Raw genomic sequence first — 275,539 nt, forward strand, 5'->3', positions numbered from 1 at the left:
AACGAAAAGTACCAGCAGTTGGACTTCGATACAAGCGTGGGTGTGAAGTTCAAAGAGAAAAAGATGGCTTTCTGGAGAAGGCTGCACCAGCCTCGGAAAACTTAGAAGCAGCAGCAGCCCTGAGAGTAACCAAGCAAGAAAGAACTATCCTACCATCCTGCCTCGAGGAGATTGGCCCTGGATATGTCTGAGGACAGCAGTCCTGTCTACTGAATGTGGGACCTGGAGAAGCTCTTGGCTGCCTTCAGGCTGTAGCTGGAGCCCTAGTCTGTCATTTGGGGCTCAACATCACCTGTCCAGCCTGACACCCCATACATCACTGTCTACACCAGGCCAGGGCCCTTTCATCACACTGTGTTCTGCTCCCTGCCCCCTCAGCCTCAGGATAATCTCTTCTCTCTCTTTTCCAGGTCTTCTTACCCCTCATGATGTGTTTTCAGTCCCCTCTTATGCAGAGTTTACACAGGCTGTCACTTTTTGTCATTGCACCCTGCCATCATTGATCACCTACCCTGTCCAACCTGCCTGCTCATGCATGCCTCAAGGACCCAGACAGTCTATTCATGGCATGGGGCAAAGCTTTGATGGCTTGGGATCTGTTCCCCTACCCACACTCATCTCCCCCGGGGCCCTTCAAAAGCCTGTACCTAGGGATGATGTTCAATAAAAATGGGTTCTTTTCATCCTCAATTTCTCTCTCTGTGTAAAATAATTGGGTGAAATGGATGTTATCTCAGTTTCCCTTAGAGTAATAAAATGTTGCTGCTTGCTGCTTCTTGGACTGTACTTGCTAGAAGGGCTAAAGCAAAGTCACTTAGGGTGCAAAAATTCAGTTAGTGCCAGATGTGGTGGTTTCTAAAGGAGGTAGCCCCCTCAGAGTCAGCACAGGACACACCCAGACACCAAATTCTCAGCACGAAGGAGATCTATTACCCTAGAGGGAAAGGGGGAGATGGGCTGCAAAGATAGCAGCAGCAGCAAGGAGGAGGTTTTCTCAGGAGTGAGTGTTTGTTTGCTTGTTTGGGGATTGTTTCTTGTTTTTGTTTTTGATTGTTTATTGATTTGGTGGTTGGTTGGTTGATTGACTGGTTTTTCAAGACAGGATTTCTCTGTATAGCCCTGGCTATCCTAGAACTTGCTCTGTAGACCAGGCTGGCCTCAAATTCAGAGATCCACCTGCTTCTGCCTCCCAAGGACTGGGATTAAAGGCATGGGACACTACCACCCAGCAGGAGCAAGCTTTTTTTTTTTTTTTTTTTTCGAGACAGGGTTTCTCCGTAGCTTTTGGTTCCTGTCCTGGAACTAGCTCTTGTAGACTAGGCTGGCCTCGAACTCACAGAGATCCGCCTGCCTCTGCCTCCTGAGTGCTGGGATTAAAGGCGTGCGCCACCACCGCCCGGCCTGCACTACCACCACCCAGCCGGAGCAGGCTTTTAAGGGGAAAAAGCGGGGGGGGGGGTCTGTCTAGGGTGAGTTGGTAAGTCCTGATTGGACATGTTAGCCAAATAATTAATTTTGATTGTTGGGTCTTAGTATTTTGTCTGAGGAATGAGTCAGTGGCTAAATAAGAGAATGGCCCTTGGGGACTAGCTTTAGAAATTGAATCTAATGGTTTTTCACCAAGGGGGAGAATAGGAACTTGTCAGCACCATGTTTACTGTGCATGGGCCTGCTAGAGCCCTTCAGTAGTGAACACCTGTAATCTCAGCATTTGAAAAGTGAGAAAGGGGAATCCAGGTGTTCAAGATCAACTTCAGCTACACATAGTTTGAGTCCAGCCTAGACAACATAAGGCTACATTTCAACAACAGCAAAACAGAAAGAAAAGTTTGGTTTGCTCCTTCTCTATCTCAAGTGCATCATGCCTCTCCCCCAAGGGTGTTGTCAGAACACACCTCGTGCTCACATCCATTTAGGCCCAACCCTTCCATCCTCCTCACTCTGCTGAACACATGCCAATTTTTTTGTTTGTTTGTTTTTGAGACTGTCTCACTAGGTATCTCTGGCTAACCTAGGACTTGTTGTGTAGACAGGGCTGGCCTTGAACTGCCTCTGCCTCCAGAGTGTTGGGATTAAAGGCTTGAACCGTCAGTTTTCGTCAGCTTTCTTCCATTTTGGGGGACCAGGTCCCACACTGTCCTGTAACATAGGTTAGCAATTCCTCTGCCTCAGCTTCCTGAATACTAAGATTACAAGAGTGGGCCACCAAATCCAGACCTATTTTCTTTTTTAATATGCTTATTCAAACCAGGCATGGTGGCACACACCACAGAGATAGACAGACCTCTGTAAGTTCCAGGCCAACCGGGTCTACAAAGAGAGTTCCAAGACAGCCAGAGCTGTTACACAGAGAAACAAAGAAACACACACACACACACTTATTCATTTATTATTTGTTTATGTTTTAGTGTGGGGGTTGTGTGTGTGTATTACTGTGCCCATGTGAAGGTCAGAATACAGTTTTCGAGAGTTGGTTCTCTCCTTCAGGATTGTGGGCTCGCACCTTTATCCACTGAGATACCTCTGCAGTCTCTTTCTTTCTTTTTTAAAGATTTGCTTTGGCTTTGTAGTTATGTGTATGTGCACATGTGTGGGCACCCGTGGAAGCCAGAGGATGATGCCGGATCTCCAGGAGCTGGACTTTCATAGACGTGGTGTGAGCCACCTGACTGGGGTGCTGGAAAGTGGAGTACTCTAGAAGGGCAGCAAGTGACCAAGTGCTCTGCTGAGCCCTCTCTCGAGGTCCTGGACCCACTCTCTGTCTTCAGGAATTTGACTCTTCCAGATTCCTTATAGAGGAAGCTCATACTTTCGTCCTGTCATGCCTAGCATGATATTGTAATGTCTATGAAGTTCATCCATGTTGTTGAATGTAACAATTTTGTTTTATTTTATGGATTTTTCTATCCATTAGATATTTCAATTGTTTAAAAGAGGAAGAAAAAAAAGATTTATGTTGGGGACTGGAGAGATGACTCAGAAGTTAAGAGCACTGACTGCTCTTCCAGGCACCCTGAGTTCAATTCCCAGCAACCACATGGTGGCTCACAACCACTTGAATGAGAGCTGGTAGCCTCTTTTGGAGTGCATGCATACATGCAAGGAGATCACTGTATACATAATAAATAAATAAATATTATTTTTTTTTTTTTTAGTTTTTCAAGACAGGGTTTCTCTGTAGCTTTGAAGCCTCGCCTGGAACTAGCTCTTGTAGTTGGCTGGCCTCCAACTCACAGAGATCTGCCTGCCTCTGCCTCCTGACTGCTGGGATTAAAGGTGTGCACCACCCAGCTAAATAAATAAGACTTTAAGAAAAAAAGAAGATTTAAGTTGTTTCCACCTCTTGATTATTGATATGTAATGTTTACACACACGCGCACACACACATACACACACACACACAAAAAAAAAAAACCAACAGTATTTTCATTGATTTGATTCAGGTCAGGCTCCTCCTAATTTTTTTCAAGGAGGGCAGACTTTTTAAGGTTCTGTGTATGTTTCAACCATGTCTAACTTTAGCAAGAGCCCTGCCAACAGTTTAACCGGATATCCAGCTCCCACTCAGTATCTGATCTCCCTCTGTAACTAATGGAGTCTCTCATCCCACACATCCTCCACCTGGGCCTGTCTTCAGCCAAACCCGTTAGATAAGTGGACTGCGGAGTTGGCTCTGCACTTGGCACTGGCTGCTCTGCCGTAGGACCCAGGTTCGGTTCCCAGCACACCCATCCCTGCCTCCAGTTCCAGGGGACCTGATGCTCTCTTCTGGCCTCTGCAAGAACCAAGTGCTGCACAGGCACATGCAATCCAGACACCCATACCCATAAAATAAATGTTTTTAAATTTTTCTGAAAAATTGCTACTTGCCTTTAACCATAACTGCTCATGCTTCTTGTTAGTAGTTTTTTCACCCATTGACCACACTGTTCTTGATTATAGATTCCCACTCAGCTATGCTATATTGAGATTTGAGCCAAATTTTTCTCTTCCCCACTGTGAAATTCCATTGCAAAGGTCCTATGCTTATTTCAATGACCTGGAATGAAGCCTACCTGCCTTCTCTGAGCTTTAATTTTTTTATTCTATCTTTTAAAGATTTATTTTTTATGTAAGTGAATGTTTTGCCTGCAAGTATGTATGTATGCCGTGTGACTCTGTGTGTGTGTGTGTGTGTGTGTAGGGGTGAGAGTCTAGTCTAGTCTAGCCTGGTGACTTCAGAGGTCATCAGAGGGCATCGGATCCCTGAAACTGGAAACACAGATTGTTGGAGCCACATGCTGGGAGTTGAACCTGAATTTTCTGCAAGAGCAAAATGTGCTCTTAACCTTTGAGCCATTTCTCCAGCTCCTATTTATTCTGGTTTTCAGATAGGATTTCATATTGCAGTCCAAGCTGACCTAGAACTCATTAGGCAGTTGGGTCTGATCTTGACCCCTTAGCAATCCCCTTGCCTCCAGGGTTCTGGGATTGCTCACATGATTCACCGCACTCAATCTGATTTTCCTTCAAAATCCCTTTTTAGGCATTTTTACCCAGAAAGGGTGTTTATCCTCCAAATTAGAGGAAGTGCAGCTGAACAGAAACAAGAGTCCAGACTTCAGCATGGCCGTATCCGACAGAATAATAAAGGACTACGGGAAACCCTAGGACCTTCGACCTCCCCTGGGGTTCCAGCATAGAATTCCAGTGGGCAACCTGGAAGAGAGCCAGGTAGAATGCTGGCTCCACATCCTTCCCATCCATCCAAGAAAATGTTGTCTTTTACCAGCTCCTTCCCAGCGCGCACAGCTGGATAGCTACCACCCTGCCTACAACCTCTTCCCGTCTCCTTCCCTTTGCCGGCCAACCCCGCAGGGATGATGAACACTGAGAGGTACCAAGCCAGCGCCTGCCTAGCGCGCAGGCGTTCAGAAAAGTCCACCTTGGAGCTGGAGCCTGACTTCGGGCTTCCGCCTCGGGAAGCAGCGCCCCCTTCTTCTCCGACACCTCTATACCCGAAGCAGCAATTACCAGTCAAGGAGGCTGGGAAGAGCCAATTAGTTCGGAGGACGCGGCTCTTCCACCGTTCCCGCTGACCACGGGCCCCTCAGCGCTGTGGCTAACTCCTCCTCACGCCCCAGGCTCCCGCTCCCCGGAGCGGGTCTCAGCCCTTCCTGCACACCGACTGCGCCAGCTGCCTGGGAGCCCCCAGGAGACGCGCCGTCGGGCCTCCTGCCAACTGCAGTGATGGATCTCGTCGCTGGCTCTTATCCAGAGCCCAGGCGGACTCAAGGGCGCCTAGGCCTGGAACTCACAGCGGCTGGTGGCGAGGCAAGAGGGTTGGCCCGCTGCGAGGACTCCTGGGCCTCCCACCGAGTGTGCCTCAGAGCCGGTCATCAATTCGCCCTGAAGCAGCTTGAAAATTGGAACAGTACAACTCAAATCTTAGACTGTCAGTGAGGTGTTTGGTGTCTGGCTGAATTCTAGCTTTCTCGGGACCTTCGTCCTTTCTCAGAGTCTGAGTTAAAAGTGTCCAGACCAATTCCAGACTCTGGAAACCCACCTTGGGTTCGTGCTCCTCCTGTAGTGAGGTGAGCAGGTCCTCAGCACTGCTAAGCGAATGTATGAACTTGCTTCCTCCTTTTGGTCCCTGCCCTGAACAACACAAATCATTCATCTAAGTATAGGCTCTGGGCGACCCCCAAAGGGATTAGAGCTTACCTTCAGGCGTCTGCAGGGTGCCTGGGCAGAGGCTCCAGGGCTTTTAACTTAGACCCCTAGCTGGTAAAAAGCCCTTGAGATCCAGGCAAGCATCGGGTAAAGAGGAGTTGGAAGAAGGAACAGTGGGGGCCGGTGTGGAGCATCAAATGCTTCAGAGTTCTAACACACATTTGCTCATGGACACAGTGAGGCCCTAGAGCAATGGACCCAATGCCTAAGACATACAATGGTAGGAGCTGTGGAGAGGATTTAGGAGGAAGGGCCACAGCTGGGCTGGCTAGGGAGCCTCTGCAGTGCAATGCTCCCCTTCCCTTATCGGTGCTGCAAGGGCCTGGGCTAGAGGAGCTGAGGCCTTGACCAGTCCTGGATGCGGTGGTCTTTTCTGTGTCCACACTCCCCCTCAGATTGGCCTCAGTGGGGAAAGGACTGAGTGTTGCCCTTTTTCAGAGATCTCCCTTGGGCCTAGTGGGTCCAGACTCTTTGGGGAAGAGAGGATTGTTTATATTGAAGAGTCTGAGACACCTTTCCACGTGCAAGTGCCGTTAGCTATACAGAGAGGAATCAATGCCTGTGAGAAACGGGCATGGAGACTGATCACACACGGTAACAAGGAGATCACCCGGAGCACTTACTAGAGCAAGATTAAATTAATGGGTTGGAAATGAGGAAAGAAACAGAAGCAGATGAAGATACAACAAAACGACCGGCCAAGAACATCAGCGGGCGAAGGAAAGAAACTGAAGTTGTTAAATGCAGAGACACACAGTCAGAATGACAGAGAATGAGGACAAAGTGAGGACAACCCAAGCTGGCAGAGAATAGTGCCTAGGCACTTGGAAGGTAGCAGCTGCAGACCAGATTCTTGTCCTGGATGGCCGCTGACAGCGTCTGGGCATGGAGGATGGTAGGATGGGTCAGCCGGAAGGCTATGGGACCAGAGGAAACCACCTAATTTGGGTGGGGTTAGGGAGTCAGAAGGAGCATTTAGAAGAACTAGTAAAGACAAGAAAGTGGAGGGCTGGGCCTGAGGAAGGAGGGAAGCTGGGCCAATTGGGGGGAGCGCAGGAGCAGATGTCTTGAGGCAGGACTGCTGGTTTTCAGCGGTGTGGCTCAGTCGGTGTGCCAGGTCCGTAAATCTGAAGGAAGCATAGACCCTACTCTGAAGCACTGTGGACCACAACAGGAAGATGCCCTAGGCACAATTACTTTCCAGAAAGATCTTAGAGGTTACATAGTACATAGAAGAACTGGAATAGGAGAGAGTTGACCATGGACAGTGTATTAATTCTTCAGAGGATGAAGCTAGCATCCCACAAAGCACAGGGCTAGAACTTGGGAGCATTTGAGGGCAAACAGGAGTTGAAGAAGGCTCTTAGATATACTATTTTCCTAAGCAGTCATGGGTAAAGGCAGGAGATCAGCTCCGACCAACCCCAGCTTTCCATACACAATGGCCTCTGAGGCACTCTGTGCTGAGGTCTCTGAGTCACTCTAACCTAGAGGCTCTTCTGATCCTCCCCTGGAGGTTTCAACTGCTACCCTGTAGGCCTAGGAAAAGCCCCAAGAGGGAGTTCAGCCAGGTGCTGCCTCCCCTACCCCAAGGGAAGCTAACCAAGGCTGGACTCTAATTTCCTGCCACCAGCTTTGTGGTCAAAGGGGCTTGAACTTGGGATTTGTTTGGGGAGCCATTAGGCAGGGGGTGTGGGTCTATCTGAGCCCTGAAAGACCTCTAAAGCCAAGGCTAAATTACTCCATAGAGCAGGATTCCCCCATGACTCCTAGGCAGAATCTGGGAGCATTGTGTTCTTATCTGGGCCTGACCTTGGTCCATCCTCAGGAAGGCCTCTTGCCTTCCATGTCCTGCTTCTCCTCATCTGTACACTGGAGATGGTTCCTGTGGGAACAAGACTCTGGCCTCAGCTCCCTCCAGCTACTATTCCAGAGCTGTTTCCACTTCCAGCCCTTCTAGTCATAAGAATTGGTAGACAAACATGGTGGTGACCTCACCAAGTAGCTGCTGAGTAAGTATTAGAGATCTTGCTCCTTTTGACGGGGAGGTTGAAGGTGGGAGAGAAGGGCTTTCAGGAAATTAGCAGCAGTGGCAGGAACATCCATCAACACGGCAGAGGTGCCTGTGGTTGATACATGGCTTCTGCCTGGGGAGCAGCTCTGCTGGCCCCAGGGAACGGCTAGTGCAACCTCCAGAACCTCCCAAGGACCCCAAAACTCTGTCTTTTGTTGCATCTTTCAAAGCCTCCTGGGGTCACCACCATGGATGTGCCCCTCCCAAGTCATAGCACGCCACAATGCTCAGAATGCAGGGATCCTGGATTTTAACAAAACTGTAACCTCTACTCTATGATTTTTTAAGATTTATTTTTTTTTCTGTGTGTGTGTATGTGTGTGTGTGTGTGTGTGTGCATGTGTTCACACACTCACATAGGAACCTGAGTAGGACAGGAGAGGGCATTGCAATCCCCTGGAGCTGGAGTTATAGGCAATCGTGAGCTACCTGACGTAGGTACTGGGAGCCAAACTTGGGTCATCAGCTAGAGCAGTATTCACTCTTAACTGATAAGCCCTCTCTCCAGCCCCACTCTGTAATCTTGAACATTCGGCTGGCTTCTCCAATTCTCTCCGTCAGGAAAACTCCTGAGCCACTTGGATTCTTTACGAACAATCCATCCCCAGCACATCTGGGAAGAGCGAAGGTGTAGCTATACCAAAGCCAGCATTTGCAGTGAGGGGGTCTGCTGTGAGCAGTCAGGAGGCGATCTCCACGGAGAGCTGGTGGTTCCGAGTTCCAGTCTTCCCACCAGCCTCAGGTATGGGTGACAGAAGAGCTATTCCAGTGTGCACCCCCAGGAGGCACTGTTTGCATGTTTGCCTTCTGGAGGCCTTGAATGTGTGCTGAGCCGTGCCCTGGTTTTAACACTTGCTGTTCCTAGCTTACCTACAAAAGGAGGGAGGCCACTGGCAGGAAAACCTTCTGACCTTATTTTATAAAGATTTTGATTAGATCTCCTGTTATTTTCAGAGTTAGAAGGAATATTTGAAAGTGTCATAATCTGGAGCTGCAGAGATGGCTCAGCAAGGAGCATTTGTTGCTCTTGCAGAGGACCAGGTTCACATCTTAGCCCTCCAGGTCCTGAGGATTTGATACCCTCTTCTGGCCTCCACATACACTGCACACATGAGGCACACAGACATTCATGCAGGCAAAACACCCAGGCACATACATATAACACACACTCACACACACATATGTATATATATACATACATACATATAGAGAGAGAGAAAGAGAGAGAGAGAGAGAGAGAGAGAGAGAGAGAGTCATAGCCATGCCATCATCATTCCATCATTCCTGGAGAACTTTATGGCTATGGTAAACAGCATCCAAGGTGCTTTCTGGTGTAGTGTCTTCCCAGTACAGCCATTCCTTTTCCTGTGACATCATCCTATCAACAGCAATTCATTGAATCCAATTTTGAGACAAACAAATAACCCAAATTTGGCCTATTGAGATCAATCCCGAGATTTCCGTGGGAATATCTGGAAAGGGCAGCCCTCAAGTCACAAACAGAATGGCTATCATGTGAGAAAAAAACTAGAACACAACCAAGAAACTGGGGGAAGGAGGCAAATTTTTGGTAATGGTGTTTGAACACCTGGATCCAGCCAAGCCTAACGTCAGTGACGCAACCAGAATTTCCAGTTAAGCAAGCTAATACATTATATAAAGTACTGCTGTTTGGTTCCGTTTGATTTCTTGAAGCAGCCATGTAGCCCTGGCTGACCTGGATGGAGCTCACTGTGAAAGCCATGTTGTACTCAGACTCACAGAGATCAGCCTCTCTCCATCTCCCAAACGCTGAGATTAAGGGCGTGCACTACCATGCCTGCTAGCACTTCTTTTTGTATAAACCAGCTTTGTGATTTCTCCTTCCATTTCTGGGCATTGAACCTATCACCTCATGCATATTAGGAAAATACTCTGCCACTGAGCTGGATCAGCCCCACTTTGAGTCGGTTTTGGTTGGCTTTCTATCACTTGCAACCAAAATAGACCTGGTAGATGGAAAAAGATGCCTTTGGGGAGACTAAAGAGATGGCTCAGCGGTTAAGAGCACTGACTGCTCTTCCAGAAGACCTGGATTCAATTCCCAGCACTCACATGGCAGCTCACAGCTGTCTGTAACTCCTGTTCCAGAGGACCTGACACCTATGACAAAACACTAATGCACATAAAATAAAAATAAAAAGATAATAGTTGCCTTGTCCTCGATTTAAAAGAAACTGACTAGCAAGTTCTGGGATCTTAAGCAACTCACTAAAACTCTCTGACATCAGGCTGCTCTGTAACAGATTAAAAGACTGGGCTGGGGATGTAGTTTAGTCGGTAGAGTGCTTGCCTAGCACTACAGAAAGCCTTGATTCAATCCCCAGCCCTGATTAAACTAGACAGGGTGGCACACACCTCTAATCCCAGCTCTTGGGAGGTGGAGACAGAAGGATCAAGATTTCAAGATCATCTTCGGCTACCTTGATTTAACAGTCAGCCTGGGATCCCTGCATATGTAAGACTCCCCCCCCCAGACACGGAACTGAATTTCTTCAATTCCTATATTCTTCCATCCTCTTGATCTCTCTGGGATCTTCTACCTGGTGATGGCACCTTTTGAATGGCTCAGTTATCCCTTCTAAGTCTTTATCTCGAGAAGTGCAAAGATAGGAAGTAATCCTGTCCGTCTTTACCGAAGGCATTTAGGAGTCCCTTAAAAAGAGTGTTTGGAAGTTGTTTTGTCAAATATTGAGTGTTTATATCTCACTATGTGGAATCTCAACCCATACCAGACAACCATTACTATTCCCAAATGGCTATCTCTTCTAAAACATTTCTAATTTAACCTTTATTTTATTTTATTTTATTTATTTATTTATTTATTTATTTTGAGACAGGGTCTCGTGGCTCTCAGTCTGGATTCAAACTCATTATACATGCTACACCTTCTAAGTGCTGGGAATACAAAAATCTCTCACCATGCCCAGCCTCCAAGACAATCTTTAATTTAAAAAGACAGATAAATAAATAAATAAATAAAACAAGAGTTAAGTGTATTGGTGCATGTCTTTAATCCCAGCACTTGGGAAGTACAGGCAGGAGGATCTCAAATTTCAAAGTCAGCCTGGTCTGTAGAGTGAGTTCCAGGACAGCCAGGGCTACACAGAGAAACCCGGTCTCGAAAAAAATAAATAAATAATTAAAAATAAAAATAAAACAAGAACTTTTCCAGTACCAGGAATCAAACCCAGGGCCTTCACGGAAAATATTCTACTACTGACTACATCCTCAACCCCATAATAAGATCTCGCGGTATATTTGTGAGGTGGTATCTTCTTAGAAAGAGTCTAATGTAGACCATACTTCGGTGAAGGATGAGAGATGGCACTAGTTGAAGCTTTCTTGAGAATGGGTCCTTGTCACTGTCATGGTGTGAGCTGTCTAGGAAGTGGCTTGCAGGATAGAATCAACACTTGCAGATGCTACAAGGCATGCTAGGAGCTCCCCTGGGACAGAATGGTACAGAGAAGAAACTAGCATAAGATAGGACTAGAGAAGCTGCCGAGAAAAAGATGAATGTGTCTGGCTGATAAAGGGAAGAGAGGCCAACTAGACAAGACATGAACCAGAAGAGAACAGACCAGAGCTGAACTCCTTGGCTATTCACTCACAAGTGTCCTCCTGAGGAAGACAACTTTGTGTTTCTTCTTTGTGTTCCTAGGAGGGTGGCAGGCTGCTGAGGGGGCTATGGCTTGGTACGTCTTCCTAGTTATAAGGCAGTATCACCGTACGATGGGAACTGTGCCTGCCTGCATGGTGTGGTTGGGAAACTTGGGAAAGAATCCGAGAATAGGAGAAAATGTCAAGGTGTCGTCGTCAGACGTATAAAAGGAGAGGAGGTAGAAAAGGATGCATTTGGATTTCAGAGTCAATAATGAGCCAGAAGAGAGTGTTAAATTATTCAACCTCCTTTATTGATCTATTGATCTCTATTTGCAGGTCTTGTTTTATTCTTGGTTGGCATTTCCTGTGTCTGAGGATGCTGAAAACAGAGGAGAGGATAGATTTTGAGGCTCAGAAAGAAACAGGAGATCAAGGGCATGGTCTCGCACACCTACCACCCAGTACTTGAGATGATGAAGCATGAAGACCCTGAGTTTCAGGATAGCTTGAACTACTTTTGTTGTTTACTTGTTTGCTTGCTTGTGAAATCATTTGTTTGTTATTGAGACAGGATCTAACTATTTAGAACTGGCTGTCCTGGAACTCATGATGTAGAACAGGCTGGCCTCCAACTCACAGAGATCCTCTTGCCTCTGCCTCCTGCCTTTCTTTCTCTCTCTGCCTTGCAAGTGTTGGGATTAAAGGTTTGGGCCACCAGCCTGCCCAGTCATAGTGAGATCTTATCTGAAGAAGAGAAGGAGGAGAGGAAGAAGAACAAGAAGAGGAAGAGGCAGTGCCACAGAAAAATGGAGAAATGTAATATGTATCAGGAAATTCTACAATGCCTGTATCTTTGGAATTAGTAGTTCTACTTCTAAAAACTGGTACTAAAAACACTATCCAGAACTTTCCAGAGAAAGTCACTGCACCACAAGCTTCATAGCAGCCTTAACTGTTAACAATGAATAACAGGAAACGATCTAAATGTCCAACAATAGGGAATTGGAACTGTGAATCAAGAAAATGCTATCAAGAATATCAAGTAATATCATGGAAAAATACTTGGACCATAAGTTTAGAGCGATACCCCTAAGAGAGGACTCAAAACTGCACATATAGAATGTCAGAGCTGTGTAGGAAAGTGTGTGGGTGGAACAAGGCCAAGGGAAATACACTAAAATGTTAGCAATTGCTGGTTGCAGAGGTAGTAGTTTCTTGGGCTATTATCGTTGGTGGTAGTTTTTGAGATGAAGGTCTCACAGAGTTACCCAGCCTGGCCTTGAACTTCTGAAATTAAGGTCAAGCAATCTCTCAACTTTAGTTTTGGGGTCTGTAGCAATGATTGCTTTAAGGTGACAGGACTCTTATTTTCCCATAAGTCCTAATTTTTTTTTTTTACAAAAAAAGTTTTTAAATAATTTCTTTAAAGTCTTAGTGCTGTAAGATAGTATAATAAACACAAATTAACAGGGAGCCAAATTCTTCCAGGGCCAGGCAGGCATGCTGCTGTGGCTAGGTGGTAGGGCTGGGGATGTAGTTTAGTAGACAGCTTGCCTAGCATATGCAAGGCCCTGGGTTCCGTCCCCAGCACTTCAAAAACTGAAAGCAATAAGTATGAGGCCAGCAAAATGGCTCTCTGGGTAAAAGCACTTGCCTCCATGTCTAGCAACCTGAGTTTGACCCCTGAGAGCCACATGGGAGGAGAAACCAATTCCCACAAGTTGTCATCTGACCTCCACACACCTTCATATCTTAACACGCATGCTCCCCACTCACAGAAAATAAGCAAACAGAACAAAAGGGCTGGGAGGGATGTCAGTTACTCTGTGGGATGCAGAGGCCCCTAAACTCATATTTAAAGAAGGATGGGCTTTCCCTGCAGAGAAGGGGGAGAAAGTCTTGCCAGAGGCATGTGGGAAACATGAGCAGGCCAGTATGGATTGCAGAGCGCCATGGGGAGAAACAGGAGATGGAGCTGGAAAGGAAAGGAAAGATTGTCTGGGGTCTGGAATGCTAGGCTGAAGGCCTTTGTCTTTCTGCCAGGAAAAAAAAAAAAAAAAAAAAAAAAAAAGGAGACATGGGGGAGGGGTCTTAAGCAGGAGCATAGTGTGGTTCAAGTTCATGACTGATATTCCCTAGCCTCCTGTCTAGTCTGTTTCCCATCACTTGCCAGAAGATGGTGGGGGAGGGGGACAAAGCATCAGTGCAACCCCAAAAGATTAGCCAGGTCTCTTGACCTGAGCCAGGACCTCTTCCTACCACACCAGGCTCCCTCTCCATCCTCCGGCACCCAGACAAACTCCTCCACCGCCCATGACAAAGAGGCTCATTTGGAGCCTGGGCAAGATTTGCAAACGTCAACCTTGTAATTACAAGGATGAAATCATCTGGTTCCTTTTAAGCAAAAGGGTTTATTGATCCCAACACTGAAGAAATGCTATTCTGGGTAAATCTGCTCCTCTTTCCTTTCCCTATGGCTGAGCAGAGCTGGTGGGGGAGGGTGGCAAGGGAGCTAAAAGGGGAGAACACATTTGGAACAAAAGAGAGATTCTGTAGGGCCCAGGGGTAAATTTTATGGAATGTGAATTCTACATTAAAAAAAAAAAAAAAAAAAAAAAAAAGATGTTAAGGACCCAGGCAGATGACACATTTGTCCTGGATATTGGCCCATTTCCTTCCAAAACCTAGAAGCTGAGTGGAGCCAGGACTTTAGGCATAATTCCAGCTACCAATTTCTCTTCCTTCTCCTTAAGTCTCATTTGTGACTCAGATCCCACTTCAGTTTCAAGATGGTACAATATTTCCTCAGTAACTGAAGGGAAACTGTTTCCTTTTTGTTTTTGTTTGCTCGTTTTTGTTTCTCGAGACAGGGCTTTTCTATGTAACAGCCCTAGCTATTCTGGAACTAGTTCTAGTAGACCAGGCTGGCCTCAGACTCACGGAGATCTGCCTGCCTCTGCCTCCCGAGTGCTGGGATTAAAGGCGTGCGCCACCACTTCCTGGCGGGAAACTGTTTCCTTAGAAAGGCACCGGAGACCTGGAAAGTCAGATACCAGATCCAGATAAAACCATCCTTCCACTGGACTTTGGGAGGCAAAACCACTAGGCCTTGACTTCCCACGACAAAGAAGGACAAACAGTTGGGTTCTGGGGCAGGAATGAATAACCCTAGAACACCAGAGATGTAACCTCCTACAAGGGCCTACAATAGGACCCTATTATTCAACCAGTAAGGAGCCTCTGGGACATGGCAGGTACCCCAGTAGGAGAAGCTCTCCAGCTACAGCTCCCATGAGTTTGCAGCTCAGCAAGAGGTATAGGCAGAAAGTTCACCATCGGAGAAGGAGATTCTACCAGCAGAGAAGGATGGTTAAGATCATTTTGAAATTGGAGATTTAGCTTAGTGGTAGAGTGCTTGCCTAGCAAGTGCAAGAGTCTATGTGTGGACCCCAGCACCAGTGTGTGTGCGGGGGGAGTACACACAATAATCCTGTTGGGTGTAGTGGTACATATCTGCAATCCTAGCATTTGGGAGGCTGAGGCAGGAGGATTGAGAATTTAGGGACAGTCTGGATAATATAGAGAAACTGTCTCAAAATAGACTCATACAATCCTGGGATCATTCAGCCCCTCTGAGGTCAATTTCCTCATCTGTAGAATAGGCTCGAGAATGTCAAACTCGCAGGACTGTGTGAGGAGTAAATGAAAATGATGTACTCCATGCTTATAATCCAATAGGTCAGAGTCTTGTAATTTACCGTAATGCTTTTCCACTCTCTAATTTCTTCCTCTACCTGACGAGCACATGAGACCTCATTTAGAAAGTGGTTGTGGGAATGAACTGAGACAGAGACATTAAAACACTCAGGCCAGAGTTTCATAGTTGGGCTAGACAATTAAGTTTCTCCGTCCCTGCCCAGCAGTGTATCATTTTCTTTGCACGTACATCGTGTGGACCAGAAGTTGACATCAGGATCTTTTTTAGTTGCTCTCTGCCTTACTTTTTGCATCTTTCATTGAACCTAGAACTTACCAATTCGACTATTCTCGTGAGCCAGCAGTCCCAGGGATTCCCCTACCTCCGCAGCACGGAGATTACAAGCATGAGCCCCCGTAGGCCCCACTTTTTAAAAATCTGGCTTCTGGTGATCCGAGTTTAGGTTTTCACACTTACATGGCAAGCACTCTACTAATGGAGCCAGTATCCCTGGTGTATATTTTCTATTCACCTACCGGAGATCAGACTGGGGTCCCAGGAAGTGACTACCCAGGCAGGAATGTAGGAAAATGCACAGAGGAACCCCTGAGCTAGTTGGATGCATAGGAAGGTTTCAGGTAGCAAAGCTTCAGAGGAATTACCTGTGATGGGGAAGTGATAGGAGGACATTTCTAAACAGCACAAAGACACTCCCAGGTTGGCATCATGGACCTCTTAGAACTGGATCTGAGCAAACTTCACAGGGGAGAGTCTGAATCAATCTCTACTCAACCAGATAGCTGTTAGGAGTACAGACCTATATGTATCTCATTTGGATGAAATTTTCCCATATAAATTTCTTTTAATTCCATTTTTAAAACAAACAAACAAACAAAAAACAAAAATAAAAAACAGCCAGTCATGGTGGTGTACACCTTTAATCCTTTAATTCCAGCACTCAGGAGGCAGAGTCAGGAGGATCTCTGTGAGTCAGCCTGGTCTACAGAGGGAGTTCCAGGACAACCAAAGATACACAGAGAAACCCTGTGTCAAAATAGCAAAAATAAATTAAAAAAAAAAAAAGCATACAGAGGTCAGCTGAGGATAGTTCCTACAGCCAACAGCTTGTTTCCCGTAGTGTTTTCCCCAACTAGGCCACTCAGATGCCAGACCATTCTGAGTGTGGGTTACCCTGAAGCCTGGAGTCGCCAATTCTGGGTTTGCTGGGCAGATTTTGCCATCTATTTCCCAAAGAACGTCATTCTCCATCCCCATCCAGGTTAAAGTGCTTTGGCTTGCTCTGCATTCCTCTGCACCCACACCTATCTAGGTCCAGATCCTTTGTCCTTGCTGCTATTTTTCCTTTCAGGGCACTATAGACATTGATTTTTCTTTTTTTATTTCTTTCTTCTTTTCCTTTTCTTGTTTTTTGTTTTTCGAGACATGGTTTCTCTGCAGCTCTGGCTACTACCCTGGAATTTGCTCTGTAAATCAGACTGGCCTTGAACTCACAGAGCTCTAGAATTAAAGGTGTATGCCACCACTTCCCCAGCTTCTTTCTTTTTTTCCTTTCTTGTTCTTTCTTTCTTTTCTTTTCTTTTTTGTTTGTTTGTTTGGCTGGTAGGTTGATTTTTGTTTTGAGGGATTTTTATTCGTTTTATTTTGTTTTGTTTTTGACAGTTTCCCTGTGTAGCAGCCCAAGATGGCCTGGGACTTGATATCCTCTTGCCCCAGTCTTCTGAGTACTAGTCTAGGGTTACTACTGGGTCATCCTTCCCAGCTTCTACTTTTATTTCCCATGTTAGAGACAAAAGGCCAAGATGAGATGCAAATGAGAGGGCCCACGGGAACCCATTGCAGACCACTGGCGCTTTCTTAAGGTCGCTTTTCAGAGCCTGAAATTGAAAGCAATACAAGTGTCTACCTAAACAGAAGGTGGTGGTGCTGACTGATACCGTATGGCATGCACGGTCCACCATGAGGGCCAGTGCAAAAACGTCAGCAATAAGCCCCTACACTAGCAGATACTTCTTGTTGACTGGGAACTGTGCCCTCTCTTCTTTCTTAACAACTGTGACACCCTATGCACAAGATTGTCTTAGTTGGGCTGGAAGACTCGAGGGTGATGCAGTAGATGCAGAAAAGATCCTGCGAGTGATTTAGGTCTGCCTCTGGCGAAGGCTGCCTCACTCACCTCCTAACCTATGAGTCAGATATTTAACGTGAGTTTTGTCGATTATTTTGCCTGTGGAAATTTTTCTATCAGTTTGACCAAAATACTTATGCACTAATAAAAGTGGGGTGTTTGTGGGCTAGAGATGTGTCACTCACATGATAAAGTGATTGCCTAGCATGTGCAAAGCCCTGGATCCTATCCATAGCACCACAAAAACCATGTGTGATGGCTCATGCCTGCAATCCCAGCACTGGGGAGAGAGAAGCAGAATTGGAGAGTCAAGGTCATTTTTTACTACAAAATGAGTCATGAGAATGAGAGAGCTCATCTTCAAAATAAATCAATGGAGCCAAGTGATGGTGGTGCATGCCTTTAATCCCAGCACTCAGGAGGCAGAGGCAGGCAGAATTCTGTGAGTTCTAGGCCAGCCTGGTCTACAAACTGAGTTCTAGAATAGTTCGAGACAGAGAAGCCCTTTAAAAATTTAAATTAAAAAAAATAATAATTGCATCCTTTGCCAGATATAGCTGATACCAACTATTCAGTGGGCCCATAACATTTCCATCTACTCCCTTAGATATGCTAGGACAAAAGGGTAGGTTACTGAGTCTACTCTGAGAAGAAAAAGGAAATATATATATATATATATATATATATATATGATAAAATAAAAAGTAGATTAATGAGTCTATTTTTAAAAAGCAACTACTAGTTTTAAATGTTTTACAATGGATTGGATTTCTGTATATTGTATACAAATTTTGGGTATTGATACAAATTTAAGATAAATTTTGTTAGAACATACTGTACATACATTTCTACTCTTTTTCAATGTATTGAACCTATACATCTCATTTAACAAGGCAATACAAATTTCTAGTCCTTGAATATTATTGTTACCAAGTATTTAGGATAATAAAGAAATGCAGGTTAGTAGTTAATCACCTATTGTAATTGAACTTGTAGTCATATTTGGTATATTTTCAAAATCAAAAAAAAAGATATATTTAAGTTAGGTCATCTTCAAACACTTCAGAGATCTACAGAATATGGCATTTAAAATGTTTTAATAACATAGGTATTTTTTTAAATGACAATGAGACATGTCTGCTCCTGGCAGCACCAATCTACTTCAGAGAAGATAATGGGCATTGAAGAAATTCCACATGGAGTTTACTTTCTTTGTGGCAAAAGTAAGCCACTGGGCAAGAAAATGCCCTTGCCTCGACTGCTGACAGTATGCTGTCCTAATTGAACAGGAAGGACACAAAAGAAAGTGACTGCTGTACATTGTCAAGACAAGGAGGGACAGCCTTTCAGAATATTCTGATTTATAGGAAAGTCTGTCCAATATGCTAAGGCCAAAGACAGATGCCCCAATGCTGCATTAGAACTTTGGGTGACTGTCCAAGTAGCCAGTTGTTTCTGTCATGTCTCACATTTTTTGGAAGTTGTTTGCTCACACTTCCTGCTTACTCAGTTAATATTATCTCCTTCGTGGGTCTCTGAGGGAGTTGAAGATTAGATAGTTATAGTTTCCTTGTTTACCAGATGCAGAAAACAAGTTATGATAGAAAGTTAATTAGGTACAAGACTTTGGACTCACTAATGTAGAATAGAGAATGGAGTATTTTCTCTCAATTTATCAAATGCAAACAGACTAGACATTGTTGATGCATTTATTGCCTGTATATATTAATATGTAGTTATTGCACTTATTGTACATAGTTTTTCTTATATAAGTTATAGCCTTCTTTTTTTTTTAGACAAAAAAGGGGAAATATGGTAGTATATTATTTGTGTTTCATTAAATAAAACTCGCCTTAAGATCAGAGGTCAAAGCAGCCACACTAGTCAGCCATACAGGCCAGGGAGTGATGGCACATACCTCTAATCCCAAGACTCAAGAGGCAGAGGCAGGCAGATCTCTGTGAGTTTGACGGCAGCCTGATCTACAGAGTGACTTTTAGGACAGCCAGGACTACACAGAGAAAAAACATGTTCCAAAAACCAAAAACAAACAAAAAAGAAAGGAAGGAAGAGAGGAAGGAAAGAAAAAAGAAAGGAAGCAAGCAAGCAAGAAAGAATGAAAGAAAGGAAAGGAGAGAAGGAGGAAAAAAAGGAAGGAAGGAAGGAAGGAAGGAGCTGATTCCAAATCTGCTAATGGAAAGAGTATGTCTTTCAAAACAATCAACTTACAGGACCTCCTTGCCCCCCCCCCCCGCCCCCTTGTTTCTCTTCTTTTCTTGGTGTAGCTCCTAGGCTCAAAAATCTTCCTGCCACAGCCCTGGGGCTATAAAGAAGTACATATTACCAATAATATTTTTGTTTTTTCAAGATAGGGTTTCTCTGTGTATCTCTAGCTGACCTGGAACTCACTCCGTAGACCAGGCTGGCCTCAAACTCACAGAGATCCACCTGCCTCTGCATCCCCGAGTGCTGGGACTAAAGGTGTGTGCCACCACTGCCCGGCGTTGCCTACAAATCTGACTGCTAGAACAACCTAACCATGAAGGCTGGGGGATATATCTCAGTGGTCTAGCACTTGCTGAGGTTAATCCCTGGGTTTGATCTATATCACCTGGACTATGGTGGTGTGAATGAGAAACGTCCCCCATAGGCTCAGATGTTTGAAGACTTAATCCCCAGTGACAACTCTGTTTGGGTAGGTTTAGGAGATGTGGTCTTTTTGGAGGAAGTATGTCCCTAGGGGCCACCTTTGAGGTTTCAAAGTCACCGGCATTCCTAGATCTTACTCCGCTTCATGTTTTTAAGATGTGAGCCTTCAGCCAGGGTTGGTGGTGCACACCTTCGGTGCCAGCACTCGGAGACAGAGGCAGGCAGAACTCTATGAGGACAGCCTGGTCTACAGAGTGAGTTCCAGGACAGCCAGAGCTAGGGCTACACACAGAAACCCTGACTCGAAAAACAAAAACAAACAAACAAACAAAAAAAGATGTGAGCCCTCAGCTCCCTGTTCCTGCCACCATGCCCCATCATAGACTCGAACCTGCTGCAGTGGTAAGTCCAATAAACTCCTCCTTGGACATAGTGTTCTATCGCAGAACTGGAAAAGTAACACACACACACAACCACAACAAACCATTGACTTTGGGCAATCAACTGCCTAGACTTCAGTTAAGATGATCAACATCCCAGTTAGGGACTGAGCAGCTCCTGTGGGGTTGATGTGCGTGTGTGTGTGTGTGTGTGTGTGTGTGTGTGTAGGGGGGGGACAGTCTCTGGCAAACTAAGACAGTTGTTTGCCCAAGTTTAGGTCTCTATCTATAAAATAAGATTGGACGGGATTGGTTGTAAAAGTCTGCCAAAGTCTGTATTCAGAACTGATTCTAGAGGCGTTGGGTGCATCCTCACAATGCTCAGCATCTGGCCAGATGCTGACAGATTGGCACCTATTTGCCATCCTTGAACTGATCTTTTAACAAACTGGAATTTTAAGGATCGGGATTCACCGAGGATCAGCTTTAGACCAAGCTCTGCTGCACATGCAGACTTTCTTCTGCTCTGGCTGAATGACTTCACTAGAACTTACCGATGTATGTCTTGTTTTGTACTTGACTGCACATTTGGATAAAAATATAGCCTGGCAACGGGTTACATATAATTTAGGGTTTTTTTTTTCTTTAAATGATGTGCTAGATCTACATAAACACTCTCATACTAACACTATGGACTTATGAGCTTGTATTTTGAGAATTACCAATCTGAGACTTACTTACAAGCACTGGTCTGGTGGTGCTTGTCTAAAACCTTCGTCTGTAGACAGATTCTTTAATGCCCACCTGGCTCCAACAGCCACCACCTTCCCACCATGATTCGGCCAGACGTCTACTTCCACCTTTGGGTGCCCAGTACACATCCCTCCCTGACTGTGTGAAGTATGCAAAGTCCTCAAGGACTTAGGTTTCCTCGAATTCAAGTGGCTATCTGGGGTTACTCTGGGGGCCTGGCTGGGGAGCCAAGAAGTTCCAAATAGCCCAGAAAGGGCAGAAGAAAGGTCTGCGGGGCCGCTCCTAGTTGCTAAGGGAGGGGCGAATCCCTTCTGGGTGGTTCTTCTCGGAGAAGCCCGCGGACAGGCTAGGGGAAGGAGATTGTGCTGCGGAAGGAGCCGTGTTTCACTGCAACCCAGCGGCCCCGCAAGCGGGTGGGTGGCGCATGCGCGGCGCGGGTCGTGGAGTTGTGAATGGTGCGTCTTGTTTGCTAGAGTTTGAGGCGGGCGGGCGCGCGAGGAGGGGTGGGGCCGGCGGGGAGGGGGGGCAGGGAGAGAAAAGGGGGGGCCGGCGAGAGGAAGTGGCGGCAGCGGCCGGGGGAGGCTAGAGCTGTGTCTGCGCGGGCGGCAAGCAACGGCTGAAGCGGCGGCGGCGGTAGCGTGGGTTGGGCTCAAGCAGACGGCCGCACCTCAGACTCCCTGGAGCGGGAGCCCACGCGGGCGGGCTCCTGAAACAAAGAGCAGCGGGAGTCCAGACGCCGCGGGTGGGCGGTCAGCCGGTCAACACCGAGCCCGCCAGCGGCTGCCCGCGCTAGCCCGGAGCGCGGCCGCTCGGCGCGGCCTGAGGGCGGGAAGATGCCGCGCGTCGTCCCCGACCAGAGAAGCAAGTTCGAGAACGAGGAGTTCTTCAGGAAGCTGAGCCGCGAGTGTGAGGTGAGGCGGGCGGGAGGCGCGGAGGCCTTGGCGCGCCCCGAGTGGGCCCGGGCGGAGAAAAGTTTAGTTTGAGCGGCTTGGTTCCCGGGGAGCCCGAGGCGGCGAGCCGGCCGAGGGGTAATCTCACCCCGGCAGCAGTCCGCCCACAGACTCTGCTTGCCCTTATCGGAGCCGCGGGGAGCGGGCGGGCGCCGCCGCGGATTTGCCTCCTGATTTCGGGCCATCTCTGCCCTGCAGATTAAGTACACGGGCTTCAGGGACCGGCCTCACGAGGAGCGCCAGACACGCTTCCAGAACGCCTGCCGCGACGGCCGCTCGGAGATCGTAAGTCTGCGGGCCCGGGGACGCGGGGAGGCCGCGGGGGGACCCAGGCGCGCGCCACTCACTTGTTGCGCGCGGCCCGGGCGGGTTCCGGACGGCGCCGCGGACGCTGCGGCTCCCGGAACTGAGCGGGCGCAGGCTCACTTCCTAGTCCGGATTCGAATGGCAAAAAAAAAAAAAAAAAAAAAAAAAAAAAAAAAAGCCGACGCCGGCGGCTCGGGCGGCCCTCGGGCGGGCACGCGTTCCTTCGCCTTGACGGGCTGCGATGGTCCGTGGTTCCCAGAGCAGGCTCGGCTCTCCGAGGGGAGCTCAAACCCGAGCCTGGCAAGCGTCATCGCCCAGTCTGTGACCTCGATCGGGGATCGGAGTGTTTGTCGGAAGAATACACCCGTTCGTGAAAAGAATCACTTGGGGTCAGCGATAGTTTGTTTCTGAGAAGCGAGATTGGCAAATCTATATGTGAAGATATCTCCCCATACAGCCGAGAGTAAATCTACTCCACTTATCTGTTGCCCTAATAGCAGAGGGGGGTAAAAAGGGCCCCGGAGGATGGACCATTTTCTTTTCTTAGAATGTTAAGAGTCTGAAAGAAACGTCTGTTTTCCTCTTTCTAACCTAAACATGTCCCTCTTAGTATTGGAGTCCCTAAAGAATTGCCTTGTTCTACGAAACCAAACCCATGTTGATTTAGAGCCGCCTGCTTTATGTTTGAAAACTACTACTCATACAGCCCTGGGTCGAAAAATATTAGTGACCTAGTTCCTCTCCTGGCTGTTAGTTGTCCGCTTCAGATGTTTTGGTTAGGAAGCAACAAAGGGAAGAAACTGGAGGAAAGAGAATTTTAGGTTTTTAGTTTTCGGTTTTTTGGTTTTGTTTTAGTGGAAACAATGTAATGGAATCTTGGTATTTGCTCAGTGACAGGCTCATTGCCTTATCCCAAACTTGAAGCAAAGGTACAATTTGAATGAATACAGGTTAACAGTACAAGACTATTGGCGAGTGTATTCTCTTCCCCACACAAGTTTTTTTCATTGAAATATAATTCACATATCATGAACTCAACTTTGGATCACTGAAGCCAGATTAATTTTTTTTAATTTTTTTTTATTTTCGAGACAGGGTTTCTCCGTAGCTTTTGGTTCCTGTCCTGGAACTAGCTCTTCTAGACCAGGCTGGCCTCGAACTCACAGAGATCCGCCTGCCTCTGCCTCTGCCTCCCAAGTGCTGGGATTAAAGGCGTGCGCCACCACTGCCCGACTAGATTTATTTTTTAAAGTTTTTTTTTAGTATTTAAAATGAAGGCTCTTGGAATTGAATTGATACTGAGATGGCACTAGATGCATCAAGAACTATAGAATAATTTGATCAGTAAAGTGTTTGATGAAAGAAAGCCTACCGCTTCCAATCCATATCTGGCTTCTTGAGTAGTTGTGATAGTTACATGCTTGCAAAAGCATTAGAAATGCTTTTCAGCGTGATTCCTGGGTGGTAGAAGAAAATCCTCAGTTGGTCCAGTGATGATGGCATCCTTTGCCTGCATTTCGGAAGCAAGAGGTGGGGATTTCTTGGATGTTTTCCAATGATAAATGTAAAAAATAAGATACAAATAAAATAAACTATTGTTTAAAGCTAAGTTGTTTTTTAATGTAGTGATGCTTAGTCAGGATTTATTTATTTATTTGTCCTATCAGAGTTTGGTGCATGTAATTATAAATTGGGCATATGATTCTAGACACAGTATATCTAAACAGCTGTATTTTAATGTTGTGAAATAGCAGTGTTACGGCTTGCAGTATTTGTCATAAGTTTCTTCTAGAATGAATTACACATTCTAGGCTCTTAAGTATTTGGCCCTACAAGTTTTATTTTTCTGTTTTTCTTTGAGAAAGGTCATATGTAACCTAGGCTGGCAATATATAGCCTTGGATGAATTTATTCTCCAGCTTGGATCTCCCAAGTCCTAGATTACAGTTGTTTGCCATGCATGGTACAACTGAGAAGCACCCTAGTTCCTTAAAGATTTAATAAGCTTTGTTTTTCTCTGAAAATTTTTCAAGAAAGATAGATTGAGCCAGATGGTGGTGGTGCATGCTTCTTTAATCCCAGCAAGGCCTGGTCTACAGATCAAGTTCCAGGACAGCAAGGGATATACAGAGAAACCCTGTCTCGAAACAAAAAGAGAAGGGGAGAGAGAGAGAGAAAAAATGTTTTTATTCCATACTCTCAGTCTTTTTTTGAGGTTATAATTCATTTTTCCCTTCCCTTTTTTTTTCCTGCTCTCATGCTTTCCCATATATACCCCTCCCCACTTTCCTTTAAATTCGTAGCCTTTTTTCATTTCATTCATATATATATATATATATTTCAATATAAATATATATTTCTAAATATAACCTTTTCAGCCCATACAATATTATTTATGTATGTTTTCAGGGCTGACCATTTGGCACTGGACAGCCAATTTGGTGTGCTCTTCCCAAGGGAAGACCACTTCTCCGGATCCCAGCTTCCCCCATTTGTCTCACTTCTTTGTGTAGGGTTGCGGCCCAGTGGGCTTTTCCCAGTCCAGTTTGGCATGTCCAGTGTCATCCTTGTTCGGTTAGTCATGTTGGTGAGACTTCATGAGTATAGCTTCTGACATTACCGGAGACAGTCTCAGCAAATTCCCTGCTCTCTGGCTCTTAAACAATCTTTCTACCCCTTCAGTGTTCCCTGAGGCTTAGGTGCAGGAATGTTTTATAAATGTATCCATTGGTACTAGGCTCCACGACAAGTAATTAATTTTTATTTTTTTTTAATATTTATTAATTCAGTGGAGGAGGCAGTATGTGTGCCATGGTGAGTGAAGGTCAAAGGGTAACCTAGAGAAATTGGCTCTTTCCTTCACCATGTGGGTCCCAGGGTTTGGATTTATGTTGTCAGGGTTGGGTATGTAAATAATTTTACCTTCTCATTGGTCCTTTGTTAACTAATTTAATTATTTTTATTTGGGAAGGAATTTCACATTTCCTTCTCTTTCTGGTTTTTACCTTTTAATTAATTGTTTCCTATTCTCCCCACCTAGTACTAAGAATTGTCCTAAGGTCTTGAGCATGCTATGCAAGTTGTATATATAACTGAACTGTATGTAGCCTTTTGAAAAAGTTTTATTTTAGGCTTTGAAAGAGGTTCTTACTAAGTTGCTTTGAACTTGTGATCTTTGTGCTTTCTGACACAGGATTATGTTTCTTTCATTTATTTTTGACGGATCAGGAGCAGCAGGCAGACTATCAAGTAGCCCAGGCTAGCCTCATATTCAGTATGTTGCTGAGGATGACCTTAAATTGATTCTTTTGCCTCCTGTATAAGTACAGGACTCTATGGGCTAGGGCTGTTCTAGCCTGTGGTTGAGGTCAAGCCTACCCTCCAAAGAAAACTTGCAGGACCTGTAGCTCACAGAAATAGAGGTCATACTCTTGAGTATCTTCTAAGTAAATTTTTTTTTGTTTTGTATCAAAAATATTTGATTATCTGAATTTTGAATTTAGAGGTTATATAATTTAATGCCTGAAATTTATATCTTCTGAACTGATTGTGGTGGAACTTGCTTTGTTGACCAAGTTGACTTTGAATGCAGAGATCCACCTGCCTCTGCATCTTGAGTGCTAGGACTAAAGGTGTGCGTCACCATGCCTGGTTATTAATTCTTAGAGTAAGCTTTTTGGAAATGTCTTTAATACTAACAGTACAGGGAATAATTATGAGAGAAAATGAGAGTTATGATTCTACTATGAGAAGTTAGAGAAGCAGAAACTTTTCTTTTTTTGAATATCCCATTTTTTGTGTGTACACACATTCATGCAGGCGCTCACTCTTGCATGAGTGGTGTGCTTGTGGAAGTCAGGACAGTTGAACTGAAATCAGCGCTCTTTCCACCGTCTGGACAATGGCAGTGAATCAGGTCGGCAGGCTTGTGCTGCAGCACCTTTATCCACTGAGCCGCCTCCCAGGTCCCATTTTGTTTTTTGTTTTTTGGGGGTTTTTGTTTTGTTTTGTTTTTTTAATTTATTTATTTTTATTCTTTTTTAATTAAAATTTCAACCTGCTCCTCGTTTCCCATTTCCCTCCCCCCTCCCACATATTGCCCCCTCCCCCCACTCCACTCCCCTATCCCCACTCCTCTTTTCCTCCCCCCACTCCATTCCCCCTCCCTCTCGATACTGAAGTGTTTTGAGGCAAAAACTCACTTAATACGGGCTAGCCTTGGAACTTCTGATCCTCCTGCCTCTGCTGCTTGACTGCTGTAATTACCGGTGTGAGCAACACCCACCTTAGGAAGTCTGAGGTTGCCATTCAAACAGGATGTGAGGTAATAGGATCTGCAGTGTCTTAGCACAGAGCTGATTTAGGGCACTAGTGGTTGAAGGATTTGCCTCTTAGTAAACACAGCTGTCAACAAACATGCCTCCTGGGCTGGATTTAACCTGCCAATTCTCGGTTCTGAAAATGTTCTCTAAGGCCAAGAAAGTTAGCCCTCAGTAATTTCTCTTTGGCTGTGTCTAAGCTTTGTGCCTGCAGTCTCAGTGCTGGCGAAACTAAGTGAACAAGATGACCTAGACCCTCAAGTGTGAAGACAACCTGGGCAGTCTCCAAAGACAAAAGCTCCTGTCACAAAAGCTCGTGACCACTCCTGCATGTAATCCCAGCACATGGGTACTTGATTGAGACAGGAGGACTGCCTGGAATTTGAACAGCCTGGCCTCTGTGCTGAGTTTTAGGGCATCTTGTGGAGAGAGATTATTTCTCTTATATTATTCAGCACACATTTATATAATGCTTACTGGTACTTTTTGAACCAACTTAATAAGGAAACTGAAGTATGCCTTCAGTCATACAGCCTAGGCAGATTTCCTTCTAGAATTCTGGTTTTCGTTTTGGGAGGGGATGGGGTTGGGCAGGGTCTCATGGAGCCCTGGTTGGTTTTAAACTTAATATGCAACCAAAGATGAACTTGAATTCATGAATCTGCTTTTCATTTGAACTTGTGCTGGTAGAGCTTTTATGGGTAAAACTTACCCGACCCGGTTGAGAGATTGAGCAGTTAGGCTGATGAAATGTACCTATAGTGCCAGTAATAGAAATAAATAGGAGGTGAGAGAGCAAAAGGGTTGGTTAAGGCCATCTTGGGCCATATAATGGGACCCCTTTCTTCTCTTTCCCCTCCTCCTCCTCCTCTTCTCCTGCTGCTGCTGCTGCCTGCATGTATTCCTGCAGAGAGGTCACCAGATCTCATTATAGATGGTTGTGAGCCACTATGTGGGTGCTGGGAATGAACTCAGGACCTCTGAAAGAGCAGCCAGTGCTCTTAACTTCTGAGCCATCTCTCCAGCCCCCGGGACCCTTTCTAAAGTTGTTATTCCTCAGGGGAACTGATGAATTTATCATCTAGTAGCTTTGAGCATGTCCCCCGAATGTGAGCCCTTGCTTTCAAATGAAGGTTATGTTTTAGAAATAATTGATGCTTCAGAATTTAATTAGCAAAATAAAACTATGCTTCTAGCAAAGAGGAGTTCATACACAGATGACTTTAAAACTTTAATTTATGTATATGGGTGTTTTACCTTCATGTATGTCTATGCCCTATGTGATGTGCCTGGTGCCCACAGAGGTCAGGAGGGCATTGGATCCCTGGGAAGTTGAGGTGCAGATGATTGTGGGCCTCCATAAGGATGCTGAGAATTGAACTCCAGCCCTTTGAAAGAATAGCCATTGTTCTTAAGACTGAACTGTCTCTCCAGTCCCTAAAATGATTTTCCCCCAAGTCAGGGTCTCACTATATAGCTCTGGCTATCCTGGAACACAAATCTGCCTGTTCTGTCTCCCAAGTGCTGGGATTAAGGGCATGTGCCATTATGCTTAGCTTAAAATGTCGGGTTGGTGTTTTTAGTTTTTGTTTTTGATTTTGATTTTTTGCTTTGTTTTGGTTTTATTTTTCTAGACAGGGTTGGGTTTCAAAGCTGGGCGTCAGGTCTGTGCCATGCTGCCTGACATGTGTCAGGACACTCCTGTTTTTGTTCTTGTTTTTATTTCAAGGATCCCTGTATGCAAGTCTGTGCACCATGTGTGTGCAGTTCCCACAGAGGCTTGAGAGGGCATAGGATCCCCTGGAACTAGAGTTACAGATGTTGGGAGCTGCAAGGTGGGTGCTGGGAATCAAACCTGGGTCCTCTGCAAGAGCAGCCAGTGCTCTAATGTTGGACCATTGATCCAGATCAAAATGTGGTTTTTTTAAGAAAAATACTATTTTTACTTATTTCTTTCTAAATCTCTTGGAAAGGGGAATGATGGTATTTTTGGATTTTGTTTTATGTGGGGAAGGAAATAAGAGTTAAATTGCTCAGAGGCTACATAAAATATTTTTTGATGATGGTTTTAGATTGTTCTACATATTGAGCTGTACTATCTAACGTTTCTTCCTCCCTCCCTCCCTCCCTCCCTCCCTCCCTCCCTCCCTCCCTCCCTCCCTCTTTCTTTCTTTCTTTTTTGAGCCAGGGTCTCTTGTGTAGCCCTGGATGTCCTGGAACTCACTATATAGACCAGGCTGATCTCGAACTCAGCTCACAAAGCTCCACCTGCTCCACCTGCCTCTGCCCCTGAGTGCTGCTAGAATCAGAGGGTGTGCCTCCTAGTACTTTGTTTTTTCATTGGCTTTGGAACTCATGCTTTAAAATGTACTTAAATACTGCAGGTTTTTAAAATGACCCACACATGGTTGCATGAGCCAAAGAAGCAAGAAAAAATAAAATCTCATTTGTACAACTTTAAATTATGTTATTCTTAAAAATTCAAAATCATGGGTGATTTGAAAATAAAATTTTATATCCAGGGATAGAGGTTTTGGTTAGACACGAGCAATGTGAGTTCCTAACGTCAGCAAAAAAATGACCTGAAAGAACGTATTGATTCCATGTCTGATTTTATATTTAAGCAGCCAATGGCAAATGCCCTTAAAATGGAATCAGATGTTTGTAACTTAATACTTAAGAAAAATGATGAGTGCATGTTTTTTACTTTTAAGTATTCTCAGTGCTGCCTGGCTTAAGACATAAACTGATGTAAAAATAAATGACTGCCTGCATAATTTATGTGATGTCCTGCTCCTGATCCTGTTTGTATTGATTTTTCTAAAAGGCTTTTGTGGCCACAGGAACCAATCTGTCTCTCCAGTTTTTTCCGGCCAGCTGGCAGGGAGAACAGCGACAAACACCTAGCCGGGAATATGTCGACCTAGAAAGAGAAGCAGGCAAGGTAGGAGATATCTTTGCTATTTAAAGTATTGTGAATTGTTTTATTATTGTCTCATTACTTGCATTTTAATAAGGAGATTATTAGTCTGACTACCCAGATGTATGGTCAGATTTGTTAAAAGAATGTAAAATGATTTTAATGACTTTTATAAAATTTAATTCCTAATTATATATATAATAATTATCAAGAGAAATTCTAACTTACAGGAAAATATTCTACATTTAATAGTCAAATTTTGATTTCTTTAAATGTTAGTACAAAATTTTTTGTCTGTACTAAAATATATTATGATAGTCTGAAGTGAAGGAGAAAAAATGGAGGAAAAGTGTATGTTTAAAATTCGTTTTAAAAAATTAAATGCTTATTTATAAACAAGTTATAGGTATTTTATTAATATAACAGTTGATTTTAAGAACATCATAAGCATCATAAGAAAACATCTACTTGAAAATATTTTCTATTTAATTAAAGGAAAACTTTCTGGGAATTCAAATAAATGCTTTACAATTTTTATATTAGAAGTGAGGTTAAAGTTATAAAAATAGGTAGAAATGTTTACACTGATACACTGATAACTTAAAAATCTATGATATGTTACTTGATAAAAATTTAATAAATAATATTTTAGATTGATCTTTGATCAAAGAATCACCTTCAAAGAATTAAAAAAAATTTTTAAATCAACTTATCTTATAAACTTTTGTATCCAGTTGTATACTTGTTTTTTTTTTCCTGCTATCTCTTTAGAATGGTTTTGTTGGTGTTTGGGGGTTTTGCTTGTTTGATTTCTAGGACTTTTTTGGTTTTGTTTTGACACGGAGGAATGGTCTCTTGTAGCAATGGCTGACCTAGAATTCTTTGATCCTTCTGACTCTACCTTGGACTGCCAGGGTTACAGGTGTGTGCCACCACACCCAGCTTGTAGTATGTTACCATACCTGTTTCTAGCAACTTGCTAAATTTTGCTGAATTATTTTCCTAAGTGTCATCACCATCACCGTTGTGTGGCTTGGCAGATTTGGCCTCTTTAGTTTGGGGGCAGTTCTTGGACTTCTTAATGGATTCTGGGTCAGCCTAGCTACAATGAGACCCTGTCTCAAAACAAAACAATGCTGGTCCAATGGCTCTGCAGGTAAAAATGTGTGCCTGGCAACCTTGATGACCTGATTTGGATCCTCAGAATCTATTGTGGCTGTTATCAAAGGTTCAGCAGTCCTACCACAAGGTGGGAGATAGAGTCCAGAGGAACTACCAGAAGCTAGTGGATATCACAGTCACAGACACAACAGGAAAGACCCTGACTAAAAACAAAAATAGAAGGAAAGAGCTGGTCCTGAAGAACTGTCCTCTGGTGTTCAGACACATCTGCACCCCCATCACACACAAATAATAAAATAACTCTTTAAAAAAATGAAAAACAACAACTGAAAAGAATTAGCAGCATATAAACACTAATTAAAAGATTTATCTTTTCAAAGATCTATTATGTTTAGTGTTCTGCCTACATGTATACTTGCAGACCAGAAGAGGGCACCAGATCTCACTGTAGACGGTTGTGAGCACCATGTGCTTGCTGGGAATTGAACTCAGGACCTCTGGAAGAGCAGCTCTTAACCCCTGCTCCATCTCTCCAGCCCCAGATTTACCTGTTTTATGTACAGTGAAAGATTTTGTTTAGATTTGTTCTTTTTGTTTTGTTTTGTTTTTAGAGACAGGGTTTCTCTGTGTGTAGCTCTGACTGTCCTGGTCCTGTGTAGACCAGTCTAACCTCGAACTCACAGAGATTTACCTGCCTCTGCCACCTGAGTGCTGAGATTAAAAGTGTGTGCCTTCACCACCCGACTGGATTTGATTTTATTCAGTCATTTATTTGTTTGTTTATTTATTTATTGGCTTGTCGAGACATGGTTTCTTTGTAGCTTTGGAGCCTGTCCTGGAACTAGCTCTTGTAGACCAGGCTGGCCTTGAACTCACAGAGATCTGCCTGCCTCTGCCTCCCAAGTGCTGGGATTAAAGGTGTATGCCACCACTGCCTGGCTACTCATTGTTTTTTAAATCCTGCAGTCTTTCCCTTTTCAATCTAAAGATTAACTAGTTGCCCATAAAAGATCAAATCTAGGCCAGGCGATGGTGGTGCATACCTTTAATCCCAGCACTCAGAAGGCAGAGGCAGGTGGATCTTGTGATTTGGAGGCCAGCCTGGTCTACAAGATCTAGTTCCGGGATAGGCTCCGAAGCTACAGAGAAACCCTATCTCCAAAAAACAAAACAAACAAACAAACAAAAAAAAAAAAGGAGTAGTTGTTACATAATATTCTTTCTTGTGTACTAACTTTAATTGGAAAATTAAACTTACTACTTAAAATCTTTCAATTTCAGTAGCAAATGATAAAACTAGTACAAGGTATCAAAAAATTTACATATTACTAATTCTGGTTTTAGAAGTTTGATTTTCTAAAAGAAGGATAGATGGTAAATATTTTCAGTTTTGCAGGCTTGTGCTCTCTATTGCAGCTTTTTACCCTAGTTGTAGTGTCAAAAGAGCTGAACAGGTGAGTAGGGATATATTCCAAGAATGTGGTAATGCTAGCCAAAAATCAGTATTTTTTTATATATATAAATTGTGTTTACGTATAGATGACAGACCTTTCATCTATAGTTTTACCAACACCTATACTCACCAAAAAAAAAAGAAAGAAAGAAAGAAAAAGGCAGAAAACAAACAAAACCCTTTTGACCTATTGCTGCACACTGCTAAGGTAAAGTACTCCAGTTGATTTAAGAAAGGAATACTAGCCGGGCGGTGGTGGCGCACGCCTTTAATCCCAGCACTCGGGAGGCAGAGGCAGGCGGATCTCTGTGAGTTCGAGACCAGCCTGGTCTACAAGAGCTAGTTCCAGGACAGGCTCCAAAACCACAGAGAAACCCTGTCTCGAAAAACCAAAAAAAAAAAAAAGAAAGGAATACTAACTTAGGTGCTCTCATCCATTGCATTCAGACTGTGGGATCTTATATTTTCTTTCTTCCTTTTTATGCTTTGTTGTTATCTGTAGACTTTCTGTCTCCACAGGCCTAAGGCTGACTACCAAACAATTTGAAGAATTTTCCCAAATGTTAATTATTTGCCAATGTTAATTCTTATTTTTATCAGATACCAAATGAGTATCATCTCATGTTTTTTCCACCTAGTTTGAACTCCTGATCCTCCTGCCTGTACTTGATTGCAGGTGTGTAAATTCCTTTGCTTTAACCTAGTTACCTCCCAATCCTCTTGTTTCTCTTAACTGGTAAGTGACCAGGAACATTTGCAGTTTTAAATAGGTGGTGTTGGTAGAGAAGCAACCTAAAGAAGGTTAGGAGACGATGTGCCGTGGAGGCGTCTAGGGGAACATTGTAAAGGACCATGTGCTGCATACTATATAGTTGGCAAGCAGGCCGGTGTAGCTAGAGGACACAGTAAAAGATGAGACAAGGGAAATAAAGCAAGGAGCTGATTAGTTTGACCATGGTAGACAATTATAATGACTTGATTTTTTTCAAGACAGTTTCTCTGAAGCCCTGGCTATCCTGAAGCTCACTCTGTAGAGCAGGCTGACGTAGAACTCAGAGATCTGCCTGCCTCTGCCTTCTGAGTGCTGGCTTTAAAGGTGTGCAGCATCACCTCCTGAATTGACAGACTTTTTTAAAAAAGGACTATGCTTTTATTATATTTCTATTTGTGTATATACATGTGTAAGGTTGTGGAAATTTGTTCTTTATGTTGAATGTAGGGATTAAACTATATTTAATAGGCTTCACAGCAAGTATTTTTAACCATTGAACTGTCTCACTTGCCCAAAGATGTTGTTCTTTTTTAGTTTTTAAATTTCCCCTGGTTTATTTGTTTTAGTTTTTAAAGTCAGGGTCTCACATAGCTCAGACTGATTATAACTTTTCTATATAGCTGAGATTAGCCTTGAACTTCTACTCTTCCCTCAGCCTCCAATATTCTGGGTGTGTGAACCAGTACACCTGGCTTGACACCGCCTTTTATTCTGAGTGCAACTGAGAGTGATGTCAGGGTTCCAAGCAGATGAATGATATGGTTTGTGTTAGGTTCTGACAGATTCACTCTGTATTCTAGGTTGATAATAGATTATAAAGGCCACAGTGAAGTAGGGAAACCAGTTTGGCTATTGAAGTAATCTTGGCAAGGTGATGGTGGTGCAATGAGAGGTGAAAGTATTCTGAAATAAAACCATCTGAGTTTGTTTGTAAATTGGATGTAGTGGGTGGGAAAGAGTGCTAAGAACAGCTCCACCTCTTTGGCGAGAACAACTGGAAATGTGGGGCTGCCACCATCTGAGATGGGAAGGGCTGCAGATAAAGGAAAAAGCAGGTTTGCTCAGTTTAAGACATGTGATGATAGCTTTTTTTAGCTTCTGTTTCCTTACTGCCTACTCTGAACTCCCAAAGCTAACAAATTGATCCTTCATCTGTTTATCTCAAGAGTTCAGTTGAAAAGAATCAACTTTATTGAAATATAGCTTAAATATAATAAAATGCACTACTTTAATAGCATAATTTTTACTTTAACAAATGTATGCATATACATAAATGTACTATGATTAAGGTAATGTTTAGCCACTCCAAAGGTTTTCTCAGGCTTCTTTACACAAATCTGGGATCGTTGTACCTTTATGGCTCTGGGTCAGGTTCTCTTTTGAGATCACATTCACACTGTTAGATAGGACTGGACAGTCTCTGAAGACTTGTCTAGAGCCAAAGGATGTACTTCTAAGCTCATACGACTTCTGTTCGAAGATGTGTGCTTTTCTGTGCTGAAAAAAATGAATGAAGTCACCATGCTTTTTATGACTACTTCTCCGAGTCATTTGTGTCTCATTTGGTTTATTAGCAGCTAGTCACTAAGTCTAGGCCACATTCAACAGAGAAGGGGATTATTACACTTGGGTATGAATACCAGGATGATGGGATCATTGACCATGTTGGAGCCCAGCCACAATAATAATTGTTAAATTTACTGAATTCAAAACAGCTTACAATGTTAGTAAAAAAGAAACTATTTTTTATTCAAAACAGTAGTTTTGTGATTTAAGAAAATGGCTTCAGAAAGTAGCCCCTTTTATTCATTCTTTTGCTTATGTGATAGCAAGAGTATTTTTACCTAGGCCTGTTAGTGAAGGTCAATAATCACAGCTTCTCAGGAGGTCTAAGTAGGAGTATCAAAAATTCAAGGCCTTCTTCACCTACCAAGTGAGTTCAAGGCCAGCCTGGGCAACTTAGGGAAACCTTGTCTCAAAATATAAGGCAAAAAAAGGCTGGGAATGGAGATCAGTGTTAGAGCTTTTGCCTAGCACTTGTGAAGCCCTAGGTTCAAACCCCCCCACACACTCAATTTCCCCCCCCCCAAACTAAGGATTTTGATTTTTTGTTTTGTTTTATTTTTTCCAAGCCAAAGGTCTTTAATAAGGAAGGTCTCTTAGCAGGCTATTACCTAAACATAGGTGCTTTATGTAAGATCAAGATAGAGCATAATATTGTTAAAGAATTTGAAAATTTTAAGAAAGGATAGGCTGCCCTGTAACTCATCATATGAATCAGTTTGGCCTTGAAACAAACAAACAAAAAGATGTATATGGGTGTTTTACCTGCTTGTAAGTTTTTTTCACCCTGTATGTGACTGGGGCCCATGGAAGAGGCCAAAAGAGGGCATTGGATTCCCAGGAACTGGAGTCATAGAAGATTATGAGCTGCTACATGGGTACAAGGAATTGAACCTGGGTCCTCTGGAAGAATAGTCAGCCCCATTTGAAACAGTTGTCTACTTGAACTGTTTGTATTTGGCATGTCATTGGTTTTGTGTTTTGTTTGTTTTGGATGGTGCCCATGGAACCCAGAGCCTTGCATGGGTTACTCAAGTACTCTACTACTGAGATGTGTTCCTAGCCCTTATCTTGGTTCTTAGAGTCTTTCAGGGAAGATTTAAAATACTACAGCCTAGTAGAAAGGTAGAGTCAATGCATTTGTATAATTTATAAGTGGTAAGCAGAATATTCCTCATGTGAGGATTAAATGAAGTACCAGAAAATAATTTGAAATTTGAATTGTTTCGAGACTAGTCTCCTATAGCACAAGTTGGTCTTGAACTCGTGTTTATTCTGCTTCTACCTCCCATTGTTGCACAGATTACAGGTTTATGCCAGTATGCCCAGCAATGAAAATGCGTCTTAAATTGGAACCCCCTATCCAAAGTTAGGCTATTAGATTGTTTTATAGGTAAGATTGTAACTGAATAATAGTGTTAATGCTGTAGTATGGCTTGGTAAGTTATTTCAGGTAGGCCCACAATGCTGCTGGAATACTTCATCTTTCCCTAGTAGTCCATCTTGCTATATTATACACCTTGGCAACCAAGATGTTTTTAATTCTTCTTTAAACTGCTTCCTTGTAATTTAGCCGTCAAAAGACAGCTAATGAAAAGCAACTTATCAGAACTTAAATCATTCTTAAATTGAAATTATATAGACTCATCTTAATTCCTTTGCTCCTTCCTCTTAGGACTTTCCAATTACATTTTATTTCAAATGAATGTGAATGGTTTTGGTTGACCATAATTAATAGTCTTGAATGATCACATTAATGGTTTTTTTTTTCATGTATTCTGTTTGACTCTATATGGTAATTGTATGGTCTAAGTTAGTCTAAATAGTATGAAAGCTGATTTCAAAAATTAAAAAATGAACTTTTGTTTACTGTTGGTTGACCCTGTACTGATCCTATGAAAAATGAGTATTCTATTTTTGTCTGGGCTCAGGAAGAGAAAGGTTTAACTCTTTTCTAAAAAGTAATTTTCAGGGCTGCGCATGGTCCTACCTTTTTTCTTTTCTTTTTCTTTTTCTATCTTGAGACAGGGTCTCATTATGTAGCTCTAGCTGTCCCCAAACTCAGAGATCTGCCTGACTCTGCCGCCCAACTGCCAGGATTAAAGGTGTGCACCGTCACACCCGTCATAAGATACTTTGATCCTCTTTCCTTAGCCTTTCAAGTGTTGGGATTATAGGCTTGCCAATTCTTATAAAGGTAGAATAGCAAAGTGGTTTTTAACTGAATTTTATTTAGTGGATGAAGAAATTTTTGAGCAGGCTCCTCTGTTTAAGATATATTACCTCTTATTTTCCCTCTTTTCCTCCCAATTTTTAATGTGTCTGTCTGTCTGTGCCGGGCAACTTGTGGGCGTAGGTTTTCTTTCTTCCACCATGTGGGTTCTAGGGATTGTACTCAGATTGCCAGGCTTGGCAGCAGTTGTTCTTACAAGTGAGCCATCTTGCCAGCCCCGATTAAACAATTTCTACTTAGACTAATACAGACTAATATTTTAACTTAAAAATCATGTATATTTCATAATATGGGTATGGCTAGTCCATAAATATGTACTAGGGACTCACAGGAGGAAAAGACTGTGGTGTTTATATATGGACATGGAAAGGGACTCTCATTTTCAGACGAAGTTCTTGGAAGAGGATGAGCTGGAGGAATCTCAGAATGCAACTGCATTCATTTGGCTCTGTCCAGATGCTTAAGCGCTCTCGGGCAACAGCTGATGACGCTTCCACGTTACAGCACTACTGCTACTGCCACTCTTCTAACTCAAAAGCCTAATAAGCTTTGCACTTAGAAAGAAAATGCATTGAAATCAAGTAAAAATAATTGTTTAGAAAGGATATTAGTGATGTGTTTGTACAGTTTTTGATTTTGAAAAGTATACAGATCTTATATTATTAATGGTGGTGGTGGGCTTTGGTTTTTGTGACGTGGTCTCATATATCTCAGGCTGGCATTGAACTAGCTAAGTATAGAAGGGTGTGATCCACTGTGCCCAGCTCTTATGTGGTCTTAACATAATCTTTTTGTTGTTGTTGTTATTTGTTTTTGTTTTTGAGATAGATTTTTTTTTTCAAGACAGGGTTTCTCTGTAGCTTTGGAGCCTGTCCTGGAACTAGGTTTTGTAGACCAGGCTGGCCTCAAACTCACAGAGATCTGTCTGCCTCACAAGTGCTGGCATTAAAGGGATGTGTCACCACCACGCAGCCTTGAGATAGATTCTTACAAAGTGGTTTAGGCTGATCTCAAACTCAGTCCTACCAATATCTTCCGAGGACCAGGATTACAGTTTTTTGCCACTGTGCCCAACAATTTACTAATTTATCAAATATGTGGTTAAGTGTGTGTACATGTACACAAGTTTCAAAAATGTTTTCGAGTTTTGCATTTTACAATTTGTCGTTTGAACTATATGAAGTAGGTTTGTAGATTGCATTAGATCACTGTAAGAAGCTATGTTTTCTCCTACACGCAACCCTGTTGTTATTTAGAGTCCAATGGGAATAAATGACTGTAGTGACTGTCTGCAGTGGCTGGCTGTGCACTTAGGAACAGAGGGACCATGTGGCTACCAGAGGGTGAGTCAGAACCAAGTCTTTGAAAGGAATCTGTTAAGTCGTCTGCAGAAATGATTACAGCTGGGCAGCAAGGTACATATTTCATCAGTGGAATCTTGTTTTCCTGGGTGCTTCTGGGCAGTCTAGCATTATAGCTAGCTTGTCTGATGATTCATTAGTTTGTGGGTAGAACAACTGTTCATTGTCTGGGGGTGGGGTAGGGGATAGCTCTTTCCCTAAAAAAAAAAAAAAAATGCCATGTAGAGCTTTGGTGGAAATGTATGTGTAAGCAGTGTTTCTGTGGTGGTGTGGATTTTTACTTAATCGTTGTCTTAATTTTTACTAAAGGAGATATATCTCCAGCAATGGTTGTAAAATGTGAGGAATGTTGTGTTGGTAAGTGAAAATAAGTTGTTTGAAGGCCAGGCATGGTGGTACATACCTATAATCCCAGCATTTAGGAGATAAAGACAGGAAGGCTTGGGAGTTCAAAGCCATACTGTGCTACAACAGTGAGAACCTGTCTCAAAAACAAAAACCTTGCCGGGCAGTGGTGGCACACGCCTTTAATTCCAGCACCCGGGAGGCAGAGGCAGGCGGATCTCTGTGAGTTCGAGACCAGCCTGGTCTACAAGAGCTAGTTCCAGGACAGGCTCCAAAACCACAGAGAAACCCTGTCTCAAAAAACCAACCAACCAAACAAACAAAAAAACCCAAAAAACCTCAAATAAACAATAACAAAAAGTAAGTAGTTTGGAAATGATTAGTGTAGAGAACCTAAGAACTTTTCTATTTTCTTGCTCTTTTATTAATAAATATTTAGCTATTTATGGGGGCCGTGAAGAGATGACTCAGTGATTAAGAGCTACTCTTTCAAAAGACACTGGTTTAATTCCCAGTACCCACAGGGCAGCTTAAAACAATCCATAACTCTAGTTCCAGAAGAGCTAATGGATGCATTCTTCTGACCTTTAGGGCACCAGGCAACACAAATACAACACAGACAAACATGTTAGCAAAACTGAATATTACCAGTTTATTTATGTATTTACTATTTTTGTTTTTGTTTGTTTTTGTTTTTTTTGAGGCAGGGTTTCACTGAAACAGTCCTGCCTGGTCTGGAACTCACTCTGTAGACCAGGCTGACCACAAACTTACAGAGATCCAGCTGCCTCTGCCTCTTAAATTCTGGATTAAAGGCGTGTATCGCCACTGCCCAGCCTTATTTTCTTATTTTGTTTTTTGTTTGTTTTTGTTGTTGTCTTTTAATTTTATGAGGCAGGGTTTCTCTGTGTAACAGCCCTGGCTGTCCTGGAACTAACTAACTATCTCTCTCTCTCTCTCTCTCTCTCTCTCTCTCTCTCTCTCTCTTTCTCTTGGTGTTTCAAGACAGGATTTCTCTGTAGCTTTGGAGCTCTTGTAGACCAGAGCTAGCCTCCCGAGTGCTGGGATTAAAGGCATGTACCACCCCTGCCCCCTGCCCCAGCCCTGTTTTTTTTTTTTTTTTTTTTTTTGATTTTCGAGACAGGGTTTCTCTGTAGCTTTTTGGTTCCTGTCCTGGAACTAGCTCTTGTAGACCAGGCTGGCCTCAAACTCACAGAGATCCGCCTGCCTCTGCCTACCGAGTGCTGGGATTAAAGGCGTGCACCACCTGTTTTTTGGTTTTTTTTTTTGTTTTTGTTTTTGTTTTTGTTTTTGTTTTAAAGACAGGGTTGATCTGTGTAGTCCTGGCTATCCTGGAACTCTCCTGTAGGCCACGCTGGCCTCAAACTCAAGATCTACCTCCTTGTGCTTCCTACGTGCACAAGTTGTGTGCCACCATACCCAGTTTATCAGTTTGTATTACAGAGAAGAAAAATACTCTTTCCAATTGAAAAAAAAATTTTTTTTGAAGAATGACATCTTTGCTTCTTCCTTTTATCAATAGATTTGAGGTTGGTTTCTGTGCATATTGATTTATGATTGAATATTGATGTGCATTGGTTATGTTTATAAATTTACAATCATTGTGCTTTGCTTATCTCAAAATTTTCTTCTTCAGAACTCAAAGTAGTTCTTTGAAGCATAGCTTTTCTACTTTGAGTTTGCCTCACCTCAGCTACCTAGAATCTTTCCTAAATGGGATTGGCATGGCAGGGGGAAAAACAGCTTAGCTGTAGATGCCACTGCTACTTCCAGATTGCTTATTCTTAGAACAGCAGCCTCTAGACCTTCAGAGAACGAAATATTGTACAAGTTAATAAATGAGAAATTGATCAGACTTTTTCACACCCTTCTTCTGACACTTAAATTTCAGGACCCAAGTTACCAATTTATTTTTATTTATTATAGCTGTCTAAGGGGGAGTAGAGTTAAAAGGAGTGAGGTTAGGTGTCTTGCTCAGTGTCATATTTACTTAGTACATGGAAATGTTTAATCTCCATTAACAGCTAACACAACCCCCCCCCCCCCCCGTGTCTCTCCCCTCATTTACTGGAAGGAGGAGCACTTACCATCTCATGGTGGTCTATTATTCTACAGAGTACTTGGAGTCCGTCTATGAAGGAGGATTAGCAAAGTTTTTACTGTCATACTGAATTCTTTTTTGCTTTGCATGGCTCTTTGAAAAGCTAATGAAAGTAATATTCTTTAGAAAAATACACCTGGATTCAAAAGTAAACTATTTGGAAATTTGCAGTTTCTGGTTTTACTGAAATATACATTTTAATTCAAACCTCCTTATGGGTTTTCTGAACATGGGCATGCAGAAGTGGGTGAGTCTCTGATATAGGGTAGTCAACAAAGGAGAATTTCGCCCCATGGTTATAATACATGTTCTCGTTTAGTAATGGCTGTTCATCGTCTGCTCTGCATTATTTACTTCTGCCCAAATTGAAAAGTTGGACTTTCTCCAAGTTCTTCATCAGTCCTCATTTTCTGTTTATTCCTCAAGGAATCTCTCTTCCCTTCCTCTAGATTTAAAAGCATAGTATTGTTAGTGGCCACCATATTTATAATATCAACCTGGATCTCTAAGAAAACCGGAATCTCATATTTTCCTTTCTAACTCCTCTAAATTTGTCTCTTGTGGTTGATTTTAAATTTTGACTTTTTCCTGACTTACTTCACTTAGTATAGTAGCTTTAGGGTTCATCTGTGTTATAGAGGCAATTCTTTGATTTTTATTTTTGTTGTTTGTCTTTTTGTTTTGTTGTTGGGGTTGTTTTGAGATGGTCATCCTGTGTAGTGCAGGCTTACCTTGAGTTTGCAGTGGTCCTTCCACTTTAACCTCTAAGTGCTGGAATTAGAGACATGTGCCATCATGTCCAGCATTCATTCCTTTTTATGTCCGAATAATATACCCTTGTATTAATAATATAGTTGGATGATACAAACATGTTTTTGTTGAACTTCTTTGTGGCTTGAATGATGGGGAATTTGAAGCCATAAGTTAAAAATAAAGTGATTTATATAACTTGGATTCAATATGGTATCAACAAAAATATTGCTGTTTAGATCTTGAGTTAAATTCTAATAAACCAACTTTTACCTTTTTTTTTAAAAAAAAAAATGAAGCTATAGTCATTTTAAATCCATGAAGTCTTGTTCTGTAGTATTTAGCTTTTGGAAAGATAATCTGCTTTGTTTCTTCTGTGATTGGCTGTATCTATTTACTAGTTTTTAAGGCTTTGTAGAATCCATTTCTATAACATATTTTTTTCCAGGACAATTGAGCTTCATTTGGGGGCATATAAAACCTTTCTTTTCAAAGTTTGAAATAAGGCATCATTTTCAATAAAATGTCTTTGTGTTTAAATGACATTATTGAATTAACATTACAAAATACCAGCTGTTAAGAGACAGCAGTATATTTTCTTCAGACTTTGAGGCCTGGTTTTCATAAATATATAAAAGCACCAAACATTTACTTTGAAGATTATGCATAAAACTGTTTATTTCAGTGTGATCATTAAATAAATCACCAGGATCATCTAGATGTTATTTTAAATTAGGAGTCCAGACATTATTCTTCATAATGAATGTATCCATTTTTCTAAAGCCATTTAGGAATTTCCCAAAACAGATCCGTGGTGGTCTCCTTTTCATGAAAGATTTATAAAGAAGTAAAAGATGGTCTTTAAAAAACGAATTTCATAAGAGAAATATTTTTGACTGTGGATGTTAGTTAATATGAGTAAGCTAAGAAATGGTAGAATCTGCAGTTCTAAAAGATATAAACCATTTATGAAGAGCACAAATATGGTTCAAAAGTAACATGAAGTTGACCTTTTTAGCCATGATTGGTATCAGAATTTAGCATAGTGAGCCGGGCAGTGGTGGCGCACGCCTTTAATCCCAGCACTTGGGAGGCAGAGGCAGGCGGATCTCTGTGAGTTCGAGGCCAGCCTGGTCTACAAGAGCTAGTTCCAGGACAGGAACCAAAAAGCTATGGAGAAACCCTGTCTCGAAAATCCAAGGCCGGGCGGTGGTGGCGCACGCCTTTAATCCCAGCACTCGGGAGGCAGAGGCAGGCGGATCTTTGTGAGTTCGAGACCAGCATGGTCTACAAGAGCTAGTTCCAGACTCCAAAAACCACAGAGAAACCCTGTCTCGAAAAACCAAAAAAAAAAAAAAAAAAAAAATCCAAAAAAAAAAAAAGAAAGAAAAAAAATGGTAATGAAATGTCACGCTCTCTGTCATGTGCTGTAAGGAGCGAAATCTTCTTTGGAGGTGTGGTAAGTCAAGTGTTGTTAGGTTTCTCTGGGGTACTGAGTGGGAGGTTAGCATAGTCACTGCACACTGATGAGTTAATGTGGCTGGACTTGGGGGTGAGTAGGTGTGCTCACCAGCATGAGGGAGAAGCAGCAGGATCTGGAGTTCAAGGTCACTCTCAGCCTCAGATCAAGTTAGAGGCCAGGCTGGGTTTCATGAGACTCCCTCAAAAAAAGGATAACTAAATAAATATATTTATAATGTAGAAAGGAATGAGCACTTATCAGAACAAAAGGAAATATGTGGTTAAACGGTTTTAACTACAACTGCAGACTGTTTCCCTTGCTCAAATAGGAGGAAAACTAGAACCTTATGCTTTTGGAGAGCCTTTTTTTTTTTTTCTTTTTGTAAGTAGAAATTGGTTCTTTGGGTTTATTGAAACATTTATTTTTAAAAAGGTCATTCTTAGCATAAGGAGAAAAAGAGAAGACTGCTGAATTGAATGAAGAAGAAAGGATGATTTCAGCTTTTCTCTCTTTGTTTTGGTCTGGGTGGTGTTTTGTTTTGTTTTGACAGAGTTTCTCTATGTAGCACTGACTGTCCTGGAACTCACTCTGTAGACCAGGCTAGCCCTAGAACTCACAGCTATCTGCCTGCCTCTGCCTACTAAGTGCTGGGATTAAAGGTGTGCCAGCTTTTCTCTTAAATGAGAAACTTTCCTACCACTTTAATGTTGTGTAAGTAATAAAAATGCCAGTTTTGTTCATAAAACACTAGACTGATCCAGTGATGACTTGTTTTGTATATGTAGGTGAAAAACTCACTTTTGAAGATGTGTTTGGTTGTTTGGAGTTTTGAAAATTCACTGAAGTTCCACTTCCTCTGAATTTTAAATATCTTATTCAAGGCAGTGAATGATTTAAATTTATGCTTATTTTCATTAAGAAGCCTGTGTTAAGTGAGGTAGAGAAGATATAGAAAAGCAATTTTTTAAAATAGCCAGGATCAGTTCAAGGCCAGCCTGGGCTACATGAAGTTCTGTTTTCTAGACGGGTTTCTGTGTAGCCCTGACTGTCCTAGAATGCACATTCTAGACCATGCTGGCCTTGAACTCGCAAAGATTTACTTGTGTTTGCTTCTAGAGTGCTGGGAAGCATAGCCATGCTTGGCGTGCGTGGTGACTGACTGTAGTCTCAGCATTTAAAGTGGAAGTAGAATGATTCTGAGATCCATGTCAGTTTGACAGTAGGGCGGTGAAGACTGTAGGAACTATGATAATTTCTCTTGGTTCATATCTGTGTCATAATACAATGTTTATCTTGAGTAATATTAGTAACCATTCTTTCTATGTGCATCCTTATTCTTGAGAAAAGTCAGCCAATGTGAGAATTAATATGACTGAAATCTCAGTTTGAAAATTCTGCTTAAAGTGACTTTTGCTCTAGTGTTACTTATTTACTTGAAAACTTTGGGTGACTGTTATTTTTAGAGAAGAAAATAAAAAACGTAAAAGTTCAAGTCACCTCAGTGTGTAGGGATATTGGGATTTTCTGATAGTATTAAAGGTTTATAAGATGTATAGTTTTGCATCTAGAAAATCTGAGTAGCATTTGTTGATACCTTTTTAAACTTCATGCATAGAGTATATTACATATTTTAAATTTTTCAGTGACTTAAGGTGTTACATAAACCCAAAGTATTGTTTGATTTGGTTTGGTATTTTGAGACAGGGTTTCTCTGTGTAACAGCCCTAGTTGTTCTGGAACTCACCTTGAACTCATTGAGATTCACCTGCCTCTGCCTCCAGAGTGCTGGGATTAAATGCGAGCACCACCACCAAACTCAGAGTATTCCTTCTGGATATTTTCCTAATATACAAGCCGATACGGGTATTAGTGTGTTAAAAGAGCTCTCTATTTTACCAAAAATAATTTTGTGGGAGTTCACATTCTCGCTAATAAAGAATGAATGCTGACACTTGAGAGGCAGAGGCTGAAGGGTCTCTGTATGAGTTCAAGTTCAGCCTAATCTACAGAGAAGTTCCAGGACTACACAGAGAAACCCTGTCTCAAACAAACAAACAAACAAACAAACTAGCCAAGCAGTAGTGGCGCCTACCTTTAATTCCAGCACACAGGAGACAAAGGCAGACATCTCTCTGTGAATTCTAGTCCAGCCTGGTCTACAGAGCAAGTGTAGCCAGAGCTACACAGAGAAACCCTGTCTCTGAGTAAAAAATAATTTCCTTACAGGTTTTCACATCTCCACCCTCTCCCCTCTCTAAGGATATACAAGGGCTAAAACTCGGGGCCATGCACATGCTGGAGAAACCTGAGCTGTCTTCCCAGTCCTTTCACAAATCCTATGAAATTTTCTTTTCAAAGCAGTCTAGAAGAGTTGTAACTGGAACAAAAAATTGTAAGGACTCTATGACACAGTGCTTGCCTCATGTGCAGGACCCTGGCTTTAATCTCTGCCATCACAGATGAATGAAATAAGATTTAGATTTGTACTTTCCATGCCAGGTGTGGTAATGCACACCTTTAATTCCAGCACTCAGGAGGCGGAGGCAGGAGAATCTCTGAATTCAAGGCCAGCCTGATTTACAAGTAGTTCCAGGATAGCCAGGGCCACATAGTGAGACCCTTTCTCAAAAAAAATTTTTTAAATTTAATATATGTACTTTTCCTGTAATTCTTAATTCTTATCGTCATATATTCTCAAAAAGAAAGCTGTAAAATTGACAAGTAGGCTTAATCCTTTTCATATCTGGGGGCTGCAAAGATAGCTCAGTAGTTAAGAAGACTGGCTATTCTTTCAGGGAACCCAGGCTTGATTTTCATCACCAACATGGGAGGCTCACAACCATCTGTAACTCCAGTTCTAGGAATCCTGCACCTTTTTCTGGCCTCTATAGATACTGTATACACGATGTGCACAGACATACATGCAGGTAAAACACTCATATATACACACACACACACAAAATGCATGTCTGGGACTAGAACTTAGCTGTTAAGAGCACTGTGGCTGCTCTCCCAGAGGGCTTGAGCTCAATTTCCAGCATCCATGTAGCAGCTCACAACCATCTGAAACTGTAGTCCTGTGGGATCTAATGCCCTCTTCTGGTGTGTAGATGTACGTGTAGACAAAACATCCATATACATTAGGTCTCATGGCTTTTTGTTGGTTTTCAACTGTCTTTTTTTATTTTTTTTTTTAGGTGTACTTGAAGGCTCCCATGATTCTGAATGGTGTATGTGTTATCTGGAAGGGCTGGATTGATCTCCACAGATTGGATGGTATGGGTTGCCTGGAGTTTGATGAGGAGCGAGCCCAGGTAGGGTGATTTCAGGCTTTGTTGGAGATAGTCCTTTTATTTAGCTCCTAATGTGTCTTTGGGGAACTATTTTACCTTATCTTTAGAGTAGTGTGTTTGGACTTTGGAGGTGATTTAGCAGACAACGGGCACTTGCTGCCTTGCCTGAGGACCTGAGTTTGGTCTCTAGGACCCACGTGGTGGAGAGAACCAACTCCTATAAGCTGTCCCCTGACCTCCGTACACATGCTATAACAGGTGTGTGCCCATATACACAAACACACCCACAAAACAAATAAAATATAATAAAAAACATTTTTAAAAATTAAAGAGTAGTAGTGTCTTAGTTAGGGTTATCATTGCTGTGAATGACGTGCCACTACCCAAAGTTGGGGGGAAAGGGTTTGTTTGGTACCACCCACAATGAGCTGGGTACCACCCATCATCATCAATTAAGAAAATGCCCTGAATGCTCATCTACAACCTGATTCCAAGGAGAGATTTCCTCCTCTCTGATGAGTAGCTTGTGTCAAGTTGACACAAAACTCGTCAGATAGAAGTATGGTTTTGCTTTTGTTTATTTTGAGATAGTGTAGTGTCTGTATAGCCCTGCCTGGTCTGTAAATCAGTGTATAGATCAGGCTGACTTGACACACATTCTCCTACTTTTACCTACCTCTGTCTCTTGACTACTAGAATTACAGGTGTGCATCACTGTGCCTTCGTTTTCAAATTTTTCTTTTCCTTTTTTGTTTTTTGAAAAGGGTCTCAGGGTCATTCATGTTTATGTCAAATTCAGTATGCTGTAGAGGCTGGTTTTAAACTCCTGGTCCACCTACCTCTCCTTCACACTTGCTGGAATTATAGCTGTGAATCTCCTCAACTGGCTTCTTATGTCTTATATACTTCCTGCTACTGGGGAGACACATGAATACCTGTTTGTGTTCCAGCAACCAAATAAAAAGCCAAGCATGACCCATGTAGTCCTGTAACCCCAGCACTGGGAGAAAGGAATGTTAGAGGCAGGAGGATTGCAGGGGTTTGTGGCTGCTATCCTAGTATATAGGCTGGTGACAGATCCTGGTGGAGCAAGATGAAGAGTGGTTGAATCCGCTACCCAACATTCTGTTCTTTTCTGGCCTTCATGAATGTACATACATACACCATAGTCAGACACATATACATATATACATTCCCTGTCTCTGTCTCATTTCCTCTTGAGAAAGAGTCTCTCTGTAGTCCTTGCTAGAGCTCCCTATGTTGACCAGTCTGGCCTCAAACTCAGAGACCCACCTCAGTAATTTTAAATTCCAGAAATTCTATTTGACTTTTCTTTTTTAAAATTTAGCCTTCTTTAAATTTAGCCTGAAGAATCACTCTCATTCTCTCTCTCTTTTGGTTTTTTGAGACAATTTCTCTGTACAGCCCTGACTATCCTGGAATTCACACTGTACGCCATACTGGCCTTCAATTCAGGTCTGCTTGCTTCTGGCTCCTGAGTGTTGGAATTAAAGGCATGTGCCGCCACCATCTGGTTGGCATGACTTCTTTTAATCTTTTTTTTTCCATGTGCATAAATATATGCGTGTTTATGTTACATTGGTGTGGCTGCATATTATGTGTCTGAATGTGGAGGCTAGAGGTCGGTAATAGAGGCTTTCCTCCATTGTTCTCTACCTTATTTTTTGGGATGTTGTCTCATAAAACCTGAAATCCACCAATTTGGATAGATTTGCTAGCCAATGAACTTAAGACATCAACCTGTCTCCACCTCCCTGAAGCTAAAATTACAGATGTGCTATGGAATGCCCAACTTCCTACATATGGCTCAAGGTCCTCATGCTTACACAGCAAGTACTTTACCTGCTGAGCCCTTTCTCTAGCCTATTTTTTGTGCGTATGTGTATGTGTGGGGGTTGTTTTGTTGTTTTATGTGTAGGGATATTTTGCCTGTGTGTATATCTGTGCACTATATGTCGTGTGCTCACAGAGACCAGAAGAGGGCATCACATTCCTGGGACTGGAGTTACAGATGTTTGTGAGCGGCTGTAACTGGAAATCAAACCTGGGTCTTTTGGAAGAGCAGCCGGTGCTCTCTGTCATCTCTCTATTTTTTTCTGAAGACTGTCATATCTCTATTTGTTTTTTTCTGAAGACTCCTGATATTGTTCAGGCTGGTATCTTAACTCCAAAACTCAGCTGTACTGCTGCCTCAGCTTCCCACATGGTGGGTTACAGGTACAGGCCATGATGGCCCACTCCAACTTTGTTATGTTGGCCCCATCTGGCTGCTTTATACATGTTTTCACATAGTCCGTGGATTATTAAGTTAGTATGGCACACGGCCCAGGAGACTTGATAAAGTTACCAGTCCCTAACCATTACTCTCTTTTCATGGGTGAGCAGGTAATTTTATTAGTAGGTAGTATCCTTAAAAGGGAAATGCTAAAGGACCAGAATGACACTGGTAATACCTATCAGCTTTCCCATTTTACCATTTAAGAATTCTGTTCACTGCATACGCATCTCACTTTTCACCAGAAAAGACCATGACAGAAGTTGGAGCTAGGAAATAGAGGACTCTCAAGTTTTTCCTAGGTCAGTGTTCTGCGGCAATTAGTAATACTTCTCAGTCATTTCATGGGGAAAGTTTATACCCATTTCTAGAGTACCCAGTATCTCAATAAGCAACTTTCTTAGGGAATTAGCTCACAGCTCATACCCTCTCCTTTTATCCTCCCAGTTCCCTCTGTTGTACATAATCACAGTCAATAACTATGTTGATTTGTTGATTAGGTTGTTTGTTTGTTTGCTACCAACCCCAGCAGCTATATGGGGAAAAACAATATTGCCTCATTTTATGTTCATGGTACTAAGCACAATGGCCTGCCTATAATAAAAGCTAAGTAAATGTGAAATAAATGAAAAAGTGAATGAGGGATAGTGAGATGGCAGAGGGTAAAAGCACTTGTCACCAGGCCTGATGATCTGATGGTGGGAGGAGAGAACCAACCCCTTCAGGTTGTTCTCTAAGCTCTACATCTAAGCTGCAGTGTGTGCACATGCACTAAGTATAATAAAAAATGAGCAGAACAGAAGGAATACCTTGTCATTAGTGGGTATGTTCCCGTTGATACCTCACTGGTAATAGAATGACCTTGGGAATTGACAGCATTCTTTTCTAGGTACCTCAGGCTTTATAGAATATTCTGAAAGTATAGTAGATATGCAGTGTACAACAATACACAGCAGGCTCAGGGGCCTCACTCTTCAGAGAGATATGGGAACACGAAGTGATTCTCACAGAATGGAAGCACTCAATTCCCATACGCGATAAGGACAAGCTGGACTGCTCAAATTACAGGAGCATTAATTTGTTGTGTCATAGCAGCAAGATCTGTCCATTATCCTGCAAAGGACCAAGGGCAGAGCAGAGGAAATCCTAGCAGAGACCCAGTGCAGATTCAGAGCTAACTGGAACACAGTTGATCAGGTCTTCACTTTGAGGCAGCTGGCACAAAAATATAAAGAATTTGGAAAAGACTTATATGTCTGTTACATCAACTTCAGGAAGGCATTCGATAGCATTTGGAGGAAAGAACTTTGGGAAACAATGAGGTTCTACAGGTCCCCAGAGAAAATCATAAGAATACTAGAAAATACCTATAAAGATACTTTTGCATCAGTCAAAATTTGTGGAGAACTAAGTGATGAGTTTTAGACAGTGGTGGGAGTATTGCAGGGATGCGTCCTCTCCTTACTACTCTTTAATATATCCCTGGAATTAATAATAGCAACAGCCATGGAAGATCAGGAGATAGGCGTGCAGATGGGTGGTGTGCGAATCAATAACGAGTTTTGCCAATGATGCAGCACTACTTGCTGAAAGTTCAAATGAGCTGCAGACCATGGAAAATAGAGTGGTGAAAGTCAGTGAAAGCCTTGGTGTGAAAATAAGCCAGGCAGTGGTGGTGCATGCCTTTAATCCCAGCAGTAAGGAGGCAGAGGCAGGTGGATTTCTGTGAGTTCAAGGCCAGCCTGGTCTACAAGAGCTAGTTCCAGGACAGGGTACAAAGCTACAAAGAAACCCTGTCTTGAGAAAAAAGAAAGAAAAGAGGGAGGGAGGGAGGGAGGGAGGGAGGGAGGGAGGGAGGGAGGGAGGGAGGGAGGGAGGGAGGAAAACATGAGAAGACTGAGATACAACACTTGGGAAGGGAAAACAAGGATTTTAATATTGTAATAAAGAAACAGAACCTCAAGCAAACAGTCAGCTTTGTCTATCTGGGAGGAAACCTCAGTTCAAAGGAGGGAACTATTTCAGATGTCAAGAGGTGGATAGGGATAGGGAGGGCTGCATTCCAGACACTAGAAGAGGTTTGGTCAGCAAGAGACACAATAACAACAACAAAATTACAAGTGTATGAGACACTTGTCTTGAGCTGACTTTACAACTCTGAAACCTGGATGATGAAGCGTTTCTCAGAACAGCAGCTGAATGTGTTTGAGATGGCATGTCTCAGGAGGATTCTAGGCGTCGATAAGCTGCACAATGACGACATTAAGAAGCAGCTCCATCTAAAGAAGGAAGTAAACTAAAGGATATTGCAATGGTGCTTGATTGAGATGCTTCGGCCACGTTTGAGAATGACAGCAGATACCCAAAGATAGCACTTGCTTAGAGGAGTGCACGGGATAAGGTGAAGAGGAAGGCCCCAAAGACATTGGACAGACAGCATAAAAGAAGACTGGAACCTCGGGTATGACAATAACAGAAGCATCCAGGACTGCCCAGGATAGGAACAACTGGAGAACCGCCATAAATGGGCTGCCCATGCATGCTTAAGCATTGACGGGGCAAAAATGATGATGATAACAGTAGATATGAGTAATTATGTTAAGTGTGTGGCTTTTGTATGTCCATAAGTGCTTGTAAATTAATGACATTTATTGAATACTGTCTTAAGTATTTTTACTGTGTTGTGGTAGTTTGAATAGCCCCATAGACTGATGTGTTTGAATAGTTGGCCTATAGAGTGTGGCACTATTAGGAGATTTAGCCTCATTGAGGAGGTGTGTCTCTGGGGGCCTCATATGCTCAAGCTATGCATGTGGGACACGTACTCCTGCTTCCTGTGGATCAAGATGAAGAACTCTCGGCTCCTTGTTCAGCACCATGTCTGCCTGCATGCCACCTGCCATGATGATAATGGACTAATCCTATGAATTGTAAGCTAGCCCCTTTTAACTGTTTCCCTTTATAACAGAACCCTTCACAGCAATAAAAACCCTAAGTAAGACAGTGTTGGCTTGTTTATTGTAACAAAGATGTGAAATACTACTATGCCAATATTTTATATGAATTTACTGAGGCTTAGAGAAATTAAGTATCTTGCCTTGGGTCCTAACACTAGTAGGTATATCATAAGGATGTGTTCTGGGGGCTGAAGAGATGGGCTCAGCAGTTAGAACTGGCTACTTTTCTAGAGAACCTGTTTTCAATTCTAAGCACCCATATAGCAGCTCACAACTAAGTACTTAGACACACAAGTAATATATGGACATACATGCAGCTAAAGCACCCATATACATAAGACTTTAGGAAAGAGAAAATTCACTTTCCCGCTCCTGAGTGCTGGATATTGGACCTGGAGCCTTATGTGTGCTTGGCAAATGCTCTACCACTAAGCTCCATCTCCATCCCCAAGTATGGGAATTTGATCATACCTTTATAGACACTGCAAATAAAATTTTTTTTTTTTGTTGTTGTTGTTGTTTGGTTGGTTGGTTGATTGATTGATTGGTTTTTGATACGGAATTTCTCACTGTAACAGTTCTGGCTATCTGGAACTCATCATGTAGTCCAGTGTGGTCTCGAACTCACAGATCCACCTGCCTCTGCCTCCCGTGTGCTGGGATTAAAGTTGTGTGCCACCGTGGCCTGACTGAAAATTATAAATAGTAATCTTGTTAATCACAAACCACTTATTGCACACAGAAAGCTCTTTAGCATACTCGGGCCTGGAATAGCATTTACTATATTTTAGAGGCCCAGATCCTTTCGTTCCTGTCGCTGCAGACCTGCTCCTCTAGCCTCACGTTTGCCAGATAGCGAGGTCTCTGATGTTGTATCCGTTCTCAGGAAGGAAGAATGGTGAAATTTCTTTTACATAGAATTCTTGGAAACTTCATTAGGTGACTTGTGCTGTTATCTCATTGGCAGAAGTCACATGACCAGCCTTTGTACTGATTCTAAGAAAATGAATATTGATGGCTTTTTTGGTATTGTTCTGGATCTTTTAGGTTCTGCCAATATACCATCAGAAATATAATATACTAAGTGGTATGTGACTGGCAAAGGTTGAAGGTTTTTTGCCGAAGAGTGTAGGCAGTGAGGGAGCTTTTAAGGTTAGGAATCGTGATGACATTGTGCTTTAGATACACTTGGCGGCTGGCAGAGAGGAGTGGAGTGCAGTACAGAATAGAACAGGATTAGTCTTTGGGAGACTTACCTAGCCAAAACTCTTTGAGTTCTAAATTAGGAAAACGTTTATAGAAATGAAGGGAAGACTAAAGGTTCCACTAAGAAGCAAATGCTAATTCCGTCTGTGGAGGTAAGAAAAAGGGTTACAGATCAAAGATGGTTCAGATTCCTTGAATGTGGTGTTAAATGTCCATAATTTCAGCACTGTGGAGAGGTTAAAGCAGAAAGATAATGTTTCAGAACAGCCAAGGGTATGATGAGATCTTGACTCCAAAATAAAGTAAAAGTACCTCTGAAATTAGGATGGGGGTTAGTATTAGTATTTTGAAAATTACTCTTCAGTTGGTTTCCTTTAAAAAAAATCCATAAATTTTAATTTTTTTTACATAAATAGAAATTAAAATAATTATTTCATGTACCCTGACAGCAGGAAGATGCATTAGCACAACAGGCCTTCGAAGAGGCTCGAAGAAGAACTCGTGAATTTGAGGATAGAGACAGGTCTCACCGGGAGGAAATGGAGGTGAGAGTTTCACAGCTGCTGGCAGTAACTGGTTAGTACTTTCCCCAAACTCTCAGGCTATATATTTGTGATATTTATGCATAATGTTTTTTAATGGTTTATTTTGTCTTGTATTTTTAAAAATTATATATTCTTGCTTGAATTTATTATATGCAATTGCTGTAAAAAGTAATTATTCTAATCTTAAGGTTGTGTATTGATTTCTCCTTGATCTTCACAAAAATAATAACAAGGTGTATTTTCTTTTCAGTTATTGATGTAAGTACCTTTGTTCAGTCTGTTGCTGCCTGCAGTTCCTAAGCACTGCGATCACAGTTGTGTGCGTCACACACTTCTTTGTAAAGGTGCCTCTTGTTGATAGTTCGTTATCAACACGTAATTTAAAACATTACTAAAAACCCTTGGAGCTTAATACTAGTTTCTGCTTTTCTATGCTATTTTTCTTTGTTTTGAAAATTACCAAGATAGGTTTTTTTGTCTATTTTCTCATGGTACTGGACGTTTCACCCTGGACCTGAGGAAAGCTAGGCAAGATACTTTATCATGTGATCCACATTCCCAGTCCATCATTTGGAAATAGAATAGACTTTGTCGTTTGTGTGACCCTCTAGAGGACAGCTTAATATTTTCAAAATACTTTAAGAATGGAGTTAACAGAATACACACACACACACACACACACACACTTAGGGACTGGAGAAGTAGCTCGGAAGTTAAGAGCACTTGCTGCTCTTGAAGAGTATCCAGGTTTGGTTCCCAGTACCCATATGGCAGCTCATGACTGTCTGTAACTCCAGTTCCAGAGGACCCAGTGCCCTTTTCTAATCTCGGGCACACACCTAGTGTATATACATATATACATACATACATACATGTAGGCAGAGCACTAATCAGAAGCTTTTGGAGCCTGTCCTAGAACTAGCTCTTGTAGACCAGGTTGGCCTCGAACTCATAGAGATCCACCTGTTTCTGCCTCCCGAGTGCTGGGATCAAAGGCGTGCGCCACTACCTCCCAGCTCTAACTATTTTAAAAGTAAAACTTGTATGTCACAACAATCCCTTCTGTATGCATGTCTGGTTATAACCTCACTGTCCTCAAAAGTAACCATTACCTCAATTTTTATAGTAACTCCTTCTGTTTTGGAATAGTGTTAGTATCTATGAGTTTAATCTACCTATATAAAATTCTTTCCTGATTTAACTAGTCTTCAGTTAGAAATGTTAATGTTTAGCAGATACATTCTTAGGAAATACAAAATCTTTGTCTCCTTCTGCCTCCCTCCCCATCCCCCACTCTTCCCTGTGCTAGAGGTCAAGCTCCCCCGCCCAAGAAATGAAAACTTTTAAAAAGCAAGTAAAGCTGACCCAATGGTATTGGGTCACATCACTAAAGTTGTACTGAACCTGCACTATAGAATTAGACTGCCTTTAAGGGGTTAGAGGGTGAGAGAGGTGGCTCTGCCTTTAAGAACACTGGCTGTTCTTGCATAGGACCTGAGTTCAATTCTCAGAACCCACATGGCAGTTCACAACTGCCTATAACTCCAGTTCTAGGAGATCCAAAACTCTTTCTTACCTCTGTGGATTTCTGTACACGTGTGGTGCACAGGCATACAATCAGGCACACACACATAAATTTAAAAATATAAAAATAGCTGGATGAGTGGCACACACCTTTAATCTCAACACTTGGGAAGCAGAGGCATGGGAATCTCTGAGATCAAGACTAGCCTGGTGTACAAAGCAAATTCCAAGACAGCCAAAGCTGTTACACAGAAAAACCCTGTTTTGGATATATTAAACAAATAGTTTTAAAGCGAGAGAGACTAAAGCAAATTTGGGTTACCAGGAGCCAACCATCTAGAAGTCTAAGGGGACTTGATGGCCTTTCTGTAACCCTAGCAACTGAGAGACAGATGGAATTTGGGGCAAGCTGGCTATTTAGAATAGCCAAATTAGCCGGGCGGTGGTGGCGCACGCCTTTAATCCCAGCACTTGGGAGGCAGAGGCAGGCGGATCTCTGTGAGTTCGAGACCAGCCTGGTCTACAAGAGCTAGTTCCAGGACAGGCTCCAAAACCACAGAGAAACCCTGTCTCGAAAAACCAAAAAAAAAAAAAAAAAAAAAAAAAAAAAGAATAGCCAAATTAGTGAACTACAGGTTAGTAGTAGACCCAGCTTCAGCAATAAGATGAAAAGTGATCATTAAAGATAACTGATATCACAGATGTGCACAGTATTGAGAGCATGCACACGCATACACAAAGTATTAAAAATATAATTACGTCTATTGGAGTAATTTGAGGGCATTGAAAATCCATATTATGAAGCTGAGATTATGATGCTGAGCATGGTATAGCTCAACTATAGTTCCAGAGCTCAAGACGCTGAAACAGGAGAATGGCCACAGTTCCAGGCCAGCTAGGGCTGTATAGCAGTCTCAAACGAGAAAGGGAAGGAGGAGGGCCAGAGCACTGTTTACTCTTCCAGAAGACCTCGGTTCAATCCAGGACTCCTGTGACACGACAGCTCACAACCATCTGTAACCGAGAGCATCAGACACCAAAGTGGTACACATAGAGTGTGCAAAACACCCATGTGCATAAAATAATGCATTTTTAAAAGTCATTTTTATTACTTAAGGTAGTCAGATTTGTAGGCACAGAGTAAAATGGTAGTGACGCTTTTAATGGGTATAGAGTTTAAGTTTTGCAAGATAAAAAGTTCTAGACATTTGTTGCATATCAATATAGATGTTCATGAAAATGGTCAAGATGCTATATGTATTTTAACACAATTTAATTTTGTTTCTGCTTTTTTGAGATGAAGGTCTCACTGTATATCCCTGGCTGTCTTAGAACTCACTCTGTAGACTAGATGTTCCTGCCTCTGTCTGCGGAGTGCTGGGATTAAATGCATGCACCACCACTACCTGACTGCAATTTAATTTTTTAAATGTTTTTGTTTTTTTCAGTTTTTCAAGGCAGGGTTTCTCTGTAGCTTTGGAGTCTGTCCTGGAACTAGCTCTTGTAGACTAGCTGGCCTCGAACTCACAGAGATATGCCTGCCTCTGCCCCACCTGTCTCTGTCTCCCAAGTGCTGGGATTAAAGACGTGAGCCACCACCACCCGGCTGAATTTTTTGTTTTGTTTTGTTTTTAACTCAATGTTGAATAATATAGAAAAAATTTCAAGCACAAAAACTACTTTATATACTGTTATATACTGTGATTTAGAGTATGACACAGGGAGGGAGTAGTGTGTGTGTGTCCACAAAAAAACAGTAGTTACAAACACAGGCTCTGGAGCAAAAAGGAGAGTTCTGACTCTGTCTGTCACTTACTTTGCTACCTGCTATAGTGTACTTCACCTTTCTAGGATGAGTTTCTTCATGTATAAAAGGTGTTTAATAATACAGTATCTCAGATATTTGAGAGTCGTGGTGATGGTTAAGTGGACTAATAACATGTGAAAGCACCGTTAGAGTATATGTCACTAAATTAATATCAACTGCTGTCATTCCTTTTCTGTGTTACCATGTTGTATCTGTTTTAGAATAATTCTAAAATTAATATCAAGCCTATTCAGTGGTTATTTTGTGGAGTTAAGTAAGATTCAATGTCTTTTAATGATTGATAATTCCTTTGTTGAGTTAGTTTACCTAGAGGACTGAGTCTATGAGTCTATCCCTTGAAATTTAGCCAGGAAAGTATAGAGGGATAGAGACAGACAGACAAACACAAATACCTGGGGATATTTTGTGTGTGCGCGTGTGTTTGAAGCTTTTACAATTCCTTTGTTGTTGTTTTGATTTTGGGTTTTGTTTGTTTGTTTTTAGTTTTTTCAAGATGTGGTTGTTTTGTGTAGCCCTGATAGTTCTGGAACTCACTCTGTAAACCAGACTGTCCTGGAACTGAGGTATCTGCCTGCCTCTGCCTCCTGAGTGCTGGGATTAAAGGTGTACAGCACCACCACCACCCAGCATACAATTCCTGATATTTTACATTTCTTACCATTTTGCTTGTCGTACTCTGTGAAATGTGCTTTTTACCCCTTCATCAAGGGACAGCTTGTTGTGTTAGACCCTTGTCAAGCCTACCTAATCAGCTTCTGCTTTGTAGTTTCTACAACACATAATTTCTTTCCCCCTTATCTTCCCTTTCTGCCTCCCTCCTGACTGGCACCACTTGTCATCCTCCTTCCTCTTGCCCCTGTTACCTTATTTTCCCTTTCTGTGGTATGTGTGCTTTGGGTTTTAGTTTGTTTTTACACAGGGTCATATCTAGCACAAGCCAGCTAAGTAGATGAACTCACTGTATAAACAGAATCAAAGTCGAATTATTGATCCTTCTGATTCCAGCTCCTAAGTGCTAGGAGTAAAAGCATGTGTTGCCCCTCCCAACCACCTCTTCTTCTTTCTGTTAAAGTATTTATTGAACCATATGTTGAAGCAACTATAAATCTATATCTGTCCTTCCCTTTGGTGAGGTTTTATAAAAATGAAGCCCTTTGTGTCCCCTGAGTTGTCTACCACATGTTTATGTATTATATTAACTTGTATTATATTACATCTTTTCCTAACAGTTCTGTCCTACCTGCTTGAGAGCTAGGGTATTTTGTTTTTGTTTTGTTTTGTTTTCAGCAAAGACTCTTTTTGTAGTTCTGGCTGTCTTGGAACTCATTGTGTAAACCAGACTGACTTCAAACTCACAGAGATCTTTCTGCCTCTGTCTCTAGGCCACTAGGATTAAAAGCATGTGTCACCACTCCTGGCTTCTGCAAAGATTTTAATAAAGATACTTAAATATGTTGATTTATGTTAATTGGTTAAATAGTAGCCTACGTTGTGCTGGACTTTTCAGTAGACACATACCTTTGCACATCTTTAAGTCGTAGAAAATGAATATAAAAACCAGTAATTGCAGTGTCTTACTTTACATAAAAGCATTTCAAAGGAAAGCAGTGGCAGCATAGGAGAGAGAGTAGTAAGTCAGTCTCTGCTTGGGAACTTCACAGAATACGCTTGGAGAGATTCAAAAGAATGTGTTTGCCAGGTGGTCAGACTGGGGAAGGCTTTCCTGACAGGAAGACTTTACAAAGGAATGAATTTGCCAGGACAGAGAGTGGTCAGTCTTTCTGCAGTAAATGAATATGGTTGAAGAAATGACTGAGAATTAATGGGACAGTTACTTAGGAAGCTTTCATATACTTCTTGGGTTCAATTATTGTATAAAGTGTTTATTTATGGCATGTCTCACTGTGTAGCCCTGGCTGACTTAGACCCCCTTGCCAGAATAGAATCTCTTAGTGTTGGGACTAAATATATGCCACTGTGCCCAACACAAATTATCTTTTAAATATTTTGATGTTTTTGTTAATTTACAGGTTTGTCACTTGAAAATATTTTGGTGTTTTTATGTTTGACAGTGCACAAAAGTAAAACCTGTTGGCAGAGGTACCGAGTAATTTGTCATTCAGATAGAATATCCCATTATTGAGTCAGCAGTTGAAAGCCTGAGCTTTGTAGTGAGGCCCAGTTCACATTCCTGCTCAGTCACTTGCCGGTCTCTCTTAAGCTCCAGTTTTATCACAGAAATTGTCACAATTCAATGAGAAACGTTTAGAAAACACTAATGTGGTGCTCAGCCCGTGCGTTTTGAAAGAAAAATAGGGCTAAAGTGCTTCCTTATGCTGAAAGCTCTGCCGGCGCTGGCTCCAGTTAATTGAATTCTCTGGCTGATGGAACATCCTTTTAGTTCTCTAAAGTGTATTAGACACTAAAGCATTACGACCTAGAAGACAGGGAAAACGGCTGAATTGTCATCAATGATTTAAGATCCACTAGTCCAGTGGTTTCCAACCTGTGGGCCTCGACCCCTTGAGGGTTGAATGACCTTTCATAGGGGCAGCACACCATCGCCTGCATATCAGGTATTTTCATCTTGACTCATAACAATAGCAAAATTACAGTTATGAAATAGCAGTGAAAAGAATTTTATGAGGAACTGTATTAAAGGGTCATTGCATTACGAAGGTTGAGAACCACTGCTCTAGTCCTTTATAGCAATAATTTGAAATATTAGTTCTTTTAGAAAGCGGTCATCTAAAAGCAGTAGGCTGGAATCTGTCTCCAGAGTATGCACTGGCATCTGAGGGGGTTATGGTCTGTGTGTCTTATGGTGCTTTGTGTGTGTGTTGCCATTCCTGTTTTACTAGTGAGTACTTCCTAATAACTTGCTTTCTTGACTGTTTACCTCTTTTAAAACAACAACAGTGACTGAGCAGTGGTGGCGTTCACCTTAAATCCCGGCACTTGGGAGATAGAGGCAAGCAGATTTCTGTGAGTTCGAGGATAGCCTGGTCTACAAATTGAGTTCCAGGATACCTAGGACTGTTAAACAAAGAAACCCTGTCTTGAAAAATCAAAAAAAAAAAAAAAAAAAAAAAAAAAAACAAAAAACCCCAACAACAGCAGTGAAGCCAGGCTATGGTGGCGCACGCCTTTGATCCCAGCACTTGGATGCAAAGACTAGCAGATCTCCATGAGTTCAAGGCCAGCCTGGTCTATAAAAGTGAATTCCAGGACAGCCAGGACTATTACACAGAGAAACCTTGTCTCGAGAGGGGAAGAAACTGAAAGAAAACATTTCCTCCCTATAATTTAAGCATCTTTGGGGGTGGGGGTGGTTGCCTACTCTGGAGGTAGAGAGGCAGATAGATGGATATCTGCAGTTTGAGGCCAACTTACTCCATATAGCAAGTTCCGGGTCATCCAGGACTACCTAGTGAGATCCTTCTCAAAACACACACAGGGACAGACACACACAATCACATATCTTTGGGATTTAAATATCATCTAATTCATTCTTATAACAGTTTGTAAAAATAAACCTCCCAGAAAAATGGCATACTGTCTTTCAAATAGTTTAGTTCTAGAAGAAAAAGCAAGGAATTAAGACATAGTCTTCTAACCAGGGCATCTGTGCAATATAGCAATAGGAAATAAAGATGATGAAGCTGAAAAATAAAATCTGCCAGGGGACATTAGAAATCATTTTCCCTGGAATAGAAAAGGCTGAGGCAGAGAAGAATAATATTGGTTCTAGTGGGTGGTCCTGCTGCCGACTGGAAATGGGGGCCAGGGAGCCGTGGTAACTCGTGGGTGGCACTGAGTAATGATCCTGGGAAAGCCTGAGGTATTTGGCAGCACTGAGGCTTAGGGGTGTCCACCACTGTTTGAATAACCTGAAATCTCTAGCCTTGCCATACTAAAGTTGTGCTGACACTGCTCATGAACATTAATAAGTAGGTAAAGTTAGCATTTTGTTGGTGGAAAATGGGACTTCAAGTGTTTGGCTTAAGGCTTTTCAGTTTTCACTGATGTCTTTATCTGAAATCCTCGTACATGCATTTAGTTTGACACCTGTAAACTGTTGTTTTCTGTACATCATTCAGAGTAGGATTTAATATTTCTTTGTGTTGTTGTTTTGTGTTTTTTGGGGGGGGGATTTTTTTCCACCTTTAATCTTTGTTTTTTTGTTTTTGATTTGTTTTCTTTTTTGTTTCTCCCCACCCCCCACCCCAAGGCAGGGTTTCTCTGTGTTGCTTTGGAGCCTGTCCTGGAACTAGCTCTTGTAGACCAGGCTGGCCTCGAACTCAGAAGAGATCCGCCTGCCTCTGCCTCCCAAGTGCTGGAATTAAAGTCATGTGCCATAACTACCTGGCTTGTTTCGTTTTTTGAGACAGGATTTCTCTATGTAGACCAGACTGGCCTCAAATTCACAGATATCTACCTCTGCCTCCCGAGTGCTGGGATCAAAGGCGTGCGCCACCACTGCCTGACTTTTTTATGTCTTTTTAGGACAAAGCTTCCACTAGTACAGTATTTTGTCTTCCTTTTAATTGACTTGGCAAATGATAAATGAACTGGCAAAAATATTTTAGAAGCCTTAACCATATATTATTAAATAATCTTAAAATGAGATACTAATAGTATAGAATATTATGTATAATACCCTATACATATTTTTATTTTTAAGATGAATATGTTTGAACATGCAGAGTAGGTGACATAAGAAACTGAAACTGGAAACTAGTGGAAACCAAATACAGGGGATAGGTGGCAAAATGGATGGCTATTGGGACTGGAGAGATGGTTTGGGATTTAAAGCACAGATTGCTCTTCCAGAGGACTCAAATTCAGTTCCCAACAACTTCCAGCTCCCGGGTATCTGACATGTTCTACTGGCTTCCATGGATACCTGCACATACATGCACATACCTATAAATAAGTCATAGGGAGCTGGAAAGAGATGGCTCAGCAGTTAAGAATGCTAACTATTCTTAGAGTTTGATTCTCAGCACCCATGTTAGCTGCTCATATCAACTGCCTCTTAACTCCAGAGCCATTGGTCTCTGATGCATCTGACCTTCCTGGGAACCTGCACTAATGTCCACAAACTCACTCAAAGACACACACAGATACACACACACACACACATATATAATGTATACAAGATTCTGTTTGTGTGTATGCCTGTAGGCCAGAAGAGGGCACCAGACCTCATTATAGATGGTTGTGAGCCACCATGTGGTTGCTGGGAATTGAACTCAGGACCTCTAGAAGAACAGCCAGTGCTGAGCCATCTCTCCAGTCTGATATACATAAATTAAAATAAAATTTTTTTCTAAATGGAGGGCTTAACTTTGACTATATATCCTTAGTACTTTATGAGTCCAGTATCCCATGTGTCTGTTCCTTATTTAGGAAAGAAAGAAAATTTGATTTTAGGAGCCTGGGGAGATGCAGCAGTTAACAAAGTTTACTGCTCTTCCAGAGGACTGGAGTTTCATTGTGGGGGTCAGAGGGCTCACGGCCATCTGTAACTTCAGCTGCAGGGTATTTGACACTACCTTCTGGCCTCCAGAGAAACCAATATGCATGTGTGTGTGCAGACACACAGACAAAACATAAAATATATCTCTTTTTTAAAAAATAAAAAAGTTGCTCTTTTAAAACAGAATAATAAAAACTGAAGATTCTTTAACTTGTTGTCTGTATTACTGGCATATAGATTTTCTTTGTTTTGTTTTGGTTTTTTTTTTTTTTTTTTTTTTTTTTTTTGGTTTTTCGAGACAGGGTTTCCCTGTGGCTTTGGAGCCTATCCTGGAACTAGCTCTGTAGACCAGGCTGGTCTCGAACTCACAGAGATCCGCCTGCCTCTGCCTCCCGAGTGCTGGGATTAAAGGCGTGCGCCACCATCGCCCGGCTCTTTGTTTTGTTTTACTGAGTTGGGAGTAACACTATGTTGTCCAAGTTGGTCCTCCTGCCTTAGCCTCCCAAATGCCAACTGGCATTATAGACATATGCCACCACACCTTGTGGTAAACAGGCTACTTTTAAAACAGTAAAAATGTTTTTCATTTGAAATTTTGGATTATGTTCCAATATCTAAAATAGAGAAAAGGTTGCTCCAGTCAAAGCAAGAGTCGGGATTATTGGTCGTCTTCTGGGGCTCCTAGAGTGTTTTCAGGGAGCTCGGAAGATGTGGATTACTTGAGGACCTTTGGAGTGTAGAATAAGCATACTTTTCTATAGTTGTGACACGCATGCTCAAGCAGTTTACAAAAGAAGGAACTTAGTTGGCCTTATGGTTTCAAAGGGTTAGAGCCCATGGTAGAACAAAGGCATAGCTGTAGGAACAGCTGAGAGCTCACATCTTGGTCAGAAAGTAGGAAGCAGAGAGGCTACTCAAAATGTCAGGAATCTTTGGAAACCTTAAAGCCTATATCCCCTGTGACAAACTTCCTCCAGCAAGGACACACCTCCTATCATCCCATTTATCAACTGGAGACCAAGAATTCAGACAATACCCTGTGGGACCCATTCTCATTCAAACCAACTACAGTTTAAAAACTACTACTTGGCTTAAATGCTAGTTCTGTCTCTAGTTGCTGTTTCACTGACAGTTTAAGTCGCTTGTTCTGCTTGATCCTTGATATCTGGTACTTTGAATGGAGGCTAATGGAATCTAGTATTTGGCTCACAATGTGTCTGGAATGCCAGTTAAATGGGCTCACTCTAATTTTAAACTGAAACACCAAAGATATGTTGCCAAAGTGTTTCAGATTTTGGCTTTTCAGTGTGGTGGTGATAGTCGGTTCCCAAACAGCCAAAAAAGAACTTTGCCTGGTTCTGCTGACTACAGAGGTAGCAGTTTCCCAGGCTTGTACAGTGCCTGGGAAGTGTTTTTGGTCATTGATGAATTAGAAAAATGCCTCCTTTGTCTAGTAGCAGTTGATATATTGTCTTTTACTAGAGACTACCTTTAGTTCGATTGTCCTCTTGACCTAAGCTAATAGAACACTGTTAGCACATAATTTGGCTACAAGGAACTACAACAGATTTTTCTCCAGCATTGACTAGAAAATGCTTTCATCTGGTTAGATTATAAATTATTAACAAAAGTTATTTTAATGTCATGGAATGAATTAATAATTATTGGATATTCTAACTTTTAAAGTTTAATTCTTAGCAAACCAGGAAAATTTTGATTGAAAACCATTTGGAGGGCTGGAGAGATGGCTCAGTGGTTAAGAGCATTGCCTGCTCTTCCAAAGGTCCTGAGTTCAATTCCCAGCAACCACATGGTGGCTCACAACCATCTGTAATGAGGTCTGGTGCCCTCTTCTGGCCTGCAGGCATACAGACAGACAGAATATTGTATACATAATAAGTAAATAAATAAATATATATATAAAAAAGAAAACCATTTGGAAATAAAACAAGCAAAAGCTTTATGTGGGTTCTTTTTTTTTTTTTTTTTTTTTTTTTTGAGACAGGGTTTCTCTGTGTAATGGCCCTAGCTGTCCTGGAACTAGCTGTTGTAGACCAGGCTGGCCTTGAACTCCCAGAGATCCACCCACCTCTGCCTCCTGAGTGCAGGGATGCTTACACCACCACTGCCAGGCTAGTTTTTGCATTTTTAATGAGTTAGGGGAAAATGTATCAAGTTGGGACTTAAAATTTCTGCTTTGTAGCTGTGAACGTTAGCAACAGGAAGAACTAGCCGTGGCTGGAGATACTATAATTTAATTTTTTCTAGACTTACTTGCCCTGTGAGTGTCTAGCCATCACTAATCCTTGGTTTCAGGTTTATCATCAGTATAATAAAAATTAAGCCAAATCTCTTATATAGTTTTAGCCAAGTATCAAATATAAAGTGAGTATGAGACAGATATTATTTATATAGAGAACATACTCAGTCAATTGCAGCTGAATTTTCAATGTTTAAAACATCTTTCTATGAAGAGTTTTCTACCTTTGTTTACTGGTTAATGAAAAAATAGTAGTCAAGCCTGCTCTTGGCTATTTCCCCACGTCCTAAGTAGTGACTACTTCGTTGCTCTTTTGCTTTCATCTTGCAGTGACCTCCTAGAAACTAGATTTGCTCTATTTCTGAGTGATGTTGTACTAAAAAAGTCTAGGAGGAATGGGAGTAAGAAGGCTATAACAAAATGTCTAGATTAATTTAAAAACAAACTGTGGACTTGATGCTTAGGGTGAGTTCAGCGAGGATTTCTTTGCTATTGTCTAGTATAGTTTACTACCCATAGAAGAGTTTCCTCTAAAACAGCCAACCTACATTAGAAACGGCCAAGATTCACTTGAGAGGCAGGTGAGTTCTCTATGAGTTTGGGGCCAGCCAAGTCTACATAGTGAGACCCTGTTAGAGAGGAGGGTGGGACGACGGAGGGACGGAGAGACAGACTTCTCAAAGAAAGTCCTATGTGTAGAAGCTAGTCACAGAAGCTAAGTCTGTTTCTGTGTGTCTCCGCCAGACAGCCTGTCCATCTTCCTTCCATCTCCCAGAGCTCTCACTGTTCTCTGTTTCACCCTTCCCTCCTGTACAGGGCTTTATCACATCTTCCTTAGTCCCTTTCTCACAGGTAAATAGAAACTCACAGCACAAGCAAAACAAGTTACTTTTCTTTACTCTTGTTCTCCATGCTTTCTATCAAAACACGATGCTTTAGACAGGTGTCTTTCAGCTATTCCAACAGAGCCTGGATCAGTACATTAAATCCAGTTGCTGGTGACTGTCATCCATTGAAATAATTGTCGTTAATAAAATTTGAAAATACACCAAATGGTAGTGCTGCACTCATTTAATCCCAGCACTTGGGAGGCAGAGGCAGGCGGATCCCTGAGTTCCGGGACGGCCAGGGCTATATAGAGAAACCCTGTCTCCAAAGAAAAAGAAAAAAGCTTATCAAATCGAAAGACTAGACTGTTCACAAAAGTACTGTATTGGTAGGTTAGTGATTTATAAATATATAATTCGATTGATTTTTCCTTAGGATTTCTTCATTGCTCAGCCCCTTTCTGACCTTCATTGACTGAAACTAGATTCCTATATCAGTCTCTGCTACTGCAGAATTGACTTGTCTTTACAGCACACTTAGCATTGATTGTGGAACATAAATTGCATTTCTGGTGCATGGGCATCCATAGCTTTTTAATCTCAGCAGCTTGTACAGCGTAACATTACCTTGAATATTCTAACGGAAAAGGGTATGCAACCTGAGTTGTGAGAAGTCTGCTGCAAAATGGCTTACATCCACCTACTGGAGAAGGGTTGCTGCTGAGTTTTATTTTGTTTAGAGATGAATAAGGCAAACTGTCTTTTTTGTTGTGATTATTTGACTTTTGGGTTGATTTTCTTTTTTGATTTTGTTTTTTTGGGCACTGTTGTCTCCTGGCTGGCCTGGAACTTGCTGAGTAGCCCAGACTCATAAGATCTTCCTGCCTGGCTTCTCAGGTGCCCTTACACCAGCCGTTGTACAGATAACAGAATGTTCTCCATTGATAACACAGCGCTGGACCTTTGGGCTAGTTATAAACCTACCTCAGGGCTGATTGTGGCTCATTTGTAGACTGTATTCTTAGTATGTGCAGGGCCTTGACTTTGATGCCTTGCACTGAAAAGAATAAAATTTGGCCTTACAATATAAATGAGACTTGAGACATGATTTGGGAGATCTGGAATGTTCTTTCTCTAATAACTGAAATAAGATCGCTTTTGCTCAGGTGATTGACCTCACACTTGTTCTTCCTGCTTCAGCCTTCCAGGTGCCAGAATCTAGTTCTGTGTGTCATTATGCTCAGCCTAAGTGTGATATCCAGTTAAATGTGTTTTTTTTGTTAAATTTGTTATTTAAAAAATGACATAGATGGTAGAAAATTGATGCTTTAGTACACAATTCCAGAAAATTAGGCTAAATAAATCACAGAGGTGTCTACAGTTGGTCTCAGCTGCTGGCATATGATAGAATTGGCTAAGAAGAACGTGAAAGTGAAACACAATGGCTTTGTCTAAATAGAAGGCAATAGAGGTGTAGTAGAAATGGTCTAGTTAAGGACACCTTTTAAGATAACCCATCAGAATTTGTTCTGCCTATGGGGAAAAGATGTTAAGGGTAACCCAAGGCTTTCTTCCTAAACCACTAGCAAAATGGAGTTGCCATTATCTAACACTGGAAAACTTAGATTGGAGGAACCAGGTTCTGGTTACAAATACATGTTAGTACTTAGCCAACATTTGGAAGGACTGAAAACATTTTAAAAATATATTAAAGCCGGGCAGTGGTGGCGCACGCCTTTAATCCCAGCACTTGGGAGGCAGAGGCAGGCAGATCTCTGTGAGTTCAAGACCAGCCTGGTCTACAAGAGCTAGTTCCAGGACAGGCTCCAAAACCACAGAGAAACCCTGTCTCGAAAAACCAAAAAAAAAAAAAAAAAAAAAATTTAAATTTGTGCAAGATGCTAAAAGAAAATGTTGAATGGGGAGGGGTATTAGTGAGATGTCTCTGATTAAAGGTATTTTCTGCCAAGCCTGACTACCTGAGTGTAGTTAGTACTCAGTGCTTACTACTCCTCCAGATAATTGTGTTCAGGTCGTAATACCCATGTCAGACAGCTCACACCATCTATAACTATCTGAGTTACAGATCTGAGGGATCTGAGTCCCTCTTCTGTCTTCCATAAGCACCACACATATACAATATTAAATATAATGAAAACTAAATATTTACTTTTAAAGTTGTACATGGACAAAAGGGCCACTATATTATATATATTTTATATTGCCAGAGAGTATCATACATGATATTTTATTTGATACATGTTTTCTATTAAGTAATTTGTCATAGGTAATTTAAATAGGGTGTTTATTATTCAATGAACCTTGAAATGCTCAGTGTTTATAATTATTGTTTCTTAATTGTTAAGTACTGTTATAAAGATAATTAAATGTGGAATATGTGCAGTTTTTCATTTCTTTTTTGGTGATAGGGTTTCTCTGTGTAGCCCTAGTGTCCTAACTTTCTCTGTAGACCGTGCTAACCTCAAACTCACAGAGATCTGCCTGCCGCTGCCTCTGCCTCCTGAGTGCTTAGATTAAAGGTGTGTGCCAGCACTGCCTAACTAAGTGCATTGTTTTTAATTTTATTCATAGAACTTAATATTATAAATTTCATTTCTTGAGATTTGTAGTTAAAATTCATTTAGCAGAGATTAAAATCATTGTTTTATTTTTCAGTTAGTAGATGATACTATTATATTAATTATATTATTATTAATTATTATATTAATATTTCTGTTACTCAGTTTCTTTCCTTTTGGTTTTTTGAGACAGGGTTTCTCTGTATAACAGCCCTGACTGTCCAGGAGCACTCTAGACCAGGCTGGACCTGAACTCACAGAGATGCCTCTGCCTCTTTGGAGTACTGGGATTAAAGGCGTGCGCCACACGCCTGGCAAACCGATTTCTTTATAGAATGGGGAAAATAATGAAATCTATGTAGGTTGTTGGAAATAATTTAGTTCCTTCATTAAGAGTACTTCAAATAGTCCCTAGCGTGCTCGCTTCAGAAGCACGTCTACTAAAACTGGAACAATATGGAGAAGATCAGCATGGCCCCTGCACAAAGAAGACACGCAAATTGTGAAGCGTCCGTATCATATAAAAAGATAGTACCTGGCGTATAATTGTGAAGCGTCCGTATCATATAAAAAGATAGTACCTAGCGTATAATTGTTGTTTATTAAATGTCAGCTATATGATCGGCTTCTTAGTGTAGTAAAGCCTCTGGTTCTAAAAATAAACCATAGGGTTTTTTCTTTTATATGTAGTATATACTTATAATATCCTTTTGAATATAAAATGATTTATTATTATGAAATATCATATATAGTTTTAATTGGATGATCATTTCTTATATAACACTGTGTCTTAATATCTTACATAGGCATCATTTGAGTTTTCAAACCACATTCTTAACTTCATATTACAATTTTGTCATTGCAGGCAAGAAGACAACAAGACCCTAGTCCTGGTTCCAACTTAGGTGGTGGTGACGATCTCAAGCTTCGTTAAGACTAGCACAGCACCCGTGCCGCCCATCCCTACATACACACTGCTTCTACTTGGTATCAGTAACACATTGTGCGACCAGAAACTGTGATAACTGGAGGTACTGCAGTCAATTTCGTGACCTGAGGCAGTAAAAGACATCGTCAGCTGCCATGGTTTTGCACTATAATATCTGTATTTCTGGTTTTTAAAACATGTAGCCAGTAATAATTTGAAATTTTTTTCTATGCAAGCTTATCTTGTTGGCATTATTTTGGTTGGGTTGAAAGTATCTTCTTTCTCCATTTTAATTTAAAAGTTCATGTCATTTAAGAACAAGATAAGAAATTGAAATTTGTATCAGGGTTTTCTTCAGCAGTTGCTTAAAATTATTTTATACTTTCAGATGAGTTGGTTATACAGCCTTCCTTCTAGATAAGCATTCTTTGTGTTTGTTTTCTCCATATTACTTTGTTTTTTTATATTCTACACCATTTTACAAATAAGATGTGTTTGCATTTTCTTACAAGCTAAACACCTAGCAGCATAGAGCTGTCTGCCACCGCCTCCTAAAACAAACGTTTACAGTTGTGAAAGTCACAGTATCCTTTTAAATACTAGTACTCATCTTTTTTTTTTGCCCTTTTAAACATAAAAATTTTAAATTAGTGTTCATTTTTATTTGTCTCAGATCTGTTTCAAGTTCTCTTCTATAATCATGAGTTTGGGTAGAGGTGTTCTCCATAGGTGATAATGTTCTACAGAAATGCCCAAAGAAGTCACAGGCTGGCTTCTGTTTTATTCAGGGATTTTATTTTTAAGTCAATCAGAAAAGGGATACTGGAACTTATTCTATGTAACAGCATATTAAACTGGAGGCAGTGATGAATCAGTACAAAGGTAAATTGTATTAACATCATGTTTAAGATAGCTGCTTTCATGTGTATTTTGTATTGCATGCTTTTGTAGAAACAATATTGGGTGATGAAGATTAGTCTTAGAAAATGTTCATCTGTGCAGGAGATACATTTTCTTCCATTAATTCTGGGTGAAACATTCACAGTTATATATGATGGTATTTTGCAAAAGGACTATTAATAGTGCATCGAGATGAATCAGTGTGACAATATTTTTAAAATAGGCTTAGTGTCAAATTGCAATTTTTTAAATATAAAACTGGAAAAAAGTGCTAAGTCATTTGGCACATGCTTACAGATACTTTTCTTGGTCATATTCATTAAATGTTACTACATTTCTGAATTTTTGCAAAAATGTATTTTATCATAAAATGGCATTATTTTAGAGAATTTTAAAAACTGACATGGTCAATTCAGAAAAGTCTGAATAAGGTCATTGCATTTAAAAAGCATATAAAGATACTTGATTGTGAAGGTGTGTCTTTCATTGTATATATATAATTCATCAACAAATACCTGTATCTCAAAATAAAAATATTTGTTATATATTTGAAGTCGTGCATGGTAAGGATTGTGTTTGAATCACTATAAACAATAATGTGTTACAAAAGATCATGCTGGCTTTGTATAACTAAGTACTATGAATGAATTTGGTTGGTATTTGGTGTTGTACAGCTCACATGTTTACACTCTCAGTGCCCTAATTCCTCTGGGGAATTACCTTTTTAAAGTGATCCTTACAGGGGTGTTTTAAGGTTACTTTAATCACAGAGCTCCTTCGTTTTGACCTCTGCAGTTAATTTTATTTTTTAAAACAACATGTTGGTGGTACATTTTCTCTGCTTTTAGCCAAGAGCTTTCAGTCCACCAGTAAATCAGATCACATGGTATTAAATTTTGTTGTTGCCATCTCTCTGTAAATAGTGAATGTTTTTTTATTAGCTCTGCACTGCTTCTGTCTTAATGCTGGCATTAAGATCATAAACCCCTTTTTTCCATAGTGCAGACTTTTAAAACTACTTTAAGTTATTGATGCAATTTCATATTTTTTCATAATCTATATTTAAAATTACATCATTGCATCATCCTTTCTAAATTCATCTCCATTAAAACTTGCCTTAAACTACCAGGTTGCTTTTGCCATTAGCTTTACTGTATATTTGTATGTTTAATTTAGTTTCACATTAAAATTCTGTGTAGTGAAAATGAAAACAAAGTCTTGGCTCTTTATTGATAAAATGTGATCTTTTCTGTCCTACTACTTTGACCCTTTTTACTTTTTTTTTTTTTTTAAGGAAAGCAGCAACAGTGCCATCTAGTGGTCACATCTTCTAGTTCCAAAGAGACCAGCCTTTATTTAGATCACAATGCACAGTAATTTCCCAGTGTATAATGTGGTTAGTGGGAGCAGGAGGGTCAGAAGTTTAATGTCATTCTTGGCTACCACAGAGTTCAAGACCTGGGCTGGAGAGATGAATTAGAGGTTAAGAGCCATTGCTGCTTTGTAGGGACCAAGAGTTTGATGAGTCCTAGCACCCAGAGTAGTCAGCTCACAATTGTCTCAGTACCAGGGGTCCAGTGCCCTTTTCTGGCATCTGTGAACATAGTATACATGTACATGAGGAAGTACATGCACAAACTATTATTTAAGATAAAAAACAATTTATTTCTTTTTTTTAAATTGGGGGGCTAGAAAATTGGTTCCATGGTTAAGGGTACTGGCTACTCTTCCAGGGGATTAGGTTCAATTCCCAGCAACTACATGACAGCTCTCTGTAACTCCAGTTCCAGGTATCTAATACCCTCATGTGGCATCCTTAGACAGTAGGCACCAATGTGCCACATAGACATACATGTAGAAAAAACACCAGTACACAGCTGAGCGGTGGTGGCGCACACCTTTAATCCCAGCATTTGGGAGGCCGAGGCAGGCGGATCTCTGTGAGTTCGAGGCCAACCTGGTCTACAAGAACTAGTTCCAGGACAGGCTCCAAAGCATGAGGTATATAAAACAGTGACCTCTGGACAAAATAAACATATACCAAATTTTAGTACCATCTTTCAGGATAGTTTAGAAATAATCATAGTAGGTGTGTATTAAATCTAACATTCCTAGAACAGGTCCTGGCATTTATCTAAACCTGAAAATTAAGCTTTTTACTTGAAGCATTTCATAAGTTTGATCTGTAATGAACAGATTTATGAATTTGCTTACTCACTACCAGATTTCCTACAAATGACAAAAACACCATAAACACTGGGTTGGCACTATTAAGGAAGACTGAAGCAAGAGGATTATGAATTCAAGGCCAGCCTGGGATTCATAATGAGGCCCTATTGAGGAGGAGGCGTATAAAACAATTTTAAATGCTGACCGTGAGCAAGGGCACAGTGGACTGAGCCAGACTATTCCCCATGGTAGAAAGGAAGGTTTATTGGCGATCAAACTGCCAAGCTATCTCTCGGGGATGGAGGAACCGAAAAGCAAAATGGGGGAAAGCAAGCAGGTTGTATTATGTCAACGGGGGATGGGGGGGGTGGGGGGGGTGTCTTTGAGCTGTTGAGAATCGACTTCCGGACAGGATCAAGAGAGGTTTCTGATAAGCAAACCCAGAGTTCAGACCTTTGTTTACCCAGAAGCAGAGTGTAGGGCAAGCCACTGCCTTGTGTGTTTGGGGGGGTGGGGGGTGGACCTAACATAGCTACTGGGAAATTGTATATTTTGGTTTTGAGCCTAGGCTTTAACGGCTGCGACATCTCTTCAGCCCACTATTAGGAAATTTTTAAATTGCCTATATTGCTGTCATCAATATCAAGATTATAAATGGGTAATGAATTATAAAATGGAAATTTTAATGAAAATTATTGAAGCTATAGTATTGCGTTTTAAAAATAAAACAAAGTATATCAGCTGGGAAGATAGCTCAACGGTTAAAAGTCCTGTTGTCCTTGCAGGAGGCCATGGTTTGGTTCCCAGGATCTACATGATGTCTCAACAACCATCCCTAGGTCCAGTTGCAGGATACAGCATCCTTTTCTGAACTCCATGGACAGCAGGCATGCACATATATATATGCAAGCAAAATAGTTTATACACATAAAATAAACTTTTTTTTTTTTTATTTTTGAGACAGGGTTTCTCCGTAGCTTTTTGGTTCCTGTCCTGGAACTAGCTCTTGTAGACCAGGCTGGCCTCGAACTCACAGAGATCCGCCTGCCTCTGCCTCCCTAGTGCTGGGATTAAAGGCGTGCGCCACCACCGCCCGGCAACTTTTTATTTTTATATTTCTTTCAAGACAATGTTTCTCTGTTTAGCTTTGGGGCCTGTCCTGGCACTAGCTCTGGAGGCCAGTAGACCAGGCTGGCCTGAAATCACCGATCTGCCTGCCTCTGCCTCTTGAGTGCTAGGATTAAAGGCGTGTGTCCAGCAAAGAAAACTTAAAAAAAAAACAAAACTATTAGTCATTTAGTATAACTTAGAGAAAATAATATAAATTGAGTGCCCTAAATAGGCATCATCTCTGCTCTCGAGGAACTTAGTCTATCCTTAAAGCTGTAGCAGCTTCTAAATTATATAGGAAGTGTTGGCAGTTGAGTACATCTGTACTGGATAGTCAAAATAGCCTACCCCAGGGAGACATCTGAACTGGAAGCTGGCAGTCGGCTAGAGAAGACTGAGAGGATAGGTCGCCAGCTAGTTAGTAGCTTAGCAAGTTTGAAAGAACATCAGGTAACGCCTACAGTATGGATTTTAAAGGGGCTGCAGAGGTCAGGGTGAGAGATACAAGCTTGTCTGTTTGTGTCAACTACATGGAAGACATTTGGACTCCTGCTAGGAGAAGACAGAAGTCACCAAGCAATTGGGAGATTTGTAGGATGAGTGCTTGAGAAATTTGCTTGGTTGACTGAAAAGGTCAAGGCCAGAAACAGAAATGTGTGCTCCTTAGTCATAGGGTAGCCTGGTGGGTATGAAGACCACTCGGAGCTAAGGGGGAAAGTGCCGGAACTGAAATTAAAATTCGTGCCCATTTTTTGTTAAAAATGGTCCATTGTGTTAATCTTAAAACATACCAAAAATGGGGCTGGGGAAATGGCTCAGTGCTTAAGATCTAGTTTTTAAAAAGGTAACAGCTTGAAATTTTTGAGCTAAATATCAGTGGTATGCCTGGCCTTATATAGCAGAATTGAACACTGTCAGCCATTAATACTGAACAAGAAAGAGGTGGTATTTTTTTTTAAAAAAAAATATTTATTTATTTATTATGTATACAATGTTCTGTCTGTGTGTACGTCTGAAGGCCAGAAGAGAGCGCCAGATCTCATTATAGATGGTTATGAGCCACCATGTGGTTGCCAGGAATCAAACTCAGGACCTTTGGAAGAGCAGGCAGTGCTCTTAACCACTGAGCCATCTCTCCAGCCCCTAGGAGGTGGTATTCTAAAAAGGGATTTGGAAATGCCTGCAGCGAACATGTGTCTTCTGTTCTTATGGACCAAGCTAATCTGGGCTCCTACCAGAGAAGACCACTCAGCACACTTATTGGGTTCCTCCGCTGATGCAATAAATCAAATCAAGCCGAATTAATAAATCCAGATTTAATAAACAGCAAAGCAGACTGACTCTCAGGAAGGCAGGAGAGAGAGAGAGAGCACGTGGGCAGTCCAATGATCAGGTCTTAAATACCCTCTAGTCGTCAGCTCTGGGGGAGGAGCTGACCCTTGGTGGGCTTTCTGAGGGGCGGGGTCTGGAATGGGAAGAGTGAAACCAGAGTGGAGATTTAGTCCGGCCTACTGGTGACTACACCTGGGTATTCAGAACTCAAGTGCAGCCATGAACCATTCCTGGAGTCCATATTTAAGCAAGAAAACCACATCCTGGCTGGAAAGTCCCCAAGATTCCTTTCCCACAACTGCAAGCAGATAGTCGCAAAAGACAAAATAATTGAATTGGCAAAAATAGGGAGGTCAGGCAACCTTTCCAAGAGCCCCTCATCCTTGAGTTGTTTTCTTCCAGGGATTGTTTTTCTTAAATTCCCCCTTACAGTTACTGTGGTACCAAAATGGAGTTCTGTGACCTTCTAGCCCTTGCCATAACAGCGCCTCTCACCTTCCTAAGTGAGGGGATCGCAGTCCTAACTTCCCTAGAAGAATCAGGATGTTCGTGGCTAGCTCTGAGAACTACCACATGCCGCTCTCAATTATGAAATGTTTTGAACTGGGAGTGTAACTGTATTATAACACTTGTCTAGCACACACAAGGCTCTGGATTGGATCACGAACACTACAAGATAAAAAAAGGGCCAGACCTCGGTGGTGCACGTCTTTAATCCCTGCTCTTTGGAGGTAGAGTCAGGCAGATGTCTGAATTCAAGGCCAGCCTGGTCTACAGTTTGAGTTCTAGGACAGCCAAAGTGACACAGAGAAACCCTATCTCGAAAAAAAACAGGGAAAAAAGAAGTAATTGTGTCAGTATCCAGATGCCCCTTGGGAACTGGCATAGTCATCCCTCTGCGCATGGCAAGCAGGTCCATGACTTTACGCAGGTGCAAAGGTCCCTTTAAGAGACAAGCTTTGCCCACTTCCCATCTATCTTCCTGCCTCTTCCTCTCCATCCTCTCCATCTGTCCTCCCTCCTTTTTTTTTTTTTTTTTTTTTTTTTTTTTTTTTGATTTTTGAGACAGGGTTTCTCTGTAGCTTTTGGTTCCTGTTCTGGAACTAGCTCTTGTAGACCAGGCTGGCCTCGAACTCACAGATCCGCCTGCCTCTGCCTCCCGAGTGCTGGGATTAAAGGCGTGCGCCACCACCGCCCGGCTAAAAAGCCCTTTTGAGGCCTGGAGGGATAATGATAGGAGTTTGATTCCTAAACTGGGCGATGGTGGCGCACGCCTTTAATCTTAGCACTCCGGAGGCAGAAGCAGGCAGATCTCTGTGAGTTCGAGTCCAGCATGGTCTACAAGACCTAGTTCCAGGACAGGCTCCAAAGCCACAAAGGTAACCTTAGATTTCCTGAAACTCACTGTGTAGACCAGGCTGGCCTGGAATTCACTGCTTCTCCTTCTGCCAAGAGCTTTTCTCCTATTCAAAGTTTCTTTTATTTACGACCGAACTTGAGTGGGTCACATTTAAATAAGCAAAGATAACATCCTTTGTTCACAAAAATCACCACACACTATCCCAACTGAGATTTCCTGGAAGTTGCTTCAGTAGTCTTCCTGGTTTTGTGGTTTATTCGAACTTTAAAAATCATTTTCACTAAAAATCATTTTTGCTTTGTATTTAGAGGCATGGGACTTTGTATCTTTGTCTTGGGACTTTGTATCTTTGTCATGGGACTTTGTATCTTTGTCATGGGACTTTGTATCTTTGTCTTGGGACTTTGTATCTGTCTTGCCTCTCCCAAGACCATCTCAGTTCAAGTCGTTCATACCCTTCCCCCCTCACAATAAATAAAACAAGCTGTTTTTTGTTTGTTGTTAGTTGAACCATTCCCAGTCTGGTTTGGATTAGAGTTCAGTTTAGGTGGGGGTGGAAAAGACTTTTTGCTGCCTTTTTTTCCCCCTCTAGCTGGCCTTGAACTCTTTTGTTGCGCAGCACAACCTTGAACTTCCCCACCGCCCAACTGCTGGGATTTCTGGCAGGCACAAACCTCCACATCCAGCCTCCAAACACAACTAAGCATCAGCGGTTACTCAGTCACTTACCCCCCTGGACACCCCAGTGACCCAGTTGTTGTTTTGGCATGTGACATGCTACTCAAAGACATCCTACTATTTTTGTTTTGTCTGAGGCCCATAGCAATGACTTCAAATTTTGATGAAACACCCCCTATATGCCGTGTAACCAGTTTGAGTGTTTAGTCTGTCCTTGGGGCACAATAATGAAAATTGAGCTCAGCTGCCTAGGATCAAGGAACCTTGGATAACTCTTTATCCTCCCTGAGTCCCATTTATTCCTCTATAAAGGCTGAGGGTGTGAAGCCTTGTCATCAAAAGAGGCTTCAGCTGCCTTTTAATTTTAGAGTGTCCTGTGGGGCCCAGAAAGGCTTGGCCACACTGCTCCCATGACACTTAATAAAAACCAGCTACAAAGTAGGTCTGAATTTGAGTTTACTGGCAGGCAACACCGGATTCCAAGGAAAGCCATAAACTGACACCACTCAGGGAGGGCCAGCATCTAAAGGGAAGTAAGTACCTGACATTCCAAGCATTAGATGATAAGACCACCAGATGCCCCTAAGCCCAGGACTCGCCTATTCCCCTGTTGCCAAGATATCCCTAGACAAATGTCAATCAGGGCCCCGAACCCTGAAAGTCTCACCCCCAACTTCTACTATGACAGCTCTCTCCTCTACCGCTGTGTCGGTCAGACAGAGTCCAAGCTCCAGTCTGAATAAAGGTTCTTTGCTTTTTTCATATGGGATTCAGTTTCCTAGGTGGTCTTTTGGGGGTCCTCGCAATCTGGGCTCTGGAGCAGGCAGGCCGAAAGTTAAAGCTAAACGCGATTGGAGGAGCTCCTCTTTCACTCACGGGAAACACGCACAGAAGGCTTAAGGGTCTGGGCAAGACGTGAAGCAGCAAAGCTGACCCCAGGCGGAGCTGCGCGCGCGAGGCAGCCTTAGAATGCACGCCCCAGGCTGACCTAGCTTGGAACCCTTCACCCTTCTCAATCTTCTCGCCCTAGCCCTAACCCACACACCCGCACATTCTCAACTGTGAAACTGCTCAGAGACAACTAGGTCCTAGAGAGAGTCCATTTCTGCATAGCTAAAAGTTAGTTGCAGTCAGCGTCGGTACTGTGACAAGCGAGTTGATTGTGGAGGCGCACGCAGGGTGTGAGCCTCTGGGACTGGGTCCTTCCCGTGCCTTTTGGTCCTAATGCACATTAATGGGACAGGAGTGTAGACGGCAGACGGCTTTATTCTTGTGTGATGTGTCGTAGGCGTTGTCCCTCTGCTTCTGTAGGCACGTATGGGCTACTGTGCAACTCGTAGGACCTCGAGAGTGTGACCCTTAGCTTCGAAAGCAGTCACTATTGCTGCTTGGCCGCCACCTAGCCGATCAGGCGCCCCCCATACAGAGTCCGCGCGTGCGCAATTCCGCCTCAGCTCCGCCCCCTAGGCTTGAGCCCCGCCTTTGCCACGCTTTACGGCCCGGCACGGCGCTTTTGCTGCAGTTGCTCCGGACGCCGCTGCTGCTGTTATTGCCGCTCCTGCCGCGGCTGCTGCCCTGGAGGTGAAGGGAGGTGAAGTGTGTTGTTGTGTCGGTGCTGCCGCCACCGCCCGGAACGGAGTGGCGAGCCGGACGTCCGCGGACTGGCGAGAGCGGCGAGTCAGCAGCTGCGTGGTCTCCTCAGGCCGGGTCCTGTCTGCGCTGCCGCAGAGAGGCCGCCCGGCCCTGCGAACCGAACCAATGCTGGACCTGGAGGTGGTGCCTGAACGCTCTCTGGGGAACGAGCAATGGGAATTCACACTGGGTGAGTGTGGGGTCCTTTCAAGACCCAATCCGCTGGCCCCTGCTTCACTCTGGCCCCCTTCGCTGCTAGTCTCTGCCCCAGATGCCGCTGCGTCCGCGGCTCTCTGCCTTTTCGTACCCTCTGGTCTTTCGGTTCCAGGCTTTAGAACCCGTTTATTCCATCAGTCATGGGATAAGCGATGCCCTTGCCTAGGGCTTCAACAGGGTCCTTCTTAGGAGCTGTAGTACTAAGAATTATAATAATAGCCGGTACACTCCAAATACTTAGTGAAAAGACCCTGCTCTTTTGAATTTATCTCTAGTAACCGTCCCTGAGGTCTGAGGATCAATACTGTTGTGCCCATTTTGCAGACTATGTTAAGAAATGAGTAGCACCCCGCGATCAACCTTCTGGTCTCTGATCTGTCTTCCTTTGGTTTTAGAAAGAGGCAGAGGGGTCGGGGGACACGGGTTACCTTTTTCAGGAGGAAAACCTAAGCTCCTATCTCATAATCAGATGGTGCGGGAAATTGAGCTTGTTTTGTTCAAGGAACTTCTGACTTGTTTTCTTCTCTTCTGAAATGCAGCCTTAACGTGTGATGTCGTAATACTAGATGCCCGAGTTAAAAGTTGAACGAAGTGGAAATTGCACATAGCTTTGTTTGGTCACTTTTGGGTTAGTTGGCCTTTTATGCGAACAAGAATGTTTGCATTTTTAGTAACTCCTTTATGGCAGCGCTGAGAAAAGAGGGTGGAAAACAGGTGTTACCGTTGCTTGTTTGTGTGGGCCTGAACCTCTGTCACTCTGGTGTGGGCTCCTAGACTGAGTCAACGGCTCCATTTGATTATGGTTCGTCCTTGAGTGTAGAAGATCCAGGTCTGTAGAGGCAGCGTTTTGGAGTAAGCAAACTGGGTAGAGTGCTGGAAAGAGCCTGCTGGGACTCGGTGGCTGCCTGCCTCCTGCCTGTTGTGGAAGCCAGCTTCAAGGAATCTTGGCTCTCTTCTCTCAGAATTTAGACTGCCTATTTCTATAGAGTTACCAAAATTTAATCTGCTATGAAAATGTTCCATTCAGCCTCTTGTGAGGCACCAGGAGCTTGACTGAGAAGCTAATGATGTTTGGCTTCTAATTAATATCCTTTTCTCCCCTGACCTTCCTGGATTGGCTTAGAACCACAGCAGCTTCAGGCTTAAGATGGTATAATTAGAGTGTGGTTCTCTTGTTTGATTTAGTGAATATAGGAGATTGGTTGGGGTAAGGAAATTTCCAGAACACTGAGCTATATACCTCACTACCAAGGGCTTCCTCTGGTAAATGTTTGACAATCCACCCCCAAGCTGCTAGTTTTCCAGAACCAAGAATTAGAGTAGTTCTTTCAAACTGTCTTTGCAGTAGCCAAAAATATCGGCAGAGTTGAGCTTTGGGGGAAAGCTCAGGGAAAAACTCAGGCTTTCTGATTACTTGTAAACATTTTCATTATTACTTCTGTTTTTAAGTTGGGTTTCATTTGCTTCTTTGTTTTTTAGACAGTTACTAGCCCAGACTGGCTTCAAACCCCCTATGTAGCTGAAGTTGATTTTAACTTAAAATATAGTACTGGAGATGAACCCTGGTGGCAAGCACAAGAGTGCCACCACCATGTCCATTTAGAGTCTATGGGGGGGGGCTTTTTGTTTTTGTTTCATGCTCATTGGTGTCTTGCTTGCATGTATGTCTGATGATATCGGATCCTCTGGAACTGGAGTTACAGACAGTTGTAGCTGCCATGTGGGTGCTGGGGATTGAACCAGGGTCCCCTAGAAGAGCAGCCAATGCTCTTAACCTCTGAGCCATCTCTCCAGCCCCCAAGTCTGTGTTTTTAAATTTATTTAGGAGGGAAGTTCAATGGTTGAGAGCACTGGCTGCTCTTCCAGAAAGAAGACCAGGATTTGATTCCTAACACCCCCGCCTCTGCCTCCACAGGCACTACATGCATGTCCTACATTACATATATTGCAGGCAAATACCTATACACAGTTTAAAAAAAATGTATGGGGAGGAGCGTGTGTGTGTGTCAGTGTGTAAGTCAGAGGACAACTGGCAGGAGGAGTTGGTTCTCTCCACCATGTGAGCAGTAGTGAGCAAACTCGGGTCACCACTTTTGCCTTGCTCACTGTGCCATCTTAGTAGCTCTAGAATCTGCAGGTTTAGATTGTGTAAATCCAGGACTGGGTATAGTGGCACAGGGCTTTAATTCTAGGATTTCAAGTTTTGTTTGTTTGGTTTTGGTTTTTTGTTTTTGTTTTGTTTGTTTGGTTTTGTGACAGCGGTTCTCTCTGACCCTGGCTGTCCTGGAACTCAGCTTCATAGACCAGGCTGGTCACAGAAATCCACCTGCCTCTGACATTCACCGCCACACCCAGCAAAAGACTATAGTTCTTTATAACTACATTATTAAAGAAAATAGGCTCTTTTTAGATATTACCTAATGAGATACCGAACCATAAATTTTTAAAAGGAGGATTTTTTGGTGTTTTGGTTTATTTTGGGTTTTTGTTGTTGTTTGGTTGGTTTGGTTTTTGGTTTGTTTTGGGTTTTTGAGGCATGGTTTCTCTGTAGTCTTGACTTCCTAGAACACACTCTGTAGACAGGTTGGCCTCAAACTCATAAAGATCTGCCTGCCTCTGCCTCCTAAGTGCTGGAACAAAACGCATACGCCCTCACCACCTGGCTCACTGTGACATTTTCATATGTCTGTCACTATACTTTGTTCTCATTTGATCCCCTGCCCTACCCTTCCCTATTTCCCCTCTGCTTGGTTTTCCTTTTTCCACTGAGAGGTGAAAGGTAGGATCCCTGGAGCTGTGTGTGTGCGCACGTGCGTGTGTGTGTGCACCATGAGAGGTGAAAGGTAGGATACCTGGAGCTGGAGTTACAGGCAGTGTGAGCAGCCCAATATGAGTGCTGAGAAAAAAACTCAGGTCCTGTGGAAGAGTAGCAAGTGTTCTTAGTCATAGAACCGTCTCTCCAGCTTCTGGATTTAAATGTGGGTTTCTCTGCTAGCTAGTCTGTCTTGAATCATCCTGGACCAGCAACCTCAGGCCTGTCACTAATACTATTCCTTTTCATCTTGAGTAATGAAAGGGCTGCATTCTGCTGGGAATGGTCACATGGCCTCTGTGCCCGGGGAAGCTCTGTGGACTCCTAGATCAGTGATAGTCTATCGTCACCCAGTCTACACGTTACTTCAAGTGTGTTTTGCAGTAAATTGCTTAATTATCACAGTGTATGTGGCCTAGCATTTTGCCTATGGCAAAGGGGCAGAGAGACATACTTAAGAGAGTCTTCCTCTTTCTCAGGGCTCCAACCTTCAAGGAGTAGCTTCCTAACAGGCTTTTATAATCATCTAGATACCAGTCACCCATGAATTTAGCTAAGCTTTTGTTTTATTTTATCTTTTGAGATAGGGACTCCCCGTGTAATCCTGGCTGGCCTGGAACTCACAGAGATCTGCCTGGGATTAAAGGGTGTGCTTCACCATGGCTGGTTTTCTGGACTCCGTCTTTAATCCCAGCACTCTTCACAGTGAGTTCCAAGCTCTGTGTGTGATGGGGGTGGGAGTGTAAATCAGTTTTCCACTCTCAATCTCCCCTAATCCCAAAACTACATTTGGGGCTGTTAGGTGGGAATAAGCATGGAACATGAATCTGCTTTAAAAGTTCATAGGTTAGAGAGCCTGGCAACGTCTCCCTTGTCGCCACAGTGCTGCAAGGTCCTCCTCATTGCCAGCCATGAATCTGCTTTAAAAGTATGTTCATAGGTTAGAGAGCCTGGCAACGTCTTCCTTGTCGCCACAGTGCTGCTAGGTCCTCCTCATTGCCAGCTAACCTTTCTTTATCGAGTAGGTGAAGCTGATAAACACATAGCTAGCCAGTGAGAGATTTCCTAGTTCTTACTGTAACCTGTGCAAATGCAGATGCATCTGGGCCTGGTAATCATTGCTTAGCATTATGATGGAGAGCTGCATCCAGCCTCGTGACTGCCTTCCTGGCCTTGGTATAATGCTGGGAGTTTAGGGAAATGCCAGCAACATAGGGACAGGAAAACCTCAGCAGATGGTTTGACCACTGTGGATAAAGACACTGCACATTGAAATAATGGTTTCAATAGGACTTGAAGAATATATTGATGTGGCAGCATGTGTCTGGATTTGTTTTTAGTTTTCTGAGGCAGAATCTTGCCCATACTAGTCTTGGAACTCTGAGCAGTCAATCCTCCTGCCTTAGTGTCCTGTGTGCTGGGATCACAGGCCTGAGTCACTGTGCTTGACTTGGATTTGGTTTTGAATCTCATCTTTAGAATACCTAAAGGCAGATTTAAAGGGTCATTGGAGAAAATGTTCTCCAGCATTGCCCTGTTGTACGGAGACAAATGGCTTGCTGTATCCAAGATAGCATGTCAGTCTGTGGAATATGCTCACAAACATTGGGAACTAAGTAGGAAATTATCCTACTCAAATAGTTCATTATTGTAATGCATTTTATTATAACAGTTCATTTTATTATAATAAAGGATATGTAAGATACTGTGGAGAGAGAGGGACTTGACCTAACCTCAGGGCTCAGAGAAGGGTTGGTATTAACCCACAGGAGAAAAATAAGTGATGTATACAGGAAAACATAATTTTGATTTATAATTAAATTTTGATTTATAATTAGAGTGTGGTGTACTGGCAAAAGAATAATAGCCAGGCATGGTGCATCCTCCCACTCCCCATTCCCAAGACTCAGGTGGTTGAGACAGGTGAATCTCTGAGTTTGAGGCCACTCTGGGCTGTGTAGTGATCTCCAGACCAGCCAGGAGTACACAGTGAGAACCTGTCTCAAAAATAATTCTTTTCCTGGAATGCTAATTTTGTTTGGTGTTGGCTCTCTGGGACACTGTAAAGGCCCTGGGCTCATGAGAAAGAAGGTAGTCTGTTGCAGGCTTCCACTAGGAAGTGCAGTTTACAGACTAGATCCAGAGGCAGGGAAAGGAATGTAAGAGGTTTTAACTTAAGATACACACACTGAATATTGGAAGTAGTGAGAGACCCAGAATACAGAGAAGATTAAAAAAAAATTAATCTGTTTAAATCTTATTTACCTTTAGTTGTACACAGAAAACAGATTGACTTTCTAGTTAGGATCTGGAAAGAATGAGATATAAGCAGAAGAAATTATGCTGTGTCATTGTGTGAAATATACCCTGATAAAGCCGGGCGGAAGTGATACAAGCCTTTAATGCCAGCACTTGGGAGACCGAGGCCGCTGATCTGAGTTCAAGGCCAGCCTGGTCTAAGGACAGCCAGGACTGCTTCACAGAGGAACTCTGTTTTGAAAAACAAAACAAACAAATACCCTATCACATACCTTTGAAGACTGAGAAAGATGGAGGAACAGCAGGAAAGAATGGTATCTGTGGAGAAATGGGAAGACCGTGGTATGAGACCTGTGTGTTCTGTCTCGGATATCTATAGCACAGATGCTCTTCCATTGCAGGAATGGCAAGCTGAGTAATATATCCAAATTGTTCGTATTCTCAGGAGCTTTGTCTGTTGTGCATTAGACCCTGTGCTATAGAAGACTGTGAAGTGTATTAATTGATTATAATTCAGGACTGGAAGTTCAGCTTAGTAAAGAGCTTGTCTAGCAAACATGAGGATCATCTCAATTCAATCCTGAGTACTCATTAAAAATAAATTATCAGCCGGGCGGTGGTGACGCACGCCTTTAATCCCAGCACTTGGGAGGCAGAGGCAGGCGAATCTCTGGGAGTTCGAGGCCAGCCTGGTCTACAAGAGCTAGTTCCGTGATGGGCACCAAAGCTACAGAGAAATCCTGTCTCGAAAAACCAAAATAAAATAAAATAAATTATCTGGGTGGTGATGGCACACGCCCTTAATCCCAGAACTCAGGAGACAGAAACAGGCGGATCTCTGTGACATGGAAGCCAATCTGGTCTACAGGAGCTAGTTCCAGGACAGCCAGGGTTGTTACACAGAGAAACCCTATCTTGAGAGACCAAAAAAAAATTTAAAAATATAAAAATAAATTAAAAAATTAAAGATTGGGTGTGGTAGCAGGAGCTTGAAATCTCAACACTGGAGAGGTGGAGACAGGTGCATTCCTGGGGCTTACTGGCCGGCTAGCCAGCCTAGCCTGCTTGGTGAGTTCAAGGCCAATGAGAGGTGTTATCTCAAAAAATAACAAGGTGAACTCCTGCAGAATTTTCCTTTGGCATCCACTTGAACACACGTGTGCGTGTACACACATGCACATATTAAAAAAAGAATATTACTTTCGACTTTCTGATTGATTGCTTTTACCTTTCTTCAAACTGAACAACAGCTCCTCAAACGAGAATGCAGTAGAATTGTTTGAATGGGATGGACTGCAGCTTCTAATTCTTTGTCTAGAGCACCTCATCCGAGTGTGGTCTTCCTTCAGTCCCTCTTCTTCCCTTTCTTTTGTTACTTTGCAACACCACAGAATAAGTGTTGTAAAGTCATAAATAAATAGGTGGTCAGCTCTGAGCAGGGAGCTGGGAAGTCAGACAGTGGTAAATAGCCCTTCCTGTCATTGCAGTCAATGTCAATGGACCCTGAAAACACACTTTTGTTATCGCAGTAAGTCCCTAGAATGTTGAAGGTGTCGGTTCAGCTCACTTAAACTGGAGGTAAATGTCAGTCTGCGTGTAATGGGCCTTGTAAGTATTTAAGCAATATTAGTGGCTTTTTAAGTGGGAATTAAATGAAATTCTTTGTAAAATAAGTTGTTTTTGATCAGTGTGTGACTTTAAACTTTTGTTTGTTTTGCTTTTGATACTTGCGTCAAATTACAATCCTCCTGCCTCAGTCTTATAGAACTGGAATTTAAAACTTCTTTAATGAATTCTTGTAAACCATATATCTTAATACACTCTACATGGGTTGTTGTAGATGCCAGAGAGGCAGAGAAGGGAGCAGTGTGGTGTTATAGGAAACCAGTGCAGTCAGGACTAGAAGCTTGGCCTCCGGAGTCATGAAGTCTGTGATTTTCCAGCCTATTCTTGGTTCATGCTGACTTTGTCTTTGAGCTCTTTGACTGCTTGGGATCGGTTTGGCTGTCCTATTGCTGAGAAGCTTTTCTCTATGTTCCTTTTCTCCCCTTGGGCAATCTTGAGTGGTTCCTTGGTCTTTGCTTTTTAGCTTTATTCTTACTTACTGTAGTGACCACGCTGTGTGCGTGCAGGCTTCAGAGCTCAATGCTTACACACTGTGTAGGTGTCTGTAAATGGACAGACCAAGTAACCACATGGGTGTCCTTCCTTTATTGCAGGAATGCCCCTGGCTCAGGCAGTGGCCATTCTTCAGAAGCACTGTCGCATCATCAAAAATGTCCAGGTTCTCTACAGTGAGCAGGTGAGTGGTGGCTGACTTGTTTACCGAAATAGAAGCTTTGGTCAGTGAGTGAGTTTACCTCCAGAGAGGACACTCTGGGGAGGCAGCTGGGGCGAGTTGCTGTGCTCCAACATTAGAGTCTTAGGTCAGTTTTCAGGGTGTCTTGGTTTGGAAACTTTGGTCTTGATGATCTAGTGCTGCCAGGTTTAGAAAGAAGATCAGTTAAAAAAAAAAAAAAAAAAAAAAACTAGACCTGCTTTCTTGTTTTGTTTAAATCTGTACTTCTGTACTTACGTACTGACCCTTAAAATGGGGACCTTTTCACGAGAAGTCACCTCAAGCTGTCTCTGATTTTCTAAAGTGCTTGTCACCTTTTGTGATTAAAAGTGTCTTTTCTGCTTTGTTGGTTGTCTGAAGTTCAGAATTACTTCAGGAAAGATCTCTAGGTAGCAGGCCGCATGAATTGAAAGGAAGCAGCACTAGCTAGCTCTCCCCTTCCCTCTGTCCTCTCCAAGACCATCTTCTCTCCACTGAGCTCCGAAGCCCGCAGTTCTGAGATGTTAGAACATAGGCCGCTTTGTGTTGCAAAGCTTTGGGAGCCGGTTTGAGCCTTGAGGCCAAAGGCTGTCCCTGTGGCTTTGCTGAGACTGAGTACTGACTGTATGTTTTAGTAAGTTTCAGCTCTTAGAGCAGACGCAACTTGTTTTTTAACAAGAAGAATGTTTTAGATTATAAGCGGGTAGTATTTCTGTGAAACTTCTCGATTTGTCTGACAGCAGCGGCTGTATTGGGCCTATTACCACTACCATAGGTACATTCTGCAGCTCTGCATCCCTTTGCTGCTCTGAAGGGTCTAGGAAGGGAATGCGGTCTCCAGTCAAGTACTCAGGGATCATGTGGTATCTGCCACACATATGGAACTTGACAGAATGTACAGGGGTTCCTTGAGTCAAGGTGACAGAGTGGATTCTCGTTTAAAGGATGGATGGTGGCTCTGTCAGCTCTTTGCTCTCAATCATTCCTAACATCATCTGACAGGTAGTGGCCGTTAAAACAGGAAGTGGAGTTGCTTGTAAACCTTGAGCTGAAATAAGATTGTCACATCTGAAGACTGAAGACTGGATGGCTTTGAAAATAAACTTTATGCTTTCTAACCATTCTGTACAAATCCTTGGTTCTCATATCACTTATCATTCCGGTCTTTGCAAGAATGTAACATTATGTTCATTTCCTAGTATTTTCTTTTAATTGTATTAGTTTTTGCCTGTGTGAATATATGTACCACATGCATGCGATGCCGGTGCTTGCAGAGATCAGGAAAAGGTATAGAGTCCCTGAAACTGGAGTTAACAGATGGTTATAAGCCACAGTGTGGGTGTTGGGAACTGAACTTGAGTCCTCTGCAAGAGCAAGTGCTCTTAACCACTGAGCCGTCTCCCTAGCTCCTCCCTAATGTCTTCTAAGCATCTGTACCTATTCGTAGACACAGTTGGCTTTGGAATTTTAGGTTTTGTGTAACCAGGGCTGGGCTTGAACATCTGAGCTTCCTGTCTCTACCTCCCAAGTGCTGGGACTACAGACAGGTGATACTATGTCCAACCAAAACATGGATTTTTGAGTCTAGCTCTGCATTCCTCCTATCTTTTAGTTGTGTGGTTTGTGAAAACTTAACAACCAGTTTGTCGTCCATATATTATTACAACAGTCTCTTGAGACAGCCCTGGCTGGCCTGTAACTCACCTCTGCCTTCCAGATGCTGGAGCTAAGATTGTGTGCCACCGTGTTGGGCTTTGAACAGTGTTTGAAAAGGAGCTAAAGATGCTGTTGGAAACTGGGCTTTGGTGGCATACGCCTGTAATCCTAGCACCTGGAAGCAGAGGCAGGTGGATCTCTCTGAGTTTAAGGTCAGCCTGATCTACAAAGTGGGTTCCAGGACAGCCAGAGCTGTTACACAGAGAAGCCCTGTCTCAAAAAAAAAAAAAAAAAAAAAAAAAAAAAAAAAAAAAAAAAAAAAAAAGAGGTGCCGTTGAAGCTCTGGTATGGTACTGTTTTTCAGACAGGATCTTAATGTGTAGTCCAGACTGTGACCCTTCCGTGTCAGCTTCCTAAGTGCTGGGTCACAGGTATGTGTCAGCACACTGCCCTTGATGTGGTGCTCCTTAGATGTGGTTCTGTCCTGACCTTCTTTTTCTCTCTTCTTAATTTTCTTTTTGCTTCCAAGTGCAGAAAACATTTTGTTCCTATTAAAGGTTCCAGAAAAATTATTTTTCATTCTGTCCTCTTCTCTCCTCTCCTCTTTCTCCTCTTTAGTAGTGCTGAGGATGAGACCTGGGCCTTCGAGTATGCTAGGCAGGTACTAATGTACATCCCAGAGTGGAAGTCACACCTTGGAAGTTAGCGCATGAATATCAGGTAGACTCCATCTCTTTTAGAGGGCAAAGCAAGTGTTGATGATGCCACCGAGGTCTGCTGCCTTGTGAGAATCTGTGAGGGAGGAGAACACATGGTTTAGCTGATTCCAGAAGGTTTTTTGGAGGGAGTTTCCCTATAAGGCCTACTGGGGTAGCATCAGACTTTCTAATTTATGTCTTTCTCTCCCTCTCTCTCTCTCTCTCTCTCTCTCTCTCTCTCTCTCTCTCTCTCTCTCTCTCTCTCTCTTTAGTTTTTCTAGAGAGGGTTTCTCAGTAGCTATGGAGCCAGTCCTGGAACTCGCTCTGTAGACCAGGGTGGGCTCTAATGCACAGAGATCCGCCTGCCTCTGCCTCCCAAGTGCTGGGATTAAAGGCGTGCACCACCACCGCTGGCTGTCTTTGTCTCTTAAAACCACACCTCTGTTACTCATTTTGTTTACTTTAGTTATAAACGAAAACCAAAACCAAATGAAAAAGAGCTTTAGACCTTTTGAACAACTTTGTGCCAGTTGGGTTTGAGATAGGGGTGTTTTTCCCTTTAGTTTGTAGTAGTCTGGGTCAGTTCTGTGAGTCTTTAAGACATTAAATCTTCGAACTGATTACATTAGGACAGAAGCAGGAAAATGAGGCAGATGTCTGTTCTGACCTACCCTCCGTATCCCCAGAACAACTTTGGGGGAAAGAGGTGACAGTACTCCTAGGTAGGAACCAGAGTCATGAAAGTTTTAAGGGACATCTAAGGTTGTCAGGGCTCTGTTCAGAGATGCGTCCTGCCACTCCCCACAGCAGTGGGCAGATGGAGAAGTGACTCCACTTGGGCTTTTCAGAAAGGAGCATTTATGGGATGGATAGGGGGAAAGGAAAGTTGAGTTCTGTTCTTTGTTATTGCTAGTTCACAAGGTGTTTCTTATTCCAAGAATTTGGTCCAAAATACTCAACATGTGATTGCTATGGATAGTACCAAGAGCCTGGGTGCAGCCATGGCTTCAGCTGACATACACAGCCAGTGCTTTGCCGAGTTTGGATACTGAGACTTTTCACATGACATGTCCTACTAAGAAAATGACCTGTTTACTCACTTAATTTTGTCTGTTTCTCCTGTGTGTTTCTACTAAAGTCTTAAAGGGAAAGGCTCACTTTAAAGCAGGAGTTGCAGGTCAGACATAACAGACAGTACATTCTAGCAGGTTGTTTGTTTGTTTGTTTGTTTTCCAACTTCATGAGCTGGGGCAAGGGACTGTCTGACATGTCCCCTCTGTAGTGCATTTTTGTTGTAAGGTTTTTCAGGAGGTGCTGGGGAATAAATCAGTTGTTCAAAGTGTGTTTTATTTTTGTTTTGTAGTCTCCTCTAAGCCATGACCTCATCCTTAACCTGACTCAGGACGGGATCAAACTACTGTTTGATGCTTTCAATCAGAGACTTAAGGTAACAATAAATGATAACTATAGTTTCCTATCCGGCTGATCCAGTCTGTCTGGAGTTGATTAATATGTGCTGTTGTGGGGTGCTTGGAAACTTCTAAGTGGGTGTAGACTTCTGTGGTTCAAAGACCACAGTGTAGAAAACTGAAGCTGTGCCTATTACTCTAAAGGCAGAAAGATGGAGCTGAACTGGGGTGGCTGAGAAGAGCTTGTGTTGCCCTTTGCTCAAGGGCTAATAAGAGAATGTTGTAGACTTAGGGGAGCATGCTGGGCAGAGGAGAAAGAGTGTTGATAAAAATGCTGTAGAGAAGTTAACCCAAGTCTTGTTTAAAAGATGCTGAGAATGGAGCCTAACTGTAGACTTTAGTTGGGTTGCATGTCTTGTTTTTCTTCATTTTTACACCAGACAGTGTAACCTAGAAAATTGAAAATGGACATTTCTTCTGGGGTTTATGGTTTGGTTTATACTACCAGTAGGAGTTGATTCTTTATCCCCAGTAGAAATTTAAGTAACGTGCTGGTGTGCAGGGTATCTTAACTGCATTGGTGTGCAGTTCACCACACCTGTTCAGTCCAGGATGTTTTCAAATGCTGGACTGCACAGGTTACTCATGTGACACCAAACCAATGCCTCAGAGTCATGAGATTAAATAGACACCAGTGTTTTCCTGCGTAGGCTATGAAATAGCCCTTCTGAAAGGTGACATGCTTTCCAGCTCTGTCATCCAGTCACAAGTGAGCTAATAAGAAGAGAAAATAGGACATGGGAAGGATTTCCTTGGCGATCCTTCTGGGAGGTTGTTGGTCAGCCATAGTTGTAGCTATCAGAGGGAATGCCTGCATCTTCTACAAGCAGGGCTTCTGGCTAAAAGTAGACAGTCTCTGTCAGCATAAGGTCCTGACCTCAGTGAAATGGCAGGCAGTTTGGCATGGTGTACTGCCATCCCGGGCCTTCTGAAGGGGACCCTGGCTACCCTCTGAATCGTTCTGTCTTCCTTTGCAGGGCCTCTCTTAGCACCAGCTTCTTCTACACTTATAAGCTTCATGCTGCCCTTAAGTAGGTACATATGAGATGGACTTACCCAGTGCCCTCCTTGCACAGAATAAGTTATTACTCATTAAGTGACTTGCTAGGACCAGTGAACAGCTCGCTTAAGTTTGGAGAAAAATTTGTCTTCAGGTGCCATAAAGGCCCCAGAAGACAGCAGTTCTTTCCAGTAGGAAAGATCGAAATAGCTTAATAATAGTGGAAAGGTTTTTCATTGAGTCAGTGTTATGTTTTGTTTTGTTTTGTTTTTGTGTGTGTGTGTGTGTGTGTGTGTGTGTGTGTGTGTGTGTGACAGTATACATGTAGAGGTAAGTTCTCTCTATATGGGTCCTGAGGATTGAACTCGGGTCCTCTGGCTTGGTGTCAAGTGCCTTTACCCTCTGAGCCATCTCACCAGCCCCAGTGCTAATGTTAAAAAAATTAAGGACAGAGCTGGGAATATATATCAGTAGAGTGCTTGCCCTTGGTTTATTCCCTGGCACTTATGAACCAGGAGTGGTAGCACTTTAATTCTAGCAGTGGGAGAGGCGTGAGGGTCAAGAGTTCAAGATCATCCTTGACTACATAGGGACTTGAAGGCCAGGCTGGGCTGCCTGAGACTCCTCCTCATTTAAAAAAAAAAAAAAAGGAGCCAAGTGTAGTGGTACACACCTTTAATCCCAGCACTCTGGAGGCAAAGATGGCTGAGCTCTGCCTTCAAGGCCAACCTGGTCTACAGAGCTAGTTCTAAGACAGCCAAGGCTACACAAAGAAACCCCGTCTTTGAAAAACCAAAAAAAGGAAAGGAAAGAAAAGGTAGGTATAGTCTCTTGTCAGAAGTTGGGTTGGGTGCTTTTGAATGTCCCAGTTTCTGTGTCAGGGCTGATGCTCCTCACGACCTCTTCCACATCTGAGCTCAGAATGGCAGGACAAACCAGACATTGAGCCTGCTCTGCTTGTGCCATCCCCCACTGGGGGAATAAATGGCACCTCCAACCCCCAACCAGCTATGGCATTGGCTGCCAAGCCATGACATCACAGTTCAAGGACTTTGTTGTATATATTACTTGGTACCAGTAATGCCTGAATATTCAGTGCCTTTTCATTTGTCTCTGCCCTGACTCCTGGCATTTCATCAGAGGCTGAACCATTTAAATGGACAACTTCACAAATGCCCTCGGGATCTTCAGGTTCAACCAGCTCCCCTTTATTAGGGATAAAATCTAATACTTTCACACGTGTTCTGTACTGATGGACCTCTTCCTCCATCATTTTATATTGTAAATAAAGTAAGCCAATTTGTAGAGTTGTTTTGTTTTGTTTTTTCAAGACAGCGTTTCTCTGTAGCTCTGGCTGTCCTGGAACTCACTTTGTAGACCAGGCTAGCCTCTGCCTCCCTAGTGCTGGAATTAAAGGCATGTGCCAACACACCCTGCTGGTTTTTGTTTTTTATAATATTATCAATTATGGCACTGGCCTGATGTGGTCGTACACACCTTTAATCCCAGCACTTAAGAGGCAGAGGCAGGAAGGTCTCTGAGTTCAAGGCCAACTTGGTCTATATTGTGAGTTCCAGGGATTCGTAGTGAGACCCTGTCCAAAAGATAATAATAATAAGGTAGTGTGAAAGAGGAAGATGCCTCTGTTGAACACATGGCATCAACAAACTGGGTGGATACGTTTCCTGGAATATCGTATTGTCTTGTAGAATGATGTGTGTTCCTGTGTGACTCAGAGTGGATTAGATGTAAGGACCTTGATCGAAAGCATCTATGATCAGCTGATCAGCATTTAAACACTATTAGAAGAGGGGACTTTATGGCTGGGTGTGGTGTCATACACCCTGTAGACTCAGTGCCTGGGGAGGCAGAAGGAGGAGGAGGGGGGGGGAGGAGGAGGAGGAGGAGGAGGAGGAGGAGGAGGAGGAGGAGGAAGAAGAAGAAGAAGAAGAAGAAGAAGAAGAAGAAGAAGAAGAAGAAGAAGAAGAAGAAGAAGAAGAAGAAGAAGAAGAAATTTATGAAAGTTATCATTTGTGTTTTTCTTCCTGATTTTGTTCTTTATTTGGTGATGGAGTCTTACTGCTTGCTCAAACTAGTGTCAGATTTATTACTTAGTGATCATCTTCAACCTCCGGAGTAGATAAGACTCCTATCTTATAGTGCATAAGACTCCTATCTTATAGTGCAGCGTCATGCATGACTCTTCCCCTCCCCAGGCTTAAAATGAGAACAAAAGATAATGTGCTGTGCTTAGAGGAAGTCTTTTAGTGCTGAAGCTGAAACCATATTAAATATGTTATATTGCTAAACTGTGTCCTTAAGTTTGCTTTTGGGGAGTATGCTTTGCTTCAGACAGAGCCTCAAATAGCTCATCTGGCCTTGAATCCTCCTGCTATAGCCTCTTAAGTACACTGTCTTTGTTTCAACTTGAATGTTTACAGCTCCTAAATAATTTGTTTACTTTTTAGGTGATTGAAGTTTATGACTTGACAAAAGTAAAGTTAAAATATTGGTAAGTTACCCTTACCTGTGTGTTATATTTGGTACAGACAAGTTTATCTACTGTCTTCATTAAAGTACTAAAGGATTTAATTTCCAGCAGTCCCAGAATTACAACCTGGTACCACAGTTCCCTGAGGCAGCAGCCTCCCAGCCTACTCAGATTCATGAGGAAGTAAGCTTCATTAAGAACATGTATATATAAATAAAGTCTAATTCGGCTCTCTTAACAGAGTCCCACTTTGGCTTAGGAATGCTATGGCGGTCTCCTGAGTCATAACTGCCCTTTCCTGCATAGCCTTTCTTTGTCACCTCTTTTCACATTTTTTCTGGGTAACAGAAATGAAACAAACCAGGTAGCTGAAAGTCCAAAATCAGCACTAAAGAGATGGGCCATGCTAGAGCAGAGAGAGAGCAGAAAGAGAGACAAAGATGGCAGCTGCCACCAGCACCTGCTGTGGAACTTCATGGAGGCTCTGAAGGGTGGCAAGGCGGCAGAAAAGGGTCTGCAGAGCCTGAAGTAGCTCCAGAGCAACCTAAAAAAAAAGGGAATAAGAACAGGATAGCCTGTACAAACCTTAGATACCTGAACCATGGTAGGCAAAGTGCTATGCACATTTAGAACACAACTTTCAGGGGTAGGAATAAATTCAGCTCCAGTGGTGGTTAGCTTGCCTGACATACGTGGGGCCTTGAGTTCTTTCCCCAGTACTGCAACAGCAAAAAAGACTACCTTCCAGTAAGCCTTACTGGGCTTCTCCTTATTGAAAATATGGCAAAGATCCAATTCCTGGGGCGGTTCAGACAGCAAACAAGTATGTAATGGCACTAAATCTATTTGTTCTTTTAGTGTTTGGAGTGAGTAATGTATTGGGAAGCCCCAGAGAGTCGAGTCTGTATATGGTCTTCCAAGAGTTGACCTATTTCTCACCTAATTAATTCTTGTTTGCAATTTATTTAATTTTAAATTTTGGTTTTTCGAGACAGGGTTTCTCTGTGGTTTTGGAGCCTGTCCTGGAACTAGCTCTTGTAGACCAGGCTGGCCTCGAACTCACAGAGATCCGCCTGCCTCTGCCTCCCAAGTGCTGGGATTAAAGGCGTGCGCCACCACCGCCCGGCTTAAATTTGTTTATTTTGGTGCTGAAGAGATGGCTCAGTGGTTAAGAGTACTGACTGCTCTTCCAGAGGACCTGGGTTCCATTCCCGGTACCTACTCACATGGCAGCTCACAATTGTCTGTATTACCAGTTTTAGGGGATCCTACACCAGTGGCAAACAACCAATGCACATAACATAAATCATACATTTTTTGTTGTTGTTGTTGTTGTTGTTGTTGTTGTTGTTTTGTTTTGTTTTGTTTTTTCGAGACAGGGTTTCTCTGTGGCTTTGGAGCCTGTCCTGGAACTAGCTCTGTAGACCAGGCTGGCCTCGAACTCACAGAGACCCGCCTGCCTCTGCCTCCCGAGTGCTGGGATTAAAGGCGTGCACCACCATCGCCCGGCTAAATCATACATTTTTGAAAAGGATAAAATTATTTAAAAAAAGAAAGTATTTATTTTGAGGCAGGGTCATATTGGCTTTGGATAGCCTGGCACTCTGTATATAGACCAGGCTAGCCTTAAACTCACTGACATCTGCCTCCCAAGTGCGAATTAAAGGTGTAAATAAGGGCTGGAGAGATGGCTCGGTGGTTAAGAGCATTGCCTACTCATCCAAAGGTCCTGAGTTCAATTCCCAGCAACCACATGGTGGCTCACAACCATCTGTAATAAGCTCTGGTGCCCTTTTCTGGCCTACAGACAGAACACTGCGTACATAATAAATAAATAAATGAATATTTTTAATGAAATAAATAAAGGTGTGAATCACCATTCCTAGCCATTTTATTTTTGCATAATGTGTTTTAAGAATAACTTCTTAGCCGGGCGGTGGTGGCGCATGCCTTTAATCCCAGCACTTGGGAGGCAGAGGCAGGCGGATCTCTGTGAGTTCGAGACCAGCCTGGTCTACAAGAGCTAGTTCCAGGACAGGCTCCAAAGCCACAGAGAAACCCTGTCTCGAAAAAAAAAAAAAAAAAGAATAACTTCTTAAACTCTTAAAGGCCGGGTAGTGATAGCAAGCACCTTTAATCTGAGCACTCAGGAGGCAGAGGCAGGTGGATGTGAATTCCAGGACAGCCAGAGCTACACAAAGAAACCCTGTCTAGGGAAAAAATAAGTAAATGTCAGATACCAGTTTCAACAAGGATACTACTTACCAGGGTAGAGGCCTGGGGATTAGAAAAATAAGTAAAGAGAACAAAGACCCAAGAGAAAATAACAAACGACATAGGATGGTACCGGGAGGGAGTTCCTGTGAATACTGAAGTCCATTTGCTTAAACATCCCGACCCCAAAAGGTAGGATAAGATGAAAAAAACTGCATTAACATGATACAATGAAATGAAGAAACCAGCTGAAAGTTTGCAGGCTACATTCTTAGTTAAACATTCTGTTGCCAGAATAAGACAAGTAACGCTCACACCCTAGACCCTGGGTGAAATCCATAGTTATCTCCCTAAGGGAGTAGGAACCTCGTTGGATCCTTAGACTTTTGTTTGAGGTAGAAACAGATCTACTTCTTAGTACCTGAAATACCAGGCCTGGATATTAGCCACCTGTTGACAACAACCTTGAGAAAACAGAACTCTCTGATCTAAATCAAGGTGGGGCAGAAACTTTGAAGGAACAGAAGTAAATTCCAACTCTGACCATTAGTCAAGATAGAATAGGCTCACAGTTTGGGGCCTCCACAAGTAAATAACTCTTATACTCAATACAGTGGCACCTGGGAAGCCAAGGCAGGAGGATTGCAGTGTTTTCGAGGCCAGGTAGGGTACATAGCAAGATTCTATCTCTTAATAAATAATAACTTCGGCTACCATTGCTCATAATCTAAACCCATCTTATTAAACCTGGTATTAAAAAATACTTGTATTTTTCAGTGGAGTGCATTTTAACTCTCAGGCCATCCCTCCTACCATTGAGCAAATTGACCAGTCTTTTGGCGCAACACACCCTGGAGGTAAGCCAAGTTCATCTGATTTATCTGGTCATTAAAGGCACCCCAGAACAATAAACCTGGTGGGTGGTACCAGCTCTCCTCATCTCAAGTACTGGGATGGGTGTGAAGCGCCCACCACCCCCCACCCCTGTTTTTATCCTGTGGGTCAGTTCAGAAACTAGATATAAGGAATTCTCTTGCTGGAGTCATTACTTCCTGCCAAGCTAGTTTGTATCAGAAAGCAGATACCAGTCGACTATGTCATTCTTTCTCCCTCACTCCACAGTGTACAACTCTGCTGAGCAGCTCTTCCACCTCAACTTCAGAGGACTGTCTTTCTCTTTTCAGCTAGACTCGTGGATAGAGGCTCCCAAGTACGAGGTTGGCACTTCCTGTCCCTTACTTAGTATGTTTTATTTCCCAGTGTTCATGTGGAATAAGGAACTGGCTAGGACACCTTTCTTTGGTTGCCTTGTCTTTGAATTTTTTGGGTTTTTTTTATTTTTTGTTTTTTGGGTTTTTTTGTTTTGTTTTGTTTTCAAGATAGGATTTCTCTGTAACAGTCCTAGCTGTCCAGGAACTAGCTCTTGTAGACCAGGCTGATCTCAAACTCACGGAGATCCACCTGCCTCTGCCTCCTGAGTACTAGGATTAAAGGTGTGTGCCACCACTGCCCAGCTATCTTTGAGTTCTTTAAGGGCCAAGAGAGAATGGGTAGGGCTGACAGGAATAACAGGGCTCAGGTCAGCATTCCTAGGAAGAGGGTATTTTGCATCGCAGAGGACATTAAGGCCTCTCATATTCAAAGGTATATCCAGCCGTTTTCTATCTTAGACATCCTAAACAGATTGGTGAGTTCATTCTCTGAATTTCCAGTTACTTGTTTCTTTAAAGATGAATAAGCCAGAAGTGGTGATGCACACTTGTAATCCCAGTACTCAGTAGGCTGAGGCAGAAGGATCCCTGGTTCAAGGCCAATCTTGAACAAGGTGAACCTTGTCTCAAAAATAAATAAATAAATAAATAAATAAAAATTTAAAAAAGCAGTACGAGTCAAAGATGAAAGGTGCATTTGCTTATCTAGAGTGAGTTAGTTGTCTCAGGCAAGTTTGATCATGTGCTTTGAGCAGACCAGTTCTTAAAGACCATTTCTGCCAGGGAGGACTAGATGCTGAGCCATGTGATCTACATAATGTTCTCAGAGCACATTAGAGTGAAAAGGAAAATTTTTACCTTGTTTGCAGCCCAATTTTGCCCATGGTCTAGCTTCTCTTCAAATACCCCATGGAGCGACTGTAAAGCGAATGTACATCTACAGTGGAAACAGCCTCCAGGACACCAAGTACGTGTGAGGGACATGAGCTTTGTGCTGGCCCATGGCCTCTCGGGGAGGGAGGATCGTCTTGTTCATTCCGTGCCTCCTAGGGCTCCTGTGATGCCCCTGAGCTGTTTCCTGGGGAATGTATATGCTGAAAGTGTGGATGTTCTTCGAGATGGAACTGGACCCTCAGGATTGCGGCTTCGCTTGCTCGCTGCAGGTAGGTTCCCCATGGGATCCATGTAGAGACACTCAACCGTCTGAAGCTGGGCTGAAGCTGAAGCGTCTGGTACGGTTTCCTTCTTGGTGTACAGACATGTTTGTCATTACTACGTTACTGTGTTGGAAAGAGCCCACTGGCTCTCAGGTTTCCTTATATGAACACTAATCACAGTTGTGAAGTCTCTACCTCCCAGAAGCAGAGCGTCCTAATACCATCACCTCAGTAGGTTCAGGTTCAGCCATGCAGTGAGTTTGAGGACAGCCTTGTGTACAGAGGGTTTCACTGTATAGCTTTGGAGCCTGTCCTGGCACTTGCTCTGTAGATCAAGCTGGCCTCAAACTTATAGACATCTATCCACCTGCTTCTGCCTCCCATGGGCTGGGACTAAAGGTGTGCGCCACCAACACTTGTCCAAGACAGGGTTTCTTCTGTGTAGCCTTGGCTGTTATAATTTTAAAAACATTGATGGGGGGGAAAGTCATATCATCTTGTGACAGGGCTCACGTGGAGGTTGTTTTATTGAGGGAACAGAATGGAAGTGAGGGAACCAGCCTCTAGAGACAGGCACAGTGGAAGAGAGGAAAGACCAGTTGAGAGAGAGGAAGCAGGCAGGGCGGCCTTTTATGAGGGGGCATAGCTGTAGCTGATGTAGTCAGGACCCTGCCTAGGTCAGAGTACTGCCTGAGTACTGGCAAAGTGCATCCTGCCAGGTGACAGGCCAGCATAATGCCTGAATGCTAACACCGGCTTTCCTGGAACTCTGTAGACCCAGGCTGGCCTCAAAATCAGAGATCCATCTACCTCTGCTTCCTGAGTGCTGGAACTAAAGGCATGCACCACCATTGCCCTCCTGGTTTTTGTTTGAGGTTTTTGCAGTGCAGGTAAACAAGTCCCCAGCTTAGTGCTTAGGCAAGTTCTTTGTAGTCTTTGCTGCTCAGTTGTTGCATTTGTAAGATAGGTGTCATGGCAGTAATTCCTCTAATGTCTGTCCTGAGCATTTGAAGAATGATTGACTATGAAGTACCTAGATGGGCTGCTGACACCCAGCAGAAGCTCAACAGATATCCCCTGGTCTAGGTATGGCACACATCTGTTCCTTAACTGGTGTGGCTCTGGTGGCACTCTTAAAAAGGTCAGTTCAGTTGTGGGCACCACAATTGATAAAAAGAGACTTAGGAAATCACACACTGAGAGCAGCTGTACCTAGATGGTCTGTGTCCAGTGAACTCATTAAAGATAACCTTGTGGGTGCTGGAGAGATGGCTCAGAGGTTAAGAGCATTGTCTGCTCTTCCAAAGGTCCTGAGTTCAATTCCCAGCAACCACATGGTGGCTCACAAAGCATCTATAATGGGGTCTGGTGCCCTCTTCTGGCCTGCAGGTATACACACAGACAGAATATTTATTGTATACATAATAAATAAATAAATATTTTTTTAAAAAGATAACCTTGGAACACAAAAATGTGTCCATGTAAAATGAAGAAGTGAAAACACAGGACTGGAGAGATGGCACAACAGTTTAGAGCACTGACTGCTCTTCCAAAGACCCTGGTTCAGTTCCTAGCACCCGCATGGCAGCTCACAACTGTCTATAACTCAAGATCTGATACCCTCACACAGACATGCAGGCAGAACACCAAGGCACATAAAATAAAAATAAAGTTTAAAAAAATAAGTGAAAGCTGACTTCTTGGGTTAAATTGAGCAAGAATGAGCCCAAACTTGAATTCCCCACTTCCCTCCTGCTGTCTGGCAGTAAGTGGAAACTCAGGCCTACTCTCTTGGCTGATCTCTATCAAGTCTGCCATGGCAGTTGTGGCCAGACTGCATGATTTTGTTATTTTCCTTCCTGGTGATAGTGTTCCTATTCCCTGGGTCGGAAGGCACTGTCGGTTACTTCTGTGGGGTTTGGAAGTAAACTGGTATATACTCACAGTGGGTCTTCTGGAGAAGTGGTCTTGTAGGGACAGCTGGTTGGTGCTATTAAAAGTACCTCTTGGACCAGGCGGTGGTGGCGCACGCCTTTAATCCCAGCACTCGGGAGGCAGAGGCAGGCGGATCTCTGTGAGTTCGAGACCAGCCTGGTCTACAAGAGCTAGTTCCAGGACAGGCTCCAAAGCCACAGAGAAACCCTGTCTCGAAAAACCAAAAAAAAAAAAAAAAAAAAAAAAAGTACCTCTTGGCCAGGCAGTGATAGCTCACTCAGAGGCAGGCAGGCCTCTGAGTTCAAGGTCAGCCTGATCTACAGAGCAAGTTTTTCAGGAAAGCCAGAGAGCAACCCTGTCTCAAAAACCCAAAACAAACAAGAATAAAAGTATACATCTTGCCATGCATGATAGTACCTGCCTTTAATCCCAGCACTCAGGAGGCTGAGGCAGAAGGATCACAAATTTGAGCTTTTTACTATCCATGTTTATGATACCCGCTGCTGTAGGTGGTTTTAATGGCTATGTGATGACCAGACCACGCCTAAATTTGTAACAGACCTTTTGGGGAAAGACTGGTTTTTTTACTAACCAGTATTTCATTGACAACTTGCACAGTGTTCTATCTAGCTCATGGAGTTTTTTCAGACAGGGTTTCTCTGTACAATAGCCCTGGCCATCCTAGAACTCTTAAACCAGACTATCCTAGAATTCTGAGAGATCTGCCTGCCTCTGCCTCCTGAGTGCTAGGATTAGATGTATGTGTCACCATGCCCAGCAAGAAATGCACATTAAAGATGAGAACACAATAGCCAGGCGGTGGTGGTGCACACCTTTAATCCCAATCACAGAGTCAGTGGATCTCTGAGTTCGAGGCCAGCCTGGTCTATGAAGAGCTAGTTCCAGGACAGACTCCAAAGCTACAGAATAGATTAATTCTCCAGAATCCTGGCAGTATTTTTAAGTAGATAGTGGTTTCTCAAAGTCTTGCTTAGTTAAGCCCAGTTAACCTGGTATTTACAGTTGAATGCTGTCTTGCCCTTTGACTAAACCTGGTAAGTCAGATGGTTAGCTTCTTGGAGCCCCCATGACCTTGGGTTACAGTGTCTCCAGTCCTGACCAGAACCTGACAACCTTTCCCTTGTCTGCAGGTTGTGGACCTGGAGTATTAGCAGATGCCAAAATGCGAGTATTTGAGCGCTCAGTGTATTTTGGCGATTCTTGCCAGGATGTCCTTAGCATGCTTGGCTCTCCACACAAGGTCTTCTATAAATCCGAGGACAAGGTAGGGGAAGGTATTTGCGTGTGAATAGGCAGCCTTTACCTTTATTCACCCGGCAGAAATGAGCTCTGCTCTTTCTCATAGAGTCTGTTCCACTTGAAGGAAAAGCTTTTCTCTGAGCCCGCTGGGTCTAATGACTCCAAACTGTCCATTGTCGTTTCTGCCCACTTGGAGATCTGTCCACATTAACAAATCTGGGTCCCCACGAGGAACACAATGTATAGACATGCTTTAACTAGAAACTCTCTTAAAGGGATTTTAATTTATTGTTATTTCCCCCCAACAGATGAAGATTCACTCTCCTTCCCCTCATAAACAAGTTCCATCCAAGTGCAATGACTACTTCTTTAACTATTTCACTCTTGGAGTGGTAAGTGTGGTGTGTTTCAGTTCTGTTGCCATAGGCTGAGCGCATGTGCAGCAGTTACCTTCTGAGGAATCGAGGAACTTTAGCTCCTCGCAGTTGTGCTAGGTATTGTTTTTCATAGGTTCTGGTACCCAGTGTAGACATTCCTGCCACCAAAAGTACTGAGAAATATTGGGATTTGGGGTTTGCTTTACTTTTTTTTTTAAAATGTATACAGTATTCTGTCTGCGTGTATGTATACCTGCACCAGAAGAGGGCACCAGATCTCATTACAGGTGACTATGAGCTACCATGTTGTTGATGGGAATTGAACTCAGGACCTCTGGAAGAGCAGTCAATGCTCTTAGCCTCTGAGCCACCTCTCCAGCTTTTAGGAAAAGCATGTCATATGGGAACTATGGAAATCACTTGTATTAAAATGGGGAATTATCCTCTAATATATAAGACACTCCTGGAGTCAGAGAGAAACCAGAAAGGACCAGGCAGCAAGAGTGTGCTTTTGTATTTTTAGAGGGAGCGCCCCAGAGATACCAATGCAGCTATATGGTGTGGCCCTGAGGCACCAGGTAAAGCTGGTGGCAGCCATCAGGATTGGGACTCTGGCTGGTAGATAGGATGTATGGCAGAGTTGACCTGTGCCATGGGTTGTTGTTTTTTAACTTTTGTTTGAGACAGGGTCTTTTTATGTAGCTAAAGCTGCCCTCAAACTCTGAATCAACTCATATCTGTGATTACAGGCATGTGTTACTGTACCTAGCTAGACCATGAGTCTTAAATTAGGTTTGAGCTTTCCATGGTCTGAAAGTTCAGAGGCAGAAAAGTCAGTTATAGAGAGGTAGGAAAATATACTAGGTATACCTAAATGGGAAAGGCCAAACACAAGCCAGGGATCCTTGGGATTGGCAGGAGGGGATGGTGCTGTCATTAGGGCCGGTGATGGTAATGAGAAAGATTGTCAGAGTCCCCCTTCAGTGGGGTTCAGGTCCTAGAGGGGTGTGGAGTCAGCAAGGGGAGGAGGGAATTAGCAGGGTCTGAAGGTGGGGTGGCTGCTCGTTTATTGAAAAAAGATTAGAACTTTTATACTCCATAATTGCACAAAGGATTAAATGGGAAAAGGGGGGGCTTGGGACCAAAGATTGAGGAAACTAACATTAACCTTGACCAGTTAATAGGTCCCACAGTCCTGTTAATGGAAGGGCCGGAGCTAGGGAGAATGATTCCTTTTTAGCCAGCAGGTTCTTTCTCCAAATCCCTAAAGGCTGTCTAAATGCCTGACCTTGAGAAAAGGACTATAATGGAGTGTCCATTATAGAACATCAAAGTTTTTGTCTGGCTTAGTGTATCTAAATAGCCAAGGTTTAAAGCAAAGACAAAGCTGAACAGATATTACTGTGAACCTGAGTAGCCCTTAGAATTCATAAACCTTGATTATCAAGTATACCTTATTTAGCAGGCATATGTTACTTATCTAAAGCAGCTTGGTGTTAACTTGTATGGGAATAGGCAGAGTTAACACACTATACGATTCCACAGTGGTGGGGATTTTTTTTCCAATGAATTATTTTGTTTAAAGTGGTTGCCCTTGTATATATCCTGGTCCTCCACCGAAGTCCACACAAAAATTCTCAAAAGGGAAGGTGTAATAGTGAGAGTCACTTGAAAGTGAGTGAAGGTAGAAGGAGCTGGAGAACTGTGGTCCACAGAGTCGAAATGCTGGGACCTTGCCAAGCAGCAATGGTTGCCTGCGGTCCACAAAGGATGGCAAGAACGGATGACTTGTTAGCTATTTCTAAGGAAGTACAGTGAGAGATGACCTGAGGTCCCTGACTTAGCAGTGCGCAGGAATTGGGAAAGTTGGTGGCCATAGGAGGAACGGTCAGTGGGTGGCATCAGATTCAGGCGTGACTCCAAGTAGGGGGTGGGCTGAATTCCGTGAGTTGTCAGTTTCTGTAAAATCAGGAACTTGGCTGTGGCATTGACATAGGTGTCCTGAGCCTTTCAAGAGTGACGTGCCCTGAATCTTCTTGGTGACTTTTGAGCCAAAATCTACATTTTGCTTGGCTGTTTAAATTGCCAAGCAGTGGATCTGTAGTCCCTCTATCTGCCAGGACCCCTCCACCAAAGATGCCAAGCTAAGGCTGCTGGGAATATATGGGAGGAAGCTGCTAGCGTTCTCGTGGTTGAAGATTCCAAGTTGGAATGTTTCTGGTAAGGCCCCTGACCTGCCTTGGTAACTTTTCCTCCTTGAGCATCTGGTTTTCTTTGTCAGGACATCCTCTTTGATGCAAACACACACAAAGTGAAGAAGTTTGTCCTGCATACCAACTACCCTGGGCACTATAACTTTAACATGTGAGTATGCTGTGTGAGCAGGAGGAGCTGAACTTTGGGTGCTAAATGGATCTCTACCAAATTCCTTTCTTAATTGTGGTGCTGGGGATTGAACCCAGGGCCTTGAGTGGGCTATGTAAGCACTTCACCACTGAGCGACACTCAGTCTCTACCTGACACTTGGGTTTCATGGGGGATAAACAAGTGCTGAGTGTCTGCTGTGCCCCTGCCCCAGTACTGACGCTGTACATCTGTGCGTGGACTCAATTTACAAATAGGGAGATACAGGCAGAAACCGTTAGACTCGGTTTACAAACAGGGAAATACAGGTAGAAACCGTTAGACTCGGCTTACAAACAGGGAGATACAGGCAGAAACCGTTAGACTTGGTTTACAAATAGGGAGATACAGGCAGAAGCTGTTAGACACAGTTTACAAACAGGGAGATACAGGCAGAAACCGTTAGATCTTTTTTGAGACAGGGTCTTGCTTTATCGCCCTGCCTGGCCTGGTCCCCACTACGTACTACAGTGGCTCAGGCTGACCTCAGATCAGAGCATCCCCATCTCTCAGCCTCCTAATGTTGGGGTTTCAAGTGTGAGCCGCCAGGCCCCACTAGAAACCTTTATAGCTTATATAAGTGACTGTTTTTGGACCTAAGAGCCATGTCCTTTTTCTATTTGCCTTCAGTTCCTGAGTTGGGCCTTCCCTAGTGAATGTTGTCAAAGACCCCAGGCTGGGGGTTGGGTTCTGGCGTTTCTGGGATGTGGAATAGAGATGTGAGAACAGTTGGGCCTCCCAGGAAACAGCTTTTCCTTATTTACCTTCTTTCTAGTTACCACCGCTGTGAGTTCAAGATCCCACTAGCCGTAAAGAAAGGTGAGTGCAGAGTGTCCTTGGGCTAGAGGGGAAGAGCCAGCAGAGTGCAGTGGTCAGGCTGGTCAAGTGTTTGCTCACTGTCTCCTCCCCAGAGCCTCAACTCCTCTAGGGTGGGTCCTTTGTCTTGGAGGCCATGAAGGCCTTCTCCCGGGACTGTTGGCTAGTGGATAGAGGTGTTTCCTGTCTGCAGGTTATCTGGTACTCCTTACACATCCTTTGTGCCCACTGTCAGTTAGTGGAGCTCACACCAAGACTGACCTCCAGAGCTTTTCCTTTCCACGTTCTTCCCAGCAGCCTGGCTTTGCTCCCTGTGTACTCTAGGGCTGGGACTGTAGGTAGCCAAGGCCAGCCAAACCCAACCTATACCACTTTCTCTTTCCAGAAAATGCAAGTGGTCAGACCGAAACATGCACAACCTACAGCAAGGTGAGCTCTGATTTTCCTAATAGTCCGAGATTAAGGTGATTGGGCTTAGGGCTATAAGCTCTGGGCAGTCACAGAGTTACATAAGTCACAGTGTGTATTAGTCCTGGTTGACCCCTGCTGCCCCTATCCTTTTACAGTGGGACAACATCCAGGAGCTTCTGGGCCATCCTGTGGAGAAGCCTGTTGTCTTGCACAGGTATGTGGGAGGTTGCTGTGTCTGGCCACCGCATGCTGCTCCTTGAAGCTCAGAAGACTCCAGAAAATCTAGCAGTGGTCACTGTACAAATTACACAAGTTTCTGGAGTAGGGATGCAGTTCAGTGTAGCAGATACCTGGGCTAAATTTCAACTCCAGTGAGGAAGGTGTTGGTGTTACTAAGACATCCTTCCTGCCCATCATGTGTGTTTGGATTAGATGAACTGTTCTCATGTTTACTCTATGAGGTTGCACCTGGTATAGCTTCCCTTCCGCTGCTCCATCTCAAGGGATCTTCTCACCTCTTACTCAGAACAAGCAGTTGTTTGGCTCTGTCTTTAGCTTTCCTTTCCCATCAGATCTGCCTTCTGCTGTCCTCATGGTTGCCATACTAAGATGCTCTCTCACTTCCTGACTTCTTGACATCTCATACAGTTCTGTAATAACTGTCCCAGATCTCCCTTGATGTGGGGGGGAATTTATTTGGCTTGTACAGCTGGATTAAAATCCATCATTGAGCCGGGTGGTGGTGGCGGCGCACACCTTTAATCCCAGCCCTCGGGAGGCAGAGACAGGCAGGTCTCTGTGAGTTCGAGACCAGCCTGGTCTACAAGAGCTAGTTCCAGGACAGGCTCCAAAGCTACAGAGAAACCCTGTCTCAAAAAAAATAAGACAAAAAATAAAAAATCCATCATTGAGGGGAGTCAGGGCAGGAGCCATGGAGGGAAGCCACTTACTGGCTTCTTTCCATGGCTTGCTCGGTTTCTTTTGGGGAGTGGGTGGGCGGGTAAAAGAATCTTTCTGTGAAGGCCTGCACCATGCCCGGCTACAGCTTGTTTTCTTACACAGCGTGGCATCCCCTGCTCAGGAGTGGCACCGCACACAGTGGCCTGGGTCCCCCCACATCAGTCTTTAGGAATGCCCTACAGACATGCCCTCGTGCCAGCCTGACAAGGCAGTTCCTCAGCTGTGGGGTCCTCTCCACAGGCGACTGTAGTTCTGTTGAGGAAAGCAGGAACTTTGTTTTGATCTTTGAGTCATAGAGGAATCTAAGTTTCATGGAGCTGCTGCTTAGCGCTTGGCCTTGACACAGTCATGAGAGACCTCAGCCAGTGACCCACACCCCTGAAGTGACTGTGCCTTCTGCTGCTTGGCCTTTGTTTTGCTCTTTAATTGTGGAATCTCTGGCTTCAGGTCCTCATCCCCAAACAACACCAACCCATTTGGCTCCACATTCTGCTTTGGTCTTCAGCGGATGATCTTTGAGGTAAGTCCTGGAGGCCAGATAAGCTGCTAAGCGCTTTGAAATTATATCAGGGACAGGCAAGTGACTGAGGTGAATTCTGGGGGGTTCCAAGCCATGCTGGGCAGATGAACCCTTCCTCATCTCTGCTGTCTAATAGTTCAGAAGTTTTGGTATGAGAGCCAATGAGATATAGCTCAACAGGTAAAGGCACATGCTGCTAGGCCTGAGGGCCTGAGCTCAGTCCCTGCTGTCCACATGATACAAGAGAGCAGTCTCCTGAGAGTCGTTCTCTGACCCCTGCATGTATGCTGTGGCAATGCATGCCCCTTGCCACAAACAAGATTAATAATAATCTTAAAAGAAAGAATGGGTTGGGGAAATCGGCTTCAGAGCCTGAACAAGATGAGCCTACCAGTGATGCCTCAGTTTATATCAGTCAGCAGCACAGCAGGGCAGAGGAACCTCAAAGCAAGTGTGACCAAATGTGGGTGTGCTGGTTTTTGAGTGGTGTGTGGATGAGTAGCCCTGGAGACGCCACTGGTCTGAGAGACTGGGGAACCCGTGTTTTCAGGCTGTCTGGATGCCATACTTCAGCAGGCCCTTTGCACTTGCAGACAGACTAGATAAGGGAGTTTCTAAAGGCCACATACCCTGTGAAGAGGGCAGACCTTTGAGCAGTAAGCCCCACTGACATGAAGAAGCTGGTGCTTCAGGAAGTGCAGAGCCCAGGCCCGTGTGCGAGTATGATGTGCATACATCCCCACCCTGTCCTGGGGACCTGTCTGCCTGCTCCTTCCCTCCTGACCCACTTGCTCTTCTCTTCTCACACCAGGTCATGCAGAACAACCACATTGCCTCAGTGACCCTGTATGGCCCCCCTAGGCCTGGTGCCCACCTGAGAACAGCAGAACTGCCCTAAGGACATCACTACCCATTCCCTTCTGTCCATGGAACTGTGCATCACATCCAGCTCAGTGGGTCTCTGTGCCACCCTGCGTGTTTTCTTGGGCACCTTGGCAGTGTTGAAGGGCTCTGGGATTCGGAAGGATTCAGGAGTGGGATTCGTGTTGAGTCCTCTACCTTGAGACAGAGAACCCAGGTATCCCTCTGTCCTGAGCCTGCTGTTGCCAGCAGAGAGCAGTCTGCAAAGAGAAGCACAAACTTTGGGCCTCGATAACCTGGACCCAGGGCCTCTCAGTTACCGTGTAATGAAGGACATGTCAACCCCTGTCCTGCACACATAGGGAAGATGGGCTTTCTCTGGCTAAGGAAATAGGTATCTAGCATGAGAACAGGGTCCTGCTTTTGGCCTGACATTGCCGTGTGGTCCTATGGTGAGCAGAGCAGGTACCATGTCCATAGTACTGGGTTGCAATATTTGCACTACATCCACTTTAGCTACTTGATGAGCTGGCTGTGGCTGGTGTGGCCCACATGCCCTTTTCTGTTTCTTTTGTGCGAGTGCTCCCTGCCAGGCCCAGGTGGCACACCTAAGTGGTTGAAATACAGTTTTGTACCAGGTATGTACCCGGGCTGGGTTCCCACTGCTGCTCTGGGAGCCAGCCTTCAAGGTCACTTGTGTCTCTTGGTCCAGCCTGGCTGACAGGGCTGCATGTTTCCATCTTGTTTGCCTCTTTTATTTAATGCCAAAGTGTTAGCCAAAGACACCTTCCTCCTTCAGTTACATTACAGCATTCTGTTGTGCACTGTGGGCCAGCTCCCTGCCCCACTTCTGGGCACTGGCCTGGCCTGGCTGCTTGGTTCAAGGCCTAGGGGCTCACAGAAGATTGGGCCGCTGCATTTCTTACATGGGTCTTGCTAATGGGAAGTAGTATATATGTGCTTTAAAATATTAATCCTTTTGAAAAGAATTGAGAAGAGAAACGTAATTTTATCCCATTTTTAATATTTTGGTCTAGCAACTTGTGATACATAGATGACAATTTTGTGAGTTTTTCAAATGTGTGTACAGATTTTTGTAAATAATGACTTTTGTAATTAACTCATGTACAGCCTCATCTTGTATAGTTCATGATGAATGTGCAGGGGGCCTGCCCCAGCTGTCTGTATGGTTCCTGGGCCTACAGCCAGGCCTGTGTGGCACTCCCATGACTGATTGACAGGTGTCTTCCCATTTGGACCTTGGTCTGGCCAGAGACCCTGCACGTCCCACTGTCAGGGTAGCCAGGACTGTTCCCATCCTCTTGAATAGAGGATACCTCCTCATCCCCTTTCCAATAAAGCACCTATGCCCACAGTGACAGCTTCCCATGTGCTGCTGCTGGGGTGTTTGTACTAAAATGTGAGCTGTTGATTTTCTTGACTCTGGTTGAAGAGCATGGGAATCTTAGGGCGCCTGGGAAGGGGCGGAGTCAGCTTCATAAGTACATTGACATAGTTGTGTGTGTGCATATAGTGGACAAGACCATGACACATCATGGCCCCATGCCTCCTGTTACAGGCAAACCTGGGCCTAAAGGGTTAGCCCTAACGCAGTAGACCTCAAAGGGGACAGACAGATAAGGTAAGGCCACTGGAAATCCAATGTGGAGAAGGAAGGAAGCAAATAAGTGAAGTGCCTGCCAGCTCTGAGGGCTGAGGCCTGGCTGCGGGGTACTAGCTAGTGTTTGTAGCGCCCTAAGCATTCCAGCCAAGCCCTCACTGGCACACACAGTAATGCTGTTGGCTACTAGTTTTATTAAATGTGCCAGCTTTGGGGTCTGCTAGTCAAGACATGGTCCACTACCTTGGCCCTGGCTATCTCTGCGTCAGCGCTGCACACTCTGATCTGGAGAAAAGCCGTGTACACCATTAACCCTCATGGGAAGAAGCCCTTTCGGGTTCTTTAATAGTGGCTTCTGGAGCTGAGAGGGACTCGATAGTGTGATAGGTAGTTAAGCGTCCCATTGGAACGGACCTGTTGCTACAGGCTGTGGATGTGCACAGACTGGCCCCTGAGGCCCATACAGCAAGCGCCACATAAGCCAAATGTCAGCTGCAGATAGCCCATGCACTACCACCAGTTCTCGGTAGAAACAGGGGTCAAAGGTGCGAAGATGCGGTGCAGCTGATGGCTGAGCAATGCCAAAGGTGCGAAAGGCTGGATGAGGCTCAGGTGTGAGCCGCAGGCGCTGCAAGCACATGCCCAGAAAGACATCGTCAATGGGAAAGAGCTCAACCTGTGTACAGGCCTCTGCTAGGCGGCGGAGCGTGGCTCCGGAAAGAACAAAGCCGCCACCCCCGGCATAGGCCGGGTAAACCGGCAGCCCATACACAGCCTTGGGAATGAAGTACTTGCTGGCTCTTGCGCGGATTGGCCTTGCCTGCACAATCACATCACCGGCAAGAAGGTCTTGTGCCGGATCCCGCGACTCGAGGAACTGCAGCAGGTTCCTCACGTGCACGAACACATCGGCATCGCCCTTAAAAACAAAGCGTATGTCTGGACAGAAAGCTGTGGCCCAAGCCAAAAAGTGAATCTCCTTGAGCGTTAGATTAAAGAAAGTGTCTTCGAAATCCCAGAGCAGGATGTCTGCATAAGCGCGGCTCTCAGTTTCCAGCAGGGCGCGCCAGTGCGTCCGCGTGCCCGCACTGCCAGAGCCAGCGCCCCTGGGCACTCCCAGCAAGAACACTCGGCGCACGAGGGCCCCCTGCACGCGACCCTCGGCACCCCAAGTCTGGCGTACGGCTTCCCGCCGCTCGAAGTCGGCGGCCACAGATTTGACCGCGATGAGCAGATCGGGCGGGCCGCCAGAGGCGCCGTCTCTGCGGCATTTGCGCGGCTGGTTAATGAGCAGCGGGAAGCGCCGTTGATCCTTGGCGCGCAGATACCTGCCGAAGTCAAAGGGGCCCGTAGGGGTGGGCGGCACCGGGGTGTCGTCCTCGTAGGCCAGAGGGGCGGCGCTGGCGGTATTGTGGGGCGCGCGTGCTCGGAGACCAGGAGTGGGCCGCGGGGACTGTCCTCGAGCTGATGGTGCTCTGGTTTTGGGGGCTGCCCCGTCACGCTGCACGTAGAGCAGGAGGCCGAGGGTGGCGCTGAGCAGTAGCGTGAGCCACGCGTCCCGGCAGCGGCGCAACCTCCTCTTCATGTCCAGCCCCGCCCGTCCCGGGGTCTTAGCCTTCCTTCATCCGCTACGACGACCTCCGCCCTGAGCCCTGACGCACCGCAGCAGCCTAAGGGACGAGAAGTTCAGCCTCTAACATCAGTCCCGGCCCAGGAACCAGGAAGGATCCCCAAGGCTGGGCAGGGACACGTAGGCCTCGCCCCTACCGACCCCCTACCCGGCGAACCAAGGCTCACCCTTTTTCCTCACCCCATCCCCGCCTCTAATCTTGGTCCTAAGGACCTCAGCACTCACGCTTGACGGCGGGGGGCGGTAAAAAAAAGGGGGGGTGGTTGCAGCCCCTAAACGCAGGGCCCTCCAACTGTCAGCTCGGGGTCCCAAGGGCGGCCATGACCTGGGCTTGAGCCAACTGCAGCGTTGGCAGGAAGGGGGCTGAGGCCATGCCACGTGATCCTACAGCTGTGTACGCCCCGACATCTGGAGCTCAGCTCCGCCCTGGTATAAGGAGCGCCATCTCTGAGTGCGAGCTGATTCCTAAAAGGATTTCTTACCGGCGACTCTCCGAGAAAACTTGGTTCTTTTTTTTTGGGGGGGGGGGGGGGCGGGGCTGAGACAGGGTTTTTCTCTTTAGCTTTGGAGCCTATCCTGGAACTCGCTCTTGTAGACCAGGCTGGCCTCGAACTCACAGTGATCCGCCTGCCTCTGCCTCTAGAGTGCTGGAAAACTGTCAGGAGTCCCCGTTCCGGCTGATGGGTCCCAAATCCCTAGGTCTCAGTGCCTTAACTTTCAGCTCTTTGACCACCATCCGAGGCCATTTTTCGGAACACCTGTCCCAGTGATATACTCCTAGCTCTGCCACACTTGCCACCAGTAACCACAAGCACGCACACCAACAAACAAGACAGCTAGTTCTGCTCCTACAGACTGGCCGGCAGCCCTTCACCCAGGGAAGACCACTGCTTTGTGAGTTAAGTGACTTGCCCCGAAATGACACAGGCAGAAACGACCGCCCCCAGGGTTTATGGAATTCAGGAATCTCCCAGTGCATCCTTGCCTCTTCATCCACCAGATACAGGGAATGGAAGCACTTCATTCCTGTCTCCATGCCCAGATCCAGTTTTGAGTTTCCCGACGCCCCAACATAGCATCCTTGCAGCTAGAAATGACCATGTTGTTGCCTCTGCAATGTAGACTGGACTGTCAGGGATTTGTATTGTTTGGGGAGGTTTCCAGAAGGAGCTGTTGACCCGTTGTAGGCTGTGCCTTGTTTTCTAGGTCCCCTGGTTTTCCTTCCTCTTTGAGCTGCCTTCCTATGCCACACCTGTTCACTGATGTTTGGGGTTTTAAAGGACGACCATGCTACGTACCCCCTCACAGCCTTGGGCTGATGACCCACCTGCCTCAGCCCCCAAAGTGTTAGGGTTACAGGCTGTTAGGGTTACTGGTATTTCCCAGCTTGTCTGGAGTCTGTGGCCCTGATTGTTTTCCTGAGTTTGGAACTCTAGATTCAGCTGAGCTCCAGGTTCATCAGGAGGACAATCATTCCCTGTGAAGAGAGCAGTCAGGGCCTCTCCCCATCTCCATCTCACTGGGAAATATAAATGCCTGGCATCACTGAACCCATTCCTCACCCAGGGTCACAGGCCTGCTGCATTCTCCCTCCCAAATAGCTGTTGGTACTCATCTCAAAATTTTAGAAAGTCTTGATTTCTTAGAGTGAAATCACAAGCCTGCAGAGTTAAGAGAAAGTGTTGTTGAGAAGAATGACCCCGTAGTGAAATCCAGACTTAGGAAGATGAGCGTGAAGAGGAACAAGAGGAAGCTAGCTCACTCACAGAGGAAGATGAAGCAGGCTCAGAACTGGAGAGGGAAAAGGAAGTAGGCATTTAGTGTGCATGTGAAATTCAGGCCAGGCATGGTGGCTTAAGTAATCTCAGCACTCGGGTTTGAGGGTGAGGATAAACCTCATCTCACTGAAGAGGGTGGGAGGGAGGAGGATCAAAGGTGGAGAAATGGATTATTATTGAAGAACATGAGGAAGGAGGTGTTCCTCGGGAAAGGGAGATTCACAGAGATGATGACGTCATCCTCAGATCAGGTCCCTGGCATACAAGAGAGTCCCTGCGGAAATCCTTTTTTAGGAAAGATGCAGTTTTACTATATTTGTTTGACCATTTCAATTAGGATTTGCTAGTCTGTAAAATTTTGCATCCCTTTCCAGTTGTAAAGTTCTCTAATGTATTTAAAATATTAATTTGTTTTCTTTGTTTATTTGAGGCAAGGTTTCTCTGTGTAGCCCTGCCTGTCCAGGAACTCACCTCAAACTCAGAGATCCGCCTGTCTCTGCCTCCCAAGTAATGGGATCAAAGGTGTACACCACCACTGCTCGGCTGAAATTTTAATTTTTCTAATAAAGGCTCTGGTTTATGCCCATACTTAAAACTTTAACAAACAAACAAAAAAAAAAACTATACAATGGTTCACCAAACGCCACTAAGAGGACAGGAAGCAGCCTGCCCGCCATTCAGCCCCTGCAAACTTGTCCTGACATCCTCCTCCCCTTCTCCTCTTCCTCGAGGCCCCACCGGAGCGGCTGTACCTAGAACCCTGCCCCTCCTCTCCCTACTCCACCTGGCTCACTCATCCCTCAAAGGAGCCTAACCCCAACCTGAGCTGGACCTTGGTTGTAAAAGGGTTACATTTTATTATCGTTGCAAAGTGCTTAGGTCCCACCTTGAGTATGAGCCAAGGGCAGGGAAGTTTCGTGAATCCTGATCGCAGCAGTATTTACAGCACCTTGATTGACATCTAGACCTCAGAAGGTCCAGGTACTTAGGGTGAGTTGTAGGAAGTCCTATTTTGGGATGGGAAGACAAGGACATCTACACTGTCTCCATCAAAGAATTTATGGTAGAATCCTCAGTGACAGAGCCCCTGAGGCTCCGTGGTGCTTGCCTGGCTCCTGGGAAGGCAGTCGGTTCTGCTCCAGCAGGAGGCAAAGTGGGGCGGGGGTTGGGGGGTATTCGTATGCTCTCCAAGTCCAGTGGACGGGAAGTAGTCAGCAATAGCAACAGCAGCAGTAAAAAGACCTCAACAGCCGCTGGTGGGGTCCAAACCCTGGCTGAACTGCTGATTGACTGCCCTTCCCACTGTACCAGACCTAGGCCAAGCCTAGCAGATCCTCTGCAAGACTGGTGAGCTCGTTCTCCTCCAGCGCCTCCACCAGGCGCTGCAGCGTGGCACGACGGCCCTCGGCTTGTATGAAGCGGCTTAGCAGCTGGAAGGCCTGCTCGTATAGCCCATCTCGCTCGTATTCATAGGCCAGCGCGTCGAGGGCAGGATCCCTCAGTGCTCGACAGCTACTCTGCAGTGAGCGCCCTACCCTGCGCCATTTGAGACCCACTGAGCGCGCGAACGTCTGCTGGTCTTGCAGATTTAGTGGCCGGTTCACTGCGGAGAAAAGTGAGAGGTGGGTGAGCACCGGTTCCCTGGAGCCGACACCCTTCCGCACCTCCCTGCGGATCCCTGGGCCCAGCCACGCTTCAGCCCAGACCAACCTTCCCGTGACCCCGCTTCTGCTGGCGAACCTCACCTACGGGCTGACCATGGAACAGAAAAGTATGACAGGCCGCCGGCAGTGACTTCTCCTCGACCAGAGAGGGAACTGGGGACTTTGATGCGGCTGAATCAACCTGTAAGGCTTCACTCGAGTCAGTGCGGTCGCACGTCAGTTTGCGAAACTCATCCTCCAGTTCTGCGAGTTCCTCATCACGGAGCCGGTCCGGCTGCGCAAAGGGGTGCACAGTAAGTGCGGCTTTTAGCCACAAATCCCCGCCCATCCCATCCTAACTCCATATGGCAGCACCTTCTGGGCTAAAATGTAATTTAAACACCGCTCCTCGTCGGTCAGCAAAGGGTCCAGCTGCTCTGCCCCAGCACGCAACTCCAATTCCAGTCGCACCGCTTCCTGGGCAAGTGCCGGGGCCATGCACCTCTGCAGCGCGGTGCGCAGCGCCCCCTCGCGGTAAGCTTGAAGGAACCGGCCGCAAAGCAGGCGCCCGGAGAACCGCAATTGCACGACGAGCTGCGGATCGCTGCAGTGGATCTTGAGTATCTGCAGTACATCAGGGCTGTCCGCACTCTCTGCAGAAGCGAGCAGTCAGGCCACCAGCTGTCCCCAAACAGGACTTTTCTCCAAGCAACCAGAACAGGAGGCTAAGCCCATACATAGCCAGACCATTCTCCCGACCCTCAACCAGCTACAGCCTCCTGTGGTCTCTGCCCTGAGAAGGGGAAGGGCAACAGAAAGGACAGGTACGGGGGAAGGGTTTGAGCAAAGAGCGCGGCAGTGAGAGAGGAAAAGAAGACACAAAAGTGCAGTTAGTAGCAAAGAGTGAACTGGTTGATCTGAAGTGAAAATGGATGTACAGCAAAGATGCGATCAGAAGAGCAACAGGTATATCTAGATAGACAGGACAAGTGTACAAATGTCTACACTCAAGGACACATGTGCAGGAAGCAAAGACTGCAGACCCCACACAGCCAGGGGTGCTCCCTCTCTCCTGATACCTCTTCCAACCCCACACCAAAATGTCCTGAAGGTGTCTGAGTTGAAACCCACAAAGAAGTGGGGCCTCAAACCCAGTTCTGCTCACAAAGTCCCAGAGTCATTTCTACACCTGTCCAGCCACACACCTGACAGCGCAGTCTGCAGCGCCTTGTATATTGCCGCCTTCTTCTGGGGATCTGTGTAGGCTTCAGACAGAACTACCTTGTCCAGGGAGGACTCCAGAAACAGGTATGCACTGCCCACCCATTCTTCATGCCCATTCTGCCCCGCTGCCATCTCGCCTCCTAGAGATGCAAACAGATTATCTCCAGACTTGGAAACAAATATGCAGTCTCAGGTAGCTCAATTTTCGGCTCTGCTCACAATCCTGCCCAGGCCGACCCAGACTGGAACCCAGGATTGTCCCTCCACCACCTGTGACTCTAGGGTCACAGGAACAGAGTAATAGAGGTGGGCCCTGCAGCAGGCCCCGGGGCAGTAGGTCCCTCTCACCAAAGCTGACAAAAGACATCTTCCTTCTGGAAGCTCAGATTCACCTTTGCAAACCCTTTCAGATGCAAAGTACCACGTAGGTTTCCACTCTACCTGGCTTTAGTCAGTTTTCACTGCCTAGACCCAAGTATGGCTGTAAGAAGGCTGACCAGTACACATCCCACTCAACGTCCATCAAAACCCAGTCAAGACTTGATATAAGGCTCAGACTGGACTACAGAAACTCAACTCTGCATCCCTGGTTGGACCACTAAGGACTTGGCTAGCTTTGGGGTTGAATCAGAGGGAAGAAATGGGTCTCTTTGGTTACTGTTTAGAAAGGACCTATCTGAGGGAAGGAGGGCACCTACATGGGAGGAAATAAGGCCAAGAGATGAGAACATACACGTGTAGTGTGTGTGTGTGAGGGCGAGGGTCTCGCTACATATCCCTGCCTGGTCTAGAACTCACCATGTAGCCTGTGTTGCCCTCCATTCACAGAAATCTGCCTCCAAGTACTGGAATTAAAGGCATTAGCACTATGTCTGACAGGGCAAACACTCTTATTTTTTAATAAGAATTATTACATGCACACCTGGTGTTCATGGAAGCCAGAAAAGATCAGAGACTGGAGTTACAAATGGTCGTGAGCCACTGTGTGGGTGCTGGGAATCTAATCTGTTCCTCTGGAAGAGCAGGCAGTCCTCTTAACTGTTGAGCTATGTCTTGCATCTCGGGACATACACTTTTCTTTAAGATGTATTTGTTTTTATTTGCATTGGTGTTTTGCTTGCGTGTATGTTTGTGTGAGGGTGTCAGGTCCCCTTGGAACCGGAGTTACAATCAGTTCTGAGTTGCCATGTGGGTATTGGGATTTGAACCCGGGTCCTCTGGAAGAACAGCCAGTGCTTTTAACCACTGAGCCATCTCTTCAGCCCTCACAACATACACTCCCTTTTTTTTGTTTGTTGTTTATTTTTTGTTGTTCAAGACAGGGTTTCTGTAGGTAACAGTCTTGGCTGTCCTGGAATTTGCTTTGTAGACCAGGCTGGCCTTGAACTCACTGAGATCCACCTGCATCTGTGGCCCAAGTGCTGAGATTAAAGGTATGCACCACCACTGCCTGGCAGGATATACTCTCTTAACCATGGATCCATACTATCTCTGAGACCATCCTGGACTGCTCAGTTATGTAAGTTTGTTATAAGGCTCTTGATTTCTTTTTTTTTAATATTTATTTATTTATTATGTATACAATATTCTGTCAGTGTATGTGCCTGCAGGCCAGAAGAGGGCACCAGACCTCATTACAGATGGTTGTGAGCCACCATGTGGTTGCCGGGAATTGAACTCAGGACCTTTGGAAGAGCAGGCAGTACTCTTAACCACTGAGCCATCTCTCTTGATTTCTTCAGCTGTTCCTAAACAGATTCCCCAATTGTTCACAGAGAGACACCTCCCTTGCTCAATGCTGGGCTCTCTTCCATCCATCCCCTATCAAAATCCCGCTTCTAAACCACTAAACCACTAGTATCAAGATTAAGAAAGCCCCTGGGCAGGGTATCATACATACCTTGCCAAAAGAAATAATTAATTGGCAATTGCCGTATCTGAGTCTTGGCATAGGGGATGCAATTGAAACCCGTCCTCATAGAAAACATACTAATACAACCTGAAGATTATTGTTTATTTCTGGGCAGGTTGGGCAGTGATTTTAATTTTCTTTGTATTTTGTTTATCTATTCTATTTTGTATATATATGTGTGTGTGTGTGTGTGTGTGTGTGTATATATATATATGACATGTTTCATTAGTTGGGGCCAGGCAGTGGTGGCACATGCCTTTAATCCCAGCACTCGGGAGGCAGAAGCAGATGGATCTCTGTGAGTTCAAGGCCAGCCTGGGCTACAAAGTGAATTTCAGAGCCGTTATACAGAGAAACCTTGTCTCGAAAAGAAAAAAAAAAAAGAGTTGGGGCATAGTGGGACATGCCTTTAATCCCAGCACTTAGGAGGCAGAGGCCAGCCTGGTCTACATCGTGAGGCCCTGGACAGGAAAAGAAAAAAATAGGAGTAGGTCTGGAGAGATATATAGTTCGGTAATAAAGTGCTTGCTTAGCGTGTGCAAGGTCCAGGACAAAAAGAAAAATAATAATAAAAAAAATAACATAACGAAGGGAGCTTGCTATGATGGCTTCCTGCCTGTAATCCCAGCACTCAGGGGCCAGAGGCAGGAGGATCAGCCAGCCTATATTACAAAACAAGACCCCAGTCACTTCCATACTTGGGGTTGAACCCTGGGCCTGTGTATTCTAACCAAATTCTCAGCCACCAAGCTACACCCCAGCACATAAAGGTCTTTCTTTAAAAGTAATGAAGGACGGCCTGGCAGGGATGGCACACACTTTTAATCCCAGAGGCTGAGTTCGAGGCCAGTCTGGTCTACAAAGCGAGTTCCAGGACAACCGGGACTACACAGAGAAACCCTGTCTTAGGGGTCAGGGGAAGCGGGAAGACACAATTTAAAAAAAAACCTTCCCACCACGTGTCCTTCCATGAATGCCCTTCACCCACTGGGAGGTTTCTAGGCTGGGTCCTGGGACACCAATACTAATTTAAGAACAAATGCCCCCATTAACGCATAAGATTCCCTGAGCAACCCCACTTCCGATTAGGTGAACAGGCATGGCGCCCAATTCAAGAACTGAAAGTTTGAGATTCCCAGACCATCAGGACACGCCCCCTGCTTGGCTGCGCCGAACGCGTCCTGGCAGAGGGAGGTTCCCAGACTCCCCGCTACCCCGCCTTCAAGCTGGGGGTTCGCACACGCCGGGGGTCAGGCAGAAAGGGGGCTCTCAGAAGCGTTCCGGGCTAGCATTGCAGCCAGATCCTCTCTCCTGCAGGGCCTTGACACCCAGTTAGTTGGGACAAGAAACCAACGAAGGTGGAGGTCCCTCGCGCTTCCCACTGAAGCAGCCCACCAGGCCGCTGCCACCAGCTGGCCAGCAACTGCGTGTCACCCCCGTGCGGTGCCCACCCTCGGGAGCCAGATCTCTCTCTGCTCCGGCGGCACCAAGGGAGCCCACCCACTCTCCGAACTAACCTGGCCGCCGCACACTCTCCGGGCTCCGGGGCGCGCGGCTTCCGGGTGTGCGCAAAGACGCAGGGGCGGCGCCCCAGCCCGAGCCGCCGGGTCAGCCCGCGTGTCCCGCCTTCTCCGTTCAGGGCCTCTCCTTCCTGCCCCGCTGTCCTCCGTGGCCAGTCCCCTGCCTCCGGGCAAAGCCCACCTAGTCTGCTGAGCAGGTAAGATAACGACACCCAAGGTTAGATGGCAGGACGAACTGCCCACTGGTCATGACTTTAGCGGATTGAGGTTTTTGAGGCCGAAGGGCCCCAGAGTGAGAGCTGCCAAATTTAAGTCAGTTCCTGGGGTTCAATCAGAGGGCGTCTCCTGGAGATAAGAATTTTCTGGCGCCCCCTAGGAATCTGGTTCGGTGATCTTAATCTCTGCTACACTTTAGCACTTAAAGCGGGGTGCCGTGATTCCAGAACAAGCCTGGCTCGGAATCTCCGAAACTCTAGGGCACACTTGGGGCAAATTCCACGAGAAACCGTACGCTTGGAAGACATGGGGAAATTAAATGGCGAGTGGCGTGGACTCCCAGCAACTTGAAACAAAGCTGGCAGCTTCAAGGAGAACTCACAGCTCCCAACAACGCCCACCTCCTTCTGAAAGCTGAGCTCTGGAGGAGCTTCAGAGTTCCAGCCGAACCTTAAATAGCTAGCGAGAATCAGGGCTGCGCAAGGGTCAGGGCCCTAACTGGAATAAAAACCCTGAAAGAGCAGTAGGCTCCAGAGCTACAAGCCCCCCCCCCCCCCCCCCCGCAGGTCTGTCACAGAAAGTAGCGGGAAGTCTGTGCCTGGGGGTGGAACCTCCCTTTCTGGGCTGCAAGAACACCTTCTTTTCCTGATTGGCGTGTGACCTCAGACAAAACAAAACAAAACAAAAAACCACTTCACTAAGATTCACACCTGATTAACCGGCAGTCACTTTCTAGTGGAAAGGCTGGGATGGGACAAGATTCCACAACTTGAAACCTAGAGAGTCAAGTAAAGCTTGTTCAGCAAATGAGAAAGTAGTTTAAAGAACCGTTTAGAAGGAAGAGGCAGGCGGATCTCTGAGTTCGAGTCCAACCTCGTCCACAAGAGCTAGTTCCAGGACAGGCTTCAAAGCTACAGAGAAACCCTGTCTCGAAAAACCAAAAAAACAAAAAACAAAACAAAACAACAACAAAAAAAAACAAAACAAAACCAAAACGTTTAGAGCCAGTCTTGGTGGCACATGCCTTTAGTCACAGCACTCCAAAGCTGAGGCAGGTGGATCTCTGTGAGTTCAAGGCCAGCCTGGTCTACAGAGTGAGTTTCAGGACAGCCAAGAGAACATAGTGAAACTCTGTCTTTAAAAAGGAAGAAGAAAGAAGAGGAGGAAAAGGAGGAGGAGATTGGAGAGATGGCTCAGAGGTTAAGAGCACAAGCAGCTCTTCCAGGGTCCCGAGTTCAAGTTCCAGCCACCACATGGTGGCTGACAACCATCTATAATGAGATCTGGTGCCCTCTTCTCATGTGCAGACAGAATATTGTGTACATAATAAATAAACAAACCTTTAAAAAGGAAGAAAAACCAAACCACAGAGGCAAGAGTATCTTGAGTTCAACACCAGCCAGGGCCATGTAGCAGCGATGAGAAAGATTTAAAAAAAAAAAAAAAAAAAAAAAAAAAGAGGCCGGGTGGTGGTGGCGCACGCTTTTAATCCCAGCACTCGGGAGGCAGAGGCAGGCGGATCTCTGTGAGTTCGAGGCCAGCCTGGTCTACAGAGCTAGTTCCAGGACAGGCTCCAAAGCCACAGAAAAACCCTGTCTCGAAAAAAAAACAAAAAAAAAAAAAAAAAAAAAGAGAAGAAAGAGGGAGGGAAGAAGTGTGTGTGTGTGTGTGTGTGTGTGTGTTATGAGCACAACCAGATCTACACCCTTTCCCTTTGGGGAAAATTAATAACATTCTGAACAGAAACCTCTGCACTTTCTTTTCTTTCTGTTTGTTTGTTTTGTTTTTTGAGACAGAATTTCTCCTGTAAAAGCCCTGGTTATCTGGAGCTCCCTCTGTAGACCAGGCTGACCTCGAACTCAGAGGTCCACGTGACTCTGCCTCCTGAGTACCAGGATTAAAGACATGTGCCACCACGGCCAGCTAGCATGTGTTTGCATGTTTGTCTGTGTAACACAGGTGTGCGGCAGTCCCGTGGAGGCCAGAAGAGGGTGTTTGATGTCATAGGATTGTAGTTATTATGGACAGTTGTGACTGGCCATGTGGGTGCTAGGAACCAAATCTCCACCTTCTTTGAGAGCAATAAACGTTCTTAATTGGTGAGCCATCTTTTCAGTCCCCTGTCTTAAAAAAATCATTTTTAGAATTACATATTTTATGTAAATGAGTGTTTGTCTGCATGTATGTATGTATGTATGTGCATTATGTATGTGCCTGGTGCCCAAAGAGTCTCGAAGAGGTACCAGATCCCCTGGAGCCAGAGTTAAGGACAGTTGTGAGCCACCTCGTGGGTGCTGAAAACCAAACCTAGGTCCTCTGCAAGAAGAGCCAGCTTTCTTAGCTGCTAAGCCATCTCTCCAGTCCCATCCTTCTGTTTTTTTAATGATCTGTTTATTCGTGTTTATGAGTATGGAAGTGCTCGATCCAGGGTGACAAGCATGCCAGTGGAGGCCAGAGGACAACTCTCAGAGTCACTTCTTCCTTTCCACCACTGGATCCCAGGGATAGAACTCAAGTCATCCATGCTGGGGCAAATGCCTTTATCTGCTGAGTCATCCCACAGGCTGGAGCGCTACACTTTTGCAAAGTGCATAGCATCTCCCAGGCTATAAGCATGGCTATGCCCAAGCGTTGGCATTTCTGAAATACTTCGACCCTTCTAAGCCCAGGGCTCCCTCTTTCACTTTAGGCCCCCCCCCCCCGCTGCTGGCAGCAGCAGACCCGCCCCCCCACCCCCCCACTCCTGCCACACCATGGTGGAGCCCGGAGAAAAACTGCCAGAGGAAGTGTTGGCGCTCATCTTCCGCGATCTGCCTCTCAGAGACCGGGCTGCAACCGCCAGAGTCTGCAAGGCCTGGGCTGCGGCCACCAGCAGCAGTGCTGTGTGGCGTGACACCAGCATCAGGTGAGCTGCTTCCTGCTGCCACTCCACCTCACGCTTGAGCACATCTCAGTGCTGCCTACTTTATACCAAGTAGTATTGGGTATGTTTGGTTTTGAGCCCAGGGGACTGAACTTGGGTCTCACTTGCTAGGCAAGGATTCTACCACTAAACTCTGACCCCAACTCCCAAGGAGTGTTCTAAGTGCCTTCCACAAATTAGCTATTTAATCCTCACAAGAAGCTTGTAGCAGGTAGATAGCATTATTTCCTTTGTAGACAGGCAACCCAGGTGTAGAGACTTAATCGTTTGGGCCTGGAGGCTGCATCCAGCAACTGAGTGAGAGAGGCAGAATCTGAACCTGGTGGTCTGGAGGTCCTGCTCCACCTCCGCAGACTACTGAGTAAGCCTAGTGCTTTAAATGCCATTTTTTAAATTTTTTTTGTTTTTAGTTTTTAGTTTTTCAGTACAGAGACAGGGTTTCTCTGTAGCTTTGGAGCCTGTCCTGGAACTAGCTCTTCTAGACCAGGCTGGCCTCGAACTCACAGAGACCCCTCTGCCTCCCGAGTGCTGGGATTAAAGGCCTGCGCTGCAGCCACCCCGGCCTACGATGGATTTTTCCCAGGGCTGGAATGCTGGGAGGTTACAGCCTGAGAAGCCTCTGAAGACTTCTGAAGGGAAAGAATGGACGTTCCCATCACAGAGAATAGAGAAGGCAGGTGGAACCCACTAGCTGCTCTTCCAGAAGACCTGGATTCGGTTCCCAGCTCCCATTTAGCAGCTCATAACCGGCTGTAATTACAATCCTGGAGGATTCATCACCCTCTTCTGGCCTCCTCAGACACTGGGCACACCCGTGGTGCAGACATACATGCAGTCAAAACAACTACACATACACACACACAATCAATACACTAATAAAAAGAAGTTTCTTCCCCAGTTCATGGTGACACCGCTAATTCCTTTCTGTGTCGCTCTAATGCCAGTTGTGACAGTGAGCTGGAAGACTTGTTGCCACCATATTTGTACGCCTGCCTGGACCACATTCACAACCTACGGCTGGAATATGAGCCATCAAAGAAGCCCAGCCGCCGAGCAGCCACTGAGCTACTGAGGGCTCTTGCCGACCGAGCCCCAGGACTTCGAGGCCTACGATTGGAATGCTGCGGAGAGAAGCCGCTTTTCGACGCCGGCGGCGACGTCCTGAGTGCTGTGCACGCAGTCTGCGGAGCCGCTCACCAACTGCGCCACCTCGACCTGCGCTGCTTGCCCTACACACTAGACGACACGCTGGTGCTTCAGGCTGCACGTGACTGTCCCGAGCTCCGTAGCCTTTTCCTGGACAACCATGCACTAGTGGACAACGTGCAGCCCAGCTCTGTGCTCAAGCTTTTGGAGGCTTGCCCGCACCTGCGAGCCCTTGGACTGCACCTGGCCAGTCTGTCGCCTGAGGCGCTGGAACTGCTGGCCGCGCCACATCGCGCCCCTTTTGCACTCCTGGCATTGAGGTGCGCGTGCCCCGAAGATGCTCGTGCGCCCCTCCTGCCTGATGAAGCCTGGGCGACACTGCGTTGCCGCCACCCTGGGCTGGAGGTGGAGCTGGAGCTGGAGCCTGCGCTTCCAGACGAGGCCGTAACGCGCGTCCTGCAACCAGCCGTACCAGTGGCTGTGCTGCGTCTCAACCTCTCGGGTGACACGGTAGGGCCCCTGCGCTTCGCAGCGTGCCACTACGCCGAAACTCTGCGCGCCCTCGAGGTGCGCGCGTCCGCTTCCACCGAGCTGCACACCGCTCTGGAGGAGGTGGCGGCGCGCTGCGCGGGCTTGAGGGAGATACACTGCTTCTGCGTGGTGAGACCCTCGGTACTGGACGCCTTCCGCGCGCACTGCCCGCGCCTGCGCAGCTACACCCTCAAACTAAAGCGTGAGCCGCATCCCTGGCGGCCCACGCTGGTGCGGTGATTGGGCAATCTCACCACTCCGGGACCCGTGCGGTGATTGGGCAATCTCACCACTTCTGGACTGCACGGACCCCAAGCCTCTGAAAGGACTGAGCAAGTCGCGCAGGCATTTCCCAGCGGCTAGCCCCATCCTTGGGGAGCCCGTTGACTACGGTGCTTGGGGCCTATGAAGGCATCCAAGCCAGTCCCAGGCTCCATAGATTCATGGGGCCTTCTCAACCTCTGTGCCCCTCCCCATTCTAGGCTTTCCCTCCCCTGTCCACTCTGCGCTAGCTCCGAGGCCCAGAACTGGGGGAGGGCAGGCACAAACACAAGCCAAAAGTCAAGGGTGAGTGTGAAGTAAATAAATCCTTTAGTATTTCTGCGTCCTGTAGTCTCGAGCTAGCTCTGAAGGGGAGGGCAGGAAATGCACGGACTGGAAGAGCGTCCGGCCGGACTTGCAAGAATGGGGACCTCGGGGGCTTTTGTACTGTGACTGTGGCAGGTCGGGATCGGTACACTCTATACCCCAGGAATGACCAATTCCCTAGCGTCCGATAGACAGGGAAGGGCCAGCTTAACCCACCACCCTGTCTATCTGCCCTCCCTTACTTAGGCTTCACTACGTCCATAAATGAACTTCTAGGACTTTCCGAGCCTACAGATGATTTCTGCCCATCAACTCAGAAAGAGAGGGACTTGAGAAGGATGAGACTCGAACCTGGGTTTCCCCTCCTCCCCCCCCCCACCTACGTTTTAGGCAGCCCTTTCTCTTTGCTGGTGACCGGGCGGCTGTCCGAGCCCCGCCCCTTGGGTTCGCACGCGGCCCCCGCCTGACCCGGCGCCCAGGGGCGGAGTAGGGCGGGGCGGGCGGCAAACGCAGCACTTTCGCGGCTTTGACAAGCCCGCAGCGGCCGGGCTGGAACGCTGAGCCCGGCCGAGACTGCGCCATGCAGGAAGCGCCAGCTGCGCTGCCCACGGAACCAGGCCCCAGCCCGGTACCTGCCTTCCTCGGCAAGCTATGGGCACTGGTGGGCGACCCAGGCACAGACCACCTCATCCGCTGGAGCCCGGTGAGGGCTGGGGCCCCTCAACTCTCTCAGTGGTCCCCGGGGGTCCGTCCAATGTCTGTGAACACCCATGTCTACCCAGCCCCCACCTGGGACTGGGCTGTGAGTACCTCGATTCAGCTGTGCAGAGTGGATCACGGTGGAAGGGTAGGTGAGATACATGAGGAGCGAGGGTCCTAGAGCCCAAGGGACCTAGGTAATTCTCACTTTACTTGTCTGCTGATGAGAAAACAGGCCAAGAAAAGGGAAGGCTGGCTCCACCTCTGGCTCAGGGTCACCAAGTGAGCCTGAGACCAGTCTGAGGTTGACCCCGGGTTGGTACGTGCTCTTTCTTTCTGAGGATCTAATCTGGGTCTGGTTAGGGGTAGGAATTATTTGTGGTTATGGCAGGGTAAGCCTCATATGGTTCTGACCTGGTCATGCCCCACCTCCCAGTGAGGTGCAACCCTGGAGCAGTGAGTGAGTGTGGTCCAGCTGTGAGTGTCTACCTCTCACCTAGTCTGGTCTCCACCCGATGGGCATCCTTTCCTTGGCAGAGTGGGACCAGCTTCCTCGTAAGTGATCAGAGCCGCTTCGCCAAAGAAGTCCTGCCTCAGTATTTCAAGCACAGCAACATGGCGAGCTTTGTTCGCCAACTCAACATGTGTGAGTCCCTCTACCAGGCGGGAAGAGGGTCGGGGGTTACTTGGTGCAGAGGATGGAGCGGCTCACGCCCCCGCCTCCCCCTCCCCTCCGGCCCACCATTCCCCAGATGGTTTTCGGAAGGTGGTAAGCATTGAGCAAGGTGGCCTTCTCAGGCCAGAGCGTGACCACGTTGAATTCCAGCATCCAAGCTTCGTGCGAGGCCGGGAGCAGCTACTGGAGCGCGTGCGCCGCAAGGTGGGACAAACTGCAAAAATGGGAAAAGGCCAATGTTGGTACTTTTGGCTCTGGTTTATGTGTCCCTGTCCGGGATGGTGCGTCCTACCTACAGGTACCTGCGCTGCGAGGCGAAGACAATCGATGGCGTCCTGAAGACCTAGGCCGACTGCTGGGAGAGGTGCAAGCTTTGAGGGGGATGCAGGAGAGCACGGAGGCACGGCTGCAGGAACTCAGGCAGTGCGGGACAGGGAAGGAAGGGTGGAGTTATGGGGGATAGGATACCGGCCACCTAGGGGTTCTGGGCAGGGCCTCCCACTCCTATAGACTAGAGGCTTCATCCAGACAATGGGTTCAGCTCTGTAACGTTTAGTCTTGGAAGAGAGACATCCCTTCTGCTAGTGACCTCTCCATTCTGTGGGGCACAGTGTCCGATTAAACTCGGATGCCTCAGCATCTCCGCACCCCTCTTCCCAGGCAGAACGAAATCTTGTGGCGAGAAGTGGTGACCCTGCGACAGAGCCACAGTCAGCAGCACCGGGTCATCGGCAAGGTGTTCCTCTTCCCCTAGTTCTTACCCTCCCGCTCCTGGGCACCCCATACCTCCACCCCTGTCCCCTAGACCCACCAGAAATTGCTTTTCTATGGTGAGGGGCCTGGCCTGAACTATGAATTAACCCTTTCTTTTCAGCTAATCCAGTGCCTATTTGGGTCGCTTCAGACAGCACCCAGCAGTACAGGAACCAAGAGAAAGCTGTGAGTCCAGAAGCCTGTAGTGCTCACACCTGCATGCCCACTGCCAGGACTCCCTTCCTTGTCAGGGACCTCACTCCAGAGACTCCTCCAGATCCCGGACTCCCCTACTTTTTACCCTCAATCCACCAACCATCACCTCCACTTCACATCCCCTCGCTGCTTCATTACCCTCAAATTCCTATGCCCAAAGTCGGCACCCCTGACTTGGGGCTCAAACTAAGCTCTCTCCCTCCCCTCTAACCCCCAAAGGGCCCCCATCTCTCAGGGAGCCCCTTCCACTCCAGCATGTGACTGATGCCCTGGAAACAGGCCTCAGCTCTGCTGACTGGGCTGCTGGGGCCTGAGGGAGAGAGAGGGGGGGAGGGAGGGAGGGAGGGAGGGAGGGAGGGCAGTTCAGGCAGAGAGGCATGGCAACCTAACCTGCTCACCCTGCACAGGTCCCTGATGCTGGATGAGGGGGACTCATGCTCAGCCTCTGCCAAATTCAATGCCTGCCCAGTCTCTGGTGCTCTCCTCCAGGACCCCTACTTTATCCAGTCGGTAGGTGGTGTTTCCTCCTCTTCCTAGGGTGCAGATAGGATTGTGAGGAGCCTGTTTCTTCTCCGTTTCTGCCCCCCAAAGATGAATGCCAACATTTTACCAACCAGACCTTGGTTTTTTGTTTTTGTTTTTTGAGACAAGGTTTCTCTATAGCTTTGGTGCCTGTCCTGGAACTAACTCTTGTAGACCAGGCTGGCCTAGAACTCACCAGAGATATGCCTGCCTCTGCCTTCTGAGTGCTGGGATTAAAGGTGTGTGCCACCACCGCCCAGCTTTAGATTCATTTTCAAACCCTGACCTTTAGTCCTGGTTCAGATGGGTGCTGGTTGGGCTATTCTGTAGCTGGAGGTCAAGAGCTTGGTCAAACCTTCTACTTGCAGCCTCTCCCAGAGACTACCCTGGGCCTCAGCCCTCACAGGGCCAGAGGGCCCATCATCTCTGACATCCCAGAAGATGCTCCATCTCCTGAAGGGCACAGACTTTCTCCCTCCAGTGATGGCAGGAGGTAAGGAGAACAGGGCCTGCCTTGTGGGGACCCTACAGAAAGCGCCTACAGCCCAGAGGCCCGTGGGGGTGGGGAGAGGTCAGGGTCAGGGTCTGGTTGAAGCTTTTCTCTGGTGCAGGGTGAAGGGCCTGGCACTGCTCAAAGAAGAGCCGGCCAGTCCAGGGGGGGATGGCGAGGCCGGGCTGGCTCTGGCCCCAAACGAGTGTGACTTCTGCGTGACAGCACCCCCACCGCTGCCCGTGGCTGTGGTGCAGGCCATCCTGGAAGGGAAAGGGAGCTACAGCCCTGAGGGGCCCAGGAGTGTACAACAGCCTGAACCCAGGGGCCCCAGGGAGGTACCTGACAGGTGAGCAGAGCCAATGTTGATGGTTTATAGATAGAGTATCGTATACTGGCCAAACAAAAGCTTCATCTATCCTGTGGTAGCTGAGGGGGAACATTGGGCATCAGACTCTCATGACCCTGACTGACCTGATTTCTCAGAGTATGCTCCAAAGAATATCAGAATTATTTAGAATGGAAACCCCCAATCAAGTCACCAAGCACCCTGTAGTCGGGCTCTGGGATTTACAGGAAATTAGTTCACTGGCATGATTATAATGTATACCAAGGGTAGCTGGTCTTAGTGGCACAGGAGTGTCAGCTTGGGAAACTGAGGCAGGAGTATCAAAAGTTCAAAGCCTGCCTGGGCTACAGTGTGAACTCGAGACCAGTGTTGGTAACTTTGTGAGACTCTGGCTAGATAGAAAAAGAAGATCTGGTGGGATAGTTCAGCTGGTGAAGCCCTTGCCACGAAAGCCTCTTGCCTGAGTTCAACCCCTAAAACCCATGTGAAGTGGAGAGAATCAACTCCACACAACTGTGCTCCCTGACCTCTGCACACGCCCCACCCCTAAGACACATAATACCCAACAATAATAATACATAAAATAAATCTGCTGGGCAGTAGTGGCGCATGCCTTTAATCCCAGTACTCAGGAGGCAGAGGCAGGTGGATCTCTGTGAATTCGAGACCAGCCTGGTCTACAGAATGAGTTTCAGGACAGCCACAGCTGTTAATGCAAAGAAACCCTGTCCCCCCAAACCAAATAAATAAATCAAAAATAAAAGTAATGGGAAAAGGGTGGTTAGGCTAGGGACATAACTCAGTGGTGGAGTATGTACCTAGCGTGCTCAAGCCCGAAATTCAAACTCCAACTGGAACACACATGAACACACCACAACAAAAACCAAACCAAAAGCCTTTGCTAGTCTTTAGACTTCTCTAGGAAGGGGACCTCCGCCAAGATCTCAGGTCTTAGGTAGGCAGCAAAGGCAAATCAAGGCGACCTTTCAGAAGCTGGGCTGATGACATACCCCTGCTGTGATTAATGCCGGCACTATGGAGGAGGTGGTGGCAAGAGGGTCAGGAGTTCAAGGTCATACTTAGCTAGTAAAGGTTTGTGGATGGACTGAGCTACACAAGACCCTATGCCAGACAACAACAAAGATACCCCTTTAGCACCCAGGACATTGAGGCAAGAGGATTGCTATAAGTCTGAAGCCAGACAGGGCTACATAACAAGATGTTGTCTCATACCCACAAAAATTTTTAAAAAGATAGCCGGGCGGTGGTGGTGCACGCCTTTAATCCCAGCACTTGGGAGGCAGAGGCAGGCGGATCTCTGTGAGTTCGAGACCAGCCTGGTCTACAAGAGCTAGTTCCAGGACAGGCTCCAAAACCACAGAGAAACCCTGTCTCGAAAAACCAAAAAAAAAAAAAAAATTTAAAGAGAGAGAGAGAGAGAAGAAAAAATCTCCCCTACTAGGGAGGGGGTTGAAGGAAAGTATTGTTTCTTAGCATGTTCTAGTTGTTGGGGCAGTTTAAACCTGATGATGCAAGTTCCTTGGGAGGTGGATGTCATAGACCAATAGCAAGCAGTTCTTTGTGCACAGGGGTAATCGGAGCCCAGAGAGTCTGCTGTCCCCAATGCTGCTTCGGCCTCCCCCTGAAACTGTGGAACCCATAGCACCCATGGATGTGAGTATCTCTTTGCCCGGGCAGGACGTGAGACACATGAAGTTGAGCTCTCTGTGCAGCCTTTGAAGGCAACGCTTACCCAAGCTCTTCCCAGGTGCTGGGCCCTGGCCTTCAAGGTCGAGAATGGACCCTGATGGATTTGGACATGGAGTTGTCTCTGGTAAGAAAGGAGCGGCTGAAGGTTGGTTTGGTTCATGGCTGAAGGATTGCCCCAGTGACTCCCAGCTCTCTTCCTCGACTTCCGGGCTCCCTTCTCAATTGCTTCCTGGGGTTCTCCCATGCAGATGCAGCCCTTGGCTCAAGAAAGAGGTGAGGCTGAGCTGACGGTCAAGGAGTTGAATTCTTCAGGTGTAGGTAATGGTGGAGACGCCTGGGTAGACGCCACCATGATCTGAATTACCATGGTTGGGCAGGGTGGGTGGCTTACGCGGGGGAGGGATGACCCTGAATTCAGACTGCCCTGTAGAGACTTCTAGAGACACCCATACCATCATCATCGTGTGAGAGGAGTGAGCTCAAGAATAATGTTTTAAGCTATATGGTAGTACATACTTTGTATTCCTAGAACTCAGGAAGATCATGAGCTCAAAGTCAGCAAGGGATAAGTAGCAAGCCCCTGCCTTTAAAGGGTGTGTTTGTATGGATAATGTTACCTTCCTAACTGAAGGAGGACTCGCCTAACCACAGCCTACTCCTCCTAGGGAAAGACCACACGCTGGGAACCCCACTCCTGCTGGATGTTCCCGTGGATTTGCAGGGTACAGCTCTGTCAGTGCCTGGGGTTTTAACCCTTTACAATGCTCCTGAAAGCAGAGCCTCCTACTTGAACCCTGGAGCCAGTCCTTCCCCCCCCCTGAGACTCCCGCCCCTCTGAAAAAGCCTGGCTAAGGAACCAGCACGCCGCAGCACACCCCTTTAGGCTTCCTGGAGTCCCCTGGGGGGAGTGAACGAAGCCCCCATTATGCAGCACCCTCTCTCCACTACCCCAGTGAGTCTTGCAACATAAACTGCATTCCCCCACTCTGTTTCTGGTCTCTCGTTTTTTCTGTCAACCAAAGACAGTGGATGACGACTTTGCATTCAGACAAGTGTCCAGATGCAGACAAGTGTCCGGATGCTTGGGCTTAGAAACGTCCTGACACTCAGACTTTTATGGAAGCCCCCCACCTCGAGAATGGTGGTACTTGGAGTGCCAGTGCCGAAATCTCCCACTTGCACTGAGATGCCGGCCACTGTATCCTCCAGGAGGCAGGCGTTTCTGCGCCGCATCCAGCTTCTCTGTGCACGTGTCTCTGACTCTGGGCAAATCGGTTCCTTTCTCTAAACTCATCTGTGACAGGCGGAGGGAGGAGTCGTAGAAGGACAAATTAAAAGCACCTAGCAATTGGAAGGCCCAGAATGGGCTGGACACGTGGGACCGTAAACAGAACTGACCCCCTGACTCAAATCTGGATGGTCTGGGCGGGAGAGGAGAACGGACTACGTGCTCCACCCCCACCCCGCCCGGTGCCAGCGCGTTGCCTCGGCCGTCCAGAACCAGAGTTCGCCCCTCCCTCCCCCATTCCCGGCAGCCCTGGCCGCCCCGCCCCCCTTTGCAGCTGCTGTTCACGTCCCCACCCCGCTCGCACGGTCCTTTCTGCACTGTCATCTGCCCCCGTGAGGCTCAAGTCCGAAGTGGGGCCGTCTGAAACGAGCCGGACCACAAGCCGGACTCCACCCAGCAGGGAGGGAAAGGAAAACAGACTGGGCTGAATACCGCACCTCACCACCAGCAGCGGAGCTCCAAGGTCTGTGGGCCCCGCCCTTCCGCAGGATTGAAGCTTTAGGAATGAGTGGAGGGCTGGTGAGGGTACCCTTGCCGTTGCGCATGCGCGACTGGCTCCCGCAGGTTCCACCCTAGTTCCCCAACAACAAATCCCAGCCAGCCAGCAAGCTGGGTATCCCAGACCAGACCTGGGGCTCAAGATAACATTAGGCTGGGACTCGGGGTAACATTTAGGCTTGTCCTTTGATGCACTGGCCAGGACATATCCAGCTTTTACCTTAGAGCTGTGATAACTTCAAAGGGAGGCCCCAGTCAGCTAGGGTCTTACCGGTGGTGGTGGCAGTGGCGCTTCAGAAGTCAGGGTGGATCACTGAGTTCCAGGCAAACTTGGTCTACAGAGCGAGTTCGAGGACAGCCAGGGCTACAACAGAAAAAGCTTGTCTCAAAAGAAAGAGGGGAGAGAGAGCACACACGCCAGAACAGGTGCAGGCCTCGCTCCCTTCCCTGTAACCAGTGATGGGAGACAGCCTTTGGAAGCCTCGCTGAGGAGAGCAGAGGTCCTGAGCATATAGCTTAGAGATCCCAATAAACACAGTAATGAGGACCGTAGCACCCAAAAGGAATTAGCTACCTTTGAACTCTCAAGAATTGGGGTAGACCTGGGAGCATTTGCGTCTTGAGAGCAAGATCCATAGAGTAAAAGGGGAGAGAAGAGAATCCCAGGCCTAGGGAACAGCATCGGCAAAAGCTAAGGTGCCAGGACCTGGCTAACCAGGGGGTGGGAGGGAATTAAAACAGCCAGACCAGGCAGCTTAGATTCTTTGATGGGTAAAACGAGGGTGGAGGATAGCATACGAGGCCTGGCATTCAATCAGGCAAGAGACATTATAGTTTAAGGTAGGGCAAGTTGAATCCCAATTGTGCTGGGTTTCTCTGAGCCTGTCTCTTCATCCATAAAACTGGAACAATAAATGCTAGCCCAGAGTTGTCGAAGTCACTGTGTTGGAGTGAGGGGAGGGGAGGAGTGGGCAAGAGTGAGGTACTCAGAGGCACTCATTGTACCAGGACGCAAACTGCTGATGGTGGGCTTAGGGGGCAGGAGCGGATGCAGGGTGATTGTAGGGCCTCTGACTCAGATAGGACAAGAAGGGGCAGAGTGGGAGCAAAAGTCCCTGGTCTGTGCTTAGTGGCCTTGGAAAAGGGCTGACAGATAGGAGGCATGAAGGGGACCCAAGGTGTGAAGTGACGAGGAACAGTCTAGTGTGGTAGCTCTGAGACCGGGGAGGCATGGTGTGTATGTGGGGGTGGGGGTAAGGATCCTAGGACCTAGGAAAGAAGGTGGAACAGGGGCGTTTAGGGCAGAAGAGACCTAGAAGGATGCTGTTAGAACAAAGCTAAGGCAAAAGGAATAGTCAGATTTCCTTTTTCCTTAGTGCCAGGACCCTTCCTGACTGGGTCAGGATGCCCAACCTGAGTGGGCAGTAGTTGATAATGGACAAGCAGAGTAGATTCATTTGCTCCCAGTTCCTACAGTTTGGTAGAGGCAACCTCTCAAAAAATAATAATAATAATAATCCATGTAGGGGAAGCTAAAAGTTTGGTAAGCATTCCTTAAGGGCTTTTCAGAGCTGGACCTTGGGGAATCTCAAGGTCAAGTAAGAGATGGCTGTGAGCCAGTGCCAGGCCGTCAGGGAAACATGCTGAAATGTCTGTCAAAATTCGGGAATACTCGGTAGTTCTGCTGCTGGAATAATAAGGAACCAGGAAGAGTCGCAGATCATGTTGAAGTTGCAGTGTGGTGGGGAGTGAACGGGGGAGGTTCTGTTATGCCTGGACCTCAGGGTTAGGGGAATGGAGCATGCGCGCCTCAGCACTTTAGGCTTTGAATGCAGACCAGACTGTCTGAGAGATCAGGCGGGCTGCCCTGATCCAAGGCTTGATGCAGGGTTCCAGAAGGAGGTGGATCAGTCCTAAGGTTGTCTGCCAGTTTAGGTAAGGAATTGGGTTTAGAAAAAATAACTCAGTTGGATAAACTGGATCTTGACTGGTGGCCAGCTCGGCAGGTGGCTGGGGCTTAGGAGGGAAGTCCTAGCTAGGGCGAGCACTCTACTGACAGGTAGACACTAGAAGAGGAACCTGATGAGTCAGGACAAAAGCAACCAAGAGGCTGGAGGGTGAGTTCTGTGCTCCTGGCCTCCAGGTCCTCCGCTGAAGAACCATCCAGACTCTGATGTCGAGGTGAACTTAGATTACTCCTGGGCGAGGTCAGTGTGTGGGAACGCCAGCTTCCCCCCACTCCCCATTTTTCTCCCTCTTGATATAGCCCGAACATGGGCAACGTGCAGGAACGGCCATCGGAGATCATTGACCGGGAACGGAAACGGCTGGTAGATACCTTGCAGGCTGATTCTGGGCTGCTGCTGGACGCGCTGGTGGCCCGGGGCGTGCTCACCGGGCCTGAGTATGAAGCCTTGGATGCGCTGCCTGATGCAGAACGCAGGGTGCGCCGTCTGCTGCTGTTGGTGCAGAGCAAGGGCGAGGCAGCCTGTCAGGAGCTACTGCGCTGTGCCCAGCTTACCGTGCGTGTGCCAGACCCTGCCTGGGATTGGCAGCACGTGGGGCCTGGTGAGCACCAGGAGGGTGGAGCCTTGTTGAAATGGGGGCGTGACTTGGGGTGAGGCAAAACTAAGGGTAAGTAGAGGGCAGAGAATGTGGAGGTAGCTAACCACAGAGAGGTGAACTGAGTCTCAAATATTCCACTTCCTCCCCAGGCTACCGGGACCGCAGCCATGACCATTCATGCTCGGGCCACTGGACGCCCGAGGTACCCAGTTCAGGGACCACATGTCCTGGGCTACCCAGAGCTACAGAGCAAGAGGAGGTTGGAGGTCCTGAGGGCTCTGAGGCAGTGCAATCTGTAACTCCAGAGGAGCCCGAACTAGATGCTAAAGTCTCTGAAGGGGACGAGCCGGACCCGGAAAAACAAATGGAACCGGAGCCAGAGCCAGAGGTAGAACCAGAGCCTGAACTAGAGGCGGAGCCAGAGCCGGAGCTGGAGCCCGAGCCTGAGCCGGAGCCCGACTTCCAAGAAGAGGACGAGTCTGAAGGTTGTGAGACTGCCTAAACCCTTGCTTACAGGCTTGTTAGAGGTTGTGTGAGGGTTGATACGCATTCCACTCACCATCATCCTCTTCGTCTCTAGATTCCTGAAGGCCAGAATCCTGACCTGTACAAATCCTACCGAAGCTGGGTAAGACCAGGGAACCTGCCAGAGCTTGACCCAATGAATACACCAAGACTCTGTTTACTGCAAAATGAATAAACTCGGGAGGGTTAACCTGGACCCGACTCTCCACAAGTCTGGCTCTGCTCAGGAGGGCGTGTGGGTTGGAGTCCCACTGACCTGAGCAGCTTTGTGTGAAACACCCCATCCACGCAACCACATTTCACCCCCGAAATAGTCCAAACTATTTCTGGAGGTCTCAGACCCAGGCCCCTAATGGAATCTGGCCCCCGCCCCACTGCTCTCTTTCCCTTCAGGGAGCCAGTCCGGAGCCTGCCTTGGCAACCGTTCTACTCTGTGGAAATCACTAGGCTCGGCATACTGAGCAAAGGAAGGGGGCCTGCAACCCCCACTTGATGAGGGAAGTTGTGGAGCTCACACTCTTGAAGGGGGGGACATGAGAGGGAACTTCAGTTGAGATTGAAGCCACACCCATCATTGTATCTGCTGTGTCATGTTCTGGCTTTCCTCTGCCCGGAAGCTCAGCGGGGGTCTAGCCAGTCACAGACACACGCAAGGAGGAGCTCTGGACATATCTATTAAGTCAATGAACAAGAACGCCCCAGCATCACAGATGAGAAAAAGAGAAGGCCAGGGTAGGGACGATACTGGCTCAGTCTCTCGCGGCTGAATCCAAAGTGAAAACCAAGGCATTAATCAGCTCTGTCCTTCCCCGGGCCCAAGACCGGCTCAAAACTGGAGAGGACAAATCCTATAGGCCTGACCTGCAGGTTTGACTGTGGCTGTCCCCAGCCTGTACCAACCACTGCCAGAGACCAGCTGTGAGGGTGTGGTCAGAGACAGGCACGACCAGGACTAGCATGGGGGCTGAGGGTAGGGCCAGGTTCTGGACTCACAAGACCTGACGTCCAGGGTGTCTGTGTGTGATCAGAGAGGGCCTGGGAACAGATGGTACCTTTTCAAAGTACCCTGTCCCCTCTGCCGAACTTTAGGAGCTGCTGCCCCCCAGCCCCAGCTGGAGGCATGAATAACACACAGTGGCATGGAGGCAAATATGGAATACTACAAGGCCAGTGAGAGAGACAAAATGCTGAAAAGCAAGCTCCAGCCCAGCTGGGTCTCTGAGCCTGAGTGAAAGGCAGGACCCTATGCTCAGGCACGTCACCTCAGAGGGGTCCCAACTGCCACTAGACCCAGTGAGAGGTAGACAGTATGAATGCAGAAGAGCACCGATAGGCCAGGTAGGGGAAGGGAAAGACTGGTACGAGACACCCAAAGCCATCTCATGCAGGAACAAGTTTCTATTCCCAAACCAACCCCCATTCCTATTCACACTCAATGCCCCTCCTATCCCCAGGTCTCTCCTACTCAGGAGACATACTGCTCCTAGTTCACAGGCCCCAGGAAGACTAGCAAGGACAAAAAAAGCCTTCTGACGTTGCCTCTCATCTTCCCAAGATGGTCCTGGCCTCCCAGTGCCCCGCAAGAAACACCTAGGCTATGGAACCATAAAGAGCTTCATATTCTTGATCTGAGACCTCTGTCAAGATCTTCTGTCTGTAATCCTTAACCAACATCAGTCAGGCAGCAGGCGGCCCAACTCCTCTTCATCCAGCCGGTTGGTAGCCATGATGTGTTCCAGTTGCTGCCGGTAGCGCCCCAAGTCCTTCATAAAGTGGGGTACTCGGGTATTATCTAGTATTCCATGGGGCTTCAGTTGGTCCACATCTTCATAGGAGACCTAGAGGGAGAAAACTAAGACTTAGGGCTAATCATAGCCCCTGGCTTTCAAGCAGCCGGTCCCATACTGACAACTCAGGGCCACTGGCTCCTGTGACGGCTCCTCTAGTCCTGATCTAGTCCACTAGGCACCTTCAGGTTCAGCCCTGGGTCTTTTCTTGTTCTCACTACATCTTCCATCTATGTTCTACAACCCATTCCCCTCCAGTCCAGCTTATCCCCTCACCTCTAAACAATGTTCAACTGATACCTGGGTATCTCTCAGGTAGCTCCCACATCCAACATGAGACGCCCCCCACATGATATCCAGTAGGAGCTCCCACAGCAAAGCTGTGCCACACTTTATTCTAGCCCCTCCAGCCCCTGTCCCCCCCCCGTCCCCCCCGTCCCCCCCGCCTTGCTTCTGATGAGGTTTGTTTTCCTCAGTTTAGTACAAATACTCAGGGCTTGGGTTTTGGTCCACAGATCTCCTTCCCCAGAACTTCCTGACTGCTCCCTTGTCCTGGAACACTCACCTCCTCTGAAATACATGCACACATCTGCAGGCGGGGTCACACGCTTCATCTGGGACATCAAAGTTCCGTTTCTTCTTGCCTGCTTACCTCCACCCAAGTTCCTACCCCAGGAGAGGCTGGTATCCAGGCCTCCACTGAACATGACTCAGGGGTACAGGGAGGAAGGAAGAGCCGGCTGGGGCCTCTGTAAGCCCGCAGCCCCTTACCTTGCCCAGCGAGGTCAGCAGTGGGAAATCGATGGTCTGACGGTGCCGCAGGATGCGCACAATGCCATCCAGGTACACTTGGTCCTTGCTGAAGCAGCCTGTGAGAATGAGGATCAATAAGTCCTTACCCCAAAGCCACCCTTCACTCTGCGCCAGCCCGGGCCTTCCTCTGACCCCGCAGCTCCCACCTGGCTGGGAGGTATCCATCTGTCCTCGCTTGGCCCGGACGCAGTACTCCCAGCGTACTGCCTCGTCCTGCACATACTGCGCCAGATCCTGGAAGAGTTGGCGGAAGGACATGTGCGCAGCCTGGTGAATGGTGTAGTAGAGCAGGGCCGCTCGCCACAGGAACGGCTGCTTTCGGAACAGCACACTGTGCAGGCTGGCCAGGCCCTCCTCGGTGGGGTTAGCTGGCCGCAGCCCGTACTGCAGTCTACCTTCGGTGCTGTGCCACGGTTGCCGCGCATTGTTCACACCGCGCAGGTAGTGGGTGCCTGCAGGGAGGACACGGCGGCAGCTGAACGCACTCCGAGGACCTCTAGTAGAGACTCGTAGATCTTCATGCCCCCAAACTCACCCCACGAGTGATCCCAAGCCCTAACTAAATGCATTCTCACCCAGCTCCAGCAATAAGAAGATTCTTGGTCCAGCACAGAAGCCTCTCTGCCTATTTTCTCATCTCCTGCACACCAACTCATATTGTGCACGAGCCCTCCTAGAGACCAGGTACGTGGCACCCCGCCCCAACATCCTAGCGCCCATGCCAATCATCTTGACAGTCATGCAAATGCCCCAATCAAAATCACTTCTTGCCCAGAACAACAACAACAGGATTCTTGTCTGGTGAGGACAGTGACTACTGTCCTGTGCTCACCTTCCTAGCCTGATCTCCTAAACTTTCATCCATGTGGCTTTTTCAAGCAATTCTATTCCTAGGATCTGGCCTTCCACCCACCCTGGTGGGCCTGTATGTTAGTCTGATGGAACCCTTAGAATTCTTCCCGGCCTGATAGGACCTCAGAAGTCTTCCTTCACTGTCAAAGGGAGTCAGAGAGGAATTGGAGATATACCCAAGGGAAGAAACATGAAGGTCAACCCAGAGGGTGGGCGGGCATGTCTGACCTACTTGTATGAATGAGAAGGAAGAAGCATCTGCTTAGGGATAAACAGGCCTGTCTTCTCCCAGAGGGAAGGGGGGGAAAGGAGGCTACTGAAGTCCACACTGCCCTGTTACCATCCCTTAGTACCTTTCAGTCCTGCCCACCCACACCAACGCTACCCATAGACTGACCTATCTCGTGCCGCAGCATACCCTCCAGCCAATACTGGCGGGCTCCGGTCAAGTTGATGGCCAGTGTGGGCCGGCTGTTCTCCACCATCATGACTGCCTGGGACAACAGGTCCTCGCTCAGCTGCACCACAACCTGCAGGGTGGCAGGGCTCTGCGTCATGGTTTACAAGCCCCGAGAGCTAGTGGGCAGATAGGCTTGTGATGCTACAAGGCAGCCAGGCCAGACACTGACCAGGACACCCGCCCTTCTGGGGCTGGGGCTGGGATATGTCTAGGAATTACATCTGGCCAGGTGTGTAGGTGAACCTATCTGCTTGACGGCCTGATTTGGGGCATAGAGATGGGTCTTGTAGATAGGGCAAACTTACCTCCCCGACGCAGCCCTCCTTCTGCATGTATTTTCGCACAATGGACCAAATTTGGCACTTGGTCAGCAGCTGGCCCCCTGTGGCAGCCTCAAAGTGTTCATAAGTGCCAAACTTCTCCAGGACCGCCTCAATGATGCCAACTGCCTGTACACAGGGCCACAGTCACTAGTCAGACTAGGTCCCTTGGGCAGTCAGGGTCAGGGTGAAATGGGCAAGCTGGACTGACCTGATGGATGAACTGTCCAGAGGCCTCCTGGTACTTTTCCAGCACACTCATTGGCATCGGTTCCTGGTACTCGAACTGCGGATTGTACGTGTAATGGGACTGGAAGAATTTCTCCCGTTCCTGGTCCATGTTGGTTGGCCGCAGGGCCACTAACATGCAGGGGCTCTTGTTGCTACCATTGCCCACCTCCTTTCGAGTCTTAGCAATGTGAGGCAAGGAGGCTGCAGGCCGTAGGGTCCCTCCACCTGGATCACATCCCCGTCCAAGCGGAGTTTTGCCTCGCCCCCGCTGGCCAGTGCTATTTACACTGTAGGTGCTCTCACTGCGACGCATGTGGCTGCGCTGTCCCAACTGCAGTTTTGAGAAGGTCTGCCACATAGGCTGGGCCTGTAGTGCTGAGGGAACCGCCAGAGCCAAAGGCATAGACAGGGACTGCGGCCAGGGGTACAGGGGTGGCCCATTTCGATTTGAGGGCTTCAACCTAGGGCGCTGAGATGGAGGACTGGCAGGTGGGCTGGGGGGTGCCCGCTCATACACCTGAGCCCCTGAATCCAGCACCATTCTGTCCTGAGGGTTTCATCCAGCTCAGTTGTTCCAAATTCCCACTGTTGACCTCTAGAGACATAGAAGGGCATGCAGAGACCAGCATGAGTGGATGTGGTCAGAGGAGAGAGCCCTGAGTCCCCCATTAGCCTTGTTGGATCCAGGGTCTGCTGCCGGGAACCTGAGAAACTGTCCACCCTCCCCAGCATCCATTCCTTTCACCAGGTTTACCCAAATCGTCTGAGGTGGAAGCAAGAGGAAGAATTTTATACATTTTCCTACTTACTAAAATACTCTCAGATGGTTAGATCTAGAGCTAAAACTAAGACCCTAAACATGATTCTAACCTCAGTGCTCAGCACTTACCCAGCCTGGGAGTTGGCAGAATGCAGCCTCAGATCCCTAGATGGACCACAGGTGAGGGAAGCCTACAGATTCCTTTGTACAGGTGGTATCTTTTTGGTCCCATTTTGTCCCCTTCACCTAGCTCCGTCTGTATCCTCCTGCCCATCTGTAATCAGTCAGTGTGAAGGAGTGCACCTTCCTCATGCCTGTCCCCACATGAAATACTGTCTCTCCTGGTGGTCATCTATCCAGAACTGGATTAGAATCTGCTTTTGGGAATCAGAGAAACACTGGTACATTCAAATTAGTCCTTGGCCTGTCTCCCATCTGAGACACCTTCCCAGTGGTCATCCGAGGCACGAGAACTCACGCCTGACTCTGTGCCAGGGCTCAGTGCAATCCAGTCTCTCCCCAGAGACTGAATGAGGACTTCAGCCTCTGAACTCCCTTGCCTGCTCAGGAACTCGCTTTCTCCTTGAGGTACACCACCAGTCTTCCTCTCCATTGGATTAATTCCATCAGCATAAATACATGCTGTTATTCCTCTGTCTTAAAAAACAAAACAAGGCCTGGCGGTGGTGGCGCACGCCTTTAATCCCAGCACTCCACTCAGGAGGCAGAGGCAGGTGGATCTCTGTGAATTCAAGGCCAGCCTGGTCTACAAGAGCTAGTTCCAGGACAGGCTCCAAAGCTACAGAGAAACCCTGTCTCAAAAAACAAAAGAAAACAAAAAACCTTTACATGACTCCACACACAGCTCCTCCAGCTGCCCTCCAATGCAGCACGATACCCCGAGTCATGTGCACCATCCCCCATTTCTTCCTTCCTGTCATCTCCTAAGTTCACTCCCATGGAGCCTGCATACGTCCTGCTCTCCATCAGACTGAGCTGACCGAGGTTACTAATGATCATCATGTTGCTCTGTAGCACCTGGTGCAGCGGATCCCTCCATCCTGAGAACATATGCCCCTTTCCCTTTCCGAATCCACTAGAACTTAGCTTTCCTCCCACGTCACTGGCTGTTTCTTCTTGGTCTTCTTGTCAGTTATCCCTATCTCCCAACCTCTGAACACTGTAACATCCCCAGACTTATCTTTTCCATGTATACTCATGCCCTAGAATCCTATGATCCCATCCAACTTTGTGGTTTCTTGTTTTGTTTTGATGAAGGGGATCAAACCCAGAGCCTTGAACATACTAAGTACAGCCTATCTCAGTACTAGCCTGTATCCCTAGTCCTCACGACCACGGACTTAAATACATCAGTTCAGTCTCCTTCCATGAACGTTAGATCACTATAGCTACTTTCAATACATATCTATTTTTAATACAGTGTCTCCCTGTGTAGATCACTCTGATCTTCAACTCACAATCTTCCTGTTTCAACATCTCTAGTCCTGGCTCAGGATTAAGACAACATACCTGACCTTCAAGATATCTTTAATATTTAGCAGGTACCTAACACTGAATGTGCCCATTGTGTAAAACAGCACCACCCCCCATATAATAGCATGGGTCACTGTCCCACATGGAATAGCTTGGGTTACTGTCTCAGTTTCCTAAAAACTGCATAAATATATTAGAAAAATGCTACAGAGAGAGAGAGAGAGAGAGAGAGAGAGAGAGAGAGAGATGTTTTGGATATTTTTTGTTTGTTTTGGTTTTGGTTTTTGGTTTTTTTGTTTGTGTAAGTGTGTGTGCGTGTATGTGTGTGTGTGCGTGCGTGTATGTGTGTGTAGTCCTGGCTTTCTTGGAACTCACTATGTAGACCAGGCTGGCCTTGAACTTGGAGAACAACATGCCTCTGCCTCCTGAATTTTGGGATTAAAGGCAAGGAATTCACCACCATCACCCTGCATAAAAATGTTTTAATAAAAGATTTAGGGGCTGGAGAGATGGCTCAGTGGTTAAGAGCATTGAGTGCTCTTTCCAGAGGTCCTGAGTTCAATCCCCAGCACCCACATGGTAGCTCACAACCATCAAGAATGAGATCTAAGCCGGGCGGTGGTGGCGCACGCCTTTAATCCCAGCACTTGGGAGGCAGAGGCAGGCAGATCTCTGTGAGTTCGAGACCAGCCTGGCCTACAAGAGCTAGTTCCAGGACAGGCTCCAAAACCACAGAGAAACCCTGTCTCGAAAAACCCAAAAAAAAAAAAAAAAAAAAAAAAAAAAAAAGAGAGAGATCTAGTGTCTAGTGTCCTCTTCTAGTATGCAATTATACATGCAGAGAACTCATATATTAAAAAAAAATAAATAAACACAGCTGCCCTCTGTCAGATGTAGTGATACAGGTCTGTAATCCCAGCACTCTTGAGGCTGAAACAGAACTGTGAATTCCTGGTCAGTCTGGGCTACATAGCAATACATGTTTCAAAGCTTTAAAAAGAAAGAAAATCAGCCCTAGCAAATCTCTACAAAAGAACAAATCTCCCCCCCCCCTCTCTCTCTGCCTCTCTCTCTCTCTCTCTGAACTATGTTGTTGTTTCTACAGCAGTTGTTGACATGTAAGGTGTAACAGTTAATTTTACATTTGTATGGTATAACTGGTGATTTTATCTGCTTTCTCCTTTCCAGGATTTGCAGCTGTGTTTCCAAAACCTAGAATAGTTTCTGATAAAGCATTGTAATCAATAAATGGGTGGACTCGAGTCCTCGTAAGAACTGGAGTCAGAGGGCTCAACAATTAAGAGCACTTGCTGCTCTCCCAGAGGACCCAAACCCAGTTCCTAGCATCCATGTTGGACAGCTCACAACTACCTATAACTCCAGGGGCAGGGGGCTCAACGCTCTCTTCTGGCCTCCCACAGGCACATGCAAATACCCACAAAGAAATAAAAATTCAGACGCCGGGCAGTGGTGGCGCACGCCTTTAATCCCAGCACTCGGGAGGCAGAGATAGGCGGATCTTTGTGAGTTCGAGGCCAGCCTGGTCTACAAGAGCTAGTTCCAGGACAGGCTCCGCAGCTACTGAGAAATCCTGTCTCGAAAAAGCAAAGAAAAAAAAAAGAAATAAAAATTCAAAACAAACCTCAAAAAAAAAAAAAAAAAAAAGAAAAGAAAAGAAAAAGAAAAAGAACTAGAATCATTCCTTCCCTAAACTTAGATTCCACATCTAGACCTGATCTTCCTCCTCGGAGCCCTCCTCCAACCTTGCCTAGTGATCAGCCGCGTGAAAAAAGGCCTTCAAGTCTTAGACCTTATTCGCCCTCAAAGTGTATACTTTCCTGGGCGCCTATTGACCACTGCCTGGGCCAGTTCATCTATTCCCTTGGTTCATTCCAACCCACCTCCTCGTATTTACCAGAATGCACCTGTTTCTTTCACGTCTCAAGTTCTTCTGCCAAGAATTCTTTGGCCAACGTGTCCCTGGAGTACCCTCTTAACCATTTTTCAGAGCTCGGTTTAGGCCTCACTTTCTCTGGAAAGCCCTCCCGATGTGCAAAGCGTTCCAGGGTCCTGAAGGCTTCTTGACAGCCCTAGGCTGTCACGGTTGGAGGCTAGGTCCATGTTCCCCACCATGCCCTGAACTCCCCGAGGTCAGGGAGGGTCTGATTTACCCTCTCGTCCCAAGCACTCACTAGAGGCAGAATGAATAAAGACAAAGTGAGGATGGAGACCCTGAAAGGCGGGGTCTGGTGACAAATGAGAGGGTGTGGCCCACACCAATAAGAACCCCTGGAAAGAGGTTAACATGGGAGAAGAGCCAATGGAAACCGAGAGATCCAGGGGGCGTGCCCTGGAGGCCAATAAGGGGCGTGGGATAGGATGAAGGGCGTGCCCAATGGAGGGCGGGGCTAGAAGACAATGGAGTGGGGGAATTCTTCGGTAAATCAAGTGGGGTCAGGTCGCATGCTTAGTCTCGGTCTTTGGAGTGGGATGCGGGTTCGGTCCGCGTGCCGCGTCCCCACCTGCTCGCGCCTCTTTTGCTGTCCGCAAGTCCTGCTCTTCAAAGCCGATCGCGGGCCTCCGAGACTCTGGGAGCCGACGCCAAAGACGCACGCACTCGGGCGCGCGCACGCTCACACGAAGATGCGCAGATTCACGCCAGTCTCCGCGGTAGCGCGAACTGAAGCCCACTGTGGGCGGAGCCAGGCGTGCGAAGAGGGCGGGATCACGGCCACGCCACGCCCCCGGGCGAGGGGTCGTCCTAAACCTCCCCCCTCCACAAGTTTCCCGGCTTCTAAAGCGACGGGCGAAGGCGGTGAAGACACTTATTGCCGGCGGGCGGACACGTGGGTACTGAGGACTCCGCGGGAGCCCAGGGTTCGGGGGACGCAATTCACAAAGAGAGCAAATGTCTGCATAGGCGAGATGCTACGGGAATACTAAGACTGCAGCCAGGATAATCACTGGACATGGACCCCTAATTTTAGCGCTGATTTCAACACCCGCGTGCCCCAACATATAGATTCAGACGCGCGGTGGATGTGGCTTTATTACGCAGACAGATGGGTCAGGAGCAGGGACCCGAGGGGAGGCAGGAGGACAGTGAGGGCGTAGGCGTCGGTACGAGACTGAAGAGGGCACGGCGGCCAGAGGAAGGTGAGGGCGGTGGGCCGGCCTGCAGAGAGCTGAGTGCTGCCTGGCGATGCTCTCGGGACACGTCCCCACGCAGGTCCAGGAGGGCGGAGACATGGTCCTCGCTGCAGGAACACCACTACGAATGTCAGCCCCGCCCTTGCCCTCCCGGGCTCCTTCCTCCTCCCCTGTCCCCCTCTCCGCACCTCACATCGGGAAATTTTTGCCTCAGGCCTGCCACCTCGAGGCCGAGCAGCGTGGGGTCGTGGAGGCTGAACAGTTCCCGCAGCGCGAGCAGCACCGGCGCGCAGTGAGCGCTCTCCTCTAGGCCCTGAACACATTGGGGCAGGGTTTCCAGCGGGCCCTCGGCTCCCACCCGTCTACTGAGATTCTCTGTAGACTGTAGACTGCCTGCCCTCCCAACGAGCTCTCACCAAACCCAGGAAAAGCTCCTTAAGCTGGACAGCATCGTATCCAAGGCGCTCAGCCACCTGGGTCCGCTCGTCAGCACCGCGGCACACTAGGCGGCCCTGCATCAGCGCGCGCAGGTATTGCAACACCACGGTTCGTTCCGTCTCCGCCAGCAGCAGCTGCAGGGCAGGTAACCAGTTTGAATTGAGTACAGATTGCCATCAGCAGCGCCCCTTCCCCAACCTTCCTCTCCCTGCTCCACCTGAACAGCAGGCTTCCGCACACGCCAGAAATCCTGGCAGAAGTGCGACGTGTGTTCACACACACCATCCAGCAACTCAGAACTTAGCAGCCACCGGCGCGAGGGTAGAGATGCGAACAGGGGCTAGGGAAAGCATGGCACAGACAGGCTAGAGGAATAATCCGGATCCCGCAGTGACCCCCATAAATATACCGTGTTTCTCCCTCCCACTCCCACCCTGGCTGGATTGGAAGCCTCACCTGGAGCTCAGCCTGCAGTGCTTCCAATACCAGGCGGCAGATCCTCTTCTGTACGTCGTCCAGCGAGGCTTCTATTGGAGCCAAGACCCCTGAAGCTTCCCCGTCTGGCAGCAGGACGGATAACGAAGAGCTGGCCCAACCAAAAGTACGACTTCAGGACCAAGGCCAAGGCTCGCATGGCCCTCAAGGATTCATCCGTTCTGGCGCCACCTTGTGGTGCACAGTGTGTGGTGGGGGTGGGGGCGGGAAGGGTGGCTCTCAGTTTGTGAAAATGATCTGAAAGGTTAGGAAGGCATGCCCAGAGGGCTTGCTGCTAAAGTAAGCTCGAGTTAAGTCACTCTTTAGTTTCTTTGTTTCCTCCTCGGTAAGGGAGGGGAGCTAATTTTAGATAAGAGGGAGTAAAAAGCATCCTTTTGTCCGGGCGGTGGTGGCGCACACCTTTAATCCCAGCACTCGGGAGGTAGAAGCAGGAGGATCTCTGTGAGTTCAAGACCCCAGCCTGGTCTACAAGAGCTAGTTCCAGAACAGGCTCCAAAAACAAAACAAAAAAAAAACATCCGCTTGTATGTCTGTCCTTGTGCCTACTACAGAGGGCATAAAAAGAAGTTAGCCAGGCCTGGTGGAGGCTGAAGAAGGAAGATTGCTACCAGTTTGAGGCCAGCCTGGACCACAGGGTGAAACTCTTGTCTCAAAGCAGGAGGAGCACGGGGGAAATTTCCTAGTTCATAGCTGTAACTTCAGAACTTCAGATATTATCTGATATAGAGTAAAGCCTTGATAAATATTTGCTAAAAGGATATAAATATTCACATCTTTATTTATTATCTCAGACTATTCTACTGAGAATAACTAATAAGAAAAATGACAGATGCATTGTGGTACAACTAGTATCAGAGCCGGGATTAGAACCCCACCTTTGCGGGCCCAAAGTGGGTCAAACATGGGTGGCCTCCGTGCGTTTGAGGCACTCGGAAGAATGTTAGTGCAAGCGTAGTACCTCAGTGCTGACTGGTGGTTGAAGGCAGCCAGCAGGTAGGGCACATAGTGAGGGGCTTCTCCCCTGAGATGGTCCTGAGAGAAGTGGATCAGAGCATCGCTGAAGCTGTAGTGGGCAGAGGGGACCCTTGGGTTTGCTGCTGCTCGGGCAACCCCACAGCTGCAGCCCCACTTTCAAGTCCTTGTTTAAAGGAACCCTTTCCCCACTGGCGTGGGGTTCCCCTATTCACTCAGAGCCCTTTGGTTGCCAGGGATTGTGAATGGGCCCCTGCTTGGCAAACCTCCTCAAGAACACGCCCAGTTCTGACAGTGCCATGTCATGCACCCGCCGATGCAGTGAGTCACTGATCAGGCTGGTCACTTGAATGTTCTCAGCCAGGATCTACAGGCAGGGAGGAGCAGCCTTTAGAAATCCCCTAGACCTGCCCACCTCCCTTTCATTGTGGGAGCTGCCCACTTGCCTTGGGTACTTCCCACCCACCTGCATTACAATGGCTGGCATTGGTGAATGGTAGAAACCAGACGGGTCTGTGTTGGGCTCCTGCTGCCTGCTCCACTCAGCTACTTCTCCATCTAGTGCCTTCCGCAGCCACTGAGCCACACTTACCTGGGAAGAGAGGATAGCGAGCATCAAGACCTATAAGGATATCGACAAGACATTCAAAGAGACAGTGGTCACAGCGATGGGCAGAGCACCTCTGTCCTCTGCCCTAACGAGTCACCTGGACTTGGGCCACAAATGCTGTCTCCAGCTGCTCGATGTTCTCCGAGGTCAGGAGGGGCTGTAGCTGGGACACATCGGCCTCAGGCCCCCGTTCCAAGTTCCCCATCATTTCCTTCCTAGAGATGGAGAGCAGGATGTCATACTGAGCCTCTAGTCTTCCCTCTTACCACGCCTCCAAGAACACTCACCCCATGTACACATGCAATGCCCAGTGCAGCAGGGCAAAGGTGTCGGCAGCTCCCAGATCAGGCCCTGAGAGGAGCTGTTGCACACAGCGGCGCAGGCCACTGTGCAGGGTGTGGGCCCAGAGCTGAACCACATTATAGTTTGGTGGGCAGCAGGGCGCCACTAGGGCCTCAGCTGTGGCCAGCTCAGCAGGCAAAGCTACCTGCAGCTCCTCAAGCCACCCTGCGAGGGCCCCTGGCTCAGGCAGCGCAGGTGATGCGAAGTGGGCCCGATCCAGGCCCTCCTGTAGCGCCCGAAGACATCGCTGACGCCAGTCTCGGGGTGCCTGCCCCAGGATTGTACGTTCAGTCTCCGCCTCTGCCACACGAAGAGCAGCTACCAGCAGGGCTGGATCTTCCCGGGCTAGTCGCCCTGCAGCCCCGGCAGCTGCCTCCACAGCTTGGCACAGCGCCTCAGCCAGGAGGCCCAGTCCCTGGAATATTGGCAACTCCAGCCCTCCTAGGGGTGCCCATGCTTCCTCTTGCAGCTGCTCTAGCTCCCGTAGGCTCACGTATGCCTCCAAGAATCTCTGAGTATCGATCAGGGTCTGTGTGTGGGCCACTGCGGCTGGCACTAGGGAAGAAAGGAGGTCGGTTGAGGTCTCAGTCTTCCCACCTGTGCTGCTGGTACAGCAAGGTACATGGAGGTACTGAGACGTGTGCGAGGTGTTAAATATTTAGTGATGAGCACAGCAGAGCGCTGGTTAATCCGAACATTCAGGCTATGGCCTAGAGTTGGGCCATATGTCAATCCCTGAGCCAATAGATCATGAAATCAAGAACGCTGGGGAGGTGGGTGGGTGGGAGGCTAGAGAGAGGCCTCAGTGGTTGTGAGCACTTGCTGCTTTTTTGCATAAGACTTGGGTTCGACTCCCAGCACCCATGTGGCAACTCACAACTGCCTATGACTTCAGTTCCAGGGGATCTAAGTCCTCTTCTGACCCCTGCATGTACCAGGCACTCATATGGTACACATACATACATACATACATACATACATACATACATACATACATGCACGCATGTATGCATACATACATACAGGCACCCAAACATACACTTAAAATAAAAATCTTTCAAAAGAATGTTAGAAGACAGACAAATAAATGGGAGACCATATTGACTGCTATTCACCCACCTTGTTAGCTACATATATATCTGTATTTATGTGTATATATATTAATTGATGCATATATAGAGATGCAGGTATTGTTGAACTTTGTATGTGTGTGTGTGTAATTCTGGGGGAATGCCTGGGACTGAATTTAGGTTCCTGCACATACTAAACACATGCTCTGCCTCTGAGCTAGAGCCCAAGCCCTTTCAATGTGCTAACCACCATGGCCACAGCCCCATAATGGGATGTCCGTGCTGACTTCCATGTCTGTGCTTGAGAAGCCCAGGATGAGCTTGTGTGTCCTATTTCAGAGATTCTTGAAGTTAGGATTACTCTCTGGGATGTCCCAGGTGCCTCTCTCCAGTAATCACTTCCCTAGTGCCCCAGCTGCTGCTCAGCGTGGGTATTTGTGGACTCCTAGAAGCCGAGCCCAGAGAACCCCCACCCCCACACTCACCTGCTTGTAGTCTCGGCAGCAACTGAGTCAGGACCTGAAGCTGCTTGTGCTGGACGACATGTTCCCTCAGGGGTGCCAGAGTTTGGGAGGTCTGAGACAAACCCTGGAGTAAGTGGTGGGCCTGGCTCAGGGCTTCCCGCGTTCCCTGCACAGCTTCAAGGGCTCGGGTCAGCTGCCACACGCCAGTCTGTACACCTTCCAGGTATGACTGCACCACCGACTGTGGAGAGTTAGCTGGTAAGGCCTGGCCAGCCCTGTGTCCCACTCCAATGCTCCTGCTCCCTGGTCCTGTACCCACCTTAATTCGTGCTTCCAGGAAATAGTTACGCTGCACTTCACGGCTTCGGTACTGGCCCAGGCGGGCCAGCTGCTCTGGCCGGTAGAAGATGCCTGAGGCCCACTTGAGTGCTGCGCCCCGAGCCAGCTGTTCTGCCCTCTCCTGCTCTGGCCACTCAGGCCCTGGACAGGAAGAGCCTGGGCAGATGTGTCCATCAGGGTGGGCCTGTGGCTAACAAACCTGCTGCCCTTCTGTTTCCTCAGCAATTGCCCAGACAGCCCACCCTTTGCTACCCTATAGAGTTCTAGCCAGACCTGACAGGAAAACACAGCACTACTGTTTCCATTTTTCTTGCCATCATCCCTCCCGCCCCAGCCTAGCTAGCAAGGCTCATACCAGGAAGAAGGATGGGCTGTATTTTGTCCTTGGCTGCTGAGTCCATGGTGTGCCTCAGGAGCTGGAGATGTGATAGACACACAGGTGTCAGCCTGGTGTAGTTCAGAGTGGATGCCCCTTTGTCCCCTCTGAGAAAGAGGAAGAGAGGTAGGAATGACAGAAGGGGGTTACCTGGGAGGCCTTGGTCCTCTGAGGTTCTGGGTTGTCCCTCTGCAGATGCCAAGTGAGAGAGCATGCAAATAGGCCCAGCACGCTAGCTGCAAGTCCCTTTTCTGCTCTGTAATGCCCAGGAAATTTGGTACAGAACTTACCAGGTCAGACCAGTGCCCAGTTCTCCCTCCTCCACGAATGGCCTTGGCCTTGAGAGTGGCCTTCTCTCTCCTGCAGAGCTGGGCACACCCTCACTGCTCACGGGACAGAGTGACTCCAGCTCCTCTGGCACCAGCAGCCAAATTCCTCTCCCCAAGGAAGTCTCTCTCTCACTTGTCAGCCCAAAAGTCCCTTTTTATCCCCAAGGCCCCTCCTTTTCCAAGGCAGAAAGGAAGGAAGTTGAGTCTCTGTCGCTTTATTCCCAACAGGAAAAGCATCTGCATTGAGGTGGGGAGAGCTGGGCGCCACTTCCTGTGGGGTGGGGGCAGGCATGAACTCCCTGTCATCAAGTCTTGACCAAGCCCATCTAGGACTTCTGAGCGCTCAGGAAACACATATGCACATACCAAGCTGGTTTGAAGAATGACCCTCCCGTGTGTTGATGTGGCTGCACACAACATGACAATCTGAGACTGCTGATGGCTCTCCCCCTCTCCCCCCACTGAGAAGGGCACGAACCTGTGTAGAGGAAAGAGAGTCTGTTGTTTGGAGAGAGTGCAGTGGGAGATAGCAGTCAGGGATCAGAAAGGTTACATTGTTCCCGAAATGGACAGGGAACCAGGGACATTAGATGATAATAATGTAGTCACCACTTGGTGTGCCACCTAAATCCATCCATCAGGATAGACCCTCATTTCCTAGCGGCCAGAAGTCTAGGCTACCAAGGGCTTTGCCACTCAAGTTCTGAGTCAGTTTTGATGTACAAAGGCCCAAGTAAGTACCCTTGCTGAACATGAACACCTCAGAAAGACTACCCTAATTTCAGAGCTAGCACCAGAGGCTCTATTATAACTAACTCTTGTGAATTCTGCTTGTTTCACACTCTTACAAGTATGAATCCTCAATAGACTTGCTGAAGGCAATACCAAAACAAACTAACAAGTGATAACAAGGTTAAAAATAAATATCACTCATCAGCTGGCAAGATGGCTCAGTCAAGAGCACTGGCTGCTCTCGCAGAGGACAGAGGTTCAATTCCCAGCACCTACATGGCAGCTCACAACTGCCTGTTAACTCCAGCTCCTGGAGATTTGACACCCTCTTCATGTGCACAAACCCCCACACAGACACACACATATACAAATAATAAAAATAAAATAAAAACCTTAAAAACAAATGAGACTTGCAAACACACAGTTCTTCCTATCTGTCAGGAACTGCCTTAAAGATTTTCCTTATATTCCGACAGAGGCAAATACCTTTGCACGGGCTGAGAAGTGGTTGTGAACAAGACTCGTGACCTCTGAACTGGCCGGAGGAAAATGATGCTGGAACTAAAGAAGAGTAGAGATGGAAGAAGTGGGCAGGCTAGATACAGTTAGTGCTTACTGGTTTGGCAAGAACTAAAGAAGGCAGGGATGATCTCAAAGCAGTAAGGACGCCTTCAGAGCAGTTTTAAGTTAATAGACCAAGCTTATCAGGCGGTATGGCCTCCCTTCCCTAGATGGGGGTTCGGGCAGTTAGTTTGAAGGCACGTTAGCAAGTAAGATTCGGTCGTTCCCTCTTTTCTACTGCTCACTGACAATCCCTGCCCGGCCCCTGCCACTTCCTTGTATACAATTTGTATGTCTACTAGCGGTCCTAGGAGATTCTTTCGTCTTCTTGGCTAATGATACATTTGCTGATGGTCCCCGAGGTTTTACGTCTAGCTCTGCAGACAGGAATTGCACCAGTTACCCTGGGAGGGCGCGAGACGGAAGCGGAAGCAGCGGCGATAGCTCCGGTGGCCCGGCGACTAAGAACGGAAGCGGAAGTGGCGCCGCCGCCGGCCTGGCCTGGCCTGGCTAAGGGGAGGCGTAGGGCCGGAGGGCGGGAGGGCGGGCGGGCGCGATGGCGGAGGCCGGGCCACAGGCGCCGCCGCCCCCGGGTACTCCAAGCAGGCATGAGAAGAGTCTGGGGCTTCTCACCACCAAGTTCGTGTCGCTTCTGCAGGAAGCCAAGGACGGCGTGCTTGACCTCAAGCTGGTGCGGCCCGGGCTGAGGGGCGACCAGGGAGATGGTGGACCAGGCCTGGACCAGTAGCGGGAACCGCAGTCCTGCCCCCTAGGTCCCCCAACAGCCGGCCGCCAGCCGTGTGCTTTCTCACGGGCGAGAGGCGGGAGGTTGTTTTCATTCGCTCAAACCATAGAGCTTGAGCTCTGTGACTGAGTCGGGGCTGCAGGTGCTGGTCCTCGTGGTCCTTCGTGGCTAGCACAGGGAAACGAGCATCAGAATATCAGAACACAACTAAGCCGAGACTCTTCCCCAACCACACTGCTGGAGTGGCTGGAGGGAACTCCAGGGGTGGCGCGCAAGACTTACCCCCATCCCAGACTATAGGTATCGGGGTGCACCCTTAAGAGCGGCGCTAGCGTTCTCCATTCTCTTCTGCTTGCCAGGCAGCCGACACTCTCGCTGTGCGCCAGAAACGGCGGATTTACGACATCACCAACGTGTTGGAAGGTATTGGTCTGATCGAGAAAAAGTCCAAGAACAGCATCCAGTGGAAGTGAGTAGGGATGTTAGGGAGGGCAGAAGTGTCCGGCATGGGAGGGTGGTTGTAGGAGTGAGCAGAGGTATGGGACCCGGAGTTCTCAGCAGGTCCTCTCAGTCTCTCATTCCTCCGGTTCAGGGGTGTGGGGCCCGGTTGCAATACCCGGGAGATTGCCGACAAGCTGATTGAGCTCAAGGCAGAGATCAAGGAGCTGCAGCAGCGGGAGCAAGAGCTTGACCAGCACAAGGTGTGGGTGCAGCAGAGCATCCGGAATGTCACAGAGGACGTCCAGAACAGCTGATATCCTCTGGCAGGCCCGGCTCTGGGGAGTGGGCAAGGGACCCTCAGCCGGCTTTGCCCCTTGGGGCGCTGGGCCCTGTCCCTCTCGGGAGAATGATCCTGCAGCCCCTGGTTGGATTCAGACTTGAGGCTCCCTTTTCTTCCAACCTTAGCCCATGATCCTTACCCACTTGGACCTCAGGTTCCAGAACTTCCTCTGAGGGCTTGTGTGTCAGACAGCTGCTAAAACATTGGGTCTTCTGTGTTCTGCCGTCTGGCACAATAAGAAAGGCACCCGCTGTTCTCCTTAACCCCCACACCTTGGCCTACGTGACCCACGAAGACATCTGCAGATGCTTTGCTGGTGAGCAGAGCTTGGGGAAGGGGAGATGAGGGTGGGGCTGAGCATCAGGTTCAGTGCTCAGGGAGAAGTTCCATCTCTAAGAGAGTTCCTGGTACCTGCTTAAAGAGAAGCCAGGCAGCATCTCCATTTGAGAGCCACTGGAACTCTGCAGAGACCAGCAACACTGAGGGTACAAGCCTCCGGTGTGTCCCTGGGTTTGCTTCTTAGACATGACAGAGGCACAGAGAAAAAGTGGAATGTATATGTTTGTGCACGAGGGCCAGCGGCATCCAGCATCCATTTCTAATCTGTAGTTAGTTCAGTTGCATTGTGTATATAGGAGCTAGTCCTTTTTATATTCCGTCTTGTATCTTGGTCTTGGAAAAACTTGGTTAGATGTGTTTCCAGGGATCAACATATTTGAGAAGTGAAGTGCTACCTGTAGCTAGTGACCTCACTCAGTATGTAATTGTACTTGAATCCCAGCACTTGGAGGTAGAGGAGGCAGATCTGAGTTTGAGGTCAGCCTGGTCTACGTTGCAAGTTAATAGCCAGAGCTATTAACACAAAGAAACCCTGCTTTGAAAAAACAAACAAAAAAGACTCTGTCTCAAAAGGAAGGAAAAAAGAAGTGTGTTTGCACTGGATTTTCTGGTTACTGAGCATGAGTTTTTGGGGGAGAGAAGCGTTTTAGCCCTGCCCAGCACTCTGGGATGGTAGAGGCTTAATACTCAGTCTCCTAGAGACTGTGACTTCCTGTCTTGCTCCAGTGAACAGACACTTCCTTTCCTAGCTCAGGTTGAGTTCCTGGGCCCTGACCCATTCCCCTTGTGGTTCTAGGAGACACCCTCCTTGCCATCCGAGCCCCCTCAGGCACCAGCTTAGAGGTGCCCATCCCGGAGGTAGGTGCTCATCCCTTGAGGCGGTGTCAACTGAGGGCGGATGCTGGCTGTGGAGCTTGATAAGTTCTGGGTGGGGCAGGTAGGGGGAGGCCTGGAGTTGGGGGTTATCTAGGTGGATTGGCAGACAGTCTGGCTCCCACCCAGTAAGCCATGCCTACTTGCAATTCTACTTGTTCGTTCCCCATCTTGTGCACCCACCTCCAGGGTCTCAATGGTCAGAAGAAGTACCAGATTCACTTGAAGAGCATGAGCGGCCCCATCGAGGTGTTGCTAGTGAATAAGGAGGCATGGAGTTCGCCACCTGTGGCGGTGCCTGTACCTCCCCCTGAGGATCTGCTCCAGAGTCCACCTGCTGTTTCTACTCCTCCACCTCTGCCCAAACCTGCCTTAGATCAGCCCCAGGAAACCTCTCGTCCATGCAGTCCCCAGCTAACTACCCCCGCTCCTGTCCTTGGCAGCACTGAAGTCTCAGAGGTGGCAGGCCAGACAGCTGAGATTGCAGGTGAGACTCATGGTAAGATGTAATGAATTATTCTGGAGCCCACAAGAAGGTGTCTGTGTTGTGGAGTACCGTCCTAAGAATTGGGATAGGCTGCTGAGTCCCTGCTTAACTTTACTTGTGAATATGCCCTTTTAAATTACTTTTTTCATTTATTTATTTTTGAGGGGGAGGCATGCACAACATCCACGTGGAGGTCAGGTCAGATGGCAACTTGAGAGACTGGTTCTCTCCTTTAATGTGGGTTCTCTCCTTTAATATGGCAGAGCTCAGGTTATCAGGTTTATCCACAAGTGTCATTACTCACTGGGCCATTTCACTTGCCCTGAATATGCCCTTTCTAACAAGGAAGATTTGACTGTGTAAGGAGTTTTAGTAGGCAAGTTTATCCCAAATTAGACAGTATCCAGTGGATCCCTCCTCTAGGACCTTTGCCCTATCTTCATTGATCTTTTCTAGATTGCATCTTGTAGCTAGTGGTGGCTAATTCACTTTAGGTTTGTGTATCAGCATTGTGGTCATCCTGGCCATAACATCTAGCCTAGCCAAGCTCTAGGGTCCATTTCCTGACTCCATGTGATTGGGTTTGGGATGTGGTTGCAGTGAGTGGTGGCCCTGGAACTGAAAACAAGGACAGCGGTGAGCTCAGCTCACTCCCACTGGGCCTGACAACATTGGACACTCGGCCTCTGCAGTCTTCTGCCCTCCTGGACAGCAGTAGCAGCAGCAGCAGCAGCAGCAGCAGCAGCAGTTCATCTGGATCCAACCCTTCTACCTCCTTTGAGCCCATCAAGGCAGACCCCACAGGTGGTGAGTACTTCCTGAGGGGCGAGGGCCAGCAGGGAAAGTCAGCTCAGTGCTGTATCAAACACACAGCTGGGAAATGCCCTTTCTTCTGACCCCTCTTCTCTGCCACCCAGACAAGGGTGTCCAGTCTCCGGTCAGGGCTGGTGCCTTTGCCCCCTCCCTAGAACTTCAGTCACTGAGCCTCACTAATTGAGATTTGCTACTCTACTCCCCTTGCCATTCGTGTTTCCTTGTCTAGATGCCTTTAACAAGCACTCCATGTTCTCCTTGAGTCTGCCTCCTAATCACACAGTGCTGCTCCTAAAGGGTCTAAGTCTGGTGCTTTCTTGGTCCCTGCTGATGCTCTTTCCTCCTCTGTCTTTACTCTCAGCTCTTGGCTTTTCTGCATCACTGGCTTAAACATTGGTACTTCCCATATCACACCTGGAGAGGGCCTCAGCTCTAGGGAGCTGATAATGGGTTTCAGCCTCTACATAGTCCAGGTATTTTACCCAGTCTCCACATCTCTCTGTCTGACGTCCATCTTCTGCATCCCTGGTGGACACCTCCTTCTTGCATGCTTCAGCTGAACTTACCCACCCTGCTCCCAACTTGACTTTCAAGTTCTGTGTGGACTCTTATCCCAGACTCAAGACACCTCTGTCACCTCAGTTCCTGGTCCCTCTGCTGCCCACCTTACGTTGTCTAGGTAAGGTCTGTGAAGCAGCTCTTCTCATCCCTCTCGCATCCTCAGCACCCAGATAACTGTGAGCCATCTTCACTCAAGATTTATAGTCATTCTTTCCTTTAAAACTTTTTTTAAAAAATTTTTTTGTAATTTCATGCACATATTCAATGTGTTTTTTTAATTGTTGTCTTTTTGAGACAGGGTCTCTCTATGTAGCTGCGGCTGTCCTGGAACTTGTTATGTAGACCAGGTGGCCTCTGCATCCTGAGTGCTGGGATGGAAGGTGTGTGCCACCATACCCAGTTCTATGTAGTGTACTTTGATCACTTCCAACCCGGATCTCCCCCTTCATTCTCCTACTTCTTCCTCTTCCATTTTCATCTCTTTTATAACCCATTGATTCTAGTTAGTGCTACATGCAAGCACAGATCCAAAGAAAATGACTCCCCCTTTCCCAGCTAGTTGACTGGCTTGATCTCATGTAGGTAACCATAGCTGCTAGTGAATTCACGAATACCGCGGCACTGTTAAATCCATGACCAGCATTCATAGCACCTTTGCATTCCATGGCGTGCACATACCTCCTTTAGCAGTGTTCCCTGAACACTGGGCTGAGCACTCTACCGGTTCTCAGTACTTTGATGAGCTACGAGCTCCTGCTGCCCATTTTCTCTGATCAACATAGAAGTGTAAAAGTTTAGGAGATGCCGGGCGGTGGTGGCGCACGCCTTTAATCCCAGCACTCCACTCGGGAGGCAGAGGCAGGTGGATCTCTGTGAGTTCGAGTCCAGCCTGGTCTACAAGAGCTAGTTCCAGGACAGGAACCAAAACCACAGAGAAACCCTGTCTTGAAAAAACAAAACAAAAAAAAACAAAAAAAAAAAAGTTTAGGAGATGATTTGATGATATGCCTATTTAGCAAAGCAATAGGAGTAAGTTCCCTGCCTACGAGCTATGATCTCTCCAGCCATGGGCCTTTGAGAAGGTTTACAGTACCAGGTATGAACTACTTCCTATGGAACTGGCTTCAGATCTAAGCAAAAGGGGCTTGGTTACCCCCATAAGAGTTATGCCCTGGTAGGCTTGTATTATACCACATAGGGGCTATTGCCTGGTAAACCAATTAAAAGCATCCTTTTCTTTACTCTTACTAATGGAATGGCCTTTCTTCAGTGCAGTCCTGACTGGTATTTCTCAGTTTGTAAGTATGCCTGGGATATTGCTCAGTGGTAGAGTGCTTGCTAAGCATGTATGAAGACGTGTGCTATCACCAACACCACAGAGTACTGGGGTGGAGAGCTTGTGCACATGTGCTCTTCCATGGGATTGGTTCTTTTCATCCACCTTAGTGTGGGCTCCAGAGATTGGAGTTAAACAGTCGTGCTTTAAGACAAGCATTGGGATTCACTCACCTATCTCACTGGCCTCCCCAAATCTGTTTAAAATTATTTGTATGTTGGGCAGTGATGGTGGTGCACACTTTGAATCCCAGCATTTGGGAGGAAGAGGCAGGCGGATCTCTGAGATTGAGGCCAGCCTGGTCTACAGAGTGAGTTCCAGGACAGCCAAGGCTACACAGAGAAACCCTGTCTCAAAAAAGGGGGGGGGGGCTGGAGAGATGTCTCAGAGGTTAAGAGCATTGCCTGCTCTTCCAAAGGTCCTGAGTTCAATTCCCAGCAACCACATGGTGGCTCACAGCCATCTGTAATGGGGTCTGGTGCCCTCTTCTGGCCTGCAGGTATACACACAGACAGAATATTGTATACATAATAAATAAATTAAAAAAAAAAAAAAACAGAGAGGGTTTGTGTATGCACGCCCTGCCCTCAGAGACCAGAAGAGGATAGAGGGCATTGGATCCCCTGGAACTAGAATTACAGGAGGTTGTGAACTGCCTGGTGTGGATGCTAGAAACCAAACTCAGGTCCTCTGGAAGAGCAGGAAGCCCTCTTAACCACTAAGCCGCCTCTCCAGCCCTAATACCCATCATGGTCTGCTCAGGCTGCTCAGGTTTCTTTTCCTTTCGATTCCCATGTGTGTCCTCCCGGTCAGAGGTCTGAAGTAGGTTCATCACACCAGCACTGCCCTCTGTCAACATGTTTTCTTGTCCCAGCCCAGAGCAGGTACCCAAGAAGGGCTGGAGTGGATGGGGACTCTTCTCTCAGAGAAGGTGTGCACCCACAGCTCAGAAAGCAATTGGAGTTTTGCAGTGTGTTTTGTTTTGTTGTTTTTTGAGACGGTTTCTCTATAACAATCCTGGCTGTCCTGGGACCAGGCTGGCCTCGAACTTACAGAGATCCACCTGTCTCTGCCTCCCAAGTGCTGGAATTAAAGGTGTGCGCCACCACCACCCGGCATGTCTCTGAGTTAGAATGGCTGTACTTGTCACCTGCACTGGGCCTTTGGTAGCCTTGGCTCAGCACTGAGGAATTTAGGTCAGCAGACAAAACACCTATTCCTCGGTAGGACCAACATTTCCTCAGCTGTGTGGAACTCTGGGGATTAATGATTCATGACCTGAAGAAAGCTGGACTGTAGTAGGACCCAGCTGAACCTCTTTTAAGCTTAGTTTTTTTTCTTTTTCAGTTCTGGATCTCCCCAAAGAGTTGTCAGAAATTTTTGACCCCACACGAGGTAGGCTGTGTTCCTCCTTTGGAATGGATGTAGGGGAATAAGGAACATAATTTTGAGTTCTCATCTAAGGATGGTGTTGTTCTGGGTACCCTAGAAAAAGGGTGAGGCTCCTTCCTAGTGGATGTGTGGGGTGGGGGTTTTCCTCTATGGGGTTTGGTGGGTGGAGAGGTAAGAGCCAGAATCTGAGTGAATTGTGTTCATTCCCAGAGTGCATGAGCTCCGAGCTGCTGGAGGAATTGATGTCTTCAGAAGGTGGGTAGCCCAGGAAGATGGAGAGAGCTCTGGGCAGGGGGTGGGTGACTGCTGGGGGTTTTGGCCTAAGACCTCAGCCTGATGCTCTCCGCAGTGTTTGCCCCCCTCCTCCGACTTTCTCCACCTCCCGGAGACCACGATTACATCTACAACCTGGACGAGAGTGAAGGTGTCTGTGATCTTTTTGATGTTCCTGTTCTCAACCTCTGACATGTCCTGTGCAGCTGCAACCCAGACTGTCTGGGCTGGGAGCCACTTAGGGACTGCCCCAACCCCCACCCCCAGCTTGAGAGAGCCCCTGACTCTTGGCTTCCTCAGCCTTCCCCAGTTGCTCAGTTCCAGCCATGCCACCGTGTCTCGCACTGGCACTTGTACTGTGCTAGCAGAGCAAGGGAGAGAGCTTAGCCCTCTCTACGCGGAGCCCAAAATGTTTGCCTTTTCTTTTCTGAAGCCGTCCTTAGCTGGGCACAGCTGCCACCCAGTGGCACATCTGCCCTGTTCCTATCAGCCACTCTTCTAAGGAGGGAAAGCTGGTAAAGCTGGGTAGTTGTCAGCTGCCACCCTAACTTCCTTTCCCACCAGCTCACCCTGCAGCTTCTGAGCCTCTCATGTGTTCCTTTCTGCTGTGCCCTGAGTCCTGGATCTCGGCCTTGGTGGAGGGGGTTAACAAGGAATTGATGTGTCTAGCTAGGAATCTGGGTGGGCAGGTCCCTGAAGAGTGGCCCAGTCTCCTTCTACCCCATACTCTCTCCCTCCCTTCTGTTTATTCACTTACCCTCATCTAGAGCCATTTGCAGAGATTTAGAAAGATTTACAGTAACGAATGGATTCCTATATAAAGATTATTTTTATACTTTTTTCAGCAAAAGGAAATTGTAATATTTGTACAGCATCCAAGTGAATAAAGACATGCCTAAGGCTATCTCTGATCTGGTTCTTTGGGGCCCCTCCCCGGGACTGCTGGGTTGTAGCTAGGACTGGGTGGGTCACCTTACTGGAATGGGAGGTGTGGCCACTGTGTGGGAGCCTACCCTCCCAGTCTCCACCGGCTGCACCTTGGCGAGGGGCGGGGCCAGGCCTTCTCAGTGGGGCGGAACGGGTCAGGGCAGGCTGGGTCCTACCCTCCTACCCCTGAGATTAACCCGGAACTAACAGGCTCCTTTGGGAAGGCCTCGGAGCCAGATCAAAAGTGGGAACCTGAACCGTGGATGCAGGCCACCGAAGCCAGACTTTAGGCGGAGGGAGGTCCTCGTACCCCGCAGACGAGGTGCACCCTCGGCGGTAGGTGGCACGTTTGTGCCAAGTGCCAGCGGCCACAGCGGCAGGACTATGGCGCCCCAGAGGAACGTGGTGAAGATCGCCGTTCAGAAGTCTGACGCCATCCCACAGCTTATCCAGCTAGACCAGGTCAATGGGACTGTCCGAAAGCCGCCTCCCACTTCTGGGTTGTTCCTCTTCCCTCGGCCAGCCCAGCCCACCCCTCTTAAAAGTCCCTCATCCCAACTCCTCACCCTAGAGTGACAACTCCACTTGCAGGCAAAGCCCCTGGCCACTGTGCTGAAGGAGGTGTGCGACGCGTAAGTGCCGCAGGCCCGGGCAAAGGTGGGGGAGGGCAGGGACAGGTGGGAGAGGCGACCCTGGACTTTCCTTGCTGAGCTTCCTGCCCCACAGGTGGAACGTGCCTCACTCCGAGAGCTATGCCCTGAAGTTCGCTGATGGGCACAAGCGATACATCACAGAGAATGTGAGCCCTCTCCCAGCCCCACACTACACAGGGTCCCTTTAACCCACCTGGGTTTGATTCAATATATTTATTCTCCCTGCTCTGAATGTGAGCTTTTACTGACCTCCCCCCCCCAACAGATGATCCAGTTGACCATTTCCCAGACCCCTCTTTAACTTCGCTCCTTTCTGCTGTTTCCTCCAGAACCGCACCGAGATCAAGAATGGAAGCATCCTGTGCCTCAGCACTGCCCCAGTAATGCCCCTTTCAACCCTCTCCTCCTCCCGCTCCGCTGGGTCCCTCTGCTGCCTAGGGGTCCCTTTACTGCCTAGTGGTCTCTGTGGGGAGTCTGGAGGCCCCAGCTCCTTAGTGCACCACCTAGTGGACACCCAGGCCCTCACACTTCCAGTAACATTCTTGTCTAACCACTTCAATCTCTCTACTGCTCCTGCTAGGACCTGGAGGCCCAGCAGCTGCTGGGTGGGCTGCAGAGTACAAATCGTGAAGTGTGCTATCAAGCCCTGAAAAACCTGGTCCCGCTGGCCTCAGACATGACCTTTGCCCAGGAGGTCATCAGCCGTGATGGGCTTCAGAAACTAAGCACCATCATCGAAAATGGGGATGAGTGAGCACAGGGCCGTCTGTGGTGGACTGGGGAACATAGCAGGATTTGGGAATCGTGGTCTGATCCTACTCATCCCCATGTTCTCTGCAGCCTAGGGGAGATGCTGGCCCTTGGTCTAAGGGCTTTCCTGGAGCTCATGGAACATGGTGTGGTGTCCTGGGAGACACTCAGCATCCCCTTTGTCAGGAAGGTGTGTGTCCTCTTCCAGGGGCAGTGGAGCAGTGCCCGTATCCAGCCCTCATGTATTGGCACTGACACCCTCTGTCCCTTACAGGTGGTATCTTACGTGAATATGAACCTAATGGACGCCTCTGTGCAGCCCTTGGCCCTCAGGCTGTTGGAGAGTGTGACTCTGAGCAGCCCTGCCCTGGGCCAGCTGGTGAAGAGTGAGGTGCCACTGGATAGGCTGCTGGTGCACCTGCAGGTGTAAGCCTCTAGGGTACAGAATGAACAGGGGAAGCAGAACTAGACTCCGGATGTACAGTTGAGCCTGCTCCTCTTCTCGCCGTAGGATGAACCAACAGCTGCAAACCAAGGCTATAGCACTTCTGACAGCCCTGCTGCAGGGGGCCAGCTCTGCGGAGCGCCAGGTGAGTGCTGTCTGGGGTGGCTGCTGTGCTCCAGCTAAGAGCAGAATCCTCTAAACCCCCTTCTCACCCACCACAGCACATGCTTGACTACCTATGGCAGAGGAATCTTCGCCAGTTCATCTACAAGGTGGGACGGGGCAGGCCCAGGAGACCCTCTCACCGGTCCTCCTTTCCCAGGGAGTCTTACTCAAGCCTGGCTGTCTTCCAGAACATCATCCACAGTGCAGCTCCCATGGGCGATGAGATGGCTCACCACCTGTATGTGCTGCAGGCTCTTACACTAGGGCTGCTGGAGCCACGCATGCGGACACCACTTGACCCCTACAGCCAGGTGCACAGAGGTACAAAGGCTGGAGGGTTCCCTAGAATTTTGTTTTGAAACTGTGATCTTGACATGCTCCTCCCCATTGGCTTCAGGAACAGCGGGAGCAACTGCAGGCCCTGCGCCATGCAGCCTTTGAGCCAGAGGGGGAGTCCTCAGGCACAGGGCTGAGTGCTGACCGCCGCCGTTCTCTCTGTGTCCGAGAGTTCCGAAAGCTAGGCTTCTCTGTGAGTGACCCCTTCCTTAGTCCCCAAACTTCCACCCAGGCTGCAGTTATTCTAGGACCATGGCCCTTCCTGAGCTGCCTGCATTCCCATCTCTAGAACAGCAACCCAGCCCAGGACCTGGAGCGTGTGCCCCCAGGCCTGCTGGCCCTGGACAACATGCTCTACTTCTCCAGACACGCACCTAGTGCATACAGTCGGGTTAGTAACAGAATGGGGCGCCGGGGGTGGTAGCAGCCCAGATGCATCAGGGCCTCCATGGAGATCCTGTTGCCGTTCTCTGCTCCCACTGCCTTAGTTCGTGCTGGAGAACAGCAGCCGAGAGGACAAGCATGAGTGCCCCTTTGCCCAGAGCAGCATCCAGCTGACGGTGTTGCTGTGTGAGCTGCTCCACGTCGGGGAGCCTTGTGAGTTGAGCTAGATCCAGTGTATTTGGGGTCAGGGGACGGAAGGGCAGAGAGGGCCAGGGGCTGTAGACACTTTCTCCCTGAGCCCCTCCTGCCCCCCCGTTCCAGGCTCCGAGACCGCCCAGGACTTCTCACCCATGTTCTTCAGCCAAGACCATAGTTTCCATGAGCTCTTCTGTGTGGCTATCCAGCTGCTGAATAAGACCTGGAAGGAAATGAGGGCAACACAGGAGGATTTTGACAAGGTGGGTGGGTAGGAGGCAGCAAGGTGCTTCTGGAAAAGGGTCTTGAGCACAGGTCCTATACTGAGCTTGTGAGGTCCTAGGTAATGCAAGTGGTTCGGGAGCAGCTAGCCCGGACGCTGGCACTGAAGCCCACCTCCCTGGAACTCTTCCGAACCAAAGTGAATGCTCTCACCTATGGGGAGGTGCTGAGGTTGCGGCAGACAGAACGTCTGCACCAGGAGGGCACTCTGGCCCCTCCTATACTGTGAGTCTCAGTCTCCACCTTCCCCCATTGCCCTGTGGACCATGCTCCAGCTCACCCTGGTGAGTGACTCCCACTCTCCATTCAGGGAGTTGCGGGAGAAGCTGAAGCCAGAGCTCATAAGCCTGATCCGCCAGCAGCGTTTGCTCCGACTCTGTGAGGGAATGCTCTTCCGCAAGATCAGCAGCCGGAGACGCCAGGGTCTCTGAATGGGCTAAAGGTGTTGGGGGGGGGTGTTTGTGTTCAGAGCCCCCTCATCACTCCTCTCTTCCCTTTTCGGCAGACAAGCTGTGGTTCTGCTGTTTATCCCCCAACCACAAAGTGCTGCAGTATGGGGATGTGGAGGAGGGGGCCAACCCACCCGCCCTGGAGAGTCTACCTGAGCAGCGTAAGCAGGGCGGGGCTTGGGCTCCTACACCTGTTCTCCCTCTCCCTAGATGCCCCTTATCTTGGGTCAGCCTTGGGCCACAGTGATCAGCCAAATCTTCTTTCTACAGTCCCTGTGGCAGACATCAGGGCACTCCTGATGGGCAAGGACTGCCCCCATGTTCGGGAGAAGGGCTCTGGGAAGCAGAACAAGGTGACTGCGGTAGGGCCAGAGGCTACGCCCCCTCCTATCCCACTCTGCCTGTTCCCTACTCAGTGTCCTTGTTCCCACTCTCCTAGGACCTCTATGAGTTGGCTTTCTCCATCAGCTATGACCATGGGGAGGAAGAAGCATTCCTGAACTTCATTGCCCCCTCCAAGCGGGATGTAAGTTTCTGGGCTGCACTGTTGGGTAGATGGGTAGAGGGAACAGAGAAGCAGGCACTGAGTTGGCCCTGTTCATCCCTAGTTCTACCTGTGGACAGATGGGCTAAATGCCCTGCTGGGCAGCACCATGGGCAGTGAGCAGACTCGGCTAGATCTGGAGCAGCTGCTTACTATGGAGACCAAGTTGCGCTTGTTGGAACTGGAGAATGTGCCCATTCCCGAGCAGCCTCCCCCAGTACCCCCGCCCCCTACCAACTTTAACTTCTGCTATGACTTCAGCATCACTGAGCCTTGACTGAAGTTGGCCATGGGCCACAATGGTGCTGCTGTGGCAGCCACAAAGAGGGGTGGAAGTCACAGACAACCTGACTAGCAAAGCCTCTAGCAAAAATAAAGTTAGCTTGACTTGTAAGTTATGTGTCCAATCAGCTCTGAACCTGTGGGCCAAGGCTGTTGATAAACACAGTAAATGATGTAAGGGGCTCCAGGTGCTCGGGACAGCTAGCTGCCTTTGGAAGGCCGGTGTTGGGTGGAAACAGGTAAGGACTATTGCCCTTCTTGAACATGAAGAGAGGGATGACCTGCCATCTGAGGTAGCAGCCAAAGTAGAGACCGGAATGTGGGCCAACTGAAAAGAGAAGTACCAGGGCAGGACACACTGCCCCAGATGGATGCCTTCCTAGGCAAAAGCAATAGCGTCTCTGGAAGCAATGTTTTTAGTCAGCCCCCATTCCCAAGACTTCTTGGCCCTGCCCTTGTTCTATGTGGGATGTAGAAACCTTCGGTGAGAGGCATGAGGGAGAGACGCACAGCTGAAGAAGGCTGTTAAATCCAAAGGGGTAAATCACAGAGAATTGTGATCTAAGCATGGTTATATGTGAGGTGGTCACAGACAAGCCAGAGTCTATGTGGGCAGAAGTGCTGAGACATGGTGGGTCCAGCTGGAGTCACAAACTCCAAGCCCCTAAGACAAATAATTCAGCAATCCAGGGGCCCTAGAGGGTAGGCTGAAAGCTACCATTACCCTGAATGACTTCTATATGCCATTCATTACTCCTCAGATACTGTGCTTAACTTGCTCTTCACCAATGTTGTGCCTTAAAATTGATTAAATGGGGACTGGAGAGATGGCTCAGTGGTTAAGAGCATTGCCTGCTCTTCCAAAGGTCCTGAGTTCAATTCCCAGCAACCACATGGTGGCTCACAACCACCTGTAATGAGGTCTGGTGCCCTCTTCTGGCCTGCAGACATACACACAGACAGAATATTGTATACATAATAAATAAATAAATAAATAAATAAATAAATAAATAAATAAATATTGATTAAATGGCATTTCCTTTAGAAAAAAATGCTAGCAAAACACTTGGACCTGGGGGGGAAAACAAAACAAAACCACATTTCCCATCTTCAGAGTATCCATGCCTGGACACAGAGCCTTGCTACTACACTTAGAAGACTTTTGAGTTTAAGGTAGAAATGGAGGGTAGGGGTCCCAGTTGCAGTTAGTGTCCCAATACAGTCAATTCTCTGTACCTTCAGTTACTTGTCCATGCCACCACCACCTTGGCAATAACCCCCTGGCTTCTGATCATTTCGATAGCTGCCATTCCAGCATTGCAAATTTAATGTGATTATATGCTCATACATACACCCTGTGGCGGTATGAATGAGAATGGCCCTCATGGGCTCATGTGTTTGAATGCTTGGTCCCAGTTAGTGGAACTGATTGTGAGGGATTAGGAGGTATAGCATTGTTGGACGGGGTATGTACTAGAAGTGGGCTTTGAGGTTTCAAAAGCCCATACCAGGTGCAATCTAGCTTCCTCTCTGCCTGTGGATCGGGAGGTAAGATCATGTCTGCCTGTCACTATACCCCCCACCATGATGGTCATGGACTAACCCTCTGCAACTGTAAGCAAGCCTCCATTAAATACCTTCTTTTATGAGTACCTTGGTCACTGTATTTCATTATAGCAATAGAACAGTAAGACACAACCTATATTGTTCAATATCTCACTACTGTTCTATTGCCATGGTTACCATGATTGAGTACTGAATTGAGCTGCCAAGTTGCATAGACATGTTTTAGTCCTTCTGTTTTGTCTTCAGGGTTCCTGTTGCCAAGCTGGCATCCTCCATGTATCCCATCAGGGCCTATATACACCCTTCCATACCAGAACCAGCTCCAGTCTGTCCATCTGACCTCTATGCCCCCTTTTGCCTTTCACTGCCTTGATGTCTTCCTTGACCTTCTAAATTCATTGCTGCCCTAGGTTCCTTGCCCCGGGTGCTAATTCTCTGTTCGTGCATCTCCTGCATACCAGACTGTCCCTGCCTACTGATTTATTTACCTCCCTATCGAGTCTGGTGATTGGGAGAACAATGGCACATCTGAATTCCAACTTGAAGCCCAGTGGCTGCAGGTACTCAGCACAGGCTAGCTGCTTCTAGAACCAATAGACAGACAGACACACAGAGGATCAACTGGATGGACCACCCCAGAGCTGCTATTGAGTCATTGGCACTGATCAGAAGGTTTGGACTATATGACCACCTATGACCCTCCTACTCAGAGATGCTGTCTTGTTTCTTATCCTACTCCAAGACAGCACTGAATCTGGTAAACGGCTGCTTCCAGGTCTGGGTAGGACCAGTGCCTATAGCAGGGCATGTGCAGAAGTGCTGGGAAAGGCCTCCAGAATCTCCCGTGTGAGGAGTCAGTATGGGGGCGTCTGAATGTCTGTGTTAACTGAGATGGAGAAGGGAGGGCCCGTTTAGTCTGAGAAAATCAGAGGAAGACATAAAATCTGGAATTTTTAATCTTGTTTGGGTTTACAATAAAGTTGGTGGATTGACTGCTAATGCTCAGGAGGGTTGGAAGAGACCCCTGGAGAGCAGGCAAAACAGAGGTCTGAGTGGTAGGCTGGCAGGAGGCACAGAGTCTGCCCTTCCTCAGCACCAGGCCCATAACCCCCTGTGGCCCTGACCTTTAGAACAGAGCCCATGGAAGCAACGTGCAGCCGGAAAGAGGCTGCTGCCATCTGTGGGGTACTCGGGCTGCATGTATCCTGGATTGGTTCCGTCCTGAGTCTTAGGAAAGGTTCTAGAGCAGGGGAAGGCAGGAGGCCCTGGGGCTAACACAGGTCTGGAGGCCTGGGCTGGGGCTATGCTGGTGAAGGAGGATGAGCTTCAGGGATAGTAACAGACCTGGCCTCAGAGTGTTAGGGTCAGGTCAGCCCCTCCCACGAAGCGAGACTGGATGCAGGTCACCTGAGGGAGCTGCGCTTGGAAGTGCCTGACAGCTGCCATGTTGATGCCAGGACACATGGCCACATCCAACACTCGAAGCTGCTTGCATGCCTGCCCAATGGCATCCAGAGTTCTGCAAGAAGGCCACGGGATGAGTGTTTGAACCGGCGTAGGACCCAAGTCCAGCCCATGCACTGTGGCCCATGTAAGGCCATCAAACACTCACAGCTCTGTGAGCTGACTGCAGCTGGACAGGTTGAGGTGTTGGAGCCTTGGCCAGAACCTGGCTGCCTGAGCCCATCCCTCATCACTGAGATGGCTGCAGTGACTCAATGCCAAGCGCTCCAGGCTGGGACAGCCCCTAGCCACAGCCACTAAACCCGTGTTTGTGAGCGCTGGCAGCAGGCTCAATGACAACTGCCTCAGCTGAGGGAACTGGAGCACCTGCAAGGACAGGGACACAGGATGGCACTGGGACTCAGAGCCTGGACCCTTCCCGGTTCCTTGCTCTATCAGAAACAGAAGAGAAAGGGACTCCAAGAACAAAATGGGTTGGCCCAATCCCTTGGCACCAGCCCCAATGTCCTCAGCTTATTCACACCTTGGCCAAACTGGCATCTGTCAGCTTGCAGCAGGCTGTGAGATCCAACTCCTGCAGGGCCTGAAGCATGAGCAGGGAGGGGCCTTGTGGGTCAGAATTAGGCTCCTGAGGATCTAGGGCCTGATTTTTCACCTCTTGGTGTAGCTGTGGGAAGAAACTCCCACTTCTTAGGTTCTTCATAAGTTTTGCTAAAGATTCAGGAAGTGCACAGGGCAGCTGAGACCAAGGTCACCTCACCCTCCCTAATTCCAAGGATCTCATACCTGGGAACTTAGCTCAGGCTTCTCACTTGGCTCCTTCAGCCCCAGAAGCCCCCAGTCCTGGAGCTCCTTGCACCAAGCCAGGCGCAGGACTGACAGGTGAATGAGGTAGGTACAGATGGCCTGCATGGTCTGGTTAGTGAGGGCTACACAGGAGGACAAGTCTAGCACCTTGAGGCTTGGGCCCAGTGCTGGAATCATGGAAAGCACTGAGGCATCCTAGCAGGAGGACAAAAAAAAAAAAAGTACCGTTGGGGTCATGAGCAAGGGTCTGAATGAGTGCACCATGGTCCCTGTGTTGGCTGTGAAAGTTTGGAGTGAACAGGGTGGGAGACCCAGAGGAGGCTGCTGAAAGACACAAAGGCCATGACTAGACTATGTGTGGTACAAGGAAGGATGTAGACAGGTATCTCTAAGGCAGCTGCTATGTCTGTGCTGTTGAAAGCATGGGCTGAGGCAACACTGATCACAGCCCACTGGACCAGGACAACTGAACCAATCAGAGGTGCTTCCGATAGATTTTGGACCTGAAGCATTAGGGCTGCCACCACCACGAGAAGCTGGGGGCAGCAGGAGCTAAAAGCAGAGCAGAAAATCTTTGTGTAGATTCAGAGAGAGCTGGGTGGGCATGAGAACACGAGGCCTGGTAGAGACACTAGTGGCCAAGGACCTGTTAGACGGAGTGCTTGCCATGAAATGAGGGTGAGACAGGTTTTAGGTTTGGAATGCTCTTGTCATAGTAAAAGGTTAAAGGGATAACAACCCCCCAGCTGACATTTTTCAGACAGGAATGCCACCCATATGGACAATGCTGAGTTCTGTGAAGGACTTGACTTCAGCTAACAGTTAACCTTACAGCTCCCAAGTGATCCATCCCAAGGCCCCGCCTACTGAATATCTTCTTCAGTGCAATATAAAACATCCTTTTTTTTTATTTTATTTTTTGGTCTTTTTTCCAGATAGGGTTTCTCTGTGTATCCCTGGCGATCCTGGAATTTGCTTTATAGACCAGCCTGGCCTCTAACTCACAGAGACCCGCCTGCCTTTGCCTCCCTCCCGAGTGCTGGGAGTAAAGGCGTGCGCCACCACCTCTACCACGGTTTTCTATCACTCCTTTTCTCTCACTTCCTCCCTCTACAACTCACGTACAGTGTGGGATCACTTCATGAGACAGGCCAGAGAGGGCAGTGAAGTCTTGTTCTGCCATATTATCTAAGTTGTTCTCTTCCAGACCACATCCTAAATGTATTTCTAACGACTATCCTGGGACACAAACCCTGGTTAGCCTGTCCCTGAGGCTATAGGCCCAGCTCCCACAGGTCCCCTGGACAGGAAGGGAGGGAAAGTAACTCACCTTCAGTGAAGAGCAGTAAGCCAGCCTGAGGGAAGTCAGTGCGGGTGGAGCTCTGTGAACTGAGCCTAAGACCTTCGCCAGTTCCCGCCCGCTCACCAGACAGCACTCAGCCATGTCCAGGCTCTGCAGTTTGTGCAGGGCTCCCAGGGCTGTACAACCTGCATCAGTCAGTCGCTGCAGTTTCCTCAGACTCAAGTGCCGCAGGTGTCGCAGGCCTCGACTCACAGCCAAGAGTGCCCCGTCAGTCAGTTCTGAGCAACCACTGAGGTCCAGGGAAGTAAGGCCGGGCTGCTGGCGGCACAGGGTGGCCACGGCCTCTGAGGAGAGGTCTCTACAGCTATGCAAGCTCAGTTCCTCCAGCTGCAGTCCAGTCACTTGGCCCAGGGCTTGTAGGGCCTCAGGTGGCAAGCCAGTACCACTGAGGTCTAGGGCACGCAGCCTACCAGCTCGCTCTTTGACAAACTGGAGCAGGTTGTGGAAGGAAAGCTGGGAGGGAGAGGACGCTTGGGGGTTAATGGAGCCCCAGGTTGGGCCTAACTCAAAGGTAAGATGGCAGTAGGCCAAGGAGAGGCGCTCCAGGCTGGGGAAACAACCGCTGAGATGGTTGAAGCTAAGGTCAGTCAGGTTACGCAGGCTAGCCAGGTTAAGATCACGAAGGCCACTCAATGCCTTCCGAACACACCGTGCTGTCTCAGGCTGAGCCAGCAGAGTGCCTGATGTGAAGAGACTGTTGCAGCCACTGAGGTCAAGGGTGCGCAGGGCTGGGCATCCCAGGATCAAGGCCAAGAAGGATGCCTCTGTGGGGCTGCCCCCTCCCAGGCATAAACTCTCCAGGTGTGGGCCTAAGTGGTAAGCAACAGACTGCAGTACCTGGTGCGAAGCTGGTGAGCCATCTAGGTTGGTCAAACTGATGCATGAGATGCCCCTGAGGCCCAAGCTCTTGATTGCTGAGAGTGAGGCAGAGGACACAGGAATGTTGTACCGCACATTTGTCTATAGGGTAGCAGCAGGCCTGAGGTTAGAGTTCTCAGAGGCTGAAGACAGTCAAGAAAGGCCCTTCTACAGTGAGCACCCATCCCTGGTGTGTGTCATGTCATGTGTAGCCGAGAAGGGTGTAGGCAGAAAGTGGGAGCTGGGAAGAGAAACAGAGTGGGAAGCAGGAAGACGAATCATAATGAGATCTGGAGGGAAGTGACTATCGGGCCAGCAGGAAGGTGAATGAAGAACAATGCCAGATGCCCACAGAGGGGCAAGGATCGAGTGGGGAGTTGGCAAACTGAGCACAGGAGGGTTATGACCTATAGGACACCCAATGATGTCTTCATGGAGTGGGAGAACACAGAATGCCAGATCACAATCTGTTTTGTTGTTGTTGTTTTGTTTTTTGAGACAGGGTTTCTCTGTAGCTTTGGAGCCTTCCCATAACTTGCTCTGTAGACCATGTTGGCCCTCGAACTCCCAGAGATCCGCCTGCCTCTGCCTCCCGAGTGCTGGGACTAAAGGCGTGCGCCACCACCTCCCAGCTGCAATGTCAGGTCTTAAGATCTGCAGACCCAGTCGGGATCTCGGCACTAGTTAAGCAGTCGGCCGCCCGGCTTCCTAGAGAGGGTATAAACAGCACTGCGAGGGCGGGAAGGAAGGAATGAAGCAGGTGTCACTCAGTTTCTTGTGATCCAGGTACCAGAGGTCTGGAATAAACACCAAGGTCTAGTCCCCTGGGAGCCTGAGTGCCTCAGCACACAAATATTGGCAAAAACAATTGTGTGAGCAGAGGTGTGTGCACATACATGCGCATGCACGTGTATTCCAACATGTGTGGCTGCCTGCAACATCTGTATCACATCGCTGCAGGCTGCAGGAGCTAATATAAATCCCAGAGAAGCCAAGGAACTTAAGCTGGGCTTGCTTGGCAGAGAAAGAGCAGTTCTTGGTTGGAGTAGGGGTGCAACCCAGGAGTCAAGCTCAGGTTTAAGCCGGGCAGTGGTGGCGCACACCTTTAATCCCAGCACTGAGGGAGACAGAGGCAGGCGGATCTCCATGAGTTCGAGGCAAGCCTGATCTACAGAGGGAGTTCCAGGACAGGCTGAGATACACAGAGAAACTCTGTCTCAGGGGAAAAAAGAATGTAGCAATATGATGGCTTTGGCAGCATATTGGGAAAACCCAACTAAGGGAAATATTTTCATAGAACCTTCCCTGCTCTCATGCCAAAAGGAGTTAAAGGAGAAGTCAATACAATCTGTATGGAATAGACCTGTAGGGGGGAAGGGGACACCTGCACTTCCAACATCCTATCCACTAGATCAGGGATGCAGCTCAGGGCTTATCTAGCACGTGTGAAGCCGATTTAGAGCTTCAGAAAAAAATCCACCTAGTCCTTTCCCTACCTGTTGCCTAGGTAGCAGGAACATGGTTCTTTAAGAAGCCTTTAGCTTTATCATCAACAGGGCTCTGATGCAGGAAAGCTAGTAAGTTCTGGAAAACATCTTTGTCAGCAACAACAAAAATACCACTTTCCTCTGTCTGACTCCGTCAGAATAGCACCGACAGGACACGGAAAGGCAGCACCAACACAGGCAAACTCTAGCAGCACTATCCTCCAAGCCAGCACGCAACCCGTCCCTAGGCACGGGGAACAGACTGGCTTCTTCCTCAGCAGAAATGCCCCCCATGACTGTCGTGGTGGGAAGGATAGGTAAGAAGCAAGAACTGGGGAGCTGAGAATGTAGCTCAATTGGTAGAATAGTTGGCTGTCTAGCACAAAGCCCTGGGTTCGACACATGGCATTTCAGAAGCCAGTATTTGAGGGGTAGAATCAGGGAGATCAGTTCTAGGTCATTGTTTGCTTGAGACTAGGCTGGGCTACATGAAACCCTGTCTCAAAGAAAAGGAGCAAATAGGGACCACCTCATGTTCTCTCTCACAGGAATCCCTGTGATCCCTTTCCTGATCTCGCTTTGAGACTGTGGTTGTTCCCTGCTCCCCACAAGAGGAGGTTCCCTTCAGATACCCTTGCTAGAGGGTAGTGGAGACTCCTGAGGGTCTGTCTGGGATTTAAGGAGAGCTGGGGGATGATCCCAGTGTGAAGGGCTGGGAAAAGAGATGAAAAGGTCTGACAAGGAAGACTACAGAAGGAAAAGCGAAAGCAGCCTCCAGCCACTGAGAAGCCCGTGCACCATGTGGATCAGTCTGAATAAACTAGAGCTGGAGCTAGGAGCAGCTCAGTTGCCCAGGCAGCGCCCGCCCCCACCACTCATGCAGCTTAGGAGCCTGAGAGCCACAGAGCCTCTGTGCTAACAGCTACAAGCACGAAGGAGCTTAGCTGCCTTCCCTTTCTGGGAGCTTGAGCAGCCAGGAATGTTCTTCCATTTCCAATCACCTCTCTGTGAACAAGGTAGACAAACAGTCAAGAGAATGTGCTGACAATCACCCTAGGGTACAGTCCACAGTTGGCAGCCACAAGACAGACAGGCAGGGTCTGGCCCAGAGACTTTCCAGCTACTGGGGCAGATACTTGAGACCATACCTGGCCCCTGCTGTCTCAGGCTGTTCCTGAAGCTGCTGTGGCAGGAGATGACCTTGAACTTCTGATTAGTTTCCACCTCCCAAATGCACGGATTACAGGCCTGCATCACTACTATTAGTTTTATGTAATACTGGGAATCAAGCCCAGGGCTGAGTATAGGCTAGGCAAGTACTCAACTGAGTCACATCCCCAGTGACCCCTGACCACTGTTAACCATGCCAGGAAGCCTTGAGCCCTTTACACAATGGTCAACCTGCTCCTGAGGTCAGCTGGATGTAACTGCAAGGCCAAAGGGCAGCCTTTGAAAAAAAATTTTTTTAATGTAAGTAAAGAATGCTTACTCTTTTGAGGGACAGGTGCAAGGAGGGCTCCTACATTCTGGACTTTGGCCTTTTCCAGGCCCTAAGAAACTGCTTTTGGAGGCTTGAGGGAGGACTGGAAGGTACCTGCTCCAGCTTCAGCCACTCCACCCACAGATGGCCAAGGAAGCCCTTGCTCTCCTTTCCCCATGCTGGCATCTTATGAGCAGCTGCCGTCACTCTAAGTGTGCCTTGACTATGGGAGATCAGCACCTAGTGCAGCCTCACAGTCAGATGTCAGGCTTGTGCACAGACTTGGAGAGCCGTCTGGGAGAGAACTGCTTCCCTCTGCTTAGAACAGGGATCCAAAAACTAAGGTACTCGTTTTCCTTTCCAAAAACTGCAGTGAAATACAACTCTGGTGCTCAGCGGTCCTGCTCGCTGGAGACAGTTAAATACTTTGGACAGGACGAAAGCAGTGGGAAGAATCGGAACTGCTCCACAGTGACCAATCCAATGGTGGCCACCTAGGACTTCCAGGATACCAGGAAAAACATGGAGCATGTGGGGGCACTGCCTTTTCATACTCCATTATTTGGGATACACTAGGATTACATGAACAAAATGGGGAGGACAAGAAGAAGTCGAAGTCACATTATCCAGGTATCCTAGCCTGGCTTGGAAGACTTAGTTCCAGCTTTGCCTTAGTTGACTGCTATCTTCCATAGTATCAGTGGCTGGTGACGCTGCCTCCTGCTCCATCTGCCTACATCTGAGCCTAGAGGACAGGCTCTCGACACTACTCTCTGGGGTATAATAATGGTGAAGTAGGGACAGGACCCTAGATGTCTGTGCACCTATAGCTTTGCCTTCCAAGGCTCTCAGTCTAGAGGGGTCTCTTGTCAGTGTGATCTGGAGCTCCCAGTTAGCTGCGGCAGTGCCAGCCCCACAATAGTGGCCTCTAAGATCTCAGCCACAGATCCGAGCCCCCTCTTCCTTCCCTCCTCGCTCTTCTCATCCCATCTCACCTGTACTCAGGAGCCTGACCACCCTCCTCCATCCTCTTCTTGGTGGTCTCTATGAGACTGCTCTCTCCTCAAGGTTTGTAGTCTTCCTCCCTCATGCTGCTGTGCCCACTCTTCTTGCCCAGCCAGATAACAAAACCAGCTGCCTACTTGTAGTCTGAGCTGGAGATAACAGCACACTCCTGAAGAAGCCATGGCCTGCCCTATACTGCATTCTCCCTGTCTCCCTTCTCCCTTCACTGAGCCTGCTGCAGAAGCTTCTCTGCTCCTAGCCGTTTTAGAAATGGCCTGTCCTTTTTTTTTCTTTTTTGGTGCACACCTTTAATAGCAGCACTTGAGAGAGGCAGAGACAGGCAGATCTCTGTGAGTTCAAGGCCAGCCTGGTCTACAGAGTGAGTTCCAGGACAGCCAGGGCTGTTGTTACACAAAATAAACCATCTTGAAAAAAAAATAAAAAAAGAAATGGCCTGTCCTGCTTCAAAAAGCAACCGAAGCCATCAACTGGGAAATACCTTCCTGTTTGCTAACTGGCTCCTGGTAGAACCCTACCCCTGACTCCTAGCCTTTGGGTTCAGACAGTCCTTTCTTCTGGCTTGCTGAGCTGTCCCTACCTCATCTCATGGGACTCCAGCTCTTTTTGTCTTTATATTGGTCCTTCCATTTTGGGGGAAAGGGTCTGGCTATGCAGTTCAATCCAGCTTCAAATTCATTATGTAACCCAAGGTGGCCTTGTGATCACAGCAATCCTCCTGCTTCAGTCTCCTGAGTGCTACAGTACTTTTTCCTCTCTCCTTTTTCTCTTTTCAGTTTCCCCCTGGGAAGTATGAGGAAACACTGTCAGGCTACTCAGTTACCTTTGACCTTATCTGTTTACTCCTTCCTGCCAGAATCACTCAGGCCTGGTCGCAGCTCCCCTCCAGCAAGTCACTACCACGTGGGGGCTTCTCTCCGGCCTCTCACAGCCTCCTCTTTCCCATGCTGCCTGCCAGGGAAGGGCGTTAGCTATCAACCTTGTCTTACTTTTAATGTGCTCCTGGCTCTCCTCTTGCCTTTTAGCCTGCTTTTCACCGTCTCTCTGGAGTCATCGAAAGACAGACCCAGACCACATGAGTAGTTTCTCCCTGCCTTCTCTGCCTAACAACACATACACATGCACAGCCTTTGTCCTCTTCCCTGCGCTCTGTCACACTGGACCATCCTGTGGGGCAATACAGCTTCCCTTTCCTTTCTTTGGTAGATAGACATGTGGTGTATGAGTGTGGGGTAAGGCTGTGTGTGGAACCCGGGGGAGGACATTAGATGTCCTGCCCTATCCCTCTTTGCCTTATTGTCCGGAGACAGGGGCTCTCACTGAACCTAGAGCTGGGCTAGCAGGCAGCAAGCCCCACCAATTCTTCTGTCCGCACTGGGACAACAGGAGAGGCTGTGTAGGGGCACTCTTAACCCACTCTCCTGAGTCATCTCTCCCGGCCTATATTCTTCTCTTTTTGTTTTATGAAACAGAATCTCGCCCAGGTAGAACTCTAACTTGCAATTTTTCTGCTTGAGTTTACCAAGGCCTGAGATTACAGACATGTGCCACCATGCCCAGCCCCCCCTCCTTTCTGATCCATATTATTTTCCTCAACCAGACACTGGAGATCAACTGCTTCATGGACCTCTCTAGAAACCCTGATGCAAGATGTCCAGTTCTGAACCCACATCTACCCCCACATCTGCTTGGCTCCTAAACCGTGACCACCCTTGTTCCAGCTACCCTCACTCTTACCCACAGTGCCCCTTGAGATACTGAGAGGTATCCCAGCCGGGCGTGGTAATGCACCTTGAACTCCTTACCTTCCTGTCTCTCCCTCCCAGTGCTGGGACTGCAGGCATGAGCCACCACATTCAACAGGAGAGCATACATTATGAGCACCGTTTGTTCTTTACTCTGCTCGTCTCTATGGCATTTTATGTCATTACTCATGCACAGGGCGTTTAAAATGCTCTCCAGTCCTGCTCCGCGGTTCTTCTGTTCATTACACCTTGCCCTGGGGTGCAGTTACTCAGATTTGGGGCTTTATTTCCATCCATGTTTTTTTCTCCAGTTCTGGGGATCAAACCCAGGGCATTATACATTCTAGTCAAGTTCTCTACCACTGAGCTACACTCCTGCCCTACTCACTCTTTACTTATACCAGAGCCTATATTAATTACCCATACCTTTCTCTTGAATTTCTCACACAGATATTCATTGATCAACTGAGTCTTGATCTGGCTATCTCACACTCTAAATTTTTCAACAAGTCCAAAATGAAGTTCTTTCAGACATTAAAATTCATGACAGCAGATCAATAATCCAGCAACAGGCTCTACTTACACATGTACACTTAATATGTACCAGAGGAGGTCTCCAACCTGACAGGGAAAATTAGATGGGAATGATGTAGGAGCCATTTGAAAACCAAACAGATCAGCTTCACACTTTATCATACAAATTACAATAAGTTTCATGAATAAAACACAATTCTCACCAATAAAAGGTAAAGCCAATCCAGATGTGGTGGCTCATGTCTGTAATCTAAGCCTCAGAAGGCTGAGGCTGGTGGCTCATAGCTAACCTGCGCTACACTGTAAGACCCTATCCAAAGAAAGTAAACTTAAAAAAAAGAAAACAAAACAAAACATTAAAACCATAACAGAAATAATTTATTTTTGTTGAGCCAATCACTACTCTAGAATAAAAATATGAGCATGCATTGATGAAATCTCTGGTGGGCAAGGGATCTTTAAAAAACCATTGAAGAAAAAGAAAATAATCAACAACATAGAAGTTTAATTTCTATATCTCATAAATAAAACAGTTATCTACAAATAAAATGAAAGAGCAAACATATCAGAAATATATTTTGACAAATATATAAAGAATTAATCTTTACATAAAAAATTCATAAAAATGGGCAAGTAACCCTACCAGTTAAGTATATAAAGAACAAAATTGCTAACAAGGAAAAGGAAAAAATTAATCTCACTGATAATTAAATCAAAATCAACACAAGACTGGTTGGGTCGCCTCCAATACTCAGTCTCACAGCTTGAACACAACAGTAACCGGGAGAAAGCCTGAGCTCTGCTACCTGCACATCTACCACCCTGCAACCCTGACCACAGTCTAGTCTCCTCTCCTACCATATCCCCACATAAAACTCAACCCTGACCACAGTCTAGTCTCCTCTCCTACCATATCCCCACATAAAACTCAACCCTGACCACGGTCTATTCTCCTCTCCTACCATATCCCACATAAAACTCAACCCTGACCACAGTCTAGTCTCCTCTCCTACCATATCCCCACATAAAACTCAACCCTGACCACGGTCTATTCTCCTCTCCTACCATATCCCACATACAACTCAACCCTGACCACGGTCTAGTCTCCTCTCCCACCATATCCTCACATAAAACTCAATCTAGTTATTTGGAATTTGTGTGATTGTTGCGTGAACTCCACACTTTGATGCCAGTTCTAGAAGACCAACATGTATTGTCCTCCTGTTCTCGCAGGCCTTTCCTGATGCACCTGGATAAAATCTCACTGGTGTGCCCTTGTCTTTGTTCCCCTTTTCATTGAGTGCTAAGGTTCTGAACAAACAGTACCACAATCATTCATGCTATCTTTTTCCTTTATTGGACAATATGCTCCTTAGGGAGACTAGGTTTTATTCACCTATACAGCCCAAGCTCTGTACCCCAAGGCTAGTATGTATTAATGTATAAGTATATATGGATGGATGGATGGATGGATGGATGGATGGATGGATGGATGGATGGATGGTACAGAAGCAGGGCCACAAGCAAGTTGAAGTGAGGGAAAATTCAGAATGAGCCAAGTGAGGTGGGTACCTTACCTCCCGAAGGGCATTCTGGGCTGCACAGTACCAAGCCCGATTCACGAGGGAGGCCTCTTTCTGATCTGACAGAGGTAGGAAGCTCAGGATATATGTGAGCATCTGGGGGGAAAAGATAAGGTACTTGAGGGCTGTTAGAACTGGAAGGCCTTTAGAACCCAAGGGCAGCTGGGCGGTGGTGGCGCACGCCTTTAATCCCAGCACTTGGGAGGCAGAGGCAGGCGGAGCTCTGTGAGTTCGAGGCCAGCCTGGTCTACAAGAGCTAGTTCCAGGACAGGCTCCAAAACCACAGAGAAACCCTGTCTCGAAAAACCAAAAAAAGCCCGGGCGGGCCGGGCGGTGGTGGTGCACGCCTTTAATCCCAGCACTTGGGAGGCAGAGGCAGGCGGATCTCTGTGAGTTCGAGACCAGCCTGGTCTACAGAGCTAGTTCCAGGACAGGCTCCAAAACCACAGAGAAACCCTGTCTTGAAAAACCAAAAAAAAAAAAAAAAAGCCCGGGCGGTGGTGGTGCACGCCTTTAATCCCAGCATCTGGGAGGCAGAGGCAGGCGGATCTCTGTGAGTTCGAGGCCAGCCTGGTCTACAAGAGCTAGTTCCAGGCTCCATAGCTACAGAGAAACCCTGTCTCAAAAAACCACACACACACACACACACAAAAAAAAGAACCCAAGGGCGTCAGAGTGCTAGCTTCTAGTCCAGCTTGGACCCAAAGCTTCAGGAGATGTTGACTTCCCTTCTCCAGCCTCCAGGAAGATCTCATGAGAATGAACCTAACATGAGCCACTTCCAAGTTCAGGTTTGTACTAAGTACGAAGAATAAGAATTCATGCCCAGTTTGGTAGAAACAGACTGGGCACTGGGGCCAGACAAACTTAGTACAGTTTCCACTTGGCTAGCTGACTCCTTGAGCCTTGTTTTGCCTGTGAAATGGCAAATGCGCTGAGATTTAAATAGGTTCTTGTGAGAAGTTACAAAACACAGCACTTTCCATAGATCTAGAACATTAGTCAAATCCTACTCCCCCCCCCTTTTTTTTTTTCATTTAGACAGGGTTTCACTATGTATCCTAGGCTGTCCTGGAACTCACTATGTACCCAGCCTGGTTTATACCTGGCACAGCCTCCTCCTGCCTTAGTAGAGTTATATCCCATGTGATAGAAATGTGATGTCAGTCATGATGCATGGCCCTGGGACCCCTATTCTTCCCCCATCTTCTTTATTATCAGCTAGTTTTCTCAGCTAGCTGTTAAGGTAGGACAATACTGCAAGTTTTGGAGACTCTACTCTTCCCTCCAACTATGATCTGTGAGTATGTAAGTGGTAAGGTTGGTGGCTGGAGCTGGAGGTTAAGGAAGAGGTCACTTGGGAGGCCAGGAACAACTTTCTCTTAACTGTCCTTTTCTCTTAGGAACTTTCCTCCTCAAGGACTACGGCCATGTTTGCTAAGCCTTTACCATGCTAGCTGCCCTATTTCTGGATTCTCCACGACTCCCAAAGTTCAATCTTTCGATTTATGTTTACTTATACAAGAACAGTCAACTATTTAATGGTTTTACGTTGTCAGGCTAACCAAGCATTGGTCTCGTACCAACTGTCTACAGGGTCCAACACTCAAAGAGTTCTCAACCTTAATCTCAACCCCAATTGTTATTTTTTGCCCTCGGTCCAACTTTACTCTTTACTGCAGCCTAAACTCCCAATCTGAGGCCCTGAGTGACACCTGGACTGATGGTCTTCTATTCTTTACTCTTAAAACTGAAGTTTCAGACAAGGCTAACCCAGATTCATCAAATCCTAGCTCCACTACTTTCCGCTGAGTAACTCCAAAGGACACGACTTCTCTGAGCATCAGTTTCTATATGTATGAAATGAAGACATTTAAAAATAATCTAGATCAGCCTTATGGGGACTAGATGGTCCATAAGTGGTTGCCAGGTGGCTGCTATTAACCCTTCAACCTTAGCAACTTCACCATCTTACTAGCTCCAAAAGTTATCCCCCTAGACCTAGATTCCTTGTACAGCCTCCTCGTTTCTACATCCATTCTTGTTAATCCGTGCTACACAGTCACAGAGTTAATTTCCCAAAAGCTTGTTTCCACTTTCACTACCCCTTCTGGGTTTCCCTGCTCCTGGTTCAACACTGCCAGGCCTCCATGCCAGGATGGTCTGCTGGTCCCAGAACACCCCCAGTCCATCCTCCCTACCCAGAGCAAGTCTATTTTCTTTTCCTCATGTGAGGCTCTTTCTGGGAAGTCCTTCCGAAGTGACTTGGCTAGCCCATTGTGCTCTCTCCTCTTTTCAGAGGCTAAGTCCATAGGCAGTACTCCGCCAGTATTTACTGGGTTAAAGATGAGAGTTCTTTACCTCTGCTTTCACCAAAGGTTTGCTCAGGGAAGGGGTGGGGGATGAAGCAGATTGTTATTGTGAGGAGAATGACTAGGACCAGAGAGGAGAGGCATGAGAAGAGTGTTGATGGGACTGGACTGACCAAGTCCCCATTCTTAGGGGACTAGGAGGGAAGACTGGGCTACCAGAGCGGCTGACCTATCTTCTGTGAAGATCAACCCTGGGAGCAAAGTCCAAAGGATACGTGTCTTCAAGGGGAGGGTCATAATTCATTACGCTGAGAAAGGAGTAGCCTCTCTAGTATTAAAGGAGGTAGAGATAAGGGTGGAGTGGCCACCCCACAAGCCCACCCCAAGGGACTACTACTGGTCACCCATGGGATATACAGGGATGAATGGATAACCTCTGGGACCAAAAGGGAATAGGATGTCATTGCAGGCTCTACTCCTGCTAAGGAGAGGGCGCATTCTAGGACTCATGGAAAAGTGACCTGACTTTCTTGGATAATGGGAGGGGGCTGTCAATCCCCAGGGCAAAAGAGATAGAGAAGCCATTTCTAAAAAGGCACAAGACACATAAGCCTGTACCTGCATCTTCTTGCCAATGAGAGCAGAGCAGTCTTGCCCCTGGCTAACGGAACAAACATCCCATGGAGTGAAAAATACAGGGGCAGCCATCACTAGGACGAGGAGTAGGCATGTCTTAGATTAACGACCTCGGCGACTGTCCCCAGAATTGATGGGGAGGGTGCAGTCTATTTCCAACTGCGAGGACGACGGGGGAGGGGCAGAGGAAATGGAGCGACCATTCCAAGGGGCCAACCGGGATAAAACTGATTACCCTTCAGGGATGGTGGAGCGGACATCTTCTAGAACTGAGGGGGAGGGGACGGCCATCTCAAGGAAAGGAGACGGGTAGAGAGTCTGTCCCCTGAGGTGACAGAGCAGCCATCTTCTGAGGTCAGTGGGGAAGGAGAGGATGGTATCCCAACCGAAGGGATCGAAGTGGCCCCAATGCGGGCTGTTACCCAGAGTTTGCAGGTCCTGGGATCCGCCGGGCGGCTCGTTTCCGCCTGGCGGGAGGTGCCGGGTGAACTGTCAGACAGCCCTTCCCCAAAGCTCCGGACCCCGAAGGCGGGGACCCAGGCCTGAGGACCGCTTCCTCTCACCTCCAGGGGCAGTGAGTCCGCCATCGCATCTCTGCCGTCTCCGCCCCCGCGCACAGCTTTCTGGGAAGTGTAGTTCCCTCGCTTCTGGGGTGGGACCTGAGAAGGAAATGGAATCCACTTCCGTCCAGAATCCTGACGACGTCGGTCTGTACCGGAAGTGCATGGGCTGCCGATGTGGTGTCTACTGACTGCAGTTCCAGATACTCGCCCTTGTTTCCGAGGCAGGGTATTTGCTTCGCACCATGGCGGTAAGGAGTGTGGGTAGGGCGGGGTCCACACCGGCAAAGCATTCCCGGTGTTGGGAAAGTGAAAACAGGAAGGACATGAAGGCCTAAGGCACTGGGCCAGAGAGGGGCGGCCATCCAGTGGACTGTGCTAGAGCCGAGTGGGTTGCAGGGAGAGTAGCAGCGCAGGAATATACCAGAACTAGTGTTGGACGCGGCCGGGCGCGGGGGGGGGGGGGGCGGGGGTGCAGTTGTCAATTCCAGATTTGAGCTATTCCCCCAGAGGCTGGAGAGGGACGCCATTAAGTTCCACTGGAATTCCCTCGGAGAGGTCCTCAGCCCATACCTGAACCTTACCAGGAGAGCCAAAGAAGATATCAACGTAGTTTGTGGATTGTTTGAGGGAGAGCATTAGGCGGTCATAACTGGGGGTAGTGTAAAGATGGTGTCTTCACTGTAGAGGGGACATGGAATAGAGGAGTGGTAGGCACCTCAGGGATTGAGGCCAAAAAAAAAAACCCCTCTGACAGCATCTCATCATCCCTCTGCAGCCAAAAGGCAAAGTGGGTACAAGAGGGAAGAAGCAGATATTTGAAGAGAACAAAGAGACTCTGAAGTTTTATCTGAGGATCATACTGGGAGCCAATGTAAGTTGCCTGCCTCGTGTTTTCCACGCCCTTTAATAGCTCCAGTGTCCTCAGACCTGTCTGATTAGGAGTGCTGGTAAGTGACAGTCGAGGATGGAAACTTGAAGTTTGCTTTGGCTTACATAGAAACTTCATCTCAAAAAAAAAAAAGTGGGGGTGGGGGAAATGAGAAGCCGGCCATAGTAGTATGTAACTGTACTTCTAGCTACTTGGAAGGCTGAGGCCAACAAAGCAAGACTCAAGTCTCCAGGAAAGAGAAGTGAGAACAGAAAGTGCAGCTCAGTGGCCAAGCCCTTGTCTAGGCTTGATCACCAGCACTGCACGCGCGCACACACAACTACATGGTAGTTGGGGCTGGAGAGATGGCTCAGAGGTTAAGAGCACTGGCTGCTCTTCCAAAGGTCCTGAGTTCAATTCCCAGCAACCACATGGTGGCTCACAATCATCTGTAATGGGGTCTGGTGCCCTCTACTGGCCTGCAGGCATACACACAGACAGAATATTGTATACATAATAAATAAATATTTAAAAAAAAAAAAAAAAAAAAAAAAACAACTACATGGTAGTTCACAACCATCTGCTCCAGGAGATCCAGTGCCCTCTTCTGACCTCTATGGTACCTGGCACAATTGTGGACATGTGGTGCACACACATACACACAGGCAAAACATTCATGCATAAAATGTATCTTAAAACATTTTTTAAAAAGCAGCCAAGTGCTGGCAGGTGGTGGCATACTGACCTTTCATCCCAGCACTCGGGAAGCAGAGGCAGGCGGATCTCTGTGAGTTTTGAGGCCGGCCTGGTTTACAGAGTTTACAGAGCAAGTTCCAGGACGGTCAAGGCTGTTACACAGAGAAATCCTGTCTTGAAATACCAAAAAAGAAGAAGAAAAAAAAGAAAAGAAAAAAGTGCGAGGCACGGAGGAAGTATGAACTAGAACTGAAAGCAAAACATAAAGAAATGAAGCAGGGAGTCCAGTTGGGTTTGACTGTCCTCACTCTATACTAAGGTGTCTTTTCCTGGACTATCATGGGTATAACAATTGTCTGACTTAGGAAGCAGAGCCCTTTACCACTTGGTTTCCTCCTTAGTCTGGCCCAATTCTTGGTCAGCGTTGAGGAAAGCCCATAATTTGGGGGCAGCTTTCAACCCCACCTCCTGTGTTTGTTTGCAGGCCATATACTGCCTCGTGACCTTGGTTTTCTTCTATTCATCTGCCTCATTTTGGGCCTGGGTAAGCATCCCTGTTGGGGGATATTCGGTCAGACTGTGAACCCTGAGTTTGCTTTTGCGTTAATTAAATAAAATTGACTGTGGGCCAGGAGGCTGAGTTAGCAACTAGTTGACATAGAGCATCAGAGGGCACCCGGGAGAGATAGAGAGACATACCAGGAGGAGTAGGGGCAGATTTGGAGTGGTGTGGCTTTGTTTGGCGGATCTGAGGGAAGCTCTTTGGGAGAGGTTAGTTAGCTGCTACTCAACCTTTCTGAGCTAGCAGGTTTTCACCACAGCCTTTGAGTCTCAAGTCTTATTTATAATTAGAATGAGGCCAGGCAGTGGTGGCGCACACCTTTAATCCCAGCATCTGGGAGGCAGAGGCAGGCAGATCTCTGTGAGTTCGAGGCCAGCCTGGTCTACAAGAGCTAGTTCCAGGACAGATCCAAACCTACAGAGAAACCCTGTCTCGAAAAACCTAAATAAATAAATAAATAAATAAATAAATAAATAAACAAATTAGAATGATAGAAAATTAGTTAAAGCTGTGTTTAATGGCAGCAACAGAGCTGCTGCCTGCAGGAACAGAATTCCCACCAGGCTGTGGCCTGGCCAGGGAAGCAGGCCAGTAACTGTGGCATTCCAATTGCTCGCTGAAATAGCAGATTAAGGTGGACTCACTGTGCCAGAATTAAAACAACATATCCCCATACTGGAAAGTAGACGAGTGCCCAGGGTCAGTGCCTAGCCTCTGGTACTCTTTTTCTTGTTTTGCAGATGGCCCTGGGGTTTAGTTTGGCAGTATATGGGGCCAGTTACCATTCTATGAGTTCCATGGCTCGGGCAGCCTTCTCTGAGGACGGGTCCTTGATGGATGGCGGTATGGACCTCAACATGGAGCAGGGCATGGCAGAGTGAGTGTCCCCCATCGCCAGCCCAGGTGAGCGGCCCCAGGGCTGGGGCGCTGGGGCCCACACAGCCCAAGACTCACAACTACTTTGAACTTGAACAGTACGGAAGGGGGCAGAACTAGGGCCAGTCTACTATCCTTGGCAGCCTTCCTTCTATCCACAGGCACCTTAAAGATGTGATCCTACTGACAGCCATTGTTCAGGTGCTCAGCTGCTTCTCCCTCTACATCTGGTCCTTCTGGCTTCTGGTATGTGCATGGGCTGGAGGGCTGGGCCTCTAAAGAAAGCTTAGTCAGCACCCCCCCCCCCCCCCAATTCTTTCATTCTTTGCTAGTCTTTGCAACTGGCTTCAAGTTACCTTTTGTGTCCTAGGCTCCCGGCCGGGCCCTTTACCTCTTGTGGGTAAATGTGCTGGGCCCCTGGTTCACAGCAGACAGCGGAGCCCCAGCACCAGAGCACAATGAGAAACGACAACGCCGACAGGAGCGGCGGCAGATGAAGCGGTTATAGCCATCATTATTGTGCCCACAGACTGCTAAGCACTGGTTGGTTCTGTCAGGCTGCATGGCCCCATGCCTGGAGCAGTGAAGGGACAAAAGCAGCCTGAATTATGAAATATAGGATAACTAAATAAATTGTTTAGAATGTGGCTGATGGCTGTGTGGATGATAATGTACAAAGTAGGAAAAATTAGTCCTATATTACTTATTTCTTGGCTCAGCTAGGCAGTGACCTTTGAAGAGGAAAAAGGCTCTTGGATTAGCTAGGTAAACTTTATTATTTTGTTCCAAATAGGGAACTCGCACATGCGGAATACATGTGCATGCACACACACACATACACACACACACACACACACATCTAATACTGCTCACAATACTGGTTCCCTGGGTGCAGGCTTCTGAACCAGATTTCTACTCCAGGCCCTCTTTGTGCTCAGTCTCTTGTACTGTAGCTGTATCCAGATAGATTTCCCGGTGGTAGCACGCTCACACCTCCAAGCCAGGAGCTTTGCTTAGTCCCAGTGCCTGCACCAGGTCATCTCCAAGCCCGCTCTTCAGTGTCCGTCTCACTGCAGTGACAGAGCAGGGTCACAGGTTGGGGGGCGGGGGGTGTTGGGAATGGGAGGGGTCAGTGGGCTTGTAAGGGGATACTCACAGGACTTGCGGTTGCCACGAGAGCGCTTCCTTTCCCGAGCAGCTAAGGCTCTAGGACTGCTCTTGGTGACTGACTGCACCAGCAGATCCATTATCTCATCAGATGTATCGCTGGGTAAACTGGAACCCGAAGTCTCCTCGGGGGATGGAATGGAGGGTCCCACTGCTGTATGTATGACAGGGGAGCTGCTCTGGACCATGCCTAAGGGAGACCAGGGAAGAAAATCAGGCTAGGGTAGATTAGAACACATTCCCCTAGCAGCTGCTACAAACCCTACCTCTGCTGCGCCGGCTGTGTGTGGTGTCTTCTGGCCTGCCGGTAAGCAGACTCTTCATACTGGCATGACTATCAGCATCACCCCGTCCTGGTCCACTGCCCACGGCCACTGGGACAGACAGGTTACTGGGGACCTCCCCAGCCACTCCTGAGAACTTCTCTGTCTAAATGGGAAGAAGAGTGGTTAGGAGCAAGGAAAAGGAACCGTGGGGCGGCAGGCAAGACCTAAAGGGCATTTACCTCGGTGATCATGCGCCCCCGGGTCTTGTTGCGCTCGCGGTAGGTAGCCCGCTTCTGCTGCTGCTGCAATACTCGTTCCCGACAGGTCCGATACTCAAGTGCAAACTCTCTTAGGGTGTGACAGAACTGCATGATGCGAACTTCCCGGGCTGCCTGCGCCGTGTAGCCCAGGTAGAGCAGGAAGGCATGGAACCTAGGCAGGTCGTAGTGGGAGATGTGGATGGTGAGCCCTGCCTGGTGTTTAACAGGGTGGTGGTGGCAGTCCTCTCTTTTGCTCATGGCCCTACCTGTTGCAGACTCGGCGGTGCACCACCCTTAGCATGGCTACCCGACGGGTACACTGGGCCAGGAAGTGGGTGAGGCGAGCACGCAGAGCTGGGGCTAGCTCATGCTTTGCTAAGCTCCGAAGGCTGTCTTCAGCTGCCCGGCTCCGGCACTCCAGCTGCCCCAGGTTCTCGGTCAGCTGTTCAAAATCCACCTAAAAAACAAGAGGGTACTCAACTGTCATATATATATATATATATATGTCACTGCCTGAATGCTACAATCCACTTAGCAATGCCATGCCTGGCCTGTGAGCTTTTGAAGATGCCAGGTCTCACTATGTCTGGGTCCAGGCTGGACAGTGTGGGCTACGGTGTTCAGGTCCTCCTGGGCAACTTAGATTCTATCTCAGAGGCCAGGCAGTGGTGGCACATGCCTTTAATCCCAGCACTTAGAAGATAAAGGCAGGTGGATTTCTGTGAGTTCGAGGCCAGTCCAGTTCTGGTCTACAGAGCGAGTTCTAGGACAGGCTCCAAAGCTACACAGAGAAAGCCTGTCTCAAAAAAACAAACAAACAAAAAAACAAAACAAAATGATCCTGTCTCAGAAAGTAAAAAGTGGGCAGGGGATGTAGTTCAGTGGTAGAATGTTTGCTTTCATTGCACAAGACCCTTAATTCAGACCCCTGCATCACCAAAAAAAGAAAAAGAGAAAAGAAAGTTTACAGTATAATATAAAAGACAGGCCAGTCCAGTTACTCCAAGCAAGAACAGAAAAGGCGTGGAGGAAGTGACAACTAAACAGACCCAAAGAATTGAATGGTGGGGTCAAGCCATCAGAGTCCACTGGCAGAGGCTACAGCTCACAGATCTATAGTCTCAGCAAGCCCTGGCACAGCAGCCCACACAGAAGGATCTGCCCCGGAGAAGTGGTGCCTCATAGCCCTCATCAGTCTTAGTGGAATCTGCCTGGTACCAACCTTGGCACAGCGGGTGAGGGCAGGGATTTCTGAGTAGAGGTCAGAGGAGTCAGGCCGGGTCTGGAGCACCAGGGAACAGAGATGGTACAGCAGTGACTGCCGGCGCACTGTGTCCTTCACTTCTGACACCTTCTCCAGGTAGCTCAGCTCAAAGCCACTGCTCTGAAAGGACCCTGTCTCAGTCTGGTCCTAGCTGGTTCCAGAGCCTGGACCTCCAGCCCCAAGTGCTTTCACTTACCTGGGAGCCATTGAGGAAGTTGCCAACAGCCAAAAGGGTAGCCAGAATGCAGCGGAAGGTAGCATTGTGTACCAGCTGTTCCATGCCCACTTTCAGATCAAACAGTGGCTCTGCAATTTCCTGGTGTGAGGGACAAGGAGCCTTCAGGCTACATGGTCATTACTCACCTGTTCCTACCATCTAGCCCACTCCATGACCCAGGTACCCGCTCCATGCTGTCATAGTCCAGCTTGAAAGCCCAGAGCTGTAGGCGTGCAGCCAGGCCTCCAATGGAAGCAAGCGTCATCAGGAAATTCTCAGCTGGGCCCAGGGGTACATCAGGATTGGCCAGCTGGGCTTCTTCAATCTTCTGCCGCTCTTCCTCAGTGGGCATCATGGTCAGCAGTTTCTGAAGATGCAGCCACCGCCCCATAGAGGCTTTCAGCATTCATCCAAGGCCTAAGACATTTTCTCCTTCCCCTCCCTAGGCTTTCTATGGGAGCCCCAGGTTTGGGGGGATGCCTTACAGAAATGGCATACCTGTGCTCACCACCAGAAGGACCAGAAATTCCTTAGGGTAGTCTCACCTCAATGCCATCCTTGCTGACAGCAAATTCATCAAAGTTGAGCAGGGCAGCCTTGATGACATGCACAGGGGGCAAAGTGGTTAGGCCAATGTTGATGGCATTGCTGCGCTTGGGGTCCAGCACTGTAGTCATTGTCCGGCGGCCCTCACCAGCTTTCTGCAAGGTTGGGAGAATGGCAGCTCAAGAAAGGGAAGAAACTAGCTGGGGTAGTTCCTTCACAAGACACTGTAAGCCTTTAATCCCAGCACTTGGGAAGCAGAGGCAGAGACAGGAAAATCTGTGAGCCTGGTGTACAAAGAAGCCAAGGCTGTTACACAGAGAAACCATATCTTGGAGGGGGGGTGGGATTTAAAAAAAAAGAGGACACACTAAAATCCCCTTCTGAACGGCCTAATGAATTTACAACTGGAGATAAGATTTAAGGCCTGGGAAGAAGTGGACACTTCCAATGAGAGCTCTGCTGATTCCTAGAGAGTCTCAGACAAATCTCCTTTCTCTATTTCCCCATGTGGGAAATGAGGAACCGGCTCCAAAAATTCAGCCCCTGAACTCCCAGTTCTGCCTGTCAAGCTGATTTACCTTGGTGGGTAGTACATCCTTGGCCCTGGACTCAAACAGGTGCTCCAGCCGAGCTGTGTCTACTGAGACAGGTTCCAGAGAGGCCCACAGGGTAGGGCAAGGTCCAAAGCGGCTTCTAGAGTAGCCAGAGCCCGCCGCTGGTTTGAGTTCCCGCCAGAAAAGTTTGACTGTCTTCCTTTTGGTGGGAAGGACTGGGCCGTCAAGGGCTGAGTGGGCAAGAGGCGCAGCCAAGGGCGGAGGTGGTGGGCAGGAGCCAAAGATGGGTGGGGGAGGTGGGGGCGGAGGTGGTGGGCAGGAGCCTAAGATGGGTGGGGGAGGTGGGGGCGGAGGTGGGGGCCCCCCGGCGAGTGAGGATGGTGGATGTGATAGGAGTGGGAATGTTTTTTCAGACTCCATAGATGCCATATTTAATGTGTCTTGGTCTTCATCCTCCCCCAGATCTGAGAAGTCCAAGTCCCCAATGCAAAGCTTGGGTACACGGGTAGGAAGTTCCTGGATAGGATCAGCCTTAGGACTTGGTGGTGACACTGGCTCCTTGGGCTCTGGCTCAAGACTTCGCTGGGTCCGGAGCAGGACTCGGGAAGCAGGGCTCCGAGGTGTTCGAGGTGCAGAGGCTGGCTCTGAGGAGTCCCACAGCTCCCTGGTGCCTAGTAAAAGGTAAGTAACCGTCAGTTACATGCCCTTTGTAGGGCAAGAAAGCAACATGGTGGTGGGGGTGTGAAGATTCTGGGGAGATGGATAAGACCCTAAGTTCAGTCTCTAGCATGTAAAGCTGGGTGGCTTCCAACCAAACACTCTTAACTCCAGTTTCAGGGCTCTGTTGTCCTCTTCTGGCCTCCATGGAGACCCAGAAACATATGGTATACATTCTCACTTGCACACACACACACACACACACACACACACACACACACACACAAATAAAAGGGATTTTGGTTATCTCTATCTATGTGTGTGTATATGTATGTGTATATCTTTTGTTTATTTGTTTTTGTTTTTCAAGACAGGGTTTCTCTGTAGCTTTGGAGCCTATCCTGGAACTTGCTCTTGTAGACCAGGCTGGTCTCGAACTCACAGAGATTCACTTGCCTCTGCCTCCCGAGTGCTGGGATTAGAGGTGTGCACCACCACTGCCCGGGACACATGTATCTTTTAAAAAACATTTTTGCAGTGATGGTGGTTCATGCCTTTAATCCCAGCAGTTGGGAGGCAGAGGCAGGCAGATCTCTGTGAGTGCCAGCCTGGCCTACAGAGCAAGCTCCAGAATAGCCAGGGCCACACATAGAGAAACCCTGTCTTCAAAAACAAGAAGAAAGCTGGGCGATGGTGGCGCACGCCTTTAATCCCATCACTCGGGAGGCAGAGGCAGGCGGATCTCTGTGAGTTCGAGACCAGCCTGGTCTACAGAGCTAGTTCCAGGACAGGCTCCAAAGCCACAGAGAAACCCTGGCTCGAAAAACCAAAAAAAAAAAAAATAAATAAATAAAATAAACAAGAAGAAAAACATTTATGTGTATGAGTGTTTTGCCTGTACATATGTATGTGCAACAAGTGCATGCCTGGTACCTGTGGAGGTACTAATAACAGCAACTTAAAAAAGAGGCCATGAATTTGAAAAAAAACAAGATGAGGGGTCTAAGGGGAGAGGTTGAAGGGAAGAAAGGGAAGGAGAAAATGATATAATTATAGTTTAATTTAAAAAGGGGTTGGAGAGCTGGCTCAGCAGTTAAGAGCAATGATTGTTCTTCCAGAGGACCAGCGTTCAATTCCCAGTACCCACATGGCAGCTCACCACTGTCTGCAACTCCAGTTCCAGAGGATCCAACACCCTCACACAGACAGGCAGGCAAAACACCAATGCACATAAGATAAATAAATCTTTAAAAAGTCATTAAGAAGGCAGCGTAGGATTCCCTGAAGTAGAGTTATATTTAGAAGGTTGTGAATTACCATATGAATGCAGGGAATCAATGAAAGATGGGTCCTCTGCAAGAGCAACAAGCTCTCTTAACTGCTGATTGAGCCACCTCTCCAGCCCCTAGGGTTTGTTTGTTTATCTTAAAAAGAAAACAGTATGATTGGATTCTGCCTGAGCATCTACCCACCTGATGCAGATGATCCATCAGTCTCATCGACAGTGGCCCCAGCCAGTGTCTCTGCTCGGCCCTGGGCCAGAGCAGCCTGCTTCTCTGTTTCTGCTGCTGCCACGTTCTCCAGGAACCGGGCTCTGAGGAGAGGTACTTGTCAGTGATAGGGCCTGACCCAAGTCCAGCCCAGGGTGGTGCACATGCCTTGCTGAGCTACTGGGCACTGCCCTCAGTTGCAAGCACACACAGGCACAGGAAACAGTCCATGCACGAGGCATACCTCTGCCCACCCCACAAAGGCCCGGCCCCATTCAGTCCTCCACATCTGGGGAGTTCAGCATTCTTGGTCAAAGTACAGAAGTTCTATTTGATGTCTAACGTGCAGCCTTGCTGATTCTAGACAATGCCCTTAGGGTAAGGAAAGGGGATAGTTGTCCCAGTAGGTACAACAGACTTCCTCTTGCACGTTTGTCTGCTTTTGAGAGCTACAGTTGAAAAAAGGGCCTATTAAATGGTACACTCAGTTTGTGTTAAAATAATGAATGCAATCTACTGCTGTCTTCTCTTCCTTTCCTCCCTGTTCCTTTTCTTCTGTCCTCTCTTCTTCTCCCTTTTGTTGAGAGTCTCATGTAGGCCAAACAAGCCCAAAACTCATTCACTATGTAGGTGAAGATGACCTTGCATTCCTGATCCTCTTTATCTCCACCACCAAGTGCTGAGATCACAAGCTGTGTGCCGCCAAACCTGTCTCTAGTGTCTCCTCTCACCCCTCCAGCCTCTGTTAGCTCAGTCCCTGCCTGCCCTTCCTTCTGCCTTAGGTTTCTCCACCATCCACACCTCGCTTTAAATATCTCTCCAAACTCACTCACAAGCTATTCCTGTTCTAGGCTACTCGGGTATCACTACTGAAGCATAAGAAACACTGCAGTCCAGTGAACTCCTCCCAGTTCTTAAGTCTTTGGGTTACTAAGGAGGCATCAGTCTGGGAGAAGGGGTTTCTGAGAATCCTTCTAGTGGGGTTATATGAACTCCTGCTGGGCAAGCGATGCTGAAGCCCTGAGCACATGGCAGGTCTGGCAGACTGGCCTCTGTACTTACTCTAGCCTGGCCTGCCCAGTAAGGGACTGGGGGACAGGTGGGCTCTCAGGGGCGCTGGGTAGGGGGAGGAGAGGAAGACATGGTAACCATGGTGCCAGCTCCAGTTCAAGGCCCATGTGCTGCACTCAGACGGAGCTGGACAGTAGTGTCACAGTGGTAAGAAGAGGACTGGGGGTGGCAGGACACGGGGGAGACTGGAAGTGGTAGAAATGGACAGGGTGCAGTGATGACGCAGACAAAGCAGAAAGAGTGACAGAAATGGGAGGGCAGAAAGTGAGGAGGGGACATGACAGGAGGCCAAGACAGGCAAGGTGGAACACAGGAACTAAATAGAAGACACAGAAGGAGGAGGTCCAGTCAGAGCCAGTCCCCACCCTCCAGCAGCCACTTACCAAACGGGAGCAGTTTGGTGAAGTCTGAAAAGAAAGAGAAAGCACGCGTTTGGGCAGAGGAGGCCGAGAGCCCATGGAGGGGCGCAAAGTGAAGGGACAGGTGGAGACAGGACTTGGGGGTGGGGCTCGATTTCCCTACTCACTTGTAGATGCTTCTCTCACAGGAACTGTCCACTGAGGGTCCCACAGAAATGGTAGGGAAGAGGTTCACTGAGGAACGGAGGCCAGAGGCTGGGCCAGGGGGGCTGTAGGCTGGACTTGCAGGCGAGGTGGGGCCAGTGGAGGAGATGGCGCCTACCGGTGAAGCAGGGCCTGTGGAGCTAGAGGCCAGGCCTGTTAACAGACAGGATCGTGCCTGGCAGATTCACCCCTTCACATATACCCTGGCACAGACTCACCCTGGTTCTGGGGCACGCACAGGACCGCCTCCACCTTCTAGGGATCTCCGGCTCCTTTTGCCCTCCTCCGAGGATGGCTTCCTCCGCTCCCGTCGGCCGCCTGCGGCTGCAGCTGCTGCAGCCTCTTCCATATCTCCATCCTCTAACCGAAGGGCACTCTGATGGAGGTGGCCAAGAGGTGAGCAAACAGCTGAGGACCGATAAAAGGGACAGGTACTGGGGAACTGCGCCTCTCCCCCCGACCCACCTCATAGAGCATTAGCTGTGTCCGCAGGTCGACATCAGTACCAGCGGTGCCCAGGAGGCGCTGCACCAGTGCTTCCATGCCCTGCTGCTCCAGAGCGTCCGTCACATCATAGAAGGAGTCCTGGTCCGGGAGTGCTGCCAGCGTCTGGAAGGAACCACAGAACCAAGGCTCAGGCTGATGTGTGGGATCACGGGCCAAAGGTCCACGGCTGGGACCTGCTCCCGGATTCATACCTTGTTAATGAGAGTGACAGTGTACACCAACAGCTCGGGGTCAGCCCCATTCTTCTCTTCGAGGATGGCCACCAAGTTGGCCCAGGGAAGAGTACCTGCCGCATGGGAAAGGAGGCAGTCATGGGGTGGGAGCAGTGGGGGAGAGGGTTCAGTGGCGGTGAAGGGGAAAATGGGCTCTGACCGGCGGTGCTGGCTACAGAGTTGACTGCCTGGATGAACAGCGGTGCGTTGCTCTCAGAATACTCCACAAACACCAGCAGCAGCTTCAGGGCGGTCTTTACCACCAAGCGGGACTGGGAGAGAAGGCAATCCATATGAGTGGGGCTTGGACCAGACTGTTAGTTCCTGGAGGAGGGGAAGGAATCCTGGGGCTGGACCCAAAGAGAAGAGTCTTGGTAGAAAGATCCTGGTTCTGGGCCTGGACTTGAAAGTGCCTTGAAAGGGTTCAAGGGCCCTCAGGTTTACCCCAACCCTTCCCACTTGATAGAAGAGGGAACTGAGGCTCAGAAGAAACAACAGGGAAAGAGTACGGAGCAACTTACCAGGCTGGCACACAGTGTATATAGCCACTGCACAGTCTCACTATGGGCCACCACCCCCAGCATCCCATCCACAAAAAGCATCAGTTGGCCCAGGGCTAGAGACAGAAATGGGAAGAGGTGAGTGGGGGTGGGAGCTGAGAGGGGCATGGGATCAAAGGTCAAGGGGAAAGTGTGGCGCTGACCTCGAAGGATGTAGCTCTGGTAGTTGTGGTCAGCAGCAGCGCCCACACAGATCAGGCAGTTCAGCCCCTCTGAGTGTACGAATTCAGGCACCAGGTCCTTGTCTTCCTGGAGGCACCACAGGGAAGTTTAAGGGGGCCTGGGCTGGACACCAACCCTCAGCCCACCTTTGGATCTTACCTGGAATATCTGCTTCAATGAGAAGAGAGATCGGCGGAGCTCAGGGCCACTGGAGCCGTACAACTTTTCTGCAAGGGGTAAGTGGTCATGAGCATCTCAAGTGAACACAGACAGTGTATCCTTCCACTAGCACACAACCACAGCCTCCTGCCACAGAAAAGCCTGGCATTCCCAAACCTCCCTTCTACTTTCTGACGCTGGGCACCATTACTTCAGCCCAGCTGCGGCATCGGTCAGTCTCGATCCCAGAAGCAAAGGTCAGGGAAGGGAGAGAGGAGGACATATCAAATCTCCAATCCACTCAATCCATAGTCCAGCACAGGCCTGAAAGAAGCTAGGCCAACTAGGCTATGGAGGAAAAGTAAGGGAGCAAGCTGGACACCAAAGATGTCACACACTTACCCAAGATAGCATTGACCCTCACAGAGAGCTGGGTCCGCAGGATCAGTGTGGGCTTCCGCCCTTTGCTGAAATCAAACAGCCATGTCAGTGGTTTCCAGCTGATTCCTCAGGGTTCCACTTTCAAAGCAAAGACATCCACACGTGAACCCTGGCCCACTCCTTCCTCCCAACTACTATTCCTAGGCCCAAGTGTGAGCCAAACAGAAGAGTATAAATAAACGTAAGTAACTGTGTCTGAGAGTGCCCCAATTTCCAGGTAATAGTGGGGATCCCCCTAGCATCGTTCCCTGCATTTACCTACAGCCCAGGCTACAGACTGTTTCAGCTGCTGAAACCTGAGCTGGACCCTGGTGGGGACAAAGTTGGGGGTTTGGGCCAGACCTATCCATGTCCCTAAAAAGGAGCAGGAGGGGCTCCTTAGCCTCCCTCCCCCTTTCAGCTCTGACCTGATCTCTTCATAGAAGCCCTCCAGCATCTCCCGCTGTTCTTCTAGGGACAGTTCCGGGTCCAGGTAGTATCCAGACGGGGACACTTGCAACGCACAGTCCTCCAGCTGGAGACAAAAGAATATAGCTATTAGGGCCAGCGCTGCAGTCAGATTGTTGTTGTTTGTTTTGGTGCTATTAGGAATCAAGCCCAGGACTTCCCACATGCTAAACCATTGAACTACAGCCCTGCATTTTTTGGGTTGTTTGGTTGGTTTTTGCTTTTTATTTTACCCTAACAAACACAAATGAGGAAGGGGCATGAAGGAAGACAGCAGGAAGTTGCTACCTTCAAGGAAGTTCACAACCTCTTGGGGTGATAAGCTTCAACCACAAAAGCACTCAAGTTCAGAGAGAAAGTGTGAAGTGTTCAGAGAGGTGCAAACCCAGCTGGGAGTTTCTGCCAGGAGAATACAGCACAGACACTAATCCACAGACTCCCTAGTCCCTCCGCGTCTCGGAGGCTTTCTGTCCTTTCCTCAAGTGAGCTACAGTACAGCCCTTTTAGATGGACTTCAGATTTTTGAGTCTGATGCCGTCAGACCCCAAACAGGAAGACGCCAGCTCGGTCATATGTTCCTTTCTCATGTTTCCTTCCTCATCCTGGCTTGCCACTTGGTCCTTTAGACAATTATTATTGGTGCTAAAAAGATGGTTCCATGATTAAGAGCACTTGTTGCTCCAGCAGAGGACCTGGGTTCAGTTGCCAGCACCTCCATGGCAGCTCACAACTGTCTGTTAACTCTTTTTTTTTTTTTGGTTTTTCGAGACAGGGTTTCTCTGTGGCTTTGGAGCCTGTCCTGGAACTAGCTCTTGTAGACCAGGCTGGTCTCAAACTCACAGAGATTCGCCTGCCTCTGCCTCCCAAGTGCTGGGATTAAAGGCGTGCGCCACCACCGCCCGGCCTGTCTGTTAACTCTTATTCTGGGGGATCTGATACCTTCTTCCGGATTCCACAGGCACCAGGCACATTGGTGGTACACAGACATACATGAAGGCAAAACACTCGAACCCATTGAAAATAAAAGTTAAATTAAAAATCGAGAGAGAGAGAGAGAGAGAGAGAGAGAGAGAGAGAGAGAGAGAGAGAGAATGACGGCTCAGCGGTTAAGAGCACTGGCTGCTCTTCAGAGGACCTGAGTTTAGTTCCCAGCAACCACATGGCAAGTTGCTACCATCTGTAACTCCAGTTCCAGGGGACCAGAAACCAATTGCAAAACACTAATGTGCATAAAATAAAATTGAAAGAAAAAAAAAGTGTTTATAGAGAAGCCTGGGTCCCAGAACTCTAGGGGCACCCTGTGTACCTCTCTCACACTCCCCGCATCATTAGCACAGTGCTGACATGCAGAGCTAATCAAAAGGCCCCTAGCTCTGGGGAGTAAGGGGGTCTTCAGGGGGCTATCTCACTGGGCAAGTGACCTTCAACATTTTTCCTGGGGTTTGGTCAGCTCTGCTCTGCTCTGAACCCTACCCAAGGGCTTTCAGCTGATCTTGGTCCCTGGAGGGAAAGGAAGTTAGTTGGGCTTCTGTCCCCCTGCTTCTGCCTCTGGTTAGCACCCCCTGCTATTGCCTCAGGGCCTGACCTGGCTCCTTCCTGGCAGTTTAACCTGTGGAGCCTTTGGGTGATCCCCCATCCCCACCCCGCCCCTTGCCTGGGACATGGGACACAGGACAAACACTCCAGCCTGTTCTCTATCCAACTTCCTGCCTGGCTGCCTGCCCTCCCTCGGGCGCCTTGGGCGGGCCTGGACTCTCTCCTCCAGGGAGCAGAGTCATCTCCTGAGTCTACTGGGAACAGGTCTGAGAGGGGACTGCAAGTTCCCAGGGCTGGGGTATCTCGTCAGGGCCAGAGCTCAACTGAAGGCAGCTTCCCCCAAACCCACCCCATTCCAGCCAAGCAACATGGCCACAGTATTGCTTGGACTGGACGATCTGGGGGACCTTTAACATACCTCCCCCAGGAATGGCCTCCAGATCACACACAGAAAATAAATAGCTCATTCATTGGCACATCTATGAACCAGAGACTAGTTTTATATCTGCAGGACACAGCAGAAAACATCGACAAGTCAGCCTTGACTCAGAAAAAAAAAAGTCATAATAAATGTGGATTCAGAACTTCTGTGAGCTTTAAGAGAGGATGTACCACACTGCTATAAATACCTGACAACCTCTTGCACACCCAGGTATGTGGCCAGGAGCAGCTGAATATGGGCCAGAGTAGCACATCCAGAGATATTAGGCCCACCATCCTGCCCTTCCTTCCTCCATGCACCCTGCTCTACCCTAAGTAAGCAGAGAATGGTCTTCTCCCTCCAGGATGCAATTTGGGACAAGGAGCACAGTCCTGAAGGCTCCTGGTCACCATTCCTGCCTCCTTAGCTCAACAAGTTTAAGCTTTTCCCCAACTACTTCACCCATGCAATCCTGCCAGTTAAAGGGAAAAGCCCATTATAGTGAAAGGTCTAGAGATCACCGTAGGGGCTGGTGCCTCCAGGCCAGTTTTCTTCTGCCCTCAGTTGTCTGTCCTGAGCGGAAGAGGGAGGTTGGGGGCCAAGATCAGGTCAACGGCAAGGATAGACTTCCTGCCGGCAAGATGGTGCGTATCCTTCACACCCCATGGCCCCTTCCTGGGATCGCCATTCTGAGGGCAAACCTCTGGGACTCTTTTCTCACACCCTGGGACTGGGCCAGGTCTGAGCAAGCCAAACCCTAATCTCCGATGACAATGCTTTGGGTCAGCACAATGTATGGGCCTCCATCCTTCACCCCGGCTTCTGTCTTCCTCACTTCTGGCCTCCAGCCATGTTATCTCCTTAGTCTCTCAGGTCAGGCTTTTCTGGCAGCCCAAACTCATGTGTACCCCTGTCCTTTGCAAGAGTGGTGAAGGCTCTTAACCACAGGGCAATTTCTCAGGCCTCTGTTTTTGTTATTGGTGTTTGTTTGATTTGTTTTTGTGGGTTTTGTTTTTTGTTTTTTTTTTGAGACAGGCTATGTAGCACTGGGTATCCTGGAACTCACTTTGTAGACTATGCTGGCCATGAACTCACAGAGATCCTCCTGCCTCTGTGTTGGAATTAGAGGTATGCACTACTACACCTGCTTCCTCTGTTCCTCTGTTTTGTTTTTTCTTTCCGAGACAGGGTTTCTCTGTGGCTTTGGAGCCTGTCCTGGAACTAGCTCTTGTAGACCAGGCTGGTCTCGAACTCACAGAGATTCACCTGCCTCTGCCTCCCAAGTGCTGGGATTAAAGGCGTGCGCCACCACCGCCCGGCCCTCTGTTTTTTTTTTTTTTTAAATATTTATTATGAATACAATATTCTGTCTGTGTATGCCTGAAGGCCAGAAGGGGGCGCCAGACCTCTTTACAGATGGTTGTGAGCCACCATGTGGTTGCTGGGAATTGAACTCAGGACCTTTGGAAGAGCAGGCAATGCTCTTAACCACTGAGCCATCTCTCTAGCCCTCTGTTTGTTTTTAATGAATAAATTTTTATAGAGCTGGGAACCAAACCCACAGTCCTTTTCACGTTAGGTAAGTATGAAATCACTGGGCCATATCCTTACTTTATTATTTGCTATATATTATTATTATGCTATATATTCTTTAATTAATTATGTTACTTTTGAGACAAGATTTCATGTAGTCCAGGCTGGCCTAAAACTCACTATAGCTGAGAATGATTCCTGATTCTCCTGCCTTTCTGTTCTCTAGGAGTGCAGATATAGGCTACCTCTCTGGACTGACAGAGGTTTTGTTTGTTTGGTTTTTTGGGGGGTGGTTTTTAATATAACATTTTTGAGAATTTTAAGCATGTATATAATGTATTTGATCAAATCCTCCACTCAATATAATATGGTTTCATATGTAGATAAAGCTGAGCAGACCGTGGTGTCTACTTCCTATTTAAACAATTATTTATTTACTTACTTCTGTGGGTATATGGCTGTGTGTATGTCAAGATGCTCATGGAGGGCACAGGACCAGGCCTCACTCACCAGATTAGTACAGGCGTGGCACCCTTACCCTGAGCCAAATCACTGGCCCCCTACTGTGTTGATAACAATGTAATCATGTAAGAAAGAACAGATAGGGCAGGGAACCGTGAAGATGGAGGACAGGGTAAAATTCTTGCTGAATAGCAAACTTTCTGTTATCTGAGGTTCCAGCTACACTGTGACTTCCTGAGCGACAAGGACGTACCTTAGGCAAAGAAACCTGCCTTTGTTATGCGCATCTTCAGTATTAGATAAGCAGTTTGCCTTAAAAAAAAAAAATAAAAAAGACAAAAAGATAAGGTAGCCTAGGTTGGCCTAGAACTTGCAACACAGCTGAGGCTGACTCCTGATCCTCCGCCTCCACCTCTACCGCAGGCTTGCGACGCCTAGTTTTCTCTTCTCTCCATTCCCTCTTCTCCCCCTTCCCTTCTGGATAGGGTCTCTTCTATAGTCCAGACTCACTTCAAACTCATGGCAACCTTCCTGACTTAGCTATCCAAATACTGGAATTGTAGGTGCAAGCCACCATGCCTCATTTTAGGCTGTCGGCTTCATCTGATTTTCCATTTTAACAAGCAAGTAAACCAAAGTTCAGAAATACAGTCAGGCATAGTGGCGCACACCTATCATTGTAGCACCCAGGAGGCAGAGGCAGGAGTCTCTCCACAAGTTCAAGCCAACCTGATGTATGACATCCATATTTAGTTCTATTTCAGTCAGTGATATATAATGAGACCCAATCTCAAAAGAACAACATAATAGAGCCTTTAATCCCAGAACTGGGGGCTGAGAGAGTGGGCAGGTGGATCTCTGTGAGTTCCACTTAGGCCTCTACAGTGAGATCCTGTCTCAAAAAAAAAAAAAAAAAAAACGAAGAAAAAAAAGAAGTCCAAAACAAAACAAAAAGAAGTATTGTGAACTGCCATAGGCAAACACAGCCCTGACCAGAACCAGGGTTAACTGACCCATATCTTAGGTGGATGGGTCTTGGGAATGTTCCAGAAAATCTTGTCAGAGAAGTGGATGGAAGGCGGGAGGACTACAATATTGCTTCGAAACTTCTTGGACTCTGCAAATACCCCAAACTGGTCTTCCCAGTTCTAGTGAAAGAACACAAATAAGCAAGCGCACACAGACACTGGGAAAACTCTACTTTTGTCTGTCTACCACATCTGAGATCTAGGCTGCAGGGTCTCTCGCCAGGCTATAGCTCGGAAGGACCAGCAGATGGGATGGAACATTCAGACCTAGACAGGCTTGGAAAACCGCAACTCATTCTCCTACCCCAGTTTTCTAGTTTTCCGGCGACTCCCATTGCAGAGGATCAGAGAGCTCAGTTTATCAACAGCTAAGCCCCCCACCTCCCCTCTTAATCCTAAGGGGGTTGTGCATGGTGGCATATGCCTATAACACTAGCATTCATGAACCTTAGGCAGGAAGAATGTGAATTTGCAGACAGTCTGTGAAACAACTCTGCCTGGGGGGAAAAGTTTTCTAGGTGGGGGAAGAGGGGGGATGTAGCTCAGTTGGGTAGTACCCGCCTAGTCTGCAGAGAGCCAAAAAGAAAACCCATGGGGACCCCTTCAGTTGGCATCTGTCCCTGCAGGTCAGGCCACACTTGAGCTCTCTTGCCTAAGAGTTAGGAGGGTTAAACTGAGGCTGGAGTGGAGTCAGGACACACTCTGGCACCTCGGTCCACCTTTGCTCCCTTTTAGTCACGGCCAGCCAGGAAACTGATGCTAATGACCAAACACCTGAGGGCAATCCTCGCCGTCAGTAAAAGGGGACTCCCTAGCCTTCAATGCAAGGTCCAAGAGCATTCCAGGTCTCTCTGCCCAGAGTCCAAGGATGTCAGTTGGACACCAGACACAGCAGGGCCTTGGCTCTCAGGAAAAAGGTCTAAGGCTCTTCCCAGAAAGAAAGATAGGACTTGTAGATTGGAATTAGGGTTTAAGACATCAAAAGGTCAATGTTCTCCTCTCCCCCAGGGCAGGACAAGTCCGTGAAGGGGCCCAAGCTTAACTGGGAGAAAGACTCAGGGAGTTCCCCTAGGGACACTAGGCCTAGCCTACAGTATTGCCAGCCTCCCCTGCCCCCAACCACGACGACAGAAGATGAGTCAGAGGCTGTGGCCAGGAGCTTCCTCATAGACATGGAGGAAATGAGTAAAGTTTCTCAGACTGGCAAGCTCTGAGTGGCTTAAAAAGGGAGTCCCGGGAGGAACTGGAGTCCAACAGGGTACGGGGTAGGAGCCCCTGGGAGGTTGTAGGGTCTGCCAGGGTGACAGGCCAGTACCCAGAATAGGAGGGCAGAGGGCTGTTTACCGTAATCTACCTTCTTCTAGACAACTCCACACAGAATAAAGCAGTGGATAACGAACTTGTCACCCTACATTTGCCCCATAACCTACAGCAGGGACGTCTGGGCTTCCAGCCCATCTCCTCCTTCTAGAAGGTAAGCAAGGTATACTCAACTCATGCCTGTGCTTCCAGGGAACCCACTCATAGGATCTGGAGAGGAAGCAGCTGCTGAAATTTCCCGCAAGGAGCCCCGCTCTCCTCCTCCCTCAGTTCTCTGATGTCCCTGCCCCAGCCCTATTCTCAGTCCCTCTTCCTCCAGCCTTCTATTTTGAGTCTGTGGTCACAGTTTATATTTGGGACCAGCACATCACAGTGCATCTGACCATTCCTGGCAAAGCCGTCAACTCCAGGGAGTTCTGGCTCTACACAGTGTGGTAACTTTACGCCTTTCCCAAAGCGGGGGTAGGGGCAGTTCTCTCGGCAGCAGTAGATGCTGAAGGAGGCCACACCAAGAAGTACAGGCTGGAGTAGGAAACTCATCTTTCATGGAGTGCAGTAGTGTCCTCAGCTAAGGAGCAGAGCACAAGACCCAGCACCTGGCTGGGAGGACAGTCTTATAGCTATTCATATCTACACACACACACACTATCTCTCTGAACCCAGGGGCCTTGTTGTACCAGCTGAAACAATGCAAAAGTTTCCTAATTGAAGGGCAATCTCTGAACCTCATTTTTAATAACCCAGGCCTGTTCCCAACTGTGAAGAGGGATATCCTAGAGGGAATGAGCGATTATTGCCTTCGCTCTAGTCTTGTGTATACATACATGGACTTTTGGTACTGAGGATCAAACCCAGGGTCTTGCACATACAGAGCAAATGCTACAGCCTCAGCCTCCACCTTATTTCTGGACAAGGGCTTTCATTAGTTTAGAGGCTAAACGGTCTCAGTTCTACATCTCGGTCTCCCTAGTCTGTCCGAACAGTTTCAACTCAGTGCCCTTTTCTCTGCAGTCCGACTGAATGCCAGGTGACTTCAGACTGGACATGCTTTTTCCAGACCCCTCTGAACAGAGCAGGAGGAGCTGACTGCACCAAAACTCGGGAGGTGGGCAATATCCTTCCAGCTGTGGTCTTAAAGCTGGGGCTCTGTCTGGGCACCCGCCACTCCCCAGGCCAAGTTTCCCCGATCCCTCCTGCCCGCACTTGGAGGCGGGACTGACGGCTGCAACGCAAGGAATGCAGTCTGGGGGCCTGGAGCTCAGGGCACATTCCAGGGGAGACCCCGGGCCTAGGGGCCATGTTTGCGCAACTCCGCGCCCAGTTGAGGCACCCCACCGACTCCCTCCCTTCTTCCTCACTGCTCCCAGCTAACCCACAGGTCGGGAACCCTGGGGGGTGGTAGCCTGTATGCCCCCGGGAGTCCTGGACCGGAAAAAGCAAGCCGGAAAGGGATGCCTGCGGGGGGGGGGGGAGTTAGAGGAGGCGACCTGGAGGGGAGGAGTGGTCCCGCTGGCCATCTGGAAATGAGCCTCTCTAACTGTGCAAAGTCGGCCTAGGAAGACCGGCAAACTAGGGCAGGCCAGCAGTTTAAAATTAGACTGACCCGCCCCCTCCCTTCCAGGCGCAGGCAACCAGCGGCGGGCCTAAGGGACCGTGGGGGCGGTGACTCAAAGGGCTTTTCCACCCGTGCGAGCTCCACAAAGTTAGGGTTCGGCTGCTTCCAAGGGACTCCTCTCATCCTGGCGGGCACTCCCAATCTCCACTAGCCAGCGAGAGACTGTATTCCAAGGACCCACCCCAGCCTCTAGGTCCTAAACCCAGTCCTCCTCTCCAGATCCTCCCTAAGCCCGCCCCTATGTAGCCCCGCCCCTAAACTACCTGAAGCAGGTGGAAATGGGTCCCTCCCCAACTCCACTTCCCCGATCCGCTACAGTCCGAACGAATAGTGATCCTCTGCCCCTGCAGCAAGCCTGGCAAACAGGCAGCGAGAGGACCCCAAGCACCTCTTCAGGAGGGCCTTACTTTCAAGGGACGCCTAGGTGGAACAAATCACAAACTCACTTTTCTTCTACAACGTCTCAGTTTGAGAGTCTCCCCCTGTAGGCAGAGGAGCGTACGCCGGGACCCCAGCCCGAGACTTTTCCGGAGGCGAGCGTCCGCTACAGACTTTATCCTAGAAGCACTGCCCACCGCCCATCTCAACTTCCGAGCGCAAATTTCTCCGCAGCCCCCTCACCTTGAGAGGCGCTCCCAGGAGGCGGTGCAGCGCGGGGATCTGCGCGCTCAGGGGCAGAGCCCCGTCCAGGCTGCAGGTGGGGGCCCGGCGTGGTTCCGGGAAGTTGGCACATGCGAAAGGGTCGGTGTCTTCCAGGTACTGCACTCTCACGGTTACCACTGATACTGGGTCCCCATCCCCGCGCTCTTCCTCGCCCGCCATGGCTCTGCCACCGGCTCCCACCGGACGCCTCTGTGTCCCCGCACTGCTGCAACTTCAACCCGACTAACTTCGGTGTCTGGGCCGGGCACCGGACGCTCGAGCCTGGGGGCGGAGCCATATGGAGGCGGGGCTGAGGAAGGGGGTGGAGCCAAGACTAGGCGGAGAGCGCGCGCTTGGGGTTAACCACTGCCAGAGGCGGCGCTTGGGTCAGCCACTCAGAGAGCTGGTGATCCCGTTAGTTCCACGGGTAGGAGGGCGGGAAAACCCGAGCTCCCGCTCCGCCTCAGAGCAGAGGGCGGGGAGACTTTCCTTAGGCTTAGTATGGGCGAGGCTGCAGAGGGTCCCTGCGGGGGATTTTTGGGCAGTTTGGGCATCCATCTCTTCGGATAATCTCTTTTAGCTGGGCCACTCTCAGTTGTTACAGGACGAGACGGATCTAATTACCAGCTTGAAAGATCAGTGAAAGCATTTCTCTCCTTGGAGAAAGCAATAAGAAAGGCTCTCTTTTAGTTAGGAACAAGAAGTGAAAATAGATTTCATATTTGAAGGAAGAGGTGGATTCAGTCCCCTTTAGCTGTCGGGGCGGGGGGAAGAGGACGAGTGCTCTTTCTCGAAAAAGACTGGAATGAGTCAGTGTGAGGAGGCAGGTAGCACATGTTCCTTCAGCTTGGATGATGAATGAAAAGTGGAGACAGTCTTCGGTTTGGGGCGAGATGAGTCAAATGCCCCAAGTTGTTGCTAGTTTAAAGGGAATTCCATAAGATCCTTTTAGATACATGGAATAGGCGGATAGTTCCCTGTAGTTTGAAGGAAAGGGAAGGCAGTGCCTCTCCGTTCCGGAGAGAAGAGGAATATAACCTTCTTTCCAACCTGGAAAGAGCTGGGATCGGTCCCGGCCTGGAGGTTTCTGGGTACGTTGAGGGCAGCGTTGTCCATCCAGGCTTTCTGGGAGTGCTCAGTGCGCGTGCGCAGCTCTGGTCCGGGAGTGGGCCGGTTGGGGGGTCCCAGGTTTGGGAGATCGTGTTCGGAGGTAGCAGCGCATCGCCCCCTGCGGGTTTCACAGCGTGGCGCTGGGACCCGCGGCCTGGGCACCAGGGACCGGTGGCCTGCAGCTGGGCAGCATTCTGCGGAGTAGCCGCGCTGTCTCTGCTCCCCGAGACCCCTGTCCTTCTCGCTGCCCCCCGGGACGCGGTGGCTGAATCCGGGTGTGAGGCGGTGTAGGGGAGCATACTCGAAGGAGTGGGTTTCAGGACTCGGGGAAAGGAGGGCTACGCTGGGGAATTTCCGGAGATGAGACTAACCTAGAAGAGATGGAGGAGGGGGTCCCAATAAGAGTCCTGGGCAGGGTCTCGGGGTCCGAACCTGGCCTGGGGGGTATCGGAGCCCGGATTGGGGGGAGTGAGCCCCACGTGCCTGTGACGCGGGGGCGCCGGGTAGGCGGCGGCGGCGGCGGCAGCGACGCGGGGCCGGCGGCCGTACAGTGCCGAGAGGGTGGCGAAGCAGGCTGCAGGATGCTGCGCGCCGCACTGCCTCTGCTGCTCTGGCTGCCCCTGGCGGGGGCGGGGGCCACCGACGAACCCACCCAGGAGTCGGTGCCGTTGGGTGAGCCTCCTCCGGGCTTGGCGCTCTTCCGCTGGCAGTGGCACGAGGTGGAGGCGCCCTACCTGGTGGCCCTGTGGATCCTGGTGGCCAGCCTGGCCAAAATCGGTGAGTGTGTGTGTGTGTGTGTGTGTGTGTGTGTTCGCGCGCCCGCGCCCAGGCTGGCGGCCCGCAGCGGACCCGCCTCCAAACCCCTGGGTCTCCAGATCCAGTCCTCCGTTTTGCCCTGTGCGGGGGACATCTCGGTTCTCACCCAGTTCGTGCGCCTCTTGTGGGTATCCCTCCTCCCCTTCTAGGTTGGTAGTTCCGAGGATTTGCCTTTCTAAAGGGTTGCCTGTCGCTGCTCTCTTTTGCTCCATCTTTGGACTGTTTCCCCAGTTTCCCCTTTCCCTTGTAGGTAGTCCTCATCCGTAACCGTCAGTAAGGCCTCTCCTCCAGACATTCAGCCTTTCAGAAACCTGTCAGTAATGAGGACTCACGGGGACACTAAAGAGATGATATTCTCCTGGGAGCCCAAGCATTCTGGTTCCGAGAAATCATCCTTCCCTGGCCAAGAGTCTGAATCTAATATCTCCTGAGATACTAACCCATCACCTTTCCTGCAGTTTATCTCTCTACCCACTTAAAGATGTTGCCACCTTCTTGCGCATAGGTGTGATTCCCACCCTCCAGTTCACCTTCTTCCCTACATGATTTAAGAAACTTACGTTTTTGGGGGGTCTTTACTGTGTTCTGACTGCCCTGGGCGCTTTCTTGGATTCGACCTCTTTCAGGCCTCACATTGAAGATTGTGCTCACACATTCCCCCATTAGAGGCGCTTTTCCTTGCCCCTCACCCCCTTTGTGACAGCCAGTATCCCTCCTCCCAACGGAGACCCTCCTCCTTTCTCTCTTGTTCAGGCTCTGCTGTGGGGGTGACTTAATTATAGCTGAGCGTTGCTACTCACTCTCCGTCTATGCTGGCACAGCTTGTACTCCAGTCTCACCAACGAAGCCTTCATGTAGGAAATCTCACAGCCTAGGGTTTGCCCCCTTCTCCTGGGATGTTGCTAGGGTACAGAGTATAATGGAGCTGGGCTAGAACTGTCCACTCCACCTTGGCAGCCCCAGAATTAATAATGGAAAATGGAACTCTAAATATCTTCAGGGAACCTGATTCTGCCAAAGAACTGACTTTTTGATAGGTCCTGGACTTGCAGGGCTGAGGGGAGAAGGGAACCAAGGATGGGGCTGAAGGTAGGAAGAGCTTTGTCTGAACTCACCCAAGAGGCCCAGCATGGCAGAGGAGGAAGAAGCTTCAGGTTGGGTTTGTTGAGAAGCCCATGGATTGTGGAAGAGTTCCTGTCTTACTTAAGGTTTACAGCACCAAAGTCATGGATAGCTAGTGCTTTTTCTAGTTGGATAACACTTCCTAGAGAGGAAGGAGAGGTTATCCTCTCCAGCCAAAACAGACCCTCAGAGAGGAAGGGAAAGATATGCAGTTTCATAGCTAGAATGTAGACCCTCCCTCCTTTCATTCAACACATACTGATGTAGAGTTCACTGTGTACTAGGTAGGCTCAGGCTTTTGGGTGCAGTTCCCAAAGAGCATTGCTTTGGCCCAGGGGCTCAGGTTAATAAGGACTCCTCTAGCAGTGTCTGGGAGCCCAAGGCAGAACCATTTTAGGGACCAAGGTAGGAGAATCAATAGTTTTGGCAATCCTTTTCTTACACCTGTTTTCCTAGAGACAGATATGTTACTTTTCTCCAGAGTCAACTTAATTAGTATTTGTTGGGAGCCTACTATGTATCTGACATTATACTAGGCACATTTGTGCATTTCATATATTTTATCTTTGTGATGGATATTTTCTTATGCTAAAGAGAAGAAACTGAAGTTTAAGTAAATCAAATAGCTTGCCTGACGGGCTGGAGAGATGGATCAGTGGCTAGGAGCACCTCTTGAAGAGGATCCAGCTTCAGTTCCCAGCACCCACGTGGCAGCTCACATCTTGTCTGTAACTCGATTTCCAAAGCATCTGACTCCTGTTTGTGGCCTCTGTGGACTTCTGCACTTGCATGGTAGACACATACCAGTAAAAAAATAAATAAATAAAATAAATCTTTTAAAAACTTGCCTGAGATCACATCATTAGAAAATGATAATGTCAGAAGACATTTGAGATCTGACAGTTATATACAAAGCTATCTGTCTGTCTGTCTGTTTATCCAGACAGACTATATAGCCCTAGCTAAGTTGGGTGATCTACCCACCTCTGCTTCCTGAGTACTGGGATTAAAGACATGTGCCACTGTATCCAGCTACACAAAGCATTTTAAACTGAGCCAATATAATAAAATATGCACCATTAGGTTGGAGGCCTATAGTGCTTCTAAAAGGAGCTATGTGTGTGTGTGTGTATACGTGTGTATATAGTATAATACTATATTAACATAGACCATGTTATATTAATAGCAAACGTTTATTGAGTGCTTACTATAAATCAATATGCTAAGTACTTTTTTTTAAGGGAGGTAAGAAAAAGTCTTGCTACATAGCCCAGGCTAGCCTTGAGTTGAATTCACTATATAAACTAGATTGAGGGGCTGGAGAGATGGCCCAACAGTTTAAAAAAAAGTATTGGCTGCCTTTGCAGAAGACTCCAGCTTAGTTCCCAGTACACACATGGTTGCTCACAACTGCCTGCAATAACCCTTCTAGGTTATAGACACCTTCTAGATACCCTCTTCTGGCCTCCTGAGACACCAGGCACATACTTGATGCACTTACATACATGCAAGCTAATACTCATTCACATAAAAATTAAAATAAATGAATTTATAAAAAAACACCCCAAACCAGGTTTGCCTTGAGTCGCAGCAGTCCTCGTACCTCAGCCTTCCGAGTACTGAGTCGACAGGTGTATGTTACTGTACTTGGTTTTCTACCCCACAGCCAGTTACCGGAGATTGCATCTAGAGCCTCATAACTGGTAGGCTATGCTTTGCTATCTGGTGTCTATAACTGAGCTATATCCTGACTTTATCTTGAGACAAACTTACTAAATCGATCATTGGTCTGCCCTACCAGGTCCAGCTCTAAATGCTTATAAGTAGGTTGTTTTATTCAATCTTCACAACCAACCTATTCAATCATTATTGCTTTTATTCCCATTTTGCTGGTGAGAAAATTGAGAGTGAAAGAATGAGTAAATGGAGGACCTCGTCTTCAAACCCAAGCAGCTTAATTTTAGAGCCTCCGATTTTTTTCCTCCGGCAATCTTATGCATGATATAGAGAGACCGCTTAGCATTTGCTTAACTTCAGATGATTGCAGTGGATAAAAGAGGTCAGAGAAAAATGTGGTCAGTCCCTGAGGATGGCAGCACAGAGGAGGGGGCATTTTCAGAAAGGTTGGCGGGGGGGAGGCAAGCCAGAGCCTTACAGCTGCAGAGAGGTTATAGCCATGGAGTTTGGGGAGTCTGGAGAGTCAGTATTTCTTTCTTCTTCCATTGGTCCTAGAGCCAGGGATTCTAACTGGTGAGACAGGACTGGAGGCTAGTGCGTGGCTCCCTACCGATTGTCTTCTTCTTGCTTTACAGTGTTTCACCTGTCTCGGAAGGTAACATCTCTGGTCCCTGAGAGCTGCCTGCTGATTTTGCTGGGCCTGGTGCTGGGAGGCATTGTCTTAGCTGTGGCCAAGAAGGCTGAGTACCAGCTGGAGCCAGGCACCTTCTTCCTCTTCCTGCTCCCTCCTATTGTGCTGGACTCAGGCTATTTCATGCCGAGCCGCCTGTTTTTTGACAACTTGGGTGCCATCCTCACCTATGCCGTGGTGGGCACACTCTGGAATGCCTTCACTACAGGTGTTGCCCTTTGGGGCCTGCAGCAGGCTGGATTTGTGGGTGAGTATTCCTAGGACCTGGGCTGTTAAAAAAAAATAACCTTGCTGGCTCCCTTCTCCAGCTCTGAAGGTCAGATGCTGGTGAGTCCCCTGAGGGCTTGGTTGTAGGTCCGTCCGTCCACCTGGAGTGCAAGGCAGTGCTCCAGATAGTCTCCAGTCCTAATTTTGGTCTCTGCCAGTTGGATCTGAGCCTGTGCAGCATGACAGCTGAGCAGGGGCCTGCTTCCCAGCTGTGTGTGGGCTGCTGCAGCACCAGAGCCGCAGGAGCACTCCCTTACCTCCTGCCCTCTGTCACCGCACTGCCACTTGCCAGCCCTGCTTCCTTGAGCTACAGCTTGTCATTCCCACAAGGATTTACAAACCTGGATACGCCCAAGCTATGCCAGGTGGTTTCTAGTTTTTATTTTTAATAAATACACATTTTACATCCACAAAATGCTAACTGCTGTACTAGGCAGTCTTTCCTGTTGTCTCTTCCTAAAGACTCTGGTGAGGTAAAACTTACCTCACTTTTTAAAAAAGATTTTTTATCTTATTTGAATTGGTTTTTGCCTGCATATCTATGTGTGTATGAGGGTATCGGATCCCTTGGAACTGGAGTTACAGATAGTTGGGAATTCCATGTGGGTGCTAGGAAATGAACCAGGGTCCCCTGGAAGGGCAGCTAGTGTTCCTCAGCACTAAGCCTTCTCTCCAGCCCCTAACTGACCTCATCTAATGGAAGGGCCAGTAGAACTCCTTGGGTTCATTTGGTACCAGGACCTGTACTTAGCCTCCATTTTATTGTGGCTCTGCATTTAGGTCCTCTCCCAACCTCCTCTTCATTTCCTGGCTCAAGAAATCCACCTAGTCCCGATACTGAACATTCAGACTTCTTGTAAGGTGAAAAGGAGAAGCTTGCAGATCCCAGCTGGGAACTCCAGTCTTGTTTTCTTAATAAAAAGTGAAACTGTTAGGGGCAGGAAGGAAAGGGAGAACCTCAGATTCTAATCATAGTAATAATTCTAATAATAGATGGTACTGGCTCCTTACCATCTATTAGGTGCTCACTAAATAAAGGATGCTTTGAGGTTGATATTATTTCCATTTTGTGTACTGGGACACTGAGGCTCCCAGGGTTATTTGGCATATTCAGGTCCCACCTATGGCGCTCTCCATACTGTGTTCAGACCTTCCTTTCTTGCTGAGAATTGTGTAGACGCTGCATCCGTTTGGCTGAGAACCACAGGTGTGGGAGAAACCGTTTCCTGTTCTCCTGGGTAATAAAGCCGATCGGCAGCCAATTCTGCTTGCTGGCAACTACTTTTACTGTTGCTGCGGTTTTTATTACCAGCACCACCTGAGTGGTTTTGCGGCCATCTTGTGAGTTAGGCAGATGAGGAGGCATGGCTAAGAGAGATCATGTCATGGCGGCAAGAGCCCGCATCCCAACAGCTGGTGATTGCAAAGCCAGATCTTAGGCACAGGCAGCTCAAGCCTCCAAGCTACAACCAGCAGTCTCCTCCCTTTCCAAATCCCCTTTGGGTTTATTTCTCCCCAGCAGGGAAGCTTGTGGGCTGGTCACAAAGAGCCCTGATGGAGGCAGAGCCATCTTCACCAGTCAGTGCTGTCTTCTGTCTCTCCCTGCTAGCCCCCAGGGTCCAGGCTGGCCTCCTGGACTTCTTGCTGTTTGGAAGCCTCATCTCGGCAGTGGACCCTGTGGCTGTGCTGGCTGTCTTTGAGGAGGTGCACGTCAACGAGACTCTCTTTATCATCGTCTTTGGCGAGTCCCTGCTCAATGATGCAGTCACCGTGGTAAGGACGTATAGCCAACCCCTGGCCCTAGACTGTCCTGCTCTGCCAGTTGGGTATCTGACTGGCCTTAGAGCCTTAGACCTTCCCCCGTAGGCCCCCTGGGGAGGAGATAGGGTCTGAGCTTTCTCCTTTTCCAGACCACTTGCCCTCTGTGGCATCCTCCTACAGCCTGACTCTCCTCTCGTCACTCAGGTGCTGTACAAGGTCTGCAACTCCTTTGTGGAGATGGGCTCTGCCAATGTGCAGGCCACTGACTACCTAAAGGGAGTCGGTCAGTATTTCCCTGAACCTGGTCAGCATTCAATGTCTGCCTCTCCTGGGGACAGAGGAGGCTATTCTGATTGCCTCATTTCTTGCTCTCCTCTAGAGAGGAATGGGGTCTGGGAGGAGCTTGCCCTGGGATCCTAGTCTGGGATCCTGAGCCCCAGGGAGTGTGGTGGGTGTCTGCCTCTACTTCTTACTAGGCAGTATTCCTGTCAGCCCAGCTTGGGGAGGGTCTGGGTCAGGGGTCGTGCTGACAGCCCACTCCTCCCCCAGCCTCCCTGTTTGTGGTCAGTCTGGGCGGGGCAGCCGTGGGCTTAGTCTTTGCCTTCCTCCTGGCCCTGACCACACGCTTCACCAAGCGGGTCCGCATCATCGAGCCGTTGCTGGTCTTCCTCCTCGCCTACGCAGCCTACCTCACTGCTGAAATGGCCTCCTTGTCTGCCATTCTTGCGTGAGTTCTGGGGATACCACAGGCAGGCAACTGGGAAAGGGCCCTGGAAAGAGTCATATTTTACGTGGCCAGAAGCAAGAGCTTAAGGAATCTGTAGGCAGCACTAAGCCCTTGTGATAGTGGAGAAGCTCTCCTCAGAGGAGTCTTCTTGAAGAACTGTCTGGGCACCTGAAGGCTCACACTTCCTCTATGTCAAGTGCAGGCTAAGCTGACAGTATATTTCAAGACCTGAAACCCCTGGTTGCTATGGGTATAGCACCCTAGAGGATGCCTCAGAGGGTTTGCTACTTGGAGCAGGAGGCACTAAGTGGGGAGCCTGGAACTCTGTATCCACCCCAGGACTGTCACTGATTAGCAATCTTCATGCGTCCCTGAGCTTTGGCTTGGACAGTCTGACACACTGATGGGCAGCACCCCGGCCTGAGAGGGGCAGCCTCCAGGACCCTTCCTCACTTGCAGTTTTGTTTCTCTCCCAGGGTGACCATGTGTGGCCTGGGATGTAAGAAATACGTGGAAGCCAACATCTCCCATAAGTCACGCACAGCTGTCAAATACACCATGAAAACCCTTGCTAGCTGTGCTGAAACAGTCATCTTCATGCTACTTGGCATCTCAGCCGTGGACTCTTCCAAATGGGCCTGGGACTCTGGGCTGGTGCTGGGCACCCTCTTCTTCATCCTGTTCTTCCGAGCCCTCGGTATTGCTGACACCCTCTGATTCCCTCTCTTTCCCCGTCCCTCTCTTTCTCCTCTCATCCCACTACTCCTCGACCCTCAGTCTAAGTCCACATCCTTGTTAATTCCTAAGCTCCCCTCAGTGCTCGCCTGTCCCAACCCCTGCCAGACCTTAGCCCAGATGCTTGGTGCCATCCGTTCCCAGTGTCCTCCACTGCCAACTCCTTGCTCCTGCTGGCCTCCCTCCTGCTGTAGGCGTAGTCCTGCAGACATGGGTACTGAATCAGTTCCGGCTGGTCCCTCTGGACAAGATTGACCAGGTGGTGATGTCCTATGGGGGCCTTCGGGGAGCTGTGGCCTTTGCTCTTGTCATCCTACTGGACAGGACCAAGGTCCCTGCCAAGGACTACTTTGTGGCTACCACCATTGTGGTGGTTTTCTTCACAGTCATCGTGCAGGTGGGAGTGCCCAGGAGGCTAGGTGGGGAGAGTCTTGAAACACTTTGGGACAGGGGCTTTCCTTTCCATGGCGGGGAGGCAGGGACCTGACTTCTCAGACCTTGAGTGGAATCGGGGAGATGCGGAGCTGAGGCCTAGTTATTGGGAGAAAAGCCGCAGGGCACTGAGCAGGGCAGGGCTCACCTCCTGCCTGTTTGTAGGGGTTGACCATCAAGCCACTGGTGAAGTGGCTGAGGGTGAAGAGGAGTGATCATCACAAACCCACCTTGAACCAGGAGCTACACGAGCACGTGGGTACCAGAACCCCATCCCTCTACCCGTCCCTCTCGCTTCTCCTATGTTGGCAGAGTCCTGATCCAGTCCCCCTACCCACCCCCATTCTAGACTTTTGACCACATTCTGGCTGCAGTGGAGGACGTTGTGGGGCACCATGGCTACCACTACTGGAGGGACAGGTGAGGGAGCTGCCCCGAGGCTCCTTCAGAAGCAGTAGGCCCTACCAGCCAGGGCAGCATGGGGGATATGCCACCCTTCTGAGAAGGGACACAGCCAGGTTCAGGCTGGGTGACCTTGCCTGAAGCCCTTCAATGGCACCCCAGTGTTTTCAGGATAAGACAGAGTTCCCCAGGGTGGCCTGCCAGACCCTCATGGTCCAGCACTTGCCAGATTCCAGCCCCGTTATGCGCTGTTCTGTTTTTGATGGTCTGCCTGATAATTAAACAGGCTCTACTTAGAGCCTCAGAGCCCACCATGTGGTCCAAGCCTGGCCACAGAGACCATTGAATGTGTTCTGTCTACTAGAACACTGTTCCACCTTCCTCTTGCTTAGATTTGAATCACCCTTCAGATCTAACCACAGACCTTAGAGACCCCTGGTCCCCCTGGCAAGGACAAATCCCCATTATCCTTGGTAGTTTTTGTCATGGTTATAATTTTTACAGCTATTTGAAATAATTTTAACTAATATCAGACTCTCTCCTAAAATTGTAAAGGCTCTAAGAGCTTTGGGATTCTCCTTGGCTGAGACTTATACCAAGAAAGCCAGGCCAGCGCTGGCGGTGTCCCTGCCCCGTCTGAGGAAGGGCCAGCCAGCCACACCTGGAGAAGGGTACTCAGGGCTGGGCCTGGCGTCCTCTGTAGGTGGGAACAATTTGACAAGAAGTATCTGAGTCAGCTGTTGATGCGGCGGTCAGCCTATCGTATCAGAGACCAGATCTGGGACGTGTACTACAGACTCAACATCCGAGACGCCATCAGTTTTGTGGACCAGGTGGGCCAGCAGTTACCAGGTAGGCCGGCGGGGATAGACAGATGGTCAGCAGAGCAGGGCGGCCAGGGATGACAGGCATGCAGGCAGGCTTGTTAGCAGGGGCCAGAGAATTGACATTCCCAGCTGGCTCTAAGGTGTTGTGAGGTCCCAGCTGCCGGAGCCAGCCTGGTGTTGACAAGAGTCTGGCAGGCAGTAGAGAGAGGTGGGGAAAGCTGGACTCTAGAGTCAGCACACAGTTCAACTGTTATCGCGTAGAGGCCAATGCTTAGATATGTTACTTACATTGCCTGAGCTTCAGTTTCCTCAGTGAGAAGAAAGGAGCAACAAGAATAGGGCTATCTAGGTTGGTCTAAGAATTTCAGTATGTGCAGTGTTTCAGTATGTGGTGAAACAAAGAACAAAATGATGCCTGGGGGTGTAGCTCGGTGGTTCAGCACTTCCATAGCGTTTGAGAACCCGAGTAGCCCCCAGCTCAAACCAAAACAGTGTTCAAAATGACTGTTTACACGCTGTTCTCTTTATTACCCGCTGTCTGGCCACGTGCATCTGATCCTTGTCTGACCTCTGTCTTGACTCCCACAGGGAGGCCACGTCTTGTCCTCCACAGGACTCGGTCTACCCTCTATGCCTAGCAGAAATTCTGTGGCAGAGACCTCTGTCACCAACCTGTTGTGAGTCCATGAAGGCCCTTCCCCTTCCCTGAGCACCTTTGCCTCTGCCCCTCCCCGCACCCGTGCTGCCCACTCCCCAGCACCCATGTCCCTGCCTCCTGCAGGAGGGAGAGTGGCAGCGGGGCGTGCCTGGATCTGCAGGTGATTGACACGGTCCGCAGTGGCCGAGACCGGGAGGATGCGGTGATGCACCATCTGCTCTGCGGAGGCCTCTACAAACCGCGACGCAGGGTGAGAGCTTGCTGGACGGGCCAGGCCCGAGTGTGCTGGGGAGTGGGTGCAAAGGCCCTTACCAGACACTGAAGAGGCACTTGGTACCGGCTTATGCCCAGTTGAAGGCTGTGGATTTCGTCCTTTGCTCTTGTTGTTGATTTTGGGGGTGGGAGGGGCATGCTGCACTGTCCATCAGATTAGAAGGCATGAATTGAGAGCTGAACCAGTTGGAACTTCAGCAGGAAGCTTCTAAGCTGGGTGTGAAGAAGGAGAGGAGCACAAAGGACGTGGACATTGTCCCGGAAGGGAGAGGAAGAGATAGAGGGGATGGGAGCTGTGAGAAGCAGGTCAGGATGGAAGCAGGGCCCTGAGACGGGCTCTGGAACCAGTTTAACAGGGGAGAGGTGGATTGGCCAAAGCTTTGAAGCTGTGGGTCTGGAAGGGCCCTTTCCCACCCAGGAGGGGATCTTCTGAAACCCCACAAGGGGGCAGCAGGCCATTATCCTGGGCCTTTTGAAATGCGAATCTATTCAGGCAGTACTACAGCAAGCCTTTGAGAACACTGAGATGGAATGGGCTTATTACTCTACACGCGGCTCTCTATGACTTCCAGTTCCGCAGAACACGCTCAAAGGCTCCCAGGCGGCTTCCCCGACACAGGCACTCTTGCTCCAGTGCCCTCGTCTGCCCCTGCTGTGTCTCTGGCCACGAGAAGCCCCTTCTCCCCACCCCAGGGAGGAGCTGCTAGGTGGCTGTCTAGGGCAAGTTACAGGGGCTCGCTTCTTTCCTTGTTCTAGTCTTGCTGTTAATGCTGCGCAGGATCCCTGGTTTGGCTCACCAACTTAGGGCTTCATACTGTCTCCCCACTCTGCCAAACCCTCTTGTCTTCCTCAGTTCATGACTGTCGAACCCATCTCATCCAACTCTTGTGTTCCGTTTAGTGTTTTTCTTTTGCAAAATTGCAGTGGAGAGAACGCAATGACTCTCACTTATCTCTTACCCAACTCTAATAATTATCTGTGCACGATTAAGCCTTTATGGTCTGTAACCCACCCCACCTGGCCTGCACTTTCTCTTACAGCAGACTCCAGGCATCATGTCACCTCATTTGTGAATACCTCAGTAAATGACAAGAGCTCTTTGTTTGCCTTATTTTGTTTCTAAGTTTTGGCTTCTTTGAGACATAGTCTTGCTAGTTGCCCTAGGACTGGCTTCAAACTGGGAATCTTGCCTCAGCCCCAAGTACTCTGTTTATAAGTGTGAACCACCACCCCAACTGGCAAGAATTTAAAAAAAAAAAAATAAGGTTAGGCTAAGGAGCTAGGACAGTGGTAGACCATTTACTTAGCATCCGGGAAGCCCCAGGTTTGATTCCCCAGCATTGCAAAAACCAAGTCAAATCAAATCATAGTACTGTTATTATAATATAATAATTCCTTCCAAATGCCCAGTAAGTGTTTGATAAATACCTGTTTTTTCCTAGCTGGTTTACATAACTCAAGATCCAAAATAAATTCACAAATTATATCTGGGAAATATGACCTCTGTTAAGAAAAACTGTAATAGGCTGGGCAGTGGTGGCACACACTTTAATCCCAGCACTCGGAAGGCAGAGGCAGGCGGATCTCTGTGAGTTAGAGGCCAGCCTGGGTTACAGCGCAGGTTCCAGGACAGGCTCCAAAGCTACACAGAGAAACCCTTTTTCGAAAAGTGCCCCCCCCCAAAAAAAAGAAAAGAAAAACTATAATACTCTCCTTCTTTTCCCCTTTATTATTTATAGAAGAAACTAGATGATTTATTTTGGAGAATTTACCATTTTCTTGATTTGCTTACTATGTCCCAGAGTTATTTAGCACGTTACTCTATTTCTTCTGGTTATTGAATCTGGAAGCTGATCAGATTTAGGGCTTCTGCTTATGCTTTATACTTCATGTTGGGGCGTGTGTGTATGCACGTGTCTCACCGGTGGGTTTGATTCAGTGTTTGTACAGTCAATTTAAAAAGAACTAGAGTAAGTTTGTGCTTGTTTGCTAAATGTCTTATTTGATTTGGCCATCATTCATCATTTGGATCCCATGTCTACCACCAAATGTCTCTTTCTCAGATCCATATCATCTGAAAGCTTGCTAAGCCTGTTAATTTTGTATTCATCTAAATCACCATAAATATTGAACATGATAGAGCTGAGGACAGAGCCCTGTGGCATGCTACCAAAGACTTTCCTCCAGGCTGACATGAATGGAGCATTTTGGGGTATGGTTATTGGTTATTCAACTGGTTCTGAATCCACTTAGTTGCACTATGACATAGTCCCTGATTCCTTATATTCTCTCCAGAAATAGCATTAGAGATAGTATATAGTCAATTAAAATTATAGCTTACGAGAGATATAGGGCCTGGAGAGAAAGATTTGGAAGTACACACAGCAAAGATAGCCTCATTTTAACTGTCCTGGGTTCCCTGAGAAGCTTGATGGAGTATTCTTGGCTTCACCTCCTAGAGAGTTAGATCCTGTCGTGTGGAGCGGGACTAAGAATCTGTGTTTTTAATAAGCCCCCTGGTGATTCAAATGCAGCTGGTCTGCTGCCTGCTGTTTTGAAGCTGCAGCTCATGTCACCGGGTTAGTTGAAGTGGAGAGAATGTGTAAGTTCTCTGGGGAGAGTGTTTAGAGAAAGAGAGCAGAGCCAAGAATAATACCGAGGAATGTACATGGAAGAAAGGAACGGGAGCCCGCAAAGGAGAGAAAGGAACCCTTGGAGAAGGAATAGCAGAGAGTGTCTCTGCCTGGGTAGAAGAAGAGCTAGCCACCATACAGAGGTCAGGCTGGTACCTGGGCAGAGGCTTCAGGACTGGTGACCAGGGAGAAGGTAGCACTGCGACCTGATGAAACTGGAATAGCACTTTTGGTATTTAAGGAAACACTAGACAGGAAGGAAAGTGTCCCAATCAATTTATAAGCACTTGGCCTCAAAAGGCAGAGAGGAGAGGCAGTGAAAGAACTTTAAAAACAAACAAAAACAAGGGCAGGAGCTTGTCTGAAAGCAGAGGTCAAGTGGCTACTGGTAAGAAATGTAAAGATGCCGGAGAAATAGGAGGGAGCTGAGAAGTGAGGGAGGCAGGAAGCTGAGCAAAACCCAGACAGGGCTGCTTTGTCCCAGATGTGGGGTGGCATTTCCAGGTACTTACGTAAAGAAGAAAGGCAGATGGGAGACTTCAAGGAGCTCACAGAAGTGGTTCAGAGAAACAGAAATTATGAGGAATAAGAAGGAACCAAGCCAAGTGTTGGTGGTGCACGCCTTTAATCCCAGCAATCAGGAGGCAGAGGCAGGCGAATCTCTGTGAGTTCTGGGACAGCTTGGTCTACAGAGTGAGTTCCAGGACAGTCAGGACTACACAGTGAAGTCTTGCTTTGGTGAGAAAAAAAGAAAAAAAAAGAACCAGATAGAATGTGAGGCACGATGAAGTGACCAAGAGAGGTGACAGTCTTCTGGTGATTACCTCCCACTAGGGAGGAAAAGGTTGCACAGCTCCCAACAGCAGAAATAGGTAGGCTGGGTGAGTGTGCTGGGGACTCAGTCTTTAAGAGAAAGAGTTAAAAGACAAAGATAAAGGGTTGGCCCTAAATTACACGCACTTGCTGGGACCAAAAGCAGGAGGGTTCCATGTAGCTCCCTGGGGCTACGTGGAAGTGTGAGCCGCAGAGGGATAAATGGACTTGCAGAGGAAGTGGCTCTGCTGTTTTATAGCAGCCCCAAGGAACAAAGTACAGGACCTCTGCCTCTTATTGCCTCAGATTAGAGAGGGCGCAGGGAAGGGCAGCAGAGGATAAGGAAAGCCGGGTTTTGAGGAATAACTTGTGGGGGAAAGGAAGGCTTTTCCTTGGTGAACTGCCTACAGAGTCTCACGTTGCAATCCTTTTGTGTGTTTTAATTTTATTTTTTTAATCCATGGCTAGCTAATTCTGGAAAAGCTGGGCTGGCAGGACCTGTGATGAACATGTTGGGGTTGTGGCCTGGGGTTCCTGTGGGAGGCCAAGGCACCCAGCCTCACGGCAGGGTGGGCTGTCATTGCCAGTACAAAGCTAGCTGCGGTCGCCACTTCATCTCTGAGGATGCGCAGGAGCGACAAGACAAGGAGGTCTTCCAGCAGAACATGAAGCGACGGCTCGAGTCCTTCAAGTCCACCAAGCATAACATCTGTCTCACCAAGAGCAAACCTCGACCCCGCAAGACTGGCCACAAGAAGGCACGTCTTTTCTCAGGGGCACCTCCCATGGGGCTGTAGGCAGATAGCAAATAATCCTGAGTCCTCACAGACTGGAACTCAGCCCAAGGACACATTTTGTTTAGTCACCCTCAGGGGTTTGATGATTGTAGTAGTTGGAGTTTTCTTTTAGGCCTGTCTGAGGCCTTTGAACTGGGTGTGTGTGGGGGCTTTAGAGGGATCACTTGCTCCCAGACACGAAGCAAGAAAAGGGCAGAGCTCTTAGTGAGGCATTTTAGGAGCCCTTCAGCCCAGGTATCCAGAGCCCCAGATAGGAAGTGAGTCATTCTTAGACTTCTCAGTTCCTGCCTGGCTGACCAAGCGATAGTGGGGTGTAGAACCGTTGTGATAACCACCCCCCACAAAGTTAGGAAGGCTTGTTCTGTTGACTTTGTCATTTTACAGGGTTTGTGGATGGGGTGGTAGAACCAAGGCCAGAGTCTTAGGTTTGTTTTCTGGTCCTCAGAAGGATGGTGTGGCCAATCCTGAAGCTACAAATGGGAAAGCTCCTCGAGACCTGGGCTTTCAGGACACAGGCAAGCAGGGAGCTTCAGGGATGGAAGGGAGGAGGAGAAGAAGTCTGTCATGCAGATCCTGGAGGGAATCCTCTGGGAACACAGCACCATGAACTGGTCCCCTCCCCCAGGGACTAGAAAGGCACACTTGAGTGTTGGGATAATTCCAATCCATGTACCGCATATGGCAGGATTGCTGATTATGACTACGGACCTTTAAGGACTTGGAAAAGGTCATGGAGACAGTAGATTGGCCTAGGCCAGGATAGGTGGAACCAAAGGCCTAACTAACGTTCACCATCAAAATCTAGTTCCCTTCGAGCTGAATGTTAATGACCCGTCCAACCTTGCAGGTGCTAATGTTGTCAGTTGATCCGGGGCTGACAAGAGAAAGAGCTAGGAGGTATGGCCCTCATGGCTTCCTCTGAGGACTTAGCACCTTTTGATTGCCTCCTTGGGCTGTGCAATCTTCTCTGCTTTCCCCTCAAGCCCGACACTCTAGACTAGTGCCCAAAAAGGCTGAAGGAAGATGCCGGTGCCTTCGCCAACACCGGCTTTGCCTGGGGAAGGGGGCAGGAGCTAGCTTCAGGCTGTTTGGTACCAAGAAGCAGCCACTGGGTTGGCCACCCTGACTCAGCTCTGCCCTTGTCCAGCTGCTGTGATCCTAACGGTGGAGTCTGAGGAGGAAGAGGAAAGCGACAGTTCAGAGACGGAGAAAGAGGATGACGAAGGGATCATCTTTGTGGCTCGAGCCACCAGCGAGGTCCTCCAAGAAGGCAAGACCTCAGGTAATGCCTCCCTGGCAGTCTCTCTCCCTTGTACAGCCGGCTCTTCCTGTTTGCTGGTTTATTCACCGCCAGCATTTGCTAAGCATCTCGACTCTACCAGAAACCTTATACAGCGACCTGCCTCAAACCCTCACGATACCTAAGATGGGGAAACCGAGCTCACAGAGCCTTAGAGACTGGCGAGTTGTCCAGAATCGCATGATAAAAACAGGACTTGAACTTGACCCACCTGACCTCAAAGACCACAGTCTGAGGAACACAAAGTGATAAGCAGATCTAAAGGAGAGCTCACTTGTAATCCAGGCTTAGCACGCCCGCCTGCACACACAGCTGTGAGTGAGGAGGTCAGCATCATGGGAGGAACCTGAACTCTCAAGATGGAATCCTTGTGGATAAAAAGCAGCATACATGTTTCTGCGTGCGGAGCGCCCCCTCCTAGTGCTAGGGTTTCCGTGGTAGTTGGCACAAACACCCAGGGGGCATTAGAGAAGTTTATTACAGAAAATTTCAAAATATGAAATGACAGAATAGTGACATAAACCCCACCTGTTCGTTTCCCAGCTTCGGTAATCATTTATGTCTTCATTTATGTCACCTGTGACCCTGGTTACTCAGGGTTCTGATGAAGAAAACCTCAAATGTCATCTCATTTTATCAACAAATTACTTCAACATACAAGATAAGCGTTCTTCTTTAAAACACAACCGCAATAACCATATATAAAATCTCATTCATGGGGCTGGAGAGATGGCTCAGAGGTTAAGAGCATTGCCTGCTCTTCCAAAGGTCCTGAGTTCAATTCCCAGCAACCACATGGTGGCTCACAACCATCTGTAATGGGGTCTGGTGACCTCTTCTGGCCTGCAGGCATACACACAGATGGAATATTGTAAACATAATAAATAAAAAAATACTTTAAAAAAATAAAATCTCATTCATAAAATATCTAGTTGGAGCCAGGCAATGGGAGTCAGAGGCAGGTGGATCTCTGTAAATTCAAGGCCAGCCTTGGTCTACAGAACAAGTTCCAGGACAGCCAGGGCTGTTTCACAGAGAAACAAAATTGGGAGTCAGATGTCCTTGTTTTTTATTTTTGTTTATTTATTTTGAGTCAGGCTCTCCCAATGTAACCGAGGCTTGCTTGGCATTCCCTAGTCAGCCCAGCTGACCTCAGACTCGCGATCTTCCTGACGCTGCCTCTAAAGGCCTTGGCCTGGCACTCCTCCGTCATTGCCACAGTCTCACTGGTCAGTCAGGATAAGGCTTAGCAGGATGCAGTTTCTGAGCTGGTGCTGATGAAGGTGATCAGAGAGACAAGACGCCCTTCCTGTTTGGTTTTCCTGAGCTGCAGTTAATTGCCATCTGTTCAGTATGTCCCCTGTGAACAACTGTTCTGAGTGCAGCCCTGTGCACAAGAGAAAGCAAAGCAGTCTGGTGCTGTCTTCCAGGAAGGTGTTTATTGAGCACAGCACAGATGAGTGTTATACGGTGACCTTGAGTGCACTTGAGGATTCCACTTCGCTGATAATGAACTCACGTGTACTCTCTCTGTGTTCCCAGGAAGCCTCGAGGTGTGCCCGAGCCCACGCATCATCCCTCCTTCTCCAACCTGTGCAGAGAAGGAGCTACCCTGGAAGAGTGGCCAGGGAGACCTGGCTGTATATGTGTCATCAGAAACAACCAAAATTGTGCCCGTGGACATGCAGAAAGGCTGGAACCAGAGCATCTCATCCCTGGAGAGCCTGGCATCCCCTCCCTGTACCCAGCCCCCTACCTTAACCCGCTTGCCTCCGCACCCACTGGGTGTGGAAGAGACCCAGGTTCCTCTTGACATGTCTTCTGACCCTCGTTCTAGCTTCGCCTTCCCCCCGAGCCTGGCCAAAGCTGGCCGTTCCCGCAGTGAGAGCAGTGCTGACATTGCCCAGCAGCAGGAGCTACAGCCTCTCATGGGCCACAAGGACCACACTCACCTTAGTCCGGGCACTGCCAACTCGCACTGGTGCATCCAGTATAACAGAGGAGGCCGGCTGTAGCCCAGGCCTCAGGGAGGAGCAGGATGTGGGGCCCCTGTGGGGAGTGCTCCTCAGGCAGTGGGCAGAGAAGCCTGCTCAGCCTACTGTGGGGACAGAGGGGCCTGGACTGAAGTGGCTACTGGGTCTCCTTGGGACCAGTCAGGCCAGTCAGAAGGGTTTCCTGGTCTGGTTCTCACAGGGCCCCTTCTCACCACGCTCCCTGCTCTGAACCCTTTTCTCTTCTCCTTTCAAAAACCGGCTCAGGATCCAGTCCAGAGTTCTAGGGGACAGACCTACAAGCTGATGCCCCTTCTCTAGGGCGTCTTCCTGGACTTACTGTTGGCAGCTGTTCCTGCCCCCAAAGCAGGGGCATCTTCCTTCTGTGGACACTGGTCTTCCCTGCCCTCCACCCCTCTCGAGCACCAGGTGAGGACCAGTGCTCCAGTAATGAGGCTTTGTGAGGGGCTGGTCCTCAGAGTGACTGGGGTAGGGTGCAGCACAGGCCTCAGCCTTGGCTCAGCCACGGGAGTAGTCGGAGTCTGCCTCTGCATCTTGCTTTAGCCCTTTCCCTTTGCTGCCAGATGTTGAGGTAATGGTGCCTCTTTTTCTAGGACTAGGTCCTGGGCCAGGCTTTAGGTCAGAGCTGCTTCTTAGCCAGTCGGCTGCTCTAGGCCTGAGTCTGGAACATCCTGAGACTTGGTTTTGAGATTTCTGAGTAGGAGACAAAGAGGCCTCTGGGCTCCTATGTCACCCTCTCAAAATTTTCCCAAAGGGAGAAGGAGCCAGGTGTCCTAGAGCCGCTGCACCATTACCCTAGGGGCTAGGATGCCTGGTTGCAATGTTTGGGGGCCGCTGACTGCAGCAGGTGGCTTTCCCCTACCTTGTGTTTTGTACCTTAAACTCAAGATACATTAAATATCTCGTAGATGGATGAGTGTCCTCAGTCCATTTGTCTCAGGCTTTCAAGGATGGAGACAAGAAGGATCTGCCTGTTCCCAGATTTTCAGGGGTACAGAAGAGCAGGGGAGATCTTAGAATTCTTAGTCCCTCTGGTCCTCCCAAGTACTTCGCCAACATTATCTACCCCCCTAGCAGGAGGTGTGGAGTGACAGTCTAGGGGACCACTGCATGGGTTGGGGAAGTAGATGTCTCAGAACTGGGAGCCCACAGAATGGGAAGGGTCAGCATGGAGAACACCCTGAGGACAGGGTCTAAGCTATCCGAGGGTGAAGCCTCTGTGTAGTGCCACAGAGACCTTGTAAAATCAGAGGAGAGTGTAAGGACAGGTGTGAGCCGAATGAGCAAGTGTCCCGCATACGACAGGCAGGAAGTCCGGCTCCAGGGAGTTGGCTACCCTGAGAATTTGTGAGGCGAATCAAAGCAGTGTGGGTCCTGAAAGCCTTAGACAACAGCATCCCCCAGCCTAATTCCTACTGTGTCAGTGTGGGTCCTGAAAGCCTTAGACAACAGCATCCCCCAGCCTAATTCCTACTGTGTCAGTGTGGGTCCTGAAAGCCTTAGATAACAGCATCCTCCAGCCTAATTCCTACTGTGTTTCAACAATTTTTTAAAGCATCTTTGAGAATAAACACTATAAAATTCACTTATTTAAAATATACTGGTAAGTTTTTTGTTTGTTTTGTTTTTTTAACTAGGTGTTTTATCCGGGTATGGTGGTGCATATCTCTAATCATAGCATCCAAGAGACAAAGGCAAGACAATCTCTATGAGTTCAAGGCCATCCTGGTCTATGTGGCAAATTCAAAGACAACCAGGGCTACATAGAGAGACTGTCTCAAAACAAAATTTCTTTTTGCTATAATCGTGTAGGTATGTGTGTCTGCGTGTTCATGAGTGCAGGTGCCCTGGGAAGCCACAGGCACTGGATCGCGGGGAGCTGGAGTGCTTGTATTTGTGACCCTCTGACTGTGGGTGCGGGGAACCAAACTCTGGTCCTCTGGAAGAGCAGCAAGTGCTTTAACCACTGAGTCTTCTCCAGCCCCAGTTTTTAGTATGTTCACATAGGTGTACAAACCTTCTCCTATGTAAGAATAGAACGTTTTCATCATTCCCCCATGAAGCCTGGACTAAAGTCTCTCATTTCACTCACCACACGGCCGTAGGCACCCACTTGTGTCTCTGGGTCTGAGAACCTTGGAACACATCAGAGACCCACAGACTTGGCCAACATTTTTTCTGTGCTAGACACGGGGAGTGGGGACCGAGGTAAAGAGGAGGAAGAGTGACTTAGCGTTATCTTCAAATTGCTAACAGCTGGCTGGGAAGACCTGCTAGTTAATTGACGTAGTTACCAATCTGGATTCGAGCCTAGCACAGTTACTGTCTCTGTCAACTGGGGCCTGTTACCTAAGCTTTTTGAGCCTAGTTTTCTCATCTCTAAAACAGGATAGCTGAAGCAGGGTGGAGTGGCCAAATGCCTTCAATCCTAACACCGGGGAGGTGGGAGAAAGCGGATCCCTGTGGAGTTGAGGCCAGCCTGGTCTACCCAGCAAGTTCTAGGCTAGCCAAAGGTAGGTACACAGTGAAATCCTATCACACAAAAAACAAAACAACAATAACAGGAAGTGTTAACCATCATACTTAACACTTCATAAGATTACTGCTAGGATTAAAATGGGAAGAGAGTGTCCCAGCCTGGCCCTGTGGGAACAAAGTGTTTCATTATCTCGTTCATTCTGCAAGGCAAAGATACATGGAAAATGCTGTGGGCCTTTGAGTTCTGGGAAGAGGGGATCAGGAAAGAAGAGTAATAGAGTATGGAATCTCAAGTAGTGGATTCCAAGGAAGGGAAGCTAGAGATGGAAGGACATTGGCTACTTCAGCAGCTCGGCATAGGTGAAGAGGACGAAACAAGTGGCAGCTGTTCCACCGAACAGAAGTCCCTGAGCGTACTCCAGGGTGTTAGGAACTCACTATGTCGCCATAGTTGGCCTGAAACTTGATATGTAGACCACACTGGCCTCAGACTCACAGAGATCAGCCTGCCTGTGTCTTCAGACCCCACTGGGGTTAACGGTGTGTGCCACCATGCCTACCTAGTTCAAGAGTTTTGATTTAACAGATTCTGGAGGCCTCAAAAGTCAGCGAGCACAGGTTGGGAAAAGGTGTGAGGCTCTGTAGGAGCAAGTAAGTCAAAAGTCTGGCCACTTAACTAGACAAAGTGACAGGGTGGTTATACTACCTGGGACGACTGGAGAGGACTGATTAACCCATACCTTAAAGGAGACCGTGTGTGTGTGTGTGTGATTCAGATGTTATTCAGAAGACATCCACTTTGATTTTTGAGATAGGTCTCTCACTGACAAAGATTACAAGTGTGTGCCACCATGTTTAGCTTAAAAAAGATATTTTGATCAAACTCAGGGCCTTATGGTTGTAAGGCAAACACATTACGCACAAAATTATCTCCCCAGCTTCCGTCCATCTTAAAAAAAGAAAAAAAAAAAAGAAGACAGGACCTTGTTATTAAGGTCTAGCCTGTAACTTCTTACTCTGTGTAGATCAGGCTAGCTTTGAACTTGTGATCTTCCAGCCTTTTCATCTCAAGTGCTAACAAACCAGGCATATGCTGCAGCACCAGGCTAAAAGGAAGGATTCTGATGGCGGTGAGGACCTTCCAAGTCAGAGAAGGTGGCGTGAAACAAAAGACTTTTAGTCGGCTGTATTTCCAAGAGCAGCCTGGGACCCAGGTCAGAAGACTATAATGCCTCTGGTGGCCTTGAATGTCACACCACAGAGCCTGGGTTTATTTAGGTCAAAGATGAGGGAAGTTTGGAGCGTTTTAGATATTGGTTGGCTTTGTTGCTTACAGTACCACAAAAGAAGGGTACACAGAATTTAAGGTATTATAGCTATTAGTCCTGTATCTGCAAGCCTAAGGTCACCTTTCCTTTCCTTTCCTTTCCTTTCCTTTCCTTTCCTTTCCTTTCCTTTCCTTTCCTTTCCTTTCCTTTCCCCCGTCTTTCATTCCTCCCTTTAATTGATCACGAGTCAAGACAAGAGAGGCAGGAGAGGGCCAGCGAAGGAGCAGGGGAGGGGCCTGCCCACATTGTACAGTCTCAGTGGAAAAGGCTTCCCTGAGTAGACTCAGCATCCAGCAGAACCGGAGACGGTCCCCATGAGTCACTGCTCAGACTTGCAAGCTCAGCCCACAAAGCCTGCTGTGGTCAGCCAGCCCAGGTTGGCTCTAGGCCTGGTCCTCTGATGTTCCCCACTAGGCCAGTGTCTGTCCCTTTACCATCCCAGATTTGTGTGTCGTACAACTCTCTGCTACTTCTGTCTGGATCTGTCGCTATCGGTGGCTTTCTCTAGCTCTGGTTTCCATGTGACCCACAGATGGAGCGCTCAGAATGGTAGGGGCAGTGTGCCTAGTCTTAGATACCCCTAAATATATATTCCGTGCCAGGCCTGAAGTGCAACACTAGAAGCATAAAAGTGGACAGCACGCAGTCTGCTTACAGGGCACATTCTGTGTGGAATAGGAAAGCCACATCCTAGTCCTGCCTCTGTCTCTGCGTGTGTGCCCTCCCCTGCCTGCCTGCTGTTCTCAGTGGGCCCAGGTCAGCCAGGGCTTGTGGCCTGATAACTCTTATTTGCTCCTATCATCGGGAGGGGGTGTGTACCGCCAGAAGTTTCATCTACGTCTTATTAGCTCCTGGGGGCCTGGCTGGTGGGTGGAGGTGAGCCTCAGAGGAGAGAGGGAGCCGGGAAGCGGGAGGCAATGACTCAGTGGGGCTGGCCTGGGACAAGAACCAAGGACAGAAGCCAAGACTAGACTCAATGCTCCCTGAAGTTAGAGGAAGGAGGGACAAAAGACATGCCTGGGGGCTGGGGCTAGAGCAGGCCAACTCTAAGGCCAGCCCTGCCCCTTTGCTCTTCCTCAGAATTCGTCTCAGAGTCTGAGATGCATAGGGGAACTGCTGTTGTTTCTACCATGGCTGCAGCTCATACCTAGATCCATGAAGGAAGCATCTGTCTTAGAGCCAGGAAAGGCATTGTGTCCAGCGTCCCTTCCTCCCAGGGACCAAGGCCATGGCGTAAGGCTAAGAGCCTTTTTCTGGTCATATGGCCAACCTTCTTACAATCTTCCTGCGAATTCAAGTGTTAGGTCAGGCCCACTTACTCCAAAAGGACTTCAGACCTCAGAGCTGAGAACGAGAATGGATGCCCCAGCTACCTGGGTATCTTTCATCGGTTCAAGATCCCCTAGCTAAGGGTGAAACAGGAAAGCTGGCACTAATACAGACATCCGACACATCAGGCCTTCCTTGGTCTACCTGACAATCCCAGGAGAAAAGAGCGGCTTTGTTTTACAGGAGAGGAAAATGAGGTGCAAAGGGAATGGAGGACCCCACAGCAGGTGAGTGATGGAATCAGGGCCCAGCTGGTAGCTGGCTCCTGGGCCCCAGCTTCTTTAGCCCCACTTTTCTGTGAGTAGGGAAAGAGAATTTCGGGGGGACTCTAGGAGGTGGAGGAGTTGGGCCTCACAGATTTTGGCAGGCCTGGGTCAGTTCCCACCCAGTTACATCACTACCCTCTCCACATTCCGGTTCAACCAGCAGCACCGTCCAGTCACGGGATCACACAATCTATTTCTTGAAACTCCGTTTGTTTTTATTCATTGAACCTGGGGGCTCATGCAAACTAGGAAGGGGCTCAGCCACGGTGTTACACCCCACAGGCCTTCCCACATGTTTAGTGGTAGGTGGGCGGCAGGCTGTAGTGGAGAGCCTGTCCACTCTCCAAGAAGACATTACACGATCAGCTGCCTGGGCTTAGGGCGTCTCTCTAGGCGCCTCCCCTAAACCTGGCCCCACACGTCTTCTTTGAACCAGACTTGGGGGGTTGCAAGCGCTGAGTGGTCCTCATCTTGTAAAAGGTCCTGAGTGGTCCTCATCTTGTAAAAGGGAGCTGGGCAAATATTCCCATGTCCCAGGAGGAGACCGGTCAGAAGCCTTGCCCTCCTTCCACTGCAACATCGAGGGAGGGAGGGAGGGCGCGCCAAGTTCCCGAGGCGCCGAGAGTAAGAGCCCACCCCACTTGCACGGGGGTCGGGAGGCAGCGCCATCTGCTCCCACTGTCTAGGCGCCTCTTCCCAACGAACCTGCTGAGCTGTGACTCGGTCCTCCAGCCCCTAGAGGGCGCCGCGTCCCCAGCGGCCTTGCGGTCCCTTTCAGCCGCCAGAAGGTGGCGCCCTCGGACGTCGGGCGGCCTCGCGGTACAGGTCGTCGAGGCCGTGGTGCGTTTGCTCTTCGTTTGTTCGAGGGCGGCGTGGTCGGCATGGTCGCCCAGGCTTCACAGTTCCCCCGCAGCGTGTCCCAGGGGTATGAGCGTGCAGGGGACCTGCGAGGAGCCGGGAGCGCGGGCCCAGCCGGCTAGGCCAGGGCCTGGCTAAGCCGGGCGCGAGGGAGTGTTCGGAGATGGGGCCACCCGATAGCGGCTCACGGGAGCACTACCCGGCCTTAGGCCCGAAAGAGACTCTCTGTGTCTTCCCTCACCAGGCTGGACTACTAGCGAGGCGACGCTTCCTGGGACCTGGGACCCAACCTAGCGCTTCCTACTGCCTAGTGTTCCCGGTTTGCCCGCCTTTGGAGTCTAGCCCCACCATTTTCAAACCAGTTCCTGGATGAGCCGAAGTCTCCTTTCACGCCAAGGCCCAACCCCTTACCCTCTTGCCCAGAGCGGCCCACTCTTACCGGAGCGTGATGGAAGGGCCTCTTGAGGGTGGGGATGTCCCCTCAGACTCCCAGGGCCTTGCTGCAGAGGGGAGGTTTGCTGTGTGCGGTTTCGGGAACACCCAGGAGGAGGAGGAACCTGCTCACCAGATCCAGTCTATGGACCCCAGACCTTCAACACCAGCAGGGGAAACCCAAGGCAGAGGGCTCCAGAAAGGCTCCTTGTCCGAGAAGCCTAAATCTCTTCCAGAGCAGAGGGCTGCAGATGGGTCAGGGGACTGCCGGAGGAGCATATTAGGAGGCCTCCCTGCCCAGGCAGAGGAGCCAGCCTTCTCTGGAGTGGAAAACCTCTTGTACCCTGTGTCCTCTCACGTCAGCCTGACACAGGGTGAGGATGACGACCAAGGGGGAGGCTTGATAGGGGACCCGGGGCCAGGCAAAGAGCTGCCAGCTGTCGTTGGCCCTTTATCAGAGATGCCATCAAAGCTACTGGGGGCAGGTAAGGGAGACTGGGAAATCTGGGAAGGGAATGGGGCCCTCTGGAGGTGGGCATCGAGATTTGGGAGGTCGTTGACCCTACTCAGACTGAAGCCCTAGTCCGTGGAGGGGTCCCAGGGAGATTGGCCCGATTTAGACCCAAATCATTTCTCTTCTCAAGACCCTCATGGATTCGGCTTCCCTCAGCCTGCTGACTACCTCCTAGCTCAAGACCTCACCTGGGAGTTGCTGGCCAGTGGCATGGCTGCCCTACCAGGTAGCTAGAAAATCTAAGATGAGGAGGAGAAGGGGTGGCCTGATTGCCAGGGCTCATTTCCTCCTCTCCACAGGGACACGTGATGTAGAAGGCCGAGCAGTGTTGCTTCTCTGTGCCCACAGTCCAGCTTGGCTTCATCCCAAGTGCAATAGCCATGAGCTTCTGAGCCTTTTGTTCTACCTGCGAGGCATCCCCAGGTTTGAGGGAGAAAGTTGTGGGGCTAAAGCCTGAACCATGAGGTCCTATGGTCTGGGACGCAGGTATTGAAACAAAACTCACCACTTAGGTCCGAAGTCCAGGCCCTGGGACTGACCATACTAGTTGATGCCCGAATTTGTTCCCCGAACCCTTCTCTCCTCTGGGGCCTCAGCCAGCTACAAGTGAGTAGAGGATTGGACTACCTTCCGTCCATTTTCTGTCTAAGCCAGGGGTAGGGCTGAACTTTGGTTCCTTGCAGCAGGCAGCCCCAGGAGCTGTGCACCAAGTGCTGCTGCTTGGAAAGATGCCAGAGGAAATGCCTCCAGCACTTCAGGTACCGAGCCAGGTTGGCTCCGGTGGGGTGGGGGTCTTTGTCCACACATTCCTGCATCATACCTCCCTTCTCCCGCAGTTCAAACAGCTGTCTTCTCATCAGCGCTTACTGGCCCACATTCCTAACGTGGGGCTGCCTGCTTCACTGGGAGGATGCCTGCCTTACAGCCACCAAGCCTGGCTGAATTTCCGGATGGTCAGTGTACCAGGTGGGGTTGGAAGGTTGTGGTTATACAGGTAACCTGGACCTGTGGGACAGCTTTCCTGGGTCAGCTTGGACAAGACAGAACTGGCCGCAGTGTTTCTGGAATCCCGGAGGCTGGGAGCACCCCTGCACCTTGGTCATGCTCTTTTGTCTGCTCACAGCGCCTGGAAACCCTACAGCAGAAATGCCAGGAGACTTGTGCCCTGCTCCAGGGGATCATTAACAGTATGAAGGCTCTACGGCAACCAATGGCGTCTGGGGTGGGTGTCACCCCCTCTTCCCAATCTTGAATGTTCTCTTGGTGTCCCTTTTCTCTCCCATGTCCCTCGATGCCTGTTACCTGTTACTCCTGATTACAGGAAGTTGCCCAGCTGCTACAGCAGGCACGGTCCCTCATGCAGCGGGTGTTAGATTCACCACAGTTATCATGGCTGCAAAGCCAGGGAAGCCTGGAGCTGGCACAGCTGAAGCAAGGGATGCCGGAGGTGATCTTGAGCCCTGATTACAGGTAGATAAAAGCCCAGCTACCAGATCTTAGCCCAGCTCAGCTCCCTATATTTGTGTCAAGTACTCAGTTGGTTGGCTCAGCACATGGTAGATTTGAGCCCCAGCGTAGGAGAGTGGAGAAAGGGGACAATATGCTCTTCACAGGTCTTCAGTAGACAAGGCTGATGAGCTGTACGGTGAAGTGGATGAACTGTTGCATCAGCTAACTCTGCAGAGCAACCAGCGAGTGCGGGCCCTAGAGCTCCTCCAAATGCTGGAAGCCCAGGAGGGCGGGCTGCGCCAGGTGGGAGCTGCTTATCCAGAGCTCATCCTGCCCTTTGTCTTAGCTGTAACCCCCCCCACACACACACACACACGCACGCACGCACACACACACACGCACACGCACGCCCACAGCAGCTGTCTTTGTTTTTCTACTTGTGCCCCTCCAGATTGAAGTGTGGCTAGAGGAGGTGGGCTGGCCAGCACTGGAGGAACCAGGGGAGCCCTCGCTGGACATGTTGCTCCAGGCCCAAGGCCCTTTTCAAGAGCTTGACCAGATTGCCCAGGTCGGTTTGGTTACTGCTCATTCTGCAGGGACTGGGACACTTGTCAGGGCGAGGATGGTGGCGTGAGTGAAGGCAGACAACCCTTTTGCTCTTGGAGGTTACCATTCAGCAGAGATCAGTTGTCATCAGAGGTTCATGGCTCATAGTCTGAAGAGAAGCAGCATGGGAGAATAATTTGGAATCAGTTGGGAAAAACAAAAGTTAGGGATGGAGTGACAGTGAGGTGAAGTGAAGTGCGTCTGGAAGACAGATACCAGTAAAAACCTTAAGAAGTTCTAAAATCAGATCCGTGTTCTAGGACGATGACCTTGGTTTCTGGGAACATGGATGTAGAAAATCCAGTTTAGAGGTAACTGTAGTAGTCACGGTGGGACACACATTTGTCTCTACTGTCTCTGGGGATTGGTTCCAGGACATGCCTTGGATACCTAAATGTGTGGATGCTCATGTTGCAGTATTTGCGAGAGCCAATAGATATCCTTTCATACTTTCTAGTAATCTATTATGGAAACAGTTGTTAGATTATATATTCGGAGAATAATGGTAAAGAGTCTTAATATGTTCACAGGTACAATTTTCTCTCAAACACTTTTAATACAAAGCTACTTAAATCCTTGAACCCACACATATGGAATCTGAAAATGTGGAGGGCCAACTGTAACATTTTATTTGACTAGACTGGCAGTTACATTGGATTTGGAAAGTCTGTAGGACTTGATAATACAGCCGTGTGAGAGGGTGAGAGGACCCAGGGGATAAGGGCATTTGGTGGAAGGCTTTCATGTGCCCAGTCAGCTGTGATTTTGAAATGACTTTCAGGGAATGTGGAAGGACTCTGGGTATTGGCCTGGAGCCTTACCGAGGGGGTCACCTGTTGGTCATGGTGTGGATGTTATTTGGGGTTTGGTCACCTGTTGGTCATGGTGTGGATGTTATTTGGGGTTTGGTCACCTGTTGGTTATGGTGTGGATGTTATTTGGGGTTTGGTCACCTGTTGGTTATGGTGTGGATGTTATTTGGGGTTTGGTCACCTGTTGGTCATGGTGTGGATGTTATTTGGAATTTGGTCACCTGTTGGTCATGGTGTGGATGTTATTTGAGGTTTGGTCACCTGTTGGTTATGGTGTGGATGTTATTTGGGGTTTGGTCACCTGTTGGTCATGGTGTGGATGTTATTTGGGGTTTGGTCACATGAGATTGTTCAGAAGGAGCCAGGTGAGGGAGAGCAGGAAGAACCATAGAGAGAGCATCCAGAAGAGAGAAGGCTAAGTCCTGCTGAGGTGCAGACTCAGAAGGCCTGAGGTGGGGGAGGGTGGAATGGGCAGAGGGAGGATCTAAGTCTGGGCTGGATCCCCAGCTGAGCCCATCTATCTCCAGGAACAGGTCAAGCAAGGGGAGAAGTTACTGCAGCCACTGGCTGACTGCGAAGCCGCTGAACTGGGACCTCTTGGAAAGCGCTTTCTGACCCTGAGATCCCAGCTGACAGAATTTTCCAGAGCTTTGACCCAGAGGCACCAGCGATTGGCAGATGCCCAGAAGCTGTTTCAGTTCTTCAAGCAGGTGGCCTAGGGGGTCCTATCTCTGGCTTTGTGGAGGTTGCCCAAGCTCTGCCAGAGTCTGAGTGCATCCTATTTGGCTTTCAATCTTACCCCAAAATTCAGTTTCTGGATGGTAGCCTAGGACCAACCTTCCAGAGCTAGCCAGTGGGTGGGACAGGGAGCACGGCAGGAGTTACTGCAGATGTGCTGGGGTCTTGCTTTCATGTCTTTGTGACCTTGGTGTTGCAGGCCACAACATGGATTGAGGAGGGGCAGCGGGTACTGATAGAGCTGGAACAGGAGCAACCAGAGGTTGTGCTGCAGCGGCTGCAGCTGCACTGGACCAGACATCCTGACTTGCCTCCTGCTCACTTCCGGAAAATGTGGGCTCTTGCCACAGGCCTAGGCTCAGAAGGCATCCGCCAGGAGTGTCGCTGGGCCTGGGCACAGTGCCAGGACACCTGGCTGGCTCTGGATCAGAAGCTTGAGGCAGCACTAAAGCCACCATCAGGAAACAGCACAGCTACCTTGCGTGCCAGGCGGGCCCCTGCTATACCCACCATTCCTCCACTGAGGAAGGCGTACAGCTTTGATCGGAATCTGGGGCAGCATCTTGGTGACACTGTCCATTATGGCCACTATGCAACAACTGTTTCTGACTCCCACAGACCTGAGGCTGGAAGTGATGTCCGGCCCAGGTCATCCCCTCCTGTGCCTCTGTCAAGCAGTTCTGACTTCAGGAACCCCAACAGGTATAGGTGGAGGGCAGGGTAGGGAGGTCAGTGGAGAGTGTGTTGGGTCCTGACTCCATCTACCTCATAGGTTGCAGCTAGTATTGGCGGAGATGGTGGCCACAGAGCGTGAGTATGTCCGGGCCCTCGATTATACCATGCAGAACTACTTCCCTGAGCTAGATCGACCTGATGTACCCCAGGGCCTTCGTGGCCAGCGTGCACACCTCTTTGGCAACCTTGAGAAGCTTCGGGATTTTCACTATCATTTTTTCCTGCGTGAGCTGGAGGTTTGCACCCGGCACCCACCTCGAGTGGCTTATGCCTTCCTGCGCCATGTAAGTTCCATAGGTCATAGAAGCCCTAGAGTACTTCTGGACACATACATAATGCCAGGTTCTGTGCAGAGAGTGCTGTGGCTCACTGGGTACCATGGGGAGAAATTAAACTGCTACCAGGATACAGCTCTGAGTGAGACCCACAAAAATCTTTGCCTCTTAGGGTATTTTTAGTTCATCAGGGGAGATGTGCAAATAAAAACCATTCTGGATTATACTTAGGATGGTAAGAAGCAGGAAAATAGCCTATGGATTACATTTGGGCAGTGTTTCCAGTTTAAAAGAGAGGAAGTTTGAGTAGAGGCCAGAGGAGGAGCAGAGAGTGAGTTCTACCCCCAGAGAAAAGGTCTAGTGGACATCATGAGCCTGACTGAGTATAGTGAACACCAAAGTGATGGTCTCAGAACCTTGGGCAGGGCAGATCTGAATGTGGGGGCTTTCTGTGGAGGCTGGATAGCCTGCATAGCAGGTTCTTGCTAGACTAAACTCATTCACGGTGGGATCTGCATAGGGAGGAGCGCCTTGCTCTGAGCCACTTACTGGCACATCTTTGCCCTTTTGAGCTAAGAGAGTGGTGTGACTGAGGTGGGGGATTTCTTTTGGGAACCAGTCCTCTGGTGCCCGGGCTGAGCCATGTATCCTTGTAGAGGGTGCAGTTTGGGATGTATGCACTCTACAGCAAGAATAAACCTCGTTCTGATGCCTTGATGAGCAGCTATGGTCACACCTTCTTCAAGGTAAGAGCCTAAGGCGAGGAAGAACGGGATGGTGGAATACTCCAAAACCCTTTGTGATCTCCCACTTATGTGGCAGGAAAAGCAGCAAGCACTGGGAGACCACCTGGATTTGGCTTCCTACCTATTAAAGCCCATCCAGCGCATGAGCAAATATGCCTTACTGCTGCAGGAGCTAGCAAGGGCCTGTGGGGGCCCCGCACAAGAGCTGGGTGCCCTTCAGGCAGCCCAGAGCCTTGTGCACTTCCAACTGAGACATGGCAATGACCTGCTAGCCATGGATGCCATCCAAGGCTGTGACGTGAGTCATCCCAGGCCATTCTGGGGAAGCACCCTGGGTGTAAAAGAGGGGGGTTGGAATGATTGGACATCTACTGGACTTCAACTTTGCAGGTTAACCTCAAGGAACAGGGGCAGTTGGTGCGACAGGATGAGTTCACAGTGCGGGCTGGGCGCCATAAGGCCTGTCGTCGTGTTTTTCTCTTTGAGGAGCTGCTGCTCTTCAGCAAGCCTCGTCGTGGGCCTGCAGGTGTTGACATATTTACCTACAAACGTTCCTTCAAAGTGAGTCCGCATGACCCTGAGCTCTGCCTCCAGGCCCCCATTTATTCCTCACTAAGCCCCTTTCCCCTGACCATGTAGATGGCCGACCTTGGCCTCACTGAATGCTGTGGGGAAAGCAAGCTGCGCTTTGAGATCTGGTTCCGTCGTCGCAAGGCCAGGGACCTGTTTGTGCTGCAGGCCTCTGACGTGGCCACCAAACAAGCCTGGACAGCTGATATTTCCCGCCTGCTCTGGAGGCAGGCTGTCCGCAACAAGGGTGAGTCCATGTACAAGCCCAAAGAGTATATGTCCTTCCAGGAGCCTGAGAAAGGTTTAGGGTCCTTACACACTCTCTGGGAAGAGGGTGAGGCCCCCAGAGTGCATTCTGCCAGAGACGGGATGTCTAGGGATTTGGAAAAGCTTGGGAGGAGGGTGAGGTGCAGCAGCAGACAGTACAAGGGAAAGAACATGAAGTTTTTTCTGCATATCAGAGGTCTTATGCCCTGAAAGGAACATTATTATAACTTTCCCAGGGGTGCTTGGGAGCAGAAAGTCTGGCACCAGAAAGGATCATGGGATGGGATGGCTAATTTCTGGGCTATGGGTCTATATTAGATACGGCCTAGGGGGCCTCACTTATGCCTTTATTCTCTACTCAGAGGTGCGCATGGCTGAGATGGCATCCATGGGTGTGGGGAACAAGGCCTTCTGGGACATTGCCCCCAGTGAGGAAGCTATCAGTGACCGCAACATTGACTGTGTCCTAAAGAGACGAGGTAGTGGGTCTCCTACAGGAGGTGGGAGTGAGGAGGCAATATGGCCTTTTCCCACTCCTGGACTGTGCTTCCCTGGCGACCTCAGGCCAGACTGGACTCTAATCTCCCCTCTTTCCTACACAGGTGTTCGCTCTAGGGCCTCCATTGCCGTGGCTCCATTTGAGTATGACAACCCCTATATGGGTGCCTTGAGCTCCCTTCCTGGAGACCGTGCCTCTTGTTCTGTTGTGGGGTCTCTCAATCTGCACCTGTACAGAGACCCCGCTCTTCTGGGTGTTCCCTGGTGCCTGTATCCACCCAACTTCCCAGAGGAAGCAGCGCTGGAAGCTGAGGCAGAGTTGGGCAGCTACCCCTCTCTAAGTATGTGTGGGCTCTGACAGTCAGAGGTAGGAGGCGTGACTTGGGTCTAGGCCTCCTCTGCTGACAGCCCGATCCTCTTCCCTAGCTCCTGAGGACTCAGAGGTCTCATCCCAGTGCCCATCAGCCAGTGGCTCTAGTGGTTCTGACAGCAGCTGTGTGTCAGGACAGACCCTGACCAGAGGCCTTGAGGACTTGTCCTGTGTGAGTGCCATCTCTTGCCTTATGCTCACCCACCCCTCCCTAACTTACCCTGGGCAATAGCTGCCTTTTCTTTAGGGGAGCTGGAAATGGGTGGGTCAGAGCCATTCCCCAGATGACCCCATCTCCACTCCTAGAACCAGAGAAACAAAGCATTCATGCTTGACTTGGCACCATAGGTTTGAGTCCAACTTGAAGATGAACAGTAGATACAACAGCCAGCCAGTGACTCCAAGGAATACCACACCTCTGAATCTACTATAACCAGCGCATGGCTGGCTCCCGGGCCATCCCCACTGCACCCTCATACCTAATAGGAACAGCCTTCTTGGTCATCCTTTCTGATGTCTGTAGACACCAACTGACTGGGCTAAGGCCTTTCCAAGGGCATCTGGATACAAAGCCTAAATGAGCACCTTGATCCCAAGCTCCTGGGATCCTTCTATTCCCTCCAGCTACCACCCCAGTTATAAGTTAAGGATAGGACGGGACAGAAGCTGAGTATTTCCAGACTCTAGGCTGGCAGAGTACTATGGAGCTCTCAGTTATGAGGACCCAAGTGGCTTCCCAGCAGCTGCTCCTTAACCTTTGAACTCAGTGCTGGTCTCTCCAAACACAGGGACCAGCCTGCCCCATGTAGGCCCCCTTATTCTTGAATTTGTTGGCTCCCTATCTCCAGCCTCTTGTTTTTTGGTCATCTTGACTTGATGCTCTCTGAACTGCTTTCAGTTAGACTTATCTACTGATTTCACTGGTCACTGACTCTCAGTCTTCTCAGAGAAGGAGTCTAGGCATTTGTCTTGTAATTTACTCTTTTATTTGTTTATAATAAAAAGAGAGTGATTTGTATCATTGGCTGGGCATGTGTATTCTGGGTATTTCCACAGTTACAATGAGCCTTGGGCAAGTGGTGGTCTGTGGGACCAACATCTCTGGTACTCTAGCCCTCTTGTAAATACTTGCCCAGGACTGAGTACGAGACAGACCTAGACAGTCCCCTCTGGATGAGCAGGTCCATGCAACGGCCATACTTTCTGGCGAAAGGCAGTGTGAGCTGCAAGGAAAGGTCTATCTTATCCCTGGTTTCTAGGCAGTCAGCTAGTCTAGCTCTGGGGGCTCCCTCTTCTGGGTAGGGGAAACAAAGAGAAAACCTCATTACAGGGTTCCTTTGGTACTCTGGTGCTCAGTTCTGCCCTAACGCTCTCACAGGGCTCTGGCTCTCAAGAGAGCTGACCACAATGACAGTAAAAACTATGCTTTCTGGCGCTTGTATCCCACTTCTAGCCATAGTCACTGACTTTACCTTTATAAAGAACACACAAGCTGGAGAGGTGCCAGTAATTGGGCAGTCGTGTGTTTGAGGTGAACATCATTATCATTATGTACTTGATTATAAAAAGCCAGGTTACTGAGAAATTTGCTAAATCTTTGACACATATAATGCTGAAATTCTACAGAATCAGAAAACAAATTAAAATCTTGTTTGGTCTACAAAATGAGTTCAAGGTCCAAATAGGCAGCATAGCTAACCTGCGTCTCAGACTTTAAAAAGGAGGCTGCTGGCATATGCACTTGCCTGGGTTGCAATGTACTTGCCTGGGTGGCATGATGCCAAGGGTTCAATGCCCTGTGCAGCAAAAACAAAATAAATAGGGGGAGGGATTCTACAACCTTGACCATTCTTTTGCCCTTTTTTTTTCTTTTTTTAAAAAAATGTTTTTCAGTCAAGCACAGTAGTGTAGGCCTTTAATCCCAGCACTGGAAGGAAGAGGCAGGCTGATTTCTGTGAGTTTGAGGTCAGTGTAACCTATGTAGTAAGTTTTAGGACAGCCAGGGATAGATAGGGAGACCCTATCCCAGCCCCTCAAAACCCCCAGAATGTTTTTAGAAAATGCTCTAGGGGCTGGGAAGATTGTTCTGTGGTTAAGAACACCTGTTGCTCTAGCAGAGAACTGGGGTTTGATTCCCAGCATTCACATGGTGGCTAATAATTGTAACTCCAGTTTCCAAGGGTCTGACGCTTTCTTCTGGCCTCTGAGGGTACTGCATGCACACAGTACACAAACATTCAAGCAGGCAAAATACCCATACACATAAAATAAAAATTCTTAAAAAATAAAACACTGTAGAGGCGCTTAAGTATATAAAAATATGGTGGTATCATAGCTAAGTAGGGACTAGCTATTACTAGCCCTAAAGGCCTACCTCTGTGTCCACATGCTTGAGTTAATATGTGCTTCCCAAGTAGGCCAGGGTTGTTAGTGGTGAAGGCATAGTTGGTGTCATTAAAGGAAAACTATAAAAACAGGTTTTTTTAGCCTTGGTTGGTTAATTTTAGCCATCTAGCTCTATGGGACCAGAGACCACTGACTTAGCTGGCCAGCTCTCTAGATGGCAGTACTAGCCTGGCAACAACAGTATCCATGTAAGGCATTTACAGAGTTGCCATTCCCTATACAGGACAGATAGGCCTTACCTCTACCCAGCTGTACAGACGCTCCTGAGTGTGCCGGTCATCCTTGAAGCCAGTGATGGCCAGCAAATCCACCACAAACTGCTTGGGGCTGATGTTCAGTGTCTACCAAGAGAGCCTACAATCAGGCAGGGCCATGGACAGCTCCCTTCTGCTTTTCTATGCCTGCCTCTCCAGCTATTCTTTTGTCCCTGCCTTCTCCCCTCCTCTTGTCTTATATTACTTTTTGCAAGGGCAAGGAGATACATGGGGAAGAAACAGGGTGCCCCAAGGCCTGTTATACATACCCATAGCCTGTAGGCTAGGGACACCACCTTGGCTGTGATAGCTTTGGGGTCCTTTTGCCTGATGGAATCCAGGATGATGTCAGTCAGGAAGCGGTGACATTTCTGTGCATAAAACATCTCTTCCCAGGACAAAGAGAAACTCAAGAAAGTCACTTCTGTGAAGGAGAAAGAGTAGATATGGCTAAAGCTGCTCATAGTCAAGGCCTTAGAGACAGCCACAGGGCAGGGAGAAGGGCAGAGCTCTCAAGGGACATTTGCTCTTGTGTGTGGGCTCTACATCTTCACAAGCAAAGTACAGGGCCAGGCATAGCTCCAAAGCCTCACCTCGAGGTTGGGGGCTGGCTGTGAGTGATGTATGCTTGACATCCATCTGGGTGGTATAGATGATACTGTCTTCAAAGAACATGCAGGAGCCATCACTACCCACCACAGGGGGGTGGGTGACTTTGAGGATGACTCCTGGGTTTTCTGTCCCATTAACAGTAGGCAGAGGCTGTTCAGGGGCAGGGGTTTCTGTGAAAACAATAGACGGGTTCTTCTTAGGGTTGGGAGCCTAGGCTTGAAATACAGGCAGAGAGGAGCCTTCTGCTGGGGACAGATTGGAACACTCATTTACTCAAAACTTCAGAAGTCTCTGCTTTTTGGAAGTGATACCCTGGCCTCACCACTTCATTATCATGGCATTGTTGCAAACCCAATCCTAAGTTTCAGAACTCTAAGAAACTAGTATCCTCATGGGAGACCTGCTTTTTCCTAAACAGAAACTGAGTAGCAGTGGATTGGGGGTTAGAGAGGGTGGGACTGGAAGGAGAGGAGGGAGGGGAAACTGCAGCCAGGATATAAAATAAATATTTTTTTTTTTAAAAAAGTGACTAGTATCGCCAGGTGGTGGTGGTGCACGCCTTTAATCCCAGCATTTGGGAGGCAGAGACAGGTGGATCTCTGTGAGTTCTAGGCTAGCCTGGTCTACAGAGGGAGTCCCAGGATAGGCTCCAAAGCTACAGAGAAACCCTGTCTTGGGCTGGAGAGATGACTCAGAGGTTAAGAGCATTGCCTGCTCTTCCAGAGGTCCTGAGTTCAATTCCCAGCAACCACATGGTGGCTCACAACCATCTGTAATGGGGTCTGGTGCCCTCTTCTGGCCTGCAGGTATGCACACAGACAGAATATTGTATACATAATAAATAAATATTTTTTTTTAAAAAAAGAAACCCTGTCTTGAAAAACCAAAGGGTAGGTGATAAGAGTACCAGAGTACTATAGGAGGGAGTTCTGTAGCTAGAGAGAATAATCTAACATGGCCCTTCTCAGCAAACTTCCCTGGATTTTCTCTCCACCGCTGGCCACAAACTCTCTTAAGCTCAGTCCCCTTAGGCCCTCCTGGATGGGCCTTAGCATCTCACATGCCATGTGTGCTTTTCCCAGAGGTCTAGTTTCTTTTGTTCACGCACTCCAATAAGGACCCTTCCACTTGCCACAGCCAACCTAGATACCAGGCTCTTGACACCTGTCTCCCTGCTTTGCTCGACTGCTCAGCCTCCTTTGCCCGGTCTGGAATGCATCCATGCTGCTGATACTGTCTTATAATCATACTTCCTCTGTCCCTGAGCAAGCTCCAGAAACATACACCTGATCATGTGCTCCCTTTAAAAACGCCCTTCAGGGGCTGTCCATCCCTCTTGAAGTCAGAACAGAGCCCCACATTCTGAACTTGGCCCACAAGACCTAGCCTGATACGACTCCTGTCGCTTGTATGGCCTGTGCACCAGAAACCAGGCTTCCAGCCAGAGAAGTGCCCTGTGCTTCCACAGACACCCTAAATGTTCTCATCCTGCTGACTCCCCAGTGCTCCCATTTCCTGGGTTCTCCTTCCACAAAATACTCATCACTTCACCTATGTGGCCACTCATTTCTGTATGTGCTGCCTGGCACAGAGCTGGCATCAGCGACTAGGAGGTTTTGGTCCCTGCTCTGTCACTAACTCTCTAGTCTTAGCCAGGAATCTAGTATTGGTTGGAAATGAGACTCACCTCTCTCCTTGGGCCTTTGTTTGCCCCAGTCCTTTAGGGTGACAGCTCTCTTTGTGGGGAAGTATGGCTTAAAAGTTGGCTCTGGACCCTTGTCTTTCACTCCAGCTCCAGCTCCAGGCCCAGTCTGGGGACCAGTGTCCTTCTCTGAGTTTATGGAATGAGTTTTCCAGGCAGCTGAGGTACCAGGTTGGGAAGCAGCCTCACTTCCTGAGGGGACATGCAGGGTAGCCTCCTCCAAATTGCTGCCCCGGGAGGCTGCCACTGGCTGGAATTCCCACTGTTTACAGTTGACCATGTCCCATTCCCTTACCAAAGAGATGAGCTTTTGCATGGGGGTGACAGGAGGGTCTTTGGCATCAGATTTCTGTGTGAGGTTTATAGTGGTACACTTCTTCTTGGGAGGGCTCTCAGAGTGACCTCCCCAGTGTCTGGGGTTGGCACATAAGCCAGAACAGTGTGAGTATGTGCTGGGATTGCCCCCTCTCTTGGCATTTCTGCATAGGGAGACCTGGATAGTACGGGTATACTGTTCAGCCTCTTCCATCTGGCTGGACCTGGTCAGGTTCCCTTTGGCCTTGTTCCATGGAGTCCTGTCACCGCAATCTTGGAAGTCCACAGGCATGCAGGTTGTGGTCTGGAGAGGGAGAGGCACAGTAGCTGTGGGCCTGTTGTACATTATCAAAGTCTCCCCAAGACCTAATAAGCTGGGCTTTAAGACAGCTTTTTTATCCAGAACAATCTTATCCCCTGAGATGGATTGCCATTCAAGTTTACTCAGTCTGAGAGGGCGTGGTACCAGCCCAGGCAATTTTTTTTGTTTTTTTTTTGTTTTTTTTTTTTTGTTTTTCGAGACAGGGTTTCTCTGTGGTTTTGAAGCCTGTCCTGGAACTAGCTCTTGTAGACCAGGCTGGTCTCAAACTCACAGAGATCCGCCTGCCTCTGCCTCCCAAGTGCTGGGATTAAAGGCGTGTGCCACCACCGCCCGGCTCAGCCCAGGCAACTTTTATGTTCCAAAAGGAAAGATTATCATCCCAGGGCACAAGTGGCTAGCATACCTCTGTGCCTTGAGGCTCAGAAATCAGTTTTTGTACCAGTAACTCATGTGGGACCTCTTTTACTATACCATCTGGGCCTGTCCTGTGAGCCCTTTGGTGGTGATGTTTGAGAACGATACCAACCAAAGAAAGCTGGGACTTACTTCCTTGGCATCTCTACTGAACTCTGCCATCGACCCTGTTCCTTCTGTCATCACATGCAGCTTCCTAATAGGAAAAGCTTCTTCATTTTCAGATTCTTTTTCCTGAGTCCATGACCTACAAAGAACAAGAGGGGTTGGTTAGTGAGGGGAAGCTTCCAATCAGCCCAATAGCTAATTGGTCAGGCCTGTCCATTGAGCGGGAATTAGTAATTATAGTCAGTGGCAAAAAGGGGACCGTTAAAGAGTTTTGCGTAGGACACTGGCTAATTCTGAGCCCATTTCACCAACCTCCTCCCCCAGCTATGAGGACAGGAAGTTTCACTGGCAGGTGAGGACAATTCTAAGAGGAGTTTGTCGACGTCCAGGTTCTAAATGTGGGATCTAGAGAGCACTTTGCTTACTTGTATGCTTCACACTGTGCAAGGGCCTCTGAGAGGGCTGGAATATGATATTCCTCCACCTCCTGGCAGAAGAGAGGCCATTCCCTGCAAATGACAAGGAGATGGTAGACTGGGGGAGAGAGGAGACATGAACCCTAAAGAAGATGCCTTGAACAGTAATGCCCATGTTGAAAATAATGGAACCTCTTCCCGAAAGCCTACAGCTGAGGGCTGTCCTAATTGCAGAGTCAACCTTCATAATCTGATTTCCTGGGTTTACTTACTTAAATTCTGATGGTAAAAACAGTTTTCCAAGTCTCAGGAAGTTGAGAATGTGTCGGAACATTTGGCCATCACCGTGGATGAGCAGGGTCTGTCCATAGGTGATCCAGTATACTCTCTGAGTGTTGGATAGCAGTTCTGGATACTAGAAGAGGGTTAGACATCAGAACCAGTCCCAAGGTCTCACATTTTAGTAAGGAGTAGGTTTTTAGATTTCCATCTCTCTGTATATTGGCCGTAGAGATAAAAAGTGGAGAGAATCTAGGGAAATTGCCTACTCCTCTTCAACTGGTAGATCCCCTACCTACTCTTGGGCTTTGGAAGTCAACCCTATCTCCTTGGTACAGGCCCCGAGAACCAGCCTCTTCTCTACCCACATCCTGAAGCCTTCCAAACATGCTGCTCATCACACCCACAGAATCAGGGCATTCTTGGCAAGGGAGCTGGGGAAAGGATCTCTGGCTAAGCAGTGCCAGAAGCTGTGTGAAGATCATGTTACAAGTCCCAAAGATGTTCAAGTGGGGAAGTCAAAGTGGGAGAGCAGCTAGGTCTAGCAGTACCTTCATCAGGGTCTGCAGGGTGGTTGCATACCAGTGGCTTCCAACATAAAGCTTGATGATCTGTTGGGGTGAATATATAGTGATCCCTGCTGTCCACTCCTCATCTGTGGAAGTCAGTGAGAGGGAACATATCATATGACAAGAAGGAGAAACAGTAGGACACTTTGGTCAATAGTGTTAGCATGGAAAGACTCCATACTCTCAAGCCTCATATTGTCCTGCCTATCTGAGAAACAAACCTCTGCTGCTCACACGCTTCCAGGAGAGCGAGAATGACTCGGAAAGACAGCTCTGAGAGTTGGCTGCTATCTTGGGTGCATTCTAATTCCAAAGGCCCTGTTCCTTCTTCCTTTGCAAGCTAGGATGCTGCTCCTGTCCCTCTGCACTGCCAGCCCCCTGTTCTGCGGCTGGTCATGTCCTAGGTGTGCAACTTCCACGCGTCCACTCAGGATGGACTAGGAGTCCCTGTTTTCATACAGAATTAGACTGTGAACTCCATAAGAGAAGAACTGAGCCCAGGTTATATGGTGGTGCTCAGTAAATGCTGAGTGTTGCTGAGTGATAGAAATACAGCTTAAACTTTACAGAAAAACATGTTAATAAGAGTTTATTAATCAGCTGGGCATAGTGGCACACACTAATTACAGCACTTGGGAGAGATAAGGGCAGGTGGGTCTTTGTGAGTTTGAAGCTAAGCCTGGTCTACACAGTAGGTGTCAGGACAGCCAGGGCTACATAGAGAGAGCCTGTCTCAAAAAAAAAAAAAAAAAGAGTCTGTTAACTAAAACAACATTGCATTTGGACAACTTAGACCCATGTTTGATCACTGCAATTTTTTTGTTGTTGTTTTGTTTTGTTTTTTTCGAGACAGGGTTTCTCTGTAGCTTTGGTGCCTGTCCTAGAACTAGCTCTTGTAGACCAGGCTGGCCTCGAACTCACAGAGATCCTCCTGCCTCTGCCTCCCGAGTGCTGGGATTAAAGGCGTGTGCCACCACCGCCCGGCGATCACTGTGCAATTTTAATTTGACAAATTCGTCCTTGTGTCTCTGCTCCATTCTAAATGGATTCATGGGCCATTTCTTTCTGCCTGGCTGTGAGAAACAAATGGCAGCTTGTGTTAGCTCCAAGGAGAGCCGTGCATTTGGGGATCTGTGAAGCCCCAGACGAGGCATCCTGTCTGATTTTGAGATATGGTGTGGAACTGGTGAGGAGAGGGCACACAGCATCATAACATGAAGTTCTGCCTACCTTTCCTTCTCTCCCATTTACACTTCTTGGCTCTGGCTCTCCTCTCTAGCCTCTAGACCCTCCCTTGATGCAATTTCAAACCCAGAAGCTTTACTGTGTTTGAGCATAATAAAGTAAACATTTACCGAGCACATCCATGGGTGGCAAAGTCCTCGGCTCCAGGTGAGTCTTCAGAGCCACTTTCATTGGCTCATAGGTGATGTCCCTCTTGTCCAGGAAGGCACAAAGCTCATACACCTCAGAGATGGTCTCAGTCAGGGGCAGCCGGCAAGTGCCCAGCCAGTTCCTACCCAAAGAAAAGCCTATTGTGAAGCCCTATAGTTACTACACCGTAAAGGAGTCTGGCCCGTAAGCCTACCATGATCAGGGTGTCTTGTCATGAAACTTCTAAGTGTGGCACCAGAAGAATCATTTCCTTGATTTATCTTGGGGATTCTTGAAAGAGAATGAGCCTAGACACATGCGCACCCCCTTCAGACCTTTCTCAGCAAGGCCAATCCAAACTTAATTTCATGCCTTAGGGTCTGGGCTAGGCCAAAACCCAGCCACCTCATGCTGGAAACCTACTATGACTTTGAGAGATTACTAACACCCTTTGTACCTAGAGAGAGACTAAGGTCTGAACACCAGTCCTCTAGTCCAACTCTCTTTCAAAAGCATTTGTATTTGCCTTCTGTGACATTGTAAGTGGACATGTCAGGGAGAGATGGGCCTAAAGGTTCTAAAACGACACAATTAGGTCAGGTAACCCTTCCCCAAGAACTGGGAAACCCAATCCTGTCTTCAGCTTTGGTACTAATGAGTTTTGTAGCATTTGCAGAGTCGTGCTTTTTAACCTTCTATAGAAATGTAAAGTAATCCGTGCCCTGGCACTAATGGGCATTCTGAGCCCATTTCTCAAGGGACCACATCCTCTGGAAAGCCTGCCCTGCCTTGTTTCTCAAGTGATCACCCTAGGCTCCAGTCTCCTAAGGCTGGATAGAGCCTTTGCTTGCAAAGAGGTTTGCTTGGGGTATCCAGGACTCCGAATGTATGATTGTGACCTGGTAACCTCAGAGTGAGCATTGGGAAATGACTGACAGAAAACAGAAAATGGAACACCTAGAGCCTTTGAATCCTGGAGAACTTTGTAAATTATCTCAGCCTGTTCCTCAGAAGCCCAAACCTGGTGGTGATGGTGACAGAAGAGGGAAAATAGTGAGATATCCCAAAGACAATTTCCCCTTAGCTCATGGGAAAGGCTTAGAGTTGTTTCCCAAGATAAGGACATCCCAAGATGTTCCAAGATGGGCAGAGCCCAGTCGATGGACAAAATGTTTCCAGAGAGAGACTGGGACTTACTTGACATGCTGGAAGAGGACCCCATTCCCTGTGATGTACAGTCTGCTTCCATCCAGCGTGCTCTCAATGCGAAGCTGTCCCAGGGCAGAGTCTGGATACTTGACCAGAAGGCCCAGTGCCATCATGTACAGTGGTTTCACCGACTCCAGACTAGCTGTACGGCCCCCCTTCCCAGGGCTTGGAGGAGGACAGGAGGCCCGGGAACAACCACCTGTGTTAGGGAGAGAGGGATGACTCCAAGATCTTTGATCATACCCGAACTGAACACTCTGGGTCCTCCTGCTACCCCAATTAGGGCTTAAGTGGTGAGATGGAAGTTGTTTGTTTATACAGTCCAAATCTGGATCACTTTAACATTGGTAGAAGTTGGTGGACACTTATTAAGTTTAGAAGCCAAAACTTGAGAGGTGGCACAGTAGGGAACACTGAGCCAGCTGAGAAGCTTCTAGTAGTTTTCGATTTTTTTTTCTTTTTGAAACTGGATCACTTCCAGGCAGTGGTGGTGCACGCCTTTAATCCCCGCACTCAGGAGGCAGAAGCAGGTGGATCTCTGTGAGTTTGAGGCCAGCCTGGTCTGCAAAGCTAGTTCCAGGACAGGCTCCAAAGCCACAGAAAAACCCTGTCTTGAAAAACCAAAAAAAGGAGAAAAAAAAAAAAAGAAAAAAAGAAACTGGATCACTGTATACACCAGGCTGTCCTCAAACGTGTGATCCTCTTGCCTGTCTCCCACGTGCTGGGATAAGAGGTGTGCACGGCCATGTTCCTCCTGTTGGAGGATTTTCATGTCTTATTTCCAGTCCTCAGAGCATGCCTATCAGAAGTCTACAGATGAACAAACTATCCGCAGCCCTGCCTGACATTGTGGGTTAGGGCAGATTACCAGTGACTTCGAGTTACACAGGGCTGGGGTCTGAGCTGTACCCTTCCAAGGCTATGAAAGAGCCTTGGTTGTGATGCTTTATAGAAGGTTAATACCTCATGTGTTTGAGGAAATCCTGTCTGTAAATATACTGCCATCTTTTCATTGCCTATGAGGAGCAATGACCTGTGCCACTCTCCCACATCCTAACACCCATGCTTTCTGAGAACCAGAAGCTGCTGGGGCAGGAACTGAACTGACATCCCTCTTAGTAAACTAGGACGTCTTGGAACAGGTTCCTGAGACCGGCTGCAGAATGCCACTCCTCCCATACAGAGAGCACATTCCATTAGCCTGGGGAGGGGCTGAGCCTCATTCCATGGGACAAGCACACAACCAGGCCATACTTCACACGTGTAAGATAGTTCTCTACGTTTGTTGTTGTTTTGGGAGCTCTCAGAAGGCCTGCTGCCCACCTCACCTCCCGCATGTCTGTGTCTGCCCACACCCATTCAGCTAGCTTCCTGAAGCACATGTGGAGGTTTCCATGGATGTGCAGTAGCTGGTGAATGATCTGATGAAAGGCAAATCAAAACTGTCAAGAGGAGCAGCTGGAATGAGGCAAAGTCAGGAGCACAAAGGCCTGACCTGGACAAGGGTCAGGGACTGTTAGGAACAAGCAGAAACAGGCAGAGAAGTCAAAGAATGTGAAACAAGGCAGTGAGAGGGAAGGGGAATTGGGCTTCGGTAACTGAAGAACCAGTGGAAAACATGCCCAATCCTTTCTTCTTTAGCTGTTCCTGGAGGAGGAAAGATGGGAGCCGCAGGTAGAAGCCCAGGATTTCCACAGAGGAACAAACAGCACCTGCTTAGGAAGCTTGTCCTCAGGCTCAGCCTGCTCCTCAGGACGATGCAGCTTGGTTTCCCACCCAAGGTTAGGCTCCTCCTGCCCCAGTCTAAGCAGGCCTCCCTTTGGCCCTAGCTTTGGTTGCAACGCTGAGTAGAGAGGGCATAAGGGGTTTTAAGCCAAACTTCTTTTCTTAGATTCTAAGTCAGTCACAACACCTGTTTCTCACTACCACTCAAGTCCAAAGTGACTGTAAGGGGAGTTGTTTGCCCTTGGCTTCTGTAGCTCAAGCCCAGACTGTTCTAGAATATCAAGAGGAGGTCAAAGTTCCTGGGCAACATACCTATACTCATCCGGTACAGCCGTACAGCTTCAGTAAGCTCAGGGATTTCCAGGATTTCTACCTCTGCTTCTAACACATCCATGTTGGAGAAGTTGTCTGGTAGTAGGATCTTGTGTGAGCGGAGAAAGTTCACTTGAAAAGCAAAGAGAAACAACCTGAGTTAACAAAGCATATTCATGACTAATCTTTCCATGTCCTGGCAGATTTTGAGTGCTTCATCTCATGTTAGGCTCTCCTCGTTTGGAAACAATTGCTAAACATACCTGATTAGGTTTGCTCTGAGGCAGTGGTTTCCAAAGACCCCAGATTACTTTGTTTTCCTGTGTCTGAGTCCATGGGTGTGACTGCCCCTGGCCTGGCCCGGCCCTCCCAGGCCCTCTCTGCGAACACAAAGGCCCTGAGAGTCTTGACCCGAGAGCAGGTCATTCCAAAAGAGGGAGTAGTCTTGTTAGAGAGGAGAGGCCAGACCTGGCCGAGACTGGGCTGCCAGGTGTCCCTGCTGGATTGCAGTATGGGAGGGCAGAGAAAAACACTAAGTCCCTGTGTGAACAACTCAGAGATTCAGAAGCGCAGCACAACAACTTCCTAGGTGACTCCGAATCTGGATAGCTGGGCCTCAGGCATTTGGGCCCCTGACATAAGTTGGTGTTTATTGTTCTGCCCATTTAGCTGCTTGTCTACTGCTCGGGTTGTCTAGATAGTGGAGTGGCTATTCAGTTCACAGGCCAGCAAAGATGGTCCTGGGGCAGCGTGGGAAGGGAGGTTCCCTTCTGAGTGGGATAAGAGCGCACATCCCTCCTTAGCTCAAGCTGCCCATTCTATGTGACTCTGGAGAAACTATCATCATTTACCCCCTTTCTTTGCACTTAAAGTGTAATAGAAGGGAGGGTAGGTAAGATCTTTGAAACAACCTTATTTCCTTATTGTATGGTGAGAGCAGGTGAGGCCTAGAGCCTAACTAGAGACATAAGTGAAGTATAAGCAACCAGAGTTCAACTCAGTCCTTTGTCCTTACCATCAAGTCCTGTGGTCATTAACACTAATTTAGGGAGTTCCAGTGCCCCTTTATAGCTAGGGTGTCACAGAAGAAATAGGAGCTAAAAAAGCTCCGAACTGGACTGGACATGTTGGCACTCAGGAAGCAGAGGCAGGCAGATCTCTGTGAGTTCGAGGCCAGATTCGGAGTCACCTAGGAAGTTGTTGTGCTGCGCTTCTGAATCTCTGAGTTGTTCACACAGGGACTTAGTGTTTTTCTCTGCCCTCCCATACTGCAACTCTACAGTGTGAGTTCCAGGACAGCCAGGGTTATAGAGAGAGAGACTGTTTCAAAAACAAAACAAAACAAAAAAGCTCTGAGCTACGGGAGAGCTTAATGATGGACTCTGCCTGCCTCTTGGAAGATTATGTGTTTCTACAGCCTCCACTCGGAGAAGGTCCTCAGGCCCTTGTGGTGTGAGTAGGGGTTTGGAAAGGGCAGACGGCTGCCCCTAGACAGAGCAATCACCAATGAAGCGGAACTCGCTGCACTCGCACTCGATCAGGGCCACGGTTTCGGCCAGCCACAGCAGGTTGTCTTCTGTCACTAGGCTTGGATACTTGGCTACCAGGTCGAGGGGCAGGAAGCAGTAGTGCACTTCCTCTTCTGTGTCCAACAGTGGTGTGTCCATGAGTCCCAAAGGTGCCTTATCGTGAAGACCTGGAAGACAATGAACAGAGGTGTCACCACCTCCTTGAGGCCAGTGCTCCCACTGACCCAGGGGTCCCGGAGGAAGATGGAGACCACCAGGGGACAGTCTCTGCCATATGCTTCTTTCCCCCTTTTCTCTTTCCAGATGTAGACTTCAGGTTAAGAAGGAATGTTCTGGGAAGCTAGGCACAAGAAATCTGTTTTGCATCGTTTTTTTTTTCTACAGACAGTAAACAGATTTTGAATGATACGACATTTTGGCTTATGTACCCAAAGTCACTAAATTCAGTTATCCATGTCTCTTCTTTAAGATTTATTTTTATTGGGACTGGAGAGATGGCTCAGAGGTTAACAGCCTGGTTGTTCTTCCAGGGGTCTTGAGTTCAATTCCCAGCAACCACATGGTGGCTCACAGCCATCTGTAATGAGATCTGATGCCCTCTTCTGGAGTGCAGGCAGAACACTGTGTGTGTATATATATATATATACATACATACATACACACACACACACACACACAAATAAATAAGTCTTTAATAAAAGGATTTATTTGTATCTATAAGTGTGGGTATTTTGCCTGTATGTATATATGTGCACCATATAAAGGCCAGATGAGGGCATCAGATTCTCTGGAACTGGAGTTAAGACAGTTGTGGGCTGCCATGTTGGTGCTGGTTCCTCATCAAAAACAATAAGTGCTTTTAACCACTGAGTCATCTCTCTAGCCATGGTCTCTAATTAATTGATCAAACCAACTTCTGTTAACTACAAGTGAGATAAATGCTTTTGACTCCTCTGGAAACCTAAAACCTATTAATAACCATGAATTCCTGATGTCCCACCACAGGCCTACCTATACTGCAAGGGACTTAGAAGCCTGAGATCACTTGGGTATCTTTGTATGGTGGCTGGAGGTAATTTGAAATGATGACGGAGCCTTAATTTTTAGGATAGATTGGAAAACATCATCCAGCCTAAATGAAGCTGAGATGCAGCAGAATGGAATGGAGCAGGCTACTGAGTTCCAGTAGGCAAGCAGCCATTCAGAGGACAGGTGACCAGTCAAAACAGATGACTAAGAAATAGAGATGTCACTAGAGCTAGCTGAGATGGAGGTCAGCTTCTGCTGGGGTGAGGAGTGAGGGCGTTAGTGACTTCACTGCGGCCTACTCATGACTGTACCTGTGAAGGCTGGGCTTTTGATTGGAAACTCGGAGGGTTTGCTGATGCACTTCCATGTCCGCCAGTAGTTCAGAGATGCTCGCTCTGCAACAGGAATGTCTGCAGGCCGCACACGGAGGTGGTGCTTCCCTTCCTTCAGGTTATCTAGGGTCTGTCACATAAAGAAGAGTGCTGCCTTCAAAATGCAAACCTCGTAGCCAACTTTTCTTTACACTTGAGTACCCAGAAAAATACTATCTGATTTACTTGGGACAGTATTCAAAAATAGACTGAATCAATCACAAAATGTAAAAATGTAAAGGGCATAGTAATAACTCAAAAGCCCAATGATTATTTTTCTTCTGAGTTTGAGGCAATTCTTTTCTTCCTAATTTATGTCAAATAACAGGACATTTTTTATTGAAAAATCTAAGGAGATTCCCCCACCCCCCACTTTTTGCTTTTTTTTTTTTCAAGACAATGTTTCTCTGTGTAACAGTCCTGGTTCTCTTGGTCAGCTTTGAAGACAATGCTGGCCTCAAACTCACAGAGAACTGCCTGCCTCTGCCTCTTGCGTCCTACCTCCCATCCCCTGCCTCTCGAGTACTGGAATTAAAGGCACATGCCACCACATGACTTTTCCTTTTATTTTTTTGAGACAGGACCTTGTGTAGCACAGGCTGACCTCAAACTCACTATATACTGGCATAGCCAAGGGTGGACTTGTGAGATTTGCTCCCTTGATCACCTAAGCCTTGAGATTACAGGTGTTTCCCATCGTGCCCAGCTACAGAGTAATTTCTGTTTAAGTCATTTGAAACTTGATATCTTCTGGTATTGTCTTTAATAGTTAAAAAACCCTGATCTTTTGTGATTTGTGTGATTTGCTCATTTTGTGTATTCATCCTCATTCCAGAGAGTAGTCTAACAGTGAGATTAAGATATAATAAAATCCTGGCACAGGGTTATATAATTTCATTTTTAAGTTGGGAAATTCTGTTTTTCTTTTCTTTTTTAAAAGAGATTTATTTATTAATTATGTATACAGTGTTCTATCTGCATGTATGCCTGCAGGCCAGAAGAGGGCACCAGATTTCATTACAGATGGCTGTAAGCCACCATGTGGGTGCTGGGAATTGAACTCAGGTCCTCTGGAAGAGCAGTCAGTGCTCTTAACCTCTGAGCCATCTCTCCAGCTCCAAGTTATATATTTTTCAAATCACTTCCACATATATTTGCTTGTTTAACTTGAGAGACAGATGTGTTGAATGTTTTCCTGATGAGATAATTCGTCATAGTTCAAAGGCTATATAACTTGTTTGAATAGTCTCCCAAGTTCAGAGAATCTTGGTTTGAACGAACTAGTAACCAGCATTGGAACATCCCACCTAAGTAAGGCTGAACCCCAGGGCAGAGGTGGCTTAGGGATCTTCATTCCATGCTTACCTAAGGATTTCCCCTTCTACAGTCATGCAGTGAACAGATTATCATCATAGCGTTAAACCAAAATTTTCTGACCTCACCTAGAAGATAGTATTTTTCTAATAAACTGTTGGACACAACAGGACAAGTGATCCTTATAGGCACCATACATATATATGATCAGCTTTCTCCTCTAAGAACCTTGTAACAGATAGAAAATCTCTGATTCAATAATAACAAAAGAACCTGTTTCTAATTGCTAGTTACCCAGGTGGGAAGTCCTTGTGAGTTTGCTGGTGAGATCCCAAGTATTGAGAAGAGCCCCCTGGTGGCCATATGTAGGAACTGGCCCTCTCAGAACCGATTAAGGTCTCAAAAAGGAGGTAGGCCAGCCAGAGTGGGAAAATCGGTGGCCATGGCAGGGTTATGGGGAGTATTTTCATGGAACACCAAGTAATGAAGGAGACTGCTTATGTGGAATATTGGGAAGGGAGTCTTGAGAAATACTCACTGTAATTTGCTATGTTTCTTCCTGCTTAGATTCAAAGAGTTCTTGGCTTGGGAGAAAGAAAGGCATGGAAGGACTGGGGAGATGGTTCACTAGCATGCTGATGCACAAGCCTCGGAACCTTTAGCACGGTATGACAGCAATAGAAACCCTAACTAAGATAAAAGATTTAAACTAGGGACTATTACTTGACTATTACTTACCGAATCTCCAGCCAAATAAATTGCTAGCGAGACCTAGATTCCGTCCCCTTCCTCTCCATCTTCTCTCCTCACCTCTCCCTGAGCTTTCTCCATACCATAGCCTTTAAAATGTACTAAATAATCCAAATCATTCCCATCTTAAAAAGTCAGTGCTCCTTATTCCTGTGGGGTTCAGTCCAGACCCCCCTTAGCATTGCACATAAGGCCCTACACAATCGATGGGAGCCGCATGAGGGCCTTGAAATAGAACAAACACAGGTTTCAATTCTGACTCTGTCCTTTAAGTCTATCATTTTTATTCTAGACACATTTACTCCAAATCCTTCTACTATCCTCTGCCCACACACTCTCGTGTGTGTGTGTGTGTGTGTGCCCACATGCGCGCATATCAAGGTATCATCCTCAGGAACATCATCTACTTCTTTTGAGACAAATCTCTCATTAGTTTGGAGCTCATCAGTTACATAGATTGGCTGACTGGTGAGCCCCAGTGAGCTTCCTACGTCCACTACAGTGTTAGGATTATTAACCTATGCCACCATGCCTGACATTTTGTTTGTTTGTTTTTGTTTTGTTTTTCAAGACAAAGTTTCTCTGTGCAACCATCCTGGCTGTCCTGGAACTCACTCTGTAGACCAGGCTGGCCTCGAACTCAGAGATCCACCTGTCTCTGCTGAGGATTAAAGACATGCACCACCACTGCCCAGTCCATGTATGACATTTTTATATGGGTTTTGGAGACTGACCAAGCTATCTTCCCTGTCCTCCCACCCTACCTCACCACCCTACCTCAACTTTATGTATGCTATTCTCTCTGCCAAGAAAATTCCTCCTCCCATTTCTCAGGCTGCAGAACCTGGTGTCAGTCATTCTTGCTGCCCCTTTGTTACCACAGACACATACACACTTTTTTTTTTAATATTTATTTATTATGTATACAATATTCTGTCTGTGTGTATGCCTGAAGGCCAGAAGAGGGCGCCAGACCTCTCTACAGATGGTTGTGAGCCACCATGTGGTTGCTGGGAATTGAACTCAGGACCCTTGGAAGAGCAGGCATTGCTCTTAACCACTGAGCCATCTCTCCAGCCCACATACACACTTTTGATTTGAATCCAGGCCACTTCTTTCCTATGTTATCAGGTGTCTGCAGAGGGCTGGGTTCATGTACCCAGTCTTCTAGTCTAGACCCTCATAGAGAGGAAGTGCTTACATTATGTTATGTGCAAGACTGCATACAACTGTGGAGCTGGAGGGTTGAGTCTTCTGGAAAGAAAGGTCAAAGGAGCCGACAGAGAAGTGGACCACACTCACACACTGATGTAGATCCAGACTATCCAAAACTACAGGCACAGCTAGGACACACAGACAGGGTTTCTCTGTATGGTCCTGGTTGTCCTGGAACTCACTCTGTAGAACAGGCTGGCCTTGAACTCACTTTGTAGACCTGCTGTCCTCGAATTTACAGAGATCCACCTGCCTCTGCCTCCCTAGTGCTGGGATTAAAGGTGCACACCACTACTGCCTGGCATGTTTGACAAATCTTTAAAAGGAGCGCTCAGGCAAATAATCTACAAACATTGCGATCCCAGCCAGCCAGTGAGGACATGGTATGTATTAACTGAAGGGGTCAAGGTAAGCAGCTAGACCCAGGAGCTTCAAGAAGGTTGTTTCCTGAACTCTCTCGGTGAGTCCTTGCTCTGATATTTAGAAGTGTAAGACCTCAAAAAAAAAAAAAAAAAAAAAAAAGAAGTGTAAGACCTCTGCTCACAGGAAGACAGTAGGATGCTTTAAGAAACCACAAAACATCCCCAACTCCCTCACCTACTTACTTATTTATGCTCTGTCAGCTCTTCTCTAATAGTATAACCTCCCTGAGACCCCAAGGACTTTGCTTGTTTTGTTCTCTGCTTAGAAATGGGACACCAGTGCATTTTCTGTTGAGAGAAAGAATGCACGAATAAAAACACTCCAGGGAGCCTCGCTTCCAGGGGCTTTGGGCTTTACTGGCTCAAGCTGTCACAGAGCATATGGCTGGTTTCCTGTACGCTGACTTCAGGTCTTTCATCTACCTGACTATTACTTTTTTTTAATTTTCTCTTCATATGTTATGAATGGAGGGAGGTCTCTTCTTGCAATAAAGGCGCCTGTACAGCCCAGGCTCTTCTTGAACTTGCTGCAGTCCTCCAACCTCACCCTCCCAAATTCTGGAATTACAGACATGCGCCACTGTGCCTGGCCAATGGAGGATTTCTTTAGAGAAATACAAACTGGAATTCAGAAGGCTAATGGCTAATATAAGGACAGCTGACGTTGCTCTGAGCCTAGATAATAGTGAAAAATAAATCAGAAACAATGTAAAACCTATGGTGCAGGGGCAAGTATGTTGCTAAAAGAGGGCTGACAAAAAACACCCTGCTGGCAGAACCTTTGGACTTAACAGGGTTTTCAAAACAGTAGTGGGTTTTGGATGCCTTTTGGGCTATTGGGAGGAACATAATGGTGAAAGGGCTCAAGGAACCAACAAATCCCCGCCTGCTTTATCAGGACGAGTGCCTGCATTGCCCTGAAGCGAAAAGGAAGCAAGACTATTAGGCCAAGAGGATATGTTTCAAAGGAAGCCAAATAAGGCACAACTCTCAATATTTCAGACTCGTCTCTCTACTGCTGGTTCTAGCTGCCTCTACAGAGGTGGGTCCAGTCCCCATCTCCCAGCAGACGATAATTAAACACCTATAGATAATGGATACTTTGAAAAATATTGGAAAGGCAAGCATAAAAATATAAACCAGAAAAGGAAAAAGACATACAAAAACATGATCCCAACAGAATTAGCATTGTTATAAGAACAGATCAACAAACACTTTAACTTTGTCTGGAAATGTTAGGGTAGGCTTCCTACAGGCTACATTTATAACAAAATATAAAACGGAGTGCAGGGGCATAGAAAGTAAGCATATAGGATACTTAGGGGTATGATTGAACTTCAGTGTGTGTGTGTGAGTGTGCGAGTGTTTGTACACATATGCACATGACTGTGGATATATGTTTGTGATATGAGCCATTATGAGCAGGTGAACCAGTCTGTGGGGACCCTTGAAGCCATTTCAAGGACTTTACACTTGAGTTGTCCACTTATCCATTGTTGCCCATAAGCCGCATTGTTGGAATGACTATCTGCCATTTACATATTCTTCTCCAAGATCACAAGGTAATCTGTCTCACATCATAATAGGAAATGTGAGGCTGCCACAGGCAGTCATCATTTGTGTAATCAACATAAAAACTCCCTGACTCCTTTAAACACAAGGAATATTTGGATTCTTTACTGGTAGCAGATTGCTGGCAAATAGAACAACTTATGATCCAAGCTTTGAGGTTCCCAGAAAGCAGTGCAATAGGAAAAATTGGGCTAAGGTGTAGTTTAGTGGTAGAGTGTTTGTCAGCATGAGTGAAGCCTTATATCCAGTCTGCAGCGGGCTTCACAGGCCTGTAAAAGTGAACCAATACGCTGCACTGAACCTTAAACTCCTGGGAGTGACCCTGAAGAGAAAGTTCACGTTCTTCTGGAGCGGCTGTGACTCCTATCAGTCTGATGGCAAGCGATAGGCTCAGAGCAGGTTAAATTTAAGAGGGCTTCTCAAATTACACAGGGAGTTTTAGGAAGCCTAAGGATGTTTATGTACGGACTGGCAATGACTACTTTATATCTCTCCTGGGAATAACATACAACATTCCAAAACTTTCAGGGTCATAGATTTACATATGAGCTCTGATGACTCCCAGATTCTGTTTCTAGTCCCAAGTGTTCCCATGAACTCCAGATCTGTATATCCAGTGACTTGTCGGTCTCTCCACTTGGATTTACCACATTTTCACTGTTTCTCCAGCTTGACATTGTTGATCTTAACTTGCGATCCCTGCCTCTTAAATGTTCACATCGCTTAGAATTCACCATTTACCTGATTGCTCAGAGTAGAAACATAAGTTGTCCGTTCTTTCTTTTTTTTTTTTTTTTTTTTTTTAGTTTTTTGAGACAAGGTTTCTCTGTAGCTTTGGAGCCTGTCCTGGAACTAGCTCTTGTAGACCAGACTGGCCTCGAACTCACAGAGATTCACCTGCCTCTGCCTCCCAAGTGCTGGGATTAAAGGCATGTGCTACCACTGCCTGGCTGTCCATTCTTTCATGTCCTGCATCCCATTCATTAGCAAATTCATCAAGGTATATCCAGGATTTAAATCGTTTCTATCACCACTCAAGACCAAGCCCTCATTGTCTTTCATGTGGATCAGCGGTTGTCAGCCTATGGGTTGCGACCTCTCTGGGGGTTGAATGACCCTTTCACAGGGGTTGCCTAAGACCATCTGAAAACACAGATACTTACATTACGATTCATAACAGAAGCAAAACTGCAGCTATGAAGCAGTGATGAAGATAATCTTATGGTTGGGGTCACCACAACCTGAGGAACTGTATTAGGAAGGTTGAGGACCACTGGTCTGGGTGCTGCCGGAGCTTCTTAGCTAATCTTCCTGCTTATTCCCTTGCCCCTATTGAATGTAGGCCAGGAGTAAACACATTTTTTTTCCCTTGTGAGAGGCCAGAAACTAAATATTTTAGACTTTGCTAGCCATATGGTCTCTGTCAATTCAAATACTCAACTCTTTTGTAGTTCAAAAACAGCCAAAAACAATATACAAACAGACGAGCATGACTCTATTCCAATGAAACTTTAGCAATGAGCACTGAAATTTGACTTTCAAATTTGAAATTTGAAATTTCAGTCATGAAAATTAAAAAAAAAACCATGCTTAGCTCATGGGCTACACACACACACACACGCACACACACACACACAGAGGAGTGGATGGGATTTGGTCCATGACTTACATAGTTTATAGACTCTGATATATTGTCAAGCCAGCAGCCACTGATTTTTTCCTTACAACTTTATTTTCAAGATTTCTTTACTTATTTTTTATTTGCACATGTGTTCCTGTATGGATTTGTGTGCATCGTGTGCATGCAGGAGTCAGTAGTGGCCAGAACAAAGCGTCAGATCCCCAGGCTGGAGTTACAGGTGGTTGTGCTCAAGTATGTGGGTGCTGGGAACTGAACCTGGGTCTCTGGAAGAGCTTAGCAAGCACTTGTAAGCACTGAGTAAGCACTACTACCCATTTCTCTGACCCCAACAACTTTATTTTACATACTAAAGACTCACATTTAGGAAAACTGGAGAACAAATCCAGGGCCTTGTGAGGTTCTAGGCAAGCATTCAAAACTAAGCTACAACCCCAGCCTTATCCCCAGTTCCTCTACAGTCTTACTGGATTACTCGATTTGGTCTTGAACTTGAGACCATCCTGTTCGGCTCTCCAGATAGCTGGGGTTAAAGACCTGTACCACCTGGCCCAGCTAAAGCATGCCAGTTTAAAGGGTACAATTCACTGGGATTTGGTAAGTTTGCATTCCTGTTCAACCATTATCACTATCTATTTTGGTGCCCCAGAAAGAAACCTTGCACTCTGAATTGCTAGTGTCTGTTTTTTATCCAACCTATCCTTCCTATGCCACAATCCAGTCCTGAGTAGTCACTAAATCTAATTTTTTCTCTATAAATTTCTCTTATTCTATCTCTCACTTCTCACTTTTCCTTTATTTCTAGATGAGAAAGTGTTTATTTTGATCCACAGTACCAAGTTATAGTGCATCATTGTGGGGAAGTCACAATGCCAAGAGCTCAAAACAGCTGGACACATTGCACCCATAATCAAAAGGCAAAGAAGACTGAATTAATGTAGGCATTCTTCTTTTTCAGTCTCTTGAGATCTCATTTTGTGGCCAAGACTAGCCTCGAGCTCACAATTCTTCTGTCTTAGCATCCAAGTTCTGGGATTATAGGCACAGGCTACCACATTCAGAAATGGTATAAAAACAATCCTAAAATAGACTCATTCTACCTATAATTACATAGGTTGAATCAGGACTGCGGATATGGCTCAGGGGTACAGTGCTTCCCTAACATCCCAAAAAATCTGTGTTTAATGTCAAGTCCTGAAATGGAGGGGGGCAAGCCTATACATACATATATGTATATAGAGAGAATCTTTACAATCTGTGCCTTTTTCCATTTACTCTCTCTCCCCCCACCACCACCTTGTATTATATGGCTTCCTACTTCATTTCTTTTATCTCCATAATCTGACATGTGGTTGGCTGACCAAACACATTAAGTATTCTGATTAGAATCGCAGATTTCAAGCGTACCTTTTAGAGGTGAGAGGTGCAGGTCAGGTATATAGAAGGGCAGGGAAACAGCGGGACTCAGATAGGGGTAGGTATGTAGGGAATGATGGACAGAGATCAGAGCATCAGTGTGAGCTCAGGCACCTGTCTTCTCACCCTGCTTGTTGGCTCATTCTGCGACATTACTTTGCTTCTCTCTTTTGTCCTTTTAAAGTATTTATTTATTGAGGTAGGTTCTTGCTAGTAGCCAAGGTTAGCCTTGAACTTATGATCCTTCCTTCTCAGCCTCCCAAGTACCATGCCAGCTTTCCACATTGCCTTTCAACAAAGCCTAGAATGTTACAGACTATCTTGAGCAAAAATGCTACCTTTTGAATGAATAAGACATTCAGTTAGCAGGAGCCAAGTTTTATTTTATTGTTAGGTACTAATTTTGAAGAACTCTGTAGTAAGGAGCACTAATAATTTGGAACAGTTCAGATATGTGCTATTCAATATGGTAGTCACTGTGAATACCGTACAGTTCTTAAACTGCAGTAGCCTAAATCTAAGATGTGCTAAATATTTAAAAAAACATTTGATATGGAAAACTTGGTACAAAACAAGAAAAAAGTATCTTATATTTAAAACTTTGAAAATACTTGGTTAAGCTGGGCGGTGGTGGTGCACGCTTTTAATCCCAGCACTCGGGAGGCAGAGGCAGACAGATCTCTGTGAGTTCAAAGTCAGCCTGGTCTACAAGAGCTAGTTCCAGGACAGGCCCAAAAACTACAGAGAAACTCTGTCTCAAAAAACCAAAATAAGAAAAAGAAAAAGAAAAATTAAGTTAAATAAAATATATCATCAAATTGGCTTCACTCATTTCTTTATACTTTTAATTTTTGTCTACTACAAAATTTGAACAAGACCTATGAAACTAGATATTACTGCATGTACCCATAGTCCTCCAGTGACTTGGGAGACTGAGGCAGGAGGATCAGTGGAATCCAGGAGTACAGGGCTAGCTGAGGCAACACAGTGAGACACCCCACACTTCTTAAAAGAAATTACATATAATTATATATCTAACCCACATACATAGCTTACATTATATTTTTTGTACCATTCTTTGTTTTCCCTAAAGTCCATAGGAATAATAACTGGAATCCAGAATGCTCTCATTAAGTCAGAGGTAAATGCTTGAAGTGGTACAGCTTAGGGAGAGTCTTTAGATAATAAGAACTGGCAAGACTTCATTTTCTGCAAGCAGTGCTTGTTCATAGGCAAGCCTCTGAGTGGCTGGCTAGGCCGCAGCAGTGGGGAAAATGGTGAAGTGTGTGAGGCAGTTGACTTGCTTGAGGCGGCTGCTGACTCCCAGCTGTATTTACATTGTGCTTCAATGAATAAATACCACTTTGGCTGGGCCAGCACAAATGTTTATTTCTTTGAAAACACCATTTCCGAAGCGTAAGCACTTGTTTCACAGTCTGTCTTAGGGAGGCAGATCCACATAATTCTTCAAATTCTGCTACTCACACATCTTGGAATTCTGGAATCAGACCAACTCATTGGCCTCTGAGTTGTTGCCTCCTACTTGGAAGCTGATTCCCAGATATATTTTTGTTTCGGTTTAGGAAGTGAGGACAGCAAAGGGGCTAAAGAGCTTAATAAACTGTTTATATAAGAAGCTTGTATTCTTTTAAATTATTCTCTGAAACATTGCCTTGATCTCTTTGATTTTCTGCAATAAACAAGCTACTTCTTCTCTACACAAAAAGGTGCCTTGGCATAGAGCCATGAGCAATCCTAACATGCCAGGGCATTTCAATAGTTTTGAAGCCACTTGCAAGCATTTCTAGTACTTTACTCCCAGAGAAGTTGACAAAAATTTAGATTCAAGTGGAAAGTCTGGAAAAAAAAAAAAAAGAGAGAGAGAGAGACCTCCACCTTGCACTGCAGTGTGCTAAGGGTTTTTGGATTTCTAAGTATCTAATAACTTCAGAGAAAGCACTGGATTATTTACCGAGGATCATACACAAGCACATACACTACAAAATAAACGGCCTCTTTCCCCCGACCAAGACACATACATTTCTCCCAGGCGGTATTGGAAAGGCACAATTAGTGGTGTACAGAGATGCACCATAGTTGATGGGCTAGTCCTTATGGAAATGAATAAACAACACCTTGTTCAGACAGTAGGATTGATATAGAACATGCCCAGATCTCCTTTCCAGTCATAATATTTAGTTTTTCCAGGTTAAAAAAAATCCTTGCTCAAAAACTACCAAATAAACTAAGCAAGTCACCACAGAAATTATCTCTGTGGCTTGGAGAAAACTTAAAAGTAATGCTTCCATTTTCCATCATACTTTGATGCTTTATCAGTAAAGGTTTTTAAAGCTCTTAAAATAAGAAAAAGGTGCAGCTGGGGAGTGGTGGTGCATGCCTTTTAATCCCAGCACTCTGGGAGGTAGAGGCCAGCAGATCTTTAAATTCAAGACCAGCCTGCCCTATATAGTGAGTTCCAGAACAGCCTGGGCTACACAGAGAAACCCTGCCTTGAATCCCCCCGCCCCTCCCCCCACCAAAAAAAGAGACAGACAGACAGGGACGGGGGGGGGGGGGGGGGGGAAGAAGGAAGGAAGGAAGGTGCTAGAGAGACTTACTCAATGGTAAAAGCATTTGCTGCTCTTGCAGAGGACTGAGTTCAGTTTCCAGCCCAAAGTTGGGCATCTCACAACCACATACAACTCAGCTCCCCAGAATCCAGTACCACTTCTAGCTTTCATGAGGATCTGTACTCATGTGTGTGCACACGCAGACACACACACACAAGTGAAAATCATAAAATCAAAGTGTTTTTTTAAAAGGAAGAAAGCACGTTGTATAGAGGCTGTTAACCCCAGTACGTGAGAAGCAAAAGCAAGAAAAGGAAATTAAGGGTCCTCCTCAGCTGTATAGTTAGTTCAAGGCCAGTGTGGACTACTTGAGACCCTTTCTCAAAATAAAAAATAAAAATACAAAAAGGTATGGTGGTATATGCCTGGAATACCAGCGAGAGGAGAAAGCAGAAAGATCAGGAGTTCAAGGTCACCACGGGTTACACAGCAAATTCTAGGTTAACTTGAGCCACAGTAAGTCTCAAATCACCAAAAAAAAAAAAAAAAAAAAAAAAAAAAAGGGTGTGGTAACATCTTTAATCACCAGCACTTGGGAGGCAAAGGCAGGCAAATCTCTGTGAGTTTGAAATCTGGCTGATCTACATAGAGAGTTTCAGGCCAACCAGAGCCACATAAAGAGACTCTGGTTCAAAAACAGGACTAAAAACAAAAACAAAATAAAGAAATGAAAAGAAGTCTCTTGGGTTCAACAGTTAAGAGGACTTGCTACTCTTTCAGAGGACCCAGGTTCAGTTCCCAGCATCCACAGTGGCTGCTCATAGCTACCTCAAACTTCAGTTCCAGAGAAACTGATGCCCTCTTCTGGTCTCCACAGGTGCCTATATACACATGATGTACATACAAATACTCAGATACACACATACACATAAAATAAATGAATCTTCAAACAGACAAATGAACAGAAAGAACTTTTTTAAAAAAATTAAAAAAAATTTTTTTGAAAGGCTCTTGGGTTGGGTGTAGTGTCCCATGTTTTTAATCCTAGCACCTAGGAGGCAAAAGCAGGCAGATCTCTGAGTTTGGGGCCAGCCTGTAGTCTGGTCTACACAGTGAGTTCCAGGAGAACCAGAGCTGTGAGACCCCATCTCAAAACAAAACAAAAACAAAAAGTCTCTTGAAAAATAAAGAAGTGAAGACAAAGAAAGGATTCTGCAAATTGAAGAAAGTAAATATTGAGTACCTTATAGGCACAATGAGAAGTTTTGTTTGGTCTTATTTAAATGAGAGCTGTTCTGTCTATGGCCACAGCACCCTAATCACACCCAATCTCATCTGCTCTCAGAAGCTAAAGAGAGTCAGGCCTGGTTAGTACTTGGGTGGGAGACCATCTGGAAATACTGGGTGCTGTAGACTTTGGGGGCTGGAGAAGGCTCAGTGGTTAAGAGCTTTGGCTGCTCTTCTTAACTTCAATTCCAAGTACCCACATGGTGGCTCACAACCATCTGTAATGACATCTGATGCCCTCTTCTGACCTGTAGGCATACATGCAGACAGAACACTGTATACATAATAGATAAATAAATCTTTTTTAAAAAAAAAATTAAAAAAAGCTGGGTGGTGGTAGCACGCACCTTTGGGGAAAAAAAAGAGTTGTCCATATGTTTCCTAGGCTGGTCTTAAACTCATGCACTCAAGAAATCATCCCACTTCAGCCTTCTAAGCAGCTACAATTACAGATGTACACCACTGTGCCAGTGAGAAGAGATAGTCTTGATGAATCTTACAGATTTAAAATCTCAGCCATGGTGTGCATAGTAAATCCTAGAAGTTGTACAGCTTTTTTCCTTTTAAAAGTTTACAAAACAAGCCTGTTAATCTCAGCATTTGGGAGGCCGAGAGGAGGGCTTCAAGTTCAAGGATAGCTGGAGTCAAGTGGAGAGCCTATCTCAAAGTACCGAGGGTGAATTGGAAAGATGGCTCGGCTGGTTAAGGACCTTGCTGTACAAGCCTGACAACCTAAGCTCCATCTCTGGAACCCACATAAGACTGGAAGGAAATAAGTGACTCCATAGAGTTTTCTGTCTTCTACCTGAACACCATGGCATCTATGCCCACATACACACACCACACACACACTAACAATAAATGCAAAAAAAAAAAAAACAAAAACCCAGGGGCTACTAAAGGTATGGTAGTGCACACCTATAACCCCAGTATTTGGGAGGATTGTTGTGAGTGTGAGGACAGCCTAAGCTACAAAATGAGTTCTTCCACGACAGCCTGAGCCACACTATAAGACTATCTTAAAGAAATGTACATTAAAAAAAATCCCAGCAGTGGTGGCACACACATTTAGTCCCAGTACTCAGGAGGCAGAGGCAGGCAGATCTTTGTGAGTTCAAGGCCAGTCTAGTCTACAGAGCTAGTTCCAGGACAACCAAGGGTACACAAAGAAACCCTGTCTCTAAAAACAAAAGCAAACCAAGGGTTGGAGATGTGGCTTAGTGGTAAAGTATTTGCCTAGCAAGCAGAAGGCCTTGGTTTTGTCCCCAGCACCTCAAAAAAAAAAAAAAAAGTAGCAGTTTAAAATAAGATTTGGAAGAGCCAAAGCTACCTTCTCAGTAACTCTAACTCCCGTCTCAGGTCCCATGTGGCTGCTGATGCAAATAAAGCAGAATCAGATGAAAGTCTCTGTTAAACTGTGCAGTTAAGAGCTGGGTGTGTGGCACTTGGCGAATAGGGGCTGTGAGGTCATAGAGTCACAGTGGTCCCTGCCTACACAGTGAGACCTCAAAAGCAAGCAAAAGAGCCTATAATCCCAGCACTCAAGAGGCAGAGGCAGGCAGATCTCTGTGAGTTCGAGGCTAGCCTGGTCTACAAGAGCTAGTTCCAGGACAGGCACCAAAGCTACAGAGAAACCCTGTCTCAAAGAAAAAAAAAAGCCAAAGCCATTATGCAATTCAGTATATTGTTCATTATTTTAACTCATTTATTACACTTGTCTATTAAAAGGGTTACCTCAGAAACCCATATAGAAAAGAGCCTCACATTTCGGGGTGCTGTTGAACATCACTCTTGGAGGAGAAGCTCATCTTACCTGAAGCAAAGGCATCAGCTGCAAACCCAGGGCTTGCTCATAAAGCAAGTTCAGCTCGGCACAGCTGGAGAAGGAGAGCTTGGAAGTGTAGAGGTAATAGTGCACATGCCTAAATGTGGAGCCATCTCTGTCAATGAACAGCCTCTGGCTTTCTGCAGATGTCAAGGCTGAAGCCTCTTTCCACAGCAGTGAGTCTGGGAATTGAGCAAGTTTGCTTCTGGGAACTGAGAAATGCCAGCCCCCAACATTGAAATGAAACAAGTCCTCTGCTGATTCATGCAGCATGCCAGGCTCCTCCTAAAGGAAATATGAGGTGAGAGTTATATAACAGAAATAAATGGAAAGCATCCTGACAAGCAGTATGGAACCACAGTTGTTGACAACATGGTAAAGTGCATACAACATGCAAAGGAATTCACACACACAATGTTATGAGCTCAGCAAGACTGAAGGGTAGTTTTAAAAAACAATTCTATTTCACACCTTAAAATTTAAGAACTAGCCATAGTTTCAGGCATCTGTAATCTCAACACTCAGAAGACTGAGGCAGGAGGATCACTACAAGTCTGAGGACAGTGTAGGCTACATACTGAACTCAAGACCAACTATGGCTACACCATGAGACCCTGTATTAAGAGGTGGGTGGCAGAAAAAAGAGCGCCTGTTGTGAAACACGAGTATCTGGATTTGGATCTCAACATCCATGTAAAAGAGCTGGGTGTGTCCGACGTTCACCTGTACCCGCAGCACTGATTGGGGGTGGAGACACGAAGGTCCTTGGGGGTTTTGCTGGCTGCCAACCTAGCTGAAAAATGAAGAGCTCCACTGCAAATGTCTCAAAGGACTGAGCATGAGATCGAGAGAGCAGAATACTTGATGTTGTCCTCTGGTTTCTGCATGCACACACACAGGCTTGGTCACTTGAATGGATATACATGTGCACATGTGTGTGTGTGCACGCACACACACACACACATACACTGAGAGAAAGAAAATGAGAATAAATAATTCTGTTTATAATATCAAAAAAGCAAACATTTATTAACAAACTTAAGAAATATAATCCTTGTACTCTGAAAACTTCGGAACATTGTTTAAATTGTTTTTGTGTATGTGCATGTATGCACCAGGTGTTGACAGAGGTTATCTTTTCTGATTGCTGTCCACATCATATTTCGAGATTAATTTCTCATTGAATCAGGGTTCTTGGATTCAGCTAGATTGGCTAGCCAGTGAGTTCCAGAGATTACCCTTTCTGCCTCTCCAATGCTGGGATTACAGGATAGTTAGCTTTTATGTAGTGTCGAAGCTTGAACTCAGATTCTCATTCTTGCTGATTTTACTGATGAACACTCTCCTTATGAACCCTGTTGAAAGAAACTTTTAAAATTCTCAAATAAATGTGAAAATAGGCTCTCTTGAGAAATGTAATATGGAGATGACAATACTCAAGCACGGTACTGTAACCCTACAATTCAAGAAGCCAAGGCAGGAAGGTTGCTAGTTCTAGGCCAACCTGACCTACACAGCAAGACCCTGTCTAAAATTATGGTGATATTCTCCAAACTGACCTATGAATTCAACACAATTCTGGTGAAAAACCCAGCTGCCTTAAAAAGAACTCATAAAATAGCTACAACAATCTTTTTAAAACACCAATGATAGCCTTTGCTGGAGAGGTTGTGGAGAAAGGGGTACACTCATCCATTGCTGGTGGGAATGCAAACTTGTGCAACCACTTTGGAAAGCAGTGTGGCAGTTTCTCAGGAAAGTCGGAATCAACCTACCCCTGGACCCAGCAATACCACTCTTGGGAATATACCTAAGAGATGCCCTATCATACAACAAAAGTATATGCTCAACTATGTTCATAGCAGCATTGTTTGTAATAGCCAGAACCTGGAAACAACCTAGATGCCCTTCAATGGAAGAATGGATGAAGAAAGTATGGAATATATACATATTAGTACTACTCAGCAGTAAAAAACAATGACTTCCTGAATTTTGCATACAAATGGATGGAAATAGAAAACACTATCCTGAGTGAGGTAAGCCAGACCCAAAAAGAGGAACATGGGATGTACTCACTCATATTTGGTTTCTAGCCATAAATAAAGAACATTGAGCCTATAATTCTTGATCCTAGAGAAGCTAAATAAGAAGGTGAACCCAAAGAAAAACATATAGGCATCCTCCTGAATATTAACCTTCATCAGGCGATGAAAGGAGACAGAGACAGAGACCCACATTGGAGAACCGGACTGAAATCTCAAGGTCCAAATCAGGAGCAGAAGGAGAGAGAGCATGAGCAAGGAACTCAGGACCGCGAGGGGTGCACCCACACACTGAGACAATGGGGATGTTCTATCGGGAACTCACCAAGGCCAGCTGGCCTGGGTCTGAAAAAGCATGGGATAAAACCGAACTCGCTGAACATAGCGGACAATGAGGACTACTGAGAACTCAAGAACAATGGCACTGGGTTTTGATCCTACTGCACATACTGGCTTTGTGGGAGCCTAGGCAGTTTGGATGCTCACCTTACTAGACCTGGATGGAGGTGGGTGGTCCTTGGACTTCCCACAGGGCAGGGAACCCTGATTGCTCTTAGGGCTGATGAGGGAGGGGGACTTGATCGGGGAAGGGAAGTGGGAGGCAGTGGTGGGGAGGAGGCAGAAATCTTTAATAAATAAATTAATTAATTAAAAAAATATGACTTCCTAGAAAAAAAATCTTTTTAAAGAAAAACAAAATTTTAGGACATGTACTTCCAATTTTGAAAACTTACTACACACCAAGATCAATTAAGACATTGTACTATTGGTATAAAGACAGTCACACACACACACACACACACACACACACATATATATATATAACTGGAGCCTAGAAATAAATCTTTATATCTATGTTAAGTTGAATTTGTCTATCAACTGGTAAATAAATAAACAAAGTGGAATATATCCATAATTGAAACTATTTTGGTAGTTTTTTTTTTTTTTTTTTTTTTGGTTTTTCGAGACAGGGTTTCTCTGTGGCTTTGGAACCTGTCCTGGAACTAGCTCTTGTAGACCAGGCTGGTCTCGAACTCACAGAGATCCGCCTGCCTCTGCCTCCCAAGTGCTGGGATTAAAGGCCTGCGCCACCACCGCCCGGCCCTATTTTGGTAGTTTTGTTTTTGTTTAAGACAGAGTCTAATTTTGGAGCCCTGGCTGGCATGGAACTTACTCTGTAGATCAGGTTGGCCTTGAACTCACAGAGATGAACCTGTCTCTGCCTCCCAATTGCTGGAATTAAAGACATTTTTTTCTGCCTGGTCTGACTCATTGAAAGGTTATTAATAAAAAGGAAAGAAGTAATGTCACAACATGGATTGATCTTGAATCATTATGTTAAGAAAAACAAAGCAGACAAAGTAAGGAAAAGGCAAATTTGTAGAGCCATAAAGTAGATGAATGGTTAATTAGGCTGGGAGACTAAGAAGGAGTATGAATTTCCTTAAGGAAGATAAAAACATTCCACGGTTGTGGTGGTGGTTGCACAACTCAGAAAACATAAGATCATTGAATTATACTTATGGAAATGGTAAATCCCAGCTCTCAGGAGACAGAGGCAGGTGGATTTCTTATCTCTTTTCTCTATGAGTTCCAGGCTAGTCAGGGCTATATAGTAAGAGTCAGGGTTTTGCAGAGAAATCTGTCTCAAAAAAAAAAAAAAAAACAAAAATAATAATAACAGAAAAGTTATGAGTTTTGCCTGCACATATATATGTGGATTACCTGCATGCCTAGAACTCAATCTGCAGACCAGACTTGCCTCAAACTCAGAGATCTGCTTGCCTCACCGTTCTGATTACTGAGCCCAGAGGCATGTGCCACACACCTGGCTTAACATGTATACGTAAAATTCCTTTTTAAAATTATTTATTTAAAAAAAATCTCCAAAGCTCAAATGCCTAAAAAGCAAGTCATCAGGTAAATAAATAGAACTGAAGTGACAGCTCTCAAAGGGTGAGATAAGGCGGCCAGTAGCTTTTGAAAAAGTGCTCAACACCCTAAGCTATCAGAGAAATACAAATTAAAACTGCACTGAAAGTCCATCTCATCAAGTCAGAATGACTATCCTTCAAGAAAACAATACAAATTTGGGGCTGAAGAGATGCGCAATGGTTAAGAACACTTGTTGCATAGGGTGGTAGTGTTGCACACCTTTAATCCCAGCAGAGAGAAACCTTGTCTGAAAAACTAAAACAAAAACAAAAACACATTTTGCTCTTCCAGAGGACTGTAGTTTTGTTCCTGATACCCATACCCAGTACCTCACATCCACCTGTAACTACAGCTTTAGGAATGAAGCATCCTCTTCCGGCCTCCACTGGCACCCACACACGTATGTGTATGTTCATATGCATACAGACATAAAACATAAAAGTGATAAAACTACATTTTACAATAACAAGAAGAAAACAACAACAAATGCTAAATCGGGGCTGCTTCTGCAGAAATCTATTATGGAGAGTTCTAAAACACTAAACACAGAAACACCACTCAACTAGCACCACTTGTGGATATATACCTTGTAACAATTATTTTTCTCAATGCTGTGACTAAATACTTTGTATAAAGCAATTTAAGGGACCACCAGATGGCTCTGTGGGCAAAGGCACTTGCTGCGCAAGCCTGGTGACCTGGGCTTAATCCATGGAACCCATGTCAAATTGAAAGAAAAGAACTGATTCCACAAAGTTGCCCTCTGACCTCTATGCGTGTGCCATGGCACGTGCACCCAGCACCCACATGAACACATTTAATAGTGATAAAAGCAACTGAAGAAGGATTTGTTTTGGCTCAGGGTTTAAGAGCATTCAGTCCAGCAAGGCAGAGGAGGTGTGATAGAGTTCTTGGGAGCAGAAGCATAAAGCTAGGACTCCTCACATCTGGGACAATCAGAAAGCAGGAGCACGCTGATGCTCCTGCCTCCTTTTTGTTCAGGCAGGTACCATAGACCATGAGGTGGTGCTGCTGCATTCAAAGTGACTCATCTTCCATGGCTAAATTTCTCTAGAAATATATTCACAGACATTCCTGAAAAGTGCCTCTTAAGTAATTCCAACTCTGGTCAGGCTGACCATGAAAATTAACCACTATGTACTAAAGAATTCTAAATCAGCATGCCATAGCTATACTTGCACATCCATGATTATTACTGCACTATTCACAATAGCCAACATATGGAACCAGCTTAAAAGCACATCGACAGATGAATAGATAATGTAGTAGATATACACAAGGGAATTTTATTCAGCTGTAAAGAATGACATTCTGCCAGCCTGGTCTACAAGAGCTAGTTCCAGGACAGGCTCCAAAACCACAGAGAAACCCTGTCTCGAAAAAACTTAAAAAAAAAAAAATGACATTCTGGTATTTGCAGGAAAATGAATGGAACTGGAGATAAATAAGCTAGGTTCGTGTTTTCTTTCATACATGAAATATAGATATGATATGAAAGTTGAATGGGGCCTATGCGAGGAGAAGAAGAGGTCTAAAGGAAGGGGGAATGGGGTAATGAGACATAAGAACAGAGGGTGGGACTGCTTAAGGGAGAAAGGCACAGCAAACAAAGTCGAATGATATATGTATTTGAAAATGTCACAGTGGAACCCACTAGCTTGTATGCTAACTAAAAAGATTAAAATTCTCTAAGAATGATGGTGGCGGTGGGTACAAGACTATTAAAGTACAAGGTGGTTGTTCAAGAAAGGAATACCTTCCTCTTCCACCAAAAATCTGCATCTCTAATTCTGAAAAAGAATAAATCCTTATAATAAAGAAGAGGGGCATTTCTTCTACAGTAAACCGTGTCTAATTTCTGAAATAAAGAGGAACCATTACACATGCCACTTTAAGACTAGAAAAGCTCTAGGCGGACGTGAAGAGAAAGAATACAGATTATAAAACGAATTCATGACTCAGAAGCAGAACTGGAAAAACTAATCCAATGGTGCCATTTTGAGTTCCATGATCGAGGCTGGACATGATAAACTGAGAGTAAATAAGGGCCCCACCTATATCAGAAAGCACAGATATACAAGGATTTGATTTTCATCCTGTTCTCTTTGAAGGTACCTAGCCAGTTGAAGGCTCAGCAGAGATATGTGTGTATGCCGATTTTGGCATACTTGAGTGCTAAACTAAACCTGCTCCTTGGAGGCTGAGCTCTTATTAAAGAAAAGGGTCGGGGGCTAGAGAGACGGCTTAGTGGTTAAGCGCATTGGCTGCTCTTCTAGCGAACCTGAGTTCAGTTCCTAGCACCCACATGGCAGCTTGCAACTGTCTATAAGTCCAGTTCCAGGGAATCTGACACCTTCAGAACAATAAAATAAAGTTAAATTAATTTATAAAAAAGGGGGGGTGTCTTGGTTCAAGTACTTGCTTCACGTGTCACCCACAGGAGGACTCTCAAGGGGCACTTTCTGGTCAAAGTTAGGAAAGTAACTGTTCTTCCCAGAGCTTTCTTCCCCAAAGACTGTTCAGGGCCTTACTAGTGCAGAACTATTCCTCTTGGGGGAGAGCCTCCGGTCATAGCAGCTAGGGAACCTGCAGTACTTGAAAAAAATGGCTTCTTGCTAGACCGACTACGGGATGTAGGGCGGTTTTTAGTCATCCCAACTCCATTCCAAAGAGCATCTCATTTCCATACAATCTTCTTCCAAATCAAATTAGAGCGATAGAACCTCAGTGCCCTGAAGCCAGGACTCGGCTCCCCAGAGTTAAGTTTCTCCTAACTTCAAGAGTTCCCATCAGGCCTCCAAAATCTGCCTCCCCACCCCCCACCCCACCCCCCGCAGCTGTCAGATGTGGATTTCGCCTTTAAAGGTCACTGCCGCCTTGCTCAGTGTCTAGAATGAACCTGGGCTTCGTTCAAAGGCCTCCATCCTTCAAAGAGACAAACCTCCTCCACCCCTCAAACCTGACGCCCCTCAAATCCTCAGTGCTATAGAACAAGCAGTTCACCGCTAAAGACAGCAAGTTCTCTCAGCTACTCATCCACGCCCTCCCCAGGTTCTTCTAAGCTGGGGCTTCCTTCGGACCCTCATCGAGTCAGATCCCTATTCCCGACGCCTTCATTCTGGGCACCAACTCCCCCATTGGCCACCTCCGTGGTTTTGGCGCCCTTCTCAGGGACGGGCTCCGTACCATAGTCCTAACTTCTGTGGCAGGCGGACAGGCACGTGACCCGTCCTCTAACGGCACCTAGAGAACCGAGGTCCTCAGCTAGTGGGCGGGGCGGGATGGGGCGGGGCCTGAAGCGAGGGGCGTGGTCTGGCGAGTGCGGGGCGGTCTCGCGAGCCGTGGCAGGTGAGCGGCAGGCGCGAATGGCGGAGCAATGGGATCTGGACGAGGAGGGCCTCCGCCGCCTGGGGGCGCTGACCCTGGAGCAGTCGGGTAGGGCCGAACCAGGAGGGCGTGGGTCGGGAGCGTGGGTCAGAGGCTGAAGGGAAACCGAGGTGGAGGCAAGAGAACTGCAAGGGAGCAGTTCCTGAGGCGGAGAAAGGGGAAACTGAGGCAGAAGGGTTACACTGAGGTGCAGAACGAAGTAACAGGATAGTCTGAGGCAGAGGATGAGAAATTGAAGGAAAGGAGTGTGAAGTACTAACAGGCAGCAAGAGACTCTTGTGGCAAGTGACAGAGTTTGACAGAAGTCTCCATTAGTGGGAGGAAATGGATATTGGTGAGAGAGGGGAAGAGTTGAGAAGGACAAGGGTGGTGGTGGGCGCTGCTGAGGAGGCACAAGGGGCGTTAATTTTGGCAGTCACTTAGGAGGACTTTTCCAGGTTGGGATGCCTTGGGAAAGGTCACCCCTATTCCATCATCCGTTCTCAAGAACTTCAAGAACTTCAGTCTCTCTTTGATCAATCTGGATGTTCCCTTTTAAAAGCCCAGAGAGGCTTTATGTGAAATACTAAGCTCAGAGCCCCGGCCTTGCCTTCACCCTAAAGGTAATAAATACTGAGAGATGCTGAACCCTGCCTCTGCCTGGGTTTGACTCACATAGTTTGCTTTCTGAGTCTAAGAAGGAAGAAAGCTGGGAAAGTCTTCAATATTCCTAATTAAACTCTTACTTCCCTAATAAGTTTATTATATCATTATTGCCACTCGTTGTGTTAAATGCCTTACCTGCATTTAATCTCCAAAACAAGCTTACTAGGCAGATGCTGTTATGGTTCCCATTTTACAAATCAGTAAAATTAGATTAGACTCTTGCCCAGAGTCACAGAGCTAGTGGTACAGACAGGGTTTATTAATCCAAGACTTAATACAAAGCCTGTGCTATAGCCATAACAAACACTTCTTTCCTGCTTCCTCTACTTTTTTCATTTGTAAAACAAGAAAATATCAGGATTTTAATTAATAATTAAAAATTTTTAAGTTATAAAAAATAGTATATGCTGGTAAGTTAAATATTACGTGAACAATAAAGATGATACAATTTTTTTTCTGTAGCCAAAGATAACAGTTTGATTAATGTATAAATTGATGCAGACCTTTCATATATATAAATATGCATGTTTGTATGAGACAAGGTCTCATGTCTTTTTAAAGACAAAAGTCAGTCCCCTGAGGAGGTAATGGTCATTTGAAAGGCAATTGCCATGAAAGTCTACCCTCAAACTTGCCCCTCTACCCATCTTATGCAGTTCTGAGGAGTCAAGTCTAGGGCTCAGCGCATGCTAGGCAAGCATTCTACCAACTGGGCAACATTCTCAGCACTGCACTTATTTTCCTTTCAAAACTGTTGTGAACCCCTATTTTACAAGTCAGATAAAGTCAGCTTCATTGGCTTGGTACACATCTGTGTCTTTCCTTCCATTCATATTTTATAGTATTAATTCACCTTGATATTGAGGATGGAGAGGCACAAAGCTAGCCTTTATGGTGCATGCCAATAATCCCAGCTACTAGGGAGGCTGAGGTACAAGGACTGACTGAATCCACAAAATGAGATCTAGTCTTTAAAAAAAAAAAGAAAGAAAAGAAAAAATAATGATATTTGTGGGAGAGGGCATATACCCCTCCCATTCTCCAGCTAGAACAAATTATGGCATTCGAACACACACACACACACACACACACACAGCTGTATTTAACGTAGGATCTCTTCAGTATTTAGACTAGGCTGGCCCCAAACTTACAGGAATCTGTCTCAGGCTCCCATGTGCTGGAATTAAAGGTGTTCACCACCAACCCCAGCCAGATAAAACAATTTTAACTCTTTAATAAATATACAAGAGATCAGATAAAAGCTCTGTAGACTGGTCCTTTGTACACTAGTAGCTCATTGACAACTTAGAGGAGAGTTTCAGGGAAGCAGGGAAACCATATTCAGGTAGAATGAGGAGGAAAGGATATGCTTGAGAGAGGAGATAAGTTAAAATGAGAATTTTTTAAGACTAAAATAAGAATACAGAAGTATAATATGGGGTCAAGAACAGTGCATAAGCAAAATGCACTAGAGCATGTTGGTCAACACATGTTGATGATAATTATTTAGCAGAGAAAATATCTGTAACTATGTGTTCCTTAAAAAGGCTACTAGCCGGGTGGTGGTGCACACCTTTAATCCCAGTACTCAGGAGACAGAGGCAGGTAGATTGCTGAGTTTGAGCCCACCCTGGCCTACAGAGCAAGTTTCAGGACAGCCAGGGCTACACAGTGAAACCCTGTCTCAAAAACAAAACAAAAACAAACAAACAAACAAACAAAAAAGCTGCAAAAGTAGTTAATTTATTATACTCTAGATATTATAATTGTAAAGCAAAGAGTAAGTCTTTACTTTGCCTCCCTGTCTTACAGGCCTGGTTCCTCTTCCTAAAGACAATTACTATTACCAGATTTCCAGAAATATCCTATACATATATAAGCATTTTATTTTATTTTATTTTTTATTTATTTGAGATAGGGTCTCACTAGGTAGCTCTGACTGTCCAGGGATTCACTAATAGAACAAACTGGCCTTAAATTCACAGATATACACCTGCCTCTGCCTCCTGAGTGTTGGGATTAAAGACGTGACTATTCCCTGCAATTTTATAATTTTTCTATGACTATTTCCCAATGTATAAAAGAGTAGAGATAACAGAATACTGAACTCCTGTCCCTTTACCTCAACAGTTATCCATTCATAGTCAATCCTTTTCCTTACATATTCTACCATCTTTCTACTCCTAAACCTCTGCACTAATTATTTCAAAGCAAATCCTAGACATATAATTTCATCCATAAATATATTGCCATGTATTTTTAAAGATAAGAACTCCTCAAATAACCAAATATTCCATCTAAGATAGCTAACAGCAACTTCTTTGTTTCATGTCTGTATGGTATGTGAGTATGTCTGTGGAGGCACGAGGATAACACTGGAAATCTTCCTCGAT

The 275,539-nt window shown here is 47.3% G+C and overlaps 18 protein-coding genes and 1 non-coding gene across 42 annotated transcripts in view; 12 read left to right on the forward strand and 7 right to left on the reverse strand.

Moving 5' to 3' along the window:
• Positions 1-105, forward strand: part of Ces4a (carboxylesterase 4A) — a 6,658-nt gene extending 6,553 nt beyond the window's left edge. Inside the window, exon 12 of the mRNA XM_057754161.1 lies at positions 1-105. This exon is cut by the window's left edge and continues 46 nt beyond it. Within this exon, the coding sequence (XP_057610144.1) occupies positions 1-105 (105 nt within the window).
• A 21,512-nt stretch (positions 106-21,617) lies between these two features.
• On the forward strand, positions 21,618-70,563 carry Cbfb (core-binding factor subunit beta). Of its 2 annotated transcripts, none has more exons than XM_057754398.1 (6): positions 21,618-21,967; positions 22,205-22,291; positions 29,459-29,575; positions 45,932-46,048; positions 52,936-53,062; positions 68,397-70,563. In XM_057754398.1, the coding sequence occupies exons 1-6, from the start codon at positions 21,890-21,892 to the stop codon at positions 68,417-68,419; spliced, it is 549 nt and encodes a 182-aa protein (XP_057610381.1). In that variant the 5' UTR covers positions 21,618-21,889; the 3' UTR covers positions 68,420-70,563. The 2 variants fall into 2 exon arrangements, with proteins under 2 accessions (XP_057610381.1, XP_057610380.1); XM_057754397.1 differs by having other exon boundaries at positions 52,936-53,031.
• On the forward strand, positions 67,948-68,053 carry LOC130864216 (U6 spliceosomal RNA). Its single transcript, XR_009055915.1, has one exon. It is a non-coding gene; the product is annotated as a U6 spliceosomal RNA (small nuclear RNA).
• A 6,956-nt stretch (positions 70,564-77,519) lies between the features above and the next one.
• Phaf1 (phagosome assembly factor 1) lies at positions 77,520-108,066 on the forward strand. The gene is made up of 16 exons (XM_057753550.1): positions 77,520-77,830; positions 85,147-85,229; positions 88,962-89,045; positions 92,536-92,579; positions 95,550-95,629; positions 95,895-95,989; positions 96,853-96,950; positions 97,034-97,146; positions 100,227-100,360; positions 100,644-100,727; positions 102,994-103,076; positions 103,891-103,934; positions 104,317-104,360; positions 104,498-104,556; positions 105,750-105,822; positions 106,634-108,066. The coding sequence occupies exons 1-16, from the start codon at positions 77,767-77,769 to the stop codon at positions 106,718-106,720; spliced, it is 1,269 nt and encodes a 422-aa protein (XP_057609533.1). The 5' UTR covers positions 77,520-77,766; the 3' UTR covers positions 106,721-108,066.
• A 30-nt stretch (positions 108,067-108,096) lies between these two features.
• Positions 108,097-110,259, reverse strand: B3gnt9 (UDP-GlcNAc:betaGal beta-1,3-N-acetylglucosaminyltransferase 9). Of its 3 annotated transcripts, none has more exons than XM_057753553.1 (2): positions 110,160-110,259; positions 108,097-109,974 (listed from the first exon to the last, which is right to left on the reverse strand). In XM_057753553.1, the coding sequence occupies exon 2, from the start codon at positions 109,887-109,889 to the stop codon at positions 108,696-108,698; it is 1,194 nt and encodes a 397-aa protein (XP_057609536.1). In that variant the 5' UTR covers positions 109,890-109,974; positions 110,160-110,259; the 3' UTR covers positions 108,097-108,695. The 3 variants fall into 3 exon arrangements, with proteins under 3 accessions (XP_057609536.1, XP_057609535.1, XP_057609534.1); XM_057753552.1 differs by having other exon boundaries at positions 110,115-110,259; XM_057753551.1 differs by having other exon boundaries at positions 110,102-110,259.
• Positions 110,260-112,297: 2,038 nt separating this feature from the next.
• Tradd (TNFRSF1A associated via death domain) lies at positions 112,298-118,124 on the reverse strand. The gene is made up of 5 exons (XM_057753497.1): positions 118,009-118,124; positions 114,561-114,719; positions 113,731-114,008; positions 113,458-113,650; positions 112,298-113,315 (listed from the first exon to the last, which is right to left on the reverse strand). The coding sequence occupies exons 2-5, from the start codon at positions 114,709-114,711 to the stop codon at positions 113,026-113,028; spliced, it is 912 nt and encodes a 303-aa protein (XP_057609480.1). The 5' UTR covers positions 114,712-114,719; positions 118,009-118,124; the 3' UTR covers positions 112,298-113,025.
• A 2,838-nt stretch (positions 118,125-120,962) lies between these two features.
• Positions 120,963-123,067, forward strand: Fbxl8 (F-box and leucine rich repeat protein 8). Its single transcript, XM_057753496.1, has 2 exons — positions 120,963-121,132; positions 122,095-123,067. Exons 1-2 carry the CDS (start codon positions 120,981-120,983, stop codon positions 123,065-123,067), a joined length of 1,125 nt encoding a protein of 374 aa, XP_057609479.1. The 5' UTR covers positions 120,963-120,980.
• Positions 123,068-123,165: 98 nt separating this feature from the next.
• Hsf4 (heat shock transcription factor 4) lies at positions 123,166-129,807 on the forward strand. Of its 7 annotated transcripts, none has more exons than XM_057753493.1 (13): positions 123,166-123,394; positions 124,652-124,760; positions 124,867-124,994; positions 125,089-125,213; positions 125,451-125,526; positions 125,665-125,729; positions 126,167-126,269; positions 126,650-126,774; positions 126,893-127,120; positions 128,710-128,794; positions 128,889-128,954; positions 129,079-129,148; positions 129,496-129,807. In XM_057753493.1, the coding sequence occupies exons 1-13, from the start codon at positions 123,233-123,235 to the stop codon at positions 129,666-129,668; spliced, it is 1,515 nt and encodes a 504-aa protein (XP_057609476.1). In that variant the 5' UTR covers positions 123,166-123,232; the 3' UTR covers positions 129,669-129,807. The 7 variants fall into 7 exon arrangements, 5 of the variants coding, with proteins under 5 accessions (XP_057609476.1, XP_057609474.1, XP_057609475.1 ...); XR_009055729.1 differs by lacking the exon at positions 123,166-123,394 and adding an exon at positions 123,895-124,262 and having other exon boundaries at positions 128,696-128,794; positions 129,079-129,103; positions 129,496-129,507; XM_057753491.1 differs by lacking the exon at positions 123,166-123,394 and adding an exon at positions 123,895-124,262.
• A 590-nt stretch (positions 129,808-130,397) lies between these two features.
• Nol3 (nucleolar protein 3) lies at positions 130,398-134,129 on the forward strand. 3 transcript variants are annotated; one of them, XM_057753501.1, is made up of 4 exons: positions 130,398-130,581; positions 132,760-133,184; positions 133,331-133,666; positions 133,762-134,129. In XM_057753501.1, exons 2-4 carry the CDS (start codon positions 132,890-132,892, stop codon positions 133,767-133,769), a joined length of 639 nt encoding a protein of 212 aa, XP_057609484.1. In that variant the 5' UTR covers positions 130,398-130,581; positions 132,760-132,889; the 3' UTR covers positions 133,770-134,129. The 3 variants fall into 3 exon arrangements, with proteins under 3 accessions (XP_057609484.1, XP_057609482.1, XP_057609481.1); XM_057753499.1 differs by having other exon boundaries at positions 132,883-133,184; positions 133,762-134,127; XM_057753498.1 differs by lacking the exon at positions 130,398-130,581 and adding an exon at positions 132,447-132,551 and having other exon boundaries at positions 132,883-133,184.
• A 951-nt stretch (positions 134,130-135,080) lies between these two features.
• On the reverse strand, positions 135,081-143,030 carry Matcap1 (microtubule associated tyrosine carboxypeptidase 1). 3 transcript variants are annotated; one of them, XM_057753619.1, is made up of 7 exons: positions 142,946-143,030; positions 138,150-138,764; positions 137,924-138,067; positions 137,556-137,688; positions 136,453-136,758; positions 136,265-136,362; positions 135,081-135,544 (listed from the first exon to the last, which is right to left on the reverse strand). In XM_057753619.1, exons 2-7 carry the CDS (start codon positions 138,708-138,710, stop codon positions 135,380-135,382), a joined length of 1,407 nt encoding a protein of 468 aa, XP_057609602.1. In that variant the 5' UTR covers positions 138,711-138,764; positions 142,946-143,030; the 3' UTR covers positions 135,081-135,379. The 3 variants fall into 3 exon arrangements, with proteins under 3 accessions (XP_057609602.1, XP_057609603.1, XP_057609604.1); XM_057753620.1 differs by lacking the exon at positions 142,946-143,030 and adding an exon at positions 142,339-142,438; XM_057753621.1 differs by lacking the exon at positions 142,946-143,030 and adding an exon at positions 142,349-142,421.
• A 157-nt stretch (positions 143,031-143,187) lies between these two features.
• On the reverse strand, positions 143,188-150,585 carry Exoc3l1 (exocyst complex component 3 like 1). Of its 5 annotated transcripts, XM_057753614.1 has the most exons (16): positions 150,227-150,585; positions 149,375-149,486; positions 148,970-149,279; positions 148,659-148,786; positions 148,284-148,459; positions 147,986-148,205; positions 146,376-146,985; positions 146,186-146,303; positions 145,945-146,070; positions 145,745-145,845; positions 145,465-145,569; positions 144,468-144,597; positions 144,229-144,351; positions 143,990-144,145; positions 143,762-143,886; positions 143,188-143,680 (listed from the first exon to the last, which is right to left on the reverse strand). In XM_057753614.1, exons 4-16 carry the CDS (start codon positions 148,702-148,704, stop codon positions 143,491-143,493), a joined length of 2,226 nt encoding a protein of 741 aa, XP_057609597.1. In that variant the 5' UTR covers positions 148,705-148,786; positions 148,970-149,279; positions 149,375-149,486; positions 150,227-150,585; the 3' UTR covers positions 143,188-143,490. The 5 variants fall into 5 exon arrangements, with proteins under 5 accessions (XP_057609597.1, XP_057609598.1, XP_057609599.1 ...); XM_057753615.1 differs by lacking the exon at positions 148,970-149,279; XM_057753616.1 differs by lacking the exons at positions 148,970-149,279; positions 149,375-149,486; positions 150,227-150,585 and adding an exon at positions 148,830-148,916 and having other exon boundaries at positions 148,659-148,719.
• A 260-nt stretch (positions 150,586-150,845) lies between these two features.
• On the forward strand, positions 150,846-158,803 carry E2f4 (E2F transcription factor 4). Of its 2 annotated transcripts, XM_057753529.1 has the most exons (10): positions 150,846-150,992; positions 151,406-151,515; positions 151,639-151,800; positions 152,100-152,143; positions 152,963-153,024; positions 153,229-153,526; positions 154,127-154,333; positions 157,584-157,631; positions 157,839-157,883; positions 157,978-158,803. In XM_057753529.1, the coding sequence occupies exons 1-10, from the start codon at positions 150,858-150,860 to the stop codon at positions 158,091-158,093; spliced, it is 1,227 nt and encodes a 408-aa protein (XP_057609512.1). In that variant the 5' UTR covers positions 150,846-150,857; the 3' UTR covers positions 158,094-158,803. The 2 variants fall into 2 exon arrangements, with proteins under 2 accessions (XP_057609512.1, XP_057609513.1); XM_057753530.1 differs by lacking the exons at positions 157,584-157,631; positions 157,839-157,883; positions 157,978-158,803 and adding an exon at positions 155,199-155,722.
• Positions 158,804-158,932: 129 nt separating this feature from the next.
• Elmo3 (engulfment and cell motility 3) lies at positions 158,933-163,416 on the forward strand. The gene is made up of 20 exons (XM_057753531.1): positions 158,933-159,290; positions 159,420-159,460; positions 159,555-159,627; positions 159,811-159,861; positions 160,062-160,231; positions 160,322-160,421; positions 160,506-160,657; positions 160,743-160,821; positions 160,898-160,948; positions 161,030-161,152; positions 161,239-161,370; positions 161,467-161,568; positions 161,666-161,774; positions 161,883-162,019; positions 162,100-162,263; positions 162,349-162,461; positions 162,544-162,648; positions 162,758-162,840; positions 162,927-163,013; positions 163,096-163,416. Exons 1-20 carry the CDS (start codon positions 159,213-159,215, stop codon positions 163,306-163,308), a joined length of 2,163 nt encoding a protein of 720 aa, XP_057609514.1. The 5' UTR covers positions 158,933-159,212; the 3' UTR covers positions 163,309-163,416.
• A 2,432-nt stretch (positions 163,417-165,848) lies between these two features.
• Positions 165,849-180,776, reverse strand: LOC130863643 (F-box/LRR-repeat protein 20-like). Its single transcript, XM_057753811.1, has 7 exons — positions 180,735-180,776; positions 177,218-177,319; positions 168,481-169,473; positions 167,130-167,345; positions 166,867-167,010; positions 166,492-166,709; positions 165,849-166,398 (listed from the first exon to the last, which is right to left on the reverse strand). Exons 1-7 carry the CDS (start codon positions 180,756-180,758, stop codon positions 166,230-166,232), a joined length of 1,866 nt encoding a protein of 621 aa, XP_057609794.1. The 5' UTR covers positions 180,759-180,776; the 3' UTR covers positions 165,849-166,229.
• Positions 180,777-180,869: 93 nt separating this feature from the next.
• Positions 180,870-184,383, forward strand: Tmem208 (transmembrane protein 208). 2 transcript variants are annotated; one of them, XM_057753781.1, is made up of 6 exons: positions 180,870-180,982; positions 181,510-181,605; positions 182,783-182,842; positions 183,601-183,737; positions 183,898-183,982; positions 184,107-184,383. In XM_057753781.1, exons 1-6 carry the CDS (start codon positions 180,977-180,979, stop codon positions 184,242-184,244), a joined length of 522 nt encoding a protein of 173 aa, XP_057609764.1. In that variant the 5' UTR covers positions 180,870-180,976; the 3' UTR covers positions 184,245-184,383. The 2 variants fall into 2 exon arrangements, with proteins under 2 accessions (XP_057609764.1, XP_057609766.1); XM_057753783.1 differs by lacking the exon at positions 184,107-184,383 and having other exon boundaries at positions 183,601-183,763.
• A 118-nt stretch (positions 184,384-184,501) lies between these two features.
• On the reverse strand, positions 184,502-203,074 carry Fhod1 (formin homology 2 domain containing 1). 2 transcript variants are annotated; one of them, XM_057753779.1, is made up of 24 exons: positions 202,816-203,074; positions 194,240-194,346; positions 193,794-193,858; positions 193,392-193,459; positions 193,214-193,319; positions 193,032-193,126; positions 192,671-192,782; positions 192,490-192,584; positions 192,257-192,400; positions 192,010-192,167; positions 191,755-191,931; positions 191,612-191,635; positions 191,220-191,273; positions 190,140-190,261; positions 188,035-188,681; positions 187,456-187,611; positions 187,095-187,277; positions 186,890-187,009; positions 186,652-186,813; positions 185,696-185,886; positions 185,409-185,601; positions 185,170-185,332; positions 184,893-185,093; positions 184,502-184,806 (listed from the first exon to the last, which is right to left on the reverse strand). In XM_057753779.1, the coding sequence occupies exons 1-24, from the start codon at positions 203,014-203,016 to the stop codon at positions 184,724-184,726; spliced, it is 3,627 nt and encodes a 1,208-aa protein (XP_057609762.1). In that variant the 5' UTR covers positions 203,017-203,074; the 3' UTR covers positions 184,502-184,723. The 2 variants fall into 2 exon arrangements, with proteins under 2 accessions (XP_057609762.1, XP_057609763.1); XM_057753780.1 differs by lacking the exons at positions 191,220-191,273; positions 191,612-191,635.
• A 920-nt stretch (positions 203,075-203,994) lies between these two features.
• Positions 203,995-223,474, forward strand: Slc9a5 (solute carrier family 9 member A5). 4 transcript variants are annotated; one of them, XM_057753606.1, is made up of 16 exons: positions 203,995-204,723; positions 208,197-208,499; positions 210,129-210,292; positions 210,485-210,563; positions 210,830-211,007; positions 211,484-211,704; positions 211,937-212,139; positions 212,340-212,429; positions 212,524-212,594; positions 213,280-213,409; positions 213,992-214,080; positions 214,185-214,311; positions 218,368-218,538; positions 219,026-219,092; positions 219,725-219,859; positions 221,420-223,474. In XM_057753606.1, the coding sequence occupies exons 1-16, from the start codon at positions 204,327-204,329 to the stop codon at positions 221,890-221,892; spliced, it is 2,898 nt and encodes a 965-aa protein (XP_057609589.1). In that variant the 5' UTR covers positions 203,995-204,326; the 3' UTR covers positions 221,893-223,474. The 4 variants fall into 4 exon arrangements, with proteins under 4 accessions (XP_057609589.1, XP_057609588.1, XP_057609590.1 ...); XM_057753605.1 differs by having other exon boundaries at positions 203,996-204,723; positions 219,023-219,092; XM_057753607.1 differs by lacking the exon at positions 210,485-210,563 and having other exon boundaries at positions 203,996-204,723; positions 210,916-211,007; positions 219,023-219,092.
• Positions 223,475-228,596: 5,122 nt separating this feature from the next.
• Plekhg4 (pleckstrin homology and RhoGEF domain containing G4) lies at positions 228,597-236,694 on the forward strand. Its single transcript, XM_057754275.1, has 21 exons — positions 228,597-229,065; positions 229,225-229,320; positions 229,394-229,517; positions 229,607-229,700; positions 229,778-229,852; positions 229,931-230,047; positions 230,218-230,316; positions 230,416-230,564; positions 230,708-230,846; positions 230,995-231,111; positions 232,489-232,671; positions 232,899-233,401; positions 233,472-233,718; positions 234,366-234,455; positions 234,532-234,753; positions 234,846-235,016; positions 235,095-235,272; positions 235,655-235,771; positions 235,895-236,131; positions 236,217-236,332; positions 236,647-236,694. Exons 1-21 carry the CDS (start codon positions 228,597-228,599, stop codon positions 236,692-236,694), a joined length of 3,591 nt encoding a protein of 1,196 aa, XP_057610258.1.
• Positions 236,695-237,206: 512 nt separating this feature from the next.
• Kctd19 (potassium channel tetramerization domain containing 19) lies at positions 237,207-268,889 on the reverse strand. The gene is made up of 17 exons (XM_057754276.1): positions 268,884-268,889; positions 265,105-265,401; positions 251,047-251,197; positions 249,682-249,873; positions 248,178-248,309; positions 247,897-247,983; positions 246,129-246,339; positions 244,913-245,073; positions 243,540-243,643; positions 242,982-243,124; positions 242,719-242,802; positions 242,318-242,432; positions 241,120-241,753; positions 239,414-239,602; positions 239,090-239,244; positions 238,806-238,907; positions 237,207-237,383 (listed from the first exon to the last, which is right to left on the reverse strand). Exons 1-17 carry the CDS (start codon positions 268,887-268,889, stop codon positions 237,270-237,272), a joined length of 2,877 nt encoding a protein of 958 aa, XP_057610259.1. The 3' UTR covers positions 237,207-237,269.
• Positions 268,890-275,539: the final 6,650 nt, after the last annotated feature.

The sequence above is a fragment of the Chionomys nivalis genome, chromosome 21, assembly GCF_950005125.1.
Source record: "Chionomys nivalis chromosome 21, mChiNiv1.1, whole genome shotgun sequence".
In the NCBI taxonomy this organism is placed as follows: domain Eukaryota; kingdom Metazoa; phylum Chordata; class Mammalia; order Rodentia; family Cricetidae; genus Chionomys; species Chionomys nivalis.

Excerpts from the sequence above, each read along its gene's own strand:
- LOC130863643 (XM_057753811.1), bottom strand. The coding sequence starts at position 180,758 with ATGGCGGACTCACTGCCCCTGGAG. Across the intron at positions 167,346-168,480 it reads CTTACTGCTCTTCACTGAAG|GATGCCTCAGTGCTTTCCAT; the intron begins GTGAGTTACTTT and ends TCCTCCTGCTAG. Across the intron at positions 166,399-166,491 it reads TGCAGTCAGCTCACAGAGCT|AACTCTGGATGCCATTGGGC; the intron begins GTGAGTGTTTGA and ends GCCTTCTTGCAG.
- Fhod1 (XM_057753779.1), bottom strand. The coding sequence starts at position 203,016 with ATGGCGGGCGAGGAAGAGCGCGGGGATGGGGACCCAGTATCAGTGGTA. Across the intron at positions 193,460-193,793 it reads GAGGGTCAATGCTATCTTGG|AAAAGTTGTACGGCTCCAGT; the intron begins GTAAGTGTGTGA and ends TACCCCTTGCAG. Across the intron at positions 191,274-191,611 it reads CACCAAACTGCTCCCGTTTG|CGCCCCTGAGAGCCCACCTG; the intron begins GTAAGTGGCTGC and ends CCCCCTACCCAG.
- Nol3 (XM_057753498.1), top strand. The coding sequence starts at position 132,499 with ATGCAGGGTTCCAGAAGGAGGTGGATCAGTCCTAAGGTTGTCTGCCAG. Across the intron at positions 132,552-132,882 it reads AAGGTTGTCTGCCAGTTTAG|CCCGAACATGGGCAACGTGC; the intron begins GTAAGGAATTGG and ends CTCTTGATATAG. Across the intron at positions 133,185-133,330 it reads TTGGCAGCACGTGGGGCCTG|GCTACCGGGACCGCAGCCAT; the intron begins GTGAGCACCAGG and ends CTTCCTCCCCAG.
- Plekhg4 (XM_057754275.1), top strand. The coding sequence starts at position 228,597 with ATGGAAGGGCCTCTTGAGGGTGGGGATGTCCCCTCAGACTCCCAGGGC. Across the intron at positions 229,066-229,224 it reads ATCAAAGCTACTGGGGGCAG|ACCCTCATGGATTCGGCTTC; the intron begins GTAAGGGAGACT and ends TCTCTTCTCAAG. Across the intron at positions 230,048-230,217 it reads CCTGGCTGAATTTCCGGATG|CGCCTGGAAACCCTACAGCA; the intron begins GTCAGTGTACCA and ends GTCTGCTCACAG.
- Phaf1 (XM_057753550.1), top strand. The coding sequence starts at position 77,767 with ATGCTGGACCTGGAGGTGGTGCCTGAACGCTCTCTGGGGAACGAGCAA. Across the intron at positions 95,990-96,852 it reads TAGAGGCTCCCAAGTACGAG|CCCAATTTTGCCCATGGTCT; the intron begins GTTGGCACTTCC and ends CCTTGTTTGCAG. Across the intron at positions 104,361-104,497 it reads CATGCACAACCTACAGCAAG|TGGGACAACATCCAGGAGCT; the intron begins GTGAGCTCTGAT and ends ATCCTTTTACAG.
- Kctd19 (XM_057754276.1), bottom strand. Across the intron at positions 243,125-243,539 it reads CCCTGCAGACCCTGATGAAG|TATCCAGAACTGCTATCCAA; the intron begins GTACTGCTAGAC and ends ACCCTCTTCTAG. Across the intron at positions 241,754-242,317 it reads TCAGTAGAGATGCCAAGGAA|ACCACAACCTGCATGCCTGT; the intron begins GTAAGTCCCAGC and ends CTCCCTCTCCAG.
- Matcap1 (XM_057753619.1), bottom strand. The coding sequence starts at position 138,710 with ATGGTGCTGGATTCAGGGGCTCAGGTGTATGAGCGGGCACCCCCCAGC. Across the intron at positions 138,068-138,149 it reads CTGGACAGTTCATCCATCAG|GCAGTTGGCATCATTGAGGC; the intron begins GTCAGTCCAGCT and ends CCCTGTGTACAG. Across the intron at positions 136,363-136,452 it reads GATGGATACCTCCCAGCCAG|GCTGCTTCAGCAAGGACCAA; the intron begins GTGGGAGCTGCG and ends TCATTCTCACAG.
- Hsf4 (XM_057753491.1), top strand. The coding sequence starts at position 123,996 with ATGCAGGAAGCGCCAGCTGCGCTGCCCACGGAACCAGGCCCCAGCCCG. Across the intron at positions 126,270-126,649 it reads ACCCCTACTTTATCCAGTCG|CCTCTCCCAGAGACTACCCT; the intron begins GTAGGTGGTGTT and ends TTCTACTTGCAG. Across the intron at positions 129,149-129,495 it reads GTTGAATTCTTCAGGTGTAG|GGAAAGACCACACGCTGGGA; the intron begins GTAATGGTGGAG and ends TACTCCTCCTAG.
- Cbfb (XM_057754397.1), top strand. The coding sequence starts at position 21,890 with ATGCCGCGCGTCGTCCCCGACCAGAGAAGCAAGTTCGAGAACGAGGAG. Across the intron at positions 29,576-45,931 it reads TAGAAAGAGAAGCAGGCAAG|GTGTACTTGAAGGCTCCCAT; the intron begins GTAGGAGATATC and ends TTTTTTTTTTAG. Across the intron at positions 53,032-68,396 it reads CTCACCGGGAGGAAATGGAG|GCAAGAAGACAACAAGACCC; the intron begins GTGAGAGTTTCA and ends TTGTCATTGCAG.
- E2f4 (XM_057753529.1), top strand. The coding sequence starts at position 150,858 with ATGGCGGAGGCCGGGCCACAGGCGCCGCCGCCCCCGGGTACTCCAAGC. Across the intron at positions 150,993-151,405 it reads GCGTGCTTGACCTCAAGCTG|GCAGCCGACACTCTCGCTGT; the intron begins GTGCGGCCCGGG and ends TCTGCTTGCCAG. Across the intron at positions 153,025-153,228 it reads TAGAGGTGCCCATCCCGGAG|GGTCTCAATGGTCAGAAGAA; the intron begins GTAGGTGCTCAT and ends ACCCACCTCCAG.
- Tmem208 (XM_057753781.1), top strand. Across the intron at positions 181,606-182,782 it reads GGATCATACTGGGAGCCAAT|GCCATATACTGCCTCGTGAC; the intron begins GTAAGTTGCCTG and ends GTTTGTTTGCAG. Across the intron at positions 182,843-183,600 it reads CTGCCTCATTTTGGGCCTGG|ATGGCCCTGGGGTTTAGTTT; the intron begins GTAAGCATCCCT and ends CTTGTTTTGCAG.
- Tradd (XM_057753497.1), bottom strand. The coding sequence starts at position 114,711 with ATGGCAGCGGGGCAGAATGGGCATGAAGAATGGGTGGGCAGTGCATAC. Across the intron at positions 114,009-114,560 it reads GCTGCAGACTGCGCTGTCAG|AGAGTGCGGACAGCCCTGAT; the intron begins GTGTGTGGCTGG and ends TCGCTTCTGCAG. Across the intron at positions 113,316-113,457 it reads GTTCCATGGTCAGCCCGTAG|TGAACCGGCCACTAAATCTG; the intron begins GTGAGGTTCGCC and ends TTTTCTCCGCAG.
- Slc9a5 (XM_057753605.1), top strand. The coding sequence starts at position 204,327 with ATGGAGGAGGGGGTCCCAATAAGAGTCCTGGGCAGGGTCTCGGGGTCC. Across the intron at positions 204,724-208,196 it reads GGCCAGCCTGGCCAAAATCG|TGTTTCACCTGTCTCGGAAG; the intron begins GTGAGTGTGTGT and ends CTTGCTTTACAG. Across the intron at positions 208,500-210,128 it reads GCAGCAGGCTGGATTTGTGG|CCCCCAGGGTCCAGGCTGGC; the intron begins GTGAGTATTCCT and ends TCTCCCTGCTAG.
- Fbxl8 (XM_057753496.1), top strand. The coding sequence starts at position 120,981 with ATGGTGGAGCCCGGAGAAAAACTGCCAGAGGAAGTGTTGGCGCTCATC. Across the intron at positions 121,133-122,094 it reads TGGCGTGACACCAGCATCAG|TTGTGACAGTGAGCTGGAAG; the intron begins GTGAGCTGCTTC and ends CTCTAATGCCAG.
- Exoc3l1 (XM_057753615.1), bottom strand. The coding sequence starts at position 148,704 with ATGGACTCAGCAGCCAAGGACAAAATACAGCCCATCCTTCTTCCTG. Across the intron at positions 144,352-144,467 it reads CACTGCAGGCTGAGCTCCAG|CCCCTGTTCGCATCTCTACC; the intron begins GTGAGGCTTCCA and ends TGCTTTCCCTAG. Across the intron at positions 143,887-143,989 it reads AGGAGCTTTTCCTGGGTTTG|GGCCTAGAGGAGAGCGCTCA; the intron begins GTGAGAGCTCGT and ends CAATGTGTTCAG.
- Elmo3 (XM_057753531.1), top strand. The coding sequence starts at position 159,213 with ATGGCGCCCCAGAGGAACGTGGTGAAGATCGCCGTTCAGAAGTCTGAC. Across the intron at positions 159,291-159,419 it reads AGCTTATCCAGCTAGACCAG|GCAAAGCCCCTGGCCACTGT; the intron begins GTCAATGGGACT and ends CTCCACTTGCAG. Across the intron at positions 160,949-161,029 it reads TTCGCCAGTTCATCTACAAG|AACATCATCCACAGTGCAGC; the intron begins GTGGGACGGGGC and ends GCTGTCTTCCAG.
- B3gnt9 (XM_057753553.1), bottom strand. The coding sequence starts at position 109,889 with ATGAAGAGGAGGTTGCGCCGCTGCCGGGACGCGTGGCTCACGCTACTG.